Here is a 236,621-nt window from a genome sequence, read left to right on the forward strand (position 1 = left end):
TTTTGGACCCCATCAGCAGCTGTACATAATTTGGACACTTGCATTTGATTTTGCTGTAAGTGTCCAAATTATGTACAGCTGCTGAGGGGGTCCAAAATACGTTGGTTACCCTATTCAAACAATATTCTTGTGTAATTGTTACTATAGGTTGTAAAAATCATAGTCCGCAAAAATTTTTACGCATTTCATAAAATAATAGCTCATGTTATTGAAGTCAATTATCTATTTTTAGCTGATAAATTAAGCATCATGAATACAATATATTTCTAAAATTTGTTGTATTTCACCTATTTCATGCTATTTGTCACATATTGTAGCCTATCGATTGAATTCCGAATTGTAATAGTAAAATAAATTTGTTTATTTGGCAGCTTTGTCCTATATAGGCGAAACGAAGAGCAAAAATCCCCGAAAGCACCTACATTTTTTATGTTCGTAGCGCTACCAGCGGCGGGAGATGACAACAGTTTACACCCTACCTGAAAATTACCCAAAGAAAACACTTTCGGAAATCACAGAAATGTAAAAATATTAAGTTGAATGTTTTAATACCTACATTGATTAGCATAATTTTACTTAACAACCTTGAATTGAACTAGTCCGCTAAAAAAAATTACAGATGCATGAAAAATTTTAAATGAATTTTATGTTTTTGGAGGTACTGAATCGATCAAAACTGATTTTAGTTTCGGTCCATCACGTACAGATTTTTCGATGGAAACATCAATAGAAATAAACACCTTTTAAAGAAGCAATAAGCAATGTTTGCGATAAACTATATAGAGACAGCGGAAAATGTACCCCAGCCTGGACCTACCTATAGACTTCGAATTCGATTTGAGATTAAACTTAAAGTTAGAACTGACATTATATTAGAATTCAAAGAGTTGATTTTGAATTCGAACTTGAACACAGACTTGGTGTTTTATTTTAAACTGGACTCAAAATTGAACTAAAAATTGAACTTCAAATCATTCAAATTGTACTATGGAATTGAAACTAACATAGACTTGGAATAAAATTTTAAGTCGGACATAAAATAGAATTAAATAAAACTGGAAATTAGGCTTAACATAAAGTGAAATTGGGCCTCAATTTGTACTTGGAATCAAATTTCATTTGAATTCTACATGGAGTTCGACATGAAAGTGGACTCCAAACTGAACTTGAGATCGGAGATGAAATTGGAAATAAGACTCAAAAAATTGGACTCAAAATTGGACTTCAAATTGTCGTAAAATTGGACTTGAAATTGCATTTTAAATCAGACTTAAAATTGGACTTCAAATTGAATTCAAGGTTGATATTGGAATTAGTTAGACATAAAATTATATTTCAAATCGGGCTCATGTTTTCATATTGAATATGAACTTAAAATTAGTCGTATAATGAGATATGAAATTGTTCCCAGGTAATCAATAAGCATAACCATCAATGCTATTCAAATGCAAGCCAATAAGCATTGAGTTACCTTAAATGCTATTTTGGCTAAATATGCTTTACCGCTAAGCTTCTTATAGACAATGACAATGCTTATTTGCAGCTGATTACTGATTTTACTGGCACAAAAAATTTGAATAGAATTTTGGATGCCAATTCAAAACATCTCTGCAGTTAAAAAGCTAATATACAACATCGTGCAATATAAAACGCCAGGTATACCAACAAGCGGTTGACTTGCTGCTTATGTTAAGGGGGCATAGTACTTTTTCAATTTAAAAAAATCGAAATTTTTTTATTGATTATTATGTATGTTTCAAGTCATTTCAATGAATTCCAAAAATTGACAAAGTTACAGCTATTTGTACCGCGCATGTCTGGAGCGATTACACGGCGAATAAAAAGTTCAACGTCGTTTTTCTCGAAACCAGGTTTTGAAAGTCGGTACCATAAATATCTCAAGCAATTCTCATGATTCTTTAAAAACCATGATAAAAACCTTACTTTTATGTTTGAATGTCCGCCATTTTGTTATGCGTTCGAATTTTAAAAAAAGGATGGGTCAGACACGAGATAATTTAATATACTTTCATGTCGTTTTGGAATTTTTCAATTCGGATAAGACCCCCAGCGCCAATCCATGGTACCGCAAATCATGTTTTTTTCGAACGATCATGTTCAAGGAACCGTAGGGGAGAGGGGAAAAGGTTCACATATGCAAACAAAATTGTAAATATTAGTATAAAGTGCAATGTTTGGAATCCAAAAAACCCGAATCGATTCGCTTTTCGCGTTATCGAGAATAAAATATTTGAAATTAGGCAAAAAATATGGTGTAAAAAGTACTATGCCCCCTTAATGCTTACTGGTTACCTGGGTTCTTCAAAATGGTCTTGAAATCGGAGTTGAAATTGAAACTAATTTTACTTTAAATTGAAACCAAATTCGACTCAAAACTGTATTAGATATCGGACTTCAGAATGGACTTTAAATTAAATTTGAAATTGTAATTAAAATTTGATTTAAAACTAAACTTGAACTGTTATTTGGATAAGGAAATTGGACATGAAAATGGATATTAAAATGGACTTAGATTTGATTCGACAAAATTTCATTGGTTTTATTTCCAATTGAATTAGAAGTTAAACTTGAAATTATACTTTTGGTTTAATGAGAACAGAATTGAAATTGAAATACACTAAAGTAGTTTTTTATACATTTTGTACGCAATTTTTGAATCCATATGGTTTTTTGCGCGCCCCGCCCAGGTAGCTCTGGGGTACGATGCTGATCTGTGATGCTGATCTAACAAGCCAGTCATCGAAGGTCAGAATCTCGACTGGGCGGTGCCGCTATTGAGTCAATAGAATCTTTACACTAGCCCCGTAGTTTTTTTTTATTTTTTTATTAACGACCCTTCAAATAGGTTTATTCATTCAGGTCCGAGCCCCGTAGTTTTCCTGTACTCTAATAACCGGGAGCGAAGTCTGTCGATAATGAAGGGTCAAGTTCTTAAGGACGTTTACACCCATGGCTTTGCTTTCTTCTTCTTAATCAGCTCCAGGCCGTGGTTTCGCCTGCTGTACGAAAAAGTCGTCTCCATTCCACTCGGTCCATGGCCGCAATTCGTCAGCCACATAGTCTGCGTAGGGTCCGCAGGTCGCCTTCCACTTGATCGATCCATCTTGCTTGCTGCGCGCCCTCGTCTCGTTCCAGTCGGATCGTTATTGAGAACTTTTTTAACCGGGCTGTCGTCCGACATCCTCACGACGTGGCCAGCCCATCGCAGGCGACCGAGTTTTGTGGTATGAGCGATGGGTGGTTCCCTAAGCAGCTGATGCAATTCATGGTTCATTCGCCTCCTCCACGTTCTGTTTTTTATCTGCACTCCGCCGTAGATGGTGCGCAACACCTTCCGTTCGAAAACACTAAGGGCGCGTTGGTCCTCCACAAGCATGGTCCATGCCTCATGGTCGTAAAGGACTACCGGTCTAATCAGCGTCTTGTAGATTGTTAACTTCGTGCGGTGGCGAACTTTGTTCGATCGCAGCGTCCTACGGAGTCCAAAGTAGGCACAATTTCCTGCCATAATGCGTCTTTGTATTTCTCTGATGGTGTCGTTGTCTGCGGTAACCAGTGAGCCCAGATACATGAACTTTTCTACCACCTCGATTTCATCACCGTCTAAGCGAATCCTGGGAGGGAGGGCAGCATTTACTTCTCTAGAACCTCTTCCTTTCATGTATTTTGTTTTCGATACATTAATGACAAGTCCAATCCGTTTGGTTTCAGCTTTCAGCCGCTGTACGTTTCCGCCATCCTCTCAAAGGTACGTGTGATGATGTCAATGTCGTCAGCGAAATCAAGAAGCTGGACGGACTTCGTGAATATCGTGCAACTCGTGTCTATCCCCGCTCTTCTTATCACACCCTCCAAAGTGATGTTGAACAGCAAACATAAAAGCCCATCACCTTGCCGTAACCCTCTTCGAGATTCAAAGGGTCTCGAGACTGGCCCTGATACTCGAACAACACACATCATTAATACTCGTTCCATTGTCGCCTTCACCTATCGTGTTAGTTTATCCGGAAATCCGTAGTAGTGCATAATCTGTCATAGCTAATCTCGATCGATCGTGTCATACGCCGATTTGAAGTCGATGAATAAATGATGCGTGGGCACGTTGTATTCACGACATTTCGGCAACACTTACCGAAGCGCGAAAATCTGATCCGTGGTGGTACGGGCACCCATGAATCCCGCTTGATATTGCCCCACGAACTCCTTTGCGAAAGGTGATAATCGCCGACATAAAAGTTGGGAGAGTACCTTGTAGGCGGTGTTCAACAGTGGCTTTGCTTTGCTTTGGTTTTTTGCGCAGTTTTACGCGGATACTTTGGACTTTTAATTGATTGAACTCGAAAATGGACTTTAAACTTTAAACTGGGAAATCAAGCATGCAAGCGGGACTAGAAGTGGGACATAAAAGTTGATAAAATCGATCTGAAAATTAAATTTGAAATCTTACTTGGAGTTGGACTTGAAAATTGTTTTAGCTTAATAAGATTTAGTAGGCTCGAAATAGGAATTAAACTCAGCTTGAGATTGGACTTAAAATCGAATTTTAAGTTTTACTTGAAATTAGGCACAAAACTTTACTTAAAATTGAACTTTAATGTGGACGTGAAACGATATATGTGTTACTTGATATTGATCTCGAATTCGCCTGGGATTGCGATTGAACTTGGACTTGAAGTTAGATACACTCAAGTACTTTTTTTACACGGTTTAGTTTTTTGAGTATTAAGAACGGGGTAACTTAGAGACCATTCATTTATTCCTCAATACATTTGGGAGTAGCTCGACATTCCTCACGTAGATTGTAAATTGTTCCTTAGCTGCACCGTTTTCGAGTAATCGAAAAAAACAAACCGTGTAAAAAAAGACTTGAGTGTAAAAAATTGGACCAGAAATTAGACATGGTATTGTACTTAAAATAGGATTTTAAATTGAATTTTAAAATTGAAATTGAATTTGACTTGAAATCGGACTTAAAATTGAACTTGAAGGTGGACACAGAATTAGACTTTCGTTTGGCATGCAATTTGACATCAAATTGAACTTAATTTAAGATCAATTTGGATTTCAAATCGAGTAAAGATGGACTTCAAATTGAACCAAACTCAAAGCTGAACTTGAATTTGGACTTTAAAATGGCATAAATTGTCATGAAATTGGACTTTATTTTTGACTAACTTACACTAGAACCTTTAATTCAAATTGAACTTAAAATAAAACTTAAAAATTAGCCTTACTTGTTTGCATTAAATTGGACTTGAAATTGGCATGAAATTGTACTCAAACTTGAACCAATTAGCAAAATAAGCAGCTTTACTTGAAATCATAACAATCATAAAGTAATAAGAATAATAGATTGTATATTGTAAATTGATGCAATAACTGTAGATGCAAGAACTGCAGTCTGCAGATAAAATTGAAATTGCTTGAATTGAACTGCCGATGATTTCGCATTTTGACAATTTTTATATGACTTGTAGCACTAGTCAACATTAAATAACTGGCTTGAAACTTGCATGTAGTTGACGAAGTTAACTTACTTAAAGAGCTAACTTACAACTACGATTAAACCGAAAAAATAAATAACTATTCTGGGTTATCATTTACAACACTGATTCGCATTCGTCATTTTCCACGAAATTGTTGATAGCACCATTCATTGTGATAGATTGATTTGAAGTATAATTGTCTTACAACTAACATGTGGACAGTCAGTTAAAATGTCAATTAACTAACGTCCTATGCACTTTACTGCCCAGATAACACAAAATCGTAATAGAAAGTTCACATTAAATCATTTTCATGTCAATTTCACATTGGAATTGTATAATGATTAGAGTATGTCAAATCGAACTAAACAATAAGTTGTTTTGCAGTCGTGCGTGTCTTCATATACAGTTGGATTTCGATTTTGGCATGGTCCAATTTTGGCATGCCTCGATTTTGGCAACAAAAGTATTCGTTTTTGGCAACACAAGATATTTTACTTCCAAAAATATGCTTAAATATCAATCAGTTTCTGCATACATGCTTTAAATAACGAAGAAATGATGCCCTCAGTATGTTCGTGAAAAAAAGTTATATGGTTTCGAACAATAATATTTTTATTACCGTTGGACTACGTCGTACCGCAGGGTGTCAATAACATATTTGCACCGGACGGATAGCTCTTAGCGGACTTTTTAAACATGAAATGGTTGCAATCGTTGATTAATGATATCTAGTCAATTTCTAAAGCATTTACATTAAATTTTTTCATATCGAAAAAGGGTCTCGATTTTGGCACGGTTTCGATTTTGGCAACATAGGCGACACGCATTTGTTGCCAAATTCGAAATCCTACTGTACAATTCATGACTGTGAATTATAAAGCAGTATAGACGATTGCATTATTTGATTATATCTTAATCATATATTCAGGAGTATTTAGTTGCGTGTTATAAAAACTACGCAAAATAGAATTACAAATAATTGTCGAAATTTTCGCACGTATATCGCCTCCACTTTGGTACATATATGTTCTTATATGGCGTGAAATATAACTTTTTCGTTCAGAAATGATTTCATATATCTCAGTTGCAATCAAGATATACAAACCAAATGGTTTACTGGGTGGTTCCTTTCGACACTCTACAGCTATTTACATACTTGATAGAAATACAATTGAAACTATGTGAAGAATTGCAAGCAACTAACTGACGCAAAGCAGCAAATGAAACGCCCAAAAATTATTCTCGGATAAGACAGTCGTTGATTTTCCTCGCCTTGAGAATCTCTGCGTCACGTCACATGCACAAATATCCCCTCAGCCCTGTTTCCATGCAAAACAACAGTTCTGAACAAATTCTTGCAGTATATCGATGAAATCTAGCAAGAGGAAAGGGTGGCCGTTCATTTTTCTATGACGTTTCACTTTCAGGACATCAAATTGGACTATAGGTTCAATGTTTAAAGATAGAATCGGTTGAAAAAAGGTGGTTTTACATTTTAACAAGATTGTTTACTTTCAAGACATCAAATTTGACTAAGTTAAATGTTCAAACGAAAAAATCAGTTGAAGAAAAGGGGTGGTTTTGCACTGTGGCGTACTTCTCGAGCACAGATATCACATTCGCTAAGTAAGCACAAATCGATCTCTTGTACTCTCATGGAACTGCCATATGGAAAGTTTGTGAAGATTTGGTGCAAAGTTTTGTCTATCCTTTTCACTCTTTAACAAACCTGTGCACAGACTTCACAAATAGAACAAACTTGGGAAGGTGGCAGCACCGTTTCGCGCACATAGCGAATTGGTATAGGTTTTTACGTCGTAAAGAATCTTCGACCTGTTGGAACGGGGCGGTTTTGTTACTTTTTTCGACTTCGATCGTTCCTTAGACTACGTTTTTATAGAACCGAATACGCGCAAAAAGAACCTGTTAGAAGAATGTGTGTAGTGTTTGTCAAATTCGACTTAAATGTCAATACTAATTTAAAAATTATCTGAGTTTAAGTACAAATTTTTTCATTGTCATTCATGTAGACCCAAGAGTTCGATAAAAAAATTTATAATAAATTGTAATAAATAAATAAATAATAAAGACAATGGACCAGGGCAACGGCTCATACGTGTTCTATTGAATTAATTCGAATTCTCTTGTAGATAATAAATTTATCTGAACTACGAGGACAACTCGTATTTAGCAAAAAATAGTGAAACCTTGCTACACTTGCAGCACTGCAACATGTTTGCTAAAATGGAGAGAGAGCGGAAGTCAGTGCATTCGCGTTTCGCTCATTGCGAAGCGTCATCTTCTCTCGCTGTGATAAGACGTACGCCGCAGTTTTATTTATCTCGCTCAGATAACAAACAGCCGAACCGAACGATGAGCAAAGCAGCACGGTAAACATGTGTATACATATATAGTTCGCCGTAGTACGCCGTGTGCAGTTACAGTAAAGTCGAAAAATCGCGCTTTTGAGATGCTTTTGCCGACGACGATTCCGCGAGTCACACGAATGATAAAAACTGAGTGCCGCGAATCAAAACAAACCATTCAGTCGAGAGATCGCTTTCCGTTCGGTTGTTGGTGCGCGCGGATATCACGGAGTCGCTTTGCTCGACTGTCTACGACGGGCTTCTTTTAACGCGGATACTTACTTAGTTTTTGCTGCGGATTGGGCGAATTTCGGTCGGCTTGAGTTTCTCGTGTGTTTGCTGCTGCCCTGCTGCTCTTATCAACGGATCAACAAAACGTGGCTAACAGCAGGTAGTGAGTGCAGCAGCTATCGGTTGTGCTAAAATACGGATACGAGAAAGTGTTTTTATGCAATATTCTGTACCGAGCTGTTTTTTTCCTGCCTCCGACGTCTGATCGTTTCAGTCTGTAGTGAATAGTGTTATGACGCAAGAGAATGACGAATTCTGCTGCATGTTGTTTACTTACAGTGGTTTATTGAAGTTAAAAAAAATAAAACCGATGAACAGCCGTTATTTGAAAATAATTGGGGAATGAAACATCGTCCATATAAATCGAACGTGAAAATTACAAAACATTTTTGATCGATGATTTGTATATTCATAAGAGTTCTCATAAGTTTTTTAAGAGTTGAAAAATAGCCTTAATTTTTTTTTTGGTAAAAACAAATGTTAGTAACAAACAATTGTTTCTATTCTTCTAAAAGTTCTAACTATTCAATACTTCTAACTTTTAACGTGCTCTTACTGTCATGTCGTTTTCTATCGATAGCATTTATAGCCTATTCAACTTGAGTGGGTATGAGAAGAAAATAACTTAATTGAACGCGGTTAGTTCATTACGATCACGAAAACGATAAAAAGCAGGAAAATCTTGTAGTTAGGTATTTTCGCGCGATAATCTACGCATGTGAAACAAAAACACTTCAGTTTGCACATTCCAAAGCTGTTAACGTTCATCAAAAGAATCTTTCAAACAAATGCGGAGGGCCACATTACTCTCGGATTTTATCGGTCTGTTCTCGTGAAGACATCTGTAGGCAGCACCAGCCAGAGCAGAGCACAATGCTTTGTTTGTTGTTTTTTCTTGCTTTTTTTACATCACGACTTTGAGGCCAAACAGTAAAATCGCACGAACCCGCACTTGAAGCGGGTGTTTTCCGGCATCTCCTTCTCCTAATTTCTGCTCCGCTCAATCCTTTTGATCCCATTAACAGTGTGATTAATTGGTTCTGCTTGAACGAAGAGGCTGTTTAATTTCGGTTAAGTGAAGTGAGATAAATATAATAAGAAAGACACAGTGCATCGAAAGTGCTTCGGCGGGCAATTCGTCAGAAAAGAAACCAAACCAGTTTCGGCAGGCCATCGTTTCGTGGATTCGTTTTGCGACAAAAGTTGCAGTCGCAGCAGAATATCCCAGGTGGACAAAGTGGTACCGACTAGTGATAACATTAACGACTTAGGCGACGCAAAGCTGCACAAAGATAGTGGTAGTGATAAGGGCGGCAATCCATCAGTGGTGGTCAGTGGCCAACCGTTTTCAAGCTCAATCACTGGAGTGACCTCAGTATCGATGGATCAGGAGCAAGAGCAGGATAAAACCGGTTTGTTGTCGCATCACGCACAGCAACAACTGGAACAGTCCGATCCAGACGGCGGCAGTGGCGGCAGCCACAGTACTGCTGACGACACACCACCGGCCGCAGCGTACGAGCCATGTGATCCATTAATTATCCTGAATCTGTTTCAATCACTGTCATCTACGACCAATTCGCTCGAGCTGCAAATAAAGATTAACTTACATGTAAGTGTTATTGTCTTGCACAACATTCCTAGTTTGTTGTGACCTATATAACGGACCCTGTGCCGGACATTACAAAATGAAATCAATGACTTTGAAATAATTGTCCATATTTGTATTATAACCACAATTTTGTAATGTAAAAGCAAAGCAAAGCAAAGCCTAGGTGCTACATTCCGTTATCGAAACTTGACCTTCTGTTGTTATACGACAGACTTCGCAGCCAGCTGTTAGACTGCAGGACAATTGCAAGGCCAGCTGCTACGATCCTATTGACTCTAACAGACTCTCCCAGTCGAGATTCGAACATACATAATTTTGTAATATAAGCTTCTAAACAATATAAAACAGGAAAAACAGTGTAATCGAAGGATGGTAAATCTATTCTGTATTACTTTTCACAAAAATAGCGGCCAATTAGGTTGAAAACTCCGAACTTTGAAGAGCAATCGGATTTATAATCAGAGTAGAAATTGGACTAGAACTTAAACTTGGAATTAAACTTGAAATTAGAGTTGAAATTGGATTTGAAATTGGACTTAACAAAGGACACTAAATTAGACTTGAATTTGGACTACGTTATATTGAACTAGAGATTGGACTTATGATGGGATTTTATAATTGGATTGGATAATTGGAATTTGAACTTACATATAACTGGAGATTGGACTTATAATTGGATTGGATAGACTTGAATAAAATAAAATTAGACTTGGAATTGGATTTCAAATTGAAGTTGAAGTTTGAACCTAAAATTGGAAATAAGTTTGACTTGAAATTGGGCTTAAAAACGCACATGCAATTGAACATGAATTGAACTTGACATTGGCACATTAGACTTTATTTTGACTAATTTGAACTTGAAGTTTTACTTCAACCTGAACATGGACACAAAGTTTTACTTGAAATTAGAACTAAAATCTTTCTTTCCATTCCCTCACACGTTTCTGTTCCGTTTTTTTTGTTCCAGTCCTGTTTTCCACTTTTTATTCCGTTTTTTTTTTTCTACTTTTCAGTACCGTTTTCTTTGTTCTAGCGCTCCCTTTTCTTCTGTTTTTCCTCTCGTTTACCTTTTATCTGTCTCGTTTTTCTCGTTTCATTGTTCCGTTTTCCTTCGTTTCCTGTCCCATTTTTACTTATTTTCAGTCCAGCTTTTCCTCATAGATTTCACTTGATTTTTTCTATTTTCTTTCCCGTAATCCGTCTCTTTTCTTCTCTTTTTCCCTTTTTCACGTTTCCAATTTTCGTCTATTTCTAACTCTTTTTTATCTCCTTTCTTCTCGTTTTCCGTGTTCGTCTGTTCCATTTTTCCTCTATTAAATGCTCCTTTTTTCCTTTTTTTCACGTTTATACAGTTTTTGACCCACTTTTATCCCTTCCCTCTCCGGTTTCCGTTTAAATCTCCCGTTCTGTCGTTTGATTCTCTTCCGTTTTACCTCTTTCTTTAGTCTGGTTTTCTTGTTGTTTCTTGTTTTTCATGTTTTTGGCCTTTTGTTTTTATTTCTTTCTTCTTTTATAGCTCTTTTTCCCGTTTTCCTCCATCGTTTTTTTTTCTTTCCACTATTCTTTTTTTCTCTTGTTTTCCTCTCGTATTTCCAATTTTCTGTCCGCTGTTTCCTCTTTCACCGTTTCATTTCTCTTCTTTTCCTGTCCCGTTTTCGACCTTTTCCAGTGTCCTGATTTTTCTTTGTTTCATTTTTCGTATTTTTTCTTCCGTTTTTTTTGCTCATTTTCGGGATGGCTTTCTACTTTTTCTGTCCCGCTTTTTGTCATTTTTTGTTCCGATTTCTTTCGTCGTTCTATTTTGCTTTTTAACTCCTTTACTATTCTGTTGTCCATTTTTGTTTCTTCGTTTTTTCTCTTATTATGTCCTACTTTACCTCTGTCTCTGTCACGCGCTATTTTTCTTTTCAGTTTCAGCTCTTTTGTCCTCCGTTTTCCGTTTTTTCTGTTCTGTTTTTCCTTCTTTTCTGTTCTCGTTTCTTCATTTTCCTATTCGCGTATTTTCTTCTTTTCTTTCTCGTTTTTTCTATCCCATTTTTGCTCCTTGTATACCCATTTTATCCTCATTTTTTCTCATTTGCAGTATGCAGGATAAACCGTAACCTCAGTCTTCTTCATGTTTCAAAATGACTTACGAGTGTCCCCAAGATGCGCACGAAATATACTACTTGATCTAAAATAACGGGTGGCAACTAAAATTTTGGAATTTTTTTCTCAAGCTGTCAGAAAAAGACAAAGATACATGAAGAAAATCTGATTAATCGAAATTAAAGATACATTATCCATTGTTGAAAAAAATTCGAGTACATTTGAAAACGGTCTGTAATCGGCTGTTCGGCGAAACTTTCCTTTGACGTCGAAACAGGAGCGTTATACGGCCATCATGTCAAGTTTGCGAATGCATCTCTTAATTCTACCAATGAAGTGTTTGCAATTTATGGATCTCCAGTTATTTTTGTACACCACCGAACTCAAAATCCCGAAGAAATCTCGATTGGGCGCACTGAGACAGATTTTTCAGGTTGTGGTTTTTGGGTAAAAATGTGATCGAATGGGGGTATTCATGAACGATTGTATTTTTTTGGTGTAATGCGATGATGCTCTATCCAGCCAAAACACGTATTGTCCATCTGCATGATATTTTTATAGAAACGGGATCAAAATTTTCTTCAAACATTCGTCTGGTTCATCTTAATTGATAGCCAAACCAGAGGGCTTGTTGTTGAAGAAAAGAACGATGTCCTTCTGCGTCCATAATTTTGGCTGGTCTTCCACTACCTTGCTTGCAAATAGTTGTTAGGCATCTTAGGATATGGTAAACAGCCGAAGCCGCAACATATTAGCTTTTTGAATGTTGTACCGTATACTTTTTGCCGAGATTTCTGTTGCAGTTCATAGAAGTGTACAACGCATTCCCGAAATGCTTCTTGTTTCGACGCCATTTTAAGCAAAACTGGGCAAGCATAAACAAAACAAAAAATATTAATATTTTTTGAAACGATGGTTCTACAATTGATGAAGGGACGGTAGGGAAAGAAATGAAAATTTTTTGGTGAAGGAGGGGAAGAGCGGAAAGGAAGGGGGGGGGGGGGGTATTGGTAGCTATGCTTGACAAGTAGTCATTTTGGCTCCTACCTTTTGTCCAATGCTGGAAGGTGCATTAGTCGAACCAAGCTGTAATCTGAAATTATAACCGGATTCGAACCCACAACACCCGCCAGGGCATGTGGTTCGCTGGTACTTGTACCTTTGAACCATAGAGGCGCTGGACAAATCCTTCATCAATTGTAGAACCATCGTTTCAAAAAATATTAATATATATGTATGACCGCATTTCAAGGTCAAGGCTAAAAAACTTGAGATTAGTCTAAAAAATATTAACAAAAAGAGGAGAGAGAGAGCTAACACATAGGGTAACCAACCTATTTTGGACCCCATCAGCAGCTGTACATAATTTGGACACTTGCATTTGATTTTGCTGTAAGTGTCCAAATTATATACAGCTGCTGAGGGGGTCCAAAATACGTTGGTTACCCTACATACTCTCATTTCTCTCTGAGCTCGTTTGTTGTTGAGTATAAGGGCCGAGAAAAAATTCCAAAATTTTAGTTGCCACCCGTTAGCTCTGATCAGTCACGTCAGTTTATCCGAAAAACCGAGCTCGTGCATTATCTACCATAGCTGGTCTCGATCGACTGTATTGTATGTCGCTTTGAAATCAGAATTCAGCATGAAGGAAGGGTAAAGGGTGTCCTACATCAAATTGAATCACGGAAAAAAACGCTATAGAAAATTACATAGTTGACCGATTCTTTTTAAACTTTCAAACAATAAAATATAACTTATTAGAAAGCTTTTGGCATACACTGAAGTCGCTTTTTACGCGGTTTTTATTTATGCGGTTTTTTACGCGACTATTTTTACGCGACTATTTTTACGCGGTTTTCGGAATTTACGCGGTTTTTTACACGGTTTTCAGAATTTACGTGGTTTTTTTACGTGGTTTTCAGAATTTACGCGATTTTCGGAATTTACGCGGATGTGCTCAAAACGTCTATTTTTTCGCGTAGTGTTGAAATCCACAAAGTTTTTTTTACGCGAAATTTTGGTTTTTTACGCGGTTTTCGGAATTTACGCGGTTTTTTTACGCGGTGTTCGGAATTAATGCGGTTTTTTTACGCGGTTTTCGGAATTTACGCGGTTTTTTTACGCGGTTTTGATTTACGCGGGACGTATCCTTCGCGTAAAAAGCGACTTGAGTGTATTTATTTCATTCAACTTCAATGCCATACACAGTTGTTATAAGATAGTTGTAACGATTGATATATGACTTATACAAGTCGTAAACTAGTTATTTCAACCTAATGTGATGGAAGCGTGCTACTTGGGTAACCATACGCTCGCACCTTACGCTTAACTCTACTCATAAGGTTCTGTACAACATCTGGCTGCTGCTTCTTCTGGGCGGAAACCCATTTTTTCTTTATGTCTTCCTCAGATTTGACCTCCTTGGGATGCTTCCGTAGTGCCTGCTTCATAATAGCCCAGTATTTTTCGATGGGCCTTAATTCCGGTGCGTTGTGGGGGTTCATGTTATTGGGTATGAAAGTAACCCCGTTGGCTTCGAACCACTCCATGACATCCTTTGAATAGTGGCACGAAGCTAGATCCGACCAGAAGATCGTAGGACCATCGTGTTGCTTCAACGAAGGAAGCAGACGCTTCTGAGAACACTCCTTAAGGTAGATCTGCCCGTTTACAGTTCCGGTAGTCGTGAATGGCGCACTCCATTTGCCACATGAAACTTTCTGCTCCGGAACAATCCAACTTGCGCTGGGCGGTGAAGAACAGGAGCCCCGGAAGCTGCCGGAATTCCGCCTTGACGTAAGTCTCATCACCCTCCCGGTGACCCTTGGCTCTCTGAACGAACGATTTTCACAGATTCAACTCTTTGCCCACATCCCTGACCAAAGCAATGGGATTCCGCGTTTAATGCTTTCACGACACGCTTGTGATCCTGATCACTAATAGAAAATCCATTCTGGCCGCCTTTCTCCCTCCGTTCGATGCTCAGAGTTTCGTAGTAACGTTTAATTACACGAAAAATTAATTCGCAACGTTTTCAATTGACGCTATTGATTCAATTGACGCGACGTTTTCAATTGACGCCATTTTTTCTAATTTTCGAAAAACGAGCGATAAAAATACAGTATAAACAATACACTAAACTACTTCTACCCAAATTTTCAAGAGAAAATACCCAATGGGTAATTTTCTACAGCATTTTCTCCGTGATGCAATTTGAAGTGGGACATCCTTAATGAGGGGCCTATGAACAAACCCATGCTGAAGTCACTTGAAAACTAATAGCTTGATTGTAGTCAGATTCGAACCTACAAGAACTCACTTGTCAAAGCAAACTCGGCAACCTTGTGGCTACGGAGCTCCCCTTAAGGACCACACAAAATGCTGCGTCGACGCGTTCGTCAGCATTATACTGACAGTTACCCCATGGATTAACTGTCAAATTGACACTGACGGATGCATTGATGCCGCATTCTATTTGGCCCTTTAAACGACGATAGTTGCAGCAGTCATGTCGATCACCCTTTTTGTAGATGAGGCAAACAATTCCTAATGTAAAGCCGTTACCAGCGTTTCTCGGCCTTGTTTATAAGGCTCTGTTGGTAGGCAACCCTCACTGGCGGCTTTGTTGGTCTTCAGCAATCCGATTTCTCATTTATCTTCTTGAAGATCAGGTGCTGGGATATTACTAACTGGCATTTTTCACGAGAATTTTTCACCTCCTCCTTAGAACTGGTTCCTTGCTCATCGATATTTGGCCAAGTTCTCCCTAGTGGCAATGCTCAGATACTTCTTGCAAGCCATTTTTTTTCTCCACCGCCTCCGTATCCTCCATCAAATCAATCATTTTGTATACTCCGGGGTTGTTCACCTAGCCGCGGTTGCAGACTTTCTGATGGTCGAGTGTATTCTATCCCAAGCGTCTTCGAGATGTGAAGCACCTAACTCCTCGGAAGAATGCAGTGCTTCATCCAGTATTCGCACGTAGTTTGCGTGGTTATCTAGCTGCCTGATGCCTGGTATACGGTTGACAGTTTTGAGCGCACATATACTGCTACTAGATGATGGTCAAAGTCAATATCCGCACGCCCCGTAGGGAACGTATGTTCGTGATGTTAGAGAAGAACTAACCATCTATAAGAAGGTGGTCAATCTGGTTCATTACACGTTGGTCAGATGATCTCCAGAGGGCTTTGTGAATATCTTTGCATGGGAAAAAGGTACTCCAGATTACCAGGCTTCGGGAAGCTGCGAAGTTTATACATCGTTGCCGGTCTATACATTTCTTCCTTATCGACCTGGGCGTTCATATCCCCGATGACTACATTGATGTCCCATGGCAAGCAGCTGTCGTAGCTGACCTCCAGCCTCACGTAGAACTCTTCCTTCTCATCATCAGGTCTTCCTTCGTGCGGACAACGCACGTTGATGATGCAGTAATTGAAGAAACGGCCCTTTATCCTAGATAGACACATTTTCTCGTTGATCGCCTTTCAATCTAACACGCGAACCTGCATTCTATCCTATACTACAAAGGCCGATCCCAGTTCGATGGTAGTGCCATCGCTCTGGTTAAACTAAGGTTTTCCGCCGCGGATCTTTTAAACCTTCTCTTATTTGCGACAGATTTCTTGCAGAGCTACGATGCCGAGTTTACGGGGTTCAAGCTGTTTGAGCAGCACTCGGTCGCTACCTGCGAAATTTAGCGATCTACAGTTTCTAGTACCAAGTCTTGATTCGTCGTCCTTGTTTCATCGCCTAAATCGATGCCGAATAATCCAAGGGGGACGGACAGACGGACGAGGAACTTAAGGATGAATGTATGTTCCGTCTGGACGGTTCTTGGCACACATGATTTTGACATAAAAGAATCAGCGCAGGGAAGTTGACAATAATGGAGAGGCGGTCTCTTACAATGGAGGAGAAAGGTTCAAATGGGTAAAGCATTTTTTTCTTTTGCATTTCGAACGATAGCAGTTGTACAAGTGGCTGGACGACAAAAGAAGATTTCTTAAAGGGAGGAATAGGGTGGTCATTGATAAGGGGGAGGTTTAAAAAGGAAAAAGAGCTTTCTTTTGCTTTACGATTACCAAAAGAAGTCAGATTTACAAGTGACTGGGCGACTACAGGATGGGCGAGCTAACAAAGGGTAGACAGATTCGAATGAAGAAAAAGGGTTTTATTTCTTGAAAATTCTCATTTCCATTACAATAAAAGTGATTGAGGGACAGAGGAGCCTCGAGTAAGATCGGACAATCAGCTAGTATTATAATAAAAATGGCGAATTGGCTTCTATTTCAGATCTAAATAAACACAGTTATTTTTTTTAAATCAGCATGGTTGGAACTGAACAGAAAGCATAATAGTTTCCGAATGGGCAGGTTCTAAAGCGAGCAATTTTTGTTACCAGATTCAGTTGCTTGGTTAACCAGCAAGTTTCAACGTTATGTACAACTAATGGCGTGCGAGTAGACTTCTTAAAGTGCAAGCGAAACTTTTCGAGAACTTTTCTCTTCCACAAACTGCAATACCCCCCACAACATATCGGATAGTTGGATGGTTATATTATAAAACTTTTGCAGCACTTCGGCTTGTGTAATCATTCGGTAAAGCACTGAATGTGTGTGTCTCATTTTTCCTGAAAATTGCAAACTTGTTGCTTTGATAAAAGAGACAACAATATCTTTTGCAGCTGTGTACTCTATCTTTTGCTATAAATAATTAAGTTTGTGTACCGGTGGCAACAACCTAATTTAAAACGTTCGCATAAATCACTTTCTGGCGCAAATATAAATTGATGGTTTCTCATCTGGAGAAAAAAAATGAACTCATCCCGACTGATATCGCCTGGGACTGTATAACGGCTAAAATTAGCTGAGAATAGTAACTTAATAGTACCGGTGTACCATATTGTACGAAGCTGAATAAAAAGAATTTTAGGAAAAATATGGCAGCATAGGCCTATGCATAGGCCTGCCTATATATTTTAACAGCTTATACATTTTATTCATTCGCAAGCTTCAGTCTTCCGCTCCTTCGGAGTTTCCTGTCGATGGGCAGATGTTCTTCAAACCGTGTAACGGTTTCACACACCATGGATTTTAAATAATTTCATTTGCAGAATTCAGAAAACTCATGAATGGATAGTAGGTACAAAAAAGTAGTTTTTTTTAAAAAAGTGCTACGAGTTCGAAGTTTTTAGTTTGTAGTGTGTTTGAAAATTATTGCTAATAAGTATATGTGATGTTGAAGTGACCGTCACCTAACAAAGAAATGGTCCACTCTTGAGCCTTGATAAGGAAAATAAATTATTAGAAACGTTGGTGAAAGAGAAAAACACCGTTTTTCTGCTTTTTAAGACTGCAAAGCCGAAAGAAACTCCACTGATTCAAAAAAGTAGGTACAAAGGTTATACAAGATTTTATGAGTAGAGTTAGAAACCGCGTGCAGGATTGATTCGCGACAAGCTTGTGGTGACATATTTTATTTTAATTTATTTCACATAACATTTATCACGCTTTCCTCAGAAACCACAATAACAAAATACAAAACATCACACATATAGCGCATAGGTGTCACAAGTCAAGTACCTATTGAAAGCATTTATAAATAAATCTGTTGAACTAAGCATCCAATGAAAAAAAAAATAAAGACTAACAAGTAAGCTCTATGTGAAAGACAAAATCCGCTCTATCGCTCTATGTCTTTTCTCAGTGCAGAAGGCAGTATATTAAATACCGAAACGTTTCGCGACCGATCCAAAAGCCGGAAGGAAAGGGGAAACCAATTTATCTCAAATAATATTTTCTTAATACTGATGCGTATGAAAGGAATTTCTTCGCAGCTCAACCCAGTAAGCTATACGAAACGAATGCATGCGAAAACACTACGCACTTTCCTTTCAGCCTGGACTCCCGGTCTTTACTTAGATTGCTTCTGTTAGACATCATGGCATTGCAGCCGACAAAACATGTCCTTTTCTATGTTCAATATTTTTTTAGTCATAGAAAGAGAAGAAAATTGAATACATATTGGCGTTTATAGTCATATAGTTATGGATTTCATATATAGTCATATATAGTTTATGGATTTATAGTCTCGAAAACAAACATGAAACTTTTCTTTATTGCGGCTGAACACCACCTCCCAATAGCAAAAGTAATGATTGGCAATCACAAGGTTAATAAAGTACATTTATAACTTTCGGGCTTCGCTCTATTAGACAAAAATCGAAATGGAGTTAATGTGAACGATATTAAATTTTTAGTATAAACTAGGAAGCTTCTGCGACGATTAGAGTTAAAAGTTTACTTAAGTAGAATTAGTTGTTTAAAATATATTTACATTTCATTATTACATTTGGTAAATTAAATATATTTGGAAACGAATTGGCTGAACGTCTGTCCCCTTTTGTTTTTTTTTTTATATCTAACATATATTTATATCTATTTTCTCTTCTCATTTCAGCTCAAGGCGCTGACGAAATCGCCTTATGTCTTCCTGGTGCCGATACTACACTCCAGTGATGAAGGTCTCATTCAGGTTATCAACGATAACATTCTTGATAAGGAAATCCGATTTTCGGTAAGTGCAAAGGAACCGTATGAAATCAACAGCGGTAGAGGGCATATATATTCCCCAGTCCACCACGAATTTAGGTGCTGCTTTGTCCAATTCAAACATTTTTGTTTTCGTGGTTGTAAAAGCGGTTTTAGCTGATTTTCTAATCAGTTGAATCATTTCAAAATTCATCGCCGTATTCTAACAGCATGCCATAGGGAAGCTATCGCTTCGAATGCGATCGAAACAGCAACGTATTTTGCTCGCGTGGTTAGAGACGGATTTAATCCAATTTCAATCAAAGTCAATATCTCTTAATAATGACAACCATTTCCTTGCTGCTTGTTGAATTGAGTGCTGCTAACTCTCGACAGCTAGCATCAAATGTTCTCGGAGGATGAATGGATGGGGAAAAGATTACACGCATAAGCTGTTTCTTGGTTTGTGGTTTGTCAGGATTTTCCGACAAATTTCCTTTATTGTTGTTATTGTTATACAGCAGCGTCTTACTACTGTAAAGGCGTGAAGCAGCGGAAAACTTTGTGAGAAGCTATGACAAGTTTCCGATGTCATGGGAGTTGTTTTTCGTTATAAGTCACAGTGAAGTTGGTTCACCAATGTAATTTATCGGTTGGTTCTGCGTCATTGGTTAGTGGAACACGGTGCGGTGAGGGGGGTGTATTCTTGTGAAAGCGTTTCATACGGTGAAAATAACCAAAAGTTAAGATAATTCTTCTGTGATCCATAGAAAGTATTATTCTCTAAGTGATTCAGCAACATTTTTATTCTAAATCTTCAATTAATATAAATAAAAAAAGTTTGAAAATTTGCTGAGCATTGTTTTTCGTGTTTTTGAAAATGACGTGTTCTACTTCTCAAGACTCTCTTCTTTTCATTCGCTATGTGATATAAATCGTGAAGTATTTTTTCGAGCCTAGGATGCTAGTTTATTATTAGTAATCTTGAATTGAGCTTTACCGTTCGAGTACTTTTACAAATACGGAGACAACTAAATTAAATTAGTCGAATCAGGTCATCAAATAAGTTCACCAGCTGCTGCAATCTCTAACAGCCAAATACGGTTTTTATGGACGGGGATCTCTAAACATTATCCGCGTTAAACAGACAATATCCAGCTGGTAGCAATATAGGCAGCTCGTTGATTAATAGAATGAAAAGCAAGGGGTCAAAGTTGCTTCCTTGAGGAACTCCTGATGGATTGCAAAACCGTTCCGATTCTTCTAGACTGATCATAACACACAAACTGCGGCCAGAAAGGTATGACTGACTGGTGAAAGCGACAGAAATCTCAAGTTTCTCCATCCGATTTAACAATATATCGGGGTTGGCATGATTGAAGGCGGCTTTTAAGGCCCAGACACAATGCACATGGATTTTAATACGTTGCGGAAATTTGGGAGAAAATCCATGGAAAAACTGCCAATTTGCTTCCCAAAACACCCACATGCCAAATTTGGTTCCATTTGCTTGACTAGTTCTAGAGTCATGAGGAAAATTGTATTTCATTTGTGTGGGAGCCCCCTTCATCGATTCAGTAGTTTTTTCGATTCTATAAGGAACATACGGGTAGACAGACAGAAATCCATTTTTATAGGTATAGATTTGTATGGGAGCCCCCCTTTTAGTGGGGGGAGGAGTCTCTAACCATCACAAGAACCTTCCCTGGCCACAAAAACCCCTACATGCAAATTTTCACGCCGATCGGTTCAGTAGTTTTCGATTCCAGAAGGAACATACGGGCATACAGACAAAAATCCATTTTTATAGGTATAGATTTGTATGGGAGCCCCCCTTCTTAGTGGGGGAGGAGTCTCTAACCATCATAAGAACCTTCCCCGGTCACAAAAACCCCTACATGCAAATTTTCACGCCTATCGGCTCAGTAGTTTTCGATTCTAAAAGGAACATACGGGTAGACAGACATTGATCTATTTTTATAGGTATAGATTTGTATGGGAGCCCTCCCTCTTAGTGGGGGGAGGGGTCTTTAACCATCATAAGAACCTTCCCCGGCCCCAAAAACTCCTACATGCAAATTTACACGCCTATCGGTTCAGTAGTTTTCGATTCTATAAGGAACATACCGACCGACAGACAGACAGATAGAAATCAGATAGAATTTTTGTAGGTATTGATTGTATATGAGGGAGGGATCGATGGAAGCACCTAACCTTGTTCGATACCGTAATTAGCACACCGCCACTGCGTGATTTGTTGCTATTTTGTGAACTCCCATCGCAACGGAAAACCGTGAATGAATCACCAAACGACTGCGCTGAGTAGTTTTTCTCGTCGAGCGACGTTTCTATAAGAACGATGATATCGAAGTTTGACTGCGCCACAGCAATAATGAAAAAGTCGTCGATTTTGTCCGCGATTCCTGTAGATTATGTTAAAAAACCAACATGTGATCTATTACAGTGCAGCGCGTGAGTGTGGAATGCTCCGTAGAATATGGCAGAGAGATGAAACCGCTGGAAGGTAGAGACACTTCAGGCAATATAACGTCGTCAGTTGATAAGTACTTGCCTGAATCCTCCGGTAGGACGACCCCTCCTCGAGTGCAAACCGCTGGACCGGGATGACAGTGAGAATTGTAGGCTACGGGAGGCTCGACTGGGTCGGACGGCTGTGGGGCTTCCGAAATACTATACACGTTGCGTCCCGATAGAGCATCCAGTGAGAAAATCAGCAACAAAGTGATGCTAATTCAATGAGCTGAGTTCCGCATTCAATTAAAAATAATCTGGCCACTTTATAATGGCGAAACTTTAGGTACAATTCTCACGTTAGGAGAAATCTCATAATACTCTACCATGCAGAATGCATTTGAAGAAACTCGAGCATAGACTCATATAGTAGCATAGTAGAACAGTTTATTACCTAACAAGCTCGCGAACCATTAAAATCGTGAAATTTTATAAGGCCTTAAAAATTTTTGTTTTCAGATCTGTTAGATATAAAACACATGTGCATAAAATGAACCTCAAAGGAAATATGGGGCGACTCGAAACGTCGTCAAGTCTATCGAAATACTTTTAATAGCTGAATCGTCGAAAACCGGTTGAATCAATCGATAGTTTGTCAACGACAACCTAGAATTTTGTAGCCGATGTCTTCGGTATGTTGAGGAGAATTGACAACCATTACCTTGAAATTTTGGCGATAGGTACGACCTGTGATATCCCAAGTTTAGCTATTCTACGCGATTCATTCGCCCTCCGTTTTCACGGGCTGTCAGTCGAACTGCTGTCATTTCCTCTGTTCCAGTTACACTCTACCAACAACTACCCTACACATTACACATTCCAGGCAAATCCTCTAATATGGTATAAATACCAAGATGCCACATTCTCCCCCTGGGCAAAATAAAGAATTCATTATGATATTTAAGGACATGATTCGCCACATTATCTACCATATCTTATCATTTATATTGTAAGTCTATCAATCTTACCTTCCTGTAGTCAATGGTCATAATATTCTACCGATGTAGGTAGCATTTTAACGTTTTCAAAACATTGCTCTAAGACTCATCTTGACTCAATCTACGTAGGGGGCCATGGTCATGGACTTTTCCCACCTCAACCTCAATATACTTTCACTCTCTGAATTATAATTTGCGTTGGTCATGGTGTTCCTCTGGCTTGGCTTGAAAATGCGTTGGCCAAGGCATTTTGCCGACTCTACCCTAATGTACATTGACCATGGATTTTTTCATGCTCAATCTTAATATACGTTGACCATGACCTTTCGCCCGCTCAACTTTATACAATCTTTAACCTTGTATATTTTTAACCAGTTCACTTTTTACAGTAATACCTCGATATAAAGCAACCTCGATCCAAAGCAACTTTGATATAACGTAGCTCAACATTAGATAACTTTTACCTTGATATTACGTCATTTTTTAAAATTAATAAAAACAGCTGTATTAACTTTCAGTGTGGTGTGACCTCGCATTGCTATTGTTTGAAAAATATTTCTGTTTCTTAAATGTTGTGAATTATGATACAATTTCGTTATTTAGATTTTCAAATTTCATTTAACAAAATCTTTACACACTTTTCGTTTCTTCGCATTTCCTAATGTATCTTTCAAAATACAAGACCAATCGGCGTGAAATTTGAAAGTTGACGGTTTGAGAGGCTTCTCTTTCATTTGCAATCAATTGCGTTCGAATAGGAATAAATTTCGTTTTTTTTTTCGATATAACCTAACTTCGACATAACGTAACGAAAATAAAAATAAAGTTGTATAGCTTACGCCTTTTTGCACCTTAAAGCTACATTTTATCATTTGCAGATGTCCGCTGATCGCTAGAATAACGCAATACGGCATTGCATAACACATTGAATTGACTAGTGACGAGAACGAGGATCGAACAACTGAAAAGCCGTTCGATCCTTCATGTGCACCGTTCAGCCAGGGCAACTAAAGAGTTGAATATGTCAAATAACAGTTAAAAATAATCAAGGTTTCTTCTCTTTGTGTAGTCTAAAGTTTTTGGCAAAACACACAAACACCTGCAAACTTAAACCATCCTCCAATCTGCCGTATAACGCACTTTTTCCTTACCTAAGTTCAGTTTGGCTGTAGATCGCCAATGTAATATCCCATGTTTAGTTATTATGCATGATTCATTCGCCTTCTGTTCTCGCGAGAAGCTATTAGCCAGGATGCTACAGAACCTACTTGTAACTTGCCCCTTCGATAGTCTTGACCGCCTTGACTGCCGCCGCAAGTGCGGCCTCCATTCAAAACCTACAGTCGACTTTTCTTGCGTAGTTTCGAGGCATCTTAGATGGTTCTTCCGAAGCGAATCTGAGTCAAAAAAACACCTTTCTTGTTATAAACGTTTTGATGGTTATCGATACGCGAGCGGGCAAATGTATTGATACGCGCAGTGCTGCTGGGTCGACGAACATTTTTATCAGTACCTAGCAATTTTGATTAATATTTTTAATTTAATAATACATGAGTGGTACGGAAACAAACCTTAAGTACCTTTATTGTTGAAAAGTATATATTTCGTCAAATATTACAGCGACGTGATAGCGTAAGTTAAAAGTCAGACGTCCAGGATTTGTCCTTTATATGTGTACTAGCTGACCCGACAAACTTCGTATTGCCACAAATTAACCTGTGTTGTACATAAATCATGAATCTCGGATGATCTTTGTCACTATCTCGAGTTTTGCAAGCCCCCCAGTGGGCGGCGCTTCCGACGGCGGGTCACCGGCAACACTCGCGACCGGCTCGTCCTGAATGATCTAGTGTTACTATAGATAGTTTTTATGGTCTTGTTATTGATTAATGTTTTATGGAAGAGTCTCGAATTTCTCGAGTTGGATTAGTTTTTGAGTTTCGCAAAAATTTCTGTTTTATTTGTATGAGAGTCCATATCCCCCTACCACAGGGGTGAGAGGTCTCTAACTATCATAAAATAAATTCAAGACTCAAAAATCTCCTACATGCTAAATTTGGTTCCATTTGCTTGATTAGTACTCAAATTATAAGGAAATTTGTATTTCATTTGTATGGGAGCCCACCCTTTTAAAAGGGAAAGGGGTCGTAATACACCACAGAAAAAAAATTCTGCCATCTAAAACTCTCACATGCCAAATTTGGTTCCATTTGCTTGATTAGTTCTAAAGTTATGAGCAAATTTGTATTTCGTTTGAATGGGAGCCCCCCCCTCCTAAAAAGGTAAGAAGTCCTAATTCATAATGGGAAAAATGGTTGCCTCCAAAAACACCCACATGCCAAATATGGTTCCATTTGCTTGATTAGTTCTCGAATTATGAGGAAATTTGTATTTCATTTGTGTAGAAGCCCCCCCTCTTGAAGTGTGGAAGGATCCTAATTCACCGTAGAAAATATTTTTGCCTCCAAAAACACCCACATGCCAAATATGGTTCTATTTGCTTGATTAGTTCTCGAGTTATGGGGAAATTTGTATTTCATTTGTATTGGAGCCCCCCCTCCTAATGTGGGAAGAGGTCCTAATTCATCACAGAAAAAATTCTTGCCTCGTAAAACACCTACACGCCAAATTTGGTTCCATTTGCTGGATTAGTTCTCGAGTTATGAGGAAATTTGTATTTCGTTTGTATAGGACCCCCCTTCCTAAAGTGGGGAGGGGTCCCAATTCATCATTGAAAAAAAAATTGTCTCCAAAAACACACATATGCCAAATTTGGTTCAATTCGCTTGATTAGTTCTCGAGTTATGAGGAAATTTGTATTTCATTTGTACAGGAGCCCCTCCTCTTAAAGTGGGGAGGGGTCCTAATTCACCATAGAAAATTTTCTTGCTCTCGAAAACCTTCACATGCCAAATTTGGTTGCATTTGCTTGATTAGTTCTCGAGTTATGAGGAAATTTGTATGGAAGCCCCCCCTCTTAAAGGGGAGAGGAGTTATAATTCCTCTTATAAAGAGGGGAGGGGTCTCAATTCACCATAGAATAAATTCTTGTCACCAAAAAAACACCCACATGCCAAATGTTGTTCTATTTGCTTGATTAGTTCTCGAGTTAGAAGGAAATTTGTATTTCATTTGTACAGGAGCCCCCCCCCCCCTCTTAGAGTGGGGAGGGGTCCTAATTCACCGTAGAAAATTTTCCTGCCCTCGAAAACCTTCACATGCCAAATCTGGTTCCATTTGCTTGATTAGTTCTCGAGTTATGAGGAAATTTGTATGGAAGCCCCCCCTCTTAAAGGGGAGAGGAGTTACAATTCCCCTTATAAAGAGGGAGGGGTCTCAATTTACCATAGAATAAATTCTTGTCACCGAAAACACCCACATGCCAAATTTGGTTCTATTTGCTTGATTAGTTCTCGAGTTATGAGGAAATTTGTATTTCATTTGTATAGGAGCCCCCCCTCCTAAAGTGGGGAGAGGTTCTTATTCATCATAGAAAAAATTCTTGCCTCCAAAAACACCTACATGCCAAATTTGGTTCCATTTGCTGGATTAGCTCTCGAGTTATAAGGAAATTTGTATTTCGTTTGTATAGGAGCCCCCCCCCCCCACTTAAAGTGGGGAGGGGTCCCAATTCATCATAGAAAAAAATTTTGTCTCCAAAAACACATACATGCCAAATTTGGTTCCATTTGCTTGATTAGTTCTCGAGTTATGAGGAAATTGGTATTTCATTTGTACAGGAGCCCCCCCCTCTTAAAGTGAGGAGGGGTCCTAATTCAACATAGAAAATTTTCTTGCCCTCGAAAACTTTCACATGCCAAATTTGGTTCCATTTGCTTGATTAGTTCTCGAGTTATGAGGAAATTTGTGTTTCATTTGTATGGGAGCCCCCCCTCTTAGTGGGGGGAGGGGTTTCTAACCATCACTAAAACCTTTCCTGGCCCCAAAAACCTCTACATGCAAATTTTCACGCCGATTGGTTCAGTAGTTTTTGATTCTATAAGGAACACAGGACAGACAGACAGACAGACAGACAGACAGACAGACAGACAGACAGACAGAAATCCTTCTTTATAGGTATAGATAAATGTGTGTTTGAAAATAATCGGAATTTTCAACCATACCCAACAATAATGTATGCTTTATAGGCACAATAAACAGCACGACCTTTAAATTATTCTTTATTACCCAAAAATATGGTTTAAATTGATTTCAAATAGGTTGTCTCAGTATGCAATACTCGTTGTCTCACTGTTCGCACCTATTGGTTAACAGTGAGACAAAATTCCACTTTTACGTTTGTGGTTATAACGAATTTAGCTTATAAGTAAAACGACTGAAACTTTTTTCAAGCAACTAGAAAGATATACCTTTCAAATGGGTCGAATCTCGTTGGTAGCTATCATCAAAACAATTTTAAAATTTTTGGAAAAAAGTGTCTCAATGTAGACGTTTCTCCGCTAGTGGAACTTAAATTTCGACTCGTCGTTAATTCGATTTTTCGCGTTAAAATGTGTTAAAAGCATCGGATATAATCCATATAATTGGTAAAAAATACTAAGCTTAAGTACTTTCTCATATAAATCCCATATAAAACAACAATTCGCTCGGATCATCGACAGTGCCATAATGGAATCAATATTTGGAAAACGTTTTAACAGACATTTGAAAAGGGCATGCATTACAGTCTCATGCTTCGCGGTAATATTTTATTGCTTTTATATCTATGGCTTGCTTCGTGTAGATAACGCTTTGTTGGAGTATATAAATTTCAACACTCTAGTCGTATAAAAGCCCAAACCAGATACTCCTCTGTCCTGCATCTGGCGTTGCCATTATTATTTCTATAACATATATCGCCGGCTCTGAATATACGGTGTGTGGATGCTGCATATAGGGTACAGTACCAGTTTATTGCCGCAATTCTATTTTTGGCTTATCCTTTTCTTCCCCCATATTCCAGGGGGTAACCATCGTAATTTTTTTTCAACTTTGTCCTCTTTGGTGATGACAGTTTGGTTCTACAGGCGGTCTGTGAAATACAAAAGCAGAGAAGGTCGGATTAGAAGCCGGCCGAAAATACCATCCCACGCCCCTATCTGTATTATTTTAGATTTAACGTACATCTGCATAACTGTTGCGCCAATTTGCGTCACAATAGGCAAACCAATGCGATTTTTTCGAGATGACGCTGGATTATACGTATTCAAGGGACGCAATTCGAAAGGATATTGCGCGAAGCCTACTGCAGGGGGTGATTTTGGGCGTATACGAAAACCTATAATTGAAAAAGGATAATAAATTTGAACGTAATGGCTAATTTTATTTCGTTTGTCTTTCAAAATATGCAAATCATCCGGTTGGGGTTTACTTTTTGTGTCTCTCGCTCTTTTTATTTGCTTCGGTATTCAAAATTATGAAACATTTGTAAACGAACTAGTTAAACTTTTAATTTATTGTTTTGCTATGATTATTCTGATTGTTGTACAGTGAAATCCTTGCCTACGATGGATTTCCCCATTGAAATAAGGCAAGAAGTATCCAGAATGAAACAATCAATCAGTTGTGTAACTTCGTTAGTACATAAAGCTGAAGTTGTGCAGTGCGCCAGTTCTTAATCTTAATCAAACCCCTCAAGCGGAAAATGCACCGCTGTCGATTTTCCTTTTTATTGCGAGTTCGTGATTTCTCTTTTCAGGACTCTTCATCGTTGTCGTCCGTATTTGTTGCGCCACTGCTGCACCACCGAGCCAAGTAGCTGCATAGTTCTCTAACTAACAACTCGAGAAAGTTGTGGACCGAGACCGAGTTTCACTTGTCACCGTTGTTTGAATTTCCCCATTACTCATTCGGATTGTTTTTTTGTCTATCTATAAAAAGACAACGTGCCCACGGGATGTAGTATCGATCATTTGTTCGTTTACCCATCAAACGAATCCCGGCACCAGTTGCGGCACCTTCCGTACCAGTAGTGAAGTAAAATAAAAATGGAAAACTTTCGGCATTGACTGAAGGCTGTGTCAAATCCTAGGCTCAGCGGGAAATAACGTAAGTAGAAGCAAATGGGAAAAAATTTTTCGACAAAAAATACGGCACCTTCCGATTGCGATGCTCTTGCGAAAAAAAACAGTTGGAAATGTCTTTGCTTGGATATCCTACGCTTGTCATGTCATTTCGTAGGCATTGCAGAATCAGCGAAATCTGAACCAACGATTAGTGTGTCATGCCGTTCTTTTTAGTCCTGACATTGCCTGGGTGTTACCCACCTAATGGAAAGTGAAAAACGATGAAGAACTCATACTCTGAGAGAGCAAAAAAGCTTGCTGTTTATTTTTAGGTCTGCAAATAAATGACAGAGTGAAAATGGTTAGTGGATATCGGAAAATTTGTTGTTGATAGTTTGTTGTTGAACTAACTGTTGAAGTACTTTATTCAGAATAAATGTACCCAGTAAAATTTTATTTTGAATTTTTACTGTCGATACTTGTCAATGCTTATCAGAAATTCAAAGTAATTTTTCCATATAATAACTCATTTCTGCAGCCAATACGGTTGATTCACTTATTATTTCCGAATTCTTTAACTTGTATTTGCTTCAAAAGTAAACAATTCAAAGCAACAAATCGTTAGTTAATATTTAAGATGTGCCACAAGGTGGAAAATTGGGTCCAATATGGTTTATATTTTTTTAAATGAAATTGCATTGCTTTGTGAGCTGTGAGTCAGTTGGTATAATCTTCAAAATTATGTATCTAGAGTTATGAAGCGATAATATTAGAAAATAAATACGGAACCGTTACATTAAAAGAAATTGTTTCCTTTTCGTACTGCCGATTCACTAAAAACTCCATTAAAAATTATAATAATAACGAGCGAGTCACTAATTCTTCGTGTACAAATGACACGATTTTTTTTTGTTTTTGATGAGACAGCCAATTAGACCATGCATTTTGTCCCAAGAGAAAATAAACAAATACGTTGGGCGTTAAAAGACTGTATCACATCTGACACCACCCATCTGGCAATATAACGAAGCGGCTTATTCCGATGTCGTTAGCGATGTTCAACATAATGTTGGGGCACCATTTGTGCAATATTTAAAGAATCAAAAAAGTAAAACATAACGTGTCGAAGCGCTGTAAGTTTAAAGTATATCAATTACCATAAAAAACAGTTACTTTGTGGAGTGTGGTTAATATGAGCAATTGAATCACCCTATTGCTTGCATGCGAATTTCCACCCCCCGAGACTAACAGGAAAACAGAGACCTTCGGTGGTGTCTGCGTGCCAGTGTCGATGTTTCGGCTAACAACCAGTAAGTTGTTAGCCAGTTGGCCTTCACCCACTAAAATCAGGCCGACTCGAAGACGATGTGTGTGCCCCGACTGATGCGCGATGCGAGATGGAGCAGCAGGATGCATAATGAGGATCGAAACAAAGGCCGCCCGCCCGGTCAATAGCGTACGATTCCTTGCGACTATAATGACAGCTACGTTGGATCGACGACTCCTGAAGGTTACGCAGATGGAATCAACGCGTCACAAAAGGGATAACGAATGATGTATTTTTAGACATTTTTACGCGTGATCTGGGTCGACAGATGGGTTTTGATTGATGGGATGTCACTAGGAGGAAATTGACAAGCGGAAAGGAAGCGAAATGTTTAATGAAGCTGTAATTATAATAATTGAGCAATCAATGTTTTGGCATGATTATGCGGTTTTGATGTTATCGTGCTACAAGACCTGACATAATTCCACCCAGATGCCGATAGTAAAACAAGAAGTTATCGTGCAATTCTATTCACACAAACCTCTTTACTGTCGTCATCACTAGAAGCGACTATCGACAGGCTGAGTGAATTAGTTACATAGGTAGTGAGTTATTTGATTATCTTATCGGACACACCCAAGGTAGGATCATCTTGTCAATAATCAAAACAACGAAGCTGTCGGTCATAAATAATTCTAATCTAAACGTCCATCCGGTTTTCAGTTGCTCGCTGAATGTCAATCTAGTATATTACATATTGGGTTTGACAGACACCCGTTAAATACTGGAGTGTGGGGAGTTTTGATGACTTCGTATGTTGACCGGAAATGTTACTTTAAAAACTTCAGTTTGATTTAAAACCATCGTTTTTAGCACTGGCGACACACATATATTCGCAGAGGATGGAGCCCAGACCTTTCAAACGTATATTTTGGTCTGAAAAAACCAACTATCGTAAAATCACGTTGAAAAATCCTAAATACCGCGTCACAGCAAGAAGATTTTTATTTACATTAAATTTGATAGAGAAGATGGTACACCTTTCCGAGTCTGAGACCGCTAGTGGATATAAAGTTGGATTTGAAATAAGACTTTTTTGCTACTTCAGGACTTGACATTAGCCATTAGATTAGATTTTGAACTGGAACTTGAACTTTGATTTTATGCCCTGTACGCTAATTATTTTTTATGCATATTTATTAATTATTTTTATTAAATTGATTTTATACCCTGTACGCTATCAAAAACGCTAAAGGAAGCTGACCAACGAGTGCTTGGGGTTTTTGAGCGAAAAATTCTGCGTTTAATACTTTGTGGCAAAATGGAAAATGGAGTGTGGCGCAGACGCATGAACGAGCTGTATCAAGTACATATACACATATTTTTTTTTTTTTCCCTGTTGGGTATTTTTATCACTGCGACCATTTGTTTGATCTATTGTGATATATTCCCCGTTTTATTATAGCTATGTTGTCAAGATGACGCACCACTAGCAGAAGTGATTGTCATTGTTTGACTAATAGCATTTGTCCAGCCCGGTGATGCACTACTGCGCTGGGAGTTGTTCTCCAAATATCAGAGGGTTCTAACAGCCCTCTTTCGAAGAACCTTAATCTTTTATTGAGAATTGCCGGACATCGGCATAACAGGTGTTCCGAGTCTTCTTTTTCTATGCCGCAGAAGCGACATATATCATCATGAAGTTTTCCCATTAGCTTCAGATGATAGCGGCTCGGACAATGTCCTGTTATAAGACCAGTATAAATGCTTAGATCTTTCTTCGAAAGCTCCAGTATTTTGCGAGTAATTGAAACATTTGGAGAGATGAAACGTTTCGACTGCCTAGCATTGAAAGTGTTACTCCAATTTGATTCCACTTTCGTACATTCCCATGCTTTTAGCTCCATTTTTAAAGCAGAAGCAGATAAGCAACAGAAGGGCTCAGGTCCTACAAATTGATGAGATGATCCGAGTCTTGCTAGTGCATCAGCTCTCTCATTTCCATCAATTCCACAGTGACCTGGGACCCAGTACAAATTGACTTGGTTACGACGAGACAATTTTTGGAGTGATTGAATACATTCCCAGACAAGTTTTGATGTGCATGTCGCCGACTTTAGAGCGTTTAGAGCTGCTTGGCTGTCGGACATGATGCATATATTTGAATGTTTATAGTTCCTGCGCAAGCACACAGTCGTACATTCTAGAATTGCTTGTATTTCAGCTTGGAATACAGTTGGCCATCTGCCCATAGAAATTGACATGTCTATTCCTGGGCCAGTGACTCCTGCTCCCACTTGATTGTCCATTTTTGAACCATCTGTATAGAAAACTGTCGAGCCTGGACGAATATCGGGACCACCATCTTCCCAGGAATCACGTCTAGGCTCAAATACACGAAATATTCGGTTGAAGTTGTATTTTTTCTCCATCCAATCTTCATTACTGGTTACAAGAGGATTTATACTAATAGTTTTTAGAATACTGAGATGACCTGTTAAGTCCCCTTCAAAAAGGTTCTTTGATCTTTTGATCCTCAGAGCACTTTTTTCAGCTTCTAATTGTATAAACTGATGCAATGGAAGTATATAGAGTAAAGCATCCAATGCCTTCGAAGGTGTACTTCTCATTGCACCTGTTATTGAGAGAGTGGCTAGCCTTTGAAGTTTTTCCAGCTTTATTTGGGTAGTTTTCTCTTTCGTTTTTGGCCACCAGACCAACGAAGCATAGGTAATCCTGGGTCTGACAATGGCCGAATAGATCCAATGGATCATCTTCGGTTTCAGTCCCCATTGCTTACCAAACGTTCTTTTACATATCCATAGAGCATTTGTTGCTTTGTTTACTGCTTGCTCTAGATGTGTGTTCCAATCGAGTTTTCTGTCAAGAAATACTCCAAGATATTTAACAGTGTCTGAAAGTTTTAAAAGTGTTCCTTTCAATCTGATGTTATTTAATGTAAATTTTTTCCTTCTCGTAAATGGTATGATAGTAGTTTTATTGGCATTTATGCTGAGACCCTGCCTATCACACCATGATGAAATCAAATTTAAAGCCATTTGCATTCGGTCAGCGATAATAGAATCAAATTTTCCTCGAACAATTATGACTATATCATCTGCGAAGCCAATTATTTCAAAGCCTAGCGCCGTCAACTTTTGAAGAAGATCATCAACTATTAAAGACCACAGTAGAGGTGATATTACGCCTCCTTGTGGGCAACCTTTTACTGCTCTAATGCTTATAGATGAGCTTCCAAGGCTTGCTGATACACATATGCTGATATAGTTAAGGTAGTACAAGAGCTGGACACGTCGCCAGAATTCCCGACGAATGAGTAGCCAAAACTATTTTCAGCAGAGAACCAGGAAGAGGCCGTAGACTTCGGGGCAGACCCCGCACCCGATGGATGTGCGCTGTCGAGGACGACACACGGTCAGCTGATGTTCGGGGGAATTGGAAAACGGCAGCCCAGGACCGACAGTACTCGCTGGTTAATTGCTGCACCGCTTTCCAAACTGAAATTTTCACAATAATATGCGGAACTCAGTTTACGCTGTAGAAAAAGGCGATAAACAAGATTATTTACTTCTGTGTCGGTAGCACTGAAAGGGTTGTTTTTGGCTCTGTTACAACAGCAGTGTAGAGAAACTCTTTTGAAAAGTTGGTGCCTATTTAATCATAGTTTGCAGGAGAATCTTCTGATGAATTCAACATGTTTTCTATTGTTGATTGAAAACCTGCTCTACATTTGAAGAGGTTATTAATCACAATTTGCCGCTTATTATTTGATTCTAAATCAACGTCTTTATGCATAAGTCTATGAATAATTATCCAGCTTTGGATAGCAAATAAACAGCTTGGTTATATGATCGTTCATAGTAGTGGACAAAATTATTGTTTATATCCAATCAATTTGTCGTTGACATTGTATTCGTGATTATAATCGTTTTGCGATTGATCTCTGCAGAAATACAAAACTTATTCCTTTTGTCAATAACTAACTTACGGAGAACGCCAATTTTTTTCGCCCACTACTGTACGTACTCGAGAATACTCAACCCCCAGCATGGCACCTGATTTGTGATAATGAACTTTATATCCATCATCGGCTTCATCACACAGCACATAATTATGGTGCTTGTGCTTTCAACTCTTGTTAGCACAAGCATAACGGCAGTTGTCCTGCTTCTTCTGGCAACAGTTTGCAATGTTATTCATCTCTATCGCAGAGGATAATGGAAAAACCTAAGCTTTTCGTTCGAGCTTTTTGAATGTGTTTAACGTAGGGTCTTTTTCTAATTCCCGTCGTAATAAGGAAAGCCATTCTAATTTTCATCATTTGCTGGATGGATTTAGTGAATACTCCAAAAGTTCTTGTACTGGTTTGACTAAAACACACTTACCTTCCGATCCGTGAACTTTGAAATCACTGAAAAGCGACTATTAAAGCATATTATTGAAATTACGCAACTGACTTCATTACTAAAATTCGTCGTACCGTTTTAAAATCCGTCCAACAATATTTTTCATCGTCCGAACTAAAAATCACAACAATGTTTACGAAGCTAACGCGCATGTATTTGTGTAGGACGGCATGACAAATGTTATTCTACAAAATTTCTGTAGGTCAGGCAAGTTTTTCTGGCTGTAGAATAACGACAATGCCTTGCGTGAGTTATTTTCATTTACGAATGACGGAAATTAAAACGATTAGTCGACATTGTCTTCTTCGTCGCACGAAAAAACGTAGGAAATTTGGCTGGTAGGACTTCTTTAATGATAAACAGCATTTAAATAGATCTCAGCTCACTTTGATTGATTGCGTATGATAGACAACTAACTAAAATATTAGGGAATAACTAGTTTTGCATTGTGTGTCATAAAAATGGTGATATTTTTAATAATTTGTGTTGGATAGGACGGGAATAGGCAATTACGACGATGTAGCAACATACCCTACCTCACATTGGATGCTTGCCACATGCATTTTACATTAAACAGGTTCAACTCTAGCAGGAAAATGTAAATGTGTATCGAAAGGAAAAATTTAGTCGTTTGCTTTTTGTTTACCTGGCTGCACACACATCAAGGATGAAAACAAATATGTACTTTAATTCCATCCGTGAAAAGAAACGGTGGCAGTGCGGTATCTACTTACAGGTGTCACATCTCCTACGGGTATTTTTACAGTCGTGAAAAGTTACCTCAATATCATTGAATTGAAAATAAACAGTATGCTTGTTCCATCCATGCTCGAAAATTCGTAAGTCTATCATGCCAGCCGCACAGTTTTGGATCGCGTTTGTACTGGTTAGTAACGGGTGACAACTAAAATTCTGGAATTTTTTTCTCATGCTGCCAAAAAAAAGACAAAGATACATGAAGAAAATTTGATTTATCGAAATTAAAGATACATTATCCATTGTTGAAAAAAAAAATTAGTGCACATTTGAAAACGGTCCGTAATCGGCTGTTCGGCGAAGCTTTCGTTTTACGTCAAAACAGGAGCGTTGTACGGCCGTCATGTCAACTTTGCGAATGCATCTCTTGATTCTACCAATCAACTGTTTGCAATTCGTGGCTGTCCAGTTATTTTTGTACACCCAGGAACTCAAAATCCCGAAGAAATCTTCGAATGGGCGCACTGAGACAGATTTTTCGGGTCGTGGTTTTTGGGTAAAAGTAAGATCGAATGGGTATTCAGGAACGATTGTGTTTTTTTCGTGTAATGCGCTGATGCTCTATCCGGCCAAAACACGTATTGTCCATCTGCATGATGTTTTTGTAGAAACGGAATCAAAATTTTCTTCAAACATTCTTCTGGTGCATCTTAATTGATAGCCAAACCAGAGGGCTTGTTGTTGAAGAAACGAGAAAGAGAACGATGTCCTTCTGAGTCCATAATTTTGGCAGGTCTTCCACTACCTTGCTTGCGAATAGTTGTTGGGCATCTTAAGATATGGTAAACAGTCGAAGCCGCAACATTTTTCCTTTTTAAATGTTGTAGCGCATACTTTTTGCCGAGATTTCTGTTGCAGTTCGTAGAAGTGTACAACGCGCTCCCGAAATGCTTCTTGTTTCGACGCCATTTTCAGCAAAACTGGGCAAGCATAAACAAAACAGAAAATATTAACAAATAGAAGAGAGAGAGAGAAAGCTAACACATACATACTCTCATTTCTCTCTGAGCTCGTTTGTTATTGAGCATAAGGGCCGCGAAAAAATTCCAAAGTTTTAGTTGCCACCCGTTATATAGCTGGTGAGATAGGTTGTGACCCGGAAGTAGGACTTCTCTTTAGTCTGGTGTGACAAACTATACTGGAAGTGGGAATATAAATAGCCATGCTTGTGTACTAAGCTTCTGTACTTCGCATGACGACAATTTATAGCAGATTATTTCTACGGGAATTCAACTATCGCTAGGAAACCTTCCTCGAAATTCAAACCGCATATTTTTATTCTGTTAAGGAATAAATGATATCATTCCTTGTCCACTTCAAATTTATTTTTTATCTTTTATTTCAAACCCATTGATGAACATCAGTTTTCCGATGGTGATATCCATCTCAGCCAATGATTTATCACTGATCGACGGATGTCGATTTTTAATCACTCGGAAACTAATCAATCTAAAGTGGCATTTTACAGCAAACAAAAAAAAGTCCGTTATCCAAATCGGGTGGCATTGACACGTGCCATATCGTAACAGCGAAAGATAGCACTATCGCAGTCAGGCGTTGTAAATTAAAATATTTTCCAATAGTCTATCGAGCACTGTTTGTACTCAGTAAACAAGTTTCTAATGTGAAACTACACTCCACCGTGCTGTTACACATTCTGTTCAACTGCATTGAATTTGTAGACACGAGTTGATGAGTTATTTATCGAAACCACGATATTATACCTGAACAGATTGTACCATGTTTATTCATTAGGCTGTTCCCGGACTGAACGACAAGTGGAGAAAAAAATATTCCAGTTGTGGATTACACCCCCGTGATTTTTGATAAGCAACGAGTTTCCTATTGAGATGAGTTTTATTGATGAATAAAGTTGATTCGAACTGCTGCTCTGCGTCACGGGTAATTAAGTCTGCCGGTTTTTTTTTGCAGCGAATCAAAATTGCTGGTGAAATTAGCATATTGCCCATAAATCTGTGACTTTGCGTTATCGGCTTGCAGAGCTCATTCGAAGGCCACCGAGATGAGAAAACAAACTTTTTCATCTTCAATCATTTATTCGAGTTGGTAGTTTTTTTTCTGGCCACAGACAAACTACACAGCAAATATTTTGGTCTGTAAAACTTAATTCTAAATTAGATAAACTTCCGTAAATACGTAAAACTTTCGTAAATAAAAAATTATATATTATGTGTAAAAACACACATAAACACTCATTTCATTAATATGAGCTAAAATTGACACGCACACGAGTAAAAAGTAACAATAATTTACCCTTTGAATTACATTTTGTCGGCAGCAATAAATCTTTCCAATATTGCTTTAGTTCAAAGATGCAAATTGGATTATCACATGAAACGTTATGGACTCTACGTATTAGCTACTACACATAATTAATTGAATTGCTTGACATCAAACCGAACCGTGAATATGCTTACGCTTCTTTCTTCCCATCAAATTAAAAATCTTCAAAGATGTACTATCTATTTTAGTATTGCCAGACACGTCACTAATAGTGGAAGGCATTTTATATTGAAGCGGCCTTTAATGAGTGAGTCTGTGTTATGAAATAATGATTTGAAAAGATTAGATCTTCTCTTAGAATCGTTAGATTAATCTCAAGACGAATAAAATATACTAAAATCGAAATATATTATCAAATTTGTATCAGTGAGCGTAAAGTTGCTGACTGGCTATCGTTAGTTATCCAGCAGAGATAATTGACAGTTTACTGCCTAAAATAACTTTGAATTCTTACCAAACTATCACTGGTCGGGAAGCCCAGCCCTAGATTAAATGGAACTTTTTACGATGACAATTTTTAGTCGAAGGTGATGTGGTCGGCCTCTGCTCTTGTTTAAGTTAGGTACGTACCATCTATTTTGTTTGCCAAATCATCATGTTCAGCAAAACTTGAACCATGTTCAGTCAATCATTTAAGTGTATAATTATACCAAACTGGAGTGCCACTGGCGAGCGATTTTTGACGCAACAACTAGTTTTGGCATCCGTTCAAGCATATTAGAAAACACGATCAGAAAATTATACTGGATATTTGCTGGAAGCTATATTTATACTGTTCGATGCCTGTTGCCGTGAAGCAAAAATATCGAAAAAAGTAACTGTGAACAACTACCTATCTAAAGAGAATAAGCATAAGCATATCCCGATCAGATAATTCTAACAAAATTGTTACAGAATTGTAGCTCCAGTTGATATTTTTATCAAAGAGTGTTATAAATGTGGTAGCAAAACTTGCGACACAACAAATATTGTACAAACAATCTATCTCGTTCTGCTACTTGTAACACGGTTTGTTACATTTTGGGTAAAAAGCAGGGCAGATTGCTGGTTTTTGTAACTCATCTTGAAATAAACTCGATCAAATTGTATCATAATTTGATATAATTGTGTTATGCCTAGAGCGAATTTTGTTACAATTTCTGTTATTTTAACTTCTAACGAGACCAAGTTTATAACAAAACGCAAAGGAGATTTTGTTATAAAAAACTTGTTATTTAGAGTTCATCCTGTTATAAATTTGTTAGTTTCATATGACCGGGATGAGATACCGCCCATGTGCTGTAACTCCGTTATTGACCAGGACCGATGAAAGTTGCAAAATGATTGCTGGAAAAAACATACTTGGACAGCACACTATTCGTCATTATGCAAGAACAATTACCTATCTAAAGAGAATGTACCGAAAGTCTGATAGCTTGCTATGAATGATAAGATTTCGGACATTGCTTTTAAATTATCTACATTTGTTGTCTAATACTTTCGGTGCAGAGATTTGTATCTTTACAGTACTAAATTGTTTCCGAAGCGCGTGCTGAACGTGTGTTCGACAAAGTTTCTCCTTGTAGCCAATTACCACGATAAAGATAGTACAAGGTTATATGACTCACTTATCATCATCTTTTCAGATATATCAAAGAATCATCGTGAATAGTTAACCAATATTGCTTATTATATCTGTTCTTCCTTTTTCATAAAATAACGTATGCAAGAATTCGCATGCAATTTCAACGAATGCAATTGCTCTTTTGTTAAAAAGTGTTTTCTTGAATGTGTTGAACATTTTACAGTGTTTGTGTGTGTGTGTTTTTTTGCGGTCAGGAGAAAAAAAATCTACTAAAGGCTGGCCTGCAATGTGTTGGCGCTGTCTAGGTTATGGAATTCTGCTTTACAATTACTGACCAACAGGACCTCCGTTTTATGGTGGACCATTCGTAGCTTTGCCCCCTGCAACCAATTCTCGATTTTTCCAATCGCCTCTGTCTACTTTTCTACCTCTTCCAGTGACTCGCCCGTTACCGATAACTCAATGTCGTCCGCAAAACCGACGATTACCGCAGCTCTGACCAGCTCCAAAGTCAGTACATCGTTTTTGTATATCCCATTCTAGAGAGCCGGGCCCAGGATGGAATCCTGCGGAGCTCCCAGAAAAATTTTCATCGTGTTACGCCCCTTGGCGGTCTCATAAACAAACACCCTGTTCCGAAAGTAACTCATCAGAATACCGTATAAATATCCCGGGACCTGTGCATTCTATGTAGCGACTCGGCAATGACCTCCAAGCTAACACTATCGAAGGCGTCTTTTACGTCGTTTGTTACAACGGCGCAAACACGATTTCGACTTACGCAAAAACGACATGTTCGACTACTGTCCGAAAAACATTCACCGTGAACTTCCCTTTCCGGAACCCGACAGACCGTGTTCACCCATCGTATGCCTCGCAAGTTTGTTCAAGATTATCCTCTCCATGAGTTTTCCGCATGTAACTAGCAGACATATCGCTGGATCCCCCGCAGACTTTCCTGACTCCGACCACTGGGTCTTCCATTAGTCTGGGAAGCGGCCGTCTTCTAGGAATTTTTGCAGCACTATCCTGAATGTCCGAGAACGCTTGTATCGCTACCTTCAGAGCCATATCAGGAATTCGTCGTATTCGTATATTCGTCAAATCGCAAACATTCCGGCTCAATCTTTCGCTGTCCACCCGAAGTACTTCAACGGACAACCCAGTCAGCATTTTCATATGTATAATTAGATTGCAAATAAGAATTACGTACTGATATGTATCCAACAAAATCGTATTCGACACGTAAAAGCCGCTTATCCGTACCATTTTGGAGGCGATATACGCACTGAGGAATAATCTTGAGCGATACATTTATATATGTACTAGCTGACCCGACAAACTTCGTATTGCCACAAATTAACCTGTGTTGTACATAAATCATGAATCTCGGATGATCTTTGTCACTTCTCGAGTTTTGCAAGCCCCCCAGTGGGCGGCGCTTCCGACGGCGGGTCACCGGCAACACTCGCGACCGGCTCGTCCTGAATGATCTAGTGTTACTATAGATAGTTTTTGTGGTCTTGTTATTGATTAATGTTTTATGGAAGAGTCTCGAATTTCGCGAGTTAGATTAGTTTTTGAGTTTCGCAAAAATTTCTGTTTTATTTGTATGAGAGTCCATATCCCCCTACCACAGGGGTGAGAGGTCTCTAACTATCAGAAAATAAATTCAAGGCTCAAAAATCTCCTACATGCTAAATTTGGTTCCATTTGCTTGATTAGTACTCAAATTATAAGGAAATTTGTATTTCATTTGTATGGGAGCCCACCCTCTTAAAAGGGAAAGGGGTCGTAATACACCACAGAAAAAAAATTCTGCCATCTAAAACTCTCACATGCCAAATTTGGTTCCATTTGCTTGATTAGTTCTAAAGTTATGAGCAAATTTGTATTTCGTTTGAATGGGAGCCCCCCCCTCCTAAAAAGGTAAGAAGTCCTAATTCATAATGGGAAAAATGGTTGCCTCCAAAAACACCCACATGCCAAATATGGTTCCATTTGCTTGATTAGTTCTCGAATTATGAGGAAATTTGTATTTCATTTGTGTAGAAGCCCCCCCTCTTGAAGTGTGGAAGGATCCTAATTCACCGTAGAAAATATTTTTGCCTCCAACAACCTCCACATGCCGAATTTGGTTCTATTTGCTTGATTAGTTCTCCAGTTATGGGGAAATTTGTATTTCATTTGTATTGGAGCCCCCCCTCCTAATGTGGGAAGAGGTCCTAATTCATCACAGAAAAAATTCTTGCCTCAAAAAACACCTACACGCCAAATTTGGTTCCATTTGCTGGATTAGTTCTCGAGTTATGAGGAAATTTGTATTTCGTTAGTATAGGACCCCCCCTCCTAAAGTGGGGAGGGGTCCCAATTCATCATCGAAAAAAAAATTGTCTACAAAAACACACACATGCCAAATTTGGTTCAATTCGCTTGATTAGTTCTCGAGTTATGAGGAAATTTGTATTTCATTTGTACAGGAGCCCCTCCTCTTAAAGTGGGGAGGGGTCCTAATTCACCATAGAAAATTTTCTTGCTCTCGAAAACCTTCACATGCCAAATTTGGTTGCATTTGCTTGATTAGTTCTCGAGTTATGAGGAAATTTGTATGGAAGTCCCCCCTCTTAAAGGGGAGAGGAGTTATAATTCCTCTTATAAAGAGGAGAGGGGTCTCAATTCACCATAGAATAAATTCTTGTCACCAAAAAAAACACCCACATGCCAAATGTTGTTCTATTTGCTTGATTAGTTCTCGAGTTAGGAGGAAATTTGTATTTCATTTGTACAGGAGCCCCCCCTCTTAGAGTGGGGAGGGGTCCTAATTCACCGTAGCAAATTTTCTTGCCCTCGAAAACCTTCACATGCCAAAGTTGGTTCCATTTGCTTGATTAGTTCTCGAGTTATGAGGAAATTTGTATGGAAGCCCCCCCTCTTAAAGGGTAGAGGAGTTACAATTCCCCTTATAAAGAGGGAGGGGTCTCAATTTACCATAGAATAAATTCTTGTCACCGAAAACACCCACATGCCAAATTTGGTTCTATTTGCTTGATTAGTTCTCGAGTTATGAGGAAATTTGTATTTCATTTGTATAGGAGCCCCCCCTCCTAAAGTGGGGAGAGGTTCTTATTCATCATAGAAAACATTCTTGCCTCCAAAAACACCTACATGCCAAATTTGGTTCCATTTGCTGGATTAGCTCGCAAATTATAAGGAAATTAGTATTTCGTTTGTATAGGAGCCCCCCCCCTCTGAAAGTGGGGAGGGGTCCCAATTCATCATAGAAAAAAATTTTGTCTTCAAAAACACACACATGCCAAATTTGGTTCCATTTGCTTGATTAGTTCTCGAGTTATGAGGAAATTGGTATTTCATTTGTACAGGAGCCCCCCCTCTTAAAGTGAGGAGGGGTCCTAATTCAACATAGCAAATTTTCTTGCCCTCGAAAACCTTCACATGCCAAATTTGGTTCCATTTGCTTGATTAGTTCTCGAGTTATGAGGAAATTTGTATGGAAACCCCTCTCTTAAAGGGGAGAGGAGTTATAATTCCCCTTATAAAGAGGGGAGGGGTCTCACATTACCCTAGAATAAATTCTTGTAACCGAAAACACCCACATGCCAAATTTGGTTCTATTTGCTTGATTAGTTCTCGAGTTATGCAGAAATTTGTGTTTCATTTGTATGGGAGCCCCCCCTCTTAGTGGGGGGAGGGGTCTCTAACCATCACTAAAACCTTTCCTGGCCCCAAAAACCTCTACATGCAAATTTTCACGCCGATTGGTTCAGTAGTTTTTGATTCTATAAGGAACACAGGACAGACAGACAGACAGACAGACAGACAGACAGACAGACAGACAGACAGACAGACAGACAGAAATCCTTCTTTATAGGTATAGATTTCAATACGATAAGATCCGACAAAGCGCGACAAAGCGCGACAAGCTTTATACAGCTATACGACTTTGTGCTGAAAATCGTATGTTTGTCAACTACTAGCATTATAAACGATAGAATATCAACTTGTGCGCACTTTATAAGGCTTTATTTACGAATACGAGTTTGTTAAGAGCTATTTACGATAATTTTCGTACATTGATATACGAGTTGGTGTTGGCTGGGAAGTCCTTGCCGTCGTCTTCCACTTCCACTCGCACGTCTTAGGTCTTTTCATTGTTACCGGGCTCCGCTAAAAAAGCAAAGCCGTGGGATTAAACGACCCTTCTTTATCGACAAACTTCGCAGCCGGCTATTAGAGTACAGGACAGTTACGGGGCAAGTGCAAAAATCCTACTGACTTTATGTAGCAGCACCGCTTAGCCGAGATTCGAACACACGACGACTGGCTTGTTAGACCAGCATCGTACTTCGAAACTAACTAAGCGGCTGCACCACCAATTGATGCTATATTTAGGATGACCAACGTATTTTGGACCCCATCAGCAGCTGTACATAATTTGAAAACTTACAGCAAAATCAAATGTCCAAATTATGCTCAACTGCTGATGGGGTCCAAAATAGGTTGGTTATATAACGGTGAACGTATGGTTAGACCGGACACATCGAAACTAAATGTATGACTTTCTAATATAGGATGTCGTGTACTGATAGTTTAATTGTCAAAACACTTCGGCGCAAACCGAGAAAGTGTGGGTTAGAGTCCAACTCAGTAAAGTAATTGAACTACGCAATATATTTTTGCCCCCACATTTAAGTTTCGCAATATCATCCAGTCTACCATTTTTCCTAACTAAATGCTCCTCCACCTTTAATAAAAAAAAGCAATATAACCGCCCAAAGTCACAACACATAATGTCACTTTGCACGCTCTACATTACGGCTGCAATTTCACTTCCACTTTAGTGGAATGTGGTTTCAACAACAAATGTTTTCAATTAAATTTACGATGTTTTAATCCATTTTGCTGCAGAAGAACAAATAATTTTTGAAGCGCACTCAAAATGTTAACAGTACTGATGTGCAGTGTTACCAGAACTCTTTTAGAACTAATCATCAAATTGATGCAAAACTTTTCGCCGATTTTTTGTGGTGTGCGCTTTCTCCCCCGTACAATCCAAATATCACCAACTAATCAAAAGCGAGTTAGTCAATTATCAAAGTGAGTATTTTCAAAGAGTGTGCATTGATTCGAGCTCGCTGACAGTCGATTGTGCCGAAAGTTTTACTGCACCAAACAAATTAGTACAGCTGAATGCTAGAAGCAAATTCAATTACCGCAGCCACACAATAGAATGGGAAATTGAGCGCAATTGGATCACTAATAGTACGTACAGGTTCAATCGGATCGTCCGTCAACAGATATATGTACGCATGCATGTCGGTGTGGTATCAGGTGGCGTACCCTACGATGGGTCGGGTTGCACCGAAAGAGAAACTTCGACTGATACGTGTCCCAAAAAGTTATGTTTACGCTTTGGTTAGACATTTGCGGTATGATAGCTACGTGACGATGAAAATGTTTCTCCGATCAAATTTATAACAGGATGAGTTCTAATTAACAAGTTTTATATAACAAAAATAATATGCCATATAAAAATAATAAGGCATATATAACATTAAATTTGATCTAATTTGAATCAAGATGAGTTACAAAAACTAGCATTCTGCCCTGCTTTATAACCAAATCATAACAAGGCGTGTTATAAGTAACAGAACTAGATAGGAAATCTTAAAACATTTTGTGCGACGGAAGTCTTTCTAGAACATTTATAACATACTGTGATAGAAATACAATTCTGTAACGTCTAAATCCATTGGCGAAACTAGCGCTCATTTCCAGGGGGCTAAAGCCCACGGAATTTTTTTCAACCATTTTATTTGGTCTGCCAGGTTCATTTTCTAGGGGAGGCTAAATCTCTTCTAGGGAGGGCTTAGCCACCCCCCCGTTCCGCCAATGCCTAAACCTATCGTCAATATCTATTTTGAAAAATTTTACTAATAAAAATATAAAACATGGCACCATTTTACGTGTGACCAAATTTTTGTGTGATCAATATTTAGTCATTAGAGGGACACAGGAGTGCAAGAACGGTGAACATGCGCATACGGTGGAATGGTTTAAGCACGACAAATACGTTTATTTGCAAAACGGAAACAAAATGAGTGCGACAATAAAATTTATTTCAAATATTATGGTCCTGCAGAGAAAACTCATGCGTATCTAACACATTTACGAGACATCAGCAGCAACTATTTTTACTATGTGAGCCCAATTTCCTGTTACAAGAAATTTATGGCATATGACTGGAAAAATAGAACACAAAAGGTGTCTGCCGGAATGTGTGCATTTGCTTCTGATTTTATTATTATTCAAAATCGGGCAAACAAAATGTGAACGCGTTCGTCCATGGATGACAGAATACAATATCGTACAAAAGAACCAATTAGTTTCGAGAGTTTAATTCGTTTTTGCGGATGGGTTTTCTAGATTGCGGTCGTTTATCCAAAAATTTATGAAACATAAGCCGTAGAAAGCTTTCCGAGCAAGTCACACAAAATAGAATCAAACATAAACATTTTAGTGGCGGAAGTAAATTACAAAGTAAAATTAGAAAATAGTCGGATCATGAAAACCCTACAAAAATAATATTTCTTTTCGTGAATTTCCAATCCGATCAGAACGAAACTAAAGATCGATAACTGACTTCTTGATAGAAACTTTAACTTTGACTTGAATTCGAAGTGTACTTTGCGGCATATTAAAGTAACGAACACAGTGGAAAAGAATTTCGCATCACCAACCACATTGGATTCGGTCATTACCATTACGTAAATTAGCGAAACGCCTAAACCTATCGTCAAATCCCCATTCTTCTCCGGCAAACCTTTATTAATTTTTCGAAACAAAAAACAACATTAATCGGATTAGGAGGTTATTTGATGCAAATGAAAACCGCTCGGGTACCGAAGCGTAATATTGGAATCGTTATCAAAGATTTGCCAGAATCTGGCGCTGGGTTGTTGGAACATCCGAATCAAAATAGCAGAAAAATTACTTTAAATTATTCATGATTCATTTTTCGCCAGGCAATTAATTAGGCGTTGTTAAGCTTCAGTTGGCATTCTTTATGTTTTCGAAAGATAAACGTAACTGTTTTCCGGTGATGTAGGATGGCCAGCAATCAAAGTAAAATGACGATGCTACAGTTCTGCTAGATGAGCTATGAAATTTCTCGGGAAATATCAGTCATTCGTCTGTGGGAAAATATTAGAGTTGAATTTGAAGCAGATTTTAGAACATTAATAATCTCGTGATTTCTTTTTTTAATTTTTTTTCAAGATTGTAGTAAAATAATTGATCAATCATTTTTAATTTATCGTTAAGAACGTGTTATTAGCATAGATTTGACCAAATATGATAAATATGATTATTTCTTCACCGCTCATTTTTATTCCTCTTATAATAGGAAGTGTTGTACCAGTGTTTTTTAGTATGAATTCAAAGAAATAGGTGCTATTCTATTCACAAATCGTCTACCAGTAGAAAAATGAATCAATCTTTTCTGCCCTATACAAATAATTCATTGCGTTCCTGTGCATGACAGGAGTCTTCGCTAGTGTTCCAAGAAAGAATCATATCATTACGCACATCATATTATTGAGAAATCTCCTGACAAAGACTCAAGTGTGAAGCATACTGGCGTGCCGAGAGCTCAGGCACACTGGGCTATATGTCCCACCTTCTCTTTGAAATATAATAGACATAAAACAAAAGAATTTCTGTAACCCGAAAGTCCGCAGTTTTTAATTAAATCTGCCACTATTTATGGGATAAGTAAATTAATTGCGTAAAAATAGTTCCAATTTCAAAACGAATTAAAAATTAAATTTTAAGTTTAGTTCAAGCATAATTTTAGCTTAATTTCAAGTCCAAATTCGATTCTAATTTCATGCCAAATTTTAACACTTTTAAGTCTAGCTTCAAGTCAAAATTCAAAAACAATTTCAAACAATGTTGGTAATCATCGATAAAAGCACTGATCGGGTTCGAACACTCTCTAAGGTGATTCCAAAACGAACTCTAACTGAGAATTAATTTATGAGAGTGAGAGAAGAGCAAATTAAAACTCACGCTTATTCATGCAAGGATTGGATCGCATGTGATGCCATCCAACACGAATAGCCTTCATTTTGAATCATCGCGATGAGTTTTGATGAATTAACATTTTAATTCTTTTACACTTTGAAGATTTCAAAAGGTTGTAAAGCTCACAAAATAGTTTTAACATATTATTCATATATTTTAACATATTATTAACATATAATTTGTCTGCACATACGGAAGTGCACTACGTTTGTATTTCATTGAAACTAAAAAATGAAATCATTTTGTTTGTCCATTGGCAGCTTGAAGTTGGTATGTTGACGACTTCATAATCATCATGTGTGACTCGAATAACGTTTTATATTTGATCGAGAATTAAGTTTTCTGTAGTTTTTCAAAAAAAAAACAACCATGTTTACATTTACTCGCAAAATACATTCTCGATTTGTTGACAGCGATGAACAATGAGTGTTAGACAGAGATACCCAGTGAATATTTGCGAGCGTAATCAATTCATATTTTTTTCACCAGTTTTGACTAATCAGAGACTCTTTGCGAGCGAATCCCGCATGAATGAAAACAACTGTGAAAATGGTCATAAGGCGTGGTACACAAATTACGTAACGCAAAAATTTCGGTTTTTTGACCCCCTCCCTCCCCTATGTAACATTAAGTAACGCTTGGCATAACCCCCCCATTAAATTACGTAACGATAACCAAACCTCCCCCCCGTACCTCAACATTCAATAAAAATGACTTGAACCGCATATTTTTTTTAATTTTTAAGAAATTCAACCAAATAAGCAAGATTAGCAAATTAGCAAGCTTCATATTAAAAACAACAATCAGGCATCGGCCCATGTTAAGCTGAAATGGTAAAAAAGCAAAGCCATGGGTATAAACGTCATGTTGAGAACTTGACCCTTCTTTATCGACTGACTTCGCAGCTGGCTATTAGAGTACAGGACAATTACGGGGATAGTGCAACGATCCTACTGGCTCTATAGCAGCACTTCCTAGCCGATATTCGAACATACGACGGCTTGTTAGGCCAGCATCGTACCCCGAAGCAAAATGGGCAACCTGGAATGGTCTTCAACCGTAATAACTGGAAATTTAGTAGGATTATCTTCATCAGCTACAAACCATAATTTTGTATCATAATGTTCATTAGTATAAACCGATTCACTGTTTTCCACCTCCAACACGTCCTTTCCTCATTTGGCAACTGCCTTTTTGGTATTCATATATTTGTTACGTAACTATTCTCATGACCCCCTCTCCCCCCTATGTAACAACAAGTAACGCTAACTCGACCCCCCTCCCTCCCCTCTAAGCGTTACGTAATTTGTGTACGAAGCCTAACCATGTTTTACTATTATAACCTTTATAATCACCATAAGATCAAAAGATACAGTACATTCCAAAAGCAGAATTTTTCAACGACGCTACCATTAATATTATGGTTCAACCTTTATCATTATGTTCATCAGATCCTACACTTCAAAAATATGTATGGAAATTCGCTCGATTTCGTATGATGAACGTTCTTAACGACCCATTGTTTTTATGGTTACGTGACAAATAACCATAACTAATACCACACCGGCACGGCACGTATCCCCCGTGTAAAAAAGACTTGAGTGTAATTGCATATATTTATTTTGTTAAAACAAAAATGCAAAATTTCAATGGCGCGTTGATTTTATCCATCGATTATATCAATATGCACAATAAAATTTAATCCGCATATGCTGCAAACCAACCGACATTGCCTAAAATTGATCATATATTCTATATTGTATTAGGATTTTACTTTATGGTGGTGGCTGTTAAGCAGTGAAAGCTAAATCGGTTTTATTGATGCTTGCAGCAGGGCGTGATACCACTGTTTCTTAAAGAGGTTATAAAAACCTTCTGAAGAGTGGATCATTTGGTCGGAAGGCAGAAGGTCATCAGAAAGATCTGGTGGAGCTCAAAGTTTTATAAGCGGTTTTATGAAATTGGCCATGAAAACCACTAGAAGAACGGAACGTAAGAAGAAGAACTGAGATTCGATGCTTGGGATATTCATTTTTTACCTTTGACAGTCACTTCCGCTCCAATAAAGTTTATATTTTAAAGGTTGCAAAATACCCAAAATAACTTAAATTGGCAATCGCCATCTTGCATATCAAAATGATATTGAATATTTAATTTCGAACAAATTGTCAGTGCTAAACATCTAAGAACGTCCTTCGTTCCAAAGCATCAAATTATAAACATTGTTTTCTTCAGACGAAACTGGCAAAAAACGGATATGATTGGGTCCTAAGTTTTCGTTTAGCGTCAGCGACGAAACTGACTGTTATTAAAATTAATTTATTTCTGAAGAACCGATGTTCAATGTTACAATTAGCAAAATGAAATTGATGTCTTAATAGCAAAGAACGATTCTTTTTACTATTGAGACATCAATTTCAGTTTGCTATGCTTCTGAAAAATAAAACTGATGTTAAATAATTTCGCTATTCTTTTCGAACATTACTAGCAGAAAAATAACGCTACCCTTGAAAATGAACAACATTTGTTATCTATACTTTCTAAAGAACATACCACATACCACAATAGATCAAAATAATGGTCGCAGTGGTCAAATCTTCCGACAAAAAAAAACCATAACTAATACCATAACTAATAATTTGGATACGGTACCCAACCATTCTACACATGGGTTTAGATTGTAAGATAGATGATATTTACGGTTAGAGGGCCCTATTCTGTAAGTCACGTCGAGTGTCACTTTGCTCGGCTAGTCGACTTTTGGTATTATGTAAGTCATACGCGACCCGATTTTGTCGAGTAACTCGACTGAGTCCACCGATAAAAAGCTAGTGACTAAACGGTTAGCAAGTGACGCCTGAGCGAGTTTTGTTTTGGTCGTGCATTGAGTCGCTATGTTGCCCGTTCTTCTTGCACTCGCCACTCTACAGTGACTGAGTCGAGCCGAGTTGCTCGACGTGACTTACAGAATAGGGCCTACAGTATATATCCAATTAATGCGGGATAGGATAAAAGACATTTACCAATTGTCGAAATTTAAATCGCTGATGAGCTGGCGATCAGCAATCATTGCACAGTGGTCCAGAAACGAAAGTTAAGTGGAAACTTACTTTTGCGGCTAAGCGTTTTATAATAGCTCCCTACAATGTTCAGCAAAGTTGTCCAACTCTAAAAGACAATTAATGCGAAATCAACGACTAAGTTCCAGTTTGGCTTGTAAACACATAATCCATAATAACTTTTTATAAGAAAGAGATAGAAGGATAATTTCTTCGACAAAGTTGTAGCTAAAGATTATATAAGTAACTTTGCCAAAGACATAGTAGGCGTATTTTTAGGCGTTTCTAACTTACAGGGTGTTTTACAACAAGACCTCTCAAAAATCACTTTTTTGCTGATTTCTTCAAATGCAGTGGTTTTATTGCATCATAATGTTTTGCAAAGTTGGTTATCTTATCAAAAGACATATTTTTGTAGAACATTGTATGTTGAAAACTCATACGTATAACGAGTTCTAACGTTTTTCCTGCGTTTTTTTAGTCTTTTTTGGAATAGAATATCTCAAAAAGGGGCAAACGAAAGAAATCAAACTTGGCCGTTTCTGAAAGCTTGGAGTTTTATCTCAAACATATGTGAAAATAAAAAACTGGTTTTTTCTCTAACTCGAGTAATTTCAGTTTAATTATTTCATGTTTGACCATTTTCTACTATGCAGTATTTTCCAATATCTTCTTGAAGACGATTAAAGTCAACATGTCAATAGTAAAAAAGAAATTTGTCGTATCTTGACACAATTTCTTCTGATTGTCACGTAAAATAGTCTTCGAACTCCAGATATGACATCAGTTTTCTATCAGCACCAGCTGTTTTTGATAAATATCTATCTTTCAATTTTCATTATTTAGCAAATATGCTCAATCTACCATCAATAATGTTTTAAAATCAATTTTCAATAAAAAAGCAAAAAATATTGGTTTTTTCATACGTAATATTGTTAACTGTTATTTTAGTTTTATGCCATTTTTTAGCAGGTAAGTATATCAAAACAGGCAAAGAGGTAAAAGAGAAAAAAACCTTTAGATCCTTTTCGAACTTCAACCACCACCATCAGTATATCGTTGATTTGGAAAAAAAGCGTAGTTATTTATTTGAGAGATTCAATAAATGTTTTGTTTTCGAAATATTTTATTATTGTTAGCAATATAATAATTTATCATATTAATAATTGGTTTGCGCTTGGTGGAAGCTCCAGAGTACGTGTACAATAAGAACGATTTTGTATTGCAATGACTGGATCGGACGACAGCAGGAGGCGTTTGAACACATCCTACAAATTGGCAATCCGGTTAAATTTTCTGACGTGAAATTCCCTGAACTTACAAATACATTTATTTCGCGTTTCCTGTACCTCTTCGCTTCATAACCCTATGAGTTGTGCCGTGGCCTTAATAATATCTGCGCCGTGTACTAACATTATATAGCTAATATGGAATTGAATGGGAAATAATCTCCTAAACTACCGAATTACTTTCACGAACATTTTAGATACTGATTTAAAATAACAGTAACGGTACCCTCAAATCTTTTGACAAAAAACTCCAGGACTCTAATAGGATTTGCTTGAAAATGTTCCTCCTTTTTTACTACGATCATAGTCATGTTCCTGTTCCTGAATACGTATAAGACATTAATTTTGAAGACTTCTCAACTTTCTGACACTAAAGCAATTTAAAAGATTACTTTAGACTAGAATCAGAAATATCAATATAAAATTTAATTTCATGTGCATATATCCGTTATAAAAACTTATTTGATGAATATTTCAGCAGTGGTTCGAAAACTAGCACAAGGTCAAAAAACTAGATCTCTAAACTTATCCGGAGTTCGAAGACTATTTTACGTGGCAATCAGAAGAAATTGTGTCATGGTACGACAAATTTCTTTTTTACTATTTACATGTTCAAGAAGATATTAGAAAATACTGCATAGTAGAAAATGGTCAAACATGAAATAATTAAACTGAAATTACTCGAGTTAGAGAAAAAACCAGTTTTTTATTTTCACATATGTTTGAGATAAAACTCCAAGCTTTCAGAAACGGCCAAGTTTGATTTTTTTCGTTTGCCCCTTTTTGAGATATTCTATTCCAAAAAAGACTAAAAAAACGCAGGAAAAACGTTAGAACTCGTTATACGTATGAGTTTTCAACATACAATGTTCTACAAAAATATGTCTTTTGATAAGATAACCAACTTTGCAAGACATTATGATGCAATAAAACCATTGCATTTGCAGAAATCAGCGAAAAAGTGATTTTTGAGAGGTCTTTTTATAAAACACCATGTAAGTTAGAAACGCCTAGAAATACGCCTACTATGTCTTTGGCAAAGTTACTTATATAATCTTTAGCTACAACTTTGTCGAAGAAGTTATCCTTCTATCTCTTTCTTATAAAAAGTTATTATGTATTATGTGTTCACAAGCCAAACTGGAACTTAGTCGTTGATTTCGCATTAATTGTCTATTAGAGTTGTACAACTTTGCTGAACATTGTGGGGAGCTATTTTGAACCACAAAAAACTTTCCACTTAATTTTCGCTGCTGGACCACTGTGCATTGCAATGAAAATTAGCAACATTGATTTCAAGTGCGATTTGAATCCACTTTATATTCAATTTCAATTGCCACTTTAAATCCCATTTCAAGCCCGATTTCATGTCTAATTTCAAATAAGGCCATTACAAATATTTTATAAATTTTTTGTCCTTCCGGTGTTGGGCAACTGAAGGGGTGGGGGGGGGCACTTAGTGTGCGAAAAAAAAGATTGTTTTAATCGGGCAGAATAAAATACGTTTTAGGCATTTTTAATTAAAGTTTGAACGTAACCAAATCATGCAAAACCCTACAGAACAACGACAAAAACAAAAGAATTTTTTTTGCCGATTTTCGAAAATTTCATTGTTTGAATTTTCGTTTCTGTTCCGTGCTAGAAGCGTTAACTCCACTCGTACACTCATTTTTCGAATTCTTTAGGTTGTAGAGCAGTTAATTGATTTTATAAAAAATATTTAACTTTTATCCTGGGAAGAGAAAAACGATGAAGAAAACGAGGGTAATGAGAAAGAAAATGAGAACCAACTTGGCTGAGAGGGAGCAAAACCGGAACAAAAATGAAAAACAAAACGAAACATGAATACGGGAGGAGTAAAATTGAGAAACAAAGACAGAAAAAGAACAAAAATGGAGAAAAAAAAGTGACGTGACAAAAACATAATAAAAGAAAGAACGAACGAATATACCAAAACGAAAAAGTAGAAAAGAAATCAATCAAACAGAAAACATAAAACGAGACTGGAAAAGAAAAAAAAACAGACCATGGCTGAAAATGCCCAGAAACGGGACAGAAATAGAAGAGAAAGAGTAAACAGTGGCCAGATATCAAGGAAAACGAGAGAAAACGTCCGCGTATAGTCATATACAAGTAGATAAGAGAGAAAAAAACACTACCGGGGGTGGATTTAATTCGAGACTTGCTGCATGAACGTCGGCAACGTACTGCTTCTATCACACTGACAGAGTAAATAACAGTCTATCTACTCGGCGGTGGTAGAAACAAACAGCAGTCATACAAATAATATCGTCGTTTGGAGGAAGTGTGTGACGCATATACGAGGAGAGATTGGATAGGGAGAATAAAAGAAAATTAGGTATTAGCACAGACAAATAGACGAGATACTCGCATTAATTCCATTCAAAAACCACTCATTTTTCAAAAAAGCAACATGGCGATACAGCAATGCTTGAGTGTTGCTACGAAAACAGGAAAAGCAAATCAAATAGGTTATGAAAAGATACAAAGACAAGACAAAAAGTGAAAGATGAGAAAATGGTACAGAAAAATAAGAAAAGAAAAACAGGAATAAATGACCAAATAAAACAGTAAAACTGGAGAGAAGAAGACAAAAACATGAAAAAGAAGAGAAGAAAAGAAGAAAAAAAGGAAACAAAAGAGAAGAAAGAAAAAAGTAGAAAGAGCAGGACAACTAAAAAAAGGAATAGAAAAAGATTAAAACTGCAAAAGGGAAAAGGGAAGAGAAAAAATGGAAAAGAAAATTACAAAAAATAAATGACAAGCACTGAACTAATTCAAAATAAAAAAAAATAGACAAAAACAAGTAAAACGGAATGAATAACAAGTGAGTGAGAGAATGAAGAAAAGTGAGCGTAAAACACAGAAAACGGGACAGAAAAAAAGGAAAAACTCTACTAAAAGTGGAAACACAGAACTTGAAAAGAGAAAAAATAAACAAAAAAGAAATTAACGTCCAATTTCAACTTGTATTTATAGCCTCGAGGTTAATTGCAAATTCAATTTTATATCGAATTTAAAGTTTATTTCCAAATCCAATTTCAAGTCCAATTCTAAGTCTAATTAAATTCAGAATTCAAGTAAAATTTCTAGTCCAAATCATTCTGATTTTAAGTTTTATTTTCTGTTCAGTTCAAAATAAAGCTTCCAAGTCCAAATTCAAGTCTAATTGCTTGTCCAGATCCAAGTCTACTAGGGTATGATGCTGCTTCATCGTAATTGCCTATTCCCGTCCTATCCAACACAAATTATTAAAAATATCAGCAAATGCAAAACTAGTTATTCCCTAATATTTTAGTTTGTTGTCTATAATACGCGATCAATCAAAGTGAGCTGAGATCTATATAAATCCTTTTTATCATTAAAGAAGTCCTACCAGCCAAATTTCCTACGTTTTTTCGTGTGACGAAGAACAAAATGTCGACTGATCGTTTTAATTTCCGTCATTCATAAATGAAAATAACTCATGCAAGGCATTGTCATTATTTTACAGAAAGGAAAACTTGCCTGACCTGCAGAAATTTTACAGACTAACATACTATCTAATCTATCTAATCCAATTTTAACTATGATCTAATCCAATTTTAACTATGATTTTAAATCCAATTACACCCCCGAAAGCGCGGAGTTTCAATCTAATCGGTCGGTATTTTTGTGATAAGTTATAATAGATTCGCCATTCTACGATTAGGCACTCATTTTTCCAGATCATAGCTTTCCTCTGAAAAGTCGGGTCGCCACCTTTTGTTTACGTTCGGGGCGGTAGTGGTGAAGTGTATTTCTCGACCAACATGTCAAAAGTTCCAATGTGCAAATGACAGATTCTCTTTGCGTCTCCTCTCTTATGCCTATTACAGCGGCATAAATGCATTTCAACCCAATCTTTCTTAAGATTAGCTGGTCGTTTCATGCAAAATAGACGCATTCAAGTGCATTTATGCCATCGCGATAAGCTTAAGAGAGGGAGGAGACGCAAGGAGAATCTCTCATTTGCAAATTAAACATTTTGAAATGTTGCTCGACAATTGTTCTAGGAAATGTTAACAAAAATACAACGTTGATCTATGGCAACCATTGGCGGAACTAGCGCTCATTTCTAGGGGGGCAATTGCCCCCGGCATTTTTTCGACCATTTTATTTCCCTGGCATATTAAAATTAAATGTACATTGATGCATGGAAACTTTAAGTAGTGATGCATATAAAAATTACTTTCAAGTTTTTATTATGTAAAGTTATCTAACTATAGTTTTTCCTTAAATTTAAAAATCCAGCTTAATTTTTCTAGGGGGGGCTAAATCTAAAAGGAATATTTATCTTTGTTTCGAATCATTAATATAAATCGACGCATAATTTATAATTTATACTACAAAAATATTGCACATTTCATGATTGATTAAATCATTAATTGAAACAAAATAAAAGCTATTGACAGCAAAAGTGTTTCACCAATATAAACAATCGAGAGCTTTCCGTAGACAATGACTGCGTTTGCCGTCATTAAATAAACAGTACGAATATACCTATAAATTGATTCTTGCAGTACGATGATGGACACGTGAATGCTTCTAGCTCTCCACTAGCACAGACCCATCCATCAATTACCTTTCTTTCATTGGAAAATTACTGCCCTACCCCACACACGCACACACTGTGTAGAAGTCTGGTGTTTTTTTTTCGCTGAGCTCGATTCGGTTCTCTAGGCGGCGCTTTTCCTTGTGTGATTTATTGCTCGGATCCGGCACGGTCTCGTTTGGATAAGGTCGGTCGCGTAGGGGAAGTCAGCTTGTTTTTCGATAACTCGAAATAAGAGTTGGGAGGCTTTTCTTTGGCGCATTTATTTCGCAGGATGTATTACCAGAGATGAACAACTTTTCGTCTCAACGATTAGAGTTTTTTTTAATGTAATGGAAATGTTCAAATCAGACCAACTTTCTCCCTTATCTCCTACAGTAATAAATTCTGTTCACGAGCAGATCCAACCTACAGTATCACAATGCTTGACGCACAGTGGTACCATGCGCCTCCTCTAGAAAATCAAAGAAATTAATATGTGGTGACAGGACAAACATTTCACAATTAAAACAGTTAATGGACAAAGATACAATTATTATAAACCTTTTTTGAGATGCAACTTGTTTACATTAGTATCTCAATTTTGTCAACTTTTTTATAAAGTGTTTTGAATGTCCTCAAATTAATTTAATTTTAATTTAACTTATGAACAACTTTTTCGTCACATCACTCCTCTGTGCGACTTAGCATATACAAGCGGGTCTCTACGTATGTATATAGTGAACATTCGAGTTTGTTTCCGCTAAACCACTACCATCGGTCATCTACTGAGTGAAGCACAAATTGACATATCGCCCCAAAGCATCGACGATTGAGAACAACACCACAACGTACCGTCCGTCAAGGTGGCTATCGAGTGATGGAAGTAGGTATTTCCATTCGGTTGGCTCGGCACACTTGTTTACAAACACGGAACAGCTTAGGTTATTCGGTTACACAAGACGATATTTTGTCGGTAAAATACCGGCACTCCAACCATTTGTGGATTAGGTGTATCTGTTGTTAGCCACACGCGCTCGCTCACACCCAGGCATAATTCGGAAAACCGACTTGGAAGAAATTTATGAAGGCGGACGAAAGAATTTACGGCGCATTTCCCCTTGGGTTAATGCACTGACAACAATGTGCAAATATATGTGGAAAACTATGAGAGCATATGCCCCTTTTTCTTTATTGGGAAAAAGATTTATGAGCTGTTCCTTTGCTTTATGTGGATGGTGCTTAGAGAGCAGGGGAATTCTTTCAAACTAATTAGATTCATGTGAATAGCAAATTGATGTTTTGAACGCTATCGAATATATTTCGAAGCGTACATTAGTAAATTACAATCAATTGAGTCGAAAATTAAACCGTATTATTGAATATCCAAGCCAATCAAAGGTCACATTAATTGGCACACTAAAATATAAGCTGCCTAGTTAGAAACTGTAGTTTTGCGGTACGCATCTGGGTCTGAATTATAGCAGCGAAATATCTTCGTTGCAGGTGGAAGATTCCATTGTTAGCTTAAACATGTGAAGATGCTAATGATGCTAACGATGTTAATTCAATTCATTCGTTCACGCTATGCTGAGAATGGAATTGAAGATATAAGCATAGGTTAACAAACCGATCGAATGTGCAAGTCTAGGTAAGCTCTTCAAGGCATAATTCAAAGCGTAATAGCGAACTTTTATCGAATAACAATTTTCCCTCGCGTTTTTTGGTTGAGCAATAAAACTTTAACATGCGTTTGAAATTTTGATGCGTACTCAGAACATACAGTACTCAGAAAATCAACTTTTATGACCCATCACAAAAAAAATCAAAACCCAACAGTTAAAAAACAATTAATTTTGACGCAATTCTTTTTTGTCAAAATAACCGCACTCAAGACTGAATACCTCAAGGAGGAAGATCTAAAATCGATTGATTCGATTGATATCGAAATCACACAAGTGAGAAAGAAGTGTTGAAATCACTCAAAACACTGTGTTTGATAGCGTTTGACTTGAGTTTTTCCAGCTTGAGATTCTGCTAAACTGCTCAAGCACAATTCATTTGATTATGTACTAGCTGACCCGACAATCTTCGTATTGCCACAAATTAAATTGTGTTGTACCTAAATCTTGAATCTCGGATGACCTTTGTCACAATCTCGAGTTTTGCAAGTTTCTGAGGAGTTCAACCTTAGATAATTCATTTTGGCAGTTCGGTAACTTTGAAAATATGGGTAGTATAATACAAAATTTTTCATTTTTTCCTCATAGTGAAGTAGAAAACAACTCCTCCTATTGCTTAGCCTGATAAAAAAAATAAAGCGGATATTTGTATGGGAGCACCACCTCTTAAGCGGGGAGGGAACTCTAACTATCATAAGAACCTTCCCAGGCCCCAAAAACCCCTGCGTACAATCACGCCAATCGGTTCAGTAGTTTCCGAGTCTATAAGGAACATACGGACAGACAGACAGTCACTATCGCGTGTCGAGTGCGGGTAGAACGGGTAGTATTGCGGCTCGATGAATAACCAGAACAAAGTCATCTTAGGCGTCACTTACTGACAGTAGAGTCACTAGCTTTTTTGTGGTTGAATCAGTCGAATTGCTCGACAAAATCATGTCGCGCGTGAATTACATAATACCGAAAGTGGACTACTCGAGCAAAGTGACATTCGACGTGACTTACAGAATGGGGCCCTATTATTCTGTTTTTTATTTTTATTTTTAATACATTCTGGCAATACTTTGACATGTTTCAGTTTTTGATTTTATAAGTTTCCGGTAAAAATAAAGCAATAAAAATAATTATTTTGTGTTTTTATCGACGTGACGATACAACTTCGAACAAATCCTGAATTAGCGGAAAAATCATTTGGAAAAATATTAATGAGCAGTGATTTTTTTATGTTTCACGTCTGCAGAAGTTTTACCTTTATTAATTGACAAAATCTAATACAATTATCGCCCTATTCTGGCTGTAACGAAAACCAGGCCCCTGACAGGCCGTTATGTTTTTGAAGTAATCGCAGCTCGCTTCCTATGTGCTTTACTGTAGCTTTAAACTGCAGCTGAGCACCCAATGCACACACTCTTATCCGGAACAGGATTGGCTGTGGACCCGAAAAATAAATTGGTGTTACAATTTTAGACAGGTGTTTAGATTGGTGTTTACAGATTTTAGTGCCCTGTTTAAGGGGGGCCCTACTCTAAAAGGTAAAAAATTATTAATTTTCGTAAAAAAAATTCGGATGCTGAAATTAAAGTTAAGTATGGATGTTCTGGTTATTTATTAAGATACCCTAGAATCTCTTTTTACGTCCATTCATTTTACTTGATTTCGTTTTACGTCACTTTTTTTACGTCCGAAATTTGAATTAACGTCCTCTCGTTTTACGTCCAAAATTTGAATTTACGTCCACTTTTTTTACGTGTAAATTTGAATTAACGTCCTCTCGTTTTACGTCCAAAATTTGAATTAACGTCCTCTCGTTTTACGTCCGAAATTTGAATTTACGTCCTCTCGTTTTACGTCCAAAATCTGAATTAACGTCCTCTCGTATTATGTCCAAAATTTGAATTAACGTCCACCTTTTTTACGACCGATTCTTTTTACGTCCCGCCAATAGTGGACGTAAAACGAGATTTGCGTGTATATTTGAAGATGTATTTTGTATTTTTTGGATGCCAAAATAGTGATTATTATGCTGGTAGCAACAGGGCGCGTGGATGCTCTCTAGAAAACAGTTCCTTGCTGGCAGTACGTGCCAGGAAGCAACGGAATATCGAAGGACGTTCACTGAAGTCGCTTTTTAGCGGTTTTTTTGACGCGGTTTGTTTTTTACGCGTCTATTTTTAGGCGAATTTCGGAATTTACGTGATTTCTTTACGCGAATTTGGGAATTTACGCGGTTTTTTTAACGCGAATTTCGGAATTTATGCGGTTTTTTATGCGGGACGTATCCTTCGCGTAAAAAGTGACTTGAGTGTACTTCAGGAATGATTTTGAAGCTTTAGGTCAACACGTAAATTGTTACGAAGCGGTTTTTGAAATTTCGCAAAATTACCAAAATGGCGGCAAAGTTTCCAAAAGGAAGGAGTTTTTTTCATTAAAAATCGACAATTGAGAGCTCATAAAAAATCATAGAAAAATTGAGATATCAAAAAACAGTTACGTAATAATTTAGATAATTCATTGTTACATACTGAAAAAAAAATCAGGCAAATCGAACCGCTAGATTCTGAGATGCACGTACCGCCAGATGAAAAATATGATTTCAAGATGCACTTCCCTTGAGGTGACCCCGTAAGGTGAACGTAACTTTTTAACGAGATCAGATTTCAGAAAATCTTTTTGCCTCTCGGAAATGCAAAAAAAATAAAATTCGATTTTGAGACTTTCCAGAGTTGGGTCGCCCCTTAAGAGGGCATCGTACTTTTTACACCACATTTTTGGCCTTATTTCAAATATTTTTTTCTCGATAACGCGGAAGGCGAATTGATCCGGGTTTTTTGCATTCTAAACATTTTATTTTATACTAATATTTACAATTTTGTTTATACATGGGTACCTCTTCCCTCCTCCCCTGCAGCTCCTTGAACATGATCATCTGAAAAAAACATGAATTGCGGTACCATGGATAGGCGATCGGGGGCTTATTCGAAATGAAAAATTCAAAAATGACATGAAAGTACATTAAATTATCTTATCTATGACCCATCCTTTTTTTAAAATTCGAACACTTAGCAAAATGGCGAACATTCAAACATGAAAGGGAGTTTTTTAGCCAAAAAACTGACTTTAAACGTTTCTAAAAAACACATAAATTGCAATATCGAAAAAAGGATGGGTCCAAGACAAGATAACTTTATAAGCTTTGAAACAAAAAAGAAGATAGAGAATGTCCCCTTAAAACCGCCACGATTGACTGTGGCAAATTAGTATATAAATGTAAGCGAAGACTCAAACAAATTATGCCAAATTGCGTTCAAGACAAGGTATAAATGTATGACGCGAACAATGCTTAATTGGATGAACTGGAAAACTTCGATATAAGCCAAAGATGGAAAACATGACAAGCACCAGTAACATAGTTACATCTCATCTAATATTATAAGCGCCTTATTCTATTTATAACCAAAACCAGACATATTTTCGTGAAAAGCTCACAGTGCTCACTGCTGACTACTGACTATTCACTGCTCATTACTGACTGCTCACTACTCATTACTCATTGCTCACTCGTCACTGCTCACTTCTCACTGCTCACTACTCACTGCTCTGCTCAACTCAGCTTAAATTCTGCTTTTCTCAAATGGTAATCAAGTTGATGTCCCGAAAGTAATCTTATCTCATATAACTAATAGTGAACGTAAATATGTAGAACTCCAGTACTCCCGCTGGAAGCATAACTGTCCCATGTTACATTTTGTCATTTTCGACATTTTGTTGTCTAATGTTATAATTCGATATATATTTTTCTCATTTTCTCATTTTCGTGTTTCGTAGCATGGGACAGATACGCTTCCAGCGGCAGAGTACGCCTTGATCAAACTTGTCATACATGTACCCTGACATAAGGCCACTGTGGGTTAACAAAAGGGGAGAGGTCCAAATAAGTAAAAGAGGTTGCGTTTGTCTTGCATTTGAACCGATAGTAGTTGCGCGAGTGGCTTAGAGACAATAATAGGGGAGAGTCCGGAAGGGGAGGCACTGAAAAGGATTTGTTGAATTTATTTCTTTTCCACGATTGAAATTTTCGGATAGCTATCGGGGAAGATTATGGGACAGAAGGGGGAGCTGACTAAGGGGAACGCAATAGAGGAGGGGGAAGGAACATGAGAATATATGTATGTATGTTTCGCCAAAAGTCAGGAACACCTGGATGGTTCTTAATCAAACTTTACCCACATGTTTCTTGACATAAAAAATCATGTGGGGGTTGACAGAGAGAGGATGATCCCTAAAAAGGAAGTAGACTAAGCAATGAGGGTGCATTTATTTTACATATGGATCAATAGCAGTAGTATAAGTGGCTGAATTAGAGCCTGAAAAGGGCCCCTCCCCCTGGTCGTTGCCAAGGGTCAACATAAAGAAAAAAGGCTTTGTTTGTCTTTACCATTATAGGAATTTCCGGAGAGCAAATAGATACATAAGTGTCTGCGTGACAAAAGGGGGAAGCTGCCCGGAGGAGGGACTAAGGAAATGTATGTATAACGACTCCGCTGGAACACCTGGACGGTTCTGCATAAAACTTGTCACACATGTTTTTTTTTGTTTAGATTATAGTTACATCAACCAGTTTTGGGTCATTCGTGACCTCTGCGGGGTTGGGATTTGAACCCTGGTCCTCAGCGTGAGAGGCGTGATTGCTAACCACTACGTCGGAACTAACTCCACATGTTATTTAACGACATAATAGAATCAGCTCAGGGAATTGACTAAATGGGGAGGGTTCACCTTCTAGGAGGGGAAGATCAAAGAAGGAAAAAAGGCTTTATTTCACTTACATTGTAAGGATTTTCGCAGAAAAAACAGATGTATAAGTGGCTGTGGAACAGCAGGTAACAGCTGACCAGTGGAGGGAGGGGCTAGTGTTGTTAGTAAAATAAAAAAGAAAATCTTTGCTTGCTGCATTTTAGAAGTTTCCGAAACGAAAAGCACAGATAAAACGCAGCAGCACGGTCGAGCAGGTCGAAATTATCAAAGTTTTGTGGACCAAACATTTACGCAAAATGGTAACAATTCTGGAGTAACCCATTCGACTATATAACATAACCAACCTGAAACTCGGTAGTTTTTCCAAAATAAAATGCACTATTATTACACTGTTAATATTAATAGTAGATTTTATTCTGATTTTTTTTAATTTCAGGTTTCGTATTTTACTAACACGCCAAAAACTTCAGCCCAGTCGGGGCAAAACGCTCTACTATTATATCTTCCGCATACCTGTATGCTTATTAATAGTAATTATGGTGACTTCCTCTTCTATTTTACATTATAAACTGATGTGAATCATATAAGCTTCCTGTAATGCATAAATCCTACGATAAATAGAAAATACATGACAGTGGTGCGTTATGCCCTGACTGGGAATTTCACCTTTAGTTCCCCTACTAGTAAGAAAGGTACCAAAACCAATGAGTGGGACACAGGCAATCTATAAAGTTTGACAGCGATACCACCCCCCAAGTACAAACTTGATGAAAAATAATGGAAATAACTTAACGGAACATGAAGGAAACGGAATAGGGTGCATAAAAATATTATTGAAAAATACTGTGAAAACAGTCAGGGCAAACTCATTTTTTGATCTTTAATGTAAATTTTTCTCAAGACTAATACATCACATCAACATTATTTAAATTACGTATAAAAAGAGTAATTACCATGCTAATTTCATGCGAACTTTTATTTTTACTTTCAGATCAACACAACTCATTTGAAAAATGAGAACCTCCAAAATGGATATTCATTCGTCATTGATGATATTAATAAGGACTTTTCGGAAGTTATAGAAATGGTATGTTGAATTTTTTCCCGATATTTTCATACACTTCAATATGTTTAGATATGATAAAAAAAATTGGTGCGATCATTGATTCTTTACATATTTCATTATCCGTTCATGTGAGCACATTAAAGAAATTTATTTAAAATATATCGTCATGCCAGACAAATTTGGACAGTAACAATTGCAGAAAATTACAGCTAAACAGAGACAAATTTCAAAAATATCTATTTTTGGGATAAACCTAAGAAAAAACTCAAACAAAGGTATGACAAAATTAAAACATTACAATCACTGAAGTAAAATTAAACTGAAACTGGAAAAAAGTGATTTTATTACGAATGAACCCACATGCATTAGCTTGTCAAGGATACTTGGTAGCTTTCCTGTTAAGCAACTCCACTTCAGCTGAACAGTTCCTGCATGACAAGAACACGTGCCACGTTAATTTCCGTATCCGTTGCTTGGTAAAAATTTCCCAAGCAAACCTTTCTGCATCAGTTCCGGTGCATTCACGCTTTTTTCGAGTGTAGCACATTAAATCCGGACCCCCGGTATGCGTATCCAGGCTTCACTTATACTGACGACATGCATGTTAACGGAAGTAGTTGAGCCGGTTGCTGTGATGCATTTAATAAAAAAAAAATCTGACTCACTTTACGGCGTTATCCTATTGTGGCTGCCGAGCCTTGGTCGACATGGACACGGACACGGGGGGTGGCTGTCATAAATAATGGTAGCTATGAGTTCAATTTGTACGACACAAAACCACTTGCTGTGCCCTGTTCTGCTCATTATTTCATACGGGCTCGTGGGAAACCAACAAAGTGTTGATGGGCAAATTAATTTTCGATTTTATATGGGTATATACTGCAAACGAGTACTGTTGCCCGGAAGGGTGCTTTCGACTTCGGCTAGGCACAGACTGAGTCCGATTTTGCGGACGTTGGGTGCATTGGGTGGGATAAATATTTTATTTTCAGTTTGCTCACGCTACTTAGCAGATATAGCACAACTTCATGCTAGCGCTGACGGTCTGTGGATCGATTGTTATTGGAGCATGTTTTGACTGTAAACGGAATAAAAAATAAATTGGCAATGATTTGAAAAGCATTTTGATCTGAGAAGCACAGTGGTAAATATGAAGTAGCATTGTTGAGTTTTATCAACTCAGGATACATTTTCGCGCTTCCACTCAATCTCATGGAGTGAGCTTCTTTACTTATCACTTTCACAGCAAAAGTTGCAGACATTTGAAAAATCATCTGCACTCAGCAAGGAATTTTACGATGATTTTATTTTCCAACTTTTAGATGTTTAGTGTCACATAAAACTGAGCTTCGTAATATAATTTCTTATGAAAGAGGTTGTCTGTTCACACTAGCTTTAGCAACTTCTGGACTGGTTCGATTCGGTGCGGACGTAATAGGTATAGGTAGTGAAAATATATCAGCACCAACGTTTCAAAAGGACTAATTTGCAAAATGTAAACAAACCGAGTAAGGGTTTCTTTCCCTATGCTAGTCCAGCAGAAAATAATCCTCACTCGGTTTGCTTACATTTTGTAGATTGGCCCTTTTGAAAAGTTGGTGCCGATATATTTGATGGGAACTAGTTGGTTGAACTGTTGTAAAAGAAACCCATTCCAATATTTCCAATAGTCGTTGCGTTGCGTTCACACTCTTCACTGCTCAAACTATCAACTGTAATTAATTGTTTTAGTATCATTATGATGGTCCTTTATGTTTTTTTTGCAATTCATCAGTTTTAAAAGCAGCTCAGATTTGAGGAATTTATAAATAGTAAGATCAACATGATAACTTTGCCAATTATACTCATGGAAAATTTCAAAACACTTCTAATACGCACAATTATTGAAAAACTTGATTATGTGAGGATACATGTAGACGAGAACAGAATCTAATTATACACTAGTTTAAAATAATCGGATGGTTCAAGCAACAAAATTTGAACGCACCGAAACTAGAACCTCCCCTCACTCACATAATTAACCTTCAATGATGGGCATATATTTGGCGATCGAAAAGTAATCATCCATCGCAAGAGCTTCACACAGATTCAAAACTCGAATTACTGGTCAAACTATTTTCGAAATATTCATACTTCTGATGGCGTGAGTACCTGCTCACGCCCAGCCCAGTACCATTAAATCAGCACTTATTTGATCTCGTTTCGATGCTGATTGGAATCTCAGCTCGTCAATTCACCCAAAATATCCTGCTCACGTAGGTCACGTCCGTCGCAAGCCGCACTAACTACACAGGCCGCATGGCAATCATTCGCATCTGTTTGCGGTCTGATTGAATCGATATCGCAAAACGCAAGAAGCAGAAGCGGTCGCATTACGAGTTACAACTCGCCAGCAAACTCATGTTTATTCAAGTGGCGTCCCGGCGTGTCGCATGCCAATACATACCTACCTACCGCTTGCGATTGCATGAAAGACGCATGTTTACAGGCATTTCTACACAGAATCTCGTGGAATTGTGGTAATGACTACGGCAAGATGTTTGGGTGCTGAGTCAGGGGTGGACTGAACGGGCGATTAAGATTACTGACTGATTATGTACATCGCTGTAACGTAAGTGACCCGCCGAATATCTTTATTGCATTTTTGTACGTAATCTTTACCGCTATTCTCATAGGGCTACTTTAGATGCTATCGATTCAATTTACATTTACGATGTTTATTTTTCTGCGATGCAAGCGTTGGGTAGGTCGGAAATCCACCATTCCACATTGGAACGAGGAATTGTTGACTAATTAAAACGGCGAATAAGCTTGCAAATGCATCGCATAATGTTGATAATAAAAAAGGCTGTTTTAGGATCTAATTTCAATAAAACCGTAATTTGAACCAAAATCGTACGAATACATGTAGGACATTGTTATTCTATAATCTAGCCATATACTTTGCTGGATAGAGTCCAACAATGAAGTAAAATAAATGTTCATCGATTGATCAGTAGGTATGTTTATTTATAAGTACAAATATAATCATGATTTCACGAGAATAAGTTCAATTTATTTCGAAAGTTGATTGCGGCTTAAAGACTTCAAGAATGGAAATAGTAAAGACGGTCCAACAAGGCAGAAATTGAATAGCTTGAAAAGGCTTCCAAACACAACGTACCGGGTGGCTGACATAACTTTTGCGACTGTTCATTATTTATTTCGTTAATTTCTCCTCTTTTATGAAGCCATTGCTGCTTGGTGTCACCAGCAGCATAATGTGCCATTAGAGTTTATATGGATGGCGGCTGAAACGAAATACTTTACCGGTGAATATAAAGCAGCAAGCGAATAATATTTATTGTGTTTTTTTATCCTTAGATATTCTCCATGTTTTTTAAACCCAGATTTAATTCAACTGGTGGTGAAAGGAATCTTTGTTATATCATCTTACTTATAATTTGGAATAGTAATCGACACGTCTTCGGAACATAATTCCACTATTTGTTAACACTATCCTGTTTTTAATACGGATATATGGATAACGATTAATAAATTTAACGAATCAAATTAATACCATTCATTTGGTATCAAAATCACGAAAATCAGTTCAGTTGTTCAAAAGTTATGATTTAAAAAAATAAAGATAGGCAAAACGACGATTTTTAGGGTCACCATAACTCAGAAAGGGGCATTCCCAGATGCCAAATAAAAAAGGGGGGCCTCAAATTTTCTGAAAATACTATTCTAGGGTACCGGAGGGTATTTTCAGCATGCTTCTTAATTCAGCCTGCAATCTTTTTTTTTGCTGCGCTTTTCCCAATAAAAACTTCGAGGCAATGCAACAATACTGAAAATAATATAGCACTCATAAGCTTTATTTTATAACACATTTATAACACTATTTTCACAAAAATTTAAGAAGTTTGCTGATTTTTATTTAATACTGGCTGACCCGACAAACTTCGTATTGTCGCAAATTAAACTGTGTTGTACATAAATCGTGAATCTCGGATAACGTTTATCACAATATCGAGTTTTGCAAGTTTCTGAGGAGTTCATGGGTGTTTTAATATACAAATTTTCCTCCCAGTAAAGTAGAAAACAATTCCCCTTATTGCTTAGCCTGATAAAATAAAGCGGATAGCATTTAAATATTCGCCATCATTACAAACCATTTCGCCGAATACCATTTTGCGGAACACCAATTCTCGGTTGACCATAACGCGGAATATAGAATTTCGCAGAATACCATTTCGCGAAAAACCTTACGCGGGCTGTACCATTTCACGGAAAATCTTTTCGTAGAAAGTACCATTTTGCAAAGGTGACCCAGCTGAAGAAAAGTAATAGAGGTCAGTAAATCTAGGAAAATAAATAAACCTAGATAGAGGTAATCTCTACGGGGGCTGTCTCCCCGCAGTGGCCGACGCTTCCGACGGCAGGTCGCCGGCAACACTTGCGGCCTGTGGCCGTCTCGCGCTGAATTATCTAATGTTACTATTGATAGTTTTTGGTAATCTTGTTATTGACTAATGTTTTATGAAAGAGTCTAAAATTTCTCGAGTTCGATTAGTTTTTGAGTTACGCAAAAATTTCTGTTTTATTTGTATGAGAGTCCTTATCCCCCTACCGCAGGGGTGAGGGGTCTCAAACTATCATAAAAACATCCTGCCTCCAAAACCCCCCACATGCCAAATTTGGTTCCATTTGCTTGATTAGTTCTCAAGTTATGAGGAAATTTGTATTTCATTTGTATGGGAGCCCCCCCCCCCTCCTAAAAAGGGAGAGGGGTCCTAATTCATCATAGAAAAAATTCATGCCTCCAAAAACACCCACATACCAAATATAGTTCCATTTGATTAATTAGTTTTCGAGTTATAAGGAAATTTGTATTTCATTTGTATAAGAGTCCCCCTCCTAAATAGGAGGGATCTCAATTCACCATAGAAAAAAATCTTGTCTCCAGAAACACCCGCATGTCAAATTTTGTTCCATTTGCTTGATTGGTTCTTGAGTTATGAGGAAATTTGTATTTCATTTGTATGGAAGCCCCCCTCTTACAAGGGAGAGGACTCATAATTCCCATAATTGTCTCCAAAAACACCCACATGTAAAATTTTGTTCCATTTGTTTGATTAGATCTCGGGTTATGCAGAAATTTGTGTTTCATTTGTATGAGAGCCCCCTCTCTTAGTGGGGAGAGAACGTTCCCTGGCCCCAAAAGCCCCTACATGCAAATTTTCTCGCCGATCGGTTCAGTAGTTTTCGATTCTATAAGGAACATACGGACAGACAGAAATCCATTTTGATAGGTATAGATACAACAAAACCACTGTTTCTCCATTAGCACGTAATTAGGCCGAAAAAATAGAAGCAATCACCGTCGCACCGTTCTCGTGCGTTATTTGCAATAGCTGTTCGCGCTCGACTGTATCATACGCCGCCCTGAAATCCACGAAAATATGATACACGGGTACGTTGTACTTCCGACATTCCTGAAAGATTTGTCGGAGAGTGAAAATGTCAACCGCAGTAGCACGGGATCCTATAAAACCCGCCTGATAATGCCCTACGAATTCTCTTGCTACTGTGGATAGACGATGTAACAAAATTTGGGAGAGCACCTAGCAGGTGACGATTATCAGCGTAATACCACGGTAATTACAGCAATTGAATCGTTTGATTCACGAATCGTGATTTACCGAATTGTCCACAGACGCCGCTTATTCGACTCGGTTCGCAACTGAAAATTAACGGTTCAGAGCCGCTCATACAAAAGAGTAGTTTTGCTCACTCCTACCATGATACATCTCGAATTATACGATTCAATTTAGTTGGTTATGGCTATTACTAGCAGCATTGTCAAAGCAGCGAAATTAAGTAACTGTAATTCCTGCAGCCTAATTAATTTTTAATAATTTGATTTTTCATTTGAAACAGACCAAGTTTACAGTAAAAGAAAATACAATTGAATCTTCACTATGTTTTGGCCCTGAAAAAAACGATTATTTAATTATCAAAACTCTAGCTAGCATACTTGGTGATAACTCTACAAACTGTGTGCTTTGGCAAGCCCAGCAGCTGTGCGAGTGCGTTCAAAATAACTTCTTATTCATTTTGTCTCCTTTGCTGATGTTCTTTTGAACTTGGCCAGACTTTCTCACTTAGTGGGTTTTCCACTGGCGCCTTTCCGACACTCCGACACTAACTATGCGTCTGCTTGCTTTACAGAATCTGATAGCCCTGTAGAGCAGTAGCCCATGTTTTATTCGAACAAAATATATCTTCGAAGGCCGTCCTTTTTTCAAATTCTACCATTCCTTAACTTACGTAGCTGAACCGTCTCATCAATTGTTCTTATGGTATGTGACAAAAAGTTTGGGGCCCTATTCTCACAGTAACCTCACTTCTCTCACGCGCCCTATTCTGGCAGTCATCCTCACCTCACCTAACAGCTCCCCCAGCTGATTTGTACAGTTACCCAGGTGGCTGGAGTCACTTAGGTGACCTCAAGAATCGCAAACTGTGCTCTCACCTAAACCTGACCTGACCTGACTGTGAGAATAGGGCCCTTGATTGCTATGATATATTACAAAAGGTAAGTAGAAAATTGGCATCAATTTGACACTAGTTTTGTTGCGCGGAAAAATGATAATTCAACGTGGCTGTTGAAGACAGCAAACGTGCGGTAAAGTTGAAGGAAAGACAAAGTTCCACTCAAGTCATGCTGATTTGCAGTTCCAGGTGGACTGAATACAACATTTGCTGAGAAAGGAAAATTACGCTGAACTCTTTGGGAGAGCGCCCGCCTACCTAGCGGCAGCGATGAAATTTGTTTAGTAAAGTTTTTAAATTGGCTGAAAAAGTCGCCCGTGGACTATAGCAGCAACTTAAAACTTCTTTTAATTCGTCTTCCACTCGTACCTTGATGAGGTTCTTATGTGTTTCCTTCTGTAATGAGCCCTTTTTAAGCATACAATAAGTAATACGATTCACCTCAATAGAACGGCTGCCATGCAAAGTATTTGTTTCATGCCATGTGAATACCATTATAGTAGAATCAGCTTGGTGACACACGTACAGCAGAGATGTCAGATGTCATTTTAACTCCCAGTCTTCGCAAAATGGCAGTTTCCTTTTCACGTACACAAATAGTAACAATGAACGCACCCACGGCAGCTCTGCTGTTGCAAATAAAATTCGTTCCTTACGCTTTGCCTTTTAGCTTCTCATTTTCGGGTACATCGAGGTAAAACGAATCTGAGCATTTTTCCAATATTGATGGCTTTTATGGTCTCATTGACGCATAGCTGCATCGTTTCAGCCTGAACGTGCCTGCGTTCGTCGTTTCTGCTTTCGTCGTTGGCTGATTAAATCTCTGATGAAATAAAATTTAATCAAATCATACCCCGTTAAACCAAATGCAACTTAGTTTGCAATGAAGTTGCATTATTCCGAATTCAATTATTCCCTAATCCTGTAGACGTAACAATGCAATGTAGAGCAACCCGCTCTCCATGCATGCCAGCGGGAAAGGTCCCTATAGCGACAAATTACAGCTCCATGATCTTTTACTGCTTCTGCTACTGCCGCGTCGACGGAATCAATTTGTTGGCAAGCTAGGTAAATATCTGCTTCACTCGGATGCAGTTCACCGGCTTGGAAAATAGTCGATGAGATAATACCACAACCAGGGATATCCTCGATCGATCTCGGTTGCCTGTTTCCGTTATCAGCCGACCGCAGGCTAATGCTGAACGGTTGGATAATGGCACGGGAACGGTCGGTAAATTTTACGAGTATTGTTCACTCACTGCCAGGACCAAAACCAACTGTTTCGGGAGACCATTTCGGTGCACCAGCAGCACACATTACCGGATAAGTAAAAATATCTCTATCGTCTTGCATGGTCAAAATTCAATATGCTGTCGATGGCTTTCCACGTCGTTACATCCTTTTTCGGTCGGTTCGCTGCGCTCGAGCTCAAGGTTATTACTATAGAAGACAATCGTTCCTTTAAAGAAACCATAACCATAGTAATGCTAGATTATGTTTGAGCGTTTTTCCTTCTTTTTCCTTGAAACAATCGTTAGGAAACAAACCTAACCGAACCGAAGAACCATACACTAAATCTTACTGTGGAAATAATGCACGTTACAATGTTTTTTTTATTGTCAGCCATATAATTTATATGTTTTACAACCCGGAAAATAAATTGCAGCAGACCCACCAGAAAAGCTAAAGGTCGACGATTTATCGTGTCCATGTAATTGTATTTTTGATTTGCCTGTAAAAATAACCTTAACGTAACAATAATTTTGGCTATAAGCGAAAATAACTAGTTTGCCATTTTAGTGATTCGATATCTTTATAGTCAAACCAAAACCAAACCAATCACATGTTCGAATCTCAATTCGAAGCAATATTAGACTGCAGCATCTAGGCTGTTTACTAGGTGTTTTACTCAGGACAAGACGTGAAGAGTAAAGAGCGGAAATTAGAACTAGAAGATCCACGTGTTGAACCAGGTTAGAAGCCAATTATTACCGGTTCTGACCCGAACTTTCCTCCTGGACACCCATGCTTCACCAATATTGCAGCTATATAGCCCTTGAACCACAAAGGACTGACCGCAATATCAGCAAATCATGAGGGCCTAGGAGCAAATAAACAGCCGCCATCCGGACAAACTCCAGCAGCATCCGGTAATGCTGCTGTGTGACTCCACTCCAAGCAATACCTTTTTGAATGAGGAAAAATTAATGAAACAAATAATGTACAGTCGCAAAAGTTATATCAGCCACCTGGGACGTTGTGTTTGGAAGTATTTTTTTCAAGTCATTTCGTTTTTCTGTCCCTCGGAGCGGCTTTTCTGTTTCGATTCATGAAATTAATAATAAGCTCTAATTGAAATAATTTTCGTGAGACTCAGTAGAAAGTCAAATATGAAAATAACACATGCGGTCACGTTTGTACGTATAAAAGAAAAATAATTATGAACAAAGGCGCTTTTTCCATTTCATACAGTAGACTCGTAAAGAACTCGATGGTAACATTATTAACTTGGACACTAAAAAAAGGCTTTACAAAAAATTGTACTTTATATTTAGATGGTCAGTTTTAAAGAATCATTATTTTTATGTGTCTATCAAACTTTTATAGGGTAGTTGATCCAACAGTTGTGGTAGCACCAATAGTTGCGCTACTATTCATTATTAATGCATGTTTTCGTCACCGTAGCATTTTAAATAAAACAATTACGTTCATTATATAAAACAAGTTCTTGGGAGTATTGGTAGTTAGACTACACCATTGAAAATTAAAGCATTATTTCCTAAAATACCGATTTTCTACAATCTAACACAACTATAGGCGCAGCTTTATAAGACGCTCATTTCTATATTTGCGCTACAATGTTTTTTTTCACGTAGCAACCACGCAACGTATGTGGAATAAGCACCTAAAGGAACGCCAAAATTAATTTAAGGAACATTAGCGCAACTATTGGTACATTATAATTGAATAGGAAAATAATTTTTTTTCTTTATAAAGCTTCTCGTACAACGAATGCAATTGTCTTCTCTTGTGACAAACACCTTCTGTTTGATAAATTAATGAACCTCAATGAACAAGAAAAAAGAGATTACATTGTGCTTAGCTGCGCGACTAATGGAGCATCTACGCTATTTTTTCGATTTTGCCTCCTGGGAATAATAAACCTAAATGAACTAGATTTTCATATTACAATTGAAACTACTGGCACCATGTGCATAATTTGTAACACTTACTTACTTACTTACTTACTTATGTGTCTATGTCTGCCGGTCCGGCAGAACAAAGGGTTATGAAATCAGAGATCTCCGCTGCTGATGGTTATCCGCCATGGCTTTTACCTGTCGCCAAGACACACACAGCCACGGACAAATAAAATGATATTTAAAAAAAAAAAGATTTTCAGACGTATTGACGATTTGAACAAGATGAATTTTCGATGTTGTTGTTTTTTGCGACGAACCCAAAATTTCATTTCGTTTGTCCAATTTAAATAGGGCACGGGAGGGTATTTTCGGCCCATAAAGCAATGGCATCTATTTTTTCGGCCGATGGCCTAGTTTTAGTGGAAGACGTTTTTGACGTTCTTTGATAAAAAATAATAGATTACTTACTATCTTCAGAAAATAGTTAGGGTAGTTGATCCAATAGTTGTGGTAGTACCAATAGTTGCGCTACTATTCATTATTAATGCATATTTTCGTCACCGTAGCATTTTAGATAAAACAATTACATTCATTATATAAAACAGGCTTTTAGAAGTATTGGTAGTTAGACTACACCATTTGAAATTAAAGCATAATTTGCTAAAATGCCAATTTTCCAAAATCTAACGCGAAGTTGGAGCGCACAACTATAGGCGCTTATTTATAGTTTTGCTACGATGTTTTTTCACTTAGCAACCTAGCAATGTATATGGAATAACACAATTAAAGGAACATCAAACTTAATTAAGGAAACATTAGCGCAACTGTTGGTACAATATAATTGAATCGGAAAATTCATTTTTTCTTTATAAAGCTTTTCGTACAACGAAAGCAATTGTCTTGCCTTGTGACAAATACCTTGTATTTGATAAATTTATATCCCACAAGCATTAATTGAAGCTTATACCTCAATAAACAAGCAAAATGAAGTTATATTGTGCTTAGTGGCGCAACTAATAGATCGTCTACCCTATAACATATTAAAATTGTATGTCGGTAAAGTATTTTTATTGGCGAAAGAAAAGGCAAATAGGCTGAATTTAGAAACCTGCTGAAAATACCCTCCCGTACCCTACTATCGCAATTTTAATTTTGTAAATTCCTGCTTTATTCTATTTAGAAATTGGGGGTTTGGATGTTTTATTTTTCTTTAATTCTGTTACTATCTGAGCAAATCGGAGATACCTAATCTAATTTTCTACAATTTTGGCGAAAAATACTTTTTTGATGTAATTACTTAGATTCACTATAACAGGGACAACGAGGATGATTAACAAAAACATCTAAAAGTGCCGTAATTACGTTGTTACAGATTTGTCTCCTGATTGCAAACCAGATAAAAAAAACTAGTAAAATTAGTTCCAGTCTTCGTAATATGTATAATGCCTTCCACTATAAATTAATTTGCCATTATGGCACTAAGATTTTGGGCAGGATGCTAATATCTGTATATCGTTACATTGGTTTGTAACACAAATTTTGGGTCTTTTCTCTTTCGGGCCAATAGCAAATTCTGCCTCGGATAAGAAAGTGTACGTGAGTAGCTCGCAGCAGCTGTAGTTTAGATACACATTTATTAGTTTCGGCTTTGTGTGAAGTTCTCTAAAGAGTGCGAGCTGAAATTCTAGCCACGTATTTCAAAGCCACTGTCAAAGGCTTGATTTTGGTTACGTATCGAACGAGGCTCTTATTATGAACTAGCTGTAACTCCCGCGCGTCGCCTCGCGTCTGGTTGAAAGCAAATTGGAGGTACGCTATGTAACTCTATGAGGTGCAACTACGTTACTTTTGCTCGTCTTGAATGTAATCTGGTATGATTGGTTTGAGTCTTTGCTTAATGTGGGCGATTATTACCACGAAAATACATATCGTGCCCCTCGTTTTGGCGACAGACATAAGCCTCTTATATTTATGATTATCCAACTTTGTACATTTCTTTCTTACTAACCTTTCCTTTTTTCTGTTGTTCGTCGACTGCGAAACTTGAAAGATATATTGTGTTTATGATTCAAATTTTACTTAATTTCATATTTGTGTCACGAAAAGCTGACATGGAAAACCCGAAGGTGGATTTCCCATAGGTGCGCCTTATGTTTGCTTATCATAGTTACCGAAAAATGGAAAACAGTTTACAGTCACGCAACGATGAATTCGTTTTATTTACCCTATGCATTTTCAGCTGCACCTAAACTGCGTAGCGTGTATTTGACCCGACTGGCCCCCGCCGAGGGCGCTAGCTATAGGGGACGCCAAAAATGGTCTAAACCTCAGTAAGGTACTCGCGAGTGTAGCGAAGTACTGGATTGCGGAGTTGTACGAATCGTGTATGATAGTCTAATTCTAAAAAATAACAAACTCCGAAGAAACTCTGATTTAAGAAAAGAGAGTGTGCCAAACCGGGCCATCGCCAGGGCCGCTACAATGGCACGCTACGACTCTGAAACCAGATAAATTTAGATCCAAAATGTTAAAAAAATGCGGTCCAAAACATGGTTCGCAATCTAGTGCAAATCTGTTCCAAATTCTGGAACAAAATTAGATAATAAAAGTGGTCCACGATATAGACCAGATCCAGACAATAAGTTTCAGGTCCAAAATCCGGGTTAAAACTTGTTCCAAACTCTGGTTGCTGGTTTAAAATCTGATTAAAAATGTGGCCCAAAATTTGCTTCAAGTTCAAAAACTAATAAAAAATGTGCTCTAAAATCTGGTTTATAATCCAGTCCAGTTTGTAAATCTGATCTAAAGTTTGATCCAAAGTCTGGACCAAAATCTAATAAAAAATGTGGTCCAAAATGTGGTTTACAATCTGGTCCCGCATCTGAACCAAAATGTGATCAAAAATGTGGTCCAAAATATCTAAAACCTGGTCCAAATTTGATAAAAATGCGGTCCAAAATCTGATCCTGATTATGACGGAGGTCCAACATTTGGTTCATGTCCAGAATTTGGTCGAAAATATGGTTAAAAACTAATTAAAAATGTAGTCCAAAATCTGGTCTAGAATTTAATTAATGTCTGTTTCAAAGTTTGTTACAAATTCTGGAACAAAATTTGATGTAAAGAAATCGGAGCAAGATCCACGATCTGGTCCAAAATGTTATCCAAAATCTGGTCCAAATCTGATAAAAATGTGGTCCAAAATCTGATGATGCACCAAGATCTGGTTCAGATCTAGAATGTGATTCAGGTCCAGCCTCTGATCAAAAATGAGATGATCAAAAGTATGGTCTAAAATATTATCGAAAATCTGGTCCAAATCTAAAAAAATGGTCCTAAATCTGGTCCAGAATCTGATGCAGGTTCATCCCAGGTCTGGAATCTGGGTCAATCTAGTCCAAATCTTGAACAAAATTTGGTCAAGAATGTAATCTACTAAATAGTTCGGGTTAAGAACATGTTCCTGGTCCAGAAACTGGTTCACGATCTGATCCAAAAGCTGATTGCTGGTTTAAGATTTGCCTAAAATCTAATTTATATTATTGCCTAGTTCCGTACCGAAATTTTATTCTAAATCTGGTCCAAAATCTGATAAAAATGTGGTTCAAAATCTGGTCTAGAATCTGATGCAGCTCGAAGATCAAGTTTAGGTTCAGAAGCGGATAAAAAATGAGGTCTAAAATGTGATAAAAAATGTGGTCCTAAAACCTGATCCAGAATCTGATGCAGGTTTAGAATGTGGTCCAGACCAGATTTACAATCTGGATCTAAAATTTGGTCAAAAATGTGGTTCAAAATATGATCCAGAAACTAGTCCATTTGATTTTGATAATAAATGCGGTCCACGATATAACCCAAGTCAAAAATATGGTCCAGGTCCAGGGTCTGGTTCAAAATGTGATCCGAAAATCTCATTAAAATTGTGGCCTAAAATCTACTCCAGGTTCACAATCTAGTCCAAATCTGTTCCAAATTTTCGAAAAAAAGATCTGATAAAAAAATGTGGTCCAAAATGTAGTGCAGGTTCAGAAAATTATCAAACATGTAATCTGTTAAATCTTTTTACTATAAGTACTTTAGACCAACCTCGTGATTTTAGTCTTGATCTTAAAATGCGGTCAGGCATATAAATTAATTTTTTTCGCAATGATAAACAAAACAAAATAGCAAATATGATTTTGGAAGCACAATAGTTATGCTGTTGACGAAGTCAAGTGCGTAGTAATGGACGTCCTACGTCAAGGCAGACTCCAAACAGCGTTCTGGATAGTAGCTTTATACGGTTCGGTTTGGGGAAAAGACATTTAGAGATTTGAATGAATTAGAGAAATGAATGAAGCGATCACAGTTCGCTAAAAAATAGCTAGTGTGAAGAGTGAAATTTTCATTGCAACCGGTACCATCAGCTAGAAAATTTACGTGAATGAGCGTCTGGAAAAATATACCTATGCTGCATTTTCTAATCCAATTCGCTTGTTCCGTGCTGTTTTGGCCGGATTTGGCATCCTGCTCACACGGAACAAAATAAAAGCCATGGAATGATACGCCACCAATAATGTGCAGGTGATGTCCGAGGACAAACCTCCTTCCAACTCCCCAGAGTTGCGCCAGAGCAGTTTAAAGCAAGCTGGGGACGTAGTTGCTTACAAAATCAGATGACAGGAGTTAAACGAAAGGACTGCCGGAATCTTTAATTTGTGTTACTGATGACTTAATTCTATTGACAGTGCATTCGTTTACGTTTTTTTTCAAGTGCTACATCAGAACACATTGTTCAAAGGCGTGTTCTAGCTTCCGGCTTCTTCTTGAGGATGTCATTCATAAAAATGGAGGACACATCGAGTAAATTTGTCTGAAAGAACCTAATAAATAAAGCTGAATTCGAAAATGTGGATATTATTGCTTAAAGTTGTTGAAAATTGGTGAGATTTAGCGTAAGTCTTCATACTAGATTTTAAACATTTGGTTTGTTGGTTGAATTTCATTTCATGATGAAGCAGATATCAGCATTTTAAATCATTCCTTTCATTGTTACAACTCAATTCTTGTTCGCGCTGCTTGTGCTCTACCAGTACAATAAAACAAGTCATTATCCTACATTAGAACATAATGTTGAGAAAAAAAAACCAAACAGATTGCCTCCACAAATGTGGGACGCAGTATACATAGTGATTATATGGCCCGTTTCAATAACACACAACAATGAAATCAATTTGTGTATTCTTCGACTCATTCCGGTTCGATTTGCCGGAATGGCGAACGATCAAACCATCAATTTACGTCTGACGAAATTGCTTTTCACGAGTAGGTGCGATACTGTATAGCCATTACAGTATTTATCTTCCTTAGGCCGTTCGACGTACGTGAGAATTTCCGTTTTCTACCAGACAAACAGCATGCTTTCTAAACGAGATGAATCATTTAGGTTGAATCAGCTATTTAGGAATCACAGCACAACAAACATATATACCTAGCTGTATTGCCTTACTGTGGAGGATATCTTCGTAATTCCGTTACTTTCTCTCTCTTCCATTGCAGGTGGTAGGCAACAAGCACAATACTCTTGTTTACGATATTAAAAGCCCGCGTGTCAGTAAACTGCAGTCGCAGATATCCACCGCATCGACATCGTCTACGGCATCCTTGCCGGCGCTGTCGTCATTCGATGGCGTCAATGTTCAACCTCAGTTGCAGGCCCATCACAGCTGTACCAGCAGTTCCAGCAGCAGCCGGTCCCAGCTGAAGCAGCAACAGATTGCCCTGTTCGTGTGCATAGCCGGGGACAATGAATCCCGGTCGAGATATCAGTTCTACATCGAGGACACCTTCAGGTGAGGGAAACGCACCACGACGTGCAATTTGCTTGCTTGCTTAGTCGCAATTTGAACTTTCTTTATCGTCACGATATCAGACCGCGAGGCGTACGACGTCGTGCAGACCGTCGTGTCTGGTAGTTTTACTTGCATACAATTTTCTAAACTTTTTCGGTTTATGTAAATACTATCAGGCAATAAAATCTTGACTTTACTAAAATTCAACACTATTATACATTATACATTATTATAAAGTTAGGTAATAAAGAAACGTAAGAAATATTTTCGATTTACGCACCCTTCATAAACCAAATGCTGCGTTCAAAACAATAGACCGGAAATAAAAAAAATTCTAACTATTACGTCTAACAATAAAATAAATTACGTGAAAATTTATACGCTATTAAATTTCTCTGTTATCCTATAAGGGAAAATTTTGCTTAATTCGTCCCAACTGCGAACAATAAATTTATGACAAACACGGCAAAGGATCCCGTTTAAAATCCACTGTAACGGCAGTTAAAAATTCCCATTCCGAGATGGGCTTTGATCGGTTTTTAATGACGTTGACGTAGATTCTGCGGATATTTCCATCAGTAAAATCCATCAGGCACGCAACGATAGGCGAACAAAGGGAAGAGTGCGGTCGATTTTTCGATACCCGGACCGGGACCACACTGACGGAGATCTGACGTGTGCTTTAACGATGCATAACGAACGAGCTGAGCTCGAGCTGTCGTCGACGTGGTTCACTTACTGTTTGCTTTAATTGCAGGTACGTGCTTGGACACCTGCTGACTGCATTCGAGCTGTTTGAGGAAAAGCGGGTGCGTTATCAGTGTCAGAACCTGCTGCAGGTCGCTCGTCGGCTACTGGGCAAAATCGGTAAGTGTACATGTCTACCTGTACTTCGTTTAGCGTATATATCGAATTAATGGCGCACGCAGTCTATGAAACCAATTCACTGCTTCGCCCCTCGCCTGGGGCTTTTGATAGTGACGTGTCCTCATCGCACATGGGCCCATTTGATAAATCAATTATTATCGAGTGCTTTTTAGCGCTCGTTCCAAAGAGCACCAGGTGTGACCGTGTGAATCGGGAAATGATTATTTCGTTAGTAAATTGTATTCGGTGCCTGTCGCAACATTTATTTGAAATGAAGCTAATTTGTTTATACCCAGTATGGCGCAGCGACGTTACGTGACGTCAATATACTCATTTCTCAAATTTAATTTCAGCACGGCAGTAGGTATGTGAGATAAATTTGATAATTATTTTGAAGCACAGGTCCTTTTTACGTAATTGTAATAAGTTAAGTGCACTGTTTTAAAATTTAAAAACAAAAAACAATCAACTAAATTTGTTTGCGCAATTACGATTATGAGATATATTCCGTGTCAAATGACGAAAAAATTAAAAAGTATATCAAGTCGGAACTGTTTTAGTTTGAATTACAATTTACTTTATTCAAAAAAAATTTTAATGAATAAACGAGAAAAAAATTGGGGAGGTTCCCTTTATTTCTACTACTATTATTTCTTGAGTAAATTAGGCAAATATAATGTCAGAAATAAGACTCAAAATATACGCTTTCTGGTTTTATTTCTGCAGCCTTTCTGTCTATTTCGGGTTTAACTTAGAAAACAGCGCTAAATAAAAAATGCGGATCCAAAATTTACTAGAAAGGAAAAAGTACCCAAGGGTTGAACAAATTCGGAGCACTTTTACATTTTTTGTTTCTAAATTTCTTTATAGATTTCTTAATCAAATTGAACAAAATTTCAAAAAATTTGGCACTCTGATTGTTAATCATTTTCGCACTCACTCGAAGTCCTGTACTGTAACCTAGAAAACGACTATGCGTCCACTTTATTGTTACAGTCAATGAAGGCGCATTGTTCAGTATGGCTATCAAGCCTTTCTACTCCTAAAAATGCTCGAGCTACTTGAAGATGTAACAATAGCATTACACAACGATTGTTTGGTTTAGCTCATCGATAACCAAGACATTTGAAAAATAAAATTCTCTACCGCTACTTCTTTACGAATTTATAGATAACCAAACGTACACCAAAATTATGTTCCGTGACGATAAGCTACACCTTACCTCACTGCGCTACCATATATGCTTGCTAAGAATATATCTTACTTTCTACAGTTATCTAGGTATAAACTACCAGTACAATATTATGGGTCCTTTCGTTTTTTGTAATGATAATAATTTGGTAAATTATCAGCAATGCTACGATATATCTGATTGCACTCTTACCAAAGGTATCTCCGACAACTGGTGAAAAATTAAGACAAACATTGGCATATCTCTCTAACAGCTTGTAGCCGGGGCAAGTCGTGCCGTATTAAGAACTCCATTGATAATCAGTTCTGGGCAACTGTAACTTGGTCGAGACATCTTGCACGTTAGGCTCCTCTACTCCTGCTACGGGCAGGGTCCTTATAGAGAACCGATTTCGTTGCACTGTCATCCGGCTTACTATGACAATAATTAAGAGCTGACTTGTGTTAGGAAATATAGACATGGTTTCAGCAAGTAACTTTGCTGAAGTGACGACATTCCTATCGCAATTGGGCGCAGAGTTATAGAGCATTAGCTGAGTTCCCGATCTCGGGGCGCCTTTGTATCACAGCCACTTGTACATCCGCTGTAACTAAAATTTCTCATAAACCAAGAAACAAAACAATTTTTCTTCATTTGAATGTGTCTACTCCCTTTGTCAGTTCCCTTTCTGTTGCCACTTGTAAATCTGTCTTCTTCTAGGTAATCCCTATAAATCGACAAAAAGCCTTTTTTACGTTTTTGAACCTCCCCCTTGTCAATGGCCACCCTAAAAGCCGTGGGCTTAAACCGTCATTAGACATTACCCTTCTTTATCGACAGACTTCGCAGCCGACTGTGGAGTACAGGAAAATTACGGGGCCAGTATAACGATCCTACTGACTCTATCTAGCAAGCACCGCCTAGCCGAGATTCGAACATATGACGACTGGCTTGCCAGACTAGCATCGTACCTCGAAGCTAACTGGACGGTTCCCACCCTATTCCCCCTTTCAAAAATCCAGCCACACCTGTAATCGTTCTGAATGCAAAAGAAACGCACCGCTTCTCCTATTTGAACCTTCCTCCCCCATGTAAGAGACCATCTTCCAGTTTTGTCAACCCCCCCTGCGCTAAATCTAACATGTCAAAAAACATATGTTTGACGACAAACGACGTTTGATGAATAACCGCCCAGACGTTCCGAAGCTATGGCGGAACATACCTTCATAGTCACGCTCCATGCCCCCCTCCTTGACGGCTCCTTCCTTGTCTGCTCCCTCTTCTGTCACGTAGCTAATTATGCAATGGTTTGCTCTATGAAAATTCCTATAACGGAGACGAAACAAAGGTTTCTTTCAAATATCCCACCTCGGTGGAACTCCCCTTTTTTCTAACAGTCACTTGTACAACTGCAATCGGTAAATGCAAGAGAAACGCAACCCATTTTATCCACCCTTTTGTCAACTCCCAAGTGCTGTTTCCCATATGTTAAGTAGCATTGTGTCAATTTTGGTGGAAAACGGTCAAGGCGTTCTGGAGTTATTGCGGAACATACAAGCATACAAACTCACGCTCACTTTTATTTATATAGATTAGTTGATTGCTCGATCTTACTCGGGCCTTCTTTGCCTTTCACTCACTTGTACAACTGTTATTGTAACGAAAATTCTCATAATGCAAATAAACCCTTTTTTGATTTGAATGTGTCTACTCCCTTTGTCATTTCCCCTCATGTTGTCCCCCAGCTATTTGTAAATCTGATTTCTTCCCAGTAATCTTATTGGGAATCGACAAAAACGCTTTTTTACGTTTTTTAACGTCCCCTTTACTAATGGCCACCCTATTTCAGAAATCCAGCAACTTGTACAACTGCTTTCGTTCCAAATGCAAGAGGAGGGCACCGCTTTACCAATTTTAACCTTTCTCTCCCCTTGTAAGAGACCATCTTCCTCTTTTGTCAACTCCCCTGCGCTAATTCTTTTATGCCAGAATACATGTTTGACAAACGACGTTTAACAAAGAACAGTCCAGAAGTTCCGGAACTATGCCGGTTCTTCCCCAGTCAGCTCCCTCTTCTGTCATGTACCTAATTATGCATTGGTTTACTCTATGGACACCTCTATAAAGGAAATGAAATAAATGTCTTTTTACAATATATTCCTTTTCGGTGGAATCCCCTCTTTTCTTAAAGACACTTGCACATCTGAAATCGGTTTAAATGCAAGAGAAACGCAACCCCTCTTACTTAGCCAAGTTTGATGAAGAACCGTCTAGGCATTTCGGAGTTAGAGCCTCCCTCTGTTATGAACCCCCCCCCCCCCCTTTTTGTCAACCGCTTCAGTTCTAATTCCCTTATGTCAAGGAACATGTGCGCCAAGGTTGATGAAGAACCGTCCAGGCATTTCGGAGTTATGGCCTCCCACTGTTAGTACCCCCCCCCCCTTCTTGTCAACCCCCCAGTGTTGATTCTCTTATATCAAGGAACCTGTGTGCTAAGTTTGGTGGAGAATGGTAAAGGCGTCCTGGAGTTATGATGGAACATTCAAACATACAAACAGATTTTCTTTAAAAGTTCTTTACAAATTAGTTTGTCGTACTTAAATTTTGTTTGTTTTACAAGAATACAATGTTCGAAGCACCCAAAACAAAACACATGTTTCTGAAGAAGGCCGATAATCAATAGGACCCTTCGCTGCACAATTATTATATATTCCCAAGTAACAATTTGAGTTTTATTGCACTCTCATTGCGGTTTTTATGTCCAATTTTGGTCCAGAACAGTCATAAATACGTAATAAAACTAGCATTGTTACTTGGGTATTTTTCCTTAATCTCACGAACCTATAGAGTAGAATGGGGCAAGTGAAGATGTAAAATTAATGTTTCACCTTGAAGCTTAAATCAAGTACTGCGTGTGTTCTAATTGCTTAAATAGTTGCCAAGAACAATGTATTCTTGTAATATACAACTAACAAAAGTTTACTCTGAAAAACTAATTTTAACTTCCAAAGAAAATGCTCTATAACTTTGCAACCGACAGAGATAGAAATGTCATTTCTTCAGCAAAGTTATTTGCTTTAACATTTTCTACAATTTTTTTGTATAACCGTGTCTTTATCTAGTAGCACAAAAAAGTTAGTTTTTTAGTTTTATCAAAGTAAGACACTTTTGATATTTTCAGATTATGGGAACTATACGAATACTATATTGCTAAAATGAAAGCAAAAGATACTAGGAAAAGAATTCATAGAAATCTCTTCCCGTAGGGCCTGCAGCCCATTGTTCATAAGCCAACGCCAGTTTCCGTTTTTCATTTGTACTTCACCAAAAATCGTCCACAACACCTTTGCACGAACGATGCGGCAAATGCACGTAAGTCTTCCGTGACAGGCGAACGTTGTTTTCTCTGGAATCTCCCATCCATATATTTGTTTTTGGCGCGATCAGTTGTAGGTTAATCCTCCTAGCTTCCGTTTTCAATCTGGCTTAGATTGTTTATATCGACTGTATCGTGTGCTGCCCTGAAATCCACGAAAATATGATCCGTGAAAATGTTGTACTTCCAACATTTCTTGTCAGAGGATTTATCAGGGTGTAGTGTAAAAATTTCCGCAGTAACACAGGTCCCCATAAAACTCGCCTCCTACTACCCTACTGAATCACTTGCTATGGGGGATAGATGACAAAATCTGATATGGGACCTTGTAGACACCGTCGGAACTCTACGAATTAGGGGGGAAGGGATGCTCGTATCGGTTCCACCTGTCGACCAACTAGCGTTCGTTTGTAATCGCTTTTCCTACTAGTAGACCCTTTTTCCAAACTGGTAAACCCTATATTCGTTGCTCCAGATTCGCCATAACACGTCGAGTATTATTTTCAGGTGCTGTCATCGACCTAAGCGTCCCATCTAAATGTTCATGAAGCTTGGTTCTGATAAAGCGATGAAAGGAGTGCAATAAAGTAGTTAAGTGATGATCAAATAATAGGCAGAAGTAATCATCATTAGACTATTCGGATCGTTTAAACCTTTATATTACGACCTTTATATTTACTATGACAGTCCCAAATTCTTCGAGTGTAATCTGATAGCGAATTCATAAATACCCCGTAGTTCATGCTACCTTAAACCCGAAATTTATGAACAATTTACGGAATTTGGCAAATCGATCTATAAACCCTAATGTTTTACCCTGCACTTCAAAACTAACATTATCGATCAGTTTATAAACGTTTTGTCCGCAATTTTATCATTACAGTGCTAATCGATCTGAGGCAGGTTAATTTATGAGTTTGCTGTTTTGGTGTAGCCTACAAAATGTTTCAAAAGCATTTTGGTCGTCTTTACCACGGCTTCCCAAAAACCGCCGAATTCGTGTGCGTTTACTGGAACGAAATACCAAAAAATTTTACGTCGTTTGCAGAATTCTTCAATGCGCCTGGCATCCTTCTGGTTCAGGAACTGAATACAAATCAAGCAGTTCGTATTTTGCACCATTTTGTCGAATTGTCGAAGTTCAGCTACTCAATGTTATCTCTTGAGGTTGAGCTCGAACCAGCTAAAATAGCAGATTGCTCACAAGCTATACTGAATTGATTGGATTTGTTTTGATATTGACCCACGTGCTGCATATCAGCATGCATTTCCTGAACCAAATTTGATTAGAAAGCACAATAAGCTTCCGTGCCGGAAATGATAATCTAGAGTACTTTAACCGTCCACCGAGCCGTAGTAGTACTAGTAACAAAATATCCTAAATAGAAAACTACTGGTATCTATGATTTAAGCATGACTTTGTTTAATTGAAATTAATGCATTCGTGCCATGGGAGTTACCCATGGTAACGCCAAATTGAAGTTAAGTGGTTGAAGCATGAATTAGTACATATGTGATTTCTCAACAAGTTTTCTTCGGAAGTTCACGTTTTGTTAAGGGGACTTGGCCGACTAACAATTTTTTTAATACTGATTTTGTAATGATCCGGCCACGGGAAGTAGATGAAAAACCATCATACACCTGAGTATTGCAGTGCCGTGTGGAATAAACATTTGTAAGTTTGAGTACTCGATGCAGTAAAAAACCGCTCCTGTAAAAATATGATTTTCAAATTTAATTTACGTTTTCTTAGAAACTAATCAACGAATTACAATAAATTTTATTTTGTTTTATTGGTAGAAGTTTGGAGAAGACTTTTGAAACTTTTGTACGCCAATCAAAACCATATAAAAAGAAAACAAAAATTACTTTAGTCGTCCATTTTTATTCGTTTTTTAAAGAATAATTACAAAATAAGTAGGTATCAAAATAGAAAAGTGAAAACAATATTTTTGCAAAATTTTTAGTCCTCCATGTCCCCTTAAATATTATGAGCGAAAATGCTAATTCTTTAAGATGTTGTCCGTCATCGCAAAAAAAAAACAACTAAAGCATATTTTACAGGCAGCCATAACCTTGTCAAATCAAGTAGATTTACTGATCCGATAAAAGCTTCAAAGCATATCTTATGCTGCCAGCATCTATCACAGATTATTTCCCCTGCCGTTTTTCCTTCTCCATCTTAGACACCATCTTGCATTCCCAAGACATTAAATGATCGGATCTTTCGGTAGCAGTGAAAAGAATTCCATTAATGGTATATCCTGCGAGTCTCACGAGCGTGCGAATTGTCTAATGCAACGATGCTGTTAGACTGAGCCTCGTCGCCGCCCGCTAGCCAACCGCAAAAGAAGCAAAAGGACGCCGGAGGAAAATTTCCACTCTTGGTGACAAGCTATTTCACACTATGTCGTCAAACTGAAGAGCTTATAATGGAGTGCATAGTAAACCACATTATTTCCATGGTGATTTCTTTTGACGATTAGAATATTTCCAGGACATTTTCTCATTCCAGTGCTGTCACAGAATGCTTTACGTGACTCCATAAATACCGAATGAACTTTTGGAATCCTTAACTTACAGTCTTTAACATTAGCTTTTAACCATTCAAATTTCGTGTATAACTAAATTCGACTATTTGCCTTCCCTTCTCTGTCGTTACACGAATAGATAGTGAATACAGCTTAGTGTAATTTTTCCCCCATTTTCTTTAATGGCCGCACTTGAGCGTTGGACGCCAAAAACATAAATCATCTGTTGACGCTTTACTGGTGTGCCATGCAGGCCGAACTCTTCTTCGACACCCGGAAGCAGTGGTGAATCATTGCCGGCTTCGGTTCACTTTTCAGATTTCAGTGAACCATGCAAAAGCATTTCCTTACAGTGGGAATTGTCTTTTTTTTTCAGCATAAACCCCATAGTTAGTGTTGGCTAACGGCCCAAGGGCATGCAGTCGCATAGAAACGAATATCGATAATTGCTATTCGGTGCCGATTCAGTCAAGAGACAACAAGATATACAAAGGATACAGAGAAATGGGCTTTGCGTCTTTGCCAATGTCGAAGAGAGTTATGACAATGTAATCCTGTTCAATACGTTCCATGTTGAAAAACATATGTATAACATTTATCGAAGTTTCTTTTATTACTGAACAACGTCAGTTTAAATGTTCCAGAGTATTCAAAAGAGAAATTTTTCGCAAGCTTGGAATAAACTTTTATATAAAAGGCCAAAAAATCTCAAGTTTCAAACATCCAAGACCAGAAAAAGCAAAAACAGAAATAAAAGTAACTTGAGTTAAAAACATCAAAAGCACTTTTACCTTTTAAAGACCAAAAAAGGCCGAAATAAAAAACATGACAACTCATTCCGAAAAGAAATCGAAAAAGACGATTCAATATGGTTGACGGTAGTTTGCATGAGACGATATATGTCAATGCAGTTTTGATCGATTTCGGAGGAAAATCCACTAATTTAATGTGACGTGTGATAAATTCATTCATTTGTACATTTTTATAGCAAGTCTTTCCTTCAACCAGTCACTGTAATCCGTCATCATTTCTATTATTTGGTATCGCAAATTTCGAAAAGCAGTAATGTCCTAACAAGTTGGGTGCGTTGATGACGTTAGCAAAATCCTTAAAGAACGTTGTTTTATGTGCTTTATTCCATTCATGCGGTTATCCAGGAGCTTAACATACATGTACGTGAATGAGTCGTAAATTTCATTCCACTTGAGTGATGTCCTATAAATATTTGTCCAATCCAAGCGAAGAGAGGTAGCTGATTTATCTACTTTTGCATGGAATTCGATGAAGATCCATCCACCCATGCAAGCATCGTGCCCGTCAGTCTGTTAGCGACTTTAGGTCAGTCCTCTCCGGTGCAGTTCCTGTGCAGTTTAACTGCTCCATGCATTCAGCATGCGGTAATACAGATTCGATTTTTCGCTGGCAATATTTCACCGATACCGACTAGTTTGACTCAAAGTCAATGTGGGATCTATGATTTGGCATGGCAGATGTGAGCTGTGAATAATGGCTGGCAGTTGTTAAAAATACCATAAATTATGTGCTGAAACAAATACCTACTAGTAGCTGCCCCGATAATGTTCCGCATGGTGATTTTTCTCAACAGAGAGGAGTATCAATCATTAGATATTTTTAAAGAATTTCAACAAGGGTACAGTGAATGATATAAGCATTAGAGGTACAAGTTTGGACGCAAATATATCCTTGGAAACACCATTCAAAACCTTACTACTTTAAAAGGGACATAAATGAAATTTTCAATCACTGTTTTGATAACTCTCAGTCAACATTTGTTTACGAGATTGTGGCAATTTTTATCGACTGAAAAGCGTTGCGGATCTGGTAGGTACATCTTGTTGATGATTCACTCGATGTGAACAATAACCATTAACATTTATCGCCATCATCACATTCTCGTTCATTGGATGTCGTTGACGACATTTGTGGCACGAAGATTCCTTTTTTAGAATACATGTATAAGTATAATGCATATAAAAAAGTTTTATGTACGTAAACTTAAAACTTTAGTTTTGGCACAGTATTCAAGAGTTTTGTCAAGGTTTCTGGGAATGATAGAATTATTTACCAAGGTGTCTGTCCACATTCAAGATAAAAGTTGTCTTAACTTTTAAAGCTCTTTTTTGCATGAAGACAAAAATTTGTTTCAATCTCGTACCATATCGGTAATTACTCCTGAAAGCTAAAGCTTAACGACACAGTCGCTAAAGCACACAAGTAAGGCCCGTAACTTTTACCTCATTTTTTTCTTCTTCCGCTTATCAACCTATTCCCTTTGATTAGGAAGCCATCAGGAAAAAAACCTACTAACCTGATAGAAGCTAGAAGGTTTTTCCTCCAAAAGCACTAAATGTAACATCCTTTCAACGTTTCCCTAGGGCATGGGTCGGTATTTCCGCCAGGCTTCTAATTACATATTCGACATTCTCTGCTTTTGTACTACCCGAACGTTGAGAACCGATTTATCACCATGACATAGATATGCAATCGGGCTGGTAACTATCGGCAAGAAGTAGTGATAGACGTTTCCCCTGAATAGAAAGTAAATAGCAGTAGGTCGAAACAAATCCGGCATAATTTCCGACCTTTAAATTTGTTTAAGTAAGCTTCAACATTTCTGCTCAATTAATATTTATTTTTGTTTTTGACATAACCGCTTTTAAAATTATGTTAAAAGCACTTTTACTCATTTCAACACCTTAGAATGGGACCACAAGTGGTTTTTTAAACAAATAAATAAAAGATTACGTTCAGTGATAGGGCTATAGCATCACTTTTTTGCGCTGGCGCTGGTAACTTTGAGGACGCTTTTTTCTACAACTAGTGATTTATCCGCCAGTGTATGGCCCACATTGGTTGTTTGTTTGATCACACTGTACTAAATGAACATGAAAATGTTTGACCATGCTATCATATTTGACTGAAGTTTTTGGAGCGTCTTAGTAGAATACGAAACCTAAAATTAAAAAAGAAGAAAACTTATCCAATTTAATTCTACTATGTATATTTTATTCTGTCGTATATTGTATCTGTCGTGAATAAAATATACATAGTAGAATTAAATTAGATAAGTTTTCTTCTTTTTTAATTTTAGCTATCATATTTGCCAAACTGGACAAATTTAGAGTCTCATCTAGCTTGCTTTCTTGGCTGAGAACGTGTTAACGCTATCGCAAAATTGCCTTTAAACTGGGCCATTCCCAGTCGAAGTGGTTTCAGAACGGTTCAGGAGTACTTCAAGGTAGCATTTTAGGACCACAATTATTTTCGCTGTTCGTTAACGACGGTTTATTTACTAATTGTGACCGTCACAGATTGTTTGAGACTGCAGAAACCAGTTGATTTGTTTTCGAAGTGGTGCAGCTCCAATCGTATGTTAATCAGCATTCAGCAATGCGCTGTCATATACACCGACCTTGAGGCATCTTCGATAGAATCACATTCTGCTTGCCAAGCTCAACCTTGCTCGACTGTTGCCACCTTGTCTGCTGGTTCAATTCCTGTTCTATTCTAGTATCAAGAATACATGCAACACACGCAAGTCGGTTTCAGCCTGGTCGGGCCATCTAGCACGTTGGACCCCTCCCTAGTAGCACAGTTGTTACAAAACAATTGTGGCAACCGATATATAACTAATTTTAGTCATAAATGAGTTGCGGCAACTAAAAGTGCCAAATGTGTGCTGCTCGGGCTCTATTCCTGGTGCCGGTGGGGTTCTTGGAGAGAGCGGATTTCACTGCACAGTCCTCCGAGGGTCTCCCAACGTTCGCGAGGTGTACGATGAGAATCTCTCCAAGCAGTGCCTGCAACTCGCGGTTCATACGCCTACGCCACTCTCCGCTATCTGTTTGTTCTCTGCCAAAAATAGTCCGCAATACCTTTCGTTCAAATACGGCAAGTGCACGTATATCTTTCGAAAGTTACTGTCTCAAGTCCGCAGAGGATTATAGTTTTGTACATCATCAGCTTTGTGTGGCGACGTATGCTCCTTGATCTAAGCGTCTTGCGGAGAGAAAAGTAGGCTCGACTTCCCGCTTGAATCCATCGTTGAATCTCCTTCGCGCACGTAGCGCATCGCTCGCTCCAGGGTAGCTTTGATCAGCCTCGTCAGTTTGTCTGGAAACCCGTACTCATGCATTATCTGCCATAGCTGTTCGCGTGCAACTGTATGGTATGCTGCTCTGAAATGCACGAAAGTATGATGCGTAGGCACGTTGTACTCCCGACATTTCTGGGGAATTTTCCGAAGAGTAAAGTAAAAATTTGACCCGTAGTTGCACTGACCCCCATAAATCCCGTCAGAATTCTCTTGCTATTGGAGATATACGACGCAACAAAATCTGGAAGAGCGCCTTGAGGCGGCGCTGACCAGCGTAATGCAACGGTAATATCAGCAATCGAACCGATCGCCCCTTTTATAGTTGGGACAAACCACATTTTCCATCCACTCTTTCGGTATTTTCTCCTCTTGCCAATTCCTTGAAATTATCCAGTGAAGTGCCGTTCGTGCGAAGGCTGAAGTGTAAACTCTCCGCCTGCAGGACGGTTCTCTTGACTCCCAGGAACCAAAACAGAGAGTCCAAAGCCCCTAATGGAGATGGTTGTAATAGCTGTTATTCATGGCTATTATGTAAAAACTTGAATGGATAAACCCCTAATCGAAGGTGTGACGTGACCCGTGTCGAGGGATGAATGGTGCAGGGGGTTCTAAAAATTCTCTCGCCGCAACGGAGCCTGTGGAGTGCCAGGACGCCCTCCACAGCAATTTGCCCTTACTGCATCAAACCGGTCACTGACGCAGTGGACGATTTCTTACCGTGCAAGCTTTCTCTGCCGAAAAACAAAGAAACGAATGAAGTGGAGAGGAGAGTAGGAGAGGAGCAGGACTTGAACGATGCGCTAGCAGAGGTTCAGTCCTGATCCTCGCCTATCCTCAACACGCCGACTCGTTGTGAGTCGACAAACGAAGATGTGACTCCAACTCTCTACTCACGGGTCGAGATTCACTCTGCCTGATCTTTGACTGTGTGCTGGAGGGTGGGTTGAAACAAAAGGAGAGCCTAACAGTTATGGCCAGTAGGATGGCTGTACAATCGCTCAAACAATCTAAAAAAATATATACAATGTCGAGTATCCACCCCTAGGTTACTCAAAAGTTGCTGAGTCTCAATAAGAGAGATGTCAGCAAGCTTACCGGTCTTCCGACAGGACACTGTCCGGGTAAATATCATCTTCGGAATCTCAGTTTCGTACAAGATGATATTTAACCTCGGAACACTTGCTCTGCAATCGAGGAGCACAAATAGTACGCAGACTGCATGCGAATGAAAATGATAGAATCAGGTATGCGTCATAACAAAAACTTAATATAAGACCACAGAGTATAGACGGCTTGGTGGCGTAATTGGTTAAAAAACACGCTCAACTAGAGATTGGGAGCTGTGAGTTCGACTCTCACCTTCGCTAAGTCTATATTTTTGGCCTAATATCAATCACTTTTCAGTTTGCCTGAATCTACATTCTTCGCATTAAGCATTTATTCTTCCCCAACAGAAAAGTAAAGCCGACTGCTATACGTCGTTAGAAAAAAGAAAGTAAAAAAAAACACTCAAGTACTTTTTTAGCACGGTTTGTTTTTTCGATTATCATGAAAGGGACAACTTAGGGGCCATTCACTTAGTACACTTAGTCACGTAGTTTGTAAATGATCCCTAAGTTGATCCGTTTTTGAGTAACCGAAAAAAACAAACCGCGTAAAAAAAGACTTTAGTGTAAACAAAATCGATGATTGTGAACGATTCGCTCCGCGCACTGCTGTTCTACAAACTGCGAAAACTAAATCACCTGTCTTTATTCACCCTGGTTAGTTCTAACGTTTTCCGTAACCATGTAAAAAACATCTATGGAAATTCATAATTCTATTCGTTGATTTATAACTCTTCAGGTGGGTTGTCTGTCTTACGAGTGCAAACAAAATAAATAACAAATAGCGATTTTTATTTCAAATATTGACGGTTGATGTACAGACTGAAAAGAAGTGTACCTAATACTAATCCTTGAGGAACACCAGCTAAGGCATGAGAAACGTTTTTGTTCACAGATGACAAATTGAAAACAACTAAAAAAATAAGATTTTATGGATTTGACGGCACCTAGGTTAAAGTCAAAATTAGTCATAAATGAAATAAACCTGATAGTAGAAACACGGCTTTTCCGGAAAAATTTTGCTGTGACTTAAATCTGAAACGTGAAAAACGCTGCCAGGACGTCCAGCAAAACGGACAACTTTTAGCATGGACATTGTAGTTTGGCGTTTACCGTCGGGAGGTTCATCATATGTTAAACATGTGATACTGGGCATTTCATAATATTTTTGCTACGGGTATAATTAATAGACTTATAAACGAAACGCGGGGTCTTCTATTTTCCCAGAAAGTAATTCCCAGTAAGGGAGATTTCCTGATTTTCTCGGATAACGCTTTTGTCAAAAAAATATAACTCTTGAAGCAAACATCATAAAACAATTGTTATGAAAATTTAACCAATTTATTAGTAATCCAACTATGAGAAAATGAGAACTTTCAACATGCAACATAACTTTTAAATGAAATGCTCGTGTCACATCAAATTCAAAAGTGATCATAAACCACTTAAACCATTTCGGTTGATCATCAACATCTGCCTAGTTTTCTTTAAAAAAAAATGCAAAAAATGGAGACCTCAATATACACAAATAAACTCCCCAAATGTCGTAAACTTTATATATTGAGCATAGCTTAATTATTTTAGTCAATTAGAATTTGTACTATCCTCTTCATAAAACCGAACGACTTCTTTAGTTTCTCGTATCTTTCATTACTTTCAACTTAATATACACTCCGACGATTTAATGCACTTACTTTGCGTAACCTTGCATCGCATGCACCAATAAATCGAGGTCAGTTCCGTGACGTAGCTAGCTTGTGTCGCTCGCCGGGCCTGTTTTACGTTGCGTCCGTCGCGTCGCAGTGAAGTACGATAAGCAGCTGCCCACGATCACAACAAAACAGCGCCTTCACTACTGGTGGTGTGGCAGTTTCATGCTTATCTTAATTGAAGAAATTGTCGTAAACATACTGGTTACTCGTGATACTAGGTGCGCATATCGGTACTTACGCCTTTTGTGTCTGTACGTAAAAAAGTTGTTATATATCTTGACTACTAATTGTCGCTACCGGTCATGTGTCTTAAGATTGTTCAGCTTGATGTGTATCATTTCTCTTCCAGTTTGTGAGCGAATGATTTTATCTTTATGCAGTAATTTTTCCTGAGTCACTTTGATAATCTTGGAATTTATTTGTATTGCTCAAAAAAATTACAATATTTATTGTATGGATATCCCTTCCTTTTTATATGAAAAGTTTTGATAAGATTGTTGAGGAAAAAAATAAGGTTTTGCATATGAAATTAGCATACAACTCCGAATAAAATCAATAAGGGTACTTGTGGCAACCACGCACTATGAACCAGGAACTAAACAAATTTACAACGATAAAATTCGATAAATATTCGATTAAACAGAAATAATATACAAAGGTTTCAATATGGTAATTGAATTATATATTCTTTTTTACCACAAAAGAAGAATATAATGACATCCAACATCAGCATAATCTAATCAAATCACAACAACGCCCCTACCGCAGCGTTCTGCACCAACGAAGTGATTATTTTCAATTAATTTCTATAAAACACTAGCCAACACCTATTTTGAGAGCAAAACTAAATTAGTGCTGACTAAAGCAAATTGTATTAGTCAGAATTCTGTTGTTCATTTGGTTCCCTTTTTTACTGCCGACTACAAAAACGTACCATCTGTTGTGCATGTAGTACAAATAACCATGCATTTTCTTTCGACAATTTATGTGTTTATTATACACATTTTACTGCCCAGTGTAATCGATTCGGGGAACGCTCAACAATTGGATTAATTCGTGCTTCAGCTAACTGACAGCCGATTAGCTTTTATTACGGGGATCGTCTAAATAATCGCTCCCGCACACGATGACGAAACGTCGCTAAATTCGTATCTGGCGACGATGCTGTGCGCCGCATAAAACGCCCCCTCCTCCGCATCATCAACTATAAACTCATAAATTTCGAGCCACCGGGTGGTGTCATTCGAAAATAAAGCCCAACCGGGAGTTACCAGATTTCTGACCTTCCTGATAGCAAGTGTGAGGCACTGGCAGTCACCACAGCCGGTAGGTGTTGGGTTTCTATCGTTTATAAATAGACGTGTGATAAAATGAGATTTAGTTTTACGATTATTCATGTCAATAACAATAAATTGCACTCGATGAACGGTTTCAGTTTCGAAATAGAACCGCGCGCTGCAATCGCTGTAGTTCCGGGGGAATGAATAATATATCGTCAATTGACAATTGGCCACGAAATGAATCACCGTTGGGTACTTGCCATCCCCAAGAACCGACCGCAACGGGTTGCAAACGAATAATCAAGTCCCGAAAATAGAAACGCTTTGTCCAAAACGCACACAATGGCCGCCAAAATCAAATATATTGCCACTCAGCAGAAGTGGTTCCATGTTGCGCCTGTTTTGAATTAACGATCAAGGTCAAGTTGGTTCAATTAATGATATGTAAACCGGTAGAATTGCTACCAGCAATGAATACTTCAATCCGGAATGTTTGTTTTGAGAAATAAGGGTAAAAAGGGTTTGACAGTCTGTTTATGCAGCAATTTAGTTACTAATTTCGAAGAACTAAAGCCAATTCTCAAGGTTAACTTAATTGATTTCATTTATTTCAATTTCATTCATTCAATTGTTAACGATAATAAATAGGTGTTTAAACAAACGGTTAATAAAAAAGTCATGCATAGTAAAAATTTCGGAAAAAAATCGGAACCTAGATTTTAAATTAATTTACTTCTAGCAGAATTTAAAATGTTGTTGAGGAACGAATATCTTGTGAACGATATCTTGTGAATATAGCGGGTGAGTCAGGATTTTCCATTTTAACGTTTCTACACAAACTTTCACCACTTTTGCACTGAAGTAAATCAAAACAATTTTGTCATATTGATTCTCAAATTGCTTCAAATTTAAGTTTTATGTACGTTTGCATTTATTTTGATATCAAATTTATAATAAACACAAAACAAACAAAGACAAAGAGTAGTAGGGTTTTTTCTAATTCCCGTCGTAATAAGTAAAGCCATTCTAATTTTCATCATTTGTTGGATGGATTTAATGAATACTCCAAAAGTTCTTATGCTGATTTGACTAAAACACACTTACCTTCCGATCCGTGAACTTTGAAATCACTGAAAAGCGACTATTAAAGCATATTATTGAAATTACGCAACTGACTTTATTTCTTAAATTCGTCGTACCGTTTTAAAATCCGTCCATCAAAATTTTTCATCGTCCGAACTAAAAATCACAACAATGTTTACGAAGCTAACTCGCATGTATTTGTGTAGGACGGCATGACAAATGTTATTCTGCAAAATTTCTGCAGGTCAGGCAAGTTTTCCTGGCTGTAGAATAACGACAATGCCTTGCGTGAGTTATTTTCATTTATGAATGACGGAAATTAAAACGTTTAGTCGACATTGTCTTCTTCGTCGCACGAAAAAACGTAGGAAATTTGGTTGGTAGGAATTCTTGAGGAGGAAGCATTTAAATAGAAAGCATTTAAATAGATCTCAGCTCACTTTGATTGATCGCGTATGATAGACAACTAACTAAAATATTAAGTAATAACTAGTTATGCATTGTGTGTCATAAAAATGCTGATATTTTTAATAATTTGTGTTGGATATGACTGAAATAGGCAATTGTGACGATGTAGCAACATACCCTAGATAAAGTGAGCATTTTAACGGCACACGAATGATCCGCTGGTCGGATGTTTCGGGTTTTTTTTTCGTTCTTAAGTCAATGAACTTAAATTTCCTAAAATTCTACCCGACAACTAGCCTTGTCTAAGCCAAAGCTAAAATTTTATTGAAACGACAAATTTATAGTACCCGATTCAGTAAATTTCATTACTGTTTTTCTTTAATTTTTCCACCTTACTTCTATTATTCCCTTAGATAGTGCTTATAGTTCCACGAAACCGTAACCGTATCTTCAAATTGTATTTTAATCTCGCAAAAAAGTTTTTCTCTAAATACCTAAACGATCTCGAATGTGCCGCAAGAACAAGCGCGACTTATTCCCGTGAGTTCCAAGGCCAAAGCCCCAACCACAAGTACCGGACACTAATATGATCGCACAGTTAGATGTCTAAGCAAAGATGTCAATAGTCCGTAACGATATATTCGAATAATATTTACAGCAATCCCCCCAATAAGAACGCCAAAAGAACGCTTCTCTTCTTGCCGAAATGTCATCTTTTATATGATAATTTTTTCCCTATGTCAAGGTTTATCACTTTTTTATCACTCTTTTCTATACCATCTTCAAGGCTGCTATTATTCAAAGGAAGTAATATTGTAGATTATGCTTCCTTCCTTCTACCAGCACCAGCCGGTGTGGTTTTGCCGTATCAAGAATGATACTCGGTCATGGGCTACTCGTCGCCAATTCGTTGAGCCTCTCCACACATGCAGGTCGGGCTCATCTGGTCAAACCATCTAGCACGTTGGGTCCCTTTATTCCTGGGGCCGGTGAGGTTCCTGAAGAGAACAGATCTCACTGCACAGTCGTCCGGCATCCTTGCGACGTGGCCGGCCCGCCGTAGTCTGCCAACTTTCAGTAGGTGTGCGATGGGAATCTCTCCTAGCAATGCCTGCATCTCGTGGTTCATACGCCTACACCGCTCTACGCTATCCGTTTGTGAAGTACAAACCAAAGGCCAAAAATAGTTCGTAACACCTTTTATTGCAATGCGGCAAGTGCACGTATATATTGCGTGAGTTCAAGTCCGTAGAGGACTACCGGTTTGATTAGTTTGTTGTACATCATCAGCTTTGTGCAGTGGCTTATGCTTCTTGATCGAAGCGTCTCACGGAGGGAAAAGTAGTCTTGACTTCCAGATTAAATGCGTCGTTGAATCTCCTTATTCGTATTATTATCAGTTGTGACCAGAAATCCCAAATATAGAAACTCATCAACCATTTCCAGTTCATCGCCAACAATAGGTACTGTCCGTGGGAGGCAAACGTTGCTTTCTCTTGAGCCTCTTCTAACCATATTTTTGATTTTCGACGCACTGATTTCCTTCTAGCCGTACATTGCCTCTACCGTCTCAAGGTTTCCAGTGATGACCCAGCAAACATTTTCGTACGTATATCAAAGTAACAAATATGATATATGCACCGATATATATCTAGAAAAATCGCATTCGATGCACGAAACCAGCATATGCGTACGGTTTTGGAGGCGATATACGTACTGCAAATTATATGAAAACAATTCACATTCATAAGTATTTGTATACGATAAAATCCGACTCAACATGATTAGTTCCATAATGCTATACAATTCTGTGACGAAAATCGTATGTGAATCAGTTACTATCATTTTGTACGAGTAAATGTAAACTAGGGTGCGCTTTATTAAGCTTTATGTACGATTTCAAGTTTGTTTAGCGATATTTAAGATGATTTTCACACATTATTATACGATTTGTGGTTTGCTGGGGATGTCGAGGTCGTCTGCCAAGGCTAGGAGTTGGCTACTTTTGTTGAAGAGCGTTCCTCTCATTTCGATGGCAGCTGGTCAGATCACACTTTCAATAGCGATGTCGAATAATAGGGCGGGGCATAAGTGCGATGATTGAAGTTGTCATCAATTTTTGTGAGATACAAAGAAGGACAACAACAAAATATATTTTATAGTGCTGCAGTAACTCATTGTCTTCACATTCAACTACAAATCATTAGAAAAAATAGTATTATGCAAAATAAATTCTTTATTCTTCTGATCAAGTGCCGATTCGCCCCACTAGCGGGGCATAAGTACGAATACCGCGGGGCAAAAGTGCGGAGCTCGAATCTATGAAATAAGCACAGCGGTAGCTAACCAAACCATATTATCTTCAATCTGCGGTATGTTTCGGTAAGGAATATTCTCAATTTGCACATTTCCTATTTTACGCTGGTATATTGCAGGCTCCGTCAGTTCCAAAAGTTTGTGTAAAGCACACAGTTTTCTGCAGATCTTCCATGTCTAGTATCTGTAATATAGTGCCCAAAGCTGTATATAATTAGCTATACATTTTTGCCTTGTCCATGATTCGCACTTTTGCCCCGACCGTGCATCGCACTTTTACCCCGCTAGGCGTTTGACGGGGTTTAATTAAATTATGGAAAAGCGAAATATATTTTGTAAATTTTTTTCACTTTATTTTCAAAACAGATATGTGTTTGATGTAAAACGCTGCGACAAATTTCAACAAGTAATATCCTCCTGTTGATATCGTATTTGCCGTATTACGAAAAATTACATCAAAATCGCCCTAAAATAACATTTGCACATAACTCAGCAACTATGCTTCGTAACCAACCAAAGTTTACGTTAGATTCAAGCTGTCAAAGTAGTCACCCATCCATGCTAATGTAGTCAATTTACTCGGAATCTGCACCGATAAATCATTAAATCGCACTTTTACCCCTCCTTACTCTATAGGGCAGTCCATCCTCTCGCCGCTACTCTCTGCATGGTTCGAGAGGACTCGAGAGTACCCGCGAAACGCGCACGTAGCACATCACTGGCTCCAAAGTACCTCGGATTAGCCGCGTCAGTTTGTCCATAAAACCGTACTCGAAATTCTCTTGCTATTGGGGATAGACGACGCAACAAAATCTGGGAGCGTACCTAGTAGGCGGCGTTGAACGGTGAATGCCGCGGTAATTACAGTAATCTAACCGATCGCCCTTTTTGTAGATGGGACAAACCGCAACCACAGGTTACTAGGTTGAAGGTGGTGCAAGGTCACTTAAACAAATTTCTGTTAAGACCGACACTATTAAGATGGTTAGCAGCGCAGAATCCAACCCGTACAAAAAAATTGCATGTTTTGTAGCGCCACATAGCAATAAAAATTTCAGCTACTATTGACTGCATCCGAAAGGCGTTAGTTTACTGAACAACTTTGCCGAAGACACTATACACTCAAGTACTTTTTTACACGGTTTGTTTTTTCGATTATTAAGAACGGGGCAACTTAAGAACCATTCATTTATTTCTCAATACATTTGGGAGAGGCCCGAAATTCGTCACGTAGTTTGTTAATGGTCCCTCAGTTGCACCGTTCTTGAGTTATCGAAAAAAACAAACCATGTAAAAAAAGGCTTGAGTGTACCTCTGTCACGATCAGGATTATGGAGTTATTCCATGTTCGGTTCAATTAAGTGAATTCCCATATGACGCGTAGTCTCCAATAAAGACGTTTAACCGCCTTATTCGGGGGACTGCTGTAAATGACATCAAGTTTCGTCCATAGGTAACCACGCGCCTCCTTCGTACAAAAGATTGATGTAAACATGTGGTGTTTAATTTTCTACATTTAATTACAACTGGTTTAAGACTAGCCTGGTACAACTTTCAATTTCTGTTTGTGTAGTTTATTATGATTTTTACAAGTAGGTACAACATTCATATCATACACGACTAACGTATATTTAAGTGTCGTGGTGACGTAGTTGTTTCAATCAATAAGCGTCTGTGTTAGCTAGTTATCTAGGTTATCATCTGATTCTCAAAAACAATTTCAGATAACTGGTTGTTTTTTTTATATTTTTCAAATGAAAGATCGATCTAATTATCCTCCCAGACAATTATATGAGACTGTATAGCATTAGCCTCTAGGAAAGGATTAAACTTTGCAGAGTTTACTTTTTTTTTAATTTACACAACGGAAGGTGCCGGCCGTGTGAAAAAACCTTTAGGCAAAAACAAGCTATTTTCCTTCGCAGCCTTCGCTTCTTTATTATCATCATAGTATGTACATTGTTCTTCCTGAGCCTTCCTGAGCGAAACAATACACTGTTAGTTTGTAATTATCCCTGAATTTCTGATTAATACCAAGCCATCGCTGTTATCTCCGCATTTTTCAGGCGACTTGGGCCAGCTGCTGCAAGGTGTCATGACGGAAGCCAAAGAACTCACCGCCGCGGAACGTTGCTCGTTGTTTCTGTTGGACAAACACACCGGCGAACTGGTGTCAAAGGTGTTCGACGGTAATGAGGTAAGCTAGAAGCCTTTGATTGTTTCGTTGGCCATTGTTTCCCTTTATTTCAAAGTTTTTTTTCCTTTCCCGACCGAATATGCTGGATTGTTTTATACTGTTGTTGGAGTAACTTCAATCAGATACTATCGTGTTATTTGGAAAAGGCTGATAAAAATTGTTTATAGTTCAATTTTCAATAGAATATGACAAAAACTTTTGGTTGTCTGACCGTTTTTCGAAATATCACTGTCTGAATAGCCAATTGTTGCTTGACGTACTTCGACGGGACAAAAAAAAATTGAACATTCTTTTTTACTATGCAAGTGAAACATCGCTGAATTCAAAAGTGAAAACAGCGGCTGTCAAACAAAATCAGCAATAGACCGAACCATTGCACTGGGCGAGTGACCTAGTTTTTACGCTTTTCAAACATCCTCCCGGCAGCAGAATACATATCTCCCAACAGTCGATGAAATCCCAACCCAGCCCAAGAGTTGTGCTGCTGCAATATCGAATTTCAGCTAGGCAATCAATTCCCTCTAGTCACATCCAGTCAGTACGTTATGGAATAGGATGCTCCGCTTTTCCATCTTTCCGCAACGATTTACGTAAATAAAACAAAAAAAAACGTGATAAAACTAGTTCCTCATCAAACCACCGCACCGGACCACCAGCGTGCTCTGGGACCGAACCAGGCCGGCAGCGTACGTGCAGCAGCGTAGTGCAAACATACGAATGCCGCATCAAATTAGGGCCAAGTAGGTCAAAACCCTTCCTGGTTGATGTTTCAGCACAAATGCGATGGGCAAAGTTTTGTTGAAAATCTTCGGGAAACATGACCATGCAACCAACCGAGCTTGTTGCCCGTATTCATGCTGTGCTGTTTATTTCCTGCGGAAGTGAAACTCGACCCGGCTTACACCACCAGCGGGTAGAACATTGAATATTCACCTAATTGCGACTGAAAGTTATTTCAATACACAGGATCGATATGGTATTATATATATGTGTGACGGCTATCTTCAATCCCTTTTTTTTGCCTTGTCAGTTGGCTTAAAGTACAATTATGATGGTAAAGTAAATTGTAGTGAAAACTGCAACTAAATACAACATCTCGTAGAACTTTAAACGAAAATAACGCGAAATTGATTAGATTTTTTATATTTCAAACATGGAACGCAAAAAACATTAAAAACAATTATTTTAACGGTCATTCGTTTGCACTTAAATTTTATACGTATTCCTAAAAAGATTGTTAAGAATGTTATTTAGGAACTCGAAACATATAACATTTATATCCTAATGCACAGCGGCTAAAACAAAAATCATCCCCTACCTTAAATGTGCCATCAAAAAGAATGTTCAATTTTGAATATGCGTAACTAAGTTCACTTCTATATGACTGAACAACTTTTCTCGCTCCTAACAAAAACTTTTAATTAAGTAGCGCTTTATACCAGAGCAGTGTACCGTATAAGCATTTGGAAGTAAAGTGTTCGTTGTAAATAGCGGGCGTAGTACGTGTTATGCACATATACAGCAAAATTAAAGTGACTCATGAAATTGATCGTACACTTGGGGTGAAAATAGTTTACTTATTACCGTGGACAATATTTCCATTATTATACCTTGTGTAATTTCACTCACGAGTTTTTGAAGCAGGAATGAGTTCAAATTAAGCACATATTAGAGGACCAAAACAGAAAATCGTTTGGTGTTAGACGGTTATCTAGGGATATATCAGCAGAGCCTCCAGTGATTTCTTGGCATAATAGGCCAAGGCCAAAAGATCACATCCTCTCATACTGTATTTCTTCCCGTTCATCACAAACCCCGAACAAAAGAAAAGCGGTTTGGACATTCTCTTCTCACTTATCGTCACCCACAGAAGGACCTTTTTTCAGGAACTTCGGGTGTAGAAGATTTATTTTTAACATCATCGCTCACCCCCTTGGTGGGGTAGGATTCAAGCAGCTCTCGTCATTCATTTTGACCATGTCACACTTCACCGGAAAGATGTTTTTAACCAGCACTTTCAGTCGCTTCTTCTGGGTGATTACCTGCTACTCAGACACCGATCTCGACCGACGCTTCCGCATCAAAATGTTCAATGTTTTGGTCAGACACTTCTTCACATTTTGGCAGATTGCTCTCGGCCCAAGACACGGAACGGTGCGGCCAGGTTGCCCTCGGTCTTTCTTTTCAGTTTCTGCTGCACTTTATGAACGCGCAGCACCAGGCTGCCATTGGACGCTATCGCCTTTCACCAGAAGGGAGAAGATCTTCGCTCCGGCGTGGAGGTAGCAGTACGAATAAAGCATCGAGCGTAGTTACTTGACTGTTTCCACTACAGCTGCTGCAAATTAACTGATGACTATTTCAATGTTTTGTGTACACAACAGGGTTTCTACGATTGGCGATGTATAGGTTGTTTCACCACCTGGTGAAACATGAAAAATCGCTAAAATTAGTAAATTTTTTAAAGAGCATGCGTAACTTCTCTATTACACTTATTTCTAGTGTTGTTCTGAAATCTGGCCAACCGACCTGTATATCAGTGAGCGGCCTTGAGTTCAATCCTTACAAACCTCACAACGCTTACAATGCTCCAAACTTTGGATTTTTCGATAGCGCATCCTTCGCAAGCTATCGCAGCTTGGAGACTTGGAGACTATTACTTACACCATGTTGTGATATTCACTAGAGAGCGAGAGGCTTAATATAAACTCAACAAAAACAGTGGACCATTCAATAGGCGAAGAACACATACTGTTACTCCCCCTATACTGATTGGTGTCAGACTAACCATCAATAAGGAAATTAAACTCCTCAAAATAATTCTGCATAAGAGCCTCGATTCGGCTGCCCACCTAGATTATGCTGTTAAGAAAGCATTTCGTTGAAAATATAGGGCTGTAGACTAAAAAGTTAAACAGTGAGCTGCGCACAATCAGGGGACTCCTAACTGGGCACAGCCCCACTGTTCATCATTTAAAGAATATCAAATGATATGGACACCTGCCGCTTTTGTAATTCTGAACTTAAAAGCTCAGCGCATCTGCTCTGCAATTTTGGGACTCTAACTTTATCTAGGCATAACTTTTTCGGAAGTTTCGTTCTTATTTCACATCAAGTATAGAACCCAAATCTGATATTATTAACCATATAGAATTGAGGCACAAGATTACAACTATCTAGCTCAATTTCATCAATGGGTGCGAACGGTCCATAATCTCAGTACAGAAATCAAAGTCTGCCCCAAAACACGATCATTTAGAGTTAGACTATCACAGTGATCATTTAGCCCAATGTCCTTTTGGCGTACAAAAAAGGGCCTCGCTTCTTAATCTGTACAGGGTCTCGCGTGCTGTAACGCCGGCTCTGTTATCTACCCGATATACAAAAAGGGCGACAAATTGAACTGTGAGAACTATAGAGCGATCATCGTTCTCAATGCCGCCTACAAAGTGCTGTCCCATATCGGTTTCCACCGACTATAACCAATTGCGAAAAGATTCGTGGGAACTTATCTCGGTCTACACGGTCCAAATATTCACATTGCGGCCGATCCTCCAAAAGGGCCGTGAATAGAGAGTTTCCACGCACCATTTCTTCGTTGACTTCAAGGCCGCATATGATACCATCGACCGGAAAGAGCTATGGAAAATCATGGACGAGAACAGCTTCCCCCAGCAAGCTCATCAAACTGATTCAATCTACGATGGATGGCACACAGTGTTGTGTTCGGATTTCGGGTGGATTGTCAAGTTCATTCGAATCACACAGAGGGCTGCGTCAAGGAGATGATCTCTCATGCCTGCTGTTCAACTTACCACTAGAAGGTGTTATGAATCGAGTGGATATCAACAAGCGGGGCACGATCTTCAACAAATCTAGTAAATTCGTCTGCTTTGCCGATGATATGGATATTATCGGCAGAACATCTGTGGCGGTGGCTGGACAGTACACCAGACTAAAGAATTTTGTCCGCTGACCGTCGAAGAGTTTGGACGCGCATTTTTACTGCGCAGTAACATAAGTACAATAATTTTTTTTTACCGACTTGCGAAAGCCTCGCGAATATTTATAAACAATTTTGACCGTCGCGCAACCGCGAGTAACTAGTATTTATAAACAATTTTTGACCGTCGCGTAACCGTGTGTAAATAATTTATCTTGTCCGCCGCGCAGTGAACTCCAGCCGTAATGAAGTGCAACGCTCCTGAATGTGGAATGACAAGTCTACGTCATCTTTGGAAGTGTCATGGAACATGCGGACGCAGCTTTCATGCTGCTTGTATTGGTGCTAAACGTGAGTGGGAGGACGATTTACGGAATTTCGTCCTGCCACTATGTACAGAATGCACACCAGACTTCACGGAAAAATACTCGCTGAAGCAAATAATCAGCAAGCAGACAGAAAGCCAACATCGAATCATCACACAATTGCAGAATATCACGCATATGCAGGACGCCGTGGAACAAATCGAAAAACGAATGGCTGCCATTGAACAACATTGGCATGTGGGAAATAAGCAAATAGCCACCACATTAGCCAGTATATCAAAACATTCTTTGTCAGCAAACGTAAGCGACCACCTCTCGGTCGTCGTACGAAATGCTAACAGCGAATTTTTTAAGCCGCTTAACGCGAAAATGGCAGAATCATTCCATCGTATCGAAGAAAAAATATCAGAAAACGTGAATGACACTATTGTAGCAGAAATCCAAAGACACACAAATAAACTTTTGGAAAAGCATTTTGGAAACGCTTTTGCTACACTTGAATCAAAAATTGACGCAATTGAATCATCAATTGAAGCCTCGTCAATTAGTAAGCTCAATTGTAGTATTGCAGCAAAAGAAGTACTAGACGAACTAAAAGTACTCTCTGCTGAAACCTCCAAAATGCATACAACACCAGTGTCCGTCAATCACCTCAGTCTTTCTGAAGAGATGGAACGATCACTGCATCCGTCCGCACCTGTAAATGACGCGAAAAATGACCCTTCACAAAATTCCGGCTGGCGTATAGTAGGCAGCAAAAAAATCTGGAAAGCTGACTGGAGTTCTTTTGATTCCAGGCAACGAACCCGCCGCTTTCAAGAAAAACAGGCAGAAATTGCAGCGCGAAGACGCAGACAACAACGTAAACGACAGCGTAAAAATTCGGACAACATCAATAATAACACACGTCACGATCATCACAATAACACTCAGCACAATAGCGAACACCGCAATGTCAGTAATAATATCTACAGTAGCAACGACTATGACAACACCAACAACAATATCCATAGAACTGTCGAAAGCAATCAGCCAATGCTTCCAAAAAATTATGCATTACCTCTGGACAAGGACCTGCTGGCAGCAGCAAAACTTCAATTTTCTGGACCACCAACAACGGACATAACATCCAAATTCATAAATTTCCAAAAAGGCGAAACAATTAATCCATATAGAACCGAAAACCAGACTAACACCACCCTGAACGAAAACGGAAATAACAACGCCAGCAATAACAATACCTCACACCCAGCTCCAGCACCTCCTCAAGACAGTCTATTTGAATGCGACCCAATGCGTCCACCTATAGTCCGGCTCACTCAGCAGTCAACAAACGGCGACGGACGCTTTCTGAAAGCTAGACTGCGCGACCCGAAAATAATGAAAATCGTCCGCCTGTACTTGGCATATATGAAAGACCAGCAGCCGTCAGTCTGTATAGAAGGACTAACATCAACCAGCATTCGAATGCTTTTGGCATCCGAAGGACTCCCGACGTCTCCCGAACATCTAAAGCGCATCTTTCTAGAAGTCTACCAGGAATATGGACTTTTACCGCCGGAAGCAGAAGCTGACTTGCAGTCGTACAGACAATTTTTAGAAAGCGAACGAACTCACCGCCTTCAGCAATTGCGCGAAAGTAACAATAAATTTTCGACAAGCGTTGTACCGTCACGTAAATCTTACAACGCGAATTTTCTCTACCATTGACGCACAACACGGAAGAATTTGAATCACCAAACGACGACGCCCAGTCTAATGAAGAAGAAATTTTATCGACGCGCTCTTTGGAGCTAGTAAACGTAAATGTAAGTAGTAATAATTTTCCAAAAACTTCTTCTGCACTAAAACAGAATGCGGCTGAAATTCTTGTGTATTGCCAGAATTTCAACCGCATGAAAAGTCCAGCCAAAATGAAGGAAATTCATCAAAATGTAATATCATCTTCTTTCAAAGTCATTCTTGGAACCGAAAGTAGCTGGGACGAAAGCGTCAAAAGCGAAGAAATTTTTGGAAATCTATTTAACGTATTCCGGCACGACCGTAATTTGTCTTTAAGTCAGAAAAAATCTGGAGGAGGTGTCCTCATAGCTATAAACTCTGACTTTACTTCGGAAGAAATAATTACTAGAAAGCACATCGAATTTGAAAATATATGGGCCAAAGCAACCATATACGGCGAAGTACACATTTTTTCAGCCGTGTACTTTCCTCCCGAACATGCTAATAAACAGTCTTATGAACTATTTTTCGAAGCAGTAGAAGACATTATTTCAAATATGGAACCCGAAGTAAAACTACATATTTACGGCGACTTCAATCAGCGCAATGTGGACTTCATTGTAGACATTGACAATGAATCCATTTTGCTTCCAGTAGTAGGCGAAAATGAAACATTGCATTACATTTTTGACAAAATTTCACAATTTGGCTTGCATCAAATAAATTCAGTCAAAAATAGTCAAAATGTTTATTTGGACTTACTTTTTACAAACTGCACAGACGACTTTGCTGTAAATGCTTCACTGTCTCCCTTATGGAAGAATGAAGCATTTCACACAGCAATCGAATACTCAATTTTCACACACAATAGCTCTTACCCTACTGACTTGGAATATGAAGAAGTGCCGGAATATAACAAAGCAAATTTTATAGAAATTAAGCGTAGACTATGTACAACAGAATGGCAACATGTGTTTTGTACTGAAGGAAATGTCGACTATGAAACAGAAAAATTCATCCTTTTCTTGAAGTGCCTTTTACACGAAACTGTACCAATGAAAAGAAGAAGACGAAGTAAACATAGTAAATGGCCTGTGTGGTTCAACCCACATCTAAAAAATCTTAAAAATAGAAAACAAAAAGCACACAAAAAATTCAAAAATGAAAACAATACCATTAACTTGAATAATTATCTCAATATTAGCGAAGAACTCAACTCGGCCACTAAAATCGCGTATGAAGAATATAATAGTAAAGTCGAAAATGAAGTCAAATCATGCCCAAAAAATTTCTTTAACTATGTAAATACTAAATTGAAAAGTAGTAATTTCCCATCCCAAATGAAACTTGACGGGCTTATTGGAAATAATACTAATGAAATCTGCAACCTTTTCGCAAATTTCTTTCAAGAAGTATATACAACATTTACTGAAGAAGACCGCGACCAAGAATATTTCTCATTTATCCCCGAATTTTCTAACGACATATCTGTCTCTCAACTATCAGAAATTGACGTATTTGAAGCACTCAAAGGCTTGAATGCGTCAAAAGGGCCGGGGCCTGACGGAATAGCACCCATATTTCTCAAAAACCTGGCCGAAGAACTTGCTACACCATTACAACGCCTATTTAACATGTCTCTGAAAAATGGAAAATTCCCGAAAATATGGAAATCTTCGTATTTAGTCCCTATCTTCAAATCAGGAACAAAATCAGACATCCGAAACTACCGTGGAATTGCCATTATCTCTTGCATTCCTAAACTATTTGAATCAATTATAAATGAAAAAAATTTTCAACAAGTAAAACACAAAATTACAAGTCAGCAACACGGCTTTTTTAAAGGCCGCTCTACTGCCTCAAATCTTCTGGAATTTGTAACTTTTACTCTTAATGCAATGGACAGTGGCAACCACGTAGAAGCTATTTACACGGACTTTAGTAAGGCATTTGACAGAATAGACATACCATTATTAATCTTCAAATTAGGCAAAATTGGAATAGAACCGAAGCTCTTGAAATGGCTTCAATCATATTTAACGGAACGTAAACAAATTGTTCGCCTCCTCCCCCCTCTGGGGTTCCCCAAGGTTCCCACTTAGGGCCACTTCTTTTCATTTTGCACGTAAATGACATTTCCTACATACTTAACCACTCAAAAGTACTTGTATATGCAGACGACATGAAAATATATATGGAAATAAAAAATGCCCATGACGTCGCAGTATTTCAGAATGAAGTCAATGTATTCAACACTTGGTGCAACAAATCTTTACTAAACCTCAATGTAAAAAAATGTAACTCAATAGCATTTAGCAGGAAAATTCAAACTCCCTCTATTGACATATACTTAGGAAACAATATTGTACCAAAATGTAAAATTGTAAGGGATCTAGGAGTAATCTTAGACTCAAAACTAACATTTACAGAACATTACAATACCATTATTAACAAAGCAAATAGAATGCTGGGCTTTATCAAACGCTTCAGTCATAATTTCAAAGACCCATACACAATAAAACTTTTATACATTACATATGTAAGACCTATTCTGGAATATTGCAATATTGTATGGCACCCACAGACTGCGTTACACGAAGGACGCATTGAATCTGTTCAGAAACAATTTCTACTATACGCGCTTCGAAAACTTAACTGGACAGTATTTCCATTACCATCTTATGAAGCGCGCTGCATGCTTATCCATATACAAACACTTAAAGAACGTCGCGAACAAGCAATGCTTTACTTTATCAATGACATTATTTCTCAACGCATCCAGTCCGCAGATTTGCTTGCTCAATTAAACTTTTATGCGCCGAGTCGTAACCTTAGAACTAGAAAAATATTTATGGAAAAATCATATAAAACCAATTATGCGAAAAATGGACCAGTCAATAACATGATGCGTCTTTATAATCAAAATTGCGAAAGAATTGACATCACTATGTCCAGAATCCAAATTAAACTACGACTTAGCCATAGGAATAATGTATAGTATATAAGTAAACATTGTAATAATATTATTGTATGTAGTCTACAAATGCTTGACGAATAAAACTGTTCAAAAAGCGCGAAACAGAAAAGATTAAATAGGTAAATACGTCTAAAACAAAGTACATGCTAGCCAGCAGAACCGAGGCCGATCGACGCCGCGATGAGTTTGAGGAAATCAACGAATTTGTCAACCTTTGCTCACTGGTAACGGCGGACAACAATACCAGCCGTGAGATTCCGAGGCGTATTATCAGCGGAAGTCGTCCTTATTGTGCGCTTTACAAGCAATTGTGGTCGAGCAGACTAACGCTGTGAACCATTTCGCGAAATTTTTAACTTTTTGGTTAAAATTTGACAGTTCGATGGTTATTTCTCCTCGAATGGTTAAAATCAGTTCAGAATGCGAACCATTTCTTATTTGACGGATTGATAGTTTTTTTTGCTCAATGAGAGCATATAAGGTGAGGATGAAAATATTGTTTATTATGTCCGAGTTAAAATTGGATGAATTTTTGATGTACATTTGCTTCTATTTGATAGATAAAATTCATCTAATTTCAACCCAAATTGTTTGAACAAATTTATTATGCGATAAGCATCCATACCAATGTAAAAAAAAATCCAACGAAAAATCAGTGAAACACGTCGAAGCTCTCTTCCTCACCTGTGCATATTTCATTGGCTCTGAAGCGAACCATCGAACTGTCAAAACCTTGGTCAAAACTAACCATGCTCCCGAGCAGGGTTGTTTTCGAAAAACCATCGAACTGTCAAATTTTAACCAAAAAGTTAAAAATTTCGCGAAATGGTTCACAGCCTAAGTCAATAAAGCAGACTAAGCCGTACAAATTGTACCCTGATGCAAGACGCCAATGAGACCGCACAGTGAGCAGAATCAACCGTAAAAACAGAACTTTTTGTTGCCTTTGTGTAAATGACGAGAAGTAGCCCATTTTGCCTCATTCACCCCTATTTTTCAATAGTTTTGAAAGAATCATGTACACTGAAGTCGCTTTTTACGCGGTTTTTTACGCGACTATTTTTACGCGAATTTCGGAATTTACGCGGTTTTTAACGCGATTTTCGAAATTTTCGCGGTTTTTTTACGCGAATTTCGGAATTCACGTGACTATTTTTACGCGAATTTCGGAATTTATGCGGTTTTTTACGCGAATTTCGGAATTTACGCGGTTTTTTACGCGATTTTCGGAATTTACGCAGTTTTTACGCGATTGTCGGAATTTACGCGGATGTGCTCAAAACGTCTATTTTTTCGCGTCGTGTTGAAATCCACAGTTTTCTTACGCGAAATTTTGGTTTTTTACGCAATTTTTGGAATTTACGCGGTTTTTTTTTACGCGATTTTCGGAATTTACGCGGTTTTTTACGCGATTTTCGGAATTTACGCGGTTTTTTACGCAATTTTCGGAATTTACGTGATTTTCGGAATTTACGCGGATGTGCTCAAAACGTCTATTTTTTCGCGTAGTGTTGAAATCCACAAAGTTTTTTTACGCGAAATTTTGGTTTTTTTACGCGAATTTTGAAATTTACGCGTTTTTTACGCGAATTTCGGAATTTACGGGGGTTTTTACGCAATTTTCGGAATTTACGCGGTTTTTTACGCGAATTTCGAAATTTACGCGGTTTTTTTACGCGAATTTTGGAATTTACGCGGGACGTATCCTTCGCGTAAAAAGCGACTTGAGTGTACAAACTTTCTTTAATTTGAGACTCTATGGCAAGGAAAGAAGAAGAATGTGAAAAAGGTCAATGAACAATGAACATGGTTCTTGTACTACAGGCAAAATGCCAATTCGATACTTTTCCCAGAGATTTTCAAAAAGGCATGTATGTTGTGCAGGTTGAAAAATTCAGAAGATCGAACAACGTTCCAGTCGTGTAAGGGAATGCTTTGCCTTGTTTTACCCTACAAATAATAATTAGATAATACCTGGGATTTAATATAAAGAAAACTTATCCAATTTAATTCTACTATGTAAATTTATTCTTGACAGATACGTATTTCGCCTACGACTTGCAGGCTTCCTCAGTAGCTGTTTTCGAACCGAAGTTCGAAATCCCAGATTTCGTATTATACTAAGACGCTCCAAAAACTACAGTCAATTAGATAATATGTCTTTTCATGCATGCCAACAACTAAGGAATTATTCGCGTTGGTAACAGTTCGGACCCGTTCCGATCAGAAATTTTATTCCGATCACAATCAAACTGTATGCTATTAACACCGTCACCGGAATTCAGAATATGATTTCTGATCAGAACGGGCCCGATCGGAATGTAGAATCGAGGCAAATATACTCTCTAATTGTAACGTGCGTGTACGTGTGCTAGATGCTATATAATTTTTAGGCTCCAATGATGTAATTTTTAAAGTATTTAGACATCAAAGCTCCAAATTCAACTGACAGGCTGAGGACACTGAAAACAATCGTGAAAGTAATGAAAAAATAACAACTGCCTTGACGATTTTAATCTGCTTTGAATTTCCTATTGCAAGTGTAACGATATTTTCGTCGATTACTGTCCAGGCGCACATGCAGATGGCAATTCGAATCCCAAGGGAAAACTGGCAGTTTTGGAACTAAATAATTAAAATCTGAAACGAACCTCAAGTTAATATAAGTTCATATAAATAACACGGAAAGTTAATATAATAACACGTAACATGTTCTTATTTGAAGTGTGACCGTTTGACCAGTCTCGTACATGCTGTTTTTTTAATAACGCAAAATTTTAGATTAACTCTGTGCTTCATTTCATTTGACTCAAAGTGATTCGCAGAAAAATCCAAACAACATCTTGTTTGCGAACCTGTTTCAAATAATCTGTAGGACAGATTGTGTAAAAAGCTGCATGTAAACAACTGACAGCTGTGTCAACCTAGGAATAACAATCGCGATTCGTTTAAAGCAGAAGTTGCGAAAACTTGTTGATCATGATCGTTTTAATGATGCCATCTGTTTCAAATGCTAATGAAAAGGTAGTTTCTGGAAGCAATAATTTTGAACCCAATGCGAATTTAAGATTCGATAATAGTAAGAGAATTTTTGATTGTTTAAATTTCAAAGCATAATTTACTATCCAAATATCAAAAACCACATAATTACAATCAGCGTACTTTACATGAGGATTGCGTTTCGAACCGCTTGTGAAAGCTGTTTTCCAACGAAAATTGAATCGTGCGGTTTTTTCAACCAAACTTGATAGACACACGTCTGACGTTCTGAGTAAACGGCTTATTCACTCCGACCGGTCTGATGTGTGCTCTGACATTTATCCAGCTCCATATCCTTTTCCATTGAAACCCATTTCTCAATCAACATTTCGAATTCTCCCGCAGAGGAGATTCCTATTACAACTAAGGAACATGCAAGCTTTTCATCCCCAATTTCTCGTTCCACTCTGGCAGGCATCCAAAGAGATTCGAATAGCGAGCGGCAAAGGGATAGCCGGCTACGTCGCCCAAACCGGCAAGCTGCTAAATATTCGGAACGCTTATCAGCATCCGCTGTTCTACAAAGGCGTCGACGAGTCTACGGGGTTCAAAACGCGGTAAATATCTAAATGTGCTGTCACCGCGCGTCGCACAACACTGTTGCGCCATTTCTGCTACATATCTACTACATATGTGTGTGATTGGTTTTTCCTTTTTCTCTTGCTCTCCTGCTACTTTTAGGAACATTCTTTGCTTTCCCATCTGCGATGAGGCAGGTGTAATCGGAGTAGCACAACTGTGCAACAAGGTGAGTAAACTGGAATCTATTTATTTCTTGAAATGACCTCCTTCGTTGGTCGGGTTATTATTGTAGACATAGCACTATGATGTGTGTTTAATCGATTTTCACTCACCACCGTTTTAAACAAGGCATTTTTTGCTAGTGTCTTTGGACTTGGTTTCTTCTACAACAAAATACTGTTTTTTTTCTGCACGTAGCACAATTTAATCTTTTCCAGCGGTCAATTTATTGTCTCAAAGTTTTCCTAGTTGAGCACGACGAGGTGGCAAACATCATTCAACTCCCACAGCAACATTCTTCCAGGCGATTTGTTCAACCGACCGAAGCAGGAAATGGCAATTCAAATAGAATGTTACAAGCACATTTCCACCGGCATCAATTCACCCATATCAACAATTTTGCACTTTCAGCAGCGTCCTTGCCCTGTTGGGGTGTGAGTTTTCTTTATGTTGTTCTGCTCCGTTTCCCCAAAGCTCGTGCGCTTTGCAGAATTGGGTTGCGTTGGCGTGATTTACATACATGCACTTTATCATGATGAAGGCAAGGAGGTTTCAGAGAAAAAATACTAATCTGTTTGAGAAAAACTCTCCACGTCACGTCATATGATTCGGTATGACTTCTGCCTATGAAAATCAACTAAATTTGTTCTAGTCATTCTGACTATAAATCGCTCGCTTTCCACCAAACAAATATACCTACCTAGATATGTAGTCTAATATCAATCAACTCCCAACTCGTTTCAGCTGAATGGCTTTCACTTCGATCGGTGCGACGAGGAGGTGGCCACCGCGTTTTCCGTGTACTGTGGCATCAGCATCATGCATGCGCTCGTGCACAAGCAGGTACAGAAAGCGGAAGCTCGCTTCAAGCTCTCCCAGGAACTGCTGCTGTACCACATGAAGGTACGTACCGCACGTGCTGCGAGCTCGGCGGCGATCCCTTTTTTCATCACTCCATTACATTGCAATTGATTCATTCGCAGGTTCCGGATACCGAAATTCAGCACGTGCTGGAAGGAGTGAGTGCACCCGAAGTGCAACAGCACACAGTGGACTTTCCGCAGTTTGACTTTTGCCCTCGCGACGTGAAAGACTTCGCCCTGTCGGTGCAGCTATCGATGAGGATGTTCACTGATCTCAATTTCGTGGCCTCATTCCAAATTCATGAAGACAAGCTGGCACGATTTATTCTGATGGTGCAGAAAGGCTATCGGGATACTCCGTATCACAACTGGTGGCACGCTTTCTCGGTTGCTCACTTTGCCTACGCGCTGATGATGAATTTGCAACTGATTGAAAAAGGGATCATAACGTAAGTGATTTTGCTTCTTTTTTTTTTTTCTAAGGATGTATGCTCGTTCGTAAGATACGGAGAGGTTCCCTTGCCACTGGTAACTATGGAGAAACTCTAAATGCCTTTCACTTCATACTGATGGGACAATTCGTTTCTCCATCTATGTTGATTCGGTGACAAAATCAATTAGGGAATTTTGATTCTGCTTTGATGGAAGGCTCAGCCGGAAAGCTTCGTTCACGCGGACTTTCAACGATTTTCAAATGTTTACGTGAACTAAAATTAGATTTAACGAAATTGCACGTCAATTCCTTGAGGCGAGCAATTTAAAGTTAGCACGTTTTTACCTTCTACTTGTCGTTCTCTAAGACTAACTGATATAATTCAAATCAGTTGAACATAAAATCATCCGGGTACTTTATATAGATTTATTCAGTCTTGCTTTCACTATTGGTAGAGCAAGAACCAGGAATGGTTAGATCACTTTGACTCAATTTTGATTCATTTGACAGTACCGTCGTATACGAGCAAAATTTCACAAAGTTAAGTATGAAACATTTATAGAACTCGTTATTATCTACAATTTTGCTGAATAAAGTGTTGCTGTAACTTGTGTAGTTACAGCGCTACAATGCTAGTACCTCGTTAGTAACTAAATGAACGTTCATTTAGTTACTAAAGAGGTACTAGCATTGTGGCGCCGTAACTACAAAAGTTACAGCAACACTTTATTCAGCAAAATTGTAGATAATAACGAGTTCTATAAATGTTTCATACATAACTTTGTGAAATTTTGCTCGGCTACGACGGTACTGTCAAATGAATCAAAATTGAGTCAAAGTGATCGAACCATCCCTGGCAAGAACTACGGATTCTTCAATTTTCAAATTTTTAAATATTGTTTATTCTCCCTAAGTGATTCTTATGTAAAGTTGTCTAACGAGCACTTTATGCAACAAAAATGAAACTGGGGATTTTTTAAGATCTTCGCGTTTTTCATTTTAAATTACAAAAATAAATATGATGGTAACGAATTAAATACAATGTCATCGTAATAACATGATTCGATTACGCGACCAAAAATCTATGGACATAACGGGCCCTATTCTCACCGCCATCTCACCTAATTTTTTTAGGTGAGAGCACAATTTACGATTCTGAGAGCCACCTGGTTGACTCCGCTCACCTGGGTGACTGCACAAATCAATTAGGGGTTGTTGGATGAAGTGAGGGTGACTGACAGAATAGGTCCCGTGAGAGAAGTGAGGTGAGTGTGAGGGGTGACTGTGAGAATAGGGGCCAACTTTACATCAATTAGGTTTATACACAATTGAACGCAATCATACTTCATTTCAAGTTTTTCCAAGAATTATTTCCGAAAGTACTAAACACGAGATGAATCTGACACTTCTTGCCTGTACATGTCACCCAGTTAGGCCGATAAAATATTTCGGAACTTACATTTTTTCGATTATCATGGACAGAGAGCAGTTGTTGCAAAAATCTATGTATGTATTGTTTGAACCGTGTGCAAGAGCTATCCAACTTCCAGAAAAATGTGGAAATAGTTTGAAACACAACTCAACATTTCAAGTGTTTACTGCGAGTAATCAGCAAATTCTCTTCGTCATATTCAAAACAGGCAGGAAAACCAAGAGAACTTTGTATTTGAAAACGTAGTAAAAATTTTTAATTTTCTTACGTTATCTTTTCTTCGATAACGAAGAGTCATTCCATAAACATTAATGTCAATGAATTTCGCATCAAAGTTGGTTCAAATTCTGTTTTCTCGTCTATATGTTGGGAAAGTAGACGAAGACCCGCCATAGACGAACCAATCCAGCACCCTACCCCTACTCCTAAATGATAAAGATGAAAACTTAGGGAGATTCTTCTTAAAGGTCCAAATAACCACACTCGTTTGTACTTCGAGTTGTAACTTTAAACTAAACTTTACTGAGTTCGATCAGCAGGTTTTATTCACGGTTCTGTTTATCCAGATTATGCTCGTAACATGACAGTGCTATCATCGATTATTTAACTAAATCTGTTATACTTAAAATTACAAAGTACTTTGCACGAAAGTGTAGAGTTTTGCTAATTTTATGGATACAACAACTCTTAACCCTTTTTAGTTATAATGTTATCTAATCCAATCTATAAGTATACTGTGTAAAAAAGATAATACAATTCATAATTTTCAGGAATAAACATTTTTCAACTTAATTACAATTTATCTGAGACATCACCATACATAAAGCCCAATTCGAATTTTACCTTTTTCAATCGATTCGATCACCTTTTAGGAGTTTTAAACTCTGCGGCTTCTCTTCGATTCCCATCAGTTGAATCCATACTTCGACTGTTAATGACGGGTTCTTCAAACCCTCGAAATGCTTCTTCATTCTAGCAACTCAATGAATGCGAACCTCGTTTGCAGGTGAAACTTTCCACACGTTCCTCGTCATTCCTACTAGCACCAGAGGATAGCGTTCCGCACGCCTTAGCAGTTGAATGATTCGGTGACTGGAGCTGACTATAATGTGCTGTAGCGCCCTCATGCCCTACCGCTGTCAAAGGTGTTTCCATATACTGGGCTAACTCGACCAAGCTTGTCGCCAAGCGATTAATCAATCTGTCCAAAGCTGGCTCCAGTTTGATGGTGAAGTTGCTTTCCACTTCGTTGTTAAAACAAACGGTTTGTACACCGGAGATAGCTTCAACCACGTTAGATTTTCCTTGTGATATATTGCCAAAAGTTCCGTTATTGATGGCTGACGCTACCAGTATGGCAATAATTTCCACTATTAGCTATTGTCTAACCAAAATAAGCCAAAAAATGGAGCAGAAAAAAAGGTAAAACGCTTACCAAATAAGTTTCTTTTGCACCGGCTCACAGTGCAATGTTTGGCTGCAAAACCCGTGGAAAAATCTGACCGGATCCGCTAACTCAATCCTGTTCAACTAATACTAATCCTTTCGGGCTCCTCCCGATCAACTGAAAACCAAAAAATGTCCAAAGAATCCTGTACAGTTGTCGTCAGTAAACGTTCCAGGGAGCTTGGTCCACTCTGAATTAAAATAATCCGGTCCTTTATCCTACTGGATGTTTTGTCAGCAAGTTTCCAAAGAGTCAAAGTGAGATTAAAAAACCTATTGGTAAATAAAAAAAGAAAATAATGAAACAAAGCTGTCAAAATTATTGGTTTTAATTTTTAAACAAAAAAGAAACTGCAGCCTTTGTTGACCCAAACAAAAAATTTCTCTATTTGGCAAATAATTATGTTAAATAATGAGGGTATCCGAATCACAAAGTAATCTATTCTTTCCCTAGCAGAAAAATATGACGCAACACAGCGGGCGCAAAAGCATTTTTTTACCTCTAACGCAAACACCAGCTGAATACAAAACGGCTTCAAACAAAACCTGTACACTATCCGGCTGTGAAAACGCAATCAAAGTCACGGATTTTTGCACTTTCACTGTTTTCCCCGCGCACTAAATGGTCAATCACTAGGTGCAGTACGCCGCTACAGCAATGTTTTCTGCTTTCCGAAGCAAACATTACCGGTTAAACACTTTAACTTCCACTTGTCTCGTCGCCACTTGGTAAAGATGAAAACTTAGGGAGATTCTTCTCAAAGCTCCGAATGACCACACGCGTTTGTACTTCGAGTTTTAACTTTAAACTAAACTTTGCTGAGTTCGATCTGTCTACTGTCAAACACATTGAGTAGGGATAGGGTTGCCAGTTCCTTGGTTTATCCATCAGATTATGCCAAGGGAATGCGCCATTAACGAGAGCAGCGAGTACAACATCGAACAATGAAAATCGACGTTTTGCTTTTTTCTTTTTTTTCTCGCCATGTTACTGCCATTGAAATTTGACACTTTTGGAAGCGTTGACAGTTTTGGAAGCGCGATATTATCCTCTGTCAAATACATAGCGAGGGATAGCACAGCGCATCCCCTCGGATTATGCTCGTAGCATGACAGTGTTACCTTCGATTATTTCACTAAATCTGTTTTACTCGACCCCCCGGCACGTCGCCATTTTACTATGGGCTCTATTCTGTAAGTCACGTCGAGCAACTCGGCTCGACTCAGTCACTGTCGAGTGTCGAGTGCAAGAAGAACGGGCAGCATAGCGGCTCAATGCACGACCAAAACAAAGCTAGCTCAGGCGTCACTTGCTAACCGTTTAGTCACTAGCTTTTTGGCGGTGGACTCAGTCGAGTTACTCGACAAAATCGGGTCGCCTGTGACTTACATAATACCAAAAGTCGACTAGTCGAGCAAAGTGACACTCGACGTGACTTACAGAATAGGACCCTATGACCGAAATATAAAACGTCAATAGACAGAGCGGGAAATCATTTCATACACTCTTAAATGATTCTACCTGTAAATTGGTCGGATTTAGTTAAAGTTAGGTTGAAACTACTCAAAATGCCTTAAAGTGTACAAACTCAGATTTTGAGTAGTTTTTCAACCAAAAAATTGGTAGTAGGAACTTAAAATTGCGTTATTTGTCATAGAGAATAATTCAATTATCGGTAGCAAGTAGCCAAAATTGGTTGAAATTTTTACCCAAAGTTTGAGTTTGTACACTTTAAGGGCATTTTGAGTAGTTTCAACCTAGCTTTAACTAAATCCGACCTATTTACAGATAGAATCATTTAAGAGTGTAGAAAATATATGCAGCGGCCATTGTTGTTTGGGTCCCGGCAGCGAAGGGCTCATCAGTATGGGGGTACTGTCAAATTATATGTGAGAGTGTGTTGGTGACACCAAGCTGGTTTTACTTAAAATTACAAAGTACTGTGCATGAAGGTGTACAGTTTTGCTAATTTTATGGATACAACACTAATTTAGATTGAAATTGGAGATTTTACGCTTTCAGAGCACCAGTGCAACATGCGAAATTCTTTTTGAATAGATAATATGAAAAATATGTTCAAAACAGATTTCTTGACATTTTGGCATCAATATTGCAACATTGTCACCAAGCGTTCCAGAGTTATCATCCTTTAAAAACTAAAATCCAAGCAAATAACGAAAATGAAAAAAATATTTCGCAAATTTCGGCCTTTTTACTTTTGAAGAAAAAGGATATCTAGAATCCATGCTTTAAAGTCTGATTAAAAGTAAATCCAGACGCCCTTGTGCGTCACCGGCACGCTTCTTGTGGTAGAAACTGGAACCATTTGACTTAACTTTGTTTTCATGTTTATTAGAGTGACTATATACAGAGTGGTGCCATGTCATCCGAAATGTATGCAATGCGAATTTTCTTTCTCTTTCCTGCATACGCGTTGGATAGGTCGTCTGCTCGATTGGAATGACACTGACAGATAATTGTCATTCCAATTTTGACATTGTCGCCACTCTATGTATAGTCACTCTAATGTTTATGAAGAACAACTGGTACAAGTTTCGTAGAGTTTCCTGTTATCCAGTCCACTGTGGTTCAAAGGTTCATCAATATCTGCGATCCACAGGGCCTCAAGAAAAAGTTCAGTTCGGATCCGGTTATAATTGGCTTGCATTATAATTTGGTTTGATCCGCTGATCGCCAACTTGGGTAACGAGGAACGTTATACAAACTTAATAAGCGTTGCTTAAATGATCCTCCCTTATTTAATTTTCTACTCTTTCCCCTTCACGCTTTGTCTCCCTGAGCTATTATCAACACCTTCATTTCATTACTTTCTTCTACCGTTTTCTCCATCGATTGTAAAAACTACTGTTATAAAAAATATGATTTATTTTGGGAATGCCTACAAGCGTTAGAAAGGAAAAAAGGACTTGGAAAACTATCTAAGCATTCGCGTTGACGGCATTAAACGATCTCTTGCACACTCATAGAAATGCCCGTATGTACGTGTGGGTGAAAATCTGCCAAAATGTTTCGATCTGTTGCGCTCTTTAAGAAATTCCTATTCCGCTTCACCCCTACAGTAAACTTTTGGAGGTGGCAGCAGCTTGCGTTCGTTAACGCGAATTACCACGATGGAGCATTTGGTGAAATATAAGCTAGCATGTAATCAATTGACCACGATCCTGAGGAGTAAAATGCGCCAGAAGGAGGACAGAGATCGTGAAGAAGTAGAACAACTATTACGGAATAACTAACCATTAGTTTCGAGCTTCTAAGTACAATTCACGAGAAAATATTGGGTTAATTACTAGTAATTCAACATTCAAACATTCAAAACATTCAATGTAGTATTTCCCTGCTTTATTCTATTTATCAGTAGAGTCTTTAGTGGACCTTTAGTTTAGTTTTGATTTGGTTATTCCTACTCGTAAGACAATATCCATCCAGAACTTTTTTAACACACTACGAAGCTGGCTTGTTGATGCAACATCGTATTCAACTGCTACTCTTTACCAGACTTTCTGTTATTGGGGTGAGTATTGTAAAAGATTTTCGGTATTCGTTTATTTATTTTTTGAGTCAGCATCAACCGACTACAGTTGTCCTTATGATGGTAGTCACAACAAAAAGTCAAGTCACAAATTCAAAAAAAGTACGAAATATACACAAATTTGGTTATACGTCATTCATAGAATAGAACACAGAAAAGTTACGACAGATTGTTTCACGAGACAGATTAAAATTAAAGCCAGCGGCCACTCTTCTTATTCTTATTCTTATTAATACCGTCACAGCCACAATAAAGGATTCCTGGAAATAATTTTAATTATTTCTAATCATAGAAATAGTTTAAATTATTTTCTTGTCTGTATTAACATTTGCAAGATATCAGAGATTTCTTACAAATGTTTAATCGGCCAGGCCAACTGTGAAGTATTGCCGCAAAGATGATTATGCGAAATGAATCTTGTGTGAATAAGTTATTCACACATAGATGCATTTCTAAATCTACAGGGAATGAAGAAACGGGGACGTCTCGTACCAACCGTCTCTGAGTATTCATAGCTTTGTTTTCGTTGGGAGTATCTTTGCTAATAAAAGTTAAGTGATACTCCGGACCCTCTGGGATGAACTTATGGTATTTAGACCAAAAGTCCGGCTGCAATAGGCCAAGGTTATAGCGCCTTATTTCGCTTTCTGAAAATAGACGACAATCCATTTCTACAAGGAATAATAGTCTAAATTGTTTAGATTATTTAGAATATTAATGAAATGATCAAATAAATAAATAACAGGAAATTATTTACTCCCCAGTCAGTGTTGAAAATTTATCCACTAGATAGGTTATTTCCGGATGGAACTAATTTAACTTTCTGTTGGACATGACATGAATTATTTTGATGCTGCTTCTGGTTAATTCTTGTAACAGCAGCTCCACCATTTTCCAGTGAGCTTCCATTGATTGTTGAATGATGGACAAGATAGCAGCTTTCAAATTCAGTTGTTTCACCGGCTACAGTTTCTTCTTGTTTCACATTTCCTCAAACTACATTCTTCTCCATCTTGTCTTGCACGGGTTTGGGATGCTGAACATATACACCTTTCGTTTTCTGCCCTTTTTATTCAATGCTACAATAACTACTTTTAAACCGGAAAATTCTCACGCCTAAACGCACTTTTTTCTGAATACCTTCGCAGCTAGTAACACTAAATTCACATTTTCAAAAAACAATACATGTAAACATTTAAATACAAAATCATTTTTGGTCTACGGAAAACGAAAAAAAAATTGACATGAAAAATTTTCACGTCCATTCGCGGTCGCGGTTCACTTCGATCTCCTCATTAAAATTAAAGCCAGCGGCCACTCTATTTAAAAACTCGCTGTACCCCGGTCATAGCACTGTTACGTCCGTAGTTGGTGCGTTGAAATGGTTTTCGTAGCGTTACGTTATTCCACATTGCTCTGAAACGTACGTTCGGATCAATCGCTACCAAAATAGTAGGACAATCCATTCTTCTCTGCAACATACCAGCTCCCACAGCATTCTTATTGAAGTACAACCGGAAGATTGACGGTCCCAAATGACTACATTGTGGGATTTCGGGCGAGGCCGCAAACGCACTCGGTTGAAAACCTTCAACTGTCACAAGCAGCTTACGATCTGCGAGGTAGCTGCTAAACTAAAGCAACACACTGCCGCTGATACCGAGTCTTTCCAATTTAGCAATCGAAATACAGGTCGGACTCGATTATACGGGTGTAAATCTGTAACAAAAATTTTTTCAATGGTAAACAAGTTTTCAATGTAAACACATGTGAAAACCTCCATTTAAGTTTTTTTCGCATGGATAATCGAGCTCGGCTTGTAGTATGATTAACTTTATCAATCGCCGCAGGCGTCCGTTTGAGCACAATCGGCCAAGCTTTCCGCAACATATGATGTAAGACACAATGATGAGATTCCTCGGTGGTTATTGATATCTTTCCGATCCCTTTTTTTATGAACAGGAAACATATGGGCAGTTTTCCATACGAACGGAAATATTCCGCAAGAGGACAGGCTAAACACGAGCTGAAGGGGAATAAACAGGTGAGCGATGAGCGTTTCCAAAAACTTAGACGGAATACCATCTGTGCCGTGTATAGTCGAAGATTTTAACTCTAGAGATCATTGCTTCGTTAATGTTGAGAGTACCCAGCGTATTCCGAGCAACTGGCGGAACATTGTAAACAGCCTGGATAACTCGGTCGTCTAGGATCATTTCATCGCAAAACATTCGCCGGCTTATAACAGCAAAAATTTGGCAGATATACTGAGGAACCACTGAGGAAGAACTGCGATTGTTCTCATTAGTAACGTGGTTGATCTGTCGCAATGTGGCAGAGCTGTAGCATTCCGAAAGCCGTAATGCCACGAGGTGTACGTTGATACCTACGTAGAGATCGGAATCCGGATCGAAAAGGCCATTGCTGGAAGAAGAAGAAGAAGTCCTGGTAGGTTGCAAACCTCGATAACAATGAGTTCATCGTCGGTTGCGGTAGCCAAATCGATTACCGACATAACCGACTGGGAGTGAACATCAGAGCATCGTCGCGTACTCTATCGGGCGGATTGTAAATTTCACAAAGGAAAAGTTTGCCATTTACTAGCCCGATACATATGCACACCTGCTCAATACTGCTAGGGTCCACAGGGTCGCAACGGAAGACATCAAGTTCGGGACCGAACACAAGAGACAGATTTCAGTTAACACGAGGATCGTAACAGTCAACGGATACAGCCAAGAGGTAGTCGTTTACGTTGCAGTTCAACCCTCCGGCGTTTTGATAGTAGATGAGCACCTCGTCTTTGGCAATATGGCCTGCACCAGTTGGGTTTGACTGCATGTTAGCCGAACTGAAAAAGGATGCATTAGATACCGAGATTTCGTTAGGGGAACTGTGGGTAAAATGAACAGGCAGCCAAATTCCCAGTAAACCGATTAAAATCTGTTCCAGATCAATAGGTATCTTCTCCTAGAAGTATTTCAAGCTGTTTGAGACAATATGTGGTGATCATAAGCTTTCCAATGTGAAAAAAATGGAAAAAGTAAACAATATTTGCAGATTTCGACTATTGGTATCATTCAGTGTTGTTTGCTTATCACTATCCTGCGGATCTGTCGAAAATTCCAAATGTTTTTATCAACTGTTTGTTTATAATAAACACTTGAAAACAATTGGTGTTTTGGGGGTAAAATGAACACCTCACTATGGGGGCAAAATGAACAATGTGTATCATGATGTTTTACTTTCCATTTATCAGCAGATACGAAATAATTACAATTCAAGCAACAAAAATGATCGAGTCTCTCGAAAAATAACGGAAAATGACCGAGTGCTGGAAAATCCTGCGAGCTAAAAGTCAAGCATTGTATGAACGTGGTAAAGATACATTATGTTAACTTTGTGGAGTCCCATTTTAATTCCAACAGCCCTGTTGAATACCTACGGCTTATGTAGAACAATGATAATGTAAAATAATGTTTAATTTATCCAAACTGCATGTTAACTTTAGTTTTCTATGATATGTTCATTTTGCCCTCACTGCATGTTCATTTTACCCACATGAAAAAAATCAGGCTCGAATGTGACGCTTTCGAAAAAGAGGAATTTTTCATAACAAATAGTCCTTTTTTAAACATCTATATATATTAAAACGTGGAATATGAATCCAGCTTTCAATTCATATAGTGCGATCAGCATTTGGTTGGTTCCTGGGGGAGAAAATGACAAAATTGCTAAGGGTGTTCATTTTCCCCCCAGTTCCCCTACATATATTGCAAAGGTACTCGCCTGAGGTTATAGATTGGAAGACTCCCGTACCACAAACAACTGCAGGACAGGTACGACAGTGAACAGAGCAGGCTGTGATTAGCTCGACTGGATCAGGAGCGCCGAAAATTTCCATATTACTGTCCATAGTGTGGCCCAGTTGCAGAGTACTTGCAGGAAGAGAAAATTCTTTGATTTGTAGATTATTTCACTCAGAACCGCTTTTGAAAGAAAAAGTGAGAACGTATTGATTTCACAGTGGTTTAGTCATATCATCGTTATAAAAATCTCACTGGGAATCCACCGATTAGGCTGCCCAGCAAAGAATAGAACTGAATTGACCTACTTTTTCATAACTCGCGGAAACATGTACAAGCTTGTTGAAAACTTAGTTGCAAATGGAAGCGGTTTTCAAAATTATTTTCTCCAACCGGAGATAAATCTAAGACAGATTTACTAAATATAGTTGTCCTGTAGGATACATACAGGAAGTAATTCAATAATGCATACATACCGAATATCGTTCGAATTGCTTTTGGCATTACGCCTATTATTGCTGGTTTATATCTGTGGGTAAAGTTTGTTTGACTTACGTATCGTTGTTTCAGTTTATTTCGAGTTATATGAAGCTTGTCGATCGGTTTGCCAGCTGATGTATAAAAATATTTATTTTGTGGCTTCTAATTTTAACATTGTAGCATCTACATATTTACGTATATTTTTTGGAATTTGTGATATAGTTTTAAAGAGATAAACTTCCAGTAATATCATGGAGACGCATGGTGTTTAGTTTTTACCTGCAAGAGTGTAAGAAAACCCATATTTTTGGCAAGGTGGAAGCAGAAATATCCGTTTCCTTACCAAAGATATCTGCATAACATTTAAAGCCTTCAAAAATATATAAAGATTGAAGGACCTGAGTAAAAGCTTTATAGTTGCAGACTCAAACATAATGTGTGAGCTTTCTGTTTTATTTTCCAGCAAAATGCAGGGCTTTTCCTTTCTCATCGCTGCCTTCTGCCACGATCTGGACCATCGAGGTACCACCAACACGTATCAAACGCAGTCCAGTAGCCCGCTGGCGAGGCTGTACAGCAGTGAAGGAAGCGTCAACGAGAGACACCACCTGTCCCAGGCTATCTACATTCTGAACGACTCGAGCAGCAAAATACTCGACGGGCTTTCGACGGAAGAGTTCAAAGAATGCATCGACTACCTGAGAGACCTGATACTGGCTACAGATCTATCGAACCACTTCAGAATCATGAAAAAACTGAAGAAACTGCGGGCAGACAATCTGTCGGAAAGTGCCAACCAAAGACTCCTACTTTCGTTAATGATCACTTGCTGTGATTTGAGTGATCAAATCAAATCATGGGAAACGGTGCAACATGTGGCGGTAACATTAATTTCAAATTTTTCAATAGTTTAAATAACTAAGACTGAAACATTTACTTTTCTTGTAGCATCTGGTGTACGCAGAATTCTTCGCCGAAGGCGATATGGAACGACAAATGGGTCTCCGGCCTGACACGATGATGGACCGGAAGAAAGCATGCATTCCGGTTCTACAGATCGATTTCCTTACGACGGTGATTCGACCAACGTTTGAAATATTGGTACAAATCTTTCCACAAACGAATTGCTTCTTGGAGACGATCGACAGCAACCGGGAGCATTGGATTGAGCAGAAAGAAAACGCCGACTGCCCAGCGGGAAGCGGCTGTTGTGAGTTTGCCGAAAGAAACACCGATAGTGCGCCCAATTAAAACCAGGGTGGTATTCTTGCTACAGGGTACAAAAGCGGCAAACATCAAAGCTAGTGATTAGATTAAGCTAAAATGGTATACGGAAACCTAAAGAGGTTGGCCTTTGTGTTTAATTTATTGCATCGATCAGTAAGGTTAGTGTGGTTGTCCTTAATGCTCTGTCATCAACCATTAACCCGTATAACCGTTTGCTGGCAAACGATCGCATTTTAATCTTTTGTATTGTATTCTGTTCAAGCAGTGATTTTATTAATTTTGTTTTAGTAATATTGTTCTTGCCTCAACCAAAAATATAAAAAAAAGTTTTGTCTGAAGAACTGGTGTATTCACGTGTTAAAGAATTCGAACAAACTACTGCGAACTCCATTGCATTGAAATTGATGGAGACTCAGTCATTATTTATCTTTTGAATTATTTTATTGGAAATAGGTATGATCGCGAACAACGACAATAATTACTGGGAGCTGAAACTAATCAAACAGGTGGTAATGAAAAAAAAAGTTTTCGACCGCGCTCCAGATGCGAAAAAACACCACCTGATTGTCCCACATATCCTTTGATATTTTTTGCTACGCAAAATATAACACCATTGAACCGGTTCCAGTCAGTCGCATGACCTTCAGTTTATTTATCATATCAATCTACTCCAATATGTAGCAGTAGCTTAAACGCGTTTTCTTATTACTGGTTAAAATCATAAGCCTATAAAGTAGTATTGAATATAGCCCAGTGTGAAACACACCATGTAACTCAACTGTTGTAAAAGATTTAAAATGCACTGGGAAAATGTACTGTCGCTAAAAAGAACAATTCATGGGAACTATTGAATGTTGCTAGAACTTTATCGACCGTGATGCTTTCATTCTCATAGCAGGACTATTAGAATTATAGTTTAGAGAAACAAAAAAAACTATTCAATTATCTACCATTTTCTAGCTCGTAGAAAGTCATACTGCTTAGCTGAGCTATTTGATAAAGTAGTACGATTTTCAGTATTCTAACTGTTAGATCAAACGTGTGAACCACTAGGTACTAAATTGCTGTGAGATAATTGCATAGTATGTCAGCCAGAATTGTCATTGCATATTGTGCTCGACGGGATTTTTATCCTTAACCGGTAACTGGTAGATACATGGAATAAATGTATAATAGTAGAAACACAAATTCGAACGCTGCCATTCGCAGAGATTCAACATTGGTCAGAGAGCACAACGGTAAAATATATATAGATGGTACTGTATTGTTAGAGATTTACTGTTTGTGAAAATTTCCCTGTGCAGAACTGCTGTGTTTTACTCCGAACGGGGTGTAAGATTGTTTTTGGTCGGCTCCAGCAGTTCCTCGACTATGCAGTTTACCATGTCACGCAGCGTGGAGCGTGATGCGTTCCAGTCTCTGAAATGAGAGAGAAGAAGATCAATGTAATATTTACTGAAAGGTAGTAAAAGAAAATAAAAGGTGGACGTGTTGTCAACGAGGTTTAAAGCTTGCTTCATTTAGAATTGGAACAAACTTTTGGTCATATTGTGGCGCTCTTGGTGGACGGATTTGAAAGTTCTTGGTGCCCACGTGTCGGAAATTTTGTTAGCTTCACCTATGTATTTTTGACATTCCGCAAAACGACTGTATTTTGTAAACCAACAACATGGAAGCCGAAAGAAGGGAAAAAATTGTGCAGTTATTTGGAAAATTCATCGAGGTCTGCATCCAAACTAGCTAAACAGCTGAAATTGCCCAGAAATGCCGTATGGCACGTTATCAAACGGTATAAGGAAACATTGACGACGATTCGTAAGCCTCAAGCTAATCGGAATGGGACTGTCTGCCCAAGCCCACAGTGAGGAGAATTCGACTCCGGGAAGGAATCAAGTCGTATTGAGCTAGCAAACGGCCAAGCCGAACCATAAAACCGAATAGTGTGACCAAAATCTGTCCTCGAAAGCTATAGAACCGGGTGCTAACCAAGTTCAACGAGTGTCTTCTGATGGACGATGAAACCTATGTCAATTTCACTTGGCAACGGCAAGACTTGGCAACAAATAAGACAATGACGTTGCAACTGTACCAAAAGGAGTATCTCCAAAAACGAATTTTGCCGTTCATTCGATCCCACCACCATTCCGTGATATTTTGGCCAGATTTGGCGTGCTGTCATGACAGCAAAGTCGTTCAAGAGTGGTATGCAGAGAAAAGGGTCCAGTTTGTTCCGAAAGACCTTTACCTACCCAATTGCCCCCAGTTCCGCCCTATTGGGAAATACTGGGCAATCATGAAGGGAGACTCAAGGCAAAGGGAAAAGTTGTTAAAGCATCAATCAGATGAAGACCTGGTGGAATAAGATAACCAAAACGATGGACGAAGAAAATGTGCGCCGCCTAATGAGCCATTTTATAGGAAAAGTTCGATAATCCCTTCGAAACCGTGACGAATAATTTCATCCGTATTTTGAAAAGATTATCTGAGCTCTGCCACTAGAGAGAACTTGATCTAATACCGACGAACAAAGGATTCCGAGCTAATGACACGCGCAGGTTTTACGAGAAGGTGAACCAAACTCACTCGTAAGGGCTGTGTAAGAACGAGGGAGGGAATCACAAACGAGTGAGAGGTGCTCAATAGGTGGAAGCAGTTCTGCGAAGAACATCTCAATGGCAAATTTGCTGTAGGAGGCGGAACAGAAGTTAACCTATAAGTGCCCATGGGAGAAAGTAATATCCCAGCACCAGATCTCCAAGAAGTCAAACGAGAAACCGGGTTGTTTAATACCAACAAAACACTGGTAAGAACCGTCTACCTGTCGAGCTTTGTAAATGTAACCATGACAACGTGTCTAAACTGGGTTATTTCTATGATTTGGGAGGATGAGAAATTACCGGAGGAATAGAAGAGAGGAGTGGTTTGTACAAATTGCAAAAAAGGTGGTCGACTCATCTGCTGCAACTATGGGGGCACTGCTGATAAACGTTCCCTACAAGGTACTCTCCCTGACCCTGATACGCCAGTTGTCACCGATAGCACTAGGTTTCATAGTGAATTATCAGTCGGCTTCATGGGGCTCATGCCACTGCGGATAAAATTTTTACCATTCACCAAATCTTTCAGAAATGCCTGGAGTACAACGTGCTCACTTCAAAGCAGTGTACGATACAGTCGATCGAGATAAGCTATGCAGATAATGTACGAACACGGTTTTCCGGAAAACTTGACGCTGCTAATCAGAGCTACGTTGGGTCGAGTAATGTGTTCCGTGCACATTTCGGGGATACTCTCGAGACCTTATCGTATATGCTCTTCAATATAGTTCTTAATCTTAATAGAGTATCCGAAAAGCGGACATCGAAACGAGAGCCACAAGTTTCACCAAAACTAGTCAACCCCTGAGTTTCGCATATGACTTTGGTACCATAGCCAGGAACTTTGCCGCGGCGGAAGACATGAGGAGACGGAGGCGGAGACAAGACGGAGGAACGTGCTGCTCGAGTCAAAGATACTCACTGATAACGGAGGACATACGCGCCCTTGTCGTGTTCGAGCGGATAGTGCTGCAGACGATATTTAGCACAGTACAATCTAAAAGCGGAGAGTGGCGAAACATATGAATCACGAGCTACAGGCACTGCTTGGAGAGATTCCCACCGTAGGGTAACTAACCTATTTTGGACCCCATCAGCAGCTGTACATAATTTGGACACTTCCATTGGATTTTGCTGTAAGTGTCCAAATCATGTACAGCTGCTAATGTGGTCCAAAATACGTTGGTTGCGTTACATATGGCGAAAGTCACAATATACTAAAAAGAGCGACTACACATTAGAAACAATATTGCCGAAAACAGTTAAACTATATGGTGAATGACCAATTGGTTAAAACCACATTAAAAATAAAAAAAGTTAAACTATACAAGCAGCACTCGAAAAGTTAATAGGTTCTGCCCGAGCGGCCGATTTGGCCCAATGTGCCCGTGAACAAGGTAACTTGCATCAAGGAGGTCTTTGTAGGAAGTCGGTATCAATCAAATTGATTGCATTTTGTAATCTCTTATGCTATTTTGTATAAAAAATAACGAAAGATTGCCTAGCTACTGTCCAATTTTTTCCAAATTTTTAGTTCCTGGAGATCTTACAGAAAATACGCTGCAACACGCTGACTAGATCTTAAAAACTTCCACTATCAATACTGTTAAAAAGAGTTATTCCAATGTATATACTAAACGCTGCTTGGTTTAGTATATACATTGGAATAACTCTTCTTAAGTAAAACCAAGGAGCTGACGATAACCCTATCTCACTCAACGTAATTGACAATAGATAGCATCACTTCGCCGATACAAGTGTTATTTACAAAGATTTGCGCCCGAACCTAAACTTATACGTGACATTGAAAAACGTTCGCAACCTTCAAGTAACAATTTACAAGTCAAGAAGTCAAGTTTTATTGAACGAATGTGGATTGAACGAAGGATTCCTCAATGAGCCACGAAGGCTTATCAACGAAGATAAAATGTGGTTCTATCTTAATCCAAAGTCTAAACCAGTACTGGCGAAGAAGTCCAAATGTGTACGAAATCGAGAGGCATAACAGCAAACTTTACACGTAACCGCAATATTCTTTTTGCAATTCGATCGAAAATATCAAATCCTAGCATTCGATCAGTTTACTTTTTTGAAACGATGGTTCTACAATTGATGAAGGGACAGTAGGGGAAAGAAATGAAATTTTTTTTTTCTTTTTTGTTTTGGTGAAGGAGGGGGAAGAGCGGAAAGGAAGGGGGGGGGGTATTGGTAGCTATGCTTGACAAGTAGTCATTTTGACTCCTACCTTTTGTCCAATACTGGAAGGGGCATGAGTCGAACCAAGCTGTAATCTGAGATTATAACCGGATTCGAACCCACAACACCCTCCAGGGCATGTGGTTCGCTGGTACTTGTACCTTTGAACCATAGAGGCGCTGGACAAAAGGAGACCGCAAAATCCACTTCTCAAGAATAGCGACGCGTTTTTGGTTGGGTTATCGACACATATTGTGCCGCTTCCTGCATCAATTGCAGATTACCACCGAGCGAGAAGTTTTAATCTAACTACTATTTACTTTCAGGACGACGACACTATGCCGGCCCTTACGACTTGCAAGGTACTGCACGTGACGCTGTTCGTCTGTCAGCGTGTGTTAGCCGCGTTTCTCGGTCCCTCGAAAACCCGCGCCGAGAAAAAGGAGAAAAAAAAATTCATTTCTTTCCCCTACCGTCCCTTCATCAATTGTAGAACCATCGTTTCAAAAAAAAATATTAATATATGTATGACCTCATTCCAAGGTCAAGACTAAAAACTTGAGATTAGTCTATTCGATCAGTAGAAAATTAGAATAATGAGTCACCCAATGTTTGCATGCCTTTTTTTTTTGTTAGATTATAGTCATTTTAACAGCTTGGGTCACTTCTGGGGGTTGGAATTTGAACCCGGATTCTCGGCGTAAGAGGCGTGAATGCTTACCACTATTATCCCGGAACTGACCTATAGCATGCTTATTTTTCAACCTGCAGTAAACAACAAACACAAAATTATCGGAGCTCTGCAATATAAAGCATGGTTGTAACTTTTTTCACACTGAGTGATATTTCCCAAATTGTTGATTTCAGAAAAAAATGTAAATCTGTAAATCTAAAGTGCCAATAGGTTTAATGGGATCCCGAATATCGGGAATATCATAAATCACTATTTTGGACAAATTTAGCACCATACCATTATTCTAAAAGCATTTTGGAATGTTATGCATGATTCGCAACAGCTGTACTTTAAAACAGGCAGTGAATCGTGCAAAAAAAAAATCAATTCACAACCCTCAACACAATATAAAATTTATATGGACCTTACGTTTCTTCGCCAACCCGACGGACAAATCAAGCCTCCTTAGGAAACATTTTCCGACTTACCTTTGCCCCGGTTTGGCACACATCTCAGCGTAATATTTAATTTTCGGCTCTGTTCCGCTTGTGCGCAACGTAATGACTGCACCATTTTCAAACGAGAAAGTTATCATCTGGGAACTTTTGCTAGAAGGCAGTAAAGCTTTTCCGTCTGGCTGGGCAGAGTCATATCCAGTGGTAAGATCTCGAACCGATTCTATGGCATACTTTCCGCCGGCACCAACTGCTTTCGGATGGCCTCCGGTTTCACAATCCATCGTTCGTATGCGATTGAAGATGCGTTCAATCGTCACCGGTTCATAGCAAAAATGATACGACGTGATAGTGCAATGATAACCGTAGATGTCGTACAATTCGTTCAGTTTATCTGCGAGAGATTGATTGGAAGTGGCTTTCAGATAGCAAACCATTGTCGCCAGCTGACACGCCGCACTGACACCATCTTTGTCTAGTACTGTAGGGGTGCACATGAAACCTATAGCTTCCTCGTACGCAAATAATACGGTTTTTCCTTCCTTCATCAGTTCCACTGATTTGTTGCCTAAAACAGAGGATATTAAAAATTGTATCTATATGATAAATATCTAATTAGATGAAATTACCCATCCATTTGAAACCTGTCAATGTTTCTTCGAAGTTTAGACCGTCGATCTTCGCTATAGATCGGCACATTTTGGAACTAACCGTGCTCGCTAGAAGATAACAGTCAGCTAAGCTTGCGTCCGGATATTGCTCACGGTAGCAACGTATTGACCACCAACCGAGTAATGCACCCAATTCATTACCCGTAAATACTCGCCATTCGCCAGTACTAGCATCCTTTTCGGCACATGCCAACCGGTCGGCATCAGGATCATTGGCCAGTATCACATCACAGCCCGTTTCATTGGCCAGCTTTATCGACAGAACCAAGCTTGATTTTCCTTCTTCGGGATTGGGAAATTTAACGGTTGGAAACTCCGGGTCCGGATCTCGCTGCTCCTTCACGGCCGTTACTGGCTGCAGTCCTGCAATTTCAAAGCCACGCTCTACAAAGGGGAAACCCACACCGTGCATAGCCGTATACACAAACCGTTGTGCACTTTTGCGATTGTAATCGGCGATAAAGCTTTTCGGAATGTTATTTTCTAGCTTTTCAAAATATAGTTTGAACATATCGTCAAATGGATCCTTCAATTTTTCCGATTTAAGTAGGTCCAGGTTCCAAGATGACTCCAAGGGACTACGGAGATTACACAGGTTAATTCTAAGACTCTAATGAATAGAAACAACTGACTCACACCAAATTGCGCAGTATATGCGCTTGGATGTTTTTATCGTGCGGCGAAATGATTTGCGCACTGTTGGTCCAATATACTTTATAGCCATTGTCCTCCTTCGGGTTGTGTGAAGCCGTAACCATGACACCAGCCAAGCACTTCAGCTCCTGTACAGCAAACGGGACAAAAGGTGTAGCGACAGTCCGGCTGTACAACTGCACCGGAATACCCGCAGTGAGGAAAACGCAAGCACTGAGCTCGGCAAATCTGGAACATTTCAGTAATATTAGCACAATTGAAACAACGAAAGTTGACAGATCTATTCACTCAAAAAACATTTTGCAACCATATCACGCAATAGGTAAAACGAATAATTAATTGTAAGCGTCGTCCCACAAACGTACGTTAAAATGCTGATGCTGAATAAAAATAAACACACAAAATGTTTTCAATCAAGTTAGTAACAGTGGCACACAGGAGGGAATTGTGAAAGGTCAGGTACACGTCTTATCATTTTCGGCGGTATTATTTAAATAGCGTTGATAGTCTAAAGCAACTCGACTCTGCTGGAGATCATGACTAGGGAGCGTGTGAATTATAAAACTTTCCAACTTGATAAATTATATGCGAAAACATACCGTTAGCGATAAAATAATGACGCTTTAGTTCACTGCCGTAATTGCTATTTTTCTGCGTAGATTTCTACGCAGTAATTCGCGGTAATTCGCAAAATAGCAGATGCAATTGAAATAACTAAAAATAATCTTTAGTTTTCCAATCAATTTTACTATCAACAAGCAATTTATGAAACTTCGTATAAACGTAGCATTTATAGTAAGCGGCGAGTGACGAAAATGTATCATGTGTTCATGTACATAGATTAAATCTTATCTGAATTGCGATGCGATCAGCAACATACGATTCTGTTACGCACTTACTGTGACGTCTGTTGATAAGAATCTCCTTTACCTCCGACTGTTGTGTCGACCGTCGAAACCCAGCACGATCCCACGTTGTTGGTCCGCCTCCGACGGATAGCACTCCCGAATGTATTGGCACAATCCTTGAGCAGATTGTATCACCACCAGGTCGTTCATGGCATTGAAACCGGCTTGCATAACTCCGCGCAGCCCCGCCGTTCCGAATGCAAGCCGTTTCAACAATCGTCCGCTGAGGATTTTCCATTGCTGTGCCTTGACCAGCGATTTTATTTCATTCGACGAATTTTCATTCTGCGGAAGAATTTAAATTTGGTAAATTGTGAGTTATTTGCGACTTTACTGAACTTACCTTATCCCATTGCAACCATTCAACAATTTTAGCATTTAGTTCCGCAGAACCAGAATCGAAAACAATTCCACTGGCTTCCATTCAAATAGACACACACTCTCGGTAGAATCCTGATTGATTAATGAAATGTGAACCCAACGGGAGTCTCCTCAAAACAAGCGCCGTCCAGTGACTGCTGGAGCCACGCGAATTTCGCTGCGGAAAGCACTACTTGTCACTTGCGATAGCGCCGCTGGTTGGTGAATCGATCAGAACACTGTGAAGGAAAAAGAGGAAACAAGAGAGGAGTTAGCCGCGGAATTCCATTATCAGTGGAGATTTAATTTTGCCAACGTAGCGATGAGGATGTTCGGTTTCGCGGGTGAAAATAAAATATACTAAATCTGCGCATTTTACACGCCAGATATTTTTTAATAAATATGCATAAAATATAAATATTATTTTACCAAAAAGATGGCCTAAAGGCCAGTCAAAATAATTACTTAGAATCTTTAGCAAATTAAAACAAATGAAAGAAAATTGCGCTAGATTATACGATAAAATAAATTTGATAATCTTAGCATAGATATGCGTCTTTTTTTCACCAACCAAAACGCCGAGGAAAAATGTAGCTAACGAGTGAAACACGTCCACCTGTAATAGGATTAGTAAAATTGCTGATTTATAATAGCCTTAAACGATTATATTTTTTGCTTCATTTGAACACGCTGAATTAACGAAACGTTCAATACATCATTGTTCTTGCGTCACCAAATCGTAAAGCATTGCATTGTGGGGGCGAGACCGTTTTGTGAGAGATAATGTTATTATTCTGTCTCGCCCTAGTTAAAGAAAATCGATGACTGCTATCGTTGATTGGATTAACTGATAAAACTATAGCTGGCCATCAAACTGCTGCCGTTTTGTCTCATCGTAATGAATGACTATAGTGCTATAGCATTGTCTCTAGACTAGACCAATCTAGATGACCTCTCCAACAGCCTCATAGACTCATAGTATATGCTGCATAGACCACTTCAGTAAAAGTGCATTGGTACGAGCAAACTCTCTAGTAAGACAATAGGGAGACAATAGATTAAAAAGAACGAATTCATTGAATATCTAAGCATCCACAGACTGTGATATATACCCAGATATAACAAGATCGTAATAGAAAGTTCACATTAAATCGTATCAATTTTACATTGGAATTGTATAATGATTCAAGTATGTCGAAAGTGAACAAAAAGTTGTCGTGTGTGTCATCATATACAGCTCATGACTATGAGTTGTAAAGCAGTATAGATGATTGCAATATTAAGTTATATCTCAATCATATATTCAGGTGTATTAAGTTGCGATTTCTAAAAACCACGCAAGATAGAAATACAAATAATTGTTAAAATTTTTGCACGTATATTGCCTCCACTTTGATACTGATATGTTCTTATGTAGTATGAATTATACCTTTTTCGTTCAGATATGATTTCGTATTTCTCAGGTGCAATCGAGATATACTAATTAATTTTTTTTACTGGGTAGCAGAACATACATACGATGCAACTCAATTTTCTACGCAAATGTCTGACGCGACCAAATCTTACTTACGTCTCAGATTTAAAATTGAGTATTTTTTCAAAATGCTTTTCCTTTTACCTAAGCCTCAAAAGCGTCGATTGTAAATTAATTGACGTTGTAATTATGTAATTGATTAATTTTTATATACAAAAACCAGGCAGTGTTGTGCACGAACAATTACATCGCAATAAACAAGAACTTACTAACTATTTTCTACTATTGAATTATAAACTAAATTGCCGTGTGAAATAAGTTGCATTATAGATTTGGTCGTCCCAAGTACCTATCTAGCGCCTCCACGTGACCGTACTCGGTTATACTCAGGGGGATCTAGCTGTTGGGAATTGTGAAATTCACATGTAAAATAGCAGGCTGGTGACCATAATTTCTATCTGCGTAAATGCGCACGTGCATAGAATTTGACAGCAATAAATCCCCCTGATCCCGCGCCCCAGTTAGTCTCGTGGTACGACGCTGGTCTGATAAGTCAATCGTAATATGTTCGAATCTAGACTGGGAGGAGCTCTTAGGGTCCCTACGGTTGGCCGACAATGTTGTTGAATTCGGTTGTGTGTGAGTGCCACGAACCAAGCTGGCAAAAGAAAGAAGCTGTTGGGCTCGGCGCTTGACCTGGAAAAGTAAAGTTTGGAAAAAACTACAGATATCACAGAGGCGACAAGACACTCACCGTTTGAATCATGGCATCAAGTTCTCCTGTCAAATTTACAGGACCGAGATAAATATCACGAACCATAAAATTTGAGTGACGCAAGTAGAAAATTGTTTTTTGGTTAATTTGCGTTTAATTCGCATACGAATATGTGGGCCAGTGTTAATTCTGCATTGCTCTTTAGTAACTAAATTACTGTCCACTTAGTCACTAATGAGTTACTAGCGTTGTAGCACCGTAACTACAAAAAATGCAGTAAAACTTTATTCAGTAAAATTGCAAATACCTAATAACTAGTTCAACAAATGTCCCATATAGGGGAGAGTAGTCAACAGTGAGACAACAGGAACAGTGAGTCAACGGGAATAGCTACGTCATAAAGCATTCAAGATCCATGATATTCTCATGGAAAGTGAAGTTTTTGAACCTACATCGCATAATGTAGTTTGAGAAAAATTTGTTGATTTTTTAATATATTTTCCAATAAAAAACAGTTTTGCGGAGACCAAAGTAAATTTTTTTTTGCAATTATTTTCAAGTGATTTTCAACAACAAAATACATATTAAATCCAAATTAAAATTACTGCATGGCATCACACACTTAAAAGAGTTAATATTTTAAAAAATGTGGCAATCAAATTGTTTGCTAACTCCGCTACTTCACTATCTATCTGTCTGTCTGTCTGTCTGTCTGACTATCTGTCTGTCTGTCTGTCTGTCCCTATGTTCCTTTTAGAATCGAAAACTACTAAACTGATCGGCGTGAAAATTTGCATATGCAACAGTGGTTGTAAGATGAGGATAATAACTGATTTTGTTATCATATCTTATTTTGGCCTTGAAACAACATTCGACATATTTCATACAATTTTTTTTATTGATTAAAGAAATTTTAGATAATAAATATTTTATAAAAGGATTTTTTAATATCTCATATACTACTGCATTTGTTATTCAATCAATACCTTAATAATACTAAAATATGTTATTCTAAACTCTGAATACGGTCATGTTATTGCTTTGTTATTCAAATAACACAAGTAGTTATTCTTTTAGCCTTAAAGGAGTAAAATTTTGATATTATTTTTTGTTATTTTACCAACTATGCCAGCCAAAACGAGACCAAATTTTGATATGAGTTATTCGATTTCCAATAACACATTTTGATATTATGTTGCTATTCGCTCCTACTCGGGAACTAACGGCTGGCAACTAAAATTTTGGATTTTTTCGCGGCCCTTATGTTCAACAACAAACGAGCTCAGAGAGAAATGAGAGTATGTTTGTGTTAGCTCTCTCTCTCCTCTTTTTGTTAAAATTTTTGTTTTGTTTATGCTTGCTCAGTATTGTTAAAAATGGCGTCGAAACAAGAAGCATTTCGGGAGCGCGTTGTACATTTCTACGAACTGCAACAGAAATCTCGGCAAAAAGTATATGGTGCAACATTTAAAAATCAAACATGTTGCGGCTTCGACTGTTTACCATATCCTCAGATGCCCAACAACTATTCGCAAGCAATGTAGTGGAAGACCAGCTAAAATTATGGACGCAGAAGGACATCGTTCTCTTTCTCGTTTCTTCAACAGCAAGCCCTCTGGTTTGATGATCAATTAGGAATGTTTGAAGAAAATTTTGATCCAGTTTCTACAAAAACATCATGCAGATACACAATACGTGTTTTGGCCGACAAGGCACTCAAAAACCGCTAAATTTTGAATAAAAGCGGAGAGTTACCTTTATTTATAACAGTACTCTCTGCTTTGATTAAAAAATTACCGGTTTTTCAGTACCTTGTCGCCTCTGTAATCTATAGTCTCTGTAATAATTGTCAGCCATCAAAGCAAAGCCTAGGTGCTACATTCCGTAATCGAAACTTGACTTTCTGTTTTTATACGACAGACTTCGCAGCCAGCTGTTAGAGTGCAGGACAATTGCAGGGCCAGTTGCTACGATCCTATTGACATTAACAGCCTCACCCAGTCGAGATTCGAACATACGACGACTGGCTTATTAGACCAGCGTCATACCTCGAAGCCAATTGGGAGGTCAGCCATCTTGGAGTGCAAAATGGCGTCAAACATCGATTTTAAACTTCCTAATTCTAAAAAAATTCTATATTGCAAAGATTTTCATAATAAATGCTAAATTATAATCAGCCGGCTCGATCAGCCAAAATTTCCGATAAAGAGTCATGTATGAATGCTCGAATTCAGATACTTTCGTACATCTTTCCCTTGATAAAAATACCGTGAACGTACCATATTCTGCGCAGCTCCTAATTCTGCGCATTTTTCTTTATATATGTATATTTCAACATTGTGCATAACTATGGCCATTGTGTTATTTTTTTATAAATCTCTGTTGAATATTACGCCATTATTCACTAACGGGCCATAATATTTGAGAGCGAAATAATTTAACGTGAAACTGAAAGTATTTTATATGGCAGAAAACATCGTCGTTAGCACCAAAGCTAAGATTGTCCTTCTAGAAAATTAACAAAATTATGATCGAAATTCTTTGCAATGATCAAATTATCCAGCATAATTAGAAAGAATAATTAGTTTTAGTCATGTTTTAGGAAAAAAGAGTGATTGCATGCCTTGCTTTCGTTGGAAAAATGCGATGCAGTAGTGCGCAGATTTAGGCACAGATTTTTTATTCATGTTCCAAATTCTGCGCAGTAATGTATCCTATGAAGAAATCGCGAAAAAATACGCAACTTCTCCCAAATGGCTGAGGTATAGAGGCATAGAAATTCAAGTAGAACCTTTAACTTGCATTGATTGGAATCCTGTGTTACGGCTCGGGGTCCGAACCTACGAACGCCAATTCATGGAACCATGTCTTCTGATTTTTTTTGACAGTCGAACTTCATTGAACTGTCAGGGAGTGGGGAAGTGGTTTCTATATGAAAACACAATTGTTAATATTAGTCTAAAGTTTAATGTTCAGTATAGAGAAAACCCGAATGAACTCGCCCTTCACGTTATCGACAATAAAATATTTAAAATAAGCCAATCCAAATGATAATAATGTTCCTGTGCCACCTAGACAGCACAAGAAGGCCAGATCATGGATTTAATCATGGTAATGGCTAATGTCGGATTTTTGATGTGCTTTCAGCGTATAAAGACATAAACTACATGGTATGAATGTTTATTGTTACTTTTTAGGTGCGCAGAATTAGGAACAAACATACGCAGAATTAGGAACATGGGCAAGAGAGTGCGCAGAATTAGGCACCGTGGATAAGTTTACAAAACGAAAGATATACTCAATTGTTGGTCGACTTTTAATTCCCATGTTTTTTACCATATATTATAGACCGTAGCACTACATGTTGCTGCAATCAACGTTATCAATTTAACTCTAGAATACTTATAAGAGCGGAGGAATCATAAAAATGTCTTAACTGCGCAGAATATGGTTCACGTTCACGGTACTTCATTTGCCCATTCATTGTCTATTCCAAACAATGAAAAATGGGTTTGGAATTGACACCGTGTATGACATATCTTCTATACGTGTTCTATTTTTAATTTTATTTCCATTACTGCAGCATTGATGAATCCAAACTGATTAACGGGAGATTCAGGCTCTGCTGCACTGTGCAATGTGTTGCAGAAGAAGTGCTAAATGTTAATGGAAACAAAGTGACAAGTTTGACCTATTTTCGTACACATATACCTAATGAAACTCAATTCACACTTACTGAAAGAGAAAAATATATTAATAGGTTCCTGCACGTGTTGCCTTTCGTGAGCCAGAATGGTTTAATACCTGTAAGTAAGCTTTGAAAAAGCACTAAGTAGACATATATAACACATTCGCAGCGAATATTGATGATAACATAAAATTATTATGTATAAAGATTCGTGATGAATTAGATTCGAAAATCGGCATAGAACTTTCAGCAGAAAGTTTTCGCTTTTCGCAGCGAGAAAATGATTATTTTTCCAAATCATTATTGATATAAAAAGAACTTATTTAGAAGCGAAACACCTGTGAGGAGAATGGCAGGAAGAACAAAAAGATAGTTTGTAGAGCCACAGTACGGTCGCTTCTATAATTATGTTAAAATATTCAGGTGTATACACGGAAAGAAATTTGATTCCGATACCATGAATGAAATCATATAATTATGAAATGTGAGTTCATGTCAAATCATGACTGAACTGCCATATCAGACAGCGCAAAATCATGAATAATAGTTCATGATTTTGCGTTGTGTTGTACTGCAAGAAGCTCGTGATATCATGATTTTTATTCATGGTGTATTTTCATAAATCATGAGCTAGAAACCGGGAATCATGAGTCATTTTGCTCGTTTTGGAGATCAAATTTCTACCCGTGTAGTAGTATTTTGTCCACCGTTTTAGCAACATTGTGGCTAAGATTTTCATACTAGGTACCTACATATGTTCTAAATGATAGAAACCGGAGAGATTTTGCATCTCTTATTTTTATTTTGTGGACAACAAAAAGAGATGTACTAGAAACTCAACCATTTCAAGAAAACGTTGTTCATAAGCTGTTCATTGAAAGTTATGACTGGAATAATTTGACATTTTTATTAGCCGCCAGCCAGATCCAGAGTTGCTGTATTTCGAAGAAGCACATATCTGATATCTACTGAGCAAGTAGAGGTTTTATGCAAAGCAATGCAAAGCCATGGGTATAAACGTCCATAATAACTTGACCCTTCTTTATCGACAGACTTCGCAGCCGGTTATTAGAGCACAGAAAAACTACGGGGCTAGTGTAAGGTCCTATTGACTCAATAGAATCATCGCCCAGTCGAGATGAGATCCAAACCTACGAGGACTAGCTTGTTAGACCAGCATCGTACTCCAAAGCTAATTGGGCGAGCCAGAGGTCTTATAAACTCAACAAACGATTTTTTGTCTCAATTTGAAAGAATCGTTCGAAAGCAATAAGCTATTGAATTTGTTCCTGTGAATTAGGTTAATATAAGAACTTGAATCAAAACATCAAAAGGGTGGGTAACGATTTTATTGGAAAAATTGAAATGGAAATTTGCAAATACCACAATTTTACAAATTATTTATTAATTTTCCAGTTTTTTATCAGCTCGATAAAGTTGATTGTTTTTTGGAGAAAACATTAGTTCTCATTCGTTCCAACAGAGTAGGTACCGGAGATTATATGAATTTATGCATCTGTTTATGTCATTTCGCGAAAAAGGGCACTTTATTTATGAAAAACTTTCATGAAAAGAAAAATCGCACGTCAAATCAAAAGTAACAAAACACTCAATTCCATTCAAAATAGCACGTATTCATATGACAGTATTTTAAATGACCTTGCAAGACATTCAATGTTCCAAAGTATAACATTCATTATTTCAGCTTTGTCTCATTCTCACATTTATGCCCTTGGCGGGCATGATAATAGCGAGAAAAGTGGCACTAAGTGAAAGTAACTAAACAAAACAAGATTTTCATTAGCACGAAAAGCTTACCGGAGACTGTTGAAGCAAGTTCCTTCAGCAAAACTAACAACAAAAACTACGTTTTTTCAGCTGCTTGAAATTACTTTGCGTCAAAAGGAAAACTAAACCCGACCGCGGCTACCGCATGTGATGTAAACACTCGAAAACATAACAGGAAAATTGCGAACATGCGCCCTGGCGCGTTCATTCGTTGTCGGTGAATTCAGGAAAATTCGGTTCACTCTGTTGCCAGATAGTTTTGAATTATAATTGCAAATGTATGATGGATTCACATTCACAGCATAAAATTAGTAATCGAAATAAAATATGATTTAGAAATTTTCGAAATCAAATTAAGATTGGCTCTATGTGACGCCGTTAACATAATCCTATAAAATTTCAAATTCTAAATTAAAACCAATATACAAAATAGAAACAATCACTTTTAAAAGTCATCTTTAGTTTAGTAATTGTAGCTTTTCCCAATTAAAGTCGTTTTAGAATAAAGTCACAGGATAATTAACGTTTATAATAAACCTCTCATATCTTATATCGGATCACATTTCCGTCCTAGAAACCCAGTAGTCGCTGGCAGTACTTCCAATTCATCGGAGAAAATTGACACTTGCTTCTGCTGCCAACCCTATTTCGTTCCTTTTCTTGACATAACGACTAGCAGGACCAGCACCACACACATCGTTTACATTGTGTTGACTTTTCCGCAACAGACACACGCAAATACAATGGGTTTTCCGGAAAAAATGAACCAACCATACGCATTGCAATAATCTCGTGTTTGGCACGTTCGGATTTGGCTCGGTCAGTATCCATCTAGCTCTACTCCTCGCTTGACGTCAATGTTTCCAGTAATTTAGTGCGCATGGTAGTATAGTAATTTAGATTCATTTTCGGGCCCCAGACACACAAGTCGGGAGGAAATGGCAAAAAATTGCGGTTGCAGTGCCGAAATTTCTCACAAGTCGTTTTGGGCTTTTTCGCTATACGGTGAAAGTGCTTTCTGGTGTTACAGCTTGTTTTTCGTGGATGCTGGTAGCTGCTGAAGAAAATAGAAAAAAGTCCTGTTGCTCCATAGTGCTGCATTGCAAAAAAGTGCCGTGATTGATGCATTGGAAAATATTCGTTACTACAGCATTGAAGTAACCAACATAATTACAGTAACAGTGCAGTGGTCGATGTCAGTGTGCGTACACGTAACGTTATGTTGTTTTGGGGCTTAATGTGAGTGCGATTTAAGTTTTCCATCAAATATGGAACCTGCTGTTCGGTGTTAAAGATTCAATTCTATAGTTTTCTATGAGTTTCATCGAACTAGCAGTAAATTTCCTTTCCTTGGTGGTACGCTGTAGGCTGAACAAAGCTCCATCTAAGCTGTAGAAACAAAGGTATGAACACAATCATAATCATTACATTACATATTATGCCAATGGTATTTAAACAATCAAACCAGCCAGCACTCACGTGGTTCGTCTGGAGCTGCTTCTTAGATTATCCATAATATTAAACTCTGTAGGACATAGAAGAGTGAACTTCACTCATTCCTTACTGATAAGCTGATGATTTTTGGGGACCTTTATGCATTGTAAATGCCAATGTTTATCGTATTAAGTAAATTTCAACTATTTTCACAAACCAAGGATAATGAAAATATTTTTTTTTTGGCATAGTACGTAGCAGATTTAAACGGTGAAAACTGGTAAACAGTTAGTAGGTAATGACGGTTGACTTTATAAATAAAAACAAATAGGCAAAGTGTAACAAATATTCCATGTGTTGATTTAATCAATGAAAGGTATATGTGAATAAATAATTATATAGGGGACGCAAAAAACTTTAGCAATACGTTTCGAGGCCAGAGAGCTAGTAGATTCGTCGTCGGTGAAAAGCGACTCACCGAAGGAATTTAAAAGCTTTCGCTATAAAATATGGGAATAGCGACGAAGGCTATTACGTGAATTAAGGACTAGAAATTCGCATGCGGTGGGTGCGGACTAATATCCCTCGTTCTCCCTCCACCCATGCTGGCACCCAGCACACGTTTAATGTTATTCAACGATTCACAAAGTTTTAACGATTACCCCCAGGGGGAATAAATAAAAGAAAATGTGCTAAGAGAAAATAACCATATCCGCTGGAGAATGCATACATCCTAAATCACTTTTGTTGAAAACAATTCACCGCAGAAGTGTATTTCTACGTAGATGCATCTACGAAGTTGACCATTTTTCAACATGACAAACTAGCTAGAGTTTAATAAGTTCACAACTCCGCATTTTAACGAATTGCTTGTCAATGAACAAGTATTCTATGGGCAGGGAAATCGGTTCAGTATTTATGAAATAGTGAATGTAAATTACTGTCAAATACAACTAATTAGGTGTACGTTGACAATTTTTATATACCGACTATATATGACAATTATTATAAGTTATTCCTGAACTCATGAAAAAAGGAATCAAAATGTGCCAGCTACGATATCGTTTATTTCTATTTCTATTAAAAATTATAGAACCCTTTGCCCTTTACAGATCAGCGGATATTTGCATTTGTATCTTTGTATTCCATACCAATTTGATGTCCCCAAAGTAAAGCATGTTAGAAAATAATGCGACGAGCCTGTCACTATATCGTCACAAAAAGCGTAATGCGCCTCTTTTTTAACAAAATAAAATATTGCACAGAACTATACAGCCGGTTCGCACAAAAAGATCGTATTTCAAATACTAAAAATGAAAATTAATAATTGAGAGGCTGTAAATTCTCCATACATGTTCTCCATTATTCCTCAATGTCCCTAACACGGACGACATATACGAATTGGTTAAAGGGTGTCCCACATCAAATTGCACCACGGAAGAAACACTGTAGAAAATTACCTATTGAGTATTTTTTATTGAAAATTTGAGTAGAAGTAGTTTAGAGTGCATTGTTTACACTCTATTTTTATCGCGGGGTAGTTTTTCGAAAATTGGAAAAATGGCGTCACCCGCAAAGCAACGTCGCAAATTTATTTTGCGCAAGCAACTGGGAAATCCTCAACTCTCTCATCATGAATGATGAGACTTACGTCAAGGCGAACTCCCGGCAGCTTCCGGAGCTACTGTACTTCACCGCCCGCCACAAGTTTGATATTCCGGAGGAAGTAAGGATGCAGAAACTTACATAGTTTGCCAAGAAATACATGATTTGGCCAAGAAATACACCATGTGGCAAACGGAGTGCGCCGTTCGTGACTACTGGGACTATTAACGGGCAGATCTACCTCAAGGAGTGTTTACAGAAGCGTCGCCTTCTCTGTTGAAGCAACACGAAGGCCCTACGATCTTCTGGCCGGATCTACCATCGTGCCAATATTCAAAGGATGTATTGGAATGGTACGAAGCCAACGGAGTCACTTTCGTACCCAAGGACATGAACGGTGAACGCCTCCAACGCACCTGAACTAGGGCCCATCGAAAAATACTAGGCTATTATGAAGTAGGCACTACGGAAGCATCCCAAGGAGGTCTAGTCTGAGGAAGACATGAAAAAGTGGATTTCCATACAGATGAAGCTGCAGCCAGGTTGTACAAAACTTACTAATGGGTTATATTTTGTGGTATGGAAGTTTTAAAAGGATCGGTCAATTCGGTAATTTTCTACAGCGTTTATTCCGTGGTGCAATTTGATGTGGGACACCCTTTACTATGGATCAATCTTCATCAGATATACAAGAGCGCTGGTATGCACAGTGAGGCATAATCCCCGTCTTCTGTAAGATTTATTTCAAAACAGAAAAAATCTTAACCCTCTAACGGGTAAGACCGTCTATAGACGGCCTACGCTTCTGAAGCTACAGGGCCAAAATTTGTTTTGAATTGACAATATGAAAAATGTCTGAGTTTTTAGAGCGTCTTAATAGAATACGAAACCCGAAATTAAAGAAAAGAAGAAAACTTTTTCCAAATTAAATTCTTCTCTGTCGAGAATAAATTTAGATAGTAGATTTTATTCTCGACAGATACGTATTTCGCCTACGACTTGCAAGCTTCACCAGTGTCTGTTTTCGAACAAAACAAAACAAAATTTAATTTGGAGAAAGTTTTCTTCTTTTCCTTAATTTCAGATGAAAAATATGTTCAGAACAGATTTATTGACATCTTCATATTAATATCACAACTTTCTGACCTTTCGTACAAAAATTGTCATCTTTCAAAATTAGAAATTCAAGAATATTCTGAAAAAAAAAATTATTGCGCGAATATTCCCTTTTTACTTTTGAAGAAAAAGGACATCTAGAACAAAATGATTGTCCCTAATTTTTTTGTCAGTAATTTACATGCTATATTTCAATTCTATAATATACTTGATTTGAAAAAATATCTGGATAAAACGTTAAATATGAAAATCGAAAAGGGAAGTTGGACTATTTCTTACCTGACCTTCATCCAGATAATTATTTTTGCATGAAAATCAAAGCTTAAGCTTCTTTTGAGTGTACTTTCTTGAAAAAATAATCATTGGGCTTGATCCCATCGTTTTTACGATGTTGCCGTTAGAGGGTTAAGGTGTAACCCAGAAGTCCGGAAAATTCAAATTTTTCGCCCGGTATTTTTGCGATAACTAAATTAATGCGTGTAAATAGATCCACTTTCAAATCTAACTTGATATCTATCTTTCAAGACAATTTTAACTCATTTTTAAAATTTAATTTCCAGCCCAATTTTCATGTCTTCTTTCATGCTCAAATTGAAGTCTAATTTCAATTACATTACATTTTCAAATTCAATGTCAAGTTTAATGTTAGATCCGATTAATGTCGAATTTCCAGTTCAAATTGCAGTAAAATTTCAAGCTCGAATTATTTTAAATTCAAGTCCAATACCAAATTCAACTTCAGTCCTATTTAGAAGTCCGATTCCAAATTTAGTTCAACTTAAATTTCGAATAAAATTGCATGCCCATTTTCAAGCCCAATTCAAATCCAATTTAGGGCCAATTTCAACTGCAATTTAAAGTCCATTTCAAAGTTCAATTTTCAGTCCAATTTGAGTCGAATTTCAAGTGCATTTCATAGCACATTTTTAAGTTTAGTTTTAAGTCTGATTTCAAATAAGTTTTCAAGTCTACGTTCAAATCTATTTGCAAGTTTAATTTCAGTCTAGTTTCAAGTAATTCCAATCCGGGTATAAGTCCAATTTCCAGTTAAAATTAAAGCTCAAATTAATCTAAGTTCAAACCAAATTTCAAGTCCAACTTCAGTTTGTTTTCAAATCGACTTTCAAGCCCAATTTCATGTTAATATTCATCCCAAATCTCAAGTCCACAGTCAATTCCAATTTCAATCCAGTTTCGAGTAGAATTTTAAATTTTATTTAAAGTTCAGTTTCATTTTTTTTGTAATAGAAGAAGTATTTGCTACGAAGAATGATTATTTCGATGAACTGTAAAATAGCGATATAGACCAAAATATATTGGGTTGTGTAATAGCAGGTGGAGCTCGAATGGTACCCGAATGTTTTACTCACTAAACTACTGCTGCCCGTTATACTAGGTAGTCTAATACCTAATTTTGTTTTATTCTCCCAATTCTATTATCCCCTTATATGCACCGTATACGTACCATATACATCTATATTTCTATCGCACTGACCGAACAGATAAAAAACTTCTCAGTGGTACAAACAGTGTCCAACAAGCAGTCATACAAAAATAATATCGCTGCATGGAAAGTGTTTGGTGCTCCTAATTTTACATGAAAAAGTGGCGGTTAGGGGAAGACTGTCCAGAACGCCCCGGGGGGTAGAATGGCCCATGCTATTAATTGTTTAAAAACGCGGAAACTATTTGGTAAAATTATGAATGCGCATTTTATTTTGGTGTAAAACAAGCTAATTCATAATGGTGTAGAATGTAAAAGCATCAAACATAGCCACATCCAATAAAATCAAGCAATTATCCGCGATCTCATTCCACATGTAAGAAATCACGGTTTTCTCTTAAGCTTTTTTCACTAGTCGGTATGCAAATTTCATAATAAATCCAGTCTATCTAATTGATATCCTGTCATACTCGATGATTCATCACAAAAACGGCATTAACTAGGCATGTTTTTCACATAAATTGCAAAAAACTTCCAAATACAAAACAGGAGTAGAATGCACCCCAGCGGGATCGAACAGTTATAAAATATTTCTAATTTGCAGTACATCTTTTGTTTCGGATTATTTATTAAAAATGTAGCAATATTATGTATTGTATAGGACTTAGAATTTGCCTTAAACCTAATTATACATTGTGTAACTTACAATATTACATCACACATCAGCTGGAGAAAAGTAGATGATTAAATTTTATTGCCAATTATGTTGAGATATGAACCCATTGTATCCCAGCAAACAAGCGTATGTAACAAACGCTATAACGAACGCTTTCGCCATTTCGGCAGCCTAGTTTTAGGAGTTTATACAACACGTGATTATATGTAAATTTGCTGGTTGCGTTTCACGCCTAGCTGGGCAAACTTCGTGCGTTTTGCCCACGGGCGTTGGCGTTTTGCCCCACATAATGAATTTGACTTTCGCAAAAATCGTCAAAAATAACAAAAAAATACTGGTTTTTGTTAGGAAATTTCACCAGGAGTAAGTGTAAAAAAGATACCAAAGTCTTCTAGAAGTTGAAAAATGTGGAACAAACACGCAGTTGCTCTGCAAAATGATGTTTTGCTTAAGCGGTGCGTTCTACACCACTTTACCCTACTTGCTTCTAGCGCTGTGCGGCGGCAGCGTGTATCGGCGAGCAGATTTTTTCCATCGCTAAAACATTGCATTGCAAAATAGTCTGGAACAAATCTATTGAATAATTATCAGATAAAAATTACATTTTTTGGGATGATTTTGTCGCTTTGCAGCCGCTTGATAGCATACAACGCTTTGCTTCTCACACTCACCGAAAGGTTCTTATAGTTGTTATAATTATTCTAAAGATTATTTTAAAAGATCTATTTTATACTAAACTAATTTTTAAGATCACTACTCTGCTAAGATAAATCTAATATTTTCATAGATATAAGCAAAAGAAAATAAAAGGGTTTGACAGAAACGGGTATTTTAATTGGAGGTGCTTTTATTAATTGAGGGGAAGTCCAATCGGCACCAAATTTCGGATTTCTACTAAAACCAAAAATCTGGCAAAATGCCTTTCAAACCCGTGAAGGTCGATTACACCTATGAACTTTTTCCGGGTCACTTCTCGTGGAATGATAGGTATTTATTTTTTCTCCGTTTAGGGTAACGTGACGTATATACGCGTGTCAAGGTCTAGAAAAAAAATGCAAATGGATGAAAAAATCATGAACCTAAATATTTCAGTAGCTCGCGCATTAAAATAGAACGCCGCATGTGGTATTCAAAACTAAATTAAATAAATGACAAAAATATCATTCTAATGGCTTAATTAAGTACTTCGAGCTATGAATTCAATTTGGTTTTGTAAACTGTTTACTGAATTTTAGCATAAGAAGTTTTTTAAGTTAAATACTTTTTTCCACTAAAAAACTACGGAAATTCCAGTAACTAAAAAATACTAATTTGCGGTTTATTTTCGGTGAACTAACCTGTGGTTAACATTGAGCTCAGACCAGTTGGGATATAATGCACCACCAACACCAGCTGTATAGACCAACCTCGCGTCGTTAGTCCTTGACAACCTTGAAATGCGATCAAGCATATAATTAATATTTTTTGAAACGGTGGTTCTACAATTGATGAAGGGACGGTAGGGGAAAGTAATGAAAATTTTTCTGCAATGGAGCAGAAAGAGCGGAAAGGTGAGGGGAGGCGGGTATTGGTAGCTACGCTTGACAAGTAGTCGTTGTGACTCCTACTTTTTGTCCAATGCTGGAAGGTGCATGGATCGAACCAAGCTGTAATCTGAGATTATAACCTGATTCGAACCCACAACACCCGCCAGGGCATGTGGCTCGCTGGTACCCAAAACGAGTCGGCAAATAATACTCCCGTTGTGTAAATGCGTGATAAAATCACAAAGTTCGATAACGCAACAACATTTGATGTTAGACTGTAAGATATCAGACGCCAGACGGCTTGGTGGTGTAATTGGTTAAACAAGACGCTCAACTACAGATTGAGAGCTGTGAGTTCGACTCTCACCCTCGCTTAGTCGATATTTTTAGTCTAAGATCAAGGTTGTCAGTCCATCTTATTTTTTATTTGTCACTTTAAAAATTTACTCTTTCCGTAAAGAACAAAGTAAAGTGACTCATTGTCAACCAAAAAAAAAGGAATTTTTATGAAAGTGTAAGCAAATTTTCTAAGCAGTCAAGAAAACATGTCATTTGGAAAAAGCTTTGTACAAAATTGTCCATGGTGGTGGAAAATCCCACAGGAAAAGCAGAGAAAATATATTCAACGTTATTTTGCTAAACAGAAGTGAAAGGTTAAAAGCCCTATTTGGGACAATATGCGAAGCGCCAATATTGGAAACCAAATGTGCACTTAGTCAATCCCGAGGGGGGGTCATGAAATTCGATATAACAACCCTAAGGCTAAGCCTCGAATGTTTGAAACAAACAGCAAACATCGACGAAAGCCAAACAATCCAAGCCAAACCGCCACGAACCCCCGATACATGGAGGAAAAAAGAAATTAAACAATAATTTAGGAAATCTCTACCACAACCAGACGAGCAAGTGCCATTTGACCACCAGCAAAAAGCTTCGGAAAGCAGCGATAATAAACGTTCGTTTTTAGCTGACAATCAATACTACCGGAAACATGCTATCGTGTTCAATGTCCATGGACAACTGCGTGGATCATCAGCTTACCAGATTTTATTTTTCTGCAGGAATAATTGCTTAACATACATCCGTAGACTAAATAGCAGAAAATGCTTCTTCCTGAAAACCCGCGTCGCTTCGATGGTGCTCTACTGTACCGCTGCTCGTCAAACTTCATGACACCACGCTAAAACGACTAACTCATGCATAAACTTTTGTGGGGTACTCTTTTCGTTTTTTATCTCCCACGCGGATTCAGTTGTCAAACTTAAACGGCACCCAATTACGCATAAAGTTTCCGAACATGCGTTTTAATGGTAGGGGAAGGGCGGTAAAGACGGACACCTTAAGGTAAAGACTCAATATCTACTCAAATATGACTGTGTTGATCGCAATTTTCGTACAAACTGAACCTTTAGGTCTCTGTGTAATAAAGTTACAACGTGTGCTGGAAAATTTCTTCCAAAATTTATGCTTTTTCAATATTAAAAACATCATGTATAAATCAGCATTTCTACGCATGGGCGGGAAAGACGGACACTTGATATGGGAAAGACGGACACTCGCGAAAAAGTGTCACGCGTCTTCGAATTATCAGTATTAAGAAAGATTAACATATTTCATCATGTATTTAGGAAAGAATTGGTTTGGGAAAACTCCCTTCCCGATCCCCCCTTTGAGCGAGAAAATAAAATGGTTCCCTTCAATATTTTAATTGGTGACGAATTAATCGTTTCTAAAAGTTGGCTTATTCCAACTGTTATATGACTTCTGGTTACTGGTTACATATACAATATGTAAGTATTTGCAATGTTAAATCGTTGTTGAGCAAAATGGATTCAAAATCTATGTGTCCGTCTTTCCTTACCGTTGGGTGTCCGTCTTTCCCGACTTGGATACCATTTTTTCAAACTTCAATAACTTTTTACTGAATATTCAAAAATTCACCAGGTTTCCAATGGATATTCAGTGAAGGATCAAACTAACGCAATGTCGTCGGTTTAGCATGAATATGTTGTTTTTTAACGATTTACCAGCTATTTTCTTCACACACAAAATTACATCGGTTAGTGTATATTCGCATTTTTTCTTTGTATTGTTTATAAATTTGACAGCTGCGCTGCAAAAAATCGGCAGTTTAATTCAAAAGTGTTAATTCACTCTATAGAAACATTTCCCATCATTATTTTACTTCAAAAAATTATTGTTTATGAAATATGACAAGTGTCCGTCTTTCCCGCAGTGTCCGTCTTTACCGCCCTTCCCCTAGAGGTTACGGTGCTTCTGCATATGGCAGGACCGCTTCAAAAGTTTTAAAAGCGACAAAATTCAGAAGAACCAATGATGCATAATTAAATGAATACATAAAATTGCAAATTTAACTTACTTTAGAAGCATGCTTTAATTGAATTTTTTTGATGAAAGATCAAAAAGATGGATGCCTTTGAATCAAAATAAAGATAATTTAAAAATTGTGCAAAAGAATTTCAAAAAATAATTACCGCCAAATCGCAGAGTAAATAAATCGAATCACATTTTCCACATCAAATTCACGATGAAGTATCCTGTCGTCGTCACTCGTCACAAATTAGCTTTACGCTCCTCTTGACACAAGAGCAGCGTGTAAATCATCATTGCCGGACGAAACCATGACGCTCGAACAGTCGTCATTTCCCATACCTTCACGCTTCCGGTTCTCTATAGTGCCAACCGACAGCTCCCCCATCTTGTAGTAATTCGTCAACTCAGAAGCCGGTTGATTGGTGATTATGTCGACAGTGAAGGGCTAAATATAAGTGTTGGAGCTTCCCTATGTGCCTACGCTTTTTCATCCAGCGATAGAGAGAGAAAGAGTGTAGTAATAACAGCTAGAAGGCAACTATCCGTCACTAATTAGTCACGGTCGCCCACCAATTGTGAACTCCAGTGATGAAATAGGGATAGTCTTGCAGTGATGTGTGCAAGTGATGGGTTCGAATTCGGGGTCGTGTTGGAGGAATCATGAAAATAATATAGACAAGATCAACACTCAAGTAAACATAAGAGTTCACAGCAATCATGATACCGAGAGGAATTTCGGTTTCTGCTGAGAATTAAATACCGCATGCAGACGTCTAGCCAAGCCTGGAAAAGAGTCCCGGTAGAAAATGTCTGCTACGCTTGTCGTGGACATGACATAAACTATGAAGACAGTTATGTGACATCCGACGATAAGTTGAAGAGAATAAATTAACTGGTTCTGTTAGTAAAAGGAATCAGTGTCATGCGGTGATAGTCTCTCATCCAGAGTGGTACGAACATAATTCAAGACGACACACAATTCATGAAAACACGTTTCAGTCAAACCGTAGCTAATTAAATTGTAGCAAATCACACTACTAAACTATACATGCATCATTGTAATTTAAAACATAGAATTCAAGTTAGAGTTTTATCTGTATTGACAATAACTATATGAATGAAATCGTTCATCCACTGATAATTAATAAAAATTTATAGTATTATTCAACAACATTTCCTTTGGAACAGTAATTTTAGTTCAGGAAATAGAAAAACTAATCGAGTGAAAATATGTTGTAATATCTAATATCACAGTTTCAATTAGGGCTCGAGACCGTTACCTTCAATTGCACATCGTCTAAGCGATGAACCGTCAGAACAGTCAGTTTTAAGGTTTCATTTGTACTTTTCTGTTTTAAATATTGGGTAGCAACCTTGAATAGAGCATTTCTACAATGTTTTTTACAACGTAATGCTAGTTCTAAATAACCTACGCAACATCAACCATCAGACAAGACCTTCGGTACCGTACCAGAACTGCAAAGCAAAGCAGAACCGAAGCAAAGCTTGCTTACAAGGTTCTGTTCAATAAATGAAACAAGTCGCGTTGTGTTCTAATCTTTTATTTGTTTCGTCAAAGTAGGACCCTGATTTCAATTTCATTCATTAGGGTAAGGTGGTGCAGAATGCACCGCTTAAGCAAAACATAATTTTCCACAGCAACGGCGTGTTTGTTCCACGTTTTTCGACTTCTAGAAGACTTTGGGATCTTTTTTACACTTACTCCTGGTGAAATTTCCTAACAAAACCCAATATTTTTTGTTATTTTTGACGATTTTTGGCAAGAGTCAAAATCATTATGTGAGGCAGAACGCCAAAGCCCGTGGACAAAACGCACCTAGTTTGCCCAGCTAGGCGTTTAACGCAACCAAAAAATGTACCATTCAATCACGTGTTAAATAAACTCCTAAAACTAGGCTGCCGAAATGGCGAAAGCGTTCGTTATAGCGTTTGTTGCAAACGCTTGTTTGCTGGGACATAATGGGTTCATATCCCAACATAATTGGCAATAAAATTTAATCATCTAGTTTTCTCCAACTGATGTATGATGAAATATTGTAAGTTAAACAATGTACAATTAGGTTTAAGGCAAATTCTAAGTCCTATACAATACATAATATTGCTACATTTAATAAATAATCCGAAACAAAAGATGTACTGCAAATTAAAAATATTTTATAACTGTTCGATCCCGCTGTGATGCATTCTGCCCCTGTTTTGTATTTTGAAGTTTTTTGCAATATATGTGAAAAATATGCATAGTTAATGCCGTTTTTGTGATGAATCATCGAGTATGACAGTATATCAATTAGGCAGACTGTATTTATTATGAAATTTGCATACCGACTAGTGGTAAAAGCTTAAGATAAAACCGTGATTTCTTACATGTGGAATGAGATCGCGGATAATCGCTTGTTTTTATTGGATGTGGCTATGTTTGATGCTTTTACATGCTACATAATTATGAATTAGCGTGTTTTACACCAATATAAAATGCGCATTCATAATTTTACCAAATAGTTGCCGCGTTTTTAAGCAATTAATAGCATGGGCCATTCTACCCCCATGGTGCGTTCTGGACAGTCTTCCCCTACAGGTATACCTCGATATAAGACAGCCTCGTTATAAAACAACCTCGATATAAGACAATTTTGTCTTATTTCGAAACAAATCCCTTTGACATAGCTGATAACGATACCAGAGCTGATTTTCCATTCTGAAATCGGTGCATGAAGATGTTCATTATTTCAAAATAACCCCAAAAATAGTAAAAAACTAATAGTTCAAACAATAATAAATAGTTCAAACACCGTAAACACATATCACAGAGCAAAACTGGCGACCGCTAATGCAAATTTTTTTTTTAAAAAACCATGTTTCGATATAAGACAATTTCGATATAAGACAACTTTAAGAAATTATAAATTGTCTTATATCGAGGTATCCCTGTACCACGAAATATGATATATTAGAAAAATTAATTCACTTGATCTTTTATTATATTAAGATATTAAGTTACTTCCAAAATTAAATCAAGTCCAAAATTTAAAAAAAATCGATGGAGACAAGTTAATAACATTGACTTCGACCATTTTTCTTCAACAGATTGCACAATTCTACTCCTTCTGATAACGACGCGTTCAAAGCAAAGACTGCACTAAATCATGGCTCGCATTGCCGAAGATAGCGATTTCGAAGCACTGAAAAAGCTGGTCGATGACCACCAGGGATGGACACTGGAACTGTCAAAATCCGATACGCAGGTATACACGCGACCAGTGGCCGGGTGCAACTTCAACATGGTCAAGATCCACACCGAGTTCGTCGAAGTTACAGCGGACACCCTGTTCGATGTGCTGCACGATCCAGACTATCGCAAGGTCTGGGACTCGCACATGCTGGCCAGTGAAGAAATTGGTATACTCAACGTCAACAATGATGTAGGATACTATGCCAGTAAGTATGCCCTCTGACTGATTTATTCTAACAAATGATTCATAGCGATTTATGGTTAAAATATGTATCTGTGATATTCTTTTTCAAGGATAAGCAAACGAAGAGAAAAATCAAACCATAAATCATTAATTGGCTCATTCGTTAGACATTCGTTAGCTTCCAAAAATATAGTTAATATGATTAAACCTCAGCACGTGTCGTCTACATATAATACTGCTTAATGCCAGCTTATCCAATTATATTAATACATAACGCTCATTGCATACGAAAGAAAAACAACTCAGAATTTGACCAATATGGAACTAATAGAATTAAATGTACAGCTTGCCAAGAACTACGTCTCACTGAATGGCCAATGTCACTTTGAATAACAAATGTAACGTTTTGCCTTTGTAATAATCCTGATATCTGTACGATATTGGAGAGTTCGCCTGAAGTGTGTAATAGGATGTTTATACAGTATTCCCCCCAATAAGGACGCTAATAGGGACCGCGTTAATGGAAACCGTGTTAATGGAGTCTACGTAGCATATGGGAATTGACTTAATTGGTTCCAACATGGAATAACTCGTGATCTTGATCGAGGGCTTTCCGTTGGATTGTAGTATTTCGGGATTGCTTCACTACGTGGCGCTAGCATATACGAAATATTTTTGTATAGGCTGTATCTTGCGCTGCTGACTATCTAGAAAGTTGTGGTCTTCGGGAAGGTTGCTCAAATGACTACCACCTTCAAGATGGCATGGGAAATAGCGCAGAACTGACTCACCACGTGGCACTAGTGTATATGTGACATGCTTAAATAGGCTGAACATTACCAAAATCATGAGTTACGGCAAACACAAAAAAGATCACAAATACACTAGCGCCGTCCGTTGAGTCAATTCTGCATTATTTTTCATACCATCTTGAAGGTGACAGTCATTTGAGTAACCTTCCCGAAGACCGCAACTTACTAGATAGTCAGCAGCGCAAGATACAGCCTGTCTAAGCATATCACACTTACACTAGCGCCACGTAATGAGTCAGTTCTGCGCTATTTCCCATGCCATCTTGAAGGTGGCAGTCATTTGAGTAACCTTCCCGAAGACCGCAACTTTCTAAGTAGTGAGCAGCGCAAGATATAGCCTGTATAAGAGTATTACATATACGATAGCGCCACGTAGTGAGACAATTCCGCAATAATATAATCCAATGAAAACCCAATGATGTACTGAACAACTTTGTCGAAGACACCAACCTTCTATACGGTCAGGATCACGAGTTATGTTTGTTTGCTACTACCATTATAATCGCTGAAATGTCAGCTTGTGTGCACTTTATTAGGCTGTATTTACGATTCTGAATTTGTTTAGAGATATTTACGATAATTTTTGTACATTGATAGATGAGTTAGTGCTGTCTGGGTAGTCAGAAATTTTTAGAGAAAGAAAATTTGGCAAAAATGATAATTTTTGGGACCACTCTAGAAAAAGACACGCCCAGTAAAAAGGCAGGGCCTAAAAATTTTTGAAAAGGAACAACTACACAAAATTTGAACAAACCCGAAGCATTTTTAAATAGGACTTTTTCAATGAATTGCTTAATATGTATACCGTGAACGTACCATATTCTTAAGTAGTTAAGACATTTTTATGATTCTCCCGCCATTTTAAGTATGTATTCTAGATTTGTATTACCAACGTTGATAGCAGCAACGTGTAGTGCTACGGTCTATAATATCTAGTAGAACATATGGGTATTAAAAGTCGACCAGGGTACTAAAAGAGTTTACATATTACGGTCATGGAGGATAGTAGTTGGTACATAATATGAACACTCTTAAAACAGCATGTAAGCAACTCAAAAATAATATTATAAACGTATTTCACCTCAGTACCCCTTGAAAAAGACACCTACAAAGTGTCGAAACGTCGGGAAAACAGCAAACTTCAATCTTGATAAATTTCTCCGAAGACTGCCCTGTCAAATATTAACAGTTACAATTGAATCCAGTCGATAAAAAACACAACCTAAGAACAAAATATCTTTGCAACATGTTCAACTTCAGACATTTGTCAAAAATTCATTTTAATTTCAAACCGCCCTAAATTTTCAAGTTAACATTCCAAACTATTCCAGAAAATGATAAAAATGTAATAATGGCTGTTTTGAAATTGGATTTTTGACTTTTGGTCAGCTTTGTGCCATAGTGCGTCATGTGATCATTTCTAACTTCGTTTTTGCAGAGCAAGCACTTCAGCGGGTTTGCACAGTGGCCGTTCTCGCCGCATTTCCGATACGAACTGAATCAGTTCGGGCCTCGACAGTTTCACGTCTGGTGTCCGAAGCCCCAGAGCACTTATCTCCTTCGAACCTCTTTTTTCGTGGATTTGGTCTTCGACGCATTAATTTTTAGCTCAAATCTCCTACATTTTGCTTTCAGTCGGGCGCAGATTGCTTCCGCCGTCGCATGTTCCTGGCTATAATATTTAAGTCATCTGAGAAGCCTAGGTGTTGGTTACCTTTGGCGAAAAACCCGAATTAATCTACCTAGCGGTGTGATCTAGCCTTTCTACTGCCACAATTATTATTTTTTAATTTCTCAGAACATCTATAATTAACTTGACTATATTTTTAAATCCTTTACCGGTAATGTGAATTTTAATGTGAACATACTGCGTGCAATAGTTATATTTTCTTTCCTAGAGTGCATACATATTTGTAAGCGTCATTTAATTTACTTTATCAACATCTTTTTTAGTTTTATAATATTTACGTGATTTATTCATTTATTGAATTGATTTATAGGAATTAGCCCTCTAACGGGTTTACAGACGGCCTAACTTTTGGGCTTAAGAGCCACATACGAAGCTTGTATTGAATTTATAATATGAGAAATGTATTCATAACAGATTTCTTGATTTTAATACCATGCGTTCAAGAGTTAGCATCAAAAACAAAAATTCAGAAAAATCACGAAAAACAAATTTATTGCGCAATTATTTCCTTTGCACTTTTGAAGGACAAGGATATCTAGAACTAAATGATTGGCCTCAAAATTTTATTATGATTTCACTTGACTTCAATTTTGCGATTATTCTGAATTTGAAAAAATAACTGAGTAGAGCATTAGATATAAAAAAACGAAATAAAAAAATTGAACTTTTCCTTAGTTGGCGCTCCTTCAGATAATTATTTTTGCATGAAAATCAAAACTTGAGCTTCCTTTGAATGTATTTTCCTGAAAAAATAGTCATTAGCTTGGTCGCATCTTTTTACGATGTAGCCCGTCAAAGGGCTTAGAAAACGGTATGCGATCAAACCATAGTGCAAAAGAAGCGCCATAAACATGCTTGAGAATGGGAAATATGATCGATATGATTTCTAGTGCTTGTCAGTTTTGGTTTAATTATTAAAACATGATACATGACATAAGACTTCAGACGCCAAATCTGCTATCTAGGGTCAAGTTTGGTCATATCTGGACATGTTTGGGGAACTCCGGAAACCCCTAGGAAATGACCAGTTTCGAACATGAACAAAAACTCATCATACGATACCTTAAATCACACTAAAACTTTTAAAATGGATCCAAGTAAGCCAAATTAAGTACCTAGAACCGCAATGGCCAATTCCGAACATGTCTTTATTATTACAAAAGTACCGCATTGTGTCATTGACTTCCCTAAGGGTGCCCGGGAACCCCAAACATGTCCAGATATGACCAAACCTGACCCTAGATAGCAGATTTGGCTTCCATTAATATTGAATTCTAGTGAGATTCAAAAAACAAAAATTCAGAAAAATCACGAAAAATAAATTATTGCGCAATTATTTCCTTTGCACTTTTGAAGGACAAGGATATCTAGAACAAAAGGATTGGCCTCAAAATTTTATTATGAGTTCACTTGACTTCAATTTTGCGATTATTCTGAATTTGAAAAAATAACTGAGTAGAGCATTAGATATAAAAAAAACGAAATAGAAAAATTGGACTTTTCCTTAGTTGGCGCTCCTTCAGATTCAGTTATTTTTGCATGAAAATTAAAACTTGAGCTTCCTTTGAATGTATTTTCATGAAAAAATAGTCATTAGCTTGATCGCATCGTTTTTACGATGTAACCCGTCAGAGGGCTTTGAAAACGGTATGAGATCAAAACATAGTGCAAAAGAAGCGCCATAAACATGCTTGAGAATGGGAAATATGATCGATATGATTTCTAGTGCTTGTCAGTTTCGGTTTAATTATTAAAACATGATACATGACATAAGACTTCAGACGCCAAATCTGCTATCTAGGGTCAAGTTTGGTCATATCTGGACATGTTTGGGGAACTCCGAAAATGACCAGTTTCGAACATGAACAAAAACTCATCGTACGATACCTTAAATCACACTAAAACTTTTAAAATGGATCCAAGTAAGCCAAACCGCAATGGCCAATTCCGAACATGTCTTTATTATTACAAAAGTACACTCAAGTCTTTTTTTACACGGGGGATACGTGCCGTGTAAAAAAAAAACCGTTTAAAAAAAAACCGCGTTAATTCAAAAATTGTTGTAAAAAAAAACCGTGTTAAATCGAAAATTGTTGTAAAAAAAACCGTGTTAATTCAAAAATTGTTGTAAAAAAAACCGTGTTAATTCCAAAATCGTCGTAAAAATGTAAAATCTTGTGTCAGTACCATGAAGCATAAAATGTACGAATTCCTTTCGTTGTTTTCTACCACGAAACAGTTTCGTACAGTCTTAAATGAATTTACGTGTAATTAGATTCGAAGTTTTGTGTTCGTACTACCAAAAAAGTGATAGTAGGAACACAAAACTGTGTTATTTGTCACAGTTGCATAATGCATTATTCAATTATTGGTAGCAAACAACCCGCTACTACCCCAAGTCGCTGGTCGAACCACTGGGGACTTCCGGGGTGGATACTCACGATCTCTTTTCTCTTGGCTAGCTCGATCTAGAGGGAGAGAGACTCCTTTTCGAGGTCGGCTTTCTGACACCGATTAGGGACACACGGCAGCTTAGAAAGAACTTTCAATTTAGATGATGATTTTTATATAACCTAACTTACAATGTGTGAGTATATCGGGGCCGGCCGGCTGCTGCTACTGGATCTGTGGAGGGGAAATCACTCGATCTACGAGCGGCTGCTACTGGAGCTGGCTGATGCTTTCGGGGAAGGCTGCTGCTTGCGGGGAACGCTGGCTGCCTTCGGCGTTGGCTGCTTCGTTCGGCTTGAGCTACTGCTGGCGGGGAACGCTTCCGCTCTCGGGGGAGCGACTGGTACTAATCGAGCAGATATGCTATAGCTATGCGCGTCGAGCTTTTCGGGTAGTAGGTTGCTTTTCCTTTCCGTAATCGACGAAAGAGTCCTGGATAGTTTTTTGTTGATTGAACACTATTTTTTATTATTAATAATGTGAGTGTGTTTTAGGGGGTTCGCAATATCCATTCCCTCTGACCTACGTTGTTCTGCGCTATTCTATTCTGGGAATGTACGTATTAGACGTAGCATGTCTTGGTACTTCATATACTGGCTTTTTTTAGAAAATTTCCGAACGATATACAAACATTATAATTTAAAAACCATCGAAAAAATACTGTGTAAATTCAGAAAACATAAATATCGCGCTGAAAAACCGTGTTAATTCAAAAAATCGTTTAAAAAAAACCGTGTTAATTCAAAAAACCGTTTAAAAAAAACCGCGTTAATTCAAAAAATATCATAAAAAAAACCGTGTTAATTCAAAAATCGTAAAAAAAAACCGTGTAAAAAGAGACTTGAGTGTACCGCATTGTGTTATTGACTTCCCTAAGGGTGCCCGGAGACCCCAAACATGTCCAGATATGACCAAACCTGACCCTAGATAGCAGATTTTGGTTCCATTAATCTAGTTATTGAATTCTAGTGTGATTTAAAGTGTCGCACGAAAAGTTTTTGTTCATGGACGAATCTGGCCACTTGTCTGGGTGTTCCCGGAAGTACCCGGAACTTTTCCAGACATAACCAACGTGGCGCTAGGTAGTTAATCTGACTTTGATTGATCTAGTTTTTAAATTCTGGCGTGACTTGAGGTGTCGCATGATAAGTTCGCTTATCAAGCTGTGTTTTGTTTACGAAACTCAAAAGTTATAAAAGTCTTTGCCAGGCTACTACCAACAAAACAAAAAAAAATTGTTCCAATACGTTGTGTAGTTTCTGAGAAAAAGGCACATAAAGTTTGAAAATCGTGGTTTTCCAGGAGCGGCGTTTTATTCCGATTTTTTCAAAATTTTTAGTCTTTTATGTCCCCTTAAAACTTCAAAACGGCGTAACTCAAAAATTCGTCGATCGATTTTTTTAAAAATTGGCTCAGAGGTGTAGGATGGCAATTCAAATCCACTGGCATTTTCCGTTTAAATAGCCTATTTTATTTTTTAATAACGGTATTTTGAACAACGTGGCAGGACCTTCTTTCGATTTTCGGTTTTCCGAGTGAATTCTATACCTTTATACTATATTTTCATAAAGTAGAAAGGCAAAACGTGCCTCTCGTTTCAATGCCCGCTCGGCGGATCACCCTATCAAGAGCGATGTTAAACAGCATGCAGTATACCCTGGCATCTTGTCTCAACCCTCACCGCATCTCAAAGGGACTCGACAGTGTCCTCGAGATGCGCACAAAACACATCATCGATCTAATGTAATTAGCTCTGTTCAGTCACGTCAATTTGTGCAGAAAATCATGCTATTATCTACTTTAGCTGGTCCCGATCGACCATATCGTATGCTGCTTTGAAATCAATAAAGATGTGATACGGGGGCGCGTTGTACTCCCAACATTTTTGCAAGATCTGTCGGATGGCAAAAATTTGACCCGCAGTTGCGTGAGCCTCCATGAAGCCCGGTGTAATTCCCAGAAAAACCCTGTGCTATCGGTGACAGTCGGCGTAACAGAATCTGGGGGAGTACCTTGTAGGCGGCGTTTACCAGCGTTATGCCGCGACAGTTGCAGCTGTCCTGCCGATCACTCTTTTCGTAGATGGGACCAACCACACCTTCCACCCGTTGTTCCTCTGGTTACTTCTCCTACTCCCAAATCTTGGAAATAACCCAGAGTAAAGCCCTCCCCGAGAAAAGCTTTTGGGCAAGATCTTGGTGTTTCGCTGGCAGAAATTTCGGAGATATTAATCTCAATCTCAAATTTTTTAAATATTGTTTTTTTCCATAAGCCCGTTAATTATGCCAGCATGAAAAGAAAAAAATGGCTTTCAGTGTCATCGCGCTGTTTTAAGTTTACTCCATTTAATCTCGTGATTAGCTTCCGGCATAGCTCTTATTTGACACATTCTTTAACTGATGCAAATAAACTGATCAATTTTCTTTACAACGGCAATCTGAAGCGGAGACTTCATATGATATTGCAAAACAAAATTTCAAAAATGGGCGTTTCAAAATATGAGTAAAAATGACATTCGAATATGATAACCAATCAAATTTCTACCACAAACGAAATTGTTGAGCCAATTGAATTCGAACAGATAGCTATCTTGCAGCGTCTAAACCAATGAGCAAACAATGGTAACTTCCGTGTATGTTCTTTTTATTTTGCGTAAAAAAAACTGCTATCTAACCATCCATCCGTCGCGACCGTCATTTCATTGTGTTATGCTAGCTCAATAAATAAACAAAAACCCGTAAACCGGGGAAACAAGAAAACTTGTTGCCGGTTTTCCGCAGGGTATATGTCAAGGGTATTTCCGCACCAACCAACATGGTTTAGTTTTTTCTTGCTTGTATGTAATCTTTTCCTGAAAATCGGTGGACTCCCACAGCAGCAAATATAGCTTTATGTTATCATTTTCGTTTACGGCCATTGTCCCAGAAGCATTGTTATCAAATTTTTCTATCATGTCGGTTGTCAAAAATTAGCCAGATCACACTGCAAAGATGACACCAGTTAGACTGTGCTGTCCAATTTTGGTTGATAAGATAAATGATGTTTTGAATGAATAATTGGAACTATCTGATTTAAAGATAGATACTACCTCAGAGTGTTTAAAATAACTTTCGCTGATTCTGTTGATACGAATTCACATTTTGTTAACTTTGTGTATTGTTTAGGCTATAAGAATAGAATGTAACAAAACTGTTAAATTTCTCTTTCTAGTGTCCTGTCCTCCACCACTAAAACCTCGAGATTTCGTTCTGCAGCGATCATGGCTTGACACTGGACCACAAGGGGAACAAATGCTGTTATCCCGCTCGGTGCCCCATAAAAACTATCCTCCGAAGAAGGGTTACGTGAGGTAAATCGAACGTGACCGAGCATCACACCTGCCGCACCAACACTATTGATTATTGATTTTTCTCTCCCATCAACAGGGCAATGTCCTACATTACAGGGTTTGTTTTAAAAACCAACGTAAACTCAAAGACTGGATGTACGTTAAAGTATGTGGCGCACTGTGATCCCCAAGGTACACTTCCTCCGTGGTTGGTGAATAAGGTAACGCACACGTTGGGACCGCGAATGGTGAAAGACCTGAAGAAAGCGGCTCTCGGGTATATCAGCTGGAAGCAATCGCAGCCACATTTACGAAAACCGTGGCGATTTCCGGAGGAAATCAGCGGCCCACGGATATCTATCGAAGATGTGAGTATATTCATTCAATCATGTCGCCTTCTACAATATGTAAATGTGTGCTTATTTTTCCAGTGTTTGGAACAAAAAGCGCTTCCGAGTACGTCCCGACCTGCTGTTCGTATATTGCCTTCGCTTCCAAACTTTCCTGCGAGCAATGGAAAAATCATAACCGGAAAACAAGAATCACCAACTACACCCCGGACAGTAACACCAACTACACCTACGACAAGTAATACAAACGGAAGTCCTAGTATTAGTAAAAAGGATGAAAAAAAGGAGAAAAAGTTGCTGGCAAAAAAAGAGAAAGCGGAGGCGAAACTAAATGCTAGCATCACAAATGGTTGTAGTAGCGGTAGTAATAGCACTAGTAGTAGTAGTAAGAAAGACGCAAAAAAAGCAAACAAGGAATGCAAAGATGACAGTAGCATCAAAGACAAGAAAAAAGACGGCGGTCTGAAGAAGCGGAGGTCATTGTTGAGTTTAAAATTCTAGATAGTTAGCAAATTTATTGAGTAGTAAATATGTATGCAACAAACGGAAAATCTACGCACATTGCGGTTGAAACACTAGATAAATTCATTCAAATTCAAACAGTTCAAGAAAATGTAACCGAAACCTAATGGATCAAAAAATCCAATAAATTCATATCAAGACAAATTGACACGAATCTTGTCACATTACTCAAAACTGGCTGTAGAGCTGATTGGCTCTATTGATACAAACCAAAAAAACACAGTTTTAAAATTCTTTCTTTCAAATCCCTTTTTCTAATGTGGTCAAAATGACTTGTAAATGTCAAAATGTACATAAACCTGTTACCAAGAAACATTTGTTAAAGTTGATAATCAAGATTAGTGGTAAAGAATTGTATTTGGAATAATTTACAAAGCTTACATATGCGAAATCTTTCAAAATATTCTACACATTCCAATTGATTGATCGGTAAGAAAGTATTAAACTGTGTGGTTTAGTTTAATTTTTTAGTCACATGAAATTGTTCCATTTCTATTGAAACCTTTTAACGACCTTTGTTCTATATTAAGTGCTCATAACTCCCGAGGCCTTTCCTAGCTATTACCGATACTGTAAAATCATCTAAACTCAATAGAAAAATTAATTTAGACGATTTCTAACTATCATGCGATAAATAAAACAACTCTTCACAATCATTTTTACCAAATAAACTTCTTGCCTGTTTTGGAGACTGTTTTATACGTAGGTAAAACGATAAGCCATTTCGACGTGTTGTGAATTTTCTCTGCCTATTATAGTTGATGTCGCGTATAGTGGAAAAATCGAACTCGAACAGTGAACTTCCGTTGCAAAAAAAATTACATTCCAAGCAAAAATAAATGTACAATGAAAGACTAGGGTACATTAAAAAGCAAAGTCATAGCATTGCTCTAGTACTGTAGCGATCGAGTAGTTGTTTAGTAGGTGCTGTGAAAAAAACGAGTTGAATCTTTGAGTCAGTTTTTTCTTTCCTATATTAAACAATACCAATTTAAAAAACAATTTCTCTTGCAAAGTTTTACAATACGAACAGTTAAATTTGTCGTTTTCTGTTAACATTATATTAATCGTTGAATAAAAGGGAACTTTTAAACTTTTTGCTGGTTTTAATTCGGTCCGATACTGCCATGTTCGAAGGAAAGAGGCCTCCTCTAAATGTTATTAAACATGAAAATTAAAATGAACAGTGAAGAATTAAATTTCAAGATATTTACGTATGAACAGTAACTTTCAAATTTTGTAACTTTTACGAAGACTGGTTTATTAGACCAACATCATCTAAAGGCGAACTGGAAGGCTATAGACAGTCCTTTCTTGGGTTAGGCGGGGTAAGCTGCTAAAAAGAAATGGGTTAATCGATGGTAAATCGATTTCTCTAATGATTTCTCAAGCAGTACGCACCTCACAAGTTGTATTATCTCGCGTTGAGATGGCACAGTTTTACACGCAAGTGAATTAAAACGTCACTTTACCCACCGTACGGAATAACGGGTGATAACTAAAATTTTGGAATTTTTTTCTCGAGCTGTCAAAAAAAGACAAAGATACATGAAGAAGATCGGATTTACCGAAATTAAAGATACATTATCCATTGTTGAAAAAAAATTAGTGTACATTTGAAAACGGTCCGTAATCGGCTGTTCGGCGAAGCTTTCGTTTGACGTCGAAACAGGAGCGTTCTACGGCCCACTATGGCGCAAAGCTGGCCAAAAGTCAAAAACCCAATTTCACGTTTTTGCCATTATTATATTTTTACCATTTTCTGGAATAGTTTGGGAGGTTAATCTGGAAATTTTAGCCAGTTTGAGGTTAAAATGAAGTTGAACATGTAAGTGTAGTAAGTGAATCGTTTGAAATTATTCCTCAATGCGTATATCGCCTCCAAAATGGTACGTAAAAACTAGTTTTGCGCATCGATTACGACTTGGTTTGATACATATCGCTACGTACATCTCATTTGTAACCGTAAAATACATGGGAAATTACTAGCTGGGTGTTGAACTGCTGAACCGGTTTGAATGATTGTGATATAAAATCACAGTTTGAGCCACAGACCAAAACCTACAAGGTATAAAGCCCTGCCCTGACTAATGTTAACTGCATTTCTGGTATATGTATGTTCATAAGAATCTGTGAGTGCCATTATTTAAGTGAATGTTTAAAAAAGAAGAGCGAAATATTCAGATTCAATTCTTCATTGAATGCAATGGTGGCTTTGAAAATACGTGATTCATAAGTACAACGCCTGCAACCATCGAGACATAGACATTCCTTTTAAAAATCACTTGAGTGCATCATAAAGGTTGAAATAGTAATGAATTGATGATTATTGTATTAAATATGATTATGCGTAGCTTGACATGTTTCAATAATCTTACTTTAAGGCTTGTGGCCTTTAAAAGGGCCATTGGTTACAAATAATATTAAAGCCAAAGCACGTTCATCGCAAATATGACGTGCCAATCGAATGAGCTTCTCTTTTGACATGAATGGCAACAGGCACGTAGGTTAGCGGCGTCGTTTTACTGTCTTTTGCTACAAGAAGGTTTTACTAGTTTACTTTCACGACTTACCGTTTGTTACATAGCAGAAAATATGGCACACACGCAAAAATTTCTGTTTTATTTGTACGAAAGTCCTTATCTTCTTACCACAGGGGTGAGAGGTCTCAAACCATCATAAAATAAATTTATGCCTCCAAAAACCCCCACATGCCAAATTTGGTTTCATTTGCTTGATTAAATCTAGAGTTATGAGGAAATTTGTATTTTATTTGTATGGGATCCCCCCTTCATAAAAAAGGCAAAGGTCCTAATTCATTATAGAAAAAATGCTTACCTCCAAAAACCCCCACATGCCAAATTTGGTTTCATTTGCTTGATTAGTTTTCGAATTATGAGGAAATTTGAATATTATTTGTATGGGAGCCCCCCTTCTTAAAGAGGGGAGGGGTCTCAATTCACCATAGAAAAAATTTTTGCCTTCTGAAATTCTCATATGCCAAATTTGGTTCCATTTACTTGTTTAGTTATAGTTATGAAGAAATTTGTATTTCATTTGTATGAAAGCCCCCCCTCTTAGAAGGGGAAGGGGTCTGAGTACACCATAGAAAAATTCTTACCTCCAAAAATTCCCACATACCAAATTTGATTTCTTTTGCTTGATTAGTTTTCGAATTATGAGGAAATTTGAATATTAGTTGTATGGGAGCCCCCCTTCTTAAAGAGGAGAGGGGTCTCAATTCACCATAGAAAATTTTTTTGCTTTCTGTAACCCCCATATGCCAAATTTGGTTCCATTTGCTTGATTAGTTCGAGATTTATGAGAAAATTAGTATTTCATTTGTATGGAAGCCCCCCCTCTTAGAAGTGGAAGGGGTCTCAGTACACCATAAAAAAATTCTTACCTCCAAAAACCCCCACATACCAAATTTGGTTCCTTCTGCTTGATTAGTTTTCGAGTTATGAGGAAATTTGTATATTATTTGTATGGGAGCCCACACAAAGTTTTCACAAAGTGCTACCCAGTCCCAGTATAGTAAACAAAGACGTAGTCCTACGTCAAAAGTCCCACATGTATTGGTTTGTTGTGAAGGTAAGATTTTTTATAAAACTTTTCAAAAATCATTTCAAGCCTACAAATTTTTTTAAATTTTATGCTACAAAATCGAAATTAGTGGCTTATTTTAAATTACTAAAGTTTTTTTGCAATAAAGTTTTTTATGGTTTGTGAACCACCCTAATGCATCATGATACAAGTTTTTTATACTTTCAAAGGCAAATACAAAATTTTCCATCCCAAAAATCGATAAGCAACAATTACACAAATAAAATGCGAAACTATTTTTTTAAACTTTGTGAACCACCCTAATGAGCGATCATTGTTTCGATTTTTGATCCCTAATTTAAATTCAGTGACCCAAAATTAGTTAAAGATGTTATTTTCAGCCGATTTGAAGTAACTTTTGGCCAAGCTTTGTATGGAGGAGCGCCACTGTGCGGCTGTCATGTCAACTTTGCGAATGCATCTCTTGTTTCTACCAATCAATTTTTTGCAATTCGTGGTTCTCCAGTTATTTTTGTACACCAAGGAACTCAAAATCCCGAAGATATCTTCGATTGGGCGCACTGAAACAGATTTTTCGGGTCGCGTAGATATGGTAAACAGTCGAAGCCGCAACATATTCGCTTTTGAATTGTTGTACCGTATACTTTTTGCCGAGATTTCTGTGGCAGTTCATAGAACTGTGCAACGCGCTCTTGAAATGCTTCTTGTTTCGACGTCATTTTAAGCAAAACAAGGCAAGCATAAACAAAACAAAAAATATTGACAAAAAGAGGAAAGAGAGAGAGCTAATACATACATACTCTCATTTCTCTCTGAGCTCGTTTGTTGTGGAGTATAGCGACCTCAAAAAAATTCCAAAATTTTAGTTGTCACCCGTTAATATCCGGCGCAATTATTACCACAAGAAAAAATGACAGGCAGTTGCTTGCATTGGAGTTATTTTTTCTTGAGTTGTTTTCTTTTCAGTAGCGTACCCCGCTTTAAAACTGAATTTCCTATTCAGTTGGTAAGCAGGAAGGAAAACTAAAATAATATGATCCGTACAACAAAATCATTAAAAGCAGAAAAACTTAATACCTACCTGCTAAACATGTTTGTCTAGTTATCTATGACAAACGTAAAGCAAAGTCTCCGATTCAAGAGACACTCCGATATTTAAAATTAAATGAAAAGAAAACTATTCAAGTTAAATTCTACTATCTATATTTATTCGCGATAGATACGTATTCCGCATACGGCTTCCCTGTTTCATCAGTATCTGTTTTCGAACGGTTCGAAAGCAGACACTGATGAAGCCTGCAAGTCGTAGGCGAAATACGTATCTGTCGCAAAAAATATAGATAATAAATTTGAATAGTTTTCTTTTTATTTAATTTCAGGTTTCGTATTCTACTAAGACGCTCCAATAACTTTAGTCACTCCTATATTCCCAAAACACTGAAACTTCTTTTGTGTGCTGTATAATAACCAGAGCAATGCACCATGTATCGGTGCTAGGCAAGAAAGTTTACAACTGTCTCATCTACAAAAAGAGCGACCGGCTAGATTGCTATAAGTACCGCAATCAAATTTTTACTCTCCGGAAATCCTCGAGAAATGTCGGGAGTATAACGTGCCCACGCATCATATTTTCGTGGATTACAGGGCCGCGTACGATACAGTTGAGCACGAACAACTATCGCAGATAATGTACGAGCACGGTTTCCTGGGCAAACTGACGCGGCTGTTTAAAGCTACCCTGGAGCGAGTGATATGCTACGTGCACGTTTTGGGTCACTCTCGAGTCCTTTCGAGTCGCGCAGAAGGTTGCGGCAAGGGGATGTACTGTGCTATATGCGGTGTGTGTGGAATGTTCTATAGCTTGGTTCGTCCCATGCACCTTTCAGCATTGGACAAAAGGTAGGAATCACAACGACTACTTGTTAAGCGTAGCTACCAATAACCCCCACCCCCACCCCCCTTACTCTTCCGCTCTTTCCCCGCCATTCCAAAAAAAAATTCATAGCTTTCCCCTACCGTCCCTTCATCAATTGTAGAACCACCGCACTATGGGCAAAAACGAGAGAAAAAACGGATGCAATTAAGATACGACCTGCAGGCTGATAAAATATACGTAAGCCTAAGTAAAATTTTCTGGAGAATCGCGTGGGGCCGACCCCTTTCCTGTTTATCATCGAAAAGTGCCCCATTTTGCTCATTTTCCCCTATTTTTAATATTTTTCACCCTTACTGGACTGTTCCAAGCAAGGCCTAATAATGTTGTGTAAAAAAGTCCGCAGAATCGAATAGGGTTTAGCTCATTTAGTTTAGAGCACATTTTTTTTGGTTGAGCTCCCATTATCAAACCGACCATACCAAACGGGAATTCAACCAAAAAAATTAATGTGCTCTAAACTACTAAACTAATGAGATAAACCCTAGTCGATTCTGCGGAATTTTTTACACAAAATTAGTAGATTTTTCCGGTTTGTTTTCTCAAAACCTTACTTGGAATAATCCAATAAGGGTGAAAAATGTTGAAAATAGGGGAAAATATGCAAAATGGGGCACTTCCCGATGACAAACAGGAAAGGGATGGGCACCACGTGATTCTCCGGAAAATTTTAAATAAAAACACCTATATTTTATAAACCTGTAGGCCGTATCTTAACCCCTCTAAGGTCTACATCATTTTTAGCGCCCCAAAATTCACTAAAATGGCCATAACTTTTTTATTTTTCAATATTTTTTCACCAAATTTGGGAATTTTGCCGAAAATATTTTCTGTTTTCATAATATCTATAGATAATGGCCATATGCCATATGGTCCCGGAGTTATTCCGGAGTTCCTTGGGGGACCGAGATATGGCTTTTTTAGATAAAGTTGCCAAATATCTAAAATTTGTTTGAAATCTGTTGATTTTTGTAAACGTATCATCGACTATGGACATATCAGTTACTTTGCCGCAGTTATGAGCCATGGTGCGCGCTATCCGGATCCGGGGGGACACTATGAATCCGGAACCGGTTCCCGTAACGGGACATTTCAGCATCAGTAAAGCATGTCGTGTCGCATATCAAAAAACATCAGCATTCGATAAAATAGCGATTGGCGACCATCTCATGTCTTTTAGAGGTCAAATGGCCGATTCTAGGTCCCGGACAAGTTCCTCCGAAATCCGTTCTGTGCTTGAATCAGAAAAGAAACCCTCCCCGGACCCGGAACCGGTCATACGGCTTCTGAGAGACATGAGAGGATCACCAATCGCTATTTTGTCGAATGCTGATGTTTTTTGATATACGACACGACATGCTTTACTGATGCTGAAATGTCCCGTTACGGGAACCGGTTCCGGATTCATAGTGTCCCCCCGGACCCGCATAGCGCGCACCATGGCTCATAACTGCGGCAAAGTAACTGATATGTCCATAGTCGATGATACGTTTACAAAAATTAACAGATTTCAAACAAATTTTAGATATTTGGCAACTTTATCTAAAAAAGCCATATCTCGGTCCCCCAAGGAACTCCGGAATAACTCCGGGATCATATGACATATGGCCATTATCTATAGATATTATGAAAATAGAAAATATTTTTGGCAAAATTCCCAAATTTGGTAAAAAAATATTAAAAGATAAAAAAGTTATGGCCATTTTTGTGAATTTTGCGGTGCTAAAAATGATGTAGACCTTAGAGGGGTTAATTGCGTCCGTTTTTACCTTTGTTATACTATATAACAAAGGTTTAGAAATTGGTCGAAAAACGCGAAATAGAACCAAGGCCCGGAGGGCCAAGTGTCATATACCAATCGATAGGGTTCGACGAATTGAGCAATGTCTGTATGTGTGTGTGTGTGTATGTATGTGTGTGCAGCTCATATTCTATCGCCTGTTTCTCGGAGATGGCTGAACCGATTCATCCGCTATTACTTTTGTTTGAAAGGTATTTATGCCTAGTATATCACCATTCAGTTGTTTCGTGGTACGACGTTTCGTTTTAAAGTTATAGGCAAAAATGTGAAAACTACGTGACACGGTTTTTTCCGGAGCCACACAACCGATTTCAATGATCTTAGTACCAAATGAAAGCTCTTGCTATCGCTAAACTTTCTACCAAGTTTCATCGAAAACAAATATGCAGTTCAAAAGTTACGCTTAAAAAACCAGTTTTGGCAAGGTCCAAATGATCGCCTGTTTCTCAGAGATGGCCAAACCGATTTATGCGCTATTAGTTTCATTTGAAAGGTAATATAACCGGATAGATCACTATTGAATTGTTTTTTGATTGGACGTTTAGTTGGAAAGTTATGAGCAACACCACACCAAAATTAACTATAATTTATAATGATTTTAACCAAGTTAATTTGCCTAATTTCAATTATTTTAATGTCAAACGAGAGGTTTTGACACTAAGAATATATATGCAAAATTTCACAAGAATTGGTTTTTCCGGTCAAAAGATATTAACCCTCGAACACTCGCGCTAACTTTTGTAACACAGTTACTCGCGCGCACAATAGCCCAAAACCAAAGAAATCGTGCGCGCTTGATTTTTGACTAGGAAAACTTGGTTTTAAGTTTATCAAACCTTTGGAAGAGTTTTTTGAAATTGAATGCTCTATCGTCTGGTAGCATTTAAATTTTGACTAATCCCCCTAAAAGTAAAATAAAAAAAATATTTTTCTTCAGTTTCAATATAACACATTGATGTGTTCTGTAAAGTTTTAGAGCATATTATTACAAGAAATTTTGCTGAAGACAGTAACCTTCTATCTCTTCAGCGAAGATAGAGAAATCTTATTTATTGTAAATGCACTTGTAAAATGAGTTTTTCTATTTCGGCTCTTTTTGTAATTGTTGTATGACTTTTTCATTTATTGCAAAGTTGTACAAATAGTAAAAATACACAACTTCACTGAATGTAGTATACCTCTATGTCTGCTTGTTTAGGATCTGTAGAACTTTGATTATAAAAAACACCCTAATTTTGACTCCAAATTATTCGACTACCAACAGGCGGCTACATTTTAAACATTTTACATTTGCTGATAGTTTTGCTGCATACGGACACTATTTTTCTATATGAAGAAACGAGATAAAATGTCAGTTGGGGCCAATTGCGGTACACCTCACATGCTGCTTGCTTCGGTTCTGTGATTTTCTGTCTGTTTATGCTGATCTGTTTTCCTAACAATTTAAAGTATTAATGCATCGAATAATTCTGACATTTGGCTCATAACAAGTTTATTGAAGAATATACGTTAGTTAAACAATGATTTGTAACTATATAACAATATGGCATTCAAAAATCTACACATGTTGTACAAAATACAGCAGCGTGAGTAACCGAGGGTTAATAAAAATTGATGAAATTTATTCAAGAAAACTTTGTTGATGTGAACCAAATAGAATGGCGCTATAGGAAATTAAGCGTAGTTCAAAAACCTATAAATTAGACCTTTACTACGCAATGTATATGTTAAAGAATAATATTTCTTCTTACAACTTAATTTTACTTGCACTTACCCACATTAGTAACAACTTACTCAGCAATTTCATGAGAAAAGGAACTATCAAAATTTATAAGTGCTGCCAATAGATGAATTATTTTCCGAAGGCGTGTCGATTTCTATCTCAAATAGCAAGTAAGACCGTATAACAAAGGTTCCTTTCACCACTAGGTGGATTAAATCAGGTTTTCTCTCGTTTTTGTCCATAGTGCACCGTTTCAAAAAATATAGGTATATGTTTGACCGCATTTCAAGGTCAAGACTAAAAACACGAGGTTGGTCTATTAAAGAAAAAGTTGTTTATAATTGTTTTCAATCCTCCCCCACGCAACAAGAATTATCGGAAACTCGACTTCCCTTTCCACTCTTAACGTGCATTGTAAACTGCCATCCGTTTAAATGCCGTTTTCATGGGAAAACCACGATATGCCGCTGGGATTCTACTATCCAAAAATACCGGTTATTGAACTTCTATGCCATATTCCGTTTCCAGTTGATTGACAAATCGAACTGCCTAGAGTTGAGCTGGAATAAAGTTCGAAAAGTTAATCATTTAAACGCCGTTGTTGTTCAAACAGGGCATTAAATAACACCGTCACGCCGTTAGCAGAACTAAACAAGTTTTATGGTATGTGCATTGGGAGTTGCACACTTTGTTTTGTGTTTATATTGCTTCACTTTTATACCACCCACAGGTCTTCAAGAGGTGTGACAGGCAAGTCAAAACATCCAACCGAAGTAATCATGATTACCAGGGAGAGTTTAGCATTTATAAAAGCTACTATAGCTCTACACAGCGTAACCATTAGCTAGGACAACCGTCTCCAGTCAAGTCAAACTATATGAAGGACTCAACGTCCTCCCGATTGTTGATTGAGTGAATTAGTATTGGAGTACTATACTAATGCTTCAAAAGAGAGAAGAGACAGGAAGTTAACAGGGATGATAGGGCATGCCATTTGTGACTATTGTCGGTATAGCTTTTTGACTGTAATCAAGCGAATAGATAGACAACCAACTGTCTTAATGGCAGAAGACAAAATAACGATATACGATTCATCAGTATCCAACTGGCCAGCAACAGGTTCGGATGGACCTTCGGATAGTAAAGACCAATTTCACACTTACTAGAAAAATCGTAGTAACGGCACCCACCAGTACTCTTCATTTCGCGCGTGAAATCATTTTAACTTAAACAACAACAAGATTATCATTAGAGTTTACGATATAGGATTGTGTCCTCGTTCTGTGTAATGTGCCGTGAAATGAGGCGTTAATTCTCAAAGATAACAATCGGCTGAACTGATTACGTTTAATAATCGTGCCATCCATGAATAAAGTTTTTATTACTGAACGAATTATCACCTGTCCGCAATGAAATTGCCACTTGCCTTCATTATAATCATGCCTCTTAGCCGACATCGCATTTATCGCACATTTGATACCAGTAAGGATTTATTCTTCACGTGAATATGATCACGAACAGTGCCAGTTAAAAGTTAGTTGAAAACGTGCTTGTGAAATGGATCTCACTCCAAAACGGGACTCGATAATAGTATTCACAAATCGTAACAATTCCTTCAGCCAGTCCAATCTTACCTGGAGAAAAAGGATACTTCATTTCAGTGACACGCTGCTTTCGCTGTTCGTTATTAGCCCCCTTGTGGTAACACATTGGCGCGGTACTTGGAGTTATATGGACCTAAATGCGGAGTACTTTCCTCCTTGGTACTGCTTGCTGCTGGGATCAATTCTACACACTACCTTTGCGTTACTGCGTGAACCGCTACAGGCGGAGTTTTCGGGACCAAGTGATGGAGAAAAGTGTTGGCGAAAAACTGTGCGCAGATTTGTTTTTGCAAGAATGTACACATACGTGTTTAGTCTGAGCTGCATAATGCACTGGCGAGGTGGCTGGGAAGTTATGAGAATGTATCTAGGTTAGTAGTGTAAAAGTGTATTCCGGTGCAAACCCGCGGATCTCCAAGCTTGGCAAAATTTAAAGAACTAAAAACCTAATAAGTGTGCTGTCCATTATCTAATTATTCAGCTCATTCTTATTCTCTTATCCTGCTCTAAGGATTTCATTACTTTCTTCTACCTTTTCCTTCGCTAACACTTCAAAAAATATTCAAAAAACCAAAATACATCCAATATGTTACAAACTTCCTTCGTCCGGCATGCGAAATCGGAAACCGCGATGAAGTAAAACAAGTTAATCGTTGCATTAAAATGCAATTTATCACTCAAATGGTGCGGGAAATTAATTCCATCGCGCGATTGCCACCACGTGCAAAACCTACATGAATTTTCCATTCTATTTTTGTACGTTGCAGATTTAGAGTTATGGCCAGCGTTGGCAGTGTCAGGAATCTGTTTCGTTCCTCTAATGCTGATGAAATCGATTCGTAATCTGCTGGCTCCACCGTTTCTCATAATGACCGACTACAAGGAGTTTGTGTTCAACTTTCCAACGCGATTTCGAACCAAGGTAAGTCAAATTGCATGATATATCCATCTATGTATTTGTAACGCCCTAGAATGCAAATGAATTTGTAATTTAATAACTCTACTTGAACAGTACCCAATTACTTACTGATTTGACACAGAATTTGCAAACTGCTTTTTTATCTTTTTTAATCATCTGATATCCAGAAGCACAGCCCAAATACTCTAGCAAAACATTCAAAAATAGACAAACTTTGCCGGTCGCCGGTCGCAACCAAACAGGTGTGAACAAGAGTTCATTCCCACAATTGCCAAATTCGGTCCCCTTGAGTACATAGAAATGAAAGACCAAATATCAAGACAAGATTTACACACGATTTATCTTTTGCTACTGTATACGATGTTATAAAAACTGCCGACGCCTTAGATAGCCACATCCTGCCATAAACATTTTGAACGGGCAGACAACGAGATTATGTTTCTGAACGGTAATTCATCTTCTAGATATACAATTTTTTTACGATGATACCGTTAAGTTTAGCGAAATGAGGCAAAAATCAGTGCAAAAATTTGTTTGTGAAACAGCCTTTATAGAAGGTAGATATAGTTATGAGTTTCCACGTTAAATCAAATATTAGAATATATTGCCTTTATATCATTTTACCTGTCTAAAACTCAATTATATCGAAGTACGAAGCCTCCCCATTGCATTTCAAGAAGTGTTGAAGAAATTGAACTATTGAATACAATATTTGTGATTGATTTACAGTTCATATAACAAACGACAAATTTTCGAAGCGTTTTTCGACTATTATAAGCTTAATTTAGGATCAGTTTTCTTAAAAACGGGGTTTCTCAGTTTCTAAACCTCAAATCCCAAATCATCCGCCGAAGCGTTTTTGGGTGACTCTAAACATCGGTGATTTGGATTAGTATGGGTTTTCGACGATTTGAGAACTAATTTTAAATCACTTTTTCTTCTAGTCGCCTGTCATTAGGATCTTTACACTAGCACCGTAATTGTCTTAAAGACATTAATACCCAAGACTATTTTCTCTTCGAGCCATTTCTGATTTTAAGAAGTGTTTTAGGAATTTTAGGATTAAATTGGAGTTATTGTTTAGTTTTTTCTGTTGGTTAAAAGCTATATGCTTAAAACATTGTAAATTTATAATGTGATAACTTTCGTTTTTGTCCTTTTCCGATCAGTAAAGGTTTGTTATGAGTTTTATTTCGATCTATTTTTGCCCTTTCAAGCCATGATACTAATGATGGATCTTTGAAATCTTAGCGGTCATCAGTCTTATTAGTGGGATCAAGCGAGCCCGCATCATCTGCTGCAGTGCGTAAAGCGTGAAGGTGCCTTCAGCGGCGAGAGTTTTGGAACTTTGTTAATTCGAAGAGAAAATACTCCTCAGTTCCTTCTGAAGTCTACTTTCCTGATACTGAGCTACTCAGAGAATCCCATACATGTGGCCAAACACTGCATTCTTAACACCTGTTCTTGCTAGTGACCTTGCTAGTGATCCCAATCCAATTAGACATGTGTCGACTTAGATATCTTTGATATCACTCTTGATGTGATTCACATTGATGGCAAAAAAATTGAAACTATTTGAATAGAATAATACTGGACCCGTTCTTTACCGATACACTGAACTTTAGCAGCACCTCTCTGTTGTAATTTTAACAAAACTTTTGGGCAAGGAAACTTTCCAAAGATTTGGAAGCACTCTTTCAAGTACCCGCTCTTCAAGACTGAGGATCGTTAAAGTATCAAAAACTTACTTGGTATTACTAGTTTGTCTGCTGCATCAAAATTATTTGAAATACTCGTGGGGTCGTAGCACTAGACACTAGATTTCATCTGACCAACATGTATTCATGATTGGCCGCTCTGCGACAAAGTAGTTTCTAAACATCACGTTTAATTATATGCTGCCTTCGATAACATCAATTGTCACATACTGCTTGATAGAAGCCAGCGACTGTGGTTGTTTGTCACATGACTACACTCCAATTTGTGCGAGAGAGTCATGCAACTTGGCTCGAATATATTGCTCCCACTCACAAATAAATCTAGTGTATCGCAGAGTAGTAACTTGAGATCACGATTTGGATTTATTTATTTCATTTTTTAATGATGCTGCCTTTGCTCTTGGAAGTGGTTATAAACTATTTTATAATCATGATTTAAAATTAAGGATAATCATCGTCTTCAAACTAGTGCTGCGAGCCCCGCACTCGTGTCGCCTGGTTTTCTCACACGCACGTTCTTGTTCTAACGAATAACCTTACTTGAGCAATCTGCTTTGGACTCCATTTCTTAGTTTGCCACGCACTGTGACGAATTTTTACGAGTGTGTATTTGACTATCAGCCACGGTCGTCGCTCTCGCTCGACACTGGAACCCAGCAGTTGATGAAAACCTGTATCCGTACATTCTAGTATGCCGCTCGTGCGCTGTTGGCACTGGCTTACTTCGTGAACGGGCTATGCAGAAAGACACTACGAGGCTGTGCGCTCGTGAGTGTGTAGATAACAGCACCAGCGGTTGTTTGTAGTACGCATTCGTCAGTGGAGTAAGCGTTGGATGCTATGCTTGTCACACTCGCTCACGTAAGAGTGAACAGGTACAGAAAAGATTGTACAGCTTTATTTTTTGGCAAAACTGCAAAGTTTTAGGTTTTGATAAGGACGAAAAATAGCGAACAAGAACTTACGGATGGAATTTCCATCCCGGAAATTTAGCTTTCATCAATGACGCGTTATTCGGCGATTTCTAACCGTTATTTGAGATAATTTTTTAGCTTTTAACAAACACAAAAAACTAAACAATAACCCCAATTCAATCCTAAAATTAATAACTCCCAATTTCCGGTCGAGTGCGTTATCCAATTACACCACCAGCAAGCATTGCACAGTTTGTCTTCAGGGAGTTTGATAACCAGTTTGTTTTTTTTTTTGCACTCTCTATTTGTTTGTTCATCATGCATTTACATGTTAACATATTTATTATGTGAACATTTATTGCTGAATTTAATCTCAATTTGGGACTATTTTTTATTAAGTTTTTCCTAGTCTGTGGAAGCGGTTTCGATGTTTTGATGATTTTTTTTTTTTTTTTGTTTATAGGAGACGAGACCACTGCGACCAGTTTTTAGATCTATTGTGGTATGCTCCATCCTTAATCTATGTGCATTGCGGCGAACCAACCACTGGTTGAAAGCACCAATAAAAAAAAGTTAATAAACAATCTATGTGCACTGTTTGACATACCTCCAGTAATTCGAGTGGTTGTCAGTACTCAGTATGCACAATTGTCCCAATTAAGCACAGCACTTCTCATGAAGTTAATTACCTTGTTGGGACTTTCAGTCCAAATATTTAAAGGCTTTAATATTCCTTTATCGAGGACTCTTAATCTGTGTTGCATTAACGCACCACACTCTCACGGTAGATGTACTGATGTTTCAGTGTCGTATCCGCAGAAGCGACATGTATTTTCACTAAGGAGGCCCATCTTCGTGAGATGGTATTTACTCAGGCAGTGCCCTGCAACCAATCCTGTCATTATGCTTATTTCCTTTTTATTTGAGCTAAAGCAGCTCCAGGCTTTTCTTACCACTAGTTATAACCAACAGGTTTTTCTTACCACTAGGTATAATAAAGATAATTGACTACCGCAGTCCAGTTGCGGCAAGCTAATTTTCCTTTACAGTATTGTTTTACCACTTTTTAAACTCCATTTTCAGGGCACCTGGTGAGACCCCGCAAAATGGTTTTGGACCAATAAAGTTAGATTTCTCGTTTCCCTCTACTCCGCAGTATCCTGAAACCCAAATTTATTTGGTTCATTTCAGCCAACTGTCGAAGAAAACGGACACATTCCCATACTAGTTTGGAACAACATGCGGGTGAACTTACCCAGGTAACCAATAAGCATTAGTATAAGTAGTAAATCAATCGTTAATTAGCATCCCTGGCATTTTATACTGCAGGTTGCTGTTTATCAGCCTTTTGACTGCATAACTGTTGTAAATTGGCATCCACAAGACCACAATTCTATTTAAATTCTTCTTGTCGGTAACTAGCTGCAAATAAGCATTGTCAGCACTATAAGAGGGCTAGAAGTAAAGTAGCCGCATATTTTGCCAAAATAGCATTAAAGTAGCATTTAAAGCAACTTAAATGCCCTTTGGCTTGCATTTAAATTGCATTGAAAATGCAAATTGGTTACCTGGGTAGAACGTTCAGTGCTGCAGATCAGATCTGAGAAAATGCAGATATTTGCATACCTATATTTTCTAAGCAGACAGATGCATGAGCATTCTAAAATCGCATATATTTCCGCTAGGAACACTGTCGGCCAGTAACCCATAGCTATTGACCTGTTTATTCCTTGTCCAGTAATACCGGCTCCAGTACAATGGTCCATTTTTGAGCCGTCGGTATAGAAAATTACTGAGCCTGGACGCACAGACGGGCCTCCGTGCCGGGCCAAGTTAAGCGTTCAGGCAAGATAATTTCATAGGGAATTTCAAAGTTTGGCGTCATTTTCTTCCAATCTTCTATTATTTCATTTATATGAACTTCCTTCAAGATCGAAAGATGTCCTGTAAACTTTCCCTTCAGCAAGGATTTGTAGCGGTTCAATAGCAAACGCAATGCAGTTTTCTTTGCTTCTAACTGTATCACTTCATGGAGAGGAAGGAGGTGTAGCATTGCCTCCAAAGCTTTCAATGGTGTGCTTCGCATGGCTGCTGTTATTGATCCACACGCAAGTCTTTGAAACTTGTTTAACTCTTTTGGGTTGATGTCTCTCTTGTTTTAGGCCACCAAATAAGCGAGGCATAAGTTATCCTCGGCTTCACTATTGTTAGGTAAACCCAGTGGACCATATTAGGTCTAGCTTTTTGATGATAGCTACCAACGAATTCTTACAAGAAAAATTTTTTCAACCATTTTGGTTATAATCTAAATTAATTATAGCTACAACTGTGACGCTGTAATTTTGTCTCAATGTTCCTCAATAACCGTGAAGAGTGACACAACGAGTAATGCATATTAAGATAGATTTTTAAATTAAATTTAAATCATTATTTTTAGTTGCCGCAGCGATGACGGCAACAGACTGCGTGTTTCAACCACACTGACAGACTAAATAATAGTCTATCTTTTCGGCTGCAGAAACAAAGAGCAGTCATACAAAAATAATATCGTCGCCGGGAAGTGTGTGGAATGATATAATTGGGGGAATAGAATAAAACTAGGTATTAGACTACCTAACCTAAGGGTGCGGCAGTAGTTTAGTCAGTAAAACATTCGGCCGGCAATCGAAAGAGCGTGGATACGAGTCCCACCTGCCATTGAACAACCTAATATATTTTTGGCCGTAATTTTTCTGTTCATCAAATTTTCGTCTTTTTGGGAAGCAAGGAATGTCTGATGCGAGGAATGGTTAATTGAATGAACTGGAAAATTTCGATATAGACCCAAAATATACCGGGTAGTGCAATACGAGGTGGAATTCGCACCCACGGTCTTTCGATTAACGCACAACTGTTTTACTGACTAAACTATCGGCACCCGTTGTATCAGTCGTTCGTCGATCAGTAGTAAATTAAATTCCAGTTCATTCAATTAATCATTCTTCGCATCAAACATTCCTTCCTTCCCAAAAAAAGAGTTTTAAGTTCATGATCGCGTATATGGTCATATACTTGTAAAAACACAATTTATCATACCAGCCACGTATACAACTATTAGCGACCTGAATGCAAGAGAGACGCAATCACTTTACCTATTTTGATCCCCCCTCCTTGATGAGAGCCCTCTTGTTTGCCCGCAACACTGATCACCTCATACCAAGGAATACGTACGTCAAATTTAGTGGAAAACGATCCAGGCGTCCCGGAGTTATGACGAAATGTACTCACGTTTACTTTTACATATTTAGATTTAGTACACAAATAGAAAGTTGAGGCAAACTAATACATAATAAAAACCCAAAAGTCATTTGCAAAATATGGAAACCGAGCTAAGAAAAGTGTCTTATTTTTTTGAATTAACCCGATTCACGGTTCAGAAAGACATGGTCTGCGAAAGGTATTTTTATATTCATTTTTTTGTCAAGTGTTATCCTGTTGAAAGCCAATCCCTATACCTACATAACGATTCTGCTGTTCGAGCTGTGTATCCCCGTCAGTTATAAAGCAATAAATATGATCTGATAAGCAGTTCGTGGCTAGTCGTATTGTAAAGTAATAGTAAAGACAGACGTTTCAAAACACCAAGGGATATAACCAATGTTGATATCCTCGAAAATTAAAACCATCTCCAAAAAAACTAAGCGAATATTATTTTTTGAGACTCAAAATATAAGCAACATAAACAAACAATGTTGTTTTATTAGAAACCAAATTTCGATTTTTGAATTCCTAAGAATAAATTTTCCTTTAGAACAGTTGATTATCATATTGTCTTATCTCGTCTTAAATTCCCTAACCAATTTATATGATGCATGTTTTATGTTTACATATGAGCATATTTTATATTGCTTCAAGTAGGAACTGCGCATCATTGATCTGTTCTCATGAACATCAGTAAAATAATAGCCTTTCGGATTATTCCAAAACACACTACTAAAAAATACACCCGTTCAACTTAATTGATAATCAATGGAAAAATTCCAAAATACTCCAAACAATTTGATAACTAATCCGCTGCTTTAAATAACTACGATTTCGAAACTATCCTTCGAAAACCCAGTTTTCACTATCAGCAATAATTTTCGAAAATGACAAGCTTAAAATCGAGAGGTGTCATTTCAACATTATACACACTATCAGTACGAAAGCTTCTCGAGCGCTCAACCGGTTGAGCGGATTGCGTACTAAACTAAGCTCGGCCACTTGCACCGAATTAGTTTTGCGGATTATGAATTGGCTGTGACAATCAGCTAACATAGCTTTGATAGCCGTGCTTTGTGTTGCGTGCAAATCTTTCTACCTATGGACATGGAGACGCTCTGTCATCCGCTGAACGTGTACACAACTGCACTAGCATTGTGGCGTCCAGGCAATGATCCCCGGAATCATATAAACGCTACTCGAACGCTCTTCGCTGGCAGTCTCCAATGATAGTGCTGTGTACTTTTTGTTCCACACTTGAAGCTCAACCTTTCTCGCTCTCTCAGGGCTCAGTATGGCCATTTGCTGATTAGAATAATTCCAATGATAACAGTTTCTTTCTGATCTACGACTGATTCGGATCATCCTCTCATCTCCGATCGCGGCCAATTTCGAGGGCTTTCGGCAGTCGGTTCATGAACAACGACGCGAGCGTTGAATAGAAGAAAAAAATATACACCGTTCGATGAACGTAAGCAGTTCCTTGATTCGAAATTTACGGACGATCGAAAAATGTGTAGAAATAGCGTATAGAATTTGCTGCAGTGTTGTTGCGCACAAACTAGGCCGCGAGAGTGATCCGAAAACAAAGTTCTAAAATCTGCCTGCTGGCTTCTGCTGACATAGTGCTACGGCAGCCCCCGAATAACACTTGCTAAACTTAGTTTTGAACCGATTATCAATCATCCAATGTCAAGAGATTTACAGCAATCGTCGCTCCATGAAAGTGAGATTTTGCAGGCTGATAAAAGTGGTCGGTGGTTAAAACGAATTATGATTTTTGGTCCGTTTATTTGTATTACTCAGGTTGTTGGTGGTGTGACAATTGCAGAAAATCTAATTGTAACGGTGTGACGACTCACCAAGGTTTCAATTTTTCGTTTGTGTGGTGGTAAGGGGTTTTCACACTACTCCGATCGTACCGATTTGTGTCTGTGCGGAAGCGATTCCCGATGTGCGTCAGAGCATAGTTTTACATTGTGTTGATGACAGTGACATTAGAGTTCCAAGAAATTCCTATGGCCAAAATTCTTCGCTAAAGCTGTTGATTTTGTTACACTCAGGACGACTAAGATTTCTTGGAAGAATCAGGGCAGATTAGGATGCTGGTTAAAAGCGGTTGATCAGATTGGGTGAAGAAGCAATTCCGAAACAAAAACAAGGAATGCCGAACATTTACGAGTTTATTTTTGAAGCAAAGTATTTACCTACAACGGTAACATTTTAATTTCTTCCAAATCTTCGACAAACTCATGAATGTTATTGGTAAACTTAGCTTTTGATCATTTTCGTATGACAGATTTTTAGTTTTACTGGCACTACTCAAGAAGAAAAATAATTCCATTTGTAAATTTTTTGCCGCTCAAGATGGGAAGTTGTTCATAATCATAACTGTTTACTTTCATTTACCATATTTATATGAATAACGATTAACCACGGCGTTTTACCGGTCATTAGTTTTACGGCTATAACTCAGGAGCAACAACAAACGTTATAGAAAAATGTTTATCACCAAAAAGTTAGAAATCGATAAACAAGAAAACAAGAAATAGCTTTTTTGGAAAAAAATTTCACATTTTTTCTGATTTTCTGAGAAAAATTACTGACATGTTCATACCAAAAGGTTTGTTCTACGACGCATGGTTCATGAGATATGAATTTTTAATTATTATTACAAATGTTTAATTCAATCAAGATCCAAGAAATATTTTGAAAATTATCCATGATTTAAAAATTTATTCCAACTTCTTTGGAGTTTCTACTACAAATGTTTGCGAAAAACATTTTGCAGACGATATTTTCCTAGATGACTAATAAAATTTGAATTACATTGTCCATGTATTGGTTTGTTCTGCGCCGCTTGGCCAAAGGGTTATGAATTTGTAAAATAAGTGATGTCCGACGGGTCCCATAAATTCAAGAAATTTTGCCACGGTATAGCTGATGGACGAAAATAAGTGTCCATGTATGTTAGTCATAGTAAGATTGGTATTTAAATTTCCCATAAGCCGCTAGCTAGCACCATTATTAACTAGCTTCAACCGTCTACACTAGGGCCAATGATTCAAAAACCACCGATAACAGCTATTCGTTGTTATTCAACAGAAACTTTCGTTAACATGCAACAATTCTGTTGTCGGCTTATCGCAGCAGAATGCTCTAATTAGTATGCTTTTACTTCAGTTCTCATATGCCCGTATTAAAACTCCCGGTATCTTAATCTCGCTAAAACTACCAGAGATAGGTACTTGTAAATCCCCAACGATCGAGCTCTGCTGCTTGGCAATACCCAATCCAATGCAAGCATGATGATCATAAGTCAACTGATAAGTTATAAGAGTCAGCAACAGTATCAGATAACAGAGTAAAAATGTGCTTCCTCACTTATCGCTTTTAAAATTTTCCTTCAGCAGAAAGCTTGACACTTGTAAACCTAAACGGGCACACTCACAGATAGCGTCGATCAAAGCTTATTTACACCGATGCAAAAAATGCACACTGCAATTATCAATCCGATGATGTAGAAAAGTATCTATATGAAGCTCATTATTTTATGAGTTCAATGTAATCTGAATTCCAACACCTCCATTTTGTTGTTCAAACTTACCGGAAGTGAAACAAAATTAAATCAAGACACGAGTACATCCTTAACCGTCGAGATGAAAAACAAACACTCGATTGTGGTAAACCGCAAGATCACGCAGGTAAACTCTGTATTGATTGGAATCAAACATTTTTCAGTTCTCCAGCACACTGAGCAACGCGACACGCTGCGCTGAGCTGTCTGGAAATCAGACTGACTGCCAGCTAATTTCATTGTCCTGCAAGATTTATTTTTAAATTTCTCTTTTGACGTCCCGTTATCGCATCTTGTTTTGGTTGACGTGTCTGTCAGTTTTTTGGCGATACATACCTACCCACTCAATCTGAACAAAACAATTCACGTACGGCTGGCGTGAAGTGCCGTGCCGGCGCCCATAAAGATCCGCCTTCTTCTCAATCGGTTTTTCTAAGATACGATTCATTGTGCTGGTTCAAACATGATGGATTGTGCCTCTGCATTCTGCTCAAATATGTCCTGTTAGCACAGAGAACAGACACTGAAGCAGTTGGTTCCGAGGTGGATTGAACTTGTGTCAAGTTTGTAAAAATTAAAATCGTGTCGTGAAGAAATTCCCTTACTTTTGTTCTGCAGACTCAAATTGTACTAAAACTTGCACCAATCAATTTTGATTCATCTCATTCTGTTCTGATTTTAAGTTTTGGAATCATTAAATCTAGAAATTGAAGTTTAAGTTTACAATTAGGCTGAAAAATCATAGTGCGATGGCGCTAGTGTGTTAGGAAATTTGCAAAGGTTATAACTTTAACTTTTAGTCTGGAATTGCAGGCTAGTTGGTTCTTAGCTGTAAGTCCGCATTATCTGTGCTGTTATTATCGGACTTATACATAACAGCATTTCGTGCTCGTCTGTGAGTCAGTATGTGAAAAAATTTTAACACGAGAAAATATACAGGGAAAGTAATACGATCACATGTAAAGCAATCCAGCTGGTTATAAATTTGCCAAAAAAATACTATGCTTGAAACAAGGTGGCTAAAACCCGCAACATGACAGAGCAAAACACTAAGCCAATTTTGATGCCCTAATTTAGAACAAAACTGTACAAAGTTTTTACAGCCAGATTGACAACCAAGCGTATGGCCAAACCATGTACCTACAGGGTGATAAAGGTTACTTGTCAGTAAAATAAACACCGGAAACAATCCAAACAAGAATTCAAACAATAACAGGCTTTTATTTTTTCGCAAAGGTTACATCCTAATATTGAAAACTTACAACTTCTACAACTTAAAACTTACAATTGAAACAATCTCTCTCTTTTTTTTCACTCTTCGAAAACTTTTATGAAATAACGGGTGACAACTAAAATTTTGGAATTTTTTTCTCAAGCTGTTAAAAAAAGTCAAAGATACATGAAGAAGATCTGATTTACCGAAATTAAAGATACATTATCCATTGTTTAAAAAACTTAGTGTACATTTGAAAACGGTCCGCAATCGGCTGTTCGGCGAAGCTTCCGTTTGATGTCCGAACAGGAACGTTGTATGGCCGGTCATGTCAACTTTGCGAATGCATCTCTTGATTCTACCAATCAACTGTTTGCAATTCGTGGCTCTCCAGATATTTTTGTATACTAAGGAACTCAAAATCCCAAAGAAATCTTTGATTGGGCGCACTGAGACAGATTTGTCGGGTCGTAATTTTTGGGAAAAAATGGGATCGAATGGGTATTCCGGAATGTTTGTGTTTTTTGGCGTAATACGATGATGTTCTATCCGGCCAAAACACGTATTGTCAATCTGCATGATGTTTTTGTAGAAACAGGATCAAAATTTTCTTCAAACATTCGTTTGGCACATCTTAATTGATAGCCAAACCAGAGGGCTTGTCTATGAAGGCACGTGAAAGAGAACGATGTCCTTCTGCGTCCATAATTTTGGCTAGCCTTCCACTACCTTGCTTGCGAATAGTTGCTGGGCATCTTAGGATATGGTAAACAGTCGAAGCCGCAACATATTCGCCTTTTAAATGTTGTACAGTATACTTTTTGCCGATATTTCTGTGGCAGTTCGTAGAAGTGTACAACGCACTCCCGAAATGCTTCTTGTTTCGACGTCATTTTAAGCAAAACAAGGCAAGCATAAACAAAACAAAAAATATTCACAAAAAGAGGAAAGACAGAGCCAACACATACATACTCTCATTTCTCTCTGAGCTCGTTTCTTGTTGAATATAGAGACCTCAAAAAAATTCCAAAATTTTAGTTGTTACCCGTTACGTCACAACTGGCACGCACGCTCATTTGAATGATTTCAAAATATGATCTTTTATGCTTCCAATGTTACACAGTAGGTATTCCCATACAAAGTAATCCAAGGGATAACGATCCGGCGCTGAGACAGACCTTTGGTGTTACGAAATGGGGTAAATTCTGACGACACCACTCTACTATTACTTTTGATTGATGAAAAGGAATCCTGTAAAAATTTTCATCTGAGATTGATTTCGTAACATAAGTTATCGTATAATTCGTAAAAACATAATCTATGTACTAGTTGGTGTTGATTTTTACCCCCTCTTCGATGAACAGTAAGAGAAACTTGACGTACCATGAAATTATCTTTGTAAATATCAGTAACCTTTAAAGCATTTATACGAACATTTCATTGATCGTGAATATTTTGTTAAAAAAAACATTTTTCCATCGGAAAAATATATTTCACCGCGGACGTACCGTGGCCGTCGTAGCCTGAGACGAGATGTGACAACCAGCTTCATTTCACAAGTTGCCAAGTTACCAAAAGTTATGAATATGTTGTTCTTGATTCTTGAGCGCCTTTTTTGTGATTTTTCATATGTGCAAGGTCGTCCAACGTCCAATGGTCACGTCTATAATCACTATAACTTGCGTTAATTGCACGTTCTTTAGTTGCACCGTCTTTTAGTTGCACGTTCGCTAACTGCATGATAGTGCAACTAAAAAGTAGTTATCTGTCAAACTACACTAAACTACTAAAAAACGAAATTCGCTACTTGCATCGCCTCATTCGTGCAATTATTGAACGAGTGCTGCACTATGAATCTCAAATCATGTATGATGATATTCCTGATCGATGAATAACACACATTCAAATATCCATTAGTCATTGATTACCCGGGTTCGGCAGGATTTCGGCGAATTCAATTCTTAACGTATCATGTTACTGTGATCCACGCGGGCAAAAGCTGGAACCTCACCCTAACATCTTTTGCTTTAATTTTAGTAATATAGTATCTTCGAAACAAACAATAAATACAATTTCAAGGTGCACTATAGAGGGTTTCAGTACTAGCTCCTTAAAACAGGAGCTATAACTTTTTTTTTTTTAAAAATAATTATAAAACTAGAGAGGCCCACACTAAAGAAGGTTCTCAAGTATATTTTCAAAAATCCTTTTAAAACATGTAAATTTTATTGTATTAGCAATTTCCAAGAGTCGCTAAAAAATTTTAAACTAAACTATAATAAATGATTGTGAGGAATGTGCTACTCGAGCCAAAGATGCTGATACCTGAAACTATAATAAAACCACCACAAGTATTGATGGTTTCATGGTTCTTGTCTTAAAGAAGACTTGGAAGAAATTTTCTGAACCGGCTTATATTAAATTGACTAAGCGCTATAAGAGAAAAAAGTATCCACAGATCGACCAATTTTTCAATGGTCGTATCTGAATACAACATAAAGAGCTAAAAAAAACTAATATTTCTTGAAACAAAGAAGATTTTTCCAACAGTGCGGTAAGTTTACCTATACTTATTATATTCTTGAAGAAAACAAGTTGCGCTTGAGTTTTTTCGAGACCTCTATAACAAGAAGACTGGCAGCTCTGCCAATATTCGGGAGACACTGATGGTAGCTCGCTCTACCAACCAAGGTAATCCCTGGATGCATCTGCATGAGTGAGTACTTGTATTCATACAGCCATGCCAACATAGCCGAACAAACACCAATATAGAATTTTGTAGAGCTTACTAACACTTTTGCAAAATTTACCACCTTCGCTAAAAGAAGCGCCGCTGATAGTGACGCTCGACGTTTATACGAAAAAATAGAAGTTACCGTTCTGATTCAAACTTAGAACAGTCTCAAACTTCGAACACTTCAGAATAAAATGCTCGTTAGTATCGCTAATATGGCAAAATATTATGCTTATTGTGTTCGTTAGAATGTCCTCTATCCGGTGAGGTATGACATTGAACTGTAGGACTTCTTGTAAGAAATCTGCAGGCGCTGGAAAAAAGTGAGAACTCAGATTTTAACTTCGTTCGCATACTCTTAGCGTTTCGTGCAAAAGTAGTTGTTTTTTCGTTTGCATTATTTTACCAATTTTAGAACATTTACCTTCCCACTTCGCGATTATTTGGTAAGTGCAAGATATATATGTACTAAAGCCTAGTTAAAATACAATATTTCATGCATTATTTCAAAGATATTAGATAAATAAAAAGTGTTCGAAGTTTGAATCACGTTTTGAGGTGTGATTCAAACTTCGAACACCCACGAATAATATCCGGTTTTCCGGATTTTCCTTCGGGAAGAAGAATTATCTGCATTGTAAAGCTGTACAAAGTTAACTTGCTTTAGATGTGGTACATAGAGTTTGAAAATATTAGCAATTGACTACAGAAGTACGGATTGAAACTAATTATTGTGTGAAAATTTTAAATCATACTGTTAGGTGGATTTAAAAAGACAGTGTTTAGAAAAAGGGTGAAATTTCACTTATTTAAGTTGAATGACACTAAAAACATTAATAATTTTCAAAGTAATACAAGTGTTCGATGCCTGAGACTGAAATATTCGAGCTTTGAATGTCGACCATGAAAGTGTTCAAAGTTTGAATCAAAACCGAACAGCAGTTTTTTAGTGTTTTTCAATGTAAATTAACATTTTATCCTCATTTTTAAAATCTTAACACGAAAATAAATAAATTTTCATGCTATTAAACCATTTATGGGAGTATAAAAAAGATGTTTACGAACGTTTTTCTTTGAAGAAAATTTCGGCATAGCTTAAGTGTTCGAAATTTGAATCAGAACGGTATATGAAAAGATAATCAATGCGGAACACTTTCCGAGACGCTTGATCATCCAGCACAGGTCATCCAATTCCAGGACTGTCCAGCAAAATCCGCTAAGTCTGGTCAAGCTACTTATCACGTTTTTAAGTGATTAAAATGGGTCATAAACACAGCAATAAAACACGAATTGTTGCTTAAATAGGAACCACCCAAATACGACCTTCAACATCCGGTTTTAACCCACCTCTGAAGCATGGTGTTAACTCATATGATGTTATATTTACATCCTCATAATTAAGGAGTATATTTACGCTTAGATAAGGGCTAATCATAAATTACGTCACGTATGAAGGGAACACACCTACGTATAAATAAATGGGACAGTTAGCGACAGTAGGACTGATGGCAAATTAAAACATGCTCACACAATTTTTACAGACTAAAATACAAGAAGGGATTTTTCGCTGTACAGCATAATACAAGTGGAATGACTCAAGAAAATGATATTTTGTAGCAAAAATTCCAGTTACTTAATTTGGTAGAAATTCTACGGAGTCTTGTAGAAGAATATTTCTAGAAACAAGCTAGGTTTAATGACAATGGTTTGATGTAACATTTTCAGGAACTTTCAACTTTTAAAGATGAACATAACTCAGCTTCTTAGAGTGTTTCCAAAATTGAAATTGTTACTGGAATAATTTGAGGTTTCACAAAATGGCTAACCGACGGTATAAAATGTCATATCTAGTAGCAAATTTATTTAGAAGCAACTGAACAGAAAATTACATTAATTTCTCAGCTGAATGAACTTGTTTCAACAGTTCTTCATAAATAGAGAAGTTTGTGAAAAACTCTTCAAAATTTTAAGAAAATTTCTGTCTTAGCGGAAGCATTTTTCAACATTCAACTGGCACGATAACAAAATTAATCAATGTGGGACACATTCCAGAACACTCGGTCATCCGGAACTAGTCATCCAAATCCAGAACTGTCACGCAAAATCCGGGACGTCTGGTCAGGCTACTTATAAAGTGTCTGGTAATTAAAATTAATCATAAACACAGCAATAAAACTCGAAGTTTTACTTAGAAAGTACCCAAATACGACCGTCAAAATCCGGTTTTAGCCAACCTCTGAGGAATGGTGTTAACTCATAGGATGTTATATTTACATCCTCATAATTAAGAAATATGTTTACGCTTAGATAAGGGCTATTCATAAATTACGTCACATGTGATTACTCCCTTCACAGATATAAATAAATGGGACAGTTGGCGACAGTGGGACTGATGGCAAATTAAAACATGTCAACAAAATTTTTATAATAGAGGACGATAATAGAGGAATAGATTTTTCACTGTACAACGTAATAGAATAGGATGACTCAAAACAAAATGATATTTTACAGTAAAAATTCTCGTTGGTTTATTTCATGAAAATTCTACGAAATCTTCAGGCCTACAGAGCCTATGGGATATTTCCAAAAATAACCTAGCTGAGGCAATAAACAGCAATGATTTCATGTAACATGTCATACAACCATTCAAATTTTATAAATGTACATAACTCAGCTTCACACTCTAGGTGTTTCTAAAATTGAAATTAATACTTCAATAATATGAAGTTCCACAAAATGGCTAACGGAAAGTGTAAAATGTAATATGTTTATCAAATCCGGGAAATTCGGTTCCAAAATTTGATTTATTTTTTTCTCGTTATTTATCATCAAAATGTCACTGTACCGGATACCAGGTAATCATGTTTCCTTGTGATGTTTTCAAACTCTTTAATTTGCGTTGCAAAATTACTTGCTTTATCCATCGACCACTCCCACATAACACAATGACATCCGATAACGGATCTTCACCGAAATCTTCATCGCGTCGAAGAGAGAGTATATGTTTAAAAATACCTACTTCTTTTCTTCGAAGAAGTTGTATTGATGCCAGTGATAGCACCCCACTTTTCCTGTAGAAGTGACCTCAGACAAATATACGCTTAATATTTTAATTATTGAAATCTCTTATCAACCTGCAAAGTCGCCAAGTAAATTGTTATCTGCTAATAAATAGATACTGCGACCGTCCCTTTCGCTTCAGTCAGCAGATGAGTGCTTCGTGGACCGAAAACTAAAAGTTCGAAACGCGTTGCCTGCAGCAGCATCTCTCGCTGGAACGGGGAGAACTTTCTGTTTTATCGTTCGTTATATGGCGTTTCGCAGAACCATCAAATGCCGTGTGATTGTGTCCAAGTTCTCGTAATAACCGCAAACAGTACAACTAAATCTTGTGACCAGGAAATGAATGTACGTGTGGAACGGTGCTCGTAGTGACGAGCCCGAGATAATATCACTCTCGCTCAAGTATCAATCTGATCACCGTTTAAATTACGCGAAAAGAAAGTGTTTGTAGTGAAATAGTTGCACTTAAGCGGCAAAGGTACGCTTTATATGAAGAATTTATTCACACGGTGTCAGCTTGAACATTATGCGCGGGAGCATAGTCGGAATAGAGGATGGCCTCATCAATGCAAAACACGACAGCTGGCACGGGATTCTGCTGGAGCTGATAGATAATCTGTACGCATCGTTTATAGTGGGGCCACTGGTGGTGGCCTATTGGCGCGGTACCTGGAATCTGATGGCAGATTATATCTACCCGTCGGATTATCCCACAAGCCTAGTGATATCGCTTGCCATTGGCGTTCTTGGCCATTTAATGGCTCACCTCTTCCAAACATCATTGCGACGGTACCTGAACGCCGACCGGCACCGATTACTGTTCTACATCGGTTCACGGCTGTACACGGAAATCTACGGCACTATCTGCGTTAACTCCTGGCGCGGTGGGTGGGAGATGATTAATCTGTACACGACGCACGATGTTTTGTACGTAGTGCTGATAACGCTCGGTTGTGCTCTCCTATTGGCTTTGTTAAAAGGTCTACGCAACGTAACCGGATCACCGTTCGTAGTCGTCAACGATACCCGCCGGGAGTATTTCGATGTTCCCACCTATTTTAAAATATCGGTAAGAATAAATTCCCACAGCTATCATATAATTGCATGGATGAGAGTTAGGTTTTAGATAGAGGTAATTATATCCATTGAAGTTACCTTTAAAAAATATTGAAAACTGGTTTTTAGTACTATAAAATAACATAAAAGTTCATGAAACATAAGCATCTGACGGTATAAAAGCTTTTCTAATGCAACAGCGACAGACAAATTCAAAATTTGATTTTTACATCACATGCATACGTATAATATAATATAAATATAGCATAAAATATATAAAATATAAAAAAAAACAATAATTTGGTGTTCCATATAACCTTGCACGCAAACAAAAACACATCTTCTGAGTCATGAATTTTCCGATTTTTTTACGGAATCGTAAGTGGCCTTATTCTCTCAGTCACCTCACTCATCTCACTTGACTCACGGGCCATGCTCTTACGGTCACCCTCACTTCACTTTAGAATCCCCATTTGATTCCCACACTCACCCAGGTGACTTTCAGAAGCGTACATTATGCTCTCACTTAAAAAATTTAGGTGAAGTGATTCTGAGAATAGGGCCCAAGAAGTCTTCTGCTAGTAACCATTTTGAGAGGGTACTTTTTCGTCCGTCAAAAATTACCGAAAAATTAAAGACCCGTCGGATAATTTTGTGTGAAAGCTGTCAACCCGATAAACCGATTCTCATGCGAATAGACGCTAAGATTCAAAACAAAAAAAAAATTTAACATTATAGATTGGGTACTGAAATCTTTAATTCTTTTATTTTAATTTAAAAAGAATTCAATTGTAAGAACTCGCTAAACAGTTATATTTATTATTTTATTGCGTGTAAAACTTAGTTCTGGTTTTATTATTATACATTGATCACAATCCACATTCATTCACCGCATCACCCAACATAATACAATGCAAACCACAAAAATTAAATAAATCACCAACAAAACTCACGACACTGACCATTCACAGAGAAATAATGACTTTTAAAACACTAATACGACCTGAATATGTAGATTACTGATAGCTGCTTAACTATCGCCTGATAACACAATTAAAAATCACTCATAAGTACACGAATTTTTATTGCTTTTGAACACTGTATTTGGTACTTGAGTAGCCTTGCTATCGGTATTTGTTTTTAATGACAATTTTCAAAATTTAATTTTAAAATTAAACATTGAAGAAATCTTCTACTTACTTAAGTCCTCCAATAAAGAATGATGCAACTAATGAATCCTGCAAAAAAAAACAATCAAATTGAATAAATATTGTAACAACCATTTCGTCAAACAATAAGCAAACTAATAATATTAATAAGTTACAATCCATTTTGAGGTAAAGAAATAAAGAAATATGTAGGCTTTTTAAATGTAAATAACATTTAGCAGAGTCTAACAAACTAAATTTACAATTTTAAATGAAGTAGTATATAATTTTACATACAATGCATATAAATTTGTAACATAAACTGTACTAAAAGCAAAAGCTTTGATTTATTTATCAATTGAGAAGGTACAATCTACTCGGTCTACTCTACAGTCAGACGCAATGCAAACTTAGATTTTTATTAGACCTAGTCAAAAAATCACTTTTTTCCTTATTATGCCAAAATTAGACATATAGGTAAAAGATGTTTACAAATAATAACACTGACTGCTACTAGGGTTGTTACAACTGAATCATATTTGGAAATAAACGATGTTTCCTAAACGTTTTATGGTTCAATTTCACTCAGTTTAAAAAAAATTTATACCCATTTCGCTAGTAGAATTAAATAAAAGTTTCACTAGTAGAATTAAATGGGAATTTTTTCTTTTACTCTAATTCGAGATGCTGCTAAGCCGCTCAAAAATAACTGTTTGATGTACTTGAAAAAAATGTTGTACAACTGGTACAGCACGTTCAAAAATAACACAGGTCTGCAAAAAAAATTTTTTTTTCAGGTGCATAAGATATTTTAGGTGAATTATATGTTTTTTGGGGTGCTGAATCCAAAACTGATTTCCGTTTTTCTCCATCACGTACAGATTTTTTCAAATTATGCTTCTTATATTGAAAAGTCACAAATTAGGGGGGAAATTATTATCGTAGATTCGTCATAAAAAAACCTAAATAAGATCTTTTTTGATTATTTTGGTAAATTTTTACCTAATAAACACAGCAAAAATACTACTGGGCTGAAATATTTTATCTCTACTATTTATTTTAGTCTTCAACACAGGGTTACTGTACTCACGTACGCTCACTTACGCACATTCAACTCCAGTGCCTCACAGAAGCAAAATCTGTAAAAAACATGTATGAAGCATTTGTAGAACTGAATGTAATCTACAATTTTGCTGAATAGAGTAGTGCATTATTTGTTCCATTTATAATAGAAACGGCCTTTAAATATTATCATATAAATAGAACTTTTGATTGCGCTCTGGAAAAAGTTGCAACATTATTACTGCGTAAATACAAAAAATAATGGAATACTCAATTCAGAAAGATTGTAGATTGCATTCAGCTCTACAAATGTTTCATATTTGACTTTTACCGAATTTGCTTCTATAAGGCAATACAGTCGACTGAGCGCAAGTGGGTGTATTTGAGCGCACCAAATCTGCTTTAAAATAATACTCTCCGTAGTTTCTCCATCATATACGGTTTTCTTCCAAAACATGGAAGGATTTAGATTAATAAATACAATTCTGATGTAAAAATTAGTTGTTTAACATAAATTACATCCGGGATATTTCTACTGCTTTATGTCTAAAACCAACTTTCAAGATTATTCAACATGTATTGCATGAAAGCGTGACGTGATGGACAATTTTTATTATTATTTCTGAATTCAGCGGACAAAAATCTACAAGAATCAGTTGAAAAATCCTATGCAGGTTTTTTGATGCAGACCTGTGTAATCATGCGTCCGCTTCTCCACGGAATAAATGGAGACGCACTATTTATTACCATACAATGCGTTTTGTTTTTTGGGCTGTGAACCATTTCGCGAAATTTTTAACTTTTTAGTCCAAATTTGACAGTTTGATATTTATTTATCATCGAGTGGTTGAAATCAGTTCAGAATGCGAACCATTTCATATTTGACAAATTGATAGTTGTTTTGCTCAATGGAAGCATATAAGGTGAGGATGAAGATTTCTGAAATAGCGAATTTGTTTATTTAGACCGGGTTGGAACTGGATGAGTTTTTGGTGTTCATTTACTCCTATTTGATAAATAAAATTCATCTCATTTCAGCCCGGGTGGAATGAACAAATCCGTTATACGGTCCAAAACATCCAAAACATTGCACTATGGGCAAAAACGAACGAAAAACCAGACGCAATTAAGATACGGCCTGCAGGCTGATAAAATATAAGTGATCTTACGTAAAATTTTCCGGAGAATCTCGTGATGCCCATCCCTTTCCTGTTTGCCATCGGGAAGTGCCCCATTTTGCTCATTTTCCCCCATTTTTGACATTTTTTACACTTATTGGACTATACCAAGCTAGACTTCAAGAAAATAATACTTGAAAACCTGATAATTTTGTGTAAAAAAGTTCGCAGAATAGGGTTTACCGCATTTAGTTTAGAGCACATTAATTCTATTGGTTGAGTTCCACTTTGGTAAAATCGGCTTGGTAACGCGAGTTCAACCAAAAAAATTATTGTGCTCTAAACTAAATGAGATAAGCCCTATTCGATACTGCGACCTTCTTTATACGAAATTATAAGGTTTTTAAAATTTGTTTTCGCCAAACCTTGCTTGGTATAGCTCAATAAGTGTAAAAAATGTTAAAAATAGGGGAAAATGTGCAAAATGGGGCACTTCCCGATGGCAAACAGGAAAGGGGTGGGCACCACGAGATTCCCCAGAAAATTTTACATAAGATCACCTATATTTTGTCAGCCTGTAGGACGTATCTTAATTGCGTCTGTTTTTTCGCTCCTTTTTGCCCCATTGGTAAAAAATTCCAAGAAAAAATTAGTGAAACGCATCGAAACTCTCTTTCTCACCTGTGCACATCTCATTGGCTCTCAGAGTAACTATCGAACTGTCAAAAATAACCATACTTCAGAGCAGGATTATTTTCGACAGAAGGTGAAAAATCCATCAAACTGTCAAATTTTGACTAAAAAGTTAAAAATTTCGCGAAATGGTTCACAGTTTTGGAAGCGATGGAAGTGCCATTTGAGGTACAATTACAATGATAATAGGGTAAGTTAGCCTATAGTGAACCCTTTATCTATAATGGACCTCGGGTACAGTTTCGGCGTTCATTAGCTTGTGCATCTTATTTCCGAGGATATATGACATGAAAGATGAAACAGAAAGTACTAAACATACTATACAATTCAGTTGATAAAATGTTAACTGAATTGAATTCTTAATGCTCTCAAATTGACATTTTCAACAAGTTAGGGTCCATTTTATGGTTAACAATGTGAAATTTTGCCATTATTGGACCCTCTTCATGCAAAATACACTAGAATTCCTATAATGGACCCGGTCGCTATCCTATTGTAAACCACAAGGTCCATTAAAGGAAAACGGACATTCCAGTTTGTTTTAAAAAATGTGTAAAATATAGAGATTTGCAACATAAATTGATAGTTTTTAGGGTTAATCGAAAGTTACTCGTATTGCAAGTGCCATTGGTTGCATGTTTAGCGTTACCAGTTTAAAATAATTCGTGGAAGAAAGCTACTCAAGTACTAACTGGTCCACTAATGGTTAATTTAACCTAATAATAAGCTGCATAATTATTGACATACGGACTCACACAATCGCTCACGTTTATTTGAAATAACGCAGATCGCTGATAAACACAGCGCCTCCATCAAATTCCAAGCAAAAGAGGGTGCATGGTTATTAATAATGTTGAGAGCTCGTAAATTTTCATGCCTGAACAGCGACTTGAAACTTTGTTCAATTGTGTGAATTCTTATTTTACTTCTCAGTTAGTCACAAGATGCTGGTCTAAAAAATCGTGTAGAATAGCATAAATTGCGGAATTCGTGTAAAGAACGTCAATTTGCGTAAAAATAGAGGAAGGAGAACGAAAGCATGTGGACAGAGATAGCGAGAGAGCGGACAGAGAGAGAAAATCTAAATCAGCTTAATTTGCACGAAAGACCATTAAATAATAATAGTTGCGAGTGGGATATCATTCTCAGAGCGAACGAGTAAGAAAAAAGTAAATAAGTCAGAACAGACAAGTGAACGAGAGAGAAAAATAAATGTGTGCGATAATGCTTGAGTGAGAATAACACTGTTTTAAAAACTGAGATAGGCTCCGTAGCAGCAAAACAAAGCTTAATAAATAAGCACTCGGCAGTTGGAATTTTGTAAAAAAATAATTTATACAAAGTTTCAGCAATCTCAATACCGTGAACGCAGGTAATTCCGATCAGCTCCTAATTCCAAGCACTCAACTAAAGTAGTCGATTTTTAGCCGATTGAATCCAAACCCACAGTTAATGGAAATTCTCATGATCAAAGCTTACCCTTGAACTACGAATTTTAGTTCAATCTTTTAAAAATCGATAAGTTTGCTTGAGTGATCGGAATTAGGAACTGATCGGAAATACCTACGTTCACGTTAGTTTCTTACCATTATATTTATTGCACTATTTTGAATGCGTGTAGGGCGCTACATCTCTGCATATTAGCGTTGGTAAGAGGAAATGCTTATCAACTTAGGGTCCAACTAGCTCCCCCATCTACTAACAACAATTCTTTTCCCGAAATACTTGTGAAGATGCAGAGGATTCTCTGGTCTTTAGTAGCAACAAGTATTGGACTAACATTCCTTCCCATCCCACCAGGACCCGCATTCGGACGTGGCCGGTGTCGGTATTGATCAGCATGCAGCGACCTGATAAAGTTGCACAATGAGGAATAGCGTGCTGTCCCAAGTATGCTTTTTCCAGCCATCATTTCGCAATTTCATCGGTCCTGGTCAATAACGGAGTAGCAGCACACGGTCGGTATCCTATGCTTATGCTTATTATATTTATTGCACTATTTTGAACCATTAAAAGACTAAACTTTTTAATTTTACCAAATGCGCATTCCACCTCCGGCTTGCTGATTTCATCAGTGTCTAGTCTAGTAGATACTGATGAATCCTGCAGGTCAGACGCAAAATACTCAGGTAACCAATAAGCATTAGTATAAGCAGTAAATCAATCGTTTATTAGCATCCCTGGCGTTTTATACTGCAGGTTGCTGTTTATCAGCCTTTTGACTGCATAACTGTTGTAAATTGGCGTCCACAATTCTATTTAAATCCTTCTTGTCGGTAACTAGCTGCAAATAAGCATTGTCAGCAATTTTTTATAACGGTAGTTTTTACAATCGACGAAGGAAGCGGTAGAACAAAGTAATTAAACAAAAGTGTTTATAGTATCTGAATACGTGAAGTATTATGAAGTACTTATAAAGTATGTAATGACATTGTTTTATGCAATGAAAAACTCTATCACTGTGACTGCGACAAAACGCGTAATTTAAAAGTGCCTGGCAAAACAAAATTCTTTTACCTACTACAGGTGAATGGCAGATGATTACGACAATAAGCTGTTAGTTACACATAGTGACACGACAATTTAGTAACATGATAATTTGATATCGAGTATAGAATATCTCTATTATAAATATTGCATCGAAATAACAACTTTCTTACTATTTCAAAGAAGTTAAGTATTGCTTAACGAGTAATTATTGTAATTTGAATAAACTAGAAAAATAAAATTGACAAGGTGCATCACTTTTATAGTCTGTCAAAATGATTGCTGAGTATAGCCGATATTTTGAAAAGTTTTGGCTAGAAATGGAAAAATAATCCTTCCGATCATCTATTCATCTTTTTCTTTATCTTAATTATTAAATGTAAAACTTTGTGCAACGACAGCATAATTTAAACTAGTCCAAAAATATTAAAAACAACATTACAACATTACATTCATTTGCGACGAAGGAAAACTTGAACACCATAAATGATTGGATAAGAAAATAACAACATCTTCTGTGACTTTCCCATTCACAGGGTTCCAAGGAGCCAGCATTGTACGTACTGGACTGTTTGTTTTCGGTGCTGGTCATCGGATCCCTAGTGGTGTTCGTATGGCGAGGGCTTTGGGTGCTGTTGGATTTGAAGCTCTTTCCGGATGATCGCGGATTGTCTGCCTGGTCCTCGGTGGTAAGTTTTACTATTCGCAATTGGTCGCAGTCATACCGAGAAAACATGTCATTTCAGTTGATAGGTTACGGAGTGACCGGAGTCACTTTCTCTCTGCAACCCCTGATGCGATGGGCATGCGATCGTTTGGAAGGAATTTGGCGCGTCGTCGTTGCCGATTTGTTTCTTTTCTTCAGCTTTATTGGAACAATCAACGTATGGCGCGGAGTTTGGGCATTACTAGATCATTACTTCCTACCAGGTACACCGGCGGTTTATTGTTTTAGTCTAAAGAACATCTCATTCCTAAGACAACGAATCTTGCAGATAATCGGCTTATGAGCGATTGGATCACCCACAGTTTATCGCTGATATTACTGATTCTACTGAATTGTTCCAATTCGGTCTTGGTTCGTGGAGTTTACATCGACGCTGAAGAACCGGCGGGCCAGTGTGTTGTCTTTCCTGTGTATTACGTTCGACTGTTTTTCCAGAGGGAACGTAACAAGAAACAAAGAAGACTGCTGGAAGCGCTTGGACGGGTTGAGTATAACAACGTGACAAGCGTTCTACTGGACAAAAAACCGCTGAAAACCGAACAAAACCACCAATTCAGTCTAAATCTGGAAGCCGTGCCATTAACGATAATAGATAATTCTAAGAACAGCGGTGATCGTGAAACGCATGAAAACAAACCGTGATGACGTTCCTATATGGCTAATTCGGAAAAAAATGTAATTTTTCGTCTAGAATTTACACGTAACGATTTGCGTTTAAGAATGCATATCGACAACAAACGGATAGCTAATTATTATGGGCCACTGGATGGTCAAGAATCTGAAGTCCGCTACGAATTTCTACGATCGGCTACTTCTGAGAATAAGTCTAATAAGTTTATACTGCAAATACCAACAGTAGGATTAGATGTATGATACAGCTACACATAAGTATTATTAACAAATTGGTAAGATCTTTCTACTGAAATGCATCTCTAAAAATGTATATAAATCAAGACATTAGAACATTCCAATAATTTATAAATACGTTTTCGTATGTTTTAGAATAAACGAACGATGATGGTGACCTTTCACTTAAATTGCGATTTTTTCCTTTCACTGTTCAAGTCCTTACAAAATACAAAAACGACAATGTCACTTCGCCAGTAATCAATAAGCATTGCTTTTCAAGTGCAGGTCGATAAGCATTCAAGTCATCACCTTAAATGCTACTTTAAATTTATTTTGGCAAAATATACTTTACTGCTGACAATGGTTATTTGTAGCTGACAAGAAGATTTTTAATAGAAACTTGGATGCCGATTTCAATAATTATTCAGTCAAAAAGCAACGTCCAGTAAAAATGCCTAAATCCCAACAAACGGTTGGTTTACTGCTTATTCTAATGCTTATTGGTTACCTGGATAGCTCTGACGACAACATGTAATTCACACTTATACCTACCTTAGGTTCGGATTATTTTTACGCGAAAAGAAGCAAAAAACAAAAGAAAAACAAGCTTAAGTTTTTTTATGAGCCCTATTATGTAGTCACGCCGAATGTCACTTTTAGGATTATATAAGTCATACGCGACACGATTTACGTGATATTATCACTACGGAATGTTATTAACCGACCAGCTAGCTTTGAGGTACGTTGCTGGTCAAACAAGCCTGACGTCGTATATTCGAAAATGCTGCTAGAGTCAGTAAAATCGCTGCACTAGCCGCGTAATTGTCATGTACCCCAATAACCGGCTGCCAAGTTTGTCGATAAAGAATAATGTTTTGAAGACGGTTACACCTACGACTTTGCTTTGCTTTTAGGCGACACGATTTTGTCAAGTAAATTGACTAAGTCGACTGCTTAAAAGTTAGTGACTCAACTGTCAGCGAATGACGAGTGAGTTTGTTTTGTTTTGGTCGTGTATTGAGCCGCTATGCAATCCGTTCTTTCGGTACTCGATATTCGACAGAAGCTGAGTCGTCAAGCTGACCAACTTGAATTACATAATAAGGCAGCTGTCACAAAACGTTAGAATGAACCGAATTGAAACCACAGATCAATCTTCCTGCACAGTATAATTCCATTTAACTCATGTACTGAATTTGTTCAAATATGGACGTGAGGCATAGGGACGCAGAACCTAGTGCACAAAACAAATAAACGTTAGATATCATAGATATAAGGCATATTGGAGTAATACCTTATTGTCAAAAGGCATAATGAACGAGAAGTCGAGGAGACGTCAGGCCGCATAGACGTGAGATCGGATGGGTACGAGGCTGATAATTCCCGAAGTCGAATGTAAAACCAAGTAGCATTGAACAGCTTACTTCTTACTGCTCACCAGTCACTTCTCACTACTAACTCTACAGTTCTCAATACAAAACTCACTGCTGTCTACTGATTTCTCACTCTGCACTTCTAACTACTCGTCACTTCGTTCTCACTCTGTACTTCTAACTACTCGTCACTTCTTTCTCATCTCACTTCTCACTACGCATTACTCATATATTCAAAGGTGAGGAATTTATGTGGTTCGTCGTCTTACGAGCAAAATGGTGTTAACACTTCAAAAATGATTCAACGAAAGGCGGCATCAGTTTTGCCAGCAACCCGCGGACATACTTTGGCTGTCTCTCAATCTAAAAGTATTGATCTTCTTACTAATAGCCGTGGGTTAGAGGGCAAGTTAACCTATAGTGAACCCTTTACCTTTAGTGAACCTCAGGCACAGTTTCGGGGTTTATTATTTTGTACTTCTTATTTCCGAGGATATATGACATGAAACGGAAAGTTCAGATAGGACATTTTCAACAAGTGAGGGTCCATTATACAGTTAACAATGCGCCATATGTCGCTATTAGTGGACCCTCTTCATGCAAAATGCACTAGAATTCCTATAATGGACCCGATCGCTATCCTATTGTAAACCAAAAGGTCCATAAAAGGAAAACGGACATTCTAAGTTATTTTGAAAATGTGTAAAATATAGAGATTTGCAACATAAATTGATATTTTTTTAGCGTTGATCGAAAGTTACTCGTATTGTAAGTGCCATCAGTTGCGTGTTTGGCGTTGCCAATTCAAAATAATTCGTGGAAGAAAGCCACTCCAGTACTAAATCGTCCACTAATGGTTAATTTACCCTATCCATATCTGTTCTGCCTTGCGCACAAAAAAATAGTTAATATTACGCCTTACCCCTATTTGACCTTGCGTCTTTTCGGCCTCGGCCGGATTCAGTCTCGGGTGCATTTCACCTTGCGTCCATTTGGCCTTGCGTCCGTTCGACCTTCCAAACCGCGATAATGCAAATTTTTAATCGATACTTTTAAGTTAAACTTTTTGTTAGTAACTTTCTCAAAGATACATTACCCATGGCATTGGCATTGGCGTTCGCCAAGGAAGGTCTAAGTTATCGTCTCGTCTCATCGGTAGCTTCTCTTCCTCGGACTTATTAGGTCCATTCCAGTAGTAATCTGGCTTAGATATCATTGCCAGGAAGACATCCGTACTTCTCTTCCTCGGACTAATTAGGTCCCTTCCAGTAGTAATCTGGCTTAGATATCGTTGCCAGGAAGAACATTTGATTCTGCTATTAATCCATTAGACCGTTAGTCGCATCCCAAGCCACAATTTCGATTTTATTTGGTCATGAAAACCACTATAAAAGTGCAATAAAACTCACATTGTTACTCGGGAGAGCAAGGAATATGTTCATATCTAAGTCCGAGCCCAAAACTAAATCCATGTTCAAGTTAACGTCCAAATCTGAGCTCAAGCTCAAGATTAAGCCTGCTTCAACCCTTCAATTCCTCAAGCTTGCTTAACAAATAGGAAGAAGTCGCCCAATGCCGGACAGCTCCCAATACCGGACACTTCTGACTTTCATAGTTCAAAACCATCTCATATCTCTCAGAGGCCATATGACCGATCTCATGTCCCGGACAAGTTCCTTCGAAATCTATACCGTGCTTGGAAGAGAGAATAACTCCGGAACCAAATGAGATATGACGATGATTTGAAGGTATTATGAAAGTAGTAAAAAATTTTGGGAAAATTCCCAAATTTACGCTTCACTTCCAGATGCAGATTAGCTAAAATTATATTGAGTATGTCTTCCTAGATTCACTTGACATCGTTTATGTGGCGCTAGGATGTGACAGAACTGTTTGCTCTTCGTTTGCTGTTGTCAAAATATTCACGAAATAATTTAATCGTCTAAATTTTATATTTTAAAGTGACTATTCAATAGACCATTCTTTTACTACACTACACTTTCTACACTAAACATTTAATCCGACACAAGATTTGAAGTGGACAGGCGGACCATAGCAATTTTAACATAAAAGCTGAATATTAATAAAATAGCTTAAATGAAATATAAAACCTGCGATATTTTGGCCTTGAAACCATTCCAAATAACAATTTTGAGTTTTCCGACACATTCGAGCCATAATAGGATTACACAGTTTCACTTCATTTGGTCCAAATACCCGTGTCATAATGGATTAATGAAATGCTTAATTGATGACGCTCCTTCAATGGACGTTGAATCTAATTACCGATTATAATACTGACGAAAATCCCTCTCATTAAAAGAAGCAAAACCCCATAACGGAATGCTAGCTTTTCGATTTTTAGAATCCCTAACAGAAAGAAAACGGTTTGTATAATTGGAGTTAACAAACGGAAACATGTGCACGCACAGCAATCAAACCATCAGAAAACTTTGTTTTGCAATCAACACAACAAAACACAAAACAAACAAGTGATTTTTCAAAACCGGAACATTTTTCCACAACACGAAAGTGGTTGTGATATTGACACTACCGCTAAACTGCCACTATCTGCGAAGTTGTGACAAGTTTGTTTGATTACAAACCGATGCAATCAAAATATTTGCATACCAACTGACTCGTTTCCACTAAACAGTACGTAGGTAGGTACCTACGTCGTTATCTGCATGAGCAAGCAAAAGTAGACAGTTTTGTGCTGCACCAGATTCCAGCGGCTATAATTGCAACTGCAATCACGAGATGAGCATGAACGAATTACTTCCAGTTGGTTCCAGCGAAGGAAGTACTGCTTGTTTTAATTTATGCAGTTGATAAACCGTTTCAAGGTTGTAAAAATTCAATACAAAATTCAGCCTTCAGTTGTTGCATCTGCCGGTGTGCGTTGTGCTTGTGACATACCCTTTTCCCGTTAGCTGTCAAGCGAATTGCTGGACCGGGCAAATTAGTCGAAAGTACTACTCATAAACTATTTATTGGAATCATGCTGCTCGATCTCATATAGTTGAATTAGCACAACGCGCAAGGAGTACTACCGCGTACATCGACAGTCGGTGGAGAAGCATCCGGTAAGTATTCACAAAACAATGCCTCTCGCTCTCTTTCACGCATTCGCCGTTTTATAAATGAATTCATACCTCTACCGTAATAAATTGTGCCACGAAGAACGGAGGCAAGCTAAATGACAGCGGCTGAATAAATTACTTAATTTTTGATTAGCTGTATTCACTGAATGACCAAGCGTCCGCTCTGAAATAGCACACTAACTGAATCACTACTATCGTGAACGGAGCGAAGTTCGCCAGATTACAGGCAAGGTCACATGTTGCATTGGAAGGGTTTCCGGCTTATAAATGCTGTAACTTACAACGCTCGCCAGACGCCAGCGCGAAGTCAATATTGATAGAAACAATACGTCCGTGATGCGTCTTTCGCGATGACATCCGAAGCAAAACCATAATCACCATCACCATCATACAATCGTTTTATTAGCGATTCCTGTTTCAGTTTGTTCGGCGTGGCGTCCATCTAGCATAAAATATTTCATCTGAAAATGGATTAATATTACAATGAACTTCAATAATGTTATTGTCGGAAGAAAAACCTAAACTGAAGACACTAGTGAAAAACACATCTTTTCCATCGCGATTGTCCTTCCTTCGCCTTCTTCTAGCTGTCCCGAGTTGGACAGTGTGCTGAGGTCATAACTCATCATCGCTGTCGTGTCAACATTATCGTTGACATAGCAAGCAGCAAAAATATTGACAGAGTAAAACGGCCGGAGCACGGTTCCAAGCAGTTTGTAGGATCAGAATGGAAGCGTGATGAAACGTCACGGAAGTGCTTGCTCTAGCTGTCTTTTTGATGATTTTTGTGTTTGTCAACGGCAACTTGTAGGTTAGGGTAAGTTCTAGTTCTTTCCACACAACGTACCGATATTATAATACATTATAGGTATATTGCACGATAATCCAATTCTTTTAACGAATCGCAATCATTTACTGAAACGTCCTCCCCAAAACGATTCTAATTAGATAATTTTGTGCAAGAACGCAGTAGAAGCAATCTTAATAAAGAATATTTCATTTTTCTTCACTGTCAGTGAGAGCACGATCTTGTTAAAAATAGCAATGTCACTGTCGAACATTTATTATCCCTCAATCTCAAGAACAGTTAATTTTAAACTGAACCAAATTTGGCAAAAACAATGCATTAGACGTTGCTGTCATTGCAGTTTTTATAAGCGAAAAAATTACCTTTGAGTCGACCGGTTTCGGATAAAGTGTTACCCAACGACGAGGCGATGTCCAAATCCTATTCCTAGCTACGCTACGGTAAAGATAGACGTGACCAACAGTAATGACTCTCAGGTCTCAGGCATTGCTCCAGTTTTGACTGGATCATTCTTATTCCCAAACATTATTCCTCAAGTAGTTAGAGTATGAGTTTACTTTCCCTGTGATCGATAACTTACATCAACAATGAATTTTTTAGTCTTCAGTTATAAGTTATTCTGTTGATGTAAGTAAGTTCAGTTTAGTCTTTTAGTGTAGGTAATTATCTTCATCTCATCTGACTTCAACAAAACGTTTTCACTCGAGTTGACAACTGTGGCATCACTCAATATTATTAACACCTTAACTACTACGCGAGTTCTTGTTTACAACAAGTACTTTTGCAATACGATAGTTTCCTTTATAAGTAAACAACATACTGTATTTCATAAGCAATAAAATCCTTGGCAGTCAAGGAAAGTGCACTAAAAAGAAACCTATCAGAATTGGTTCCGAAACCCATCCTAACGTTAACATCTCGTTTGCATGAATTTATTTTAATGACATTATAATGTTATTGCGCCGTTCGTTTCCCTTCTGTTTAGGAAAACGCCAATAAAATTCGGTTCGTTTAGTATCAATTTACAGGAACAGGAACATTCGTTGTCGTTTACATCCGCAGCCAAGCAGTTGGCAGCAACCGATAGGGTGCATGTGTAATCTTAATACAATGATCAGACGACGACTTTGGCTCGCTGCACCGGGGCGGTAAACGTGTTTTCAATTTTTCGAGTAAAATGGTTTGACCCGACAAGTAAAATCGAAATCAGTTGTAAAATTAATTGATCAAGACATTATGGTTTACATTACCGTTAACGATTCGTGTAGATTTGATTTTAAAAATTATTTTCCAGTTTTAGCCCGCAACTTAACAACGTCTTGTTTTTGACGATTCCATATGTTGTAAGGCTGCAGTTGATCGTAATAATCCTAATACGTTATGCATAATTTGATTAAAACAACCGTGCATTAAGTTTTTTTTCAGCGTTTACAATTGTCTAAGTAAGATAGACATAATCTGATTAACTGGGTAAGAGTGGTTGGCTCAATGGTGACAATATTCTTACAAAATGACTAAACAAGCAAATCTTCACTTGCACGCGGCAGACTCTTACTTTGCAGCTAATCTTTCTTGATAACACATCTTAAGCTCACGGTGATATTTCCTGAGCAAATCCGGGGCACGTTTTCCGTTGGACCTTCTATTTACCTGTTGTTTGTGTGAAGTGATACAAAAATAAGTTGGCATGATTATCAGCTTCCCGGTGATCTAAAATAATGTCATATTGAACACGTTTTTCTTCTACAGTCGTGTCTCCTACATTGTGGACAGACAGGAGAGCTTGTCTATTGTCTTCTTGGAACTACGCCAGTAAAATTGTCGCGACTGCAGCTAGGACAATCACTACATACCACAATATATTGCTGTAACATGCGACAAGCTTAATTATTGCATTTTCATGAAGCGCCAGGTTCAACAGTTTACCTTGTGACCAAGGCAAAACGCATTCGTATTCTTTGCGCAATTCACTTTCAATGGCACAAGCATTCGACGGCGTTGCGCTAGCTGACCTTTGGCAAGGGTTTCAAGGGGCTATTCTTTTCGAGAATTATTGTGGTGAAAAACGAGTTCGTTATGGCAAATTTCTTCCATTCAAATCCCAACAAGAATATAAAGGTTCAATTTTCACTCTGCTCGCTGCCCGGTGATGGTTCCTCAATGGATGTGAAAAGATCTTTGTCAATCAGTTTCTTTCGTTTACTTGCTGCGGAAACGGACGGACGGCGAAGTCAGCTGTGTTGATTTCGCGCTGATGAGATTCAATTTAATAACAAAACATTCTACAGTGGTACAAATGTGTCAAAGGCTACAGCCAAGGGTTTGTTTTCTGTCGGATGCTCGCGCAACGCACCGAGTGACAAAAATAGCACCGACTTGCGTAAATATGTCTAAGATAACACGGTGTGGCATGTGACGTAATGTGTTTCGGTGGTACACATTTTTTCCTGTCACTAGTGTCATGAACTTTCTAGATTCATACCGCATGGTAAGAGGGAGTCCTGTGCAGTCGTTTTTTTTTTGTTGCTTTAATCAGGGGCAACGTTGAAGATTTATTGAAAGGATAAATAAAAATGGTAAACTATAAATTCTAAATTTTGAACTAGATTCAATAAATTAACTTAACACATCAAGTACTTTCCGAAACTGGAAAAAAACCATCGCAGAAATAAGATGAATCAAAGCATATCAGTAATTAGAATATGATTTAGCCAGGCTAACCATCACATAAAACCATAAAATTGCACTTGACATTATTTTAAAATTGGGTCTTGAAATTAAACTTGAACTTAAAGTTATATTTGAAATTGGACTTGACATAAAACTAAAAATAGGACTGAAATTTGAACTACAAATTAGACGTGAAATAGGACAAAATTGAAATAGCGGTTAAAATTGTACTGAAATTAGAATTAAAAGGTCAGCAATAAGGACGATAGTGAAGACATTCTCCAATAGGCACAAAACCCTATTATATTTTTAACTAACGTTCAATAATTTTGGATTTTGTATCAAACTACAGCTTTGGAAACTGAACGTAACGCACAAGTGGACATAATTTATACAGATCTGAAAGCAACATTCGACCGTATTGATCGTATATACTGCTTACGATTTTCGTATCTTATCTTACGCCTGGGAGCTTCCCAACGGTTTGTCCTGTGGTTGAAATCGTTCTTGTGTGTCAGAACTTTACAAGTCAAGCTTGGACCGGACTTATCTATCTATACCTATAAAAAAGGATTTCTGTCTGTCTGTCCTGTGTTCCTTATAGAATCAAAAACTACTGAACCAATCGGCGTGAAAATTTGCATGTAGAGGTTTTTGGGGTCAGGAAAGGTTTTAGTGATGGTTAGAGACCCCTCCCCCCACTAAGAGGGGGGGCTCCCATACAAATGAAACACAAATTTCTGCATAACTCGAGAACTAATCAAGCAAATAGAACCAAATTTGGCATGTGGGTGTTTTCGGTGACAAGAATTTATTCTAGGGTAATTTGAGACCCCTCCCCTCTTTATAAGGGGAATTATAACTCCTCTCCCCTTTAAGAGGGGGGTTTCCATACAAATTTCCTCATAACTCGAGAACTAATCAAGCAAATGGAACCAAATTTGGCATGTGAAGGTTTTCGAGGGCAACAAAATTTTCTATGTTGAATTAGGACCCCTCCTCACTTTAAGAGGGGGGGCTCCTGTACAAATGAAATACCAATTTCCTCATAACTCGAGAACTAATCAAGCAAATGGAAACAAATTTGGCATGTGTGTGTTTTTGGAGACAAAATTTTTTTCTATGATGAATTGGGACCCCTCCCCACTTTAAAAGGGGGGGAGCTCCTATACAAACGAAATACAAATTTCCTTATAACTCGAGAGCTAATCCAGCAAATGGAACCAAATTTGGCATGTAGGTGTTTTTGGAGGCAAGAATTTTTTCTACGATGAATAAGAACCTCTCCCCACTTTAGGAGGGGGGCTCCTATACAAATGAAATACATATTTCCTCATAACTCGAGAAATAATCAAGCAAATAGAACCAAATTTGGCATGTGGGTGTTTTCGGTGACAAGAATTTATTCTATGGTAAATTGAGACCCCTCCCTCTTTATAAGGGGAATTGTAACTCCTCTCCCCTTTAAGAGGGGGGGCTTCCATACAAATTTCCTCATAACTCGAGAACTAATCAAGCAAATGGAACCAAATTTGGCATGTGAAGGTTTTCGAGGGCAAGAAAATTTTCTACGGTGAATTAGGACCCCTCCCCACTCTAAGAGGGGGGGGGCTCCTGTACAAATGAAATACAAATTTCCTCCTAACTCGAGAACTAATCAAGCAAATAGAACAACATTTGGCATGTGGGTGTTTTTTTTGGTGACAAGAATTTATTCTATGGTGAATTGAGACCCCTCCCCTCTTTATAAGAGGAATTATAACTCCTCTCCCCTTTAAGAGGGGGGGCTTCCATACAAATTTCCTCATAACTCGAGAACTAATCAAGCAAATGGAACCAAATTTAGCATGTGAAGGTTTTCGAGAGCAAGAAAATTTTCTATGGTGAATTAGGACCCCTCCCCACTTTAAGAGGAGGGGCTCCTGTACAAATGAAATACAAATTTCCTCATAACTCGAGAACTAATCAAGCGAATTGAACCAAATTTGGCATGTATGTGTTTTTGGAGACAATTTTTTTTTTCAATGATGAATTGGGACCCCTCCCCACTTTAGGAGGGGGGGTCCTATACAAACGAAATACAAATTTCCTCATAACTCGAGAACTAATCCAGCAAATGGAACCAAATTTGGCGTGTAGGTGTTTTTGGAGGCAAGAATTTTTTCTGTGATGAATTAGGACCTCTTCCCACATTAGGAGGGGGGGCTCCAATACAAATGAATTACAAATTTCCTCATAACTCGAGAACTAATCAAGCAAATAGAACCAAATTCGGCATGTGGAGGTTTTTGGAGGCAAAAATATTTTCTACGGTGAATTAGGATCCTTCCACACTTCAAGAGGGGGGGCTTCTACACAAATGAAATACAAATTTCCTCATAATTCGAGAACTAATCAAGCAAATGGAACCATATTTGGCATGTGGGTGTTTTTGGAGGCAACCATTTTTCCCATGATGAATTAGGACTTCTTACCTTTTTAGGAGGGGGGGGGGGCTCCCATTCAAACGAAATACAAATTTGCTCATAACTTTAGAACTAATCAAGCAAATGGAACCAAATTTGGCATGTGAGAGTTTTAGATGGTAGAATTTTTTTTTCTGTGGTGTATTACGACCCCTTTCCCTTTTAAGAGGGTGGGCTCCCATACAAATGAAATACAAATTTCCTTATAATTTGAGTACTAATCTAGCAAATGGAACCAAATTTAGCTTGTAGGAGATTTTTGAGTCTTGAATTTATTTTATGATAGTTAGAGACCTCTCACCCCTGTGATAGGGGGATATGGACTTTCATACAAATAAAACAGAAATTTTTGCGAAACTCAAAAACTAATCCAACTCGAGAAATTCGAGACTCTTCCATAAAACATTAATCAATAACAAGACCACAAAAACTATCTATAGTAACACTAGATCATTCAGGACGAGCCGGTCGCGAGTGTTGCCGGTGACCCGCCGTCGGAGGCGCCGCCCACTGGGGGGCTTGCAAAACTCGAGATAGTGTCAAAGATCATCCGAGATTCATGATTTATGTACAACACAGGTTAATTTGTGGCAATACGAAGTTTGTCGGGTCAGCTAGTTATCTATATTTTCAAACAAATCAGGTGTGCCCCAGGGTAGCATTGTTGATCCTCTTTTTTCATTATATTCTTCAATGACCCAGCTCAAGCCATAGATAATGGTTGCAGACTATAGTTAACGCCGATGATTTTAGAATCTTTCTGACGATTCGTGATACCGAGAATTGTTATTAGCTGCAGTCATTATTAGACAAATTGATGACGTGGTGTAAACTGAATTGTTTGATTTTAAGCACAGCACATTTAGTGAAGTGATTATTTTTCATCGTACTTAACTGCCAATTATCTTCGAGTATGCCACTAATAGACAAGAGTTATTATAATTATTTATTATTAATTTATTTACTTCAATTGACACTCAGTCTAAATGAAGATGCAATACTATGAATGGGAAATGCCGACTTGAGTTGAGATTTAGTATCCCATTCTCAAATCGGCATAAAAACCCATTATCTTTTTGATTTCACAACGTATTATACACCTAAACATACATAAAATTCACAACATAATACATGAAATCTTGATTAAGTTAAATTAGATCTAATTCTAGCTTTCAAAGCGTTCGTCGTTATAGAAAAGTCATAGTGGTCGTAAACGTCATTAAATACAGAGCACATCGCCTGGATTGGTTCGTGTTGTCCGTATTGAGTGCGGTGGAAGTCGAGTCGAAGAAATCCACGAGACCTTAGCGGTCGAGGTATTACGTTTATGTTTACCAACGCCAGAAGTTCAGGAGCATCAATTTCGGAATTCAACAATTGGGCGACAAAGACGGCTCTAGATAGATCCCTCCTTTTGCTTAACGTTTCGATAGTCAGCAGCTTACAGCGGTCCTCATAACGAGGAAGGTTACGAGGATCCGACCAGGGTAGAAATCTTAGTGCATGTCTAATAAACCTCCGTTGCACAGCTTCGATTCTAGCTGACGATACATTTGTATACGGGCTCCATACCACAGAAGCTGTGTCCAGAATGGATCGTACAAGCGAAAAGTAAAGAGCACGCAAACAATATGGATCACGGAATTCATTGGCAATACGCATGATAAAACCCAAGTTGCGATTTGCTTTAGCAATAATGTTCGAGTAATGGTTGTGGAAGGTCAATTTAGCGTCCAGTTCAAGTCCAAGGTCTTTAACAACACTGATGCGTTCCAGACTAGCCCCTTCGATGTGGTAGGTGTACACGATCGGTGTTTTGCTGCGAGTGAAGGTGCTGATTGAACATTTAGAAACACTGATGATGAGGTTGTTTAAGCGGCACCATCCCGTAAACTTGTCGACTAGATCTTGCAGAAGTTTGCAGTCTTCCACTGACCGCACAGCGATGAATATTTTAAGATCGTCAGCGTATAACAACTTGCGGCCAGGCGGTATAACAAAACAGACGTCGTTAAATATATAAGCAATAGTAACGGCCCTAAATTACTTCCCTGTGGAACTCCAGATTCATTGCAGAAACTGTACGATTCAGCGGAGCCTAACTTTACTGAAAGCTGACGATTTGTAAGGTACGTTTGAAGCCAGCTTACGAAGCCTTCAGATGCACCAAAACGTCTCAGTTTGCGAAGCAGTATTTGGTGGTCAATGCGGTCAAAAACAGCTTTAAGGTCTGTATATACTGTGTCCACCTGAACTGCAACTTCCATCTGACGTAGGCAAAATGAACAGAACGGCAGTAGATTCGTGTTAATTGAGCGTTTAGGAAAAAACCATGTTGAGTTAAGCAGACTAGATCACATTAATAATTTTATTAGCATTTTGGATCGAAAGCTGACATTTTACAGACACCGCACGGCGAACGTATCTAAAGCCAAGTAGACAACTTGGATTCATCCCCAAAATAGGACGGGACTTCAAGAATTCTCATTGCCTGAAAGCATTGTACTACTCACTTGTACGTCCTATACTTGCAAATGTCTGCGTGATTTGGACTCCGTACCAGCCCGATTGAAAGTTGCCAATTGAACATGTGCAGAGAAAATTCACTCGTCCAGTTTTAAGAGATTTGCCCTGGCGTGATCCCGTCAATCTGCCAACAATATATAATTACCAATAAAGCATCGCAAATTGAACATATAATGATATCTCTAGCCCATAGGAGAGTTAAGCAGCTTAAGCAGCTTTTTTTGGGTTATCGAACTCTTAGACAATTTTTAACATGTATCCTTGTTGTCTATGTGCTTTGTCGATGATATCTGACAGATGATTCTAAAAAATTAGCCTTGTGTCGATCAAATTTCCCAGATCTTTGATGCACTCCACACGTTCAAATATCAGATCGTTAAGTCGATAATCAAAATCAAAACCTTTACGAATCTATTTACGATGGAATGAAATTACGACACATTTATCAACGCTGAACGTCATCCTATTTTCTCGGCACCAATTGGAACTTATTTTCTAAAAAAAAACGAAAAAACTAAATTTAAAGCTTTGGGAAACAACTGCGCACATAATCAATTTTCCAAAACAATCTACCACAAATGAACCAAGTGGAAAACTCAGGCCATCAATGATTTTGGTTATCAACTTATCACGGCTCGACCAATGGAACAAGTTTCATCTTCCATCCCTCCGGCATTTATGAATTGTCCCAAGATTGGTCTACAGGGAGTTCGCGGTAGTCGACAGAAGCTATAAGCGATGGAGTCACACCCGCCAACACCCAACACCCGTTTACCAAAAAACTAGTGCGCACTATTGATAATGAGAATTCGCCACCAAACCCCAAAAACCAACCGCTAGCAAGTGCAGAGAGGAATATCTTGTTCCAGTCAGGAGTGGACCAGCCTGATTTACAGCTCGACCTCATGATGTAGCAGTACTCATGATGTAGCAGTACTTTTGAAAGAAAAAACTGTCAATAACGAAATCAGAATAGCACAGCAAATTGACGGCTGAAATGAAGCTCCAGTCAACTTTTGTAGTATTAGGTCGATTTCAATTACAGCACTCGTGCGCTAATTGCACGTCCTCTAACTGCACCGTCTTTTAATTGCACGTTCGCTAGTTGCACGATCGTGCAACTAAAAAACAGTTAACTGTCAAACTACACGTGGTTTCCCAGGTGGTTGCTATAAACAAAAATGCAGCGTTGCCGAATGCTAACTCTCTATCTCTGCATTACGTAGATACATTACAAATAAATTCTTGCAAATTTGGCTAAACTTTGACTAATTGAACACATATTCATTAAGCTTTTAGTTCGTTTGTAAAAATTTAGATGTTCTTCCCAAAATTTAGCGTACGTGTGAATGCATGTGAAGAGTTCTTTACAGTGATAACGCATCACGTTTTACAATAAATATTGGCAACTATCGTGCAATTAAAAAACGAAATTCGCTAATCGCATCGCCTCATTCGTGCAATTAGCGAACGAGTGCTGTATGTTAAATTTTTATTGTTTTCGAGCATTTACAAGCTAACTTTAAAAAAATGTCAAAGAAATCATCGTGGCTGTAGTCCTTTTAGTTTTTGGAACACATAGATCGTAAAAACATTATAATTAGCATACGGTAATATTTAAACTACTATAAATCCAATGAAATGAAAAAAATATGATGTTAAACTTACTGCATGTAATGAAGTGCATGTATAAAAATTGGCTCTCTGTGACATTTCGATTGAATTATTAGACTATTAATACTCATGATATCTAAAGCTTGCTTCATTTAGAATTGGAACAAACTTTTGCTCATATTGTGGCGCTCTTGGTAAACAGATTTGGAAGTTCTTGGCGCCCACGTGTCGGAAATTTTATTAGCTTCACCTATGTGCTGTGTATTTTTGACATTTCGCAAAACGACTGTATTTTGTAAACAAGCAACAGGGAAGCCGAAAGAAGGGAAAAAATTTTGCACAGTTATTTGGAAAATCCATTGTGGTCTGCATCTAGGCTAGCTAAATAGCTGAAATTGCCCAGAAATACTGTATGGCGCGTTATCACACGGTATAAGGAAACGACGACGACGATTCGGAAGCCTCAGGCTAATCATCGAAGTGGAACTGTCGACCGGAAACTGTGTGGTAAGATTTTGAAGAGCATCAAAAGGAATCTGTCGGACCGTGATTTGGCCAGAAAATTCGGTGCTGCCCATAGCACCGTGAGGAGAAATCGACTCCGGGAAGGAATCAAGTCGTATCGAGCTAGCAAACAGCCAAACAGGTGCTAACCAAGTTCGACGGGTGTCTTCTGATGGACGATGAAACCTATGTCAAGGCTGTATTCGGGTAAATGCCAGGTCAAAAATTTTACCTGGCAACGGCTCGGGGGAATGTTCCAATCGAATTTAAATTTGTTTTTGCCGACAAATTTGCACGAAAATTTATTATTTTGCAGGGCATTTGCAGCCGTGGCAGGAAAACGAAAGTTTTCATTACAAATAAGACAATGACGTCGGAACTGTACCAAACTGAGTGTCTCTAAAAACGAATTTTGCCGTTCATTCGATTCCACCACCATCCCGTGATGTTTTGGCCAGATTTGGCAAGCTGTCATTACAGCAAAGTCGTTCAAGAATGGTATGCAGAGAAAGGGGTCCGGTTTGTTCCAAAAGACCATAACCCACCCAATTGCCCCCTGTTCCGCCCTATTGAGAAATACTGGGCAATCATGAAGAGGAGACTCAAGGCAAAGGGAAAAGTTGTCAAAGACATCAATCAGATGAAGACCTGGTGGAATAAGATAGCCAAAACGATGGACGAAGAAAGTGTGCGCCGCCTAATGAACCATGTTACAAGAAGAGTTCGAGAATTCCTTCAAAACCGTGACGAATCTTCCAGAATTTCTTGAAAATATGAAGAAAATGCTACATTTGTGTAAGAAAAGATCTAGAATTCAATAGAAAATAACTGAAATACACGCAATTGTTTTTGTTCCAATACTATCTGAAGCAAGCATTATATAATTACAAAACCTTTTATGTTTTTACACTTCATTGAAACCGATTTCGGTTTCAGGTGTATTAAATTAATAAAACTAATCGATGAGGGCAGTCACCCGTTCGAATTTCTAATGCATTCAAAAAGACCATCTGAACACAGAAAATAAAGCAGCTCAGCATTTTCAAAATGATTTTATCTTTCCTCAGATAGAAAGTGATTGGAGGATTTTACAACTGCAAAATATTGTTTGGTGGCTTCATAAATAGATCACGAATAAAAAGCAAAAAACACTGATTTTAAAACGCATTTCGTCAAAAAACGAATCAACATGAATGACATTTCTCTTTTCTTTTTTCTTTTTTTTTTTTTTGATCCGTACGAAATTTTGGCATAAACAAGTCACTCAATACTGGAAAACTCTCGACCGTTTTGTCATTTACCATTTTGCGTCGTAACTTTCAAATGTACAGCCATCCGTTTTTTAACGCGAATGCAACGGCCGATAAACTGCGCTTCGGCTGTTGTGTCACATTGACAAACTGATTTAGTAAGAAATCAATTGAAATAATCCTAAAGGATATTTATATAAGAAGAGATGGCGGCAAACGATCGGACACAGCCACTCGATGAAAATCGTTTGCAAAAAAAAATACAAAACATACCACGCCAAACAAATATGCGCGCCTTCGTCGCTCCTGTTCTTGCTGTGGCCACTGGCCACTATTCGCGGATCGATCATGTGAGCGATTCGCGCGAGCCTCCCACCCACCCGCCGGTGGAAAGCTGATCGTCAAGTGCTCGGAAAGTCGATCAAATGGATTGCGCATTCTCCGCGAGTGGTGACGAGACAAAAAAAATACAGCAGTGACGAAAAACAGTTGAAACTAATTACAGCACCAGACCGGCATCAGTCGTATTTTGGCAGCCGTTATTCGATCAACGGAACAGGAACAACACGGATAGTATCTACTAGAAGGAAGTCTGAGTTTTGTGAAAGTGCATGATAGAATATTTTTAGCCGACCGGGTCCATTGTCAACTAGCGATCGAAGACAATAAGTACATAGCGGTGCAAAGTGCATTCGGCAGTACGCTTCTAGAACTTTCTAGACATTCAACAAAACTAGTGCATCCAACAGTTCGACAGTCGAATAAATCATCCAGCGCTCACAATGGGTGTTCAGGATGTACAGGATCACATGCCAGTGCAGTGCGACTTTGAGATTTTCGGTCAAGTGCAAGGTGCGTTGAGAAGAACTTGCGTTATACAAATTATGTTTCGCTTAGAAGCAGACAACCAATGGAATTATATTATGGTATCCTATGAATAAGCTATGTATTATTTGTCGAAAAAATCATAATTTTCTGTTTGACACACGGTGGAAACTGAGTGCTTCAGATATCCAACATTTATTTTTGAATGCAAACCCGCCAACGAATCTGTGTAGCGAATTTTATAGCAGCTTCTAGAAATAAAAATATTTTTAAAATTCGATTGTTCCACTTCAGCTCAAGTGTGATGCTACTTGAAACCATGAATCTCTCGTGGTAAGACAAAACAACCGTGCGTGTCGACAGCAGCGAAACTAAGCCTCAGAGCAAAATTAGCGAGCAAAATGAGCTCAGCTGAGCTGTCTTCTGTACGATTACTTTCGTTCGCCACCCAAAAGTTTGATAAGCGGCGCGCCACAGTCGAAATTGCGCTAGATTTAAAGGTATTTTAAATTCCGATGTAAGTGACTGGCTCATTCAATTGCAATTGCTTTTTGTTTCGATTAATCGTCTCTTGAAAAGCTCGAAAAATAAAATAAAATTTGTTCTGAATGGTTTCACATTTAAAAATGTTGAATTACACAAAAATCGTAAGTATTTCAAAGTTAACCGAGCGTTGCGTCGCGTGTCAGATGTCGAGATTCTACTGGAATCGATCCGATATCCGAAGGATCACTGGCGACTTCGTTGAGGCTAAATTTGTCACTGGAAATTTAAACTAATCAACATGTTTGTTTGAAAAACTTTTAAAAACTTACTTCACTGACTTATTTTGCGGAATCACAAAATTAAAATAATTAAAATAATGCCTCAATTAAAATCTGCCTCCGATCAAATCCAATTAAAATCGGGCTACTCCAGGAAAATGTAATGCACATTACTCGGATTCACCATAAATCCCAAGATTCAGTTGACTGAATCGCTTTTAAAACTTTGGAAGCGTCTTGGAGCCACATTTCACACAACTTTTACTATCCATAATTACGCATATCGATTTTTCACACAGCAATTTGGCTTGATTTGGTTTGATAAATGCGGTTTATGTTGTACTTCGTTAGATTTTCTTTTGCTTCTTATATGCATGTCTATTGTCCATTTTTTTATAATGGCAGGTTTTTCTAATAGGTTCCATGGGTTCTAACCCGTTTATAGTTGGTTATAACTAATAGCTTGGTTCGATTAGCGGATCCCCCAGCCAGGGTAAAGACGAACGTTCTACAAATTTAGTAAGCATTACTTCAATGATCCTCCCTTGCCAAATTTTGCGCTTTTCACGCCTTATCCAACTCTGTTTGGATACAACATAAAACACCTTTAATTTGACCCTTTGGGAAAGACTATTGCAATAAAAAATTAATTAATGCCTGACCTCAGTATAAAAATTAAGCCAACACAAAATGAGGTTGATTTAGTTCATTTCTTGCCTAGACGCGGTCAACATTACTCTTCCTAAACCCTACCGGCTGTCACCGAAAGCACAAAGTTTCGTAGGGAATCATCATCGGATTTGCTGAAATGTCACGAGTGCAACGGGCCCACGCATTTTTATTTTTTTTTAAAGGATATGATACAGTCGATTCAGACCAGCTATGGCAAATAAAGCACGAATAGGGGGTTTCGGACAAATTAACGCAACTGATCAGAGCTACCATGAAATCGAGTGATGTGTTTCGTGTGTATCTCCGAGATACTCTCGAGGTTCATTCAGCAAGCGGCGAGGATTAAGACAAAGTGAAGGATTATCCTACATATACAACAGCGCTTTTGAAGGGACAATTTGACGCACAAAACCCTCATTAGACTGGTAGTTCTTTATGGACTTGAAGCTGTGACGCTGCTCACGGAGGACATATGAGGACGAAGTGTGGCGGAGGTGTATAAATCACGACCACGAACTACATGCGCTGCTTAGAGATATTCTCATTGTTCGTCTGGCGAAAGTTGGCAGGTTCGTACGGTTCGTGCCAGAGCCGGCGTCACACAACGCACGAGGCTCTGTGCAAAATAAGCAGTGAAGCCTTTTTTGTATGGCAATGCTTTTCTGAAAGACCACTCTGACAGTCTTAATGATCGTCTTTTGATCAAGGCTCAGATTGCTCTACTTAGTTTACGGACTGTTCAAACCCCTTGATGGAGTTGAGCTAGATAGTTGTAATCCTGTGCCGCAATTCGGTACTACATGGTTAATAAAACCAATGACCTTTTGGGATTTATATTCAATGCTTGGTATGGTGCAGGAAGGAAACTTTCATAGAAGTTGTGCCTAGATAAAGCAAGAGCCCTGTAATCGGTTCAGAGGGTTCAGAGTTACAAAAGCGGCAGAGTTTTAAATGCTAAAGGGCGGTACAGGGTCCAGTTAGGAGTGCCGTGATTGTGCATTGTTCACTACGGGTTACGTTGAGTAGTATATTAGCTACTGTGAGATTTAGCAAGATAAACTGTTTAACTTTTGTCTACAACCTGTATTTGATTCCAACGGGATCCTTTCTTAACAGCATAATCTAGGCAGGCAGTCCAATTCACTTTTTATCCAAAATCATTCCGACAAGTTTGGACAATCAGGAAATTAATGGTATAGCCACTGTTTTTGTGGAGTTTATGTTAAGCTCCTCTTGTAACTATCATGACATGGTGATGTTTAGAGCTCCTAGTGACATGCGACTTAAGTACTGCATCAAACTTTCCTCTGACGATAAGTTCTACGTCGATGGTCTAAGCAATAGTCTCATGACCAATGTCCAGCGCAAGGGGGAGTAAACTCGTTGTGGACATCCTTTGATCACCCAAATCGTGACCGACGTATCTTTCAATGTTGCTGTGCTTTCACTGCTCGAAAGCATTGCTTTAATTTAGCTCATTATAATGTGGTTAATTCCCTTTTATAAAGCGAGCCGTATTAATTGATGTGTAGGACGTATTATCGACAGCGCTTCCAACATCAAGAAAAGCACAAAGTGTCCTCTCTTGATATTTGAGCGATTTCTCAATTAACGTTACTAAGCAGTGCAGGGTGCTTTCCGTAGATTAACCGTGTTCGTATGCATGCTGATTTCCATGCAACAGACTTCTTCAAAAATTCATTACGGATATAGTTATCTGTGATTTTCTCCATCGAAAAAAGTTGAAAAAGGTTGCTGAGCTCGGAGATTATAACGTCGTAAAAAATTGGTAAAATACCATCCAGACCTGAAGATTTCATTAGTCCAAAAGAGCTAAGTGCTCATATGATCGAAGCCTGCGTGAACAATCGACGTGCATGCAGAGCTAAATCGCTTGGCATTTAACTACCCATTCCAAAGCAGCGAGGCCTCTAATTCCATTGATTTTTGCATTAAACACTTTGCACTCTGCATTTAAAGAAAAGAGAAAAGAATCATGCATATATTTTTGAGCAGCCAATTGTGTTGTATACGATTAGGGATTATCCACTAGAAAATTTTTCTGGAATCATCACTAACCGCGAAGCGACCGCACGGGTTTGCCGGCCGTCTATGGTTCCGTAAGGATGCCGGACGATAGAGCAAGGCAAACGACTCTCCTCAACAAACCTACTGGCACCAAAAACAGAGGCGCCCAACATGCAAGATGGTTCGGCCAGTTCGAAAGCGATTTTCGACTTCTGAGAGGTATAGGCAATTGGTGATGAGTGACCCAAGATTGAGTTGAATGGAAACGACTGATTGAAACAGCACGAGTCATCCCGCCGCTATGCTGACGACGATGGCGACGACAAAAATGATCTCTTTAAGTACAAACAAAAGCTGAGCGCACAGTTAAGACCTACTAAGCCATGAATGTGGATAACCCGTTGCAGTACATAATCCAAAATAAAGTAGGTAATTGAAAGTAGTCAAGTTCAGTTTGTGTTGAAACAAGGTAACATTTGGAGACACTAATTGTTAGCAAGTTATTCATACACCACGCCTCAAATAGGTCAACAAGCTGCTGCAATCTTAAACTGTCAAGTGTGGTTTTGATGAAATGGTATATCTTAACAGCGTCCTCGTAGAATAAAGGGCATTCAACTGGCAGCAGCATAAACAGCTCGTAGATAAATAGAGTGAAAAGTAATTGGCCCAAGTTGCTTCTTTCAGGAACACCTGAGAAATTGCAAAACAGACCGATCTTGACGCATAAACTGCGACCAGTAAGGTGAAAGCGATATTCCAAGTTTCTCCATCTGGTTAACAATATTTCGTGAAACTCTTTTTTGATTAAAGCAGAGGAACGTTTGGTGCGAAAAATGTTAGACTGAATACTGGGCAAGTTTCGATCTGCGGCTAAAAATATTGGGCTTAGCGTGGCACCGGGACTCCAACCCGGAATTTCTCTCGGGTTGGAGTCCCGGTGCCACGCTAAGCCCAATATTTTTAGCCGCAGATCGAAACTTGCCCAGTATTCAGTCTAACATTTTTCGCACCAAACGCTCCTCTGCTTTAATCAAAAAAGAGTTTTACGTTTGACCGCGATTAAGTCAGTACCAGTAAAAACAAAAAATATTTCGTGGTCGACACGATCGAAAGCGGCTCTTAAGCCTGTATATATCGCGTTTACTGGACTTGAGCTCCTCTATGTGATTTAAGCAGAATGAAACAAGCTGCGTTAGATTGCTAGGGAAAAATCCATACCGACCAATGGATAAGTATTGCGACCTACACATATAAAATGCGTTGTTGACTACAACTCCTTCGAGCAGACACAAAGTGACGTGATACCAGGTCAAACATCAATTTATTTCTTGTCATCGATTTACAAAATACACGTCGAAATCAACTTCGGTAGTAAAAAGGGGTCGACAATAGAATTGTAGTTCTTAGATCCTCTCCAAGTTTCATACAAAAGGAACTATGAAGGAGGAAGGAGGAAAGAGTTGAGGAGTATTTTTTCGTTTATCGATTTCCACCTCAACAAAACTAATTAAAACTGCCTGGGAACTAAATGCAACAATTTACCCATTAGTCTCTAGCTAGTACGACATGCAAATTAGTCGCTGATGCTCATGATATGATACATATGATAAGCGAGCCGTATAACCTTGGCATACGAAGCGAATAATTGTTATAAATGAATAATTTCAGTGTTTTAAGTGCAATACCTAAACACTCCAGAGGCACGCTAAAGGTTTAGCCGGTTTAGCATATTTCCTGAAAACTTCACCCAGAGTTTTATATTTAGCATACGTATCAATTACCTAAAAGCACTTCCACTAACCAAGTGCTGTCAGCGATAATTTATTACAGGCTCAGGCTGGCACACACTTGTCTATCGGTTGTCTGTCAATTATGCATTACATATAAACAAGTCGTAAATTTACTGACCTTTATCCTCCCTCTATTTTGCCGGCTTGTCGTCAACCTGATCAACAGGATGTGGATTCACGAAACATTGCCGAGACAATTGCTTAGCACTTGGCATAAAAGGATGGGTAAAGAACTCCAAACAAGGCACAATCATGGGCAAAATGCAAGGAGCGAAGGCAGACGTTAGCAAAATGTAAGTATCCTGCTGAAAACTCCCTTAATAAAAGATGACTTCTTACTAACGTTTAGGTTATTCGATACATCATTCATCGAATGCATCACATCGTATCAAGTTACGAAGGCCCAATATATAATGTAGATGATTTGAAATTTTGTGCGCGAATTGGCGTTGGCGTAATTTTAAAAATACTTCAACCACATAACTTTTCGTTACGTCAACTATGTTTCACTCGAAAACAGAAACCACTCTAAGGCGCTTCTACTCATCCAACAGTGTGCTTCTGTCACTCTGATGTTATACTCTACAGGGTAGTAAACTGAAAGAATTTCTGTTATGATCAACTACAGACAAACGTGGTTTTCCTTAATACACGTATGTTGAGTTCGTACCAATTTTCGAACCTTCCTCAGATAATAAAAATAAGAAAGGTAAAAATGTAAACCTTGTTAATCAATCGTATAGCAGAAATGTGGCGTTATGCAAATCGGTCAAGAAAACTCGTAAGAAGGTCGTGCAACTCTCCTTTCAACTAGCTTTTGTCATTCGCGAAAAATGTATACAAACAAAACGTTTTGACTCTTCACACATCATAAGACACCGCTACTGTACTGAATTCCTTTGAACCAAACAGAATTTGATACGATAAAATATCTGTGTCTCTCGAAAGATGTAATAATTCATTCTAACTCATCTCAGCCGTTTCGATCCCGAGCGATTCTTTTAGTGCTTTTGTTTTATTAGCAGACATTTGGCGATCTAACAGGAATGTAAACATAGCCAAAACCTTTGATACGATTAAAAAACTAAATTGAGAACACGAAACGTGAATGAGCAATAAATTACATACATTGACCCGCTTCAGATAATACTTGCAAGAATTAAAATAATGACCACTCTAAACTCAAACAGATTAGATAAAAGAGATATATTTTAAAGAAATATAATAGTACCTAAACAAATTGGCAAAATGGAACTCGAGGCATAATTCTTCTCTCATATTATATGATACATATTATTATGATAATAGTATAATAATACTTGACAAGAATTGTTTGACGAATGGGCAACTAGAGACGCCTGAGTGACCCAACAACTTTCTGTCTTAATATTTGCCTACATCTATGAAATTTTCAGTTGGATAATATGGATAATTTATAAACTATTACGTTTCACATCCACACTACAGTGCAGTACACATCATATTATGAATTTACAATAATAGTTTTCTTTTTTTGGTTTCTGTTTATTTGCAGGGTTGAATGGCTGTCCAAAACGGGTTCGCCAGGTTGCAAAATCGACAAAGCAGAATTCACCAACTGGGGAACACTCTCGAGATTTGCATTCACAGACTTCGCTATTAGATTCTAGTATGTATCCTATTAATTTAAAGTGCACAACCCGCGCATTACTGTTGAGTCGCTCAATTTAGGGAAATGATAGTTTTCCAAAAAGAAAATGAGCTTAAGCGAATGATTCGGATGAAATGCGAGTTGTGTATATTTACGGTTATTGTTATGAACCAGTAAAAGGTTATTGTTCGGTGCATGTATGCAAAAACATATCCCTTTTTGCAGAATGAACAGAATATATGTGTATATGTGTTATAGTTAGAAGATACAGCTATTTTACTTATTTTGATTCAAATTGCTTAGTTAGAGCAATCACTAGGCTGAAAATATAGTAGCAATGTAGAAGCACTAAACAGCTTCGTACTAAATCAATGAAATACCGGTATCGGAACAGTCAGTGAACATTTAAGGACTTATATATACGACTAATGCTACAGTTTTGTTTGAATCCGATGGAATCTATTTAGACACAACACTGTTAAGTAAATAAGTTAAGCATATTCAAATAAAGAATAGTTATTTATTACTTACGTTCAAATCTATTATTGCGCTTGAATAAACTACCGTTGTTTCTTCTAAAACAATCGAATCGTAGCACCGTTTCCTATCAGAAAAAATAACTGCGAGGCACTGTTCAAAGCTACCACCACGTCAAACGGAATAAAATGGATCTAAATATTGAGAAATAATCGTAAATACAATTTTTAAAACTCGACCGGGCAACGAGGTTACGGCAAAATACGTAAATATTGTACAGCTGGCTACGGATCGAGAGTAAACAAACAACAAAAGTGTCACTGATGCTAGAGTGACTATATACAGAGTGGCGACAATGTCAAAATTGGAATGATAATTATCTGTCAGTGTCATTCCAATCGAGCAGACGACCTATCCAACGCGTATGCAGGAAAGAGAAAGAAAAACCTTGGAAAAGCCGCATTGCATACATTTGGGATGACTTGTCGCCACTCTGTATATAGTCACTCTAACTGATGCAATAATAAATCAACAGGTGACAGATCTAATATCCAGTGCCGCCAGATTTTTCTAACAAACTGCTCGAAAACTGCAGACCAAAACTGCTGGAATAAATAAAGAAAATTGTCAGGTCAGCTACGGCATATTTTCAGAAAATCTGGGAATCTGTTCCTTAAGGGAACATGAACGACTAAAAATTTTGAAAAAAATCAGAGAGGTTGTGTACAAGACACGACCGCATATATAGGTGACGCAGGACTACGTAAGTCTCTTTGTAGTGATAGTAGCATGTATTCATGCTTGTGATCAGCGTTACCAACCGGTTTTTACGAAAATCTGGAAAACGAGAATAAAAATGTCTGGAAAAATCTGGCTGCCATTTGGTCTAATGGAAGACAACGTTTGAAAAACGTCTTTTTTTGTCTGATTAGGCATCAAAAAGTCTGGAAAATCCAGACAAATCTGGAAGGTTGGCAACGCTGCTTGTGATCATTCGATTCTTCACGTATACATGCTATAGTTACTATATATATAGTTCGGCGGATAGAAAATCGGGAGCCAAATAAACGTCAAAAGCGGAGCTAAAAGCTTTTCAAAATCCAAAATGCAGGAGTAATGTTAAAAAAATACACTTTATTTTCATAGAACTAGTCATTTTCAACACCCGCCAGTGATTATTTTTCGTAAAAACCTGCACATTTCACCATAATTTCAAATTTAATTTCATAAATCAGTGATGCCAATTCGCCTGGTTTTCTATCCGCCGAACTATATATATAGTAACTATAATACATGCTATATGCAACATATATACATTATAGTTACTATATATATAGTTCGGCGGATAGAAAATCGGGAGCCAAATAAACGTCAAAAGCGGAGCCAAAAGCTTTTCAAAATCCAAAATGCAGGAGTAATGTTAAAAAAATACACTTTATTTTCATAGAACTAGTCATTTTCAACACCCGCCAGTGATTATTTTTCGTAAAAACCTGCACATTTCACCATAATTTCAAATTTAATTTCATAAATCAGTGATGCCAATTCGCCTGGTTTTCTATCCGCCGAACTATATATATAGTAACTATAATATACATGCTACATGCTTGTATGTAACGTTTATCAAAGTAGTAACATTGCATACGTTCAATTCTCAAAAGATTGTGAATTTGAAAACAATTTAACAAAATCAAGAACACAAACTATTATAATCCTGCTACCTTACTGAAATTAAAGATTGTTTTCATTATCCATGGTTCCCACGTTGAAGGGATTTTATAGTGATGGGCAATCCGCTCCTGATCCATGTAAAAGATCCGGATCCGTAAAAAGAATGACTGATCCGTGAATCTTCTCTTTTAAGACACGGATCTTTCCCGTGCGACTTTTAGTTTGCAGCGAACTTTATTAGGTTTTATTTCATTGATGACAGTTCTACTTAGAATTTAATTTTATGTCTTATCTAGTAGTTCTTCGTTCTCTTCACTCTATTTTAGGTTGCTGTCATGAAGGCAGTCTACTGACAAGACAGGATAAAACAAGATCAGAGACAACAGGCCGTATGAATAAAAGAGTTAGAGCAAATGCTCCCATATGATTTAAACGGGAAAAGCAAAGCAACCTGTTTTATTCATACGGCCTAATGGCTCTATTCTTCGCGCGCTTTAATAACAAATTAAAATTTGTATTTGAATGGAAATGTCTCCGTAACCATAATGCATTTTAACAAAATGAGAGAAAACCAGATCCCTGTCACGACAGTTGCCAGCTGAAGCCGCTTCCGATAGTGGTGGTAATAGAGGTAGACAACAAACTTTTAAACAAAATTTATACGAGACAACGCATGTATTTAATGCTGCGCAGTATGACGAATGCAGCGTGTTCTTTCCCCTCTTTCGTTTATCGTAAAAAATAAAACTATCAAAAGTCAGAATTTTTCCTTTCTTACGTTGCCGATAATAAACAAAACGAACATGTTTCATTATCTACATCCCACATGCAACAAATTTTCTGAAGCATAAAACCGCATGTGATTGCGTAATTCTTACAGCTGCTGTCAAATTTGACGTAAAATCGAGCCAGCAAGCCTGGCTCAAACGGCTTCAAGAAAAATGTATGAGAATGACGTTCGTGCCAGGGATGTGGAGAAAACCCGTTTGAAATCACTAGCTTGTACGAGAAACGCGTACACGTGAAGCATGCATGGCCACGCAATCTCCGTAGAATCTTCTACAGAGTTATGTCTTTCTCTCTATGGAGTAACATTGACTCTTTTTCTAAAATTTTGCCTGAAGAGTAGAGAAAACCCCAGTGTAACTAAATATGTTTATTGTTTATTGTTTATTTTCTATGGATGTAACTAAAGGTAACTATGGATGTTTAATGTAACTAAAGATCCGAGGAACCGTTCCGAAGATCCGGATCCTTGACTAAATGAATCGGCTCTGATCCGATCAGTCTAGTGATCCGTTTTGCCCATCACTAGATTTTACCAATTCAATCCTATTTTATCAACAGCACATCTTTTCACTACACTTCTAATGAAACGGCAAGCATGCGTATTCATACAGAGTCGTATTATAACCGAACCGAAGCACATTTTTCTAACACAGATATCAAATTCGCCGAGGTTTAATCGTCTCGCAGTAAAGAATTTGAGATCTGTTGGGACAACGAACTTATGCCATTTTTTCTGGCACACTTTCCTAACACAGACATTAAATTGGACTAGGTTTATTCGCATTCGTAAGAAATCTGTTGGCACGAGGGGGCTTTGTCACTCTCTCTGGCGTACTTCCCAAGCAAGGACATCAAAATGGTCTAGGTTGAACCGCGGTGTTAAGAAATCTTGTTGAAATGAGGACACTTTGTCACTTGTTTTGGTTTACTTCCCAAGCACAGATATCAAATTGGTATAGGTTTAGATCATCGTAAAGAATCTTCCAGCCAATCACGAAGCGAAAACTCTGGTAAAACATAGGTTTATTATTTGTAATTTTTCAATAGTTCAACATCAAGAATCCATACTTTTCTTCATTTGGGCCAATTCTTAGAAGATTTTCCGATCGATTGGTGTAAGAATATTGAAAATCGATCGGAAAACCGCTGAGCTACTAGCGCTCAAAACCTTTCATTTTTCGTGACGCTCGCATTTTTCGATTTTTTGGAATGACACCCTATCTCAAAACTTGCCGTAAAACGTAGTCCTACGTCAAAAAAATTAATAAGTCGGTCAATACTGTTACCGGTTAATAAGTAAATGTGCTACAGCTGTAGTGTTCGGTTATAATATGACTCTGTATGATTACGCATGCTTGCCGTTTCATTAGAAGTGTAGTGGAAAGATGTGCTGTTGATAAAATAGGATTGAATTGGTAAAATTCCTTCAACGTGGGAAACCATGGATAATAAAAACAATCTTTAATTTCAGTAAGGTAGCAGGAATGCAATAGTTTGTGTTCTTGATTTTGTTAAATTGTTTTCAAATGCACAATCTTTTGAGAATTGAACGTATGCAATGTTACTACTTTGATAAATGTTACATACAACGCATGTAGCATGTATATATGTTGCATATACATGTATACATGAAGAATCGAATGATTACAAGCATGAACACATGCCACTATCACTACAAAGAGACTTACGTAGTCCTGCGTCACCTATATATGCGGTCGTGTCTTGTACACAACCCCTCTGATTTTTTTCTAAAGGAAATTGGAATAAAAAAAAAGCAAAATAAATCAACAAATGTAACAAAACTAGAACGAATCTCGACTCAAAATTTATTTCTTACGCTTACACACAATAATTTACTATAAATGTTGCGTACAAATATGTTAAACTTAAGTTTCTAAAACAAGCTATCAATTTATTAGTCTAATCTAGTATAATGTAAACCTCCGGGAGTTAGTAGGCCACCTGCAAAAAAGGAATGTTTAGTATTGGGCTTCCCTTAAAATTTTTTTTTATGAACAACAGTACTATCGTGTCCGTCTAGCAGCTTATATAATTCATCAAATCGATGATTTCTAGCAAACATGATAGCAATAATTCGATAATACGTCACAATCACACGACATTCACCGTAGGCGTTGCTATGAGGTGAAGTCTCCCTTCTATGAATCATCCATCGGTACATACCCTGAAGTGGATTCCCGTCATTCGAAATGATACCTAGATAAGCCCCTAGACCGCCAATGATAAGCAGCAGGAATATAACCACTAAAATCAGTATCTTCTCACGGTTACTGAGTTCTCGTTGACATTTGCAGGACCAACTCCAGTATTGCTCGCGAATAACACTGGAATCAAAGTAAGATATATGTATTTGCAGTCTGCTAAGAACTCCGTAAGAAGGAGATGTAATGCTTATGCCATGGGCATGGTTGAGAAATGAATCGAATAGAAAGTTGAGTAATGTAGATGGAATGTTATGTTATTACTTGTTTACTACTTGAGAATTACGTTCTGAGAAAAATAGAATTTGTGCACCTGACAATCCTTTTGATTTGAATTTATCTTGTCTGCTATAACAACGTATAATTATTTTATTACAGCCAAGATAAAATCTAATCGATATTTGCAGCTGCTATTGTATCAAAATATTTAACATAACGGTACTCACTGTGGTTGGGCGGACTGATTGGTGTTCAATGCGTTTTGTCCATTATCATTGGTAAAAGCATTGTTTACGTAGCCACCTGAGGCTGATGGAGAATACGAATGCGGATAGCCGCTGAGATGTCCACGATCTATAACAAAGACATTGGTCGGTGACGGTGTGTTCTTATCAATCTGAACAACACTGTTCGTTATCGGTGGGGGACGTACACTGAGGCTGTGAGGAGACCATTTTTCGGACACCATTGGGCTCTGAAACGGTGTACTGTAGGCCGATGGTGGCGTCCCGGCATTGTTAGATCCCCTGCCACCTTGCGAGTAATATGCTGTTGCTCCCGAAAACGTTGATGTCGTTGGAGACACCTGTGTGACCGGTGATGATTGGTTTGTGCCATTGCGTGCTCTTCTATTTGGTGGTATGGGTGGTGTGGCTGGATTATGTGGCACTGTAGTAGCATTATCAGGCTCTGCACGCGTTGATGATGCAGATGAAGTTTGATCAAGACCTAGATTTAATGAGAGACGCTCTCGAAGATACTGCATCACAAAATGAAACTTCTTTTTTCGCTTGGTTAGACTATGACAATTTTCTGCGAAATTTCAGCTTCGAAGATAACTACGTATGTTTGATTTTTAATGTCACCGATAAGATAACCGGTATCCAATTTTTCGTTTCAGCGGATTAACACGCTATCTTCTATCGCTATTTCACTAGTTAATGTTTTGCAATTTTTTCATTCAATGATTTGAAATAAAGCATGGACTTTGGATACTTCCGTGATCTTAATACCTCACACGAATTCGAAGAAAAATTTGATCTGAATGTAGCCTCAATCATTTTGCCTGATAATGGTTGTCCAAGTCATTTTTTCTCGATATCACTGAAATGCTGCCGTATACTACAATTTTTGATCGACTGTTGAAATTTAAGATTTTGGTTGCTAAGTCACTCACAGCCAGTCACAGAAACGCAAAATATCACGAAATAAAACTAAATCACATCTGTTTGTAACATCAAACAACTTTTTTCAACACAACAGCGAAATCTACGTACTATCTGTAACACGCACAGCGTGGCAAATCGAATGCGAATAATTCACAAATAGGTACGACCACCAACCAAAACGGCAAGCAGCTTGGTTTCTTATCATGGCTATCTGCCCGAGTTGAATATTATTTCTGCGACAGACTAAACTGAATTAAATTCAATCGGACAGCACAGATATGGGAACGGTTGGTATCAATTCTATGCGGTGTACACCATGTTTGGATTGTAAATGAGAAAGTCATGCTTTACATGACCCTTTAGGCCTGATGATACCCGTTATCAGCTGGTAGAATTTAATTAATAACTTCCTTCTTTAACATAAAGCGATAGTGCGGCTGAAATTATTGAATTGTGATCGAAAGCTTACGGTATGAATGTATTTTTTGTTATGGTTCTTTAATTTATATTTTAATTTTATAATCCTGCTTTGCTCAGAAATTTTGAAATAATCATTTTAAATCTTATGTAGAAACCAGAGACTGATTTTTATGTTGTTTCTATTGTTTGTATGTCAGTGACAGATACAATAAAGAACACAATTTGCTCTTCCACCTGCTACATCTTCACCTTAGAAAATATCGTAGCTACCGCCGCTGCATAGCTGATAGCTGGGCATCAGTAATTGCTGAAATTGCTTCTACTGAGTCTACACGCGATCCAAGCGATACCTTACGCTCGATGATGAAATTTGATTCCCAAGACTTCGTGTTACTGTTATCAGGATGAAATCCACGGGGAGCGTAGAATTTCGTCGCATCAGAATCAGTGAGCTGCTCATACCCAGAAGAAAACTGGTAATCCGCTTGAGGATAGTATCCACAGAATATCTTTCATCTTGATTTCAGTGTCGAAACGTGTACATCTACAATAAAGTAAAGTGTGTCCGGAATCAAATTGGATCACAAGAAAAGATTCTATAGATTAAAAAAGGAAATATTCTACAAAATTCATCCATTTCACCGATTATCGCCAAACTTTTAGTTTAGTCCTTAGAAAGTTTTCGAAGTGCTTTCGTCCGTTCGTGGGATTGAGCAATCATTCAACACGCCATTGATCTCCTTAGCTTAGTTCCATTCCAGAGCGTCTTTCAAATAATGGCACGAGGCTAAATCCGGTCAGAAATCTCAAACTGGGTTTCAAAGATGAAATAGACGCTTTTGGAGGTACTCCTTATACCTGCCCATTGACCGTCCCGGTTGTCACGACGATTCGTGCCAGTGGTGACCAAGATATTGAAAGGCATCCATATACTCAACCTTTTTTCCGCTACTGTGGAGTTGGTTAGACTGTCAGTGCTCACTACCATAGACTTAGTTTTTGCTATACTTACTGTGAGATCTGGTGCCTCGAAACTCTCGGAGGGGTCAATTTACTTGCTCTGCATATCGGTTCGGCACTGCTCGATGCACAGTGCACACTGCACACTGCTCGCACAGACAATGTCGTCGGCTAGGTTGAGGTAATTTAGCTGCTCCATCTTTAGAGGATTACAAGGTAATCCTCGATTTGGTATACTGTCAATTGCTCCAATGCTCCAACTCATCCATAACGATGAGAAACAGCAACGGTGATAACATGCAACCTAGTTTCACACCAGCAGTAACCCTTATAGGGTCAAACAATACGTCATTGTTCAGAATCAGAACCTTGCATGAGAACGCCTCGTACTGAGCCTCGATGAGACGGACTAGCTTATCTGAAACATTCTCTGCCAAGTCTCTGAAGTCTCTGTCTCTATCCTTTAGCGGCATCTCAGTATTCATCCTGAGAAAAATCGTACAACATACGGATACCACCATTGGCGGCGATGGTTTCTCGTTCGTCGGCTAGGAAGTTGGTCCAGCCGTTTCCAGTTCGGCGTATCGTTGACGGAAAGCTGTTTTAACGGTTCTGGTTCGCGTTCGCTCAATACCGGCTTCGCCTCTCTCCGCTCGTCGATCTTCCTCCAAGTTTCATCCAAAATCCACTCCCCCCGTCCGCTGCGCGCTTTGCCGAGGGCTTTGTCACTGATCTCGATGAAGGCGTTCTTGATGCAAGTCCATTGCTCATAAGCAGTTCCACCAGGTGGCAGCTCCAAAGCTCGTGATTCAAGTTGTTTGGCAAAGGCACTTTTCACCTCGGGATTCTCCAATTGGCAAACGTCGTAACGACACCCACCACTTTCTCCTCTCGTCTCTGAATACGTGCGACGTACAATGTATCTCAGTGATAACGAGGTGATTGTCGGATGCAATATCGGCCCTGCGCTTGTTGTCTAAATCAAGAAGGCTTCTTCTCCACGTTCGGTAGATGCAGATGTGGGCAATTTGCTTCACTATTCAGTCGTCGTGGGAGACCCACGTGAACTTATGTGCGGTATATGACCATGTTGTTATTACCACAAAATCTGTAAACAGCTCTTCGTTTCCGCTCATCTCTCTTAGGCCATGGCGTCCCAGACCAAGACTTACCCCGATGATGTCTTGTGTTCGCTCAACTCCAGGATTTTAAGCGTAGATTATAAGCCAAATGAC

General features: G+C 38.0%; 5 protein-coding genes across 9 annotated transcripts; 4 read left to right on the forward strand and 1 right to left on the reverse strand.

Moving 5' to 3' along the window:
• The first annotated feature begins 8,072 nt into the window (after positions 1 to 8,072).
• On the forward strand, positions 8,073 to 128,640 carry LOC128744369 (cGMP-dependent 3',5'-cyclic phosphodiesterase-like). 5 transcript variants are annotated; one of them, XM_053841331.1, is made up of 13 exons: positions 8,073 to 8,366; positions 9,193 to 9,779; positions 19,332 to 19,448; positions 63,648 to 63,743; positions 78,944 to 79,236; positions 79,994 to 80,103; positions 101,270 to 101,400; positions 113,822 to 113,964; positions 114,089 to 114,155; positions 114,893 to 115,051; positions 115,132 to 115,460; positions 126,623 to 127,040; positions 127,108 to 128,640. In XM_053841331.1, exons 2-13 carry the CDS (start codon positions 9,549 to 9,551, stop codon positions 127,408 to 127,410), a joined length of 2,397 nt encoding a protein of 798 aa, XP_053697306.1. In that variant the 5' UTR covers positions 8,073 to 8,366; positions 9,193 to 9,548; the 3' UTR covers positions 127,411 to 128,640. The 5 variants fall into 5 exon arrangements, with proteins under 5 accessions (XP_053697306.1, XP_053697307.1, XP_053697305.1 ...); XM_053841332.1 differs by having other exon boundaries at positions 8,073 to 8,270; XM_053841330.1 differs by having other exon boundaries at positions 8,073 to 8,267; positions 8,748 to 9,779.
• LOC128744370 (phosphopentomutase) lies at positions 127,734 to 228,203 on the reverse strand. Its single transcript, XM_053841335.1, has 8 exons — positions 227,991 to 228,203; positions 196,550 to 196,587; positions 135,884 to 136,139; positions 135,563 to 135,825; positions 134,615 to 134,860; positions 133,937 to 134,556; positions 133,341 to 133,875; positions 127,734 to 128,805 (listed from the first exon to the last, which is right to left on the reverse strand). Exons 3-8 carry the CDS (start codon positions 135,962 to 135,964, stop codon positions 128,703 to 128,705), a joined length of 1,848 nt encoding a protein of 615 aa, XP_053697310.1. The 5' UTR covers positions 135,965 to 136,139; positions 196,550 to 196,587; positions 227,991 to 228,203; the 3' UTR covers positions 127,734 to 128,702.
• On the forward strand, positions 156,865 to 166,266 carry LOC128744371 (START domain-containing protein 10-like). The gene is made up of 4 exons (XM_053841336.1): positions 156,865 to 157,156; positions 165,298 to 165,436; positions 165,513 to 165,783; positions 165,847 to 166,266. Exons 1-4 carry the CDS (start codon positions 156,865 to 156,867, stop codon positions 166,264 to 166,266), a joined length of 1,122 nt encoding a protein of 373 aa, XP_053697311.1.
• On the forward strand, positions 176,869 to 203,226 carry LOC128740508 (uncharacterized). The gene is made up of 5 exons (XM_053836052.1): positions 176,869 to 177,286; positions 177,683 to 177,837; positions 202,394 to 202,546; positions 202,604 to 202,787; positions 202,853 to 203,226. The coding sequence occupies exons 1-5, from the start codon at positions 176,869 to 176,871 to the stop codon at positions 203,224 to 203,226; spliced, it is 1,284 nt and encodes a 427-aa protein (XP_053692027.1).
• Positions 220,530 to 227,478, forward strand: LOC128744372 (acylphosphatase-2). Its single transcript, XM_053841337.1, has 3 exons — positions 220,530 to 220,599; positions 225,996 to 226,122; positions 227,364 to 227,478. The coding sequence occupies exons 1-3, from the start codon at positions 220,530 to 220,532 to the stop codon at positions 227,476 to 227,478; spliced, it is 312 nt and encodes a 103-aa protein (XP_053697312.1).
• Positions 228,204 to 236,621: the final 8,418 nt, after the last annotated feature.

This window comes from Sabethes cyaneus, chromosome 3 (assembly GCF_943734655.1).
Source record: "Sabethes cyaneus chromosome 3, idSabCyanKW18_F2, whole genome shotgun sequence".
Classification (NCBI taxonomy): Eukaryota; Metazoa; Arthropoda; class Insecta; order Diptera; family Culicidae; genus Sabethes; species Sabethes cyaneus.

Bases quoted from the DNA above. Each gene is read 5' to 3' on its own strand.
- LOC128740508 (XM_053836052.1), top strand. From the start codon at position 176,869: ATGGATCTCACTCCAAAACGGGACTCGATAATAGTATTCACAAATCGT. The intron at 177,838-202,393 runs GTAAGTCAAATT...TCCCATTCACAG, and splicing joins CAACGCGATTTCGAACCAAG to GGTTCCAAGGAGCCAGCATT. The intron at 202,788-202,852 runs GTACACCGGCGG...CGAATCTTGCAG, and splicing joins AGATCATTACTTCCTACCAG to ATAATCGGCTTATGAGCGAT.
- LOC128744372 (XM_053841337.1), top strand. From the start codon at position 220,530: ATGGGTGTTCAGGATGTACAGGATCACATGCCAGTGCAGTGCGACTTT. The intron at 220,600-225,995 runs GTGCGTTGAGAA...CCTGATCAACAG, and splicing joins GATTTTCGGTCAAGTGCAAG to GATGTGGATTCACGAAACAT. The intron at 226,123-227,363 runs GTAAGTATCCTG...GTTTATTTGCAG, and splicing joins AAGGCAGACGTTAGCAAAAT to GGTTGAATGGCTGTCCAAAA.
- LOC128744370 (XM_053841335.1), bottom strand. From the start codon at position 135,964: ATGGAAGCCAGTGGAATTGTTTTCGATTCTGGTTCTGCGGAACTAAAT. The intron at 134,557-134,614 runs GTGAGTCAGTTG...TAATCTCCGTAG, and splicing joins CATATACTGCGCAATTTGGT to TCCCTTGGAGTCATCTTGGA. The intron at 128,806-133,340 runs GTAAGTCGGAAA...CTCTCATTTCAG, and splicing joins TGTGCCAAACCGGGGCAAAG to AGACTGGAACGCATCACGCT.
- LOC128744371 (XM_053841336.1), top strand. From the start codon at position 156,865: ATGGCTCGCATTGCCGAAGATAGCGATTTCGAAGCACTGAAAAAGCTG. The intron at 157,157-165,297 runs GTAAGTATGCCC...TTCTCTTTCTAG, and splicing joins TGATGTAGGATACTATGCCA to TGTCCTGTCCTCCACCACTA. The intron at 165,437-165,512 runs GTAAATCGAACG...TCCCATCAACAG, and splicing joins CCGAAGAAGGGTTACGTGAG to GGCAATGTCCTACATTACAG.
- LOC128744369 (XM_053841331.1), top strand. From the start codon at position 9,549: ATGGATCAGGAGCAAGAGCAGGATAAAACCGGTTTGTTGTCGCATCAC. The intron at 79,237-79,993 runs GTGAGGGAAACG...CTTTAATTGCAG, and splicing joins TACATCGAGGACACCTTCAG to GTACGTGCTTGGACACCTGC. The intron at 114,156-114,892 runs GTGAGTAAACTG...AACTCGTTTCAG, and splicing joins TAGCACAACTGTGCAACAAG to CTGAATGGCTTTCACTTCGA.